The following is a 288,358-nucleotide window of genomic DNA, read 5'->3' on the forward strand; positions in this document are numbered from 1 at the left end:
CTCATAAGGCACCACAGTATCCAATCACTAGTGCATCTAATATGCACACCAAGTTGTTTTAGAGAGATCAGTGAGACTGGGGCCCTGATTAGCAGGGACCCAGCCAAACTAGAGTCAAAAACCAGTGTATACATCAGAAAAAAAGTGGGGGCAACATAAGTGCAGATCCTACTCTCCTACAGTTAGTAATTGGGTAAGTACGGTCATTGGCAGTGCTGACAGTGGCAATGTGTGGTGCAAGCTGCAGTGGCCTCCTGACGAGGGCCCTGGCACTTATTTTTTTTTATACAAAATACGCACTGGACAGAAAGACAAGCATGGGAATGCTATAGCAGAATGTGGATACCAGTAAGTAGCAGCTGTGGCTCCTCCACTATGGCGGAGGAGCATCGACGTCCTTGCCAGCAGCCTCAAAATTTCAAAAAATAAAACGATAATAAAATGGGTTTATTATTGTTTTATTTTTCTTTCCCGGGACGAGTCTTGGGGGTGGGGCCTAATAGGTGACAGGCTGCAGGAGGAGTGGTGCGTACTGCTGTCACTGTGCATGTCGGTTTGACCAGCCGTCTTAGGATGGCCAAGCGGACATGCGCACTGAGATGTCTCCACCCCGTGCTGCGTTGCCGGGTTGGATACGGCAAGCACAGGCTCCTAGTCTCTCTGGTAGCGCAAATCCTGGGTGCTGAGGCCAATGCTGATGCTGCTCTTATGCATGAGAGCAGTGTCTGGATTGGCCACAGAGGAATCTGGGAGCCTGTGCCTGCAGTGGACTGGAGCCAAGAGGAGCAGAAGAGCGGTGATGCGGCAGAAAGGAGGTAAGTTCTTTTGTTTTTGGTCTTTTCATCCATCGTCCCTCCCTCTGCCCTGACACCAACCGCTACTGCAGTCACGTATCGGCCCTGAACCTCTTCTTTTTCTTCGATGGCGATGCAACATTTCAAAGTTCTAATAGCTGTTAACGCCCTCAACAGATGGCAATTACATATATTAGTAATGGGCGGAGTGTTATAATAGCATGGTACCCCTTGTGCCTCAGGCTATATCGATTGTTAACGTCCCTCACTTTTACCAGCAGCTCAGGCATATAACTCAGGTTTAGTGTTGTTAACAACCTTATAGGCCAGGCCAGCTGGATCTCATTTTTATATAACAATTATTGAGTGTTCTTGAGTGCTTCAAGTGATCCCTTGACTACCGTAGTGTCTCTAGGGTTGAATTTTAGGGGGCACACAAGGGACCACAGATAAAACTGGCGGGGCCACCTACAATGGTGAATTATAAGCCTGAGTTTACACACACAAAAGTAATTTAAACATGTTGAGCAGAATGTGAATTAAACATTACTATAGTCTGAGGAAGGGGTCTTCAGAGTGTCTTAAACACTCCCAATTTCCTCTTCGCATCACTCTCTTCTGCAGTTTCCCAGTTAAGACACTTAGACTTTTTCTCTCTTCAGAGCTTTCTGAAGTACTCAATTCTTATCCCACACCTCACCTCTTTCCTGTCCAGCACACTCTTTTCAATCTCTCCTCCACATACTTCCGTGCATCTCCTTCACTACACCACCTTCCCATACACACAGACACAAACAATTCAAATTCATCTGTATCTTCTGCATTTTTAACTTTGACCGTTTCAATACTTTGACAGCTGTGCACTTCCTTCGCACACTTTTGCACAGAACCACAGTTACAATTGGCCATTGCTGTGTGAGCTCTGCAGAGAGGCCAAGCATCGAATGGGCATCTTTTCTGAACCCCTTCCTGACGCACTGACAGGCTCTGTGAGAATCTCGCAGTGTCCTTGTCATGAGCTCTGCAGCTCGGTATTGTGCCCTGTTATGAACACCCATTCGCAACCTGAGCTCAGACCCGTGCATCAGGCGACTCTTCATAGCACGCTTGATACACGACTAATATTTGCATAATAAAACATCTTGGAAATACTCTTATGTAATGCAAGAGTAATTAAAACGTGAAATGTAAACAGAAACAATCTCGCTGCTCCCAGGCTAGAAGGGCAGTAGTGTCTCTTTGCTGCCAGCAGTTGTCGCCGGTGGTGGACCACGAGAGGGAGGGTGGGGCCAGGGCAATCACAGATGGGGCTCGTGCCCCCCCCCCCCCCCATCCACTTCTTCACCAGCAATGATGTGTTTATAGCCCTTCTTATCATGACGAGCAGCCTACGCACTAGCACGCTACTGTACGTTCTGAAACAGGACTACCTCACTTTGCCACGTGATTCCCTTCCACGAATCTGGAACAAGGTCAGAGGCGCACTGACTGAGACGATGCTTCACGCTGGAGGGAGGAACTCCCCGCACTGTTCCTTCTTGTTCTCTTACCTCAGCGCTTCTATCGTCTGACGCGCATCTGATTTCTGGACAAAAAAGGCAACAAGATGCCCTTGAGCGTTAGGCGCTGTGACCGGGCCTTGAGGCGAGCTGCTAACGCTGGGCCGTGGCCAGAGACACGTTCTCCCACGCAGCTCCCTTCCCGGGGCTGCCCTGTGCCCCCAACGCCCGAGACAGCGCCTAATGAACCCACTTCTAAGGGCCTTTCACAACGGGCATCTGAGGTCTCGTTGGAAGTCGAAAGTCTGTCAGCCAAACACTATTCTTTCTGGGGGTTTGGCTGAGCCCGTGATGATTGTAAGAGGCAGGTAGGGTCAGGTGCAGCCGGCCCACCATTCGAGCCGGTTCCTTTTAATCCCAGATATCACCCTTTGTCACTAGTTTACTCTCTTTACTTCCTCCGTTCTACCAGACAAGCGGTGTACTTTGGTCTTGCAAAACATAAAAGTCAAAAGTACCCAGATGAAACTTTAACCTGATTTCCTTATTATAGTACTCGTAATATCAGCAGTTCTCTCTCATTACAAAATGTAATCATTTAAAACATTCGAGTTGTAATGTCACAATGACTGCTGTCAGAGTTAACAAACAGTATAGGCGGTCTCCTCCTGGGCAGAACACCAACTCTCAGTTAATTAAAAAAAAGCAAATTTAGCTCTCTAGATCCATTTGTTCTGAACTTTGCGTTCCTGTAAATTCATGTTCATGACCTGTTAGGAAATGTTATGGCTGTATCTATATATATATTTGCCAGCCAGCGTTCAGTACAGGAGAGGACATGGGTCCTGTCCACTCAGTGCTACATTCCCCTGCACCTTAGAGCGTAGGGAAGGCGGTCATCGGCATCTCTGTTATCGGAACACTCCAGGGCTGATGTGATGCAGCGGGAAATGGCCTGGCATGGGATTTCCAGGTTACCGTGGACAGATCACCAATATTTCTGGAGGCTTTTATCCAAGCCCACTATGAAAACCCCCTGGCACACCAGGGACCCTTCACATGTGGGTTTGGAAAATGTAGCCCAAGTTTCAACATACATAACAGTTCCACCATACGGCAAGGGCATGGGGGACTTGCAGGCCCAGAGATTTTAAATGCCAAGGGGTACAACCGTGCCAGCAGGGGCTGTTTCCAGGGAAGAAGCCTCGGCCCCAGCATCGGCACCGGTCTTTCAGGGTTATAGTGGAGACATGTTTCAGTGTTGGTTTTAACTAAAAAAAAAGTAGCAAAAAATCGCCCTAAATCGAAGTTTGAATAAACTGATTGTAATCAATTACCTTTCAAATACAGATGCAAATTTTCAAATCACATCAAACTGATTCGATAAGTTGTTGCTCAAAGCAGATTATTTTAACTATTAACATGGATTTGGCTCAAGACCCAGGGCATCAGGCACCGCCTTCGAAAGCACAAAATCCCTAACGTAAACTGAGCCAGTCGATTCCAACATATTTCTTTATACTCCATTTCTCTCACTTCCATCTGTTGGGGAGTCTAAAAAGCGACCAAGCAGGTTACTCTTTGTCAGCCAGCTCGAATATCCAACTCAACTCACATAGGCACACAGTCAGCACCAAGTAAATGAAAACTGTTGATTGAAGACCTGGGCAGATACTTACTGCTCCAGAGAGCAGCAAGTCATTGTGTTCTGTCACCAAGAACAGGCATGCATGCGCCACTCAACCATCACAGAAGGAATAAATACAAAAGTGAGAAGAGCAAAAAATGCAATCACAGACTTAAAATAACGTTACAGTTAACCCCCCCCCCCACCACTATGCATAAAAAATGGAAAGGAAGCGCATTCGGCCGTGGAGGATTTATTAGGGAAGAGATTTTAAGACATTAGTAGATCCGACAGATTAGAACACATGCACAGTGGTACACATTTTACTGTTAGAGTCCAGTGCACAATTCTGTTTGGAATAGACTTCCCTGGTAGTAAAACCATTAAAGCTTCAGAGAAGAAAGAGGTGGGCAGTGGCGGACTGGACCTACCTGTACATCTTCCTGGAAGATGCAGAAATGGAATAAATATTTGTTTATACAAAGCGGATCCTCAACAGCTGTAGAGAGATCTTGAATCCAGATATTGTAGGGAGCACTATAGTTCATGTGTGCGTGGTGCCCACCCCAAACCCCAAGATCTTTTTTTTGTTGAGTCTTCCTTTCTTCAGAAAATGACCAGTCTGGGGTCTGAAGAAGAGGTCTGGAAGATCTGAAGGGGAGATGCTAGGGGTTTGATCTGAAACACAACACTGGAAAAAACATAGTAGAAGCAGTCAGCTCTAGCCGCGTATTCCCGGCTCCACGTCTCACCGCCTGGATACCGACCGCGCTGTAGCATGGATGTTCTCAGCACTCCTGCTCTGCAACCCCGACGCTTGAACCTCCTCTAAAAAACTAAATAGAAAAGACAAGGATGAAACAAGGAAAGAGGAATACTAAATTATTGCTCCTGGGAAACAGGCACATAATGAGTAGAGGGCAATAGGCATAATTTATATCAGTGTTTATTTGTGCAGGCGATGGGTACAGGTACTCATTTTTGGGATTGGACTTACTTTCCTATTATTACACGTTGACCCAGAGCAATAGAGAGATAAGGCGTCAATGGGAGAAAGGAGGAAGAGAAAGACAGGAAATCAATGGCAGAGAGAATCAGCATTTAAAAAAAGAGAACGTGAAAGAGCCAGGAAAGGGGACAGGAAGTGTAGGGTGGTGGATGAATCAGACATGTGGTGGAATCAACACTGAGAGGCCCCAGTGTGCAGAAAACTCTGCATTCCGCAGCACCAGCATTGAGAACTCACAAAAAACTGTTCAGCACACCCACTTGTTTATTTATTATTATTATTTATTCTTTTAACAAATCAAGTGCGTCTAACAGGACCCATTCAGAGAGACGGATCCAGGACATGTTTTATTCTACAATAACTACGGTCTTTGAAAATGTGCTATGAAAATATGTTTAATTTAAATTCCAAATCCTGAAATAAATCAGGTCACCCCAGACCTACGCAACAACCCTTTTGTTCACTGTCATGACGTAGCGAGCAACCTTGCTGTATGAATGTTCTGTTATAATTACTGCTCCTATCATCCAAACATTCATCCAACATCATTTTGCAATTGTTTTCACTCCTCCTTTGCGAGTTTTAAATGAATTGAAGAGCATATTACAGAGCTTTTCTGCTGTAAAGCAGATCAGTGTACTTTACGCACTGCGATCTGTAGCCCTGATTGGGCGCTGAGCAGCCAGAGTAACAAAACACAGTTGATATTTGCAGATTAGGTGGAGGTACACTTCCTCATCAACTAGGTTCAGGGCCTTTAATGAAATACTAGAGGTTCATGTAAATGTAAATTGATACTTGTATAGCGCACTACTCACCCGCAAGGGTCTCAAGGCGCTTGTACGAATACCGCTGTGGAACTCATCCTGGCTTTCCCTGTGAGGCGTCCACTCCTGGGCACCCCCAAGGTGGGGGCCAGGCATCCTTAGCGTTGTGGGGGCCGTTGTGGAGATTAAGCAAGCTATTGCCCAGAGTTGCCGAGTGAGACTCCATGATTGTAATAGGCACCTAGGCGAGAATTATCAGGTCCGTGGAATTTTTGAGCCCAAGACCCGCCGAGGCGGGGAATTGAACCCTGGTCCCGGGCTAGACCTCTGCATCAGGGTCTGCCGCTCTAATCATTGCACTGTTTCTGCACACCCCTTCCTTTGACAAATATAGCTCCTGTGACCAACCCCCCTTGGAGAAGCGCCGTTGAAGCATGGATCTCCCTAAAAACCAGCGGTGAAACAGCGGCCATCTTGTGGCTGAGCTGGAACGTAAACAAACCGCTGCCGTTGAAATCAGTTATGCTGCAACCACAATTGTGCACGTGCATGGAGAGGTTTCTAGTCATCCTCGCCTGTACACATCCCCTTACACACCATTCACTTCCTCATTTTCTCTCCACCACCACCTCCCTCAAATATAAAAGGATTTATTTTGAAATTGACTGGGTTCTTTGCTTCAAGTTCTTTTGCATTTTGCATCTTTTGATAATAGAGAAAAATAATGTTGTATCTACAGCTAATCCGCCTACCCGTTTCGTTATCCATAGTCATGCTCTGCCGCCAAGGTCAGGTTATGCACCATAAGCAAAGCCATCCTCTTTTAAATGAACAGAAGGGGGCTTGTATCACCTGCATAGGTTCTTCCTTGTTTGTTATGGATCCTAACAAGGGTTCTCCAACTGCTACCGCCAGTCTTTCTATGTATGCCTTCATACCGCGTGCTGCCTATCCCCCTTTTAATTACTTTTTTCCAGCCACTTAAAAAGCGACTCTCCAAGCCTGGGTTTGGGGGTAGGAGTCCATCTACGAATCCAATAATTTTTGGTTTTCAGTCAGAAATTGTCCATTTCAGTTGGTGTATGTACACGTTGAGTTTTAATAGCACATAACTGATCATGGATTGATATATACTCTGCATTACATAAATATATAAAGCATCGCTAAAGCGGTACCCAGGGAGGGGCGAACGTGGGCTACTGATAAGACATTAGACCTGGTACAGACGTGTGCCTTCAGCCTCGAATCCACAGGGGTGACTGAAACCTGCTTGCTCCAAGCGTAATCAGAAGGGCAATATGGTAGAGCATCTGGTCTGCTAAGTCCCGAGTTTTGTTCGTTGTGTCCTAGCTAAATACCTCAGAAAAGTAGTTTACAACCTCACCGGCCTGTATGTTGCTGCACGATCACCTGAGTATAAACCAGTGCGTGGCCCCATCATCCTCAGAGTATCAGCCTTTTTGCTGCCACATGGTCACACCTGCAACAAATCAGGACTACTAACACTGCGCCTGCCTGGTGGGCGGTCCAGCAGCTGGGTGGGCCGCCACCTCTCAGAAGAGCGCATGGAAGGAGAATCCAGACTGATCCCCTGCATGTGGTAAAACACTCAAGACTGAGCCATAAGAGACAGAGCATAAGCCAGCCATGTTAATATCGCGTGCTTTGATTAGAGGGACCAATGGGATCAGAGGTGGGGCCAAAGGAGAGCATATAGTGGCGCTGCGCCTTCCCAGGGACAATGAATTGTATTTGACTGCGTTAGTGTGTACGCTCTACTGTGCCTTAAAGTACTTTCTTTCTTGAAAGATGAGCACTGGGTTCAATATGTGTTTATTGCATTGTTGCGTGATTGTGGAGTCTACTTAATGTTGTGCTATGAGACATCACAATCTTGCATTGACGTACTGGGATGACTACACCCTGCAATGACGTGCATTGGTGACATCCCCATTCATTACTATGCATTGATACCATAATTTTGCTTCGACACGCGAGGATACAGTTCTACAGTGATTGCCTTCCCTGCCTTTTACCTGGAAGCCACTGCTAGTGAGCTCACCTGCTGGGGAGAGGAAAAGGCCTTTGACTAACAACCTATCTGTGAGAGTCCAGAGTGTGGAGTGGAGTCCTATGTCTATTTCAGTCTCCCCTGAAGGAGGCCAATGTCCTGTTAACTGCCACACTCACCTGAAGGCTCATCTCTGTTCTAAGGCCTCGTGTTTCTTCTTGCTTTTGACACAATGCCAAGCACGAGAAGCCAGTAAAATCCCAAATAGAAGCGCTGTCTCGTCACGGGGCAGACACAACAGAGCATTTTAATCAACAGCCGAGCCGGACTGGTAATCCCCTGGCCATCTTGTGACAAACTGTTAGCTGTGGCTACCAGATTAGAGATGATAGCTCGTACAGTAACAAGGGGATTTACGTAATACACCGCTGCATCCCACCACAAATCGGTTTTAATCCTGCGTGCTTATTGTTTATTCCAGTGCTTGTGTCCGCCATGGTTGATGAACAGCTGGTTTACATAAAATATGTATCTTCTGCGAGCCATAGAAGCTGGAACCACCGTGCGCCCATTGGAATAGTCATGCAACTCTGTATTTCACATTGTAACCTGTCCTTACTCTTTGGAATCTATGTTGCAGGAGACACAATGCCTCTTTCCACCCCTTTCAAAGAACTCATTTATTGTTTTTTAAATTTTAAATAACGACTTTTGTCGCATATTTTGAAGGTAAAAAATGAAGACAGATCCTCCATCTTGGTGGGTTTGTTTACCGTTGATCTGCCTTCTGTCTAGTTGGAGGAAGTTCTGGGCTAATGGATCACAACCCATGCATGTCGAGTCAGAGGGGCAAGCTCTTTATGGCTTCTGTTAATAGGTCCTCGCTCCAGCAAGTGCCAACACTGAGATACTGGACTAGGTTTAAACCACTGAGGCGGCATCAGGAACAAAGACATCGCAACCCACCACAAGTGCAGGTTGATTCACCCTGCCCCTGAATCCCATGCACATTTCACACTCCAGTCCAGCGGAAAGGAAAGTGGGTCCTTGCCATGAGCTAAAAGCAGCAATAAGACAGCGTCTCACGGCTAAGCAAATGATACTCCAACATCACTGGGTTTTTGTCATCGCCACTATGCTAGGCCAGAGTGCGCGTTGCATTTGTGTGACCCCTTGTTTAATTGTACGAAGTAGAGGTTCCCGTGCTGGTGCTGTACAGTTCATGATGTGATGGGCATCTCACTTGCCTACATTTTGTTATGCACCCTGTTTTCTTTGCTGATGAACATGGCGATAATCTCTTCTTTTCAGGACATTTATCCTTAACACAGACTGAGCCACCTACAAGCCAACTTTGATGAAACAGCCTTGAGACTGAGAGACTGTCTGATTTTAACTGGCGACCCCTGTGACAAGGATAACAGATTAACTGGTGCATAGCATAGTTTATTGTACATCTCATCAGGATTAACATGCCATTCCTACGTATTTCATTATATATTTAGTTGGGTCACGGACTTGCTTTGGTGTTGCAATTTATCTCGGTGGTGGATATCATAAAAGGGGGAGCATACAATTGCACTGTACAGTTGTACACTATAGGATCTTATAGTAGGCAAGTAGAGAGCCAGATGATTGAAAGGGAATCTGTTGCTAGATCTAAAAATCAGAGAAAGTGCTAAGTGCTTGACAGTGGTCAAATGGCTGCTTGAACTTATTTGTTTAAAGGGTACCAAGAAAGGTGGTGGATGTGACTGGATTCACTAAGTACAACATGGAGTGAGCTACGATGTCTCATTGCTTGATGTATTAATGTTTGAGGTGTTTTTTTTGTGCATAATTCTGGGAAATGTCAGTTTTACCCAGGTAGTCCTAGGTAGGCAGTGGAGTTGAATTAGGGTTTGCATGAATTGAACCCAGTGCCTTTGTCCAACCCTCAGTAATGCACATGTTTTTGGTGCCTTCTGAAGGATAAGTAGGTGAGAATAACGCCAGCCTCTTCGTTTCAGACATCTAGTCAGGACTGGATAGATGTTTCAGTGGCAAATGTGAGAGGCATTGCTGGGCACAGATCACGTATGCCCAGTCATTTTAGGGTGCCACAATATGAATCAGTCATTGTCTTGAAATGGGGAATACAGAAGTGATGTTCAAATAGTACTTCAAAGCACTACACAAGTTAGCTGGGTCATTTGAGCGAATGGTGAACGCTTATGAAAGAGGACACTGTTTTTTTTGTCATCTTCCTTAAACAGACCTCATTTTAGGTGTAGTTTATATAGGCAGAGACAAAAGGCCGCCGTCCACATTTGGATTAATTGCAATAAGAACAACATTTCAATTCAAATTCTTTTTCAGAGTCCAGTTAGTCTGAAGTCATTGCTACTAATCTAAATTGAAGAAATCTGCAGGGTTTCCGAACAGGCCAAGGCAGTCCAGAGAATGGGCAAATAACAAGGATTGCAGAGATATGGAGAATGTGAATACGGTTAGTTAAGGATAATGTTGCCATATTTTGAGAATAATTTGCCGCCTGCGCAGTAGTTGACGCGAGTGCATGTATCAAGAAACTTCATCCAGATTGCTCCACATTTAAACATCTCACGAACACTATGGGGAGGGCAAGACGTATGGACTGCACAGGCTATGAACCACAGAGGAGAAAGTTCATTCATTCACAGGGTAGGTACAGCAGTGGTAGTACTTAGGAAAATAAAACGGAACACGCCGTGCTTCCTTAAGAGCCATCATCGCATCCATTTCCCCTTGCAGGTAGATGAGATGGTTGGAAGTAAACTGAGACGTTTGCACAGGGATTGGCTTGCTCTGTTGGGTTTAAAGTGACACAAAAGCAGCAGCGAACAATTGTAACCCTGCCCCTTATCGGATGGACTGTCGTCTAAGTGGAAAGGTGTAGACAGAACCTGCCATTACCACTGGTGTCACTGGTCGTCCTCCCTAACATCAGTACAATAGTGTGTTTCCCTTAATCAAGGGAAATATGTAAATTAAGTCTGCCAAACCAGAGTAAAAGGAGAACTTTGATCTACTGTTGAGTTCTTTTTTTTTATAACCAATCCTTCACACCTGTCATTATCCCTTAGTACGAGCAGCCTGGAAATTCCAGTCCCTGGAGTTACCATTAAAGGCTGGTACGGTAACGCAGATATTTGTAAAACCATGCTATTCTGAGCTGGACACTGAGGGTTGACCAAGAAATATGGACCTACTGGGGGTGTTACTGCTTTCAGTTCTGCCGGTGGCTACTGATTATTGGCTGCTTTTTCACCTGGAGGATTCGGCTGCTTTGAGCAACCGGAGTCACTACATGAAACTGCTTGGGCCCGCGGTGTTCCACATGACCACGATGGGCCCAGAAACTCCCGTTCATCCCTAGATGGTAACAAGTCAATAACTTAATTAGGCTAAAGGAATCAAGAATTTGCAATTCTGTGTTACCATACATGACATCATCAATCTGTGAAGGAGTCATTAAAAAAACATGTTTAACGTTATACCTTAAAACATCCTACCTCTGCTTCCCTTGTGATGAATAGGAAGACACGCCAGCCAGCCAGGCATGGTTTACGGTTAATCAATAAAATGGGGCAGCTGGGTTATGTCTGACGCACACGTAAATTATCCAAAAATCAATAATGAAATTAAATCAATACATGAATGAAATATCTGGTGCCCAAGCATGGAAGACTGGCCACCACAACAGCCCTAAAAAAACAAAAGGCAAACAAAATGTGATGCCTCGGAGCACTCAATAAGACAAGTCACACTGTAGATCTAGTGTGAGTCCTTGCAAAGATTTAATTATTTTCAGTCTATTCATAGGACCCGGACCCACCAGGCTGCTCCCCGACCCGCTCCACCATCACCCACAAAACACAGATTCTATACAGTGCTGTGGGTAAAAAGAGGTAATGTTTATTACAACACATCGCAAATAAACACGACAATTCATAGCTAGCAAGACTACAATTCCATAATTCAACACTCTAAACTTATACAATTTTCAAACCACAATCAATATTTCAATATGCATTTTCCTAATATCATACACCATCAGCAGTAATGTCAGATTTGAAGATGTTAACTCAAACTCCAGCACCAAGGGGTCTTCAGGTTCGCACCCCCCCCCCCCCACCCCCCCAGATGAGAACCACGCATGCGCAAACTCACCTGCGTCCCTGAGAAGTGGGCCCCTGTCATCTGGTCCTTGTCCACAACCCTAGGAAACCACCCCTCCACCGCCAGGCTGCCCAAGGGGCGGGCTCGTAGGGTATAACCAGGGGCCGCAGCCCCATGCCCTAGTTTGTAACCTGGTGCCCTAGCCCCCCCCCCCCCCCCATGCCGGTGTACCCATTCCTTCTGGGGTGAGCTTACCGTCTCTCCCCCTCAGTGCTGCCCTAGGGAGTATGCAGGATGACTCCCCTAAACAATGCAAGGCAATCTATGTGGCCACCTTACCGCCACAACACCTAGCCCGCCCTACGTCAACCTAAACCCTAGTTCTAAGGGATGGGAGGGTGGGAGATTCGCAGTGGTCAGCTCCTTTGAGGCTGGCACTGGAGGGAAAAGAGGACGAGTGCCCGGGACGTGCCCCCTAAATAGGCCCCGACCTCTCCCCCCCTGAAACACCAGCACTGCCCAGAAATGACGACACCTCACTTCTTGACCCCGGAGGTGAAACCCGCCTGACGATGGGGACCAATCCGGCCGCCGGAAACATGAGGGCGTGGGTGGGACCCCGGGGTTCCGTGCCCTAATGGCGAGCTTCTTGATAGTACGCGCTCTTCCACATATGTCCTCGAGCCAACACCTGTTTCGTCGCTGGGGCTCTACGCCATCGACTTCTTCAGCACTAACTTCAAAGGTAAATACATTTAGAACCAGAAAAGTGAGAACAAACAAATATCTTCACAAAAAAATCCTACGTTATAAGATAACTAGTACGGTATCCAATACAAGCTCATCAGGGTTAAGAGTGCCCCTCAATTTGGGAGAGTGCTCTGTCGACTGAGTATCTCATGTACGGCGTGTAACGTGACTCTAAAGAGCAAGGCTCTGTGCCATGGCCCAGTCTGGCCTCAATATTTACAGAATGTAAAGGGATGCTTAGTCAATTTCATACATTCTGAATCCCTGAAATGCAACAAGGACTGCAGTATTAGCTCTGTTTTCAAGGGGAGTTTAAAGATACCATGGAATCTGGTAAGTTATAAGATGCCTGTGGAGAGCAAGATTCATGTTATGCTTACCTCTACCTCTGCCAGTCATGTCACATCCAGAAAGATTTGAGATAATTTATTTTAATTTAAAGCCGTCATTTAAACAAGAGACACTTTTCTCATCGTTTTCTGGCTAAGCCTTCTCTTAATATGTAATGTGCATTCAGTAGCACAACTTTTGCCACAAAGTGCGGCTTTATGATTTCTCACATTTCTTTCTTTCTTCCAGAAATTGTAGCACTTAATAAAATAGATTGCTATTCTATCTGCACACTACATTAAAGCAAACCCCTAAAACATGACATAAGTCTGCAGGAAACTCAGTGTATGACATGCAGCATCACTATGGCCCCAAAATCAACCGCCACAAATTCCTTCTTTCTTTTTCATATCAATGTCTTGCTCATCCATAGCCATTACTCACAGACTTTAGAAGGAAACCTTAGTCTAGCGACCATTCAGGACACAATAGTGTATTTACTGCAGCATCAGGGCCAGAGTAATTGTCTGGCACCAAGAAAACATGCGGCAATTTTTTTTAGAATCAGAAGCTGAGTTATTGTAGTAACTCAAAAGAGAGCATCCTCCCAAGTCCCGGCCACTCAGGCAGTCGTGCATAGACTGAGTTTTAATGAATGCAGTTGACACAGCACGCAAGTACCATGGATGGGTTTGCAACTACTTTCTATCTCAGGAAGCGATCACGTGAAGCACACAGCTGTTCACGAAACCTTGCCGGTCCAAGAACCATGGTAGTAGATTTATGGAAACAGTTGACCCTTTCATACTTCCACATATGAAACTTGCAAACTAAATACAGTGAACTGAAACCGTCCTGCTAACGTCTCACACCTAAGCACTGTACAATGAGCAGTACCTCCAAGCAATGGCCTCCTCTTACAGAAGTGTTCCCTGATCTGACAGCTCTTGCCACTCACACCAGTGTGCTGGCAGTTCTTTGCAGTCAGAAATGGTGGTTTTCCCGATCGGATCCTTCCAGGAAGTTACTAACCTCCACCCCTCAGTTTTGCAGTTGTCAACACTGCCAACCATAAGGCGACCCGACAAATCTCGTTACTCTGTGACATACAGGTGCAGACCCAGCGGGTCTCACTAAGGCACCTCATTAATGCTGTCTGCATTCATCCTCATGCAAACTCTACCCGCTGCTCTCCAGTAGGACCGACCCTCATTGTAGGAGGGCTGTAAATGTATGCCATCTCTAACCCCTCACATGTCAAGCCAAGGCATTCATCGCACTCAACCTCCCCAATGCAAATCTGTCACACGACTCTTCTCCAAATATGAATAATTCAGATGCCGCTCTCAGTCTGTTATTAGACAAGGAGGACATTTCTACTGTTACCCCTCGCTGTGGATGCACAAGGCTCGTGCTGAAAGCCGGATCCCTCACCGATGCACAGGGACTTTCTAGGAACGGGGCAGCTTCCGCAAGTCTTCGCTTTATCAACGTCCTCTTGAATGGCGATTCTGGCGTTTTCTTTTTACTACCCACTGCTGTCATTTGCTTCCACTCAATTATTTAACATGTGAGGTTCTTCTGGAATACACTTAGCACTCATTGTATGCTTGAAATAAGCTCTAACCTGGGAGCTGTATTTTATGCTGTTTAAAGCATGCTGGACTACATGAATTGGGGTTTAACAGCTGCTCCCTGAGATGCTTAGTGAATATTTTCCATAGTACAGTGACAAGCTCATTAAAAGCTATTGTCAGAATGATGTCATTGTTTCTTTTTTTCCAAAAAGCTTGTCTTGCTTAGAGAGCAAACAGCCTTTGACTTGAAAGAAGGCAGTCTGAACGAGGCATTCGTTTTCTAGTCTTCCCACTGGATGAAAACTGTAATTCACACAAATTGTCATTAAGTCGATTTATGGAAAATAATTAACAGGTATGATATAAAGCCTGTTAAATGTTGGTCCTATTTGTGAAGTAAATCAAGACAAACACAACTCAGCAATGTTACTGTGTAGAATGATAGAAGCACAGCAGTGAATGGCCGGGATATTGTTCACTGAGGGATTGTGAGTGATACCAAATACACAATGAAAGCGATGTCACTCAGAACCCCAAGGTTATAAACATCTCCGTAATTCACTTTTTATCTATCTATGATTTTGTGTGATGCATCGCCACAAACATTTTCTGCCCATGCTTTAACTGTTAATCGTGGCACAAATTCTGCCGCGGCGCGGGACTTTTAATGAGTGGGCGGGGCCGCGTCGGTCAACGGACGTGCGCAGCACTAGACAGGTAGTGCTCGCGACGGCCGTTGGCCGATGCACGCAGGGAACAGGTTAAACTGCTACGCAGGGACAGAGGAATAGGAGCTTCTCCTCACTGTCCTAATTAAAAAATATATATATATATGTGGCATCCTGGCACCCATTCTCAGTGCCTTACCTTCCCGCTGCTCCAGAAGTTCTGCTGCCTGCTTTCCTGCGATGCTCTAACAAGTGCTCACCGAGCACAGCAGGAGCAGTCTGGAATTACTTTATGATGTAGCAACAGTGGCTAACAAATTATGTTACCCACTGTTGATAGGTCACACCAAAAAAGCACTGGATTAAGAATCCAGTCGTTCATGCTAATAGTTCTCTCTCTGAAAGCCATACATCTCAAACAGCATATTACTCTCAGCAGATTTCTTTTTTCCTATACATTAGGTTGGATTATGTTCATAACATGGAATTTGCACTTTGTGCTATACTAATAAATATGGAAATGATCATTTATTGGTACCCTTGTTCCAAATACCATGTTTTAGTGGGTCATGTTTATTTCCACAGATAAATGCATAAATGTTATGTTATAATTTATTTATATGATATTGCAGGACTGCAGATGCTTGTTGGCGCTTTAGAAAACACAAACCATAAGATCGAATACCAACAAGGGGAAGAAAAATAAGGGAAGTTAAAATTAAGTCAGGTTTTCAGCTGGTGTTGAAAACACAGTGAGTTGGTCTCGGCATGGAGACTTAACTTAAGAGTTCCACATTTTGGGGGCGGGAGGAGAAAGCCTGATCGTCATAACTAACCACTATGGTCCTTGTAGTAGCTTCTTGTTGGCTAAGAAGACGGGTCAACTGAGATGTAGCTTTAAGTACGATTGCCTGGGCCTTGAAGGCTGCTAGAGATTGAATGGGTAGCAAGTGTAAGGATCATGATACAGGAGAGAGATGTAATCGCCTATTTGTTCTGTTGTGTTCTCGAGTGACTGCATTTTGAGTAAGATGCAGCAGATGCTGGATTTGTCTGGAGCTGCAAGATAAATGAAACGTTCTTAGTTGCGATGCAACTGGATCGTAGAGCCAACTACTTGAGTATGTACAGTGGAGTCAATGAAAGGGAGAATCTTTTTTTTAGATGGCTGAAGTGGGTGGAGCAGAGGTGGGCCACATTTATACACTGGCCTTCAAAGCACATAGTATAGGCAAGAAGGAATCCCAAATTGCACACCACATGGGATGGGGAAGGAGGAATGCCCATTAAGTCTAGCCACAAAGTGTTATTCCATTCAGCAGTCATGTGGTGGAAGTGAGTAGAATCTCAGGATTGGCCAGACTCAGCCTGCTGAAGCTGTTGGCCATCCACCACTTGATAATGGTGACCGCCATAGTTAAAGGTCTTGGACTTTGATTTAATATATTTGAAGAACGGTGCAGACTCAAAATTATGTGAGTGTCATTGATGCACATTTAGATGTGAACCCCTGCTTGATGGAGCAGTGGCCTTAAGGGCTGCACATATATGTTATACAAAGGGGAGAAACAATGGCCCACAGATGGTCAGGCAGGTCAACTGCCTGAGCTCTACTTAAAATGAAAGCCTTTATCCAGATAAGGACTGTACCAGCGATACCATCTGTTTCAAAAGTCTTAAAGCAGATGTTAAGGTCAACGGTATCGATAGCAGCTGAGATGTCTAGGAGGACTTACATGCCAGTTTTTCCTCTATCGAATGAGGTGGCGAGGGCTGGTAGGACTGCCAGCGCTGTGCTATGACCAAGATGAACACTGGCCTGTTTCCCATCCATTAGACTATTTATTTCTATGAAGCTTTACACTGACACAGAGCCAACTCTTTCCAGCAGTTTACCGATATAGAGGAGCAGCGAGATGAGCCTGAGGTTCTTCATATCACTGACAACCAAACATGGTTTTCTTCATAGGTTTGACACAGCTATTTCCAGGGGTCTTGAAATACCCAGCTTGAAAGAGCAGTTAAGCGTGGTGGGGAGAGATTCGGCTAAAAGTGACTTTCGAAATTGAGCTGGTGGGGAGCCTGATGGATGGCTGTTGGTAACAACCTGCAAGAGTTTGCTTTGGTGATCTGTGTGAACTAGCCTACATATAACCTCAACTAGGAAATTGATTTGAATGGAACAGAGCCATAGGTAGCAGGTCCTTAATTACCGAGTGCAGAATTATATAAATTTTCTCTGTACACAATGGGGAATATTGTCACAAAGATCGTGGGTTGATGGTATTTCAACTTTTGTGGCTATTGGATTTTGTTGTTTAGAGACAATGCGAAATATGTCTACGGAGGGGGTTGGTTGCATTTCTAATCCTCTTTGAGTAAAATACTTTTTTAATTTAATTTTAGCTGCATTTCGAAGCATTAAGGAGTAGTATGCATCCTTGTTTGGTGTTGGGTAATTCCTCCACCGTTTTCTTTCAGCTGTTCTAACTTCTAATTTAATACTGTTTACATCTAATGAGAACCAGGAATTCCTTCAGCTTTGTGCATATTTTTTACCCCAGAGTGGCAGGTTTCTACCCAGCATCGCCAGAGGCAAGACATTGAAATTATCTAGCGGCATATTAGAGTGGAGTCTGTTAAGGAAGCTGTTAGTTGATACTGAAGTTTAAGTAACTCTGAGGTATCTGACCGAGTATGGATTGAAAAGTCTCCTGTCACTCCTACTTGTTGATGCTGGGGAACTGCAGCAACCAGGGTGTGTTAGTATTTTATATGGAGTGATTTTCCAAATGGTTGGACCAGGAGAGAGGAATAGTTTTAATCACTGAAATCAATTATTCCACGGGGAATTTAAAGTATTATACAAGCAGGTCCACTGGAATTTTGTGGAGGAGGTCAAACTTACACGGCAGGGTTGACTAGATTATCTGCAAAGAAAAGGCTAATTGTGCAGCAGAATGCAGCACATTTTGTGTTAGTATTTCCTTACCTATTTTACCATTTTTACATGTTAACACTTTCTGAGCAAAGATTTCACTTCAATAGTGCCTTTATGACACCCAAATACAGAAATAAGCAACAGAAAGGTGACCAGTCAACCTCTGTTAGGGTCTTCCACTGAGGGCCAACCAGTATTGTGGCGTTTTTAGTAACTTTTGGTCTGTTTTAGCTGAAAACAATTTGCTGAGATCTGCAGATTATACAGCAGTTGAAGGATTATGTGGCAAATCCACAATTATGCGGAAAATACTCCAGCTGCAAAATTGCACACTTCCAGAGGCCCTGAATATATACATATTACCCCAGGGTAGTTCTCGTTAGGCCCACTTTTCCATAGGAAATTGATTTTTTAGTTTGCTTATAACTTTGGCATCACTGTAATCTTTTTTTCCCAGTGAATGAATATATTATCTACTGGCGGTCGCCAGTAGATAGTTATAGTTAGGACCGTGTTTCCATAGGAAATCTGAAAATTCTATTTTGAATAACTTTGGCACCGGTTGACGAATCCTCGCGAAATTTTCAAAACTAATGGGGCGCTCCGTTCAGCTCCTACCCTGAAAGTCTCGGGGTGATTCGTCAAGCGGGGGCCGAGAAAAAAGGGGGGTCCCAAAACACGTTTTCCCCATGCATTTTCCCATAGGACCTTTAGTCGAAGGTACAGCCCGAACGGCTGAACAGAATTACTTGAAATTTGGCAGAGAGGTAGTCCTCAGGTCAAGGAAGTGCCTTTTGCATATATGGAGTCAATCTGTTCAGTAGTTCCTGAGAAAATTGCATTTAAAAGCACATACACATCTATAGCCGCGCACCGTGCGCGCACCCTAACGTGCGCGAGCATAATTCTGATTGGTGGATTCATGACAGTCAACATTCGAATCGGTCGAAATCAGGAAGCGTCGGCCGCCATTTTGTTTGTTGTGGGTGCGAGAGTGAAAAAGAGAGGTGGCGAACGTGAAAAGGGGGCAGGGTAGAGAGTTCCTGACCCCCTAGCCTTTGTCAGGGGGTCCCTAAAGGACCCCGAAGGGTAAAAAAACGTTGTTTTTTTTAAAAATCGCGGGGTGCGCGCACGGTGGGCGCAGCGCACCGTGCGTGCACGGTGAAAAACCATTAAAAATTTTTTTTTTTTAAATTTGGCATTTAAAAAAACGTACAAATTCACTTAAAAAACCATAGGTTTCACACACGTTATAGTTAGGAATTAGCATTTAAAAAACCTTGCAAATTCACTTAAAAAACCATAGGTTTCACACATGTTATAGTTAGGTGGACATTTCACTCGTAAAAAACCAATGAAATTCCACCGTTATAGTTAGTTCAGATAACTATAACTCGCGCGACCGCCACTCTATCACAAGGATGATGTCATAAGTGATGTCATGAGTGATGTCACTGACCGTGTCATGAGTGATGTAATATGCGACGTTATCAGCAGTGCATTGCGGGCGCGTGAGTTATAGTTAGCTGAACTAACTATAACGGGGGAATTTCAATGTTTTTGTACGAGTGAAAAGTCCAGCTAACTATAACGCCCCTGAAACCTATGGTTTTTTCAGTGAATTTCTAAGGTTTTTTAAATGCTAATTCCTAACTATAACGTGCCTGAAACCTATGGTTTTTTTCAGTGAATTTCAAAGGTTTTTTAAATGCTAATTTTTAACTATGCCTACAGAGATAGGACATGTGAAGAAAGAAGAAAAAACGCACAGAAAGAAAAAAAAGAAATGCAGAAAGAAGCAACAGAAGTCGTCAAAGATGAAGAAAAGTGCAGGAAGAAGGATAACGTGCAGAAAGAACAAACAGAAGAGCAGAAAGAAGCCTTGTTGCAAAATCATCCTGCACCCTCAACTTTTTCAGACGGATACTGGTGGTAACCGAGTCTGACTAACCAGTCCTAGAGCCAGTGCTATGTTAAAAGACACTCAGAATACAGTGAAAACACCTACATACACTAGGGAACACTATGCGTTGGGGTCCCCCTGTGATCAGCATGACCTCCTCTGTAAGCCCCTAGTATATAATAGGGCAGGGGATTAAAACTACCTCTTAAAACGCGCCACAGGGCGTGTTTGCACACGTCACCTTATGTTATGTTATGTTATGTTAAACGGGGTTTTGTTAAGCGCTCAGCTACTCAAGCAGAGTGTCCCGGCGCTATCAGACCCGAAGCCACAGAGCTCTAAACAGGGGGGGGGGGGGCTTATTGGCTAAAGAGCCAAGTCTTGAGCTCTTTTCTGAAGGACAGCAAGCTCTCACTCATCCGTAAAGAGAGTGGGAGGGCATTCCAAGCCCGGGGCGCAAGGTACTTGAAGGAGCGTCCACCAATGCGGGCGCGCCTAATTGCTGGGACCGTGGAGAGAGATAGAGACGCTGAGCGCAAAGCTCTGGCTGGTTTATAGAGGATGAACCTCTTTCTGAGATAACTAGGGCCCATGCCATGAAGGGTTTTAAAAGCAAGGGTGAGCGTTTTAAACTCAATGCGCCTCTGGATCGGCAGCCAATGAAGGGTTTGCAACAGGCCAGACGCATGGGCGCGATGACCAAGACCAAAAATCGCACGAGCGGCCGAATTTTGCACAATCTGCAGGCGCGAGAGGAGAGACTTCGGGAGGCCCAGATAAAGGACATTGGCATAATCAAGCCTGGATCCTATTAGGGCCTGCACTGTCGTCTTCCTGTGGGCAATGGGGAGGAGGGGAAGGAATTTTCTAAGTGCTTTCAAGACCCCGAAACACTGGCCAACCAGACTCATAATTTGTGGTTTCAGAGAGAGGGAGGTGTCCAGCTTAACCCCAAGATTTTTTGCCACCGGTGTTGCATTAGAGGGGGGGGACATGTCCAGCGGCCACCAGGATTTCCAACACGTATCAGGGGGACAGCCAAAAAAGAGAACCTCGGATTTTTCCGAGTTGCATTTGAGTTGATTCATTTGAAGCCAATTAAAGACTGCCTCCAGACAGCCTTTGATGAGAGCACCATCGAAGTCCATATCTTTCTCGCATGAGAAAAGGAGCTGAGTATCATCAGCATAAGAGACAATCTGGGCACCGAAAGACTCCGCAAGTGCCGCCAGAGGGGAAATATAGATATTAAAAAGAGTAGGACTCAGGATTGATCCCTGAGGCACACCCACCTCCATGGGTGGCACTACCGCGGAGTGTGGGGGTGCCCAGACTGTTTGTTGGCGGTTGGACAGAAAAGACGAAAACCAGTTGAGTACCGTACCACCAATACCGATCTCCTCAAGGCGCGCTAGAAGGCGGCCATGGGGGACGGTGTCAAATGCCGCCGAGAGATCAAGCAAAATCAGCATTGCCTTCCCCCCAGAGTCCAGGACTTCCTTAATGGCCTCAGTCACCTCCAACAGGGCCGTCTCCGTGCTCATGTTGGCACGGAAACCGGATTGAGTGTGGTGCAGAATACCATGGGACTCAACGAAGAGCGAGAGGACAGACTGCACGTGCTTTTCCGCAACTTTTGCCAAGGCTGGGAGCAAGGAGATAGGTCGATAGTTGGCATGAGTAGTGGGGTCTAAGGACGGCTTCTTCAGCAGTGGTACGACCATCGCTTGCTTCCAGATGGAAGGAACTGTGCCTGTTTCTAAGGAGCGATTTATAATGGGGTTCACCATCGGGTTTAGCACATGGGCCACTTTAGCCAACAGCTTGGCAGGGCAAGGGTCCAACGGAGAGCCCGATCTTATTTTTAAGAGTAGTTCCAGAGAGTCAAGAGGTTGGAGAGGAGGGAAACTCATCAGGCTGGGTTGCCCCTGCTTAGGCACCTCAGACGGGGTATTGGGCCAGGACAGTCCTCCCAGGTCGAGAGAGGAAAAAGTAGCCTGAATACTCCTGATTTTATTGGAGAAGAAGCTGGCTAATTGAGAAACCCACGTCTCAGAAAAGGAACATTTGAGGGAGCTGGCGGCAGGAGAGGTAAATTCTTTAACAATAGCAAAAATTTCCTTGCTAGTGTTCGCAGCTTCTTCAATCCTATGGGTGAAGTACATTTTTTTGGCTACATAAATTTCTTTATGATAAGCCTTAATACAGGACCTATAGGCCTCCTTTAGTGAATCTAAATAGTTGGCACGCCAAGCTCTCTCGGCCTTCTTACAAAGCCTTCTACTGGTATTGAGAGCGTGTGTGAACCAGGGGCCAGAGGCACGTGAGGATTTCTTAAGGGAACGCTTAGGCGGGGCTAAGTCCTCCAAACACTGTGCTAGCCATGTTTGAAAGCGAAGGAGGTCCAGTTCTAAGTCCCCGGTGAGAGAACAGGGGTGAGATAGCCTATAGTGCTCAATCATCTCAGGTGTGACTAGATGAAAGGGGCGTGACAGGCGGGACTGACATCCGACAGGCCTACCCGTCCCCGCGAACAGGGACTGAATCTTAAAAGTTAGTAACGAATGGTCCGACCATAAGACGGGAAGAGGGGGTGCAACAGAGATGGGAGAGGTGGAGAAGATCTGGTCCAATGTGTGGCCTTTATCGTGGGTCGGCGATATCACGTAGGGTAGAAGGCCCAAGGGAGCAGTGATATCAAGTATCTGGATAGTGTCAGTGGCAGCCAGAGTATCAAAATGTATGTTAAAATCGCCCAATAGGATAAAATGTTTAAATTGAATGCTCAGAGTAGATATTATAGTAACAAGCTCTTCGCTAAAAGATCCCAAGGGGCCTGGCGGTCGATAAATCAGCAGACCGGCACAGGATTGAGCCGGCGAAAAGGAAAGGCAAAAACCCAATGCTTCAACCCCGTGGATTTCATTCGTGGGGATAATGGAGCATTCGTACTGTCTATCTATCAGCAATGCTACACCCCCACCCTTTCTGTTCATCCTGTCTTTTCTAAGTATGTAATAGTTGGGGGGCAAGGCATTAGCAATATCTGGGCCCGACGTATCATCAAGCCATGTTTCAGTAAGAAATAGACAGGCTGGCTTGAAATCGGTCAGGAAACTGAACAGATCTTGAGCATGCTTGCAAGCCGAACGAGTGTTTAAAAGAGCACAATTGAAAGACCGGTCGTCCGAGTTATGAGTCGTCGTAAAGGTTAACTGCCGACTAAGCTTGGGAGCCATGGGCTTCACCCAGTCCCATCTCAAGGACCACCCGCACCCTGGACAGCTCAGATTCTCCCCTGTACCAAGGTCACATACCCCACAGTTGCTCTGCAGGTCAGTTCTTAAAGCACGCAGCTGAGGGCCAGTGTACTCCACTATTCCGCACCCGTCCGCATCCGGGACGCTGACGGGCGCAGACGGGCTTTCCTTAGGCGCTCCTTTGGCGCGGGAAAGGCGCCTCCGCAATGCGCGTCCGCTGCGCGGAGTCATCACCTTCTAGTTTTATAGTTCCCGCCCGTGAGGCAGCAAGCCTAGTCCGCCGACCAGCGAGCCAGCCTCACTCAAGATGGCCGCCGTCCCCGTGCGACTATCCCGCTGTCCACTGACCAGCGAGAGGGGCGCCCAGAGAGCACAGCAGGAAGGAGGAGAGCGCGGAGCAGCGAGGAGCCGACACCGGTGAAAGCGACTTCGCTCCGCTGCCCCAGGTAAGAAGAGAGTCCCCTAAGCCCCCAAAACACAGCGAGAGTATAGGAAAGATCTCCCGGCTTTGCGCCTCAGGAGAGAAGGTGCAGCAGTAAAGGCAGATTAAATACACTTCAATACACTTCACATAAGATACACCAAAGAATTAAAAACGATAAAACAATAAAATCCAGTTTTTAAAATAGCGCTAGTCAATAGTGCAAAGTAGGCAATCACCATCCACCGCCACAGAGAGCTCACACCAAGGCAGCCGCCCAGGTAGAGTCCGTGGCAAAGGTCTGATCGGGGCAGGGCAGGGAAGCTAGTTTTATAGTTCCCGCCCGTGAGGCAGCAAGCCTAGTCCGCCGACCAGCGAGCCAGCCTCACTCAAGATGGCCGCCGTCCCCGTGCGACTATCCCGCTGTCCACTGACCAGCGAGAGGGGCGCCCAGAGAGCACAGCAGGAAGGAGGAGAGCGCGGAGCAGCGAGGAGCCGACACCGGTGAAAGCGACTTCGCTCCGCTGCCCCAGGTAAGAAGAGAGTCCCCTAAGCCCCCAAAACACAGCGAGAGTATAGGAAAGATCTCCCGGCTTTGCGCCTCAGGAGAGAAGGTGCAGCAGTAAAGGCAGATTAAATACACTTCAATACACTTCACATAAGATACACCAAAGAATTAAAAACGATAAAACAATAAAATCCAGTTTTTAAAATAGCGCTAGTCAATAGTGCAAAGTAGGCAATCACCATCCACCGCCACAGAGAGCTCACACCAAGGCAGCCGCCCAGGTAGAGTCCGTGGCAAAGGTCTGATCGGGGCAGGGCAGGGAAGCTAGTTTTATAGTTCCCGCCCGTGAGGCAGCAAGCCTAGTCCGCCGACCAGCGAGCCAGCCTCACTCAAGATGGCCGCCGTCCCCGTGCGACTATCCCGCTGTCCACTGACCAGCGAGAGGGGCGCCCAGAGAGCACAGCAGGAAGGAGGAGAGCGCGGAGCAGCGAGGAGCCGACACCGGTGAAAGCGACTTCGCTCCGCTGCCCCAGGTAAGAAGAGAGTCCCCTAAGCCCCCAAAACACAGCGAGAGTATAGGAAAGATCTCCCGGCTTTGCGCCTCAGGAGAGAAGGTGCAGCAGTAAAGGCAGATTAAATACACTTCAATACACTTCACATAAGATACACCAAAGAATTAAAAACGATAAAACAATAAAATCCAGTTTTTAAAATAGCGCTAGTCAATAGTGCAAAGTAGGCAATCACCATCCACCGCCACAGAGAGCTCACACCAAGGCAGCCGCCCAGGTAGAGTCCGTGGCAAAGGTCTCTTAGGCCCCGTCCCCTCACTTCCCCACTGTGTAAACACGCCCTGTGGCCGTTTTAAGTTGGGAGATTAAGTCCCCTTGAATCCTGAGGGTCCCTAGGGTCCAACTAGACCACTAGGTACCTCCAGTAAGCGCCACAGAGCTGCGTTGCAGAGAGGTGTAAAAAGTGGCACGGCCTGGACCACCTCTCTGCAACGCAGCTCAGTGGCGCTTACTGGAAGCACCTGGTGGGCTAGTTAGCCCCCAGGGGCCCTCAGGATTGAAGGGGAATTATTTCCCCAACTTAAAACGCGCGTCACCTCAGGCCCCGTCCCCTCCCTTCCCCACTGTGTAAACACGCCCTGTGGCCGTTTTTTAAGTTGGGAGATTAAGTCCCCTTGAATCCTGAGGATCCCTAGGGGCAAAATAGCCCACTAGGTACGTCCAGTAAGCGCCATTGCAGAGAGGTGTAAAAAGGGGCATGGCCTGCACCACCTCTCTGCAACGCAGAGCAGTGGCGCTTACTGGAAGCACCTGGTGGGCTAGTTGGCCCCCAGGGTCCCTCAGGATTGAAAGGGAATTATTTCCCCAACTTAAAACACGCCACAGGGCGTGTTTGCACACGTCACCTCAGGCCCCGTCCCCTCCCTTCACCACTGTGTAAACGTGCCCTGTGGCCGTTCTAAGTTGAGAGATTAAGTCCCCTTGAATCCTAAGGGTCCCTAGGGTCAAACTAGCCCACTAGGTACCTCCAGTAAGCGCCACAGAGCTGCGTTGCATAGAGGTGTAAAAAGGGGCGTGGCCTCAGAACACCTGTCTGCAACGCAGCTCCCTGGCGCATACTGGAGATACCTGTTGCGATAGTTGGCCCTCAGGGACCCTCAGTATTGAAGGGGAATTAATTCCCCAACTTACAACTGGCCAGGGGGCGCGTTTGCAGAGTGCTGCAAGGAGGGGGCGTGGCCTCCGGCACGATGCCGGTCTTTTATTTATTTTATTTTTTTAAGAAGGAGGGCTGTGTGGCCCCCCTTCTTTTTCTAATTTATTGGCCCTGGAGACCCCATCCCCCAGGGCCTGCACCCTAATTTTTTTTGTTGGAAAAAATTAATTTGACCCTCTCAAGGACTTAATCGGCCCCGGGGACCCCAACCCCCGGGTCATGGCCTTTTTTTTTTTTTTAATTCTTTAGGAGGGGGCTGCGTTGCCCCCCTCCTCAGGCCACTTATGGCCCCGGGGACCCCATCCCCCGGGGCCGGCCTTTGTTTTTTATTATTTTAAAAAAATATATATTTATAGAAAACCTAGGACATGCTGGACAAACCGTATGTACCTATCACCATGACGATTTGCGTGATATTCATTAAAAGGCGACTATGCATAGAATGAATCCACATGGAATGTATTTACACCGCTAGTGAAGCTCTGATGTGTCTGACGCCCTACTGTGCCTAATCCCGGCGCCCCCGCCGGTGGGTATTCTCCAAGTAGACAACCTTGTCGTTCATTTATACAAACATGGGTAGCTATTGACGGGCACATTTAATATACACGCACACCAAGCCATTCAAAGGGGATTCGACGAAAATTCGACCAAACTATGGAAGAAACCCCCCTCACGGTTAATAAAACACACATCCACCGCCGGATGTGTAATACTTTTTATTTTACTCTCTGGAAAGGAGACGAACCTCACTTGAGAGTCACAGCGTGCTCCTGGCTGAGCCCAATGCTGTGTTACACCCACCAGTGCCCGCCGAGTGCCTCACAACTCTGTGTTGTATTCCACCAGCTAGTGCGTATGCTATGGCACTCTCTAGCTCATGTGCACTGTAACTCCACCCCGTGAATATGTCATGCCACACTTGCCTTCGCACGGGTTATATTGCCCCGTCTAACGTGCCTTCCTCAATGCCTATGTTATTACGCACAGCGCTATGCCATACATATTACAATCTGGGATCCATATCTTTGTCACAGTGCATATGCAACGTTACACTCCCCAGCACATATTTTATATTACAACTTTAGAGACTAGTTAGGTTACACAACACTGCCCTGTGCATATTACACTCCAAGGCGCATATCGCATAGCACGCGCTAGTGCCTGTGCTATCTCGCGCTCTCCAATGAATCTGTCATTGCGCACAATGTATTGCATATTATATTTCACGCCCCAGTTCATCTTATATCACACTTTTTGGTGCATAGTTTATACCATATACTATATCTAGTTTTTATTTTCAATTGTGCTAAAAGGACTATGTTCTATATAACACTGCGTCCACCTACCCTTTTCACGGGCATTACATTTTGCGATGGGGGGTGGAGTGTCAGGGGGTGTTTCTGCCAAGTGAGCCCGGAATCACAGTCACAAACGTCCTCTTCTTCCTGAATAAAAGTGAGATTATGCTGCATACTTGTTCATATTTTAAGTAGTTTGCACAGACACACATTTTAAAAACAATAAAGTTCCTAATACCCACCTTCTCTGAACAGTTAGCTTGCTGCCCCATCCACCTCCTCCCTATCCTGTGTTGTCTGAATCCATGGACAAGCCTCCTCCCTCCTGCCATGCATGGTCTGATGTGCTGCCACTGCCCTCCATTTAGCATGATGTACCAGTCCACTCCTCCTGCCCTCCATTGCCCAATTCTATGGCCCATCATTGACCTCCTGCTTAGCCTCTGTGCTTAGCTTGCTGCCCCTAGTCTCCTTTCCCCTGCCCTCCCATGTCTTTGTGCATGCCCCTGCTCCATCCTTTTTGCCCACCATGTTCCAAGGACCTGCCACTCCTATCTACTCTGAGTGTTCTGTTGAGCTGCCACTCCCCTCCCACCTGCCTAGCATTGTCAGATGACTGTAACCTGTCCCTGCCACCTCCACACTGCCTGTCCACATGCCATGCCCCTATCCCCTTCCTCCTGTCCTCCATGGTCCATTTTACTGCCACACCCTTCTGCCCTCCCTGGTCTGTTGTGCTGCAACTGCTCCTCCTGCCTGCCCCGCGCGGTCTGTTGTGAGGCCCCTTCCCCTGAACTCTCTTGTCTGTGCCCAGGTCCTGACCCTCCCTTCTATCCTCCATGGTCCTTTGTGCATGCCCCTGCACCCTCCTTCTTGCCCATCATAGCCATTGTGCTGCCACTAACCCTCCCGCTTGCCATGCATGGTCTTCTGTGCTGCCATGGCCCCTCTCACCTTCCCTGTGTGGTCAGCTAGCTGCCCCTGACCCCCTCCCACCTTCCCTCCATGGTCTGTGTGTATGCCATCATAGTCTCATTGTTGCTCTCCATGGTGTGTCTTGTTTCTAGTGCCCATCCTGCCTGACCTCCATGGTCATCTTGCTGCTCCTGCCCTGCCCCCAGCCCTCTGTTTCCATGTGCAGACCCCTATTCCCTCCCTCCTGGCTTGTCTGTTCCATTGTAATGCCCCTGATCCGTCCCTCCTGCCCTTTATGGTCTGTTATGCTGCAGCTTTCTCTCCTGTCTGTCCATTATGGTCAGCTAGCTACCATTGCCTCTTTCCCCTCTGTTCTCTGTTGTCCATGTGCATGGTCCTGTCCCCTCCCTATTGCTTTCTATGGATTGTTGTGCTGCACTCCCGTCCTGCATGCGCTGTGTGGTGTATTGTGCTGCTGCAAACCCTGTTGCCTTCCCTTTAGGGTCAGTTTGGTGCACCTCTCCATGTCCCTCCTGTCCTCTGTTATTCGAGTCCATGTCCCAACCCCAATTCCTCCTGCCTACCATGATCCAATGTACCATACTTGCGAACATTTTGAACTTGGTAAGAGGGAGAATTTGAAAAAAAACTGGGGTATTGATTTTCCCCTATGAGTTACATTGAAAAAGAGGAGATTGTAGATAGGAGACAGATCAAATAAAGCCCATTTGAGCTTAAAAACATTGGACGTTTCCTGGCTGAAACTGGTCTGTTGGCATGTATGGTTGTACTACCACTGCCTCTTCCTTCTGCCCACAATGGTCTATTATATTGCCACAGCCTCTCTTGCCACTCCTGTATTGTTGGTTTGTTGCCCCTGCCCCCCTTTCCACTGCCCTCCATAGTCTGTTGTGCTGCCACTGCCCTTCCTGCCTGCCCAGTGTGGTCAAATTGTTGCATCTGCACTCCTACCTGCCTACAATTTTCAGAGTCCGTGCCCCTGGCCTCTGCCTCTCAACAGTATCCCAATGAACAACTAGATTGCTAACATTCTATATTTATTACAAAAGTGTGGAACGCCGGACGTCATCTTGATGTAATCAAAACTGTAATACCTAGAGTATTTCCTTTAGAAATTACATATATGAGAGGGTCTTATTTGCATCAAAATTATGGTTAGTGCTCTAAAAACACTAAAATGAGGACATATTTTCTGAGTTTTCAAATAGCGACAAAGAACTTTTAAATTATTTGTAATCTTTATGTTTTTTTATCCAGTTGACTACTTGATTAAATGTTGCACCTAGGGGAGAGGATTCGGTGTTACTTCCAGAGCTGCAGACTTTGCAACTGGGGAACCACGTTGGAGTTTCTGCTTCAGCTCAACATTCTGTGATTCTGGTCAAATCACTTAATCTCCCCATGTCTACAACCAAAATGAATTTAATCTTGTGTGATGTAACCAATGCTCATGTAAAGCACTCCAATACCTGACAAGTCTGCACTATATAAAACTGCAAATACACAAAAAATAAGTGTTTTGCACACTTCTGTCATTGGGCTATACTTGGGCTACATCTGGGTGATATTTGGGCTACATTTGGGCTCTTTTGTCTCTGGTGGCCATCTTGGGAGATTTATTTGTTATGAAGTTTCCTAATTTCCTCATTTACTGCAGTCTCCTCAGTAGGCAATACTTTCAGTTTTTTACTTTGGTTCCATCAAGAAGGCATTCAGATGTGTCACACATTTGCCATAAATTCTGAATGTTAGCACTCTAGTTGCTTATTAGATCACTGTAGTAAAGCTACTGCTCACCAGGGAAGTCTGTTGCTGGTATGCAAAGTGCATGTTTCAGTCTGCATGTCAGAATTTGTTTATGAAATAGAAGAGGATTTGAGAAGTCACTCAAAATGTGCCCTAATTTTTCTTTCTGCAGCACTAATCATACTTTCTATGGCAAAATGAACCCCCTCATTTTGTTCCTTTTTAAATTAAATGTTTTAAGAGTTACCACTTTATTCCAACCAAGATGGCTTCAGGTGTGCCATACGTTTGTCATAAGTAGGACTGTTAGCGCTCTAGTTGTTCTTTAGAACACTCTGGGAAGCTGCAGTAGAACACAAAGGAATCAACTGACAGTCTCTGCCCTTGTTGGATGTACATGTTTTACTGAGAATGTCAGACTTCATTCTCACATGACTGAGAAAGATAATGTGAATTTACAGAAAATATTCTCTCAGTTTAGCTTATAGATCACCTTCCAAACCTCTGTGGGAAAAGCATGAGAAAATAGTTTTCTCTCAAACATGATTCATGATATCACAGCAGAAGGTTTTTTTCACATGGTAAAATCACCTTAGAACACACCACAATTCCTAAAATGGGTATGGTACCATCAACAAATGATTTATAATGTAACTAAAGTCTTAAAACCTTCTATTAACTGCAATGCTTTTTAATGAGGTGCTATCATGTATATTGGTCCCAAGATGGCTGCCAATACTTCTTGGATGAAGTGCTGACAGCCAATCAGATCTCTCGATGAGATGTGTGGTTAGGCTCCGCCCAGATATATATGTGATTTTACTTTTGATTTTCTCAGGAACTACTGAACGGATTTACACCATTTAAGCAAAAGGCACGAGTCTGAACTGAGGACTACCTCTTTGCCAAATTTGGTGCAATTCCGTTCAGCACTTCGGGCTGTAGCTGCGTCAACAGGTCCTATGGGAAAATGCATGGAGAAAACGCATTTTGGGACCCCCCTTTTTTCTCGGCCCCCACTTGACGAATCACCGTGAAATTTTCAGGATAGGAGCGGACCGGAGCTAGCCAAAAGTTTGGAAAATTTCGCGAAGATTCATCAATCAACGCCAACGTTATTCCAAATAGAATGTTGCGGATTTCCTATGGAAAATAGGTCCTAACTATAACTACCTACTGGCGACTGCCAGTAGGTAATATACACATATATATATAGCCTACGCCGCGAGGTGTGACCCGCCGTAATACACGGACCTGCCGAGCTGGGCAGGTCCTGGCTCTGGGCCACAGGAAGGAAACAGCACGAGGTGAGGAACTAATTATTGGCAGACTGGACTCACTGCCTGTGCCCACATGGGAATACGGCGAATACTGGGCTCACAGCAACACCCACATGGGGATACAACGGTTTGAGACTGCAAATACCAGATGCCTATGCGGCAAGAGAACACGCCCACTGGGGTGGAACTATAATTTAAATGCAGGTGTTTTCACCGAGTTGCTGTTGTTTGTCTTTGCATTTGGCTCGTGAGAAAGGGAGTGATCCTGAAACGCGTTGAGCCTGAAGATATTAAAAGCGGAGTTTTTCCACATGCTGCCTTCGTCATCTGTGAGGCTGATGTTTCCGAGGTGGTCCACCTCACAGGGGCAACTCTTTTGTGGTGGATACACACATATATATATATATATATATATATATATATATATATACACACACATATATATATATATATATACACATACATACATACATACACACACACACACACACACATACGGCCACATGGGTCATGCCACACCATGCAGAACTCAACATGGATAAGCATATTACACTCTGTAGACAACACAGATTTATTTAATATAGAGTTCTTCTAGAACTTCCCTGTCCGCCCCTCTCATTCCTAATGTGTACGGTGCATAGGAGGCCCAGGTCTGCTGCGTGCCATGTCTATTCCCTGAAATGATAATGGAGGGCGGCGCCCCACTGCCCTCTCTCTGATGAACGTAATCTGGCTGCAGACTGATCGTCTACGCCTGGGCGGGGTGGGGGTGTAAATCAGATATGACAAAATAGTGGGAGATAGGGGAGCGAGCACTATGCTAACCCACTTGCATTGATTTTTCCACAATTGACTCTTCTCAGCATGGGAAGAGAAAAACAGGCCTGTGAGAGTCGATAACGAGAAACGCATTTCCAATCCCTGGAGCAGGCATTTAATGCAGCAAGAGAGGGAGGATATTTATGTGCTCAGCAATAGAGAAAAGAGGCTACTTGTTTGATGTCGAGAAAGCCGCATGAGGATTTGGCAAAATTCGGTTTCAAAATGTTTAAGGGTAAAAATGAGGCCCAATTAATAGGACGGGGACTCTTAGCCAAGGAGGACTACCCCAAAGGGAAGCCAGAGCTTGGGACCCCGGCTGGTCGGGTGTTGCGACACATACGAGTCGAATGACTCTCTCCTGGCCAGCACCACCGCCTCTCAACAGGAACCATCTTGTTACAATTCTGCTGGCTTTCACCATAGTCCAGTTCACCGTAGCCGCTCAATGTGAGCAAAACAATAAATGGCAAATTATCAAAACCGGAGAGCGCCGAACAAGGGGCAACAAAAGAACGGCTCAAATTAAAACAAAGCTGTAACGTACAGCAATTAAAATCAAAGAACTGGTCCTGGTCCTCAGGGTAAATTTCAAGAAAGAGTTGGATGAGCATGTGGTAGCATGGTACAGGTTTATTGATGATCTATTCATTGTCTGGCGAGGTGATGAGAATCAAGCATTAGGCTTTTTAGAAAACATCAACATCAATGATCACAATCTAGCCTTCACTGCAAACATGAGCCAGACATCAGTAACATTCTTGGATACTGAGGTATATGTCCACAATGAAAGATTGGAAACGAGACTGTACCGCAAGAGAACAGCTGGCAACACGCTCCTTCATGCCAGAAGCTCACACCCAGCCCACCTAATAGCAAGCATCCCCTATGGCGAAATGTTACGCATTAGAAGGGTGTGTAGCAACAACTTTGATTTAACTGCTGCGCAGCTTTCAAGCAGTGCTAGATTTTTAGTAAGAGGATACTCTAGAAAAGTCATAGAGAGTGCGATAGTTAAATCTATGCAACACTCAAGGGAGGACCTTTTAAGACCCTACACCCATAGTCAAACCACTACTGTTGCTAATGTAGCTGTTACTCCCAATGAGGCAAACAATACTTTTAGAATTATCACTGGTTACAGCAGACAACATAGGGACCTATGTAAAATCATTAATCGTAACTGGCCCATTGTACTAAATGACCCGGTGATAGGTGCCGTTTTGCCATTGCGTCCCTCTCTTACATTCAGTAGAGCCCCCTCTATGAGGGATATACTTGTTGACACAAATCCTGAAGCTATTGAGAAAACTACCTGGCTAGCATCTAACACAGGATTTTACAAGTGTAAAACTTGTAAATCATGCCTCCAAGGGGTAAACATGAAATCATACCGGGATGGTTTCAGCAACACTCAACATCAGATTAGCAAGTTACTCACCTGCAAAACAGAATTTGCGGTATATGTGTTATCTTGTCCATGCTCACTGCGCTATGTAGGCAGCACGAAACTAGCTGTGCATAAGCGAATCCTCCAGCATCTCAGGGCCATAGCTAACCATGACAACACATACCCAGTGGCCAGACACTTCAGGGAGTACCACCAAAGTGACAATCGATTACTCAGTTACTTCGTCATTGATGCTGTCTTAGCCAGTAGAAGAGGTGGTAATAGAGAGACAAGACTCCGCAAACTGGAAACACAATACATCCTACGTCTTGATACTAAACATCCGAAAGGTTTGAATTTAACGGAGGATTTGTACACATGTTTACCATGATATGAGATTGGGTACCATGATCTAGAAACACACTAGTATAAAGGTTACCATAGCTGCAGGCTAATACCAACCCTTAACTGTAATTTCAGTCATTATGGACTTCCCCATTTTATGTGGAAGGTTGGTAAAGTTGCCCCCCGGGATTCATTTGCAGTTGGTCACTTTGTATCCCCCCTTTTTTTGCCTACCTCATGTGAGTCCATATCCCATTTTCTATGATTATCCATTTCTGATGTTATATCACATCCTCTATACCGGTTTTTTCTCCTTTTTTCTCCTTTATTCACTCCAAGGGCAATAATGATGTAGTTTCATGATCTGTAGACCTTTGATGTCCTGATTTGTCTCGTTGCTTGACGCAGCAGGACAGTTTGGTTTCTATTCCCCCCTTTTTTCCTTGTTCATTCATTATTCTTTGCACATATTTGGCACATATTTTTTGATCCAAGTTTAGCATAGATATACACCATAAGTTCTATATCAGACACATGGAACCTCAGAAGTGATGTACATGTCTTTAATTATTTGAAGCCAGGATCATGCCTTTTTAATACTTTTTGCTGTTTTGTATGTGAATATGATGATCTTTATGATTGACAGTTAGGTGCAACAGGCATTTATGCCATTATTAATATACACATACATTTAGTATATTTCGTTGCAATAGCTACATTGAACTATGTTGGCCTTTTAATTAATTATGGCCCATGGACTATTCTATTACATTTCTAGGCATTTAAGCCATGAATTGATGTATAAATGATTTATATTGTAAATAGAGGGTTTGTTTTTATTAACTTACTTATTTATTTATTTATTGTTTTACTTTTCTATAAATCAGCGAATTTTGCACATGAATTGGGATTGTCCCGGCATCAGTATATATATATTTGTATTTTTTAGACATGTTGTTTACATTGCTATTTATTGTCATAACACATTCAGTGTTTTTTCTATGTCTTCTATACCGGAAGTCATGTGTCTATGGTTTTGCACTTTGAACCCATGGTGGCTGCTATTTATTGGATCTTATTTTAAACTCACGTTGTCATGTGATCAAGGCTCTGCCGAGCCGAAACGTTATGACGACAGCCTAACCGAATAAACTCAGCACTTTAACAAAGGTCCGTGTCCGCCTGTGAATTTGGATTCCGTTGCATTTCGTTTTCCTGTTGCACCAGCGGTCTTTGGATATATATATATATATATATATATATATACACACACATATATATATATATATATACACATACATACATACATACACACACACACACACACACATACGGCCACATGGGTCATGCCACACCATGCAGAACTCAACATGGATAAGCATATTACACTCTGTAGACAACACAGATTTATTTAATATAGAGTTCTTCTAGAACTTCCCTGTCCGCCCCTCTCATTCCTAATGTGTACGGTGCATAGGAGGCCCAGGTCTGCTGCGTGCCATGTCTATTCCCTGAAATGATAATGGAGGGCGGCGCCCCACTGCCCTCTCTCTGATGAACGTAATCTGGCTGCAGACTGATCGTCTACGCCTGGGCGGGGTGGGGGTGTAAATCAGATATGACAAAATAGTGGGAGATAGGGGAGCGAGCACTATGCTAACCCACTTGCATTGATTTTTCCACAATTGACTCTTCTCAGCATGGGAAGAGAAAAACAGGCCTGTGAGAGTCGATAACGAGAAACGCATTTCCAATCCCTGGAGCAGGCATTTAATGCAGCAAGAGAGGGAGGATATTTATGTGCTCAGCAATAGAGAAAAGAGGCTACTTGTTTGATGTCGAGAAAGCCGCATGAGGATTTGGCAAAATTCGGTTTCAAAATGTTTAAGGGTAAAAATGAGGCCCAATTAATAGGACGGGGACTCTTAGCCAAGGAGGACTACCCCAAAGGGAAGCCAGAGCTTGGGACCCCGGCTGGTCGGGTGTTGCGACACATACGAGTCGAATGACTCTCTCCTGGCCAGCACCACCGCCTCTCAACAGGAACCATCTTGTTACAATTCTGCTGGCTTTCACCATAGTCCAGTTCACCGTAGCCGCTCAATGTGAGCAAAACAATAAATGGCAAATTATCAAAACCGGAGAGCGCCGAACAAGGGGCAACAAAAGAACGGCTCAAATTAAAACAAAGCTGTAACGTACAGCAATTAAAATCAAAGTTGAACTCTTGACTGGAGTAAAATTACTCGAATCGATAAAAACTCACGTCGTCATCCTTGCAAAATGAAACAACTTACAATTTTGAGAACAGCTCTAAGTGTTCTGAACTAAAATATGTAGCCCTTGAAGAATGATACATATACGTTTAAGAAACGGGCCTCAAGACTGACGGTGATATTTTTATCAGGTCGGTACAGAAAACGCTTTTCATAAACACGCCGCGCGCGGCCTGCACTTAACTGCAGCTGTTTTCGCGCACTGCGGGAACCCCGTACTTTGCTGCACCTGTCCGCAGAGGCACCTGCGGCGCTCAGATGTGGCAGGTACTCAGCGCCACGTCCAGGCTGTGCGGGTCAGGCCGCGTGAACGGAGGGGCGCGCGCGCAGGCGCGTGCAGCAGGGCCGGGGGTGAATAGTACGTAGGGTGGTGTGTGCTCACAGGCTATCAACGTCTTCCTGATCAGGGCACGCGCTGGAGGGGAGGGGGGGGGGCACCTTCACTTGGACACCGCACGCTAGCGCCGCGCATACGTCCACCAGTTACAGTAAAGGCACCGAGGGGTGCATTTGCAGCACTCTCTGGCAGCGCTTCGGCAATTTGCCTCATTAGGTAGAGAAGGGCAGGACTTTCAGTGGGATGAAAAAACTGGGGAGTCTCGCAGAGGCGTGGCCGATGCAATTAGGGCGTGGATTAAAAAGTAAGCTAAAAATCTGTGCTGAGCATAGTGTGTCACCCGACTGGTAATTTGCTGCTTCTGTCAATGCACCCAGATATATAATACAAGTAAAATTACACGTCCAACAAGCCAGGACTATTGGCTTTGCCAGCGGTTGTTAGTTGAATAAGATAAATAAGCAACAACTATGGCTTCGTTGTATCGAATATTGAAAATGCTTCAGTTCTGAAATGATGAGACTGTGAAATAACTATAAGGAGTCTTCGAAGTTAAATCAAAGGCAGTGACGGGTGGTACTGATGCAGCGTTAATAAAAGTGTCCACTCTGAGGGTGAGGGCAAAAACGGAGAGCCCATAGGGACCCGTCTCAGCGCCTGCTTTTTACACCGGCAGGACCGCGCCCACTTAAAGCCCAGGCGAAGGGTTCAAAAAAGAGCGAGAGTGATCAGATTACTGTTCATATTCTTTAAAAACAGAATCCCTGCGTGGCCAAACACAGATTTGTCTTCTGCTGGTTTCAGTAGCTAGATGTTTGAGTATCGTATTAACATGTTTAATAACATTCAGCATCATCCAGTCTTTATTAAAGATTGTTTTAAATGACATGTTATCTAAATTCCCGGCCAGATGGCATGTTCTTTCAAGTCCTCAGGCCGTCTAATGGCAATTACCAAATTCTTCCACTGGCTTTGTGCAGAACCTGTGACAATTCACTAGTGAATGTTTGAAGAGCGTTCCAGGGGAGCAAGAGAAGATATGAGCAACTGTCCCTTGGACAACAAGTGGGCAAGAAATGTCTCCAGGGCAAAAAAACAAAGAACATCTTGTACACCTTGAGGCCCAAAAGAGCTAGAAACAGAGGCAGTGATGCTAGAGATCGGAGAAAGAGCCCGATGTGCTACAATTCGCCTGACCTACAAAGCTTGGAACAACCCAAAGACCACGTCCAAGGCAAGGAACATTTAAAGTCTCCTGGAAACCAACCTCACCTATGCTCACCAAGTCAACGCAGTGCAGAGTGTGAATATTCAGCTCTCCCTCTGAAAACATCTCCCACGCCTCCAAACTGAACAGAGATTATGGTAAATAAATCCTTCACCCTAGCACGCCTCGACTGTTGAAGCAATATATTCTCTGGTATACCCAGAAATCCAAAGCCAGGCTTCAATAGCACGAGAGCGATGTGCAAGAACGTGCCGTAACCGCAGAAAGATAAATCACATCAACCCTGCTCTTAAAGGACTCCTTTTGCTCTTTGTTGTCACCAGCATTAAATTCTAAGCACTGTGGATAATAAGGCACAAGTTGTACTTACCAACAAAAGCGGACACATCCCCTCAGCCCGAACAGCCAAGAGACTGAAAATGGAACTGATCTATGGCCGTACAAAAGCACAACTTTGGAACACCCTTACCCAGAGTTTGAGCTGAAACCCTCCAGATAAAGTTCTGGAAACTCTTGCAAGTGGAACTTTTCAAGCTCGCCTTCAGCTGAGATTGTCTGGGAACAAGAGTTGTGCTGTAAAAAAATGCATCGTTATCCACCCTTACCCAACTGGATACAAACTTCTCCTTCCAACTATTAAAACGTATCCCCCACCCGCAAGTGTCCTGAAGTAATCCATAGGCAATAGACAGCACTTTACAAACTCCACAATAAATATAACATACAAATAGAAGGAGAAGACATTTCTCTGTACACTCGCATCCTTTTAACCTAGGCCTTACTAAAGAAAGTGAAATTCAACATCAGTGAACAGAACTGACTGCCCCTCTGTGTGCATGAATCTATTTCTCAACACTGCAGACTTCACCTGAACTTTGGTCACTAGTAGAAACTCGAGGATGAGGCATCTACACGAGTGCCTCTTGCGTGCCTCTTCTGGCTGGTGAGTTCTTGTCAGCAACAGTGGGTAAGCGTAGGTGGGAGCTCACCCACAAAACACCAAGTAACATATGCAACACCGACCACAGAAGCCTAAAGCAGAGTGGGACAGGTAGAGAAGAGTGCACCCTAATGGAAAATAGCAGTCGTATTGGTCCAGATAACGCAATTTTGGTAATAACAGCCAACAAGTCTTTTTTTTTTTTTTTTAAATGACGCTTCTTGTATGACTGTATTATTTCCAATGCTCCAGAGTCAAAGCACCCTGCGGCAGAAATCCCTCAGAGAAAAACAGCATTATCTAGATGTGAACCGGAAGTGAGAAAAAAGTAGCAGCTTCCCCCGGAGAAAGTACACATAGAGAAGAAGACCGAGAGTAAAATGAACTGACAGAATAAAGCAAATGGGGGTGGGGGGGAGAGAAAAAGAAAGAAAGAAAGAGAGAGGGAGAGAGAGAGAGAGAGAGAGAGAGAGAGAGAGAGAGAGAGAGAAAGAGAGAGGGTGAGAGAGAGTGAGGGAGAGATCAAAAACTGCCTATCTAGAATATAACATAACATACACATTCAGTCTGCAGTGTACTGGATTTGGTGCTCCATAACAGATGTTACAGATCCTAGTTGCTAGTAGTATATACCAATACCTACTAAGGGTATTACTTAGCAACCCATAGCTGCCTGAAGCCCGGTAGAAACTTCCTGGCGGATTTGAACTCTAATGCCACTAGTACCCAGACCCTTCTCTTCTTCCCAATGTGCGGGTAAGGAAGGCGTCCCTCTGGTGAGATCCGATACCACTAGACAAACATGTAAAATATTAATGTAGGAGCACAGAGACTATCGGAAATATGTGTTACTTCTAAGTTACTTTCTCCTCCTGGAAAACACTTTATGTGCCACACGTGCTGTTCTACATAACTTTTCAGTGGCCAGGGAGTACGAAGAAATTGATAAATGCCGGGTATAAAGTGCAAGAGACCGCACTTAATTCCTTCTAGGCAGTTAGGTGAACGGGTGAGCGGTTCCACTGGATGAACACTTGTGCCTTTATGGCTATCTGAATTTGAAATTATTTATTTGCGAAGGTGAGAATAGCATGTCGCTTTCATGCTCCAGTTTACTCTTGTAAGAGAAATGATGAGTTCTCTCAGGGATAACATGGAAAGACAACAGCAGAAAAAGATAATAAGTGATGGACTGAGTGGAAAGGGAGACTATGAGATGATGCGAGGAGTGACTGCAGTGATGTTTGCCATCTATGTACAGCGCATCTGCAGAGGTCAGTGATGTTTACACTTATGCAGGAGTCTTTTAATGCCTATGTTTTCTTTTAATCACAGTTTGGCAGAGCAGAGTTGTTACTTTCAGAAGACCTTTGGTTGAAGCCAAAACAAATGTTACACTGTAAACAAAAATTGACAGTGCAATAAAGTTTAGAAGATGACCAAAGCTCCAACCATTATCGCATGAACTGGTTTGGCTGAGTAGTAATATTCGTCAAAGATGGATTATCTGAAAGTAAGCAAAACTGAAATGCATAAGAAATTTGGGGGATAAGGCTAAACTCGGAATCAGGAACAAAACCCATGCTTTCAGCCATAAGAAAATTAATGGTCCTACTATCCAGCCCCTGATTGACCAGTGTTGAGAGGACTTGCTCCGCTCGTCACAGCACAAGCTACTGTCGAGTCGTGATTTCATTTAGTCAGACGGTGTTTTTCAAAGTGGAACATATTTTTTTGCTTGCCCGTCAAGCCAATGTCTGACTCGTGCCTGTTACCTGAGTGGCATGCTATGTCAGGGACTCTGGTTCCAATGGTGTTGTGTCACTTATTTTGCTAATCGTAAATTCCTACGTAGATACTTCTGGACAAGATTTGAATTGTTGTTGGGCCCTCAGCTAAATGGTTGGAGCGAATGGCAATTTTCTATGCTTCAATTTCTGGATGTGGTATGCCAGCAAGAAATGGAACCAGCTTAACAGCTGACGAACGGCTTTTGTCACTAAAGCAGGGCCTCACTCAAGGGCCTCGTGAGGAGGGTTAGGGGATTTGTCCAGATTTACAAGCTCAGATTTAGTATTTGTAAGACTGTTCAGGATTGCTATCATCATCAATTTAATGTCACACCCAATTCTGAAGTCCTTCTCAAAATTTGTAGTTTACAGACAAAGGTGTCTATGTTTAATATTGCCCAATCTTCTTCCATCATATATTTTGAGCCATGGCCTCCAGTAGAGAAATGGTGAATGCTATGTGTGCATAGCTTTGTATGTAGAAGCTAAATCTTCCCAAAGCCAACGGTGGTTTAATTTAATAATAATAAAAACATTTTTTTTACTTACCATTCTGCCGGCTGGGTCCCGCGTCTTCTCTGCTCCTGCTCTACTGCCTCTGGCAGGAACAGGAAAGCAGGCAGCCAGGCTCCCTCCCCTAAGCCAATCACAACGCTGCAAGCAGCGTTGTGATTGGTCGGGACACTGCCCAGCCAGGGGCTTATGGGAGGCCATGTTCTCAGCCTGCATGGAGAAGGGCAGAGTGCGCATGACTGGGTTGGGCGGCCCCAGAGGGCCGACCAAACAGTCTTTGCGCACTCAGGAGTGGGCACACCACTCCTCCCCTGCCCTGCTCACAGAGCAGCCCTGACAACCAAACATAAATGGCAATAACTGAAAGTAATTACCATTTTATGTTTCGGCTTCTCGCACTGCGAGAAAGCAGTGGGGCAATGCTCCTCCTTCCTAGTGGAGGAGCCACCCTTGTAAACCTCCCCTGCATACCTTTCATGCAATCAGGACTGAAAACGCAACTCTGTATTTCAGCATCCCAACAGTAACGGGTCCAAACAGTGCTTCCCCACCTCAAATACCATAGTTATCGTTCTTACTTTCTTGTATATGGTGGTTTGTGCTGCGAGGAGGGGTTAGATTCCACTCGGCACCATAGTTATATGGTGGTCTGTGCTGCGAAGAGGGTTAGAGTCGACAGCCTCTGTTTTGCTACACAAGACTGTGAACAATACTTGTTCAGATAACAGCCAGCAATATGCCCTCGCCTTCCCTCAAGCCGGGAAAGATACATTTCAAATTTCAGCTACTGTGTTTACGAAAAAGAGCTTCAGACAATAGAAAAATTGCTTTTCAGTTGATTAACACAAGCTTTAGAAAACATGACAGACACACATTTAGTTATTTTCCATAAATTGAATGACTCTTGTAAGAAATGAGCAGATCTATTTTCTATGCCTTATGATTTTACAATGCACTCTAATGCATTCAGTGTACGCGATGCACAGTGAGGCTGTTAACATACAACATTGCCTGTAATATGTGTAACATTATAAAAACACAAAGTCATACAGTAAATGTCAGGGGAAATCAAGTAGCTTGCTAAGTGAACACATCTTCACTTGCAAAATATATTGAGGGATTGTTACTCTGCCAACGGTTTCTTAAAAAAATACAGAACTGGAAAAAATATTTAAAAATACTCAAAAATATAGACTGACACAATCTCGACCTCACACAGATATCTCCATAAAACTTTTTTGTACCTGTATTTAATTCCTAAATCCAGTTAAAATACCTTGACAAGCATTTTAGGACCGAGTTAATTTACTATTGTGACACATTCTAGTGTACTGCGGAGCAAACGTTCAAATGTGGGTTTAGGGGCAGGTCAAATGTTTGCAGGAAGTGATTTATGTAACGTCAAGTCTTTGGTAGTCTAGGTTTTGGAGTCTGTTTTTCCAACATGTGTTTTGCAGTCTGTCTTCAATGTGTTACACTCCTTTAAAGAGTGAAGAATATGTTCTGACCCTAGTAACTATATGCGTAAAAGATATTGGTGATTTTTGGCAAAAGGGAGGGATGTTTGACAAAAGGAATCAAAGAGAAGACTACTGCTCTACAAATGGTTGATGAACATTATCAGAACTTCTATTTATTGTTTGCGTTTCTTCTTGGATAGGTTAATGAGAAGATAGAAGGAGCTTCCTTGTATGGCAAACCATTTGTTATAACTGAGAGATGCTGGAATCACTTAAGCTGGCCCAGCAGGTTTATTGGTAGAAACGAAAGAGCGAGGTATTCATATATGGTGGAAGGCTAACTCCCTTCAATGAATGAAGCAGGTGGGTTCTCACATCTTCCATCTCCTACCTGACATCAATGTACTGTGCTAGTAAAACATATTTAAGGTTCCTCTTGAATGCACTCTGTATTTTGACTACCGTCCCAATACTTCTTGTTCACTCTCTCCACTGTAATGTTTTTTTCTTTCAATGTTGTAAAAAACATTATTGTAGTAATGATATATAAACACAGCAAGATGGTGAAGGAGAGTTCGTCCCAGGAACAATGGAAAATCTGTATTTATCAATGTTCACAACTCCCCAGGGTTGCAGTGTAAAAGTAATTTTCAATTTCTTAGCAGACAGATAAGATTTCAAGGCATCGAAACAGTCTACAAGCACCAGGGACCACATGGCTTGCATAGTACTGAAGGACCAATCAAGAGCGTACCTTTTAGTGTTGTGAATGGTCGTCCCTCCCATAACAATCCGGACTCCAGGCGTCGTTCGATTGAGGTTATACACAGTTAACGCTTCCTCATAGGTTGTTCCTCCGATCATAAACACAATGATATCCTGGGGCCTGCAGCAATTGAATAAAATTAAAAAGGCTATTAGAGAAAACTACTGATCGCATAAAAACTCAAAATTAAATCTGTATTTATTTCATAAAACACAATATTGGTCTATATCACAACACACAGAAAGAAAAGAGTTAAAGAGACAATGGGTTTGACTTGCTTTTTGCACGTTCTATACCTGCAGCATACCCAAGTGCCTGTGTGCTAGCATATGGCAGTTTACTTTAAGACCAGTTTTTTGTATTAAATAAACCATCTGTCTAATGTGGCATTCCCATTCTGCTCTGATGACCTGTGCTAGCGGATCCTACAGCCATCCTGGTACACAGAAAACAATCTGCCTTTGTACTAAATAAGCCTTTTTGCCTGTTGCCCAGAGCCAATTCTGGAAGGCAGGTCTCAGCATTCCTTTCAGATCATGGAGTACATTTGTTTCTCAGGTAAAATATTCCATACCTCGCCTCCACTGGTCCTATGTGATTGCACCACACAATGCTGCAACCAGTCTCCCAGCGGACCAGTCTGCATTACCATATCCTGTGCAACAACCCCTTGGAAAACCATGTAGCCATTAGATCTTGATCCGTTCAAGTATTGGACTTCTCTTCCAGCCCAAACCTCCTCATCTGCACAGCCAAATACTGATCCTGATATTCACACAAAAAACCATAGGTGTCAGGGGTGTTATAGTTAGCTGGCTATTTCCCTCGTACAAACCCATAGAAATTCCTCCGTTATAGTTAGTTCTGCTAACTATAACTCGCGCGCCCGCAATGCACTGCTGATGATGTCACATATTGCATCATTAATGGCATGGTCAGTGACATCACTGATGACATCACTGATTACATCTCAAATGACATCACTGATGACAAAAATTTTTGGGGGAAAACATTCAAACTGAAATATTGATACATTTTTTTGTTTTCATTTTTTATTTTAATATATTTATATATATATATATATATTTATATTATTTTCTTTAAAAAACAAAAAAGATATTTTTTTTTTCCCGGAGTCGCGCACTCAAAGCTTACACATCACGTTGGGTGCGCAGATTCCAGCCGCCATTACAGAAAAGTTGTGAAGGATCCGCGTACAGTTTGCGACGGCTGCGTGTTTTTCAGTTACATCATATACATTTAATATTACGTGATGTGCGCGATTGGTATGCGACCAGTCCGCAACTCCTGCTCCCGAGCATTCGCGACACATGCGCATTACGGTACGAGATGCTTGCGCGATGGCGGGTCCCGCGTGACGTCATATACATGCTGGGGCGCGCTGGGTGCGCGACTCCAGCAAAAAAATTTTAGGTTCCAAAATGATATGTATGTGTCTTTAATATACATATTAGGGAAAGAGATTATCTAAGATATTCATAAAAATAATATATTTGAACTTATAATAAACATTATTTTTAAATATATTTTTGCGATGTCGGGTGCGTGCATCATGAGCGCAGAGAACCAGGTCAGCAGAGCTGCTGTAGAGACAGAGAAACCAGGTCAGCAGAGCCGTTGTAGAGCCAGAGAACCAGGTCAGGAGAACTGCTCTAGAGCCTAAGAAGCAGGTCAGCAGAGCTGCTCTAGAACCAGAGACCCAGGTCAGCAGAGCTGCTCTAGAGCCAGAGAACCAGGTCAACAGAGCTGCTTTAGAGGGAGCGAACCAGGTCAGCAGAGCTGCTTTAGAGCCAGAGAACCAGGTCAGCAGAGCTGCTCTAGAGCCAGAGAACTAGGTCAGCAGAGCTGCTTTAGAGCCATAGAACCAGGTCAGCAGAGCTGCTCTAGAGGCAGAGAACCAGGTCAGCAGAGCTGATTTAGAGGGAGAGAACCAGGTCAGCAGAGCTGCTTTAGAGCCAGAGAACCAGGTCAGCAGAGCTGATCTACAGCCAGAGAACCAGGTCAGCAGAGCTGCTTTAGAGCCAGAGAACCAAGTCAGCAGAGCTGCTTTAGAGCCTAAGAACCAGGCCAGCAGAGCTGCTCTAGAGCCAGAGAACCAGGTCAGCAAAGCTGCTGTAGAGCCAGAGAAACCAGGTCAGTAGAGCTGCTTTAGAGCGAGAGAACCAGGTATTTTGTATTTGTATTTGTAGGGGAATTTATATAGCGCATGTATACCGACAGGTCTCTTAGCGCTGACCGAAGGAGATTTGCAAAAAGCAGCCCGGCAAGACAGTCCTGATGACAAGAATCTTAGGCGGAGTCTCTAAAAAGCAACGTTTTCAATAGCTTTCGAAAGGGAAGTAAGCCAGGTTCCTTTCGTAAAGCATCCGGCAACTGGTTCCAAAGACGTGGCAGGATAACAGAGAAAGCTCGCCCGCCCTTGGAAACCAGATTGCTTTGTGGGCAGATTAGCAGGGAAGCATCTGCAGATCGAAGAAGACGTCCTGGGACGTACTTAGCCAGGCGATCCCTAATGTAGCTAGGGGCTCGACCATAGAGGTATTTGTGGGCGATACACAGGGCCTTAAATTTTACGCGTTGACTAACGGGCAACCAGTGTAGTTTTGAGAGCAGAGGTGATGCATGAGACCTCCTGGGAAGGCTAAAAACCAACCTAGCAGCGTCATTCTGTACCACCTGGAGTCGGTTAGTGAGTTTCTGAGGAAGGCCCAGATACAGCGCATTCCCATAGTCCAGGCGAGAAAGAATAGTGGCCGAGACTATGGTTTTCATGGAGGAGGTAGATATAATAGGAACCAGCTTCCTCAATTGCCTCAAGATACCAGAGCAGATGCCCACCACTGAGGAAACTTGATGACTTAACGAGAGTTCTGCGTCGATCTTCATTCCCAGGCTTTTCACAACTGGGGATGGACAGGGAGGAGTCCCAAGTTCTTTGGGCCAGAACAGGCCACCCCAAGAGTTGTTTATAGTTGGAACAACGAGGACCTCCGTTTTATCAGGATTGATTTTTAGAGAGTTGGCTGTCATCCAATTAGTTGTGAACCTTAAGATATTTTGAGCCGTCTCTTGGTCATGGGCTGAATTGTCGATCCTCAGAATAAGCTGGGTATCGTCGGCATAGTTAAACACACGGCAATCCAGATTGGATAGGGCGGACACTAGGGGTTGCAAATAGATATTAAAAAGCAACGGGGACAGCGCAGAGCCCTGTGGTACGCCACATGGAATGACACCTCTCTTGGAGAAACAGTCACCAAGCTGCACCCTTTGCGAACGATCAGAGAGAAAGGATTTTAGCCAGGCAAGGGCCGTGCCCCTGAGTCCCAAGTCCATCAGACGTGGCTGACCGTATCGAATGCTGCAGAGAGATCCAATAGCACCAATGCGCTAGGCTCGCTCTTATCAGCATTCAATCTAAGGTCGTCAAGGACGGACAACATGACTAACTCTGTGCTATGATAGGCTCTGAAACCTGCCTGACGTGGGTGCAACAGCTTAAATGTGTCCAAAAAAACAGAAAGGTTTTTTAGGACATGTTGCTCCATAACTTTGGCCAGGAACGGAAGTTGTGAAATTGGCCTGTAGTTTTTCAAATCAGCCTTATCAGCTCCTGGCTTTTTTAGTAGGGGGATAACTCTGGCCTCCTTCAGGTTACTTGGCACCTGACCAGTGGCCAGGGAGTTGTTAAGGAGCGAGAGGATCTGGCATTCTAAGATTGGACGAGCCATCTGAAAAATCCGAGGAGGACAGGGATCAGCCGGCGAGCCAGATTTAATTTTATTTGTCAGAAGAGCCAACGCCAAGGGACCAGGTCAGCAGAGTTGCTCTACAGCCAGAGAACCAGGTCAGCAGAACTGCTTTAGAGCCTTAGAACCGGGTCAGCAGAGCTGCTTTAGAGCCAGAGAACCAGGTCAGCAGAGCTGCTCTAGAGCCTAAGAACCAGGTCAGCAGAGCTGCTCTAGAGCCAGAGAACCAAGTCAGCAGAGCTGCTTTAGAGCCATAGAATCAGATCAGCAGAGCTACTTTAGAGCCAGAGAACCAGGTCAGCAGAGCTGCTCTAGAGCCGAAGAACCAGGTCAGCAGAGCTGCTCTAGAGCCAGAGAACCATGTCAGCAGAGCTGCTTTAGAGCCATAGAACCGGGTCAGCAGAGCTGCTTTAGAGCCAGAGAACCAGGTCAGCAGAGCTGTTGTAGAGCTAGAGAACCAGGCCAGCAGAGTTGCTCTGTAGCCTAAGAACTAGGTCAGCAGAGCAGTTCTAGAGCCAGAGAACTAGGTCAGCAGAGCTGCTTTAGAGGGAGAGAACCAGGTCAGCAGAGCTGCTCTAGCTGACACTGACTGACACTGACTGATTGACACTGACACTGACTGACTGACACTGACTGACTGACACTGACTGACTGACACTGACTGACTACTCTCTACTACTATACTACTCAGTCTCTACCACTCACTCTCTACTACTCTCTACCACTCACTCTCTACTACTCACTCTGCTACTCTCTACTACTCACTCTCTACTATTCACTCTCTACTACTCACTCTCTACTACTCACTCTCTACTACTCTACTTCTTTCTACTATTCTCTCTACTACTCACTCTACTACTCTCTACTTCTCTCTACCGCTCGCTCTCTACTACTCACTCTCTACTACTCACTCTACTACTCTCTAATACTCACTCTCTACTACTCGTCTCGACTACTCGCTCTCTACTACTCTCTACTACTCACTTTCCACTACTCGCTCTCAACTCTCTACTACTCACTATCTACTACTCACTATCTACTACTCTCTCTGCTACTCACTCTCTACTACTCTCTACTACTCACTCTCTGCTACTCTCTCTACTACTCTCTACTACTCACTCTCACCTCCCTACCTCTCTCTCTACTACTCTCTACCCCTCTACCTCTCTCTAAATGCACACATACGCACATATATATATGCATATATATGCATATGCATTTATATATGTATGTGCATATATATATATATACATACATATATAAACATATATATAATCTGCATATCTATATAAATACAAATATAAATACATGCATAAATATACATATATGCATCCATATGCATGTTATGTACACGAAAGTTTGAAATACACTAATACAAGCAAAGCTAAAAAGCCACCTAATTACTACCACTCTCTACTACTCACTCTCTACTACTCTCTACTACTCACTCTCTACTACTCTCTACTATTCACTTGCTACTACTCTCTACTACTCACTCTCTACTACTCACTCTCTACTACTCTCTCTCCACTACTCTCTCTCCACTACTCACTCTCCACTACTCACTCTCCACTACTCTCTACTACTCACTCTCTACTACTCCCTACTACTCACTCTCTACTACTCTCTACTACTCTCTCTCTACTACTCACTCTACTACTCTCTACCGCTCACTCTCTACTACTCTACTACTCACTCTCTACTACTCTCTACTACTAAAACATTATTTTTAAATATATTTTCGCGATGTCGGGTGCGTGCATCATGAGCGCAGAGAACCAGGTCAGCAGAGCTGCTGTAGAGCCAGAGAAACCAGGTCAGCAGAGCCGTTGTAGAGCCAGAGAACCAGGTCAGGAGAACTGCTCTAGAGCCTAAGAAGCAGGTCAGCAGAGCTGCTCTAGAACCAGAGACCCAGGTCAGCAGAGCTGCTCTAGAGCCAGAGAACCAGGTCAACAGAGCTGCTTTAGAGGGAGCGAACCAGGTCAGCAGAGCTGCTTTAGAGCCAGAGAACCAGGTCAGCAGAGCTGCTCTAGAGCCAGAGAACTAGGTCAGCAGAGCTGCTTTAGAGCCATAGAACCAGGTCAGCAGAGTTGCTCTAGAGGCAGAGAACCAGGTCAGCAGAGCTGATTTAGAGGGATAGAATCAGGTCAGCAGAGCTGCTTTAGAGCCAGAGAACCAGGTCAGCAGAGCTGATCTACAGCCAGAGAACCAGGTCAGCAGAGCTGCTTTAGAGCCAGAGAACCAAGTCAGCAGAGCTGCTCTAGAGCCTAAGAACCAGGTCAGCAGAGCTGCTCTAGAGCTAGAGAACCAGGTCAGCAAAGCTGCTGTAGAGCCAGAGAAACCAGGTCAGTAGAGCTGCTTTAGAGCGAGAGAACCAGGTCAGCAGAGCTGCCTTAGAGGGAGAGAACCAGGTCAGCAGAGCTGCTTTAGAGCCAAGGGACCAGGTCAGCAGAGTTGCTCTACAGCCAGAGAACCAGGTCAGCAGAACTGCTTTAGAGCCTTAGAACCGGGTCAGCAGAGCTGCTTTAGAGCCAGAGAACCAGGTCAGCAGAGCTGCTCTAGAGCCTACGAACCAGGTCAGCAGAGCTGCTCTAGAGCCAGAGAACCAAGTCAGCAGAGCTGCTTTAGAGCCATAGAATCAGGTCAGCAGAGCTGCTTTAGAGCCAGAGAACCAGGTCAGCAGAGCTGCTCTAGAGCCGAAGAACCAGGTCAGCAGAGCTGCTCTAGAGCCAGAGAACCATGTCAGCAGAGCTGCTTTAGAGCCATAGAACCGGGTCAGCAGAGCTGCTTTAGAGCCAGAGAACCAGGTCAGCAGAGCTGTTGTAGAGCCAGAGAACCAGGCCAGCAGAGTTGCTCTGTAGCCTAAGAACTAGGTCAGCAGAGCAGTTCTAGAGCCAGAGAACTAGGTCAGCAGAGCTGCTTTAGAGGGAGAGAACCAGGTCAGCAGAGCTGCTTTAGAGCCAGAGAACCAGGTCAGCAGAGCTGCTCTAGCTGACACTGACTGACACTGACTGACACTGACACTGACTACTCTCTACTACTCTACTACTCACTCTCTACCACTCACTCTCTACTACTCTCTACCACTCACTCTCTACTACTCACTCTGCTACTCTCTACTACTCACTCTCTACTACTCACTCTCTACTACTCACTCTCTACTACTCTACTTCTCTCTACTATTCTCTCTACTACTCACTCTACTACTCTCTACTTCTCTCTACCGCTCGCTCTCTACTACTCTACTACTCACTCTCTACTACTCACTCTACTACTCTCTAATACTCACTCTCTACTACTTGCTCTCTACTACTCTCTACTACTCACTCTCCACTACTCGCTCTCAACTCTCTACTACTCACTCTACTACTCGCTCTCAACTCTCTACTACTCACTCTACTACTCACTATCTACTACTCTCTCTGCTACTCACTCTCTACTACTCTCTACTACTCACTCTCTGCTACTCTCTCTACTACTATCTACTACTCACTCTCACCTCCCTACCTCTCTCTCTACTACTCTCTACCCTTCTACCTCTCTCTAAATGCACACATACGCACATATATATGCATATATATATGCATATGCATTTATATATATGTATGTGTATATATATATATCTATACATACATACATAAACATATATATAATCTGCATATCTATATAAATACATGCATAAATATACATATATGCATCCATATGCATGTTATGTACACGAAAGTTTGAAATACACTAATACAAGCAAAGCTAAAAAGCCACCTAATTACTACCACTCTCTACTACTCACTCTCTACTACTCTCTACTACTCACTCTCTACTACTCTCTACTATTCACTCTCTACTACTCTCTACTATTCACTTGCTACTACTCTCTACTACTCACTCTCTACTACTCACTCTCTACTACTCACTCTCTACTACTCTCTCTCCACTACTCACTCTCCACTACTCACTCTCCACTACTCACTCTCCACTACTCACTCTCCACTACTCTCTACTACTCACTCTCTACTACTCTCTCTCTACTACTCACTCTACTACTCTCTACCGCTCACTCTCTACTACTCTACTACTCACTCTCTACCACTCTCTATTCTCTACTACTCTCTCTCTACTATCTACTACTCACTCTCTACTACTCACTCTCTACTACTCGCTCTCCACTACTCACTCTCTACTACTCGCTCTCAACTACTCTCTACTACTCTCGCTCTGCTACTCACTCTCTACTACTCACTGTACTCCTCTCTCTCTACTACTCTCTACTACTCACTCTCTACTACACTCTCTGCTACTCTCTCTACTACTCTCTACTACTCACTCTCACCTCTCTACCTCTCTCTACTACTCTACCTCTCTACACCTCTACCTCTCTACCACTCTCTTCCTCTCTATAAATGCACACATATGCACATATATATGCATTTTTATATATGTGTATATATATATATATATATATATATATATATATATACATACATAGATACATATATAAACATATAAATAACCTGTATATCTATATAAATACAAATATAAATGCATGCATACATATACATATATGCATACATATGCATGTTATGTACATGAAAGTTTGAAAAACACTAATACAAGCAAAGCTAAAAAGCCACCTAATTACAAACAGAATTGCTTTAACTTTAACGAGGGTGAGGCCTATTGCATTTTCAATGCTTGTTTACTTTGGTTCCATCAAGAAGGCATTCAGATGTGTCACACATTTGCCAAACATTCTGAACGTTAGCACTCTTGTTCCTCATTAGATCACTGTAGTAAAGCTACTGCTCACCAGGGAAGTCTGCTGCTGGTATTCAAAGTGCATGTTTCAGTCTGCATGTCAGAATTTTTTAATGAAATAGAAGAGGATTTGAGAAGTCAAAATGTGCCCTAATTTTTCTTTCTGCAGCACTAATCATAATTTCTATGGCAAAATGAACCCCTCATTTTGTTCCTTTGCAAATTAAATGTTTTAAGTGTTACCACTTTATTCCAATCAAGATGGCTTCAGGTGTGCCATACTTTTGTCATAAGTAAGACTGTTAGCGCTCTTGTTGTTCTTTAGAACACTCTGGGACATTCTGTCATTTGGCTTTACTTGGGCTACATCTGGGTGATATTTGTGCTACATTTGGGCTCTTTTGTCTCTGGTGCCCATCTTGGGAGACTTATTTGTTATGAAGTTTCCTAATTTCCTCATTTACTACAGTCTCCTTAGTAGGAAATACCTTCAGTCTTTTACGTTGATTCCATCAAGAAGGCATTCAGATATGTCACACATTTGCCATAAAATCGGAATGTTAGCACTCTAGTTGCTTATTAGATCACTGTAGTAAAGCTACTGCTCACCAGGGAAGTCTGCTGCTGGTATTGAAAATGCATGTTTCAGTCTGCATGTCAGAATTTTTTTATTGAAATAGAAGAGGATTTGAGAAGTCACTCAAAATGTGCCCTAATTTTTCTTTTTTCAGCACTAATCATAATTTCTATGGCAAAATGAACCCCCTCATTGTGTTCCTTTTAAATTAAACTACTCACTCTCTACTACTCACTCTCTACTACTCTCTACTACTCACTCTCTACTACTCACTCTACTATTCTCTACTACTCTCTACCACTCACTCTCTACTACTCTCTCTCTACTACTCACTCTCTACTGCTCTCTACTACTCTCTACTACTCGCTCTCTACTACTCCCTACTACTCTCTCTCTACTACTCACTCTCTACTACTCACTCTCTACTCACTCTCTACTACTCACTCTACTACTCTCTATTACTCATCTTCTACTCTCTACCTCTACACCTCTACCTCTACACCTCTACACCTCTACCTCTACACCTCTACATCTCTCTATACACACACATATGCACATATACATATATGCATATATATGCATATGCATTTATATATGTATGTGTATTTATATATACATACATATATAAACATATATATAATCTGCATATCTATATAAATACAAATATAAATGGTTGCATACATATACATATATGCATACATATGCATGTTATGTACATGAAAGTTTGAAAAACACTAAAAAAAAGCAAAGCTAAAAAGCCACCTAATTACAAACAGAATTGCTTAAACTTAAACGAGGGCGAGACCTATTGCATTTTCAATGCTTGTTTACTTTGGTTCCATCAAGAAGGCATTCAGATGTGTCCCACATTTGCCATAAATTCTGAATGTTAGCACTCTAATTGCTCATTAGATCACTGTAGTAAAGCTACTGCTCACCAGGGAAGTCTGCTGCTGGTATTCAAAGTGCATGTTTCAGTCTGCATGTCAGAATTGTTTAATGAAATAGAAGAGGATTTGAGAAGTCAAAATGTGCCCTAATTTTTCTTTCTGCAGCACTAATCATAATTTCTAAGGCAAAATGAACCCCTCATTTTGTTCCTTTGCAAATTAAATGTTTTAAGTGTTACCACTTTATTCCAATCAAGATGGCTTCAGGTGTGCCATACTTTTGTCATAAGTAAGACTGTTAGCGCTCTAGTTGTTCTTTAGAACACTCTGGGACATTCTGTCATTGGGCTACATCTGGGTGATATTTGTGCTACATTTGGGCTCTTTTGTCTCTGGTGGCCATCTTGGGAGACATATTTGTCATGAAGTTTCCTAATTTCCTCATTTACTACAGTCTCCTGAGTAGGAAATACTTTCAATTGTTTACTTTGATTCCATCAAGAAGGCATTCAGATGTGTCACACATTTGCCATAAATTTAGAATGTTAGCACTCTAGTTGCTCATTAGATCACTGTAGTAAAGCAACTGCTCACCAGGGAAGTATGCTGCTGGTATTGAAAGTGCATGTTTCAGTCTGCATGTCAGAATTTTTTAATGAAATAGAAGAGGATTTGAGAAGGCACTCAAAATGTGCCCTAATTTTTCTTTCTGCAGCACTAATCATACTTTCTATGGCAAAATGAACCCCCTCATGTTGTTCCTTTTTAAATTAAATGTTTTAAGAGTTACCACTGTATTCCAATCAAGATGGCTTCAGGTGTGCCATACGTCTGTCATAAGTAGGACTGTTAGCGCTCTAGTTGTTCTTTAGAACACTCTGGGAAGCTGCAGTAGAACACAAAGGAATCAACTGACAGTCTCTGCCCTTGTTGGATGTACATGTTTTACTGAGAATGTCAGACTTCATTCTCACATGACTGAGAAAGATAATGTGAATTTACAGAAAATATGCTCTCAGTTTAGCTTATAGATCACCTTCCAAACCTCTGTGGGAAAAGCATGAGAAAATTGTTTTCTCTCAAACATGTTTCATGATATCCCAGCAGAAGGCTTTTTCACATGGTAAAATCACCTTAGAACACACCACAATTCCTAAAATGAGTATGGTATCATCAACAAATGATTTATAATGTAACTAAAGTCTTAAAACCTTCTATTAACTGCAATGCTTTTTAATGAGGTGCTATCATGTATATTGGTCCCAAGATGGCTGCCAACACTTCTTAGATAAAGTGCCGACAGCCAATCAGATCTCACGATGAGATGTGTGGTTAGGCTCCGCCCAGGTATATCTATGATTTTACTTTTGATTTTCTCAGCAACTACTGAACGGATTTGCACCATTTAACCAAAAGGCACGAGTGTGAACCAAGGGCTACCTCTTTGCCAAATTTAGTGTAATTCCGTTTAGCAGTTCGGGCTGCAGCTGCGATTAACGGTTCCTATGGAAAATTGCATGGGGAAAACACATTTTGGGACCCCGCTTTTTTCTCGGCCCCCGCTCGACAAATGAGCCCGAGACTTTCAGGATAGGAGCGGATCGGAGCATCCCACCAGTTTTGAAAATTTCGCGAAGATTCGTCAACCGGCGCCAAAGTTATTCCAAATAGAATGTTGCGGATTTCCTATGGATAATAGGTCCTAACTATAACTAGCTACTGGCGACTGCCAGTAGAGGAGAAATATATACATATATATATTATTCCACTATAGTGCAATATCAAACTAAGAACGGACGCGCTCGCGGGTTAATGTTGTCAGCAATTCTTTAATGGGCAGATCCCATAGTAGCCCCCCCCCCCCCCAATCGACAGACGCGTTTCGGCATACAAGCCTTTCTAAAAAAAAAAATTATATATATATATATATATATATATATTCACTGAAAAAACCATAGGTTTCACACGTTATAGTTAGCGGAAATTTTACTGATAAAAAACCAATGAAATTCCCCCGTTATAGTTAGTGCAGGCAACTATAACTCACGCGACCGCAATCCTCTGCTGATGCTAATACTGTATTTAGACACTTATTTGCCCATGTCTTCTTCCATACATTTTTAGCTATACATATATTACAAATATTTTTTTTTCATAAAGACACATATGTCATCAGCAGAAGATTGCGGTCGCGTGAGTTATAGTTGCCTGCACTAACTATAACGGGGGAATTTCATTGGTTTTTTATCAGTCAAATTTCCGCTAACTATAACATGTGTGAAACCTATGTTTTTTTCAGTGAATTTGCAAGGTTTTTTAAATGCTAATTCCTAACTATAACGTGTGTGAAACCTATGGTTTTTTCAGTGAATTTGTACGGTTTTTTAAATGCTAAGTTACTTTACGCCATTCGTGGCGTGCGCGCCCACTTAACGCAGTTCGTTCCGTGTGCGCACGGTGCGCTTCGCGCACCGTGCGCGCACAGTAAGCACGCGGTGCGCTTCGCGCACCGCGCGCCCACTTTACGCAGTTAGTGCCGTGCACGCACGGTGGGCACGCGGTGCGCTACGCGCACCACGTGCCCACGTTACGCTAGATGGGCCATGTACGCACGATGCGCTTCGCGCACCGTGCGCACATGGAGGACATATGATGCACTTCATTTTGAAAGGTAATATTTAAATTTTTCGTAATTTTTATAAGCCATGCACAAATGGTGCCCTTCGGGCACCATTTGCACACGGGGTGGAGAGAGTGTGGATAATTTTTTTTTTATTATTTTTTTTTTAAATATTATAGTTTATCTCATGTTTAATAAGCCATGCACAATTGGTGGCCTTCGGCCGCCAATTGCACACGGGGTGGGGAGAGTGTGGATAATTTTGTTTTTTTTATAATTTTTTACCGTACGCGTACGGTAAGCGTAATCGGCGAAATTAGCGACAAAATAAAAATTCGGTTTTTGGCCTTGGGGGATCTTTGGGGACTCCCTCAACATGGCTATGTGTGTGGGAGCTGTCTAAACAGCCCCTTTACATGTTTTTGTGCTTTATATTTCAACATCACTCTCAGTGCGAGAGAGAAAATGGCGGCCGCCGCTTCCTGGTTTCGGCCGATTCGAATGTTTACTAAGATCTAAGAGCCAATCAGAATCGCGCTCGCGCACGCCACCGTACGCGTACGGTAAGCGTACCGTAAGCGCACCGTAAGCTGGCTCAGATATATATATTGATTTAAAGGCTATTTTCTCAGAATCTACTGAACAGATTTACACCAAACCTACAAAAGGCACTTCCTTGACCTGAGGACTACCTCTCTGCCAAATTTCTAGTAATTCTGTTCAGCCGTTCGGGCTGTAGCCCTGTCTAAAGGTCCTTTGGAAAAATGCATGGGAAAAACGCGTTTTGGGACCCCCCTTTTATCTCAGCCCCCGCTTGACGAATCCCCCCGAGACTTTCAGGGTAGGAGCGTAGCGTAGCGCCCCACCTATTTTGAAAAATTTGCGAGGATTCGTCGACCGGCGCCAAAGTTATTCAAAATAGAATGTTGCGGATTTCCTATGGAAACGTGGTCCTAACTATAACTACCTACTGGCGACCGCCAGTAGGTAATATATACATATATACATACTTATATATATATATATCCTGATTCTCTGCACCTCCGAGCACTGGCGAACAGAGACGCGAACCCAGCGATGTGAGGCCAAAAGATATTTATTTCAGAACCTCAAACCTGACGCGTTTCGGGCAACAAGTGCCCTTGCTCACAAGTCATTTTGAAACATGTAAGTCATCGTTTTTAAATGCAAATCAGTATTCAAGTGCCAACACCATGTGATATAACCACATAGAAAAAATACTTCTATTGGCTGTTGCTCAGGCTGTCATGAGTCTGTTTTCCAAACAGTGAAAACAACATAGCTTTATAAATTATTGCCAGTTCGTCAAAAATCAAAATCATTGCTGCTTAAATGCAACTAATGCGATATTCTCTTATTGCAGTATCTATTTAGAACTAACCAACAAATAAATATATACATAAATATTGAATTTGTTCTAAAAGCATATAAATATTCATATAAATAGAATAAAATGTGTGCAAATCCCTTATGCATAAATCACATTTGATGCTTGCAATGTCATTATAGAAAATTTTACCATTGTGCAAATATACATCATGTGCTACATATTTAACTTGGATGGCAACATGATGTTCCTGCATAGGCTTATAAAATGAAAACATGTGCAAATACTGCAAATAATATGAAGGCATAAGAGTTATTTCAAGGTAGTCCTATAAGAACCTAAGTTGTCTTCTAATTTCAGCTTGAATGCTGTAAATAAATGGAAATAATTCCATGACTACAATGTGCAAACCTCGCAACGTATCATACCTGAGTATTTTTAAGTGCAAATCCTCCGATCCTTAATGGATCCCCATAAAGTGCTGGTGCTACAAGCTATATAATAAAATGTGTTACGGCTAAAAACACCTGAGTAAAAAAAGTTTAAAACCCTATTCAACAAAGTTAAAAACAGGGCTAAAAGCCTTTAAAAAAACTACAGGCGTTTCTAGAACAGTAGTCACTCCGGAACCTTCCATGAGCCTTACATGTAATGGGAAAACTCTGCCTGAAACATTTTTTATAGAAAATGATACATCTCATCTGTATTATTGAGGCCATTCGGTGTTTTACTGTCCAGCTCTAAAATCATTTTGGATTCCAGTTGTCTCAAATTCTTTTCTCTGTTCCCTCCTCGGCGGGGTTTGGGAACGGCTGCCACGACAAAATATTTTAAACAACTCAGATCATTATTGTGAATAGCTTTAAAATGTCTAGCCACAGGATACGTGGAGTCGTTATTCACAATGGCTCGCAAATGCTGTAGTATTCTGACGTGCACCTGCAGCTTGGCATTACCCACATACCTAAGGCCACAGGTGCACGTCAGAACATACACAGCAAATTCGGTTTTGCAATTAAAACTGCCTCGAATTTTAACCAAATCAGGACTAAAAGGAGTAGAATATGAGGCAGTGTTGACTCCGAACCTGCAAGCTCTACAGGAGGAACATTTACTGAACCCCTGCTTAGGTTGTAACCATTGTCTTGTTGTAGCAAGTTCGGGGAAAGTCTTAACAATCGTGGGTTGAGACGGTAGGATCGGAGCCAGAACTCCATCCGTCATAATGATGGGCCAATTTACGTTTGATGATCGATCTAATTTTCCTTTCCTGTCTATTGTAGGCAGTGATGAGTCTAGGTGTATTGTTAATGGTGTTATTTTGCTCCAAATGGTCATTAGTAGAAAGGAGTGTTTCCCTCGATTTAGTATCTACTTTTAATACAGACTCAGTCAGTGTTGATTTATTATAACCCCTGTTCTTAAATCTTTCTAGAGCCTCTTGTTTGCAGACTTCAAAGTCCTCTTCTGTACTGCAAATACGTTTGAGATGAGTTAGTTCTCCAAGAGGTATACTCTTGATAGAGGATGCGCACTGCTGGCATGTAAGATGGTATTTCCCACTGTAACCTTTCTATGGAGAGAGGTAGCTATATGGCCGTTCTTAACGTAGATTTTAACATCTAAGAAATCCACTTGATGTTTACTTATTTGTGAGGTGAACTTAAGATTGATAGAGTTGATGTTAATTTTGTCAATGAAATCATTGGCACTTTTCTCATCACCCCTCCAGACAATAAGAACATCATCAATATACCGCCACCATTGAACTACGTGGTTGCGGTACTCATCCTGAAAGGTGTGTTTGAGGACCTGCTCCTCCCACCGGCCAACATGTAAACATGCATAGCTGGGGGAAAAGAAGGCCCCCATCGCCACACCTCTCTTTTGTAAAAAGACTTCATTACCAAACATGAAAAAATTGTTAAAAAGGCACCAGGTTACTATATCTAATAGCATCTTATTATGAGTATACATTTCCAACGGTCTAGTGCCTAAAAAATGTGCTAGGGCATTTAGACCCGTTTCATGTTCGATGCTAGTATATAGAGATTCTATATCTAACGTTATAAGCAACAAATCATCTGCCCATTGTATGTCAGTTAGTTTGTTCAATAGATCTCCGGTGTCTTTTATAAAAGTAGGAAGTTCTTTGACCAGACCCTGTAGAAAAAAGTCCACATACTGTGTGATATGTTCTCCCATGCTGCCAATAGCTGCTATGATTGGTCTTCCTGGCACCGGGGTAGTTAATTTGTGAACTTTTGGAATCAAATATAGCCTTGGTAATATTGGATGCTCAACATGTAAAAATGTATATTCCTCAGATGATATACACCCATCTCTTTTCCATTGTAGCAGCTTAGTTTTTAGATTGTTCTTGGCTATATTGTATTTTTTAAAATCTACTTTTTCATAGCATGACTGGTCATCAAGATGTCTGCGAGCTTCAACTTTGTAGTCTTTTTGAGGCCAGATGACAATATTGCCCCCTTTGTCTGATTTGGTAATGATGATTTCATGATTCATCCCAAGTTTCTTCATAAGTTGGGAGTACCGCAATTCATGATTGCTCCTATGGAGTTTTTTGTGTTTAGTTTGCTAATGGAATTTTTTGATATCCTCTATTATGACCTTGTGGAAAATGTCAATGGCATCTTTGGGCATCATGGGAATAAACCGTGATTTGGGTTTGAAAGGACTAATGCCTGCTCCGATTTGTTTGATCTCAAATGCAGTCAAACTTTCCTGTGTAGTAGTAGTTTCAATGTCCTCCTATACTACATTGGGCCTGTCCTCAAACAGATGATGCAAGGTTAAAAGAGCCGGAACATCCTTGGCTTGTAGCTCCGTTTCGGCTTTGTTGGTATTTTCATCTGTTTGTGTATTCTTCAAACCTTCCTTTATAGCATAGAACTTTTTAAGTTGAAGCTTACGGATAAAGCAAAATATGTCGACTCTAGTGCGAGTGTAGTTGAAGTCACTGGCAGGACAGAATGAGAGTCCTAACGCTAGTAATTGGTTTTCAGCTTCCGTGAGAGTTATGGTGGACAGATTAATGATGGTGTTGTCATTCATATTTATTTTCTGCGCCAGTACGTTTTTTTCGGCGTTTTTGTGTTTTTTTTGTAGTTTTTCCGCCTTTCCCTCCTTCTTATGTTTTTTTTTTTTTTTTCCTTCTTCACTCCTCGTTGGTTGCCTCGGTCGTAACGTCTGGCGCCGATCCAATGCTAAAAAATCCACCTCCTCTCCCAGATCTAGCACCCTATTGTGTGCTTGATCTTCCACACTGCTTCCTCTATCAGATGATTCCTCACTAGTTAGTGAATCTATATCTGATATGACTGTTGGTTCATTTATTTCAAAATTGGAATTAGTGCTGGAGCCTTGTTCTTGTGGTTTATTTCCTTTATTGCTGATCTTATTTCGCTTAGCTGTTTCGTATTTTCAAGCAAAAGTATAAATGCGCGGCGGCCTCGCCGGCTCCGTCTCCCTAGATGGCGCCCCTCCCTTGGCCGCGGGCGCGCGGTCCCCCAGTCCCTGATCTACTCCCGTCCCCCTCTTCAGAATTTTGCTGCTGGTTTGGATCCCCCACTTATGGAGCACGTGTTGTCACTTTGGATTGAGGGTTGCCTTGCGGTTGTGGTTTGTTCACGTTGTTTTGCTTTAAGAAAATGGAACCGTACTGTGGGCATGGAGCTGTGAGGCCTGCACCATTGATCACTCCTGTCTTCCTACTGTGTACCGCTGAGAAAGTTTTTTGCTGTATGTATGTAATATGCTTTTGATGCTCTAGCGGCCGGCCGTGTGGTTGTAGGCCCATACCTGTAACTTCTATAAACTGCAATAAACGGTTTCAAAAAAAAAAAAAAAAAAAAAAAAAAAAAAAGTATAAATGCGGCCTTGTTCATAATCCGCTTTATCCCTGGCGAACTTGAAAGCTTTGCGAGCCTTAATCTTATCTTCCTGTTTTTGTAGCCGCTCCTTTATTTCTGCCCGTGTTTTGGAAATAAACTCGTTAGGTTCTATTTTGCTTAAGCTCTCATTAATTTGTTCAATTTCTCGCATAAGAGCTTCTCTGTCAATGTCTGCGTACCTCACCAATATTTTCACCAAATTCGTTGATGCCTGTAGATTGCTCTCGCCCCACTCCCTTAGCATGTTTGGGTTAGGGCTTTCGTAGCTTGGTGCCAATAAAATCCTTAGACCTCTTGGGACTCTTCCTGTCTCCACATATTTAGACAAAGATTTTTGTTCCCACCACTTTGTAATTTCTTCTTTCATGCATTTTTTCAATTTCTTTAACAGGGCCTTCATATCCCCTTCTTTTGCTGTATTGCTGTCTGCAGATGTAAGGTTTATGGTGTTCGTCTTAAGTGAGCTGCTGAATAACTCTTCTGCCGCCGCTTCCCTTTCACGAACGGTTTCTGCTGACATGTCGAGGTTCTATTTGTGTATAACAGTAATAACCGCTGTGTATTACTATTTCCGTAACCACAGCTATGCCTCCTTCTCCTCCCCGCCAGTACACTATCACCGTTGCACTCACCGCCTCGGACCGCTTCCGACCATTGGTCCTGCTCTTCGCTGACTGCGGTGTCTGCTTTCCTTCAGGCTGGTGAGATTGCTTTCTCGAACTGTGCACAAAAACTTCGGTTTCCAGACGGCAGCCAACTTCATAGGGAGTGGGCTCGCTCACGGAAGAAAACCGGCTTCCGTAACAATGTAAACAAATCCTGATTCTCTGCACCTCCGAGCACTGGTGAACAGAGACGCGAACCCAGCGATGTGAGGCCATAAGATATTTATTTCAGAACCTCGAACCTGACGCGTATATATTTAAGCACCTATTATTTAAACTTCCAATTAAGAAATAGAAAGTCACATAAATGTAGGAGCCTGCACCTCTGTTCCCTTCTATCTGCCCTGGTCTACTGTTCAAATTGGTGACACCGTCAGCACTTTCCACAAGATGATAACATATTATTGTTGCTCCCTGATATGAAGAGCAAGAAATAAGATCAGGGCCAGTCCAGACAGATCGCTCACAGCACAAGTAGAGGCTCTGTATTTTCAATTGGAATTGGGCTACATATATTCATACAACCTGGTCTCATTCAGCCATCAATGCATCCAGCTCCATATTTGGACCCAAATCAGGTTCAAAGTTATATTACTTCTCCACCGGCAGGTCCTCCGTAGCAACCATTGGGTATTCCCTAACTTACATATAACATTCAGGGCCACTTCCTTAGCCTGAAGGACCTGCCTGGCTAAGCCTTCCTAGCAACTCCCTCCACCTCTCCCTGGACCTTAGCTTCAGGGCTCTGAAAACGCACGCTGGATTGCAATTATATCTCCTATGATAATAAAGGCAATGTATTGTATTTTACATTTCCCCACCAATCATCTGTCAGCCTTGACCATTTTGTGGGTTCTCTCTACTTTTCACCATAATGATAATACAAAAAATGTTTCAGGTCTAAAGCTTCATTCATTAACAAATTATAATAAATACAAATTAAGGTGAAGGAAACACATTTCTAGGGCAAAGGTACAGAATTTGAGAAGTTCGCGGTCATAGAGAGTTCACTCAATGGGTGAATCCAATAGTATCTTCGATTATGAGGGAGAAGTGGGTGAAGAAGTGCAGGTGGCCAGACTTAACAGGTTTTAAGAAGTATGTAGGAAAAGAAGGTCATATAAAAACGTCTAACAGAGAGTTTTTAGGCACCACTTAACAGGAAAGTGAATACCCTACGACATCAGCTACTATGGTGTTCGCATTGAGGTAGTCAAGTGACTAGGGGTATTGTGTGTGGTATGGTTTAAGAGTATTTGTATATTATACCTATATTCTTACCCTCATGTGATTTGATATCTGCGGATAAACATGGCTTACAAAAAAAACTAAACAAAAAATTGAATTAAAAAAAGATTGTATTACTTGCTTATAAAATAATAATCGTATACAATTTCGAATGCAGCATTCAAGTGAAAACAGTTGGATAGCTTGATTCACTACCGAATGTTATCATATGATCTTTACAATTGTAAAAAGGAAATTAAATCTAAAATAACTCTTGGGTATTTTCTTTTTTAAATCAGGATACATCATACGCTTTAAACAGAACTCCATTATTGCTCTCTGAAAAGAGTCATTTTCCTACCAACTTAGAAAGATACAGAGAAAAACAATCTGACTCCAAATTCTTATCGGGAGCCCAGATTATAATATCTGGGTACTTGCCAACCACATTCGTATTGGTCTTTTTGCTGTGAAACTACCATGATATAGCCTATGTGGCCTGACATTTTTGCGGGTCTCTGTTCACAAAGCCTAGGGGTTTTAAGTGATTGAATATCAAAGGGGATAAGGTGTTCACCTCCAGCCACAAAGTTATATATTGAAGCGTGCGCAGTTGCTATTTGCAACGATTCACAAACCCATCAGGAAGGTTGGAACAAGGCAATTTCCTATCGGAAAAAACATCAGAAACCCTGTGAAGATCTCAGCATAGATTGGGTCTGTTCACTGATGAGTGTGTACTCCAAGTAAAACTGCACAAGTCTGATAAGGTACTGTCTATGCAACAAAAGGTAGATCACAATGATTAATGTTTTTTGCACAAATCAGTTGAATGCCACAAAACTATCCATGCTGGTAGCCTCAAACTACATGTGTTAATCTTACAATAGATCTCAGAGGAGGAGGTGGGATGTGGTGGGTGAGTTGTTGACAGAGGAACCAGGAGACCACCTTCTGATGCTTATTTAACCACTTTAAGAAGATGCTAAAATTTGGCCAAATCACTTTAGCTCAATGAGCCTTATTATCCTATTCTGAAAAGGTGGGAGCACTTTCCATTAGGCTTACCACAGTTACAGATTAATATAACAAATGCGTATCTACTTGTATGACGTTAAAACCCGAGGACGAAGTGGCCTTCAAATGACCATCAATAGCTATTCAGACACTTCTGAGTACAAAGCTCTAATTTTTTTCTGGCATTAATTTTCTTAAGTGTAGAATGATGTCAGCTTTTCGTGGGAGGACATCGTGCCCATGCTGGCACTGAACAGCCTCAGTTCTTGGCAGCATAGCATTTTATCGCAAGAGAAGTATGTGCTTTATAGTGTTGCTAAAGTTAGAAGACAAAGTGCAGCTTTTCTTCCGCTCCGCTGCTGTCAGATGAGCTGGCAGAGCGCACAGCCGCTCCTCACGGAGCTCCCCGTTAACCCATCTTCTGATGTGTAGGCACTTATTACAACTGCAGCTTCCACTGCTCTCGGAGGGAATTAAGGGCTCCCCTAAACCACTGCTCTCTGTTGAAAACAGAAACTTGGGGTTACCCTATAGGAGTGCCCAAATCCTGAAAGACAACAGAATGTTCGATTAGGTTTGAGGCTTGTTACGTTTGGCTGATGATTTGATCAAAAGTGGCCAATAAACAGCTCAGAATGCAGATCAGAGTAAATAAGAGAAGGATAAAAAAAATAGACAGTTGATTGAAAGAGGGGATTGTGTAAAGGTGTTCATTTGGAGACACAAGTACTGGAAGGGAGGCATTGGGAAACACTTCTAAACCAAACTGAGAACAGAATCACCCAAGTAAGGAAATTAAGGATGGTGTAAAAAATAAAAAAAATTGGGAAAATGCCAATTCAGTCTTAGAAGAAAAGAATGATGCACAATATAATGAATACCTTACTGTTCACTCTCAATTCCGAGCATCTACCTAATGTTGCAGAGCGATGACTTTCAGAAAGTTTGAGAATTATTAGTCCTAAAGATTGCCCCTCACACAGATAGAAACATGATGATACATTCATAATTGCAATTTTTTGAACTGATAAACAAGAGGTAAAATCCTCTATCCAAGATAGGTTTATGGGGTGCAGAAAAAAACCAAATACAACACCATGACGTATCATAATCCCTCAAAAAGCCTGATTATGAAGTAAAGAAGTTAAAGAGGCTCTGCAATTTTTTTTCCCTTACTTTTACAAATGATACATTTCCTTAACTTGGGCAACTCAGGGTCCTAGAGGTTCTGTATCATCTGCTCAGTCTCCCCCAACATTTCATCTTGTTCCCCGTCAACTATAATAGCTACACGGTGCCCCTTGGTATTCTACCCACCAATAACAGCAACAAATTTCCGAAATATGCTGATGACAAACAACTATATTTAAAAGTCTCCTTCCCTCCAGACCTGGACTCAGCCCCTACATAAAGCCCAACCCTACCTAAGGAGAGTTCAAGCTACTTGCCAAGAACAACAAGTAACAATTAGGCCAAAACTTGGCGCAACGATAAAAGCCTGCTTAGATTAGACCCTCAAATTTACTATATCCATGAAGGCCACCCAAACCCTGCTCCACTTTAGGAAACAGTTGAAGGCACACCACTTTAGAACACTACACGACGATGCAGCAACAGACCTCTTCCGCCCTTGGAACCCTGCTACCACTCTAGACTCACGGTGGCAGCATCATTACCCTTAACCCTGTATACACTCTGCTGGCTTTCAGCTCTGGTTGTGCTCCATAAATACCACATGCATACATTACATACAAGAGACTGCTGGAACAGCAACGAAACAAGCGCGGATCGAACAGCAGATCACTCTGCTTAGTTACGAACAAGTTTTTACTCTTTGGTGTATATATAGTGATTTAGAGCGAACCGTCCTATGCTCTGTGGCAACAAAACTATAAGGGAACGCTAGATGCAGCTAGGTGTCCCGTTATGGCATCTAACACCAGAATATACTTCTGGGGTTTTGGATCAATAGCGATGCATTGGTCCAGAAGTATACAATGTATATAATTTGAGAGCACTCCAGGTGCCTTGATTTTACTTTCCCATCTTTCAGGTGAGAACTCCTTAGGAGGCATACCAAATCTAAGACTAATCAGCAAGGTGCAATGTGAGGGGAAACTCCACAATGTGATAAGTTAAAACGTTCCTAGTCAAGTATGAAATTAGCTAAAGCCAAACACATACCTTTATTTATTTAATAAGCAAACTTGTTTAAAATCTTTTTTAACCTCTTTCCCAAAAAAATCAAAAGCATGGGTTTGGTGATTTTGCGTTTCAGACCCAGGACAGCAAACGTCCTTTGATTTAGAGAGCAAGGATCAAAATCTGCCACAGTTGAATTATTAGCCAGAATTTGTCCAAAGGGAGGCAAGCTAGTTTATGGCAGCCTTTCTGTTGTCTCCTGGCTTCCATTAGCATTGGCAAATAAGATGCAAGGCTACGCTATGAGACTGATCTTTGTCCACTCATGGTTATGTTACGGTGATTTCCACATACACCACAGCCTATGTCTTTGAAGGGACCCCTCAGGTACTGTGGAAACTCATAGTAACATGGAAAGACAGTAACGGTTGAGGAGGCTGTAGCGGATTGGGCTTGTTTTTTATTGTTGTAGATGGCTTCTTTTATTTCCGGTAATGTGTATATGAGGTGATTTTCATGCACCACAAGGCCATGTTAGTATGATTTACTGAAGTTGGAAAATTGCTTTCTTTTAATAAAATAAACATAAGCATTGGCTAATTTACTTCTCGCCAAGATCCTCCCCACTCCGTTCAGACGATAACTGAATGCTCAGATCGACTTGTGCAGAAGGTAACTCTGCTGTACCCACGTGCACTACATTACACTTTATGTGTACCAAGTCCACAGATAATTGTTTTCAGTTATATGTCACAATATCCTGGTCGATAATTCTGACCATCATCGACTATCATCTAGGTGAGCATAAGGGAGGAATAAATATACCATTCGAAACTCCACATCTCCTTCCTTTGAAGTTATGTTGGTAGTCTATATAGTGTGGTCATATTAAATGCCGATCGATACTAAAACTCTGATATGCGGTAGAACACGATTTGTGATATGATGGGAGACTTCGCGATGTAATGCATTATCATTTCTGATCAGCTGCTCCCTAACAACCCGCAAAACCGTGCTGTCTCAAATATTACATGAACTACACAAACAGAAAAAGGAGAACTGCATTGAAGAAACATGTTTAGTGTAAGGTTCTAATACAGAGTGAAAAAATAGCATTTAACAATATAGTTTAAATCTCGAATTTTTCCAGTCATTGTTCAGCTGCAGGTTTCGTACCCAAGTAAAGAACAATAAAAGTATTAGTACCCAGCAGGTTAAGCTGTAAATACCAGCGCCAAGACACCTTTGGTATTCTTGCGCTTAAAAAATTTCCTAACATAATATAACAATAAGAAATACTCTTGACTGGAATGTTGGAGAACTAAAGCAAGAAAATTCTCCCTAAGGCTACTCTTCGACCTCTGGCCTAGACCCAGCTTTATCTGTTTAGCAATCCTAATGTTTGAAAAACAAATCACAATAAAAATACATACAAATATATTTATATTCAAGGGCTTTCGGTCAGCCCTCTTCTTTCACTGGAACTCTTCAGGGTGACTGACTGCATTTTGAATGATTACATGTACACAATTGCCTAAGAAGAAGTGAACTTTAGTGTTGGAGCCAAAGTGCATTGGGTGCTTCTTTGGTTTTTACAATTTAAAAAAATATTTGAGTTTTCACATAGTGCATATATTTTCACACAAAAAATAAGAAGATAATGCTTGCTTGCCAAAGCCGGATTTACTTGCCATGTCAATACTTGTTTGAAAGAAGGCACTGCATCTGTGTACACTTAGCTCCAGAATTGTCAAATAACACTTGGTGCTGAGCCAGAGTCAAAGGAACAAGGAAGGTAAAAGGAGCGATTTCCTAATTATCGAAATACAGTGAATGTGAATTTAAAGTGGCCATCTCAACCCATGTCATCATAGACACAGTTTCCAGTCCAGGGTTTGTGTGTGACAACAACTTAATGCTTTCTCTACATTGTAGTTTTTTTGGTTTGCTTTTAAAGTACTCACTAGACTAACACATCTCACAGCAATGATTTGGCCTGGCAATTGGCCCTTGTCAGTTACGACATGGAGTTAGGTTGCCCACCAGGCTGGACTGTGCCTTTCAGGGTACAGCCAAAGCTGATTGGCCTATGGGCAGTACTCTTTTGTACTGGAATACAGAGGGAGCAGTGACATAAGGTCAGACTTGTTTTGGTTCGGATTGATTCAAGCATTCTCATACAAGCTTTTCATTTTTCCAGTGAGAGACCCTGGATAGCACTGGTATGCTCAGAGGAGGGTCCCTGAGGACTCTTTGGGACTCAAGCCCAACATCTACTGACAGGACCCAACAAAAGCCAATGTTTATCTCGTGTTGCTTGTGTGCGTGTTCAGAAGGCACAGGGCCTGGCACCTTGACAGAGACGTTTTAAGTCATGGGCAAAGTGGGCTCTGGCACAGGGCCCCGGCCTTTCAGCCCCCCATAGAGCCAGCTCTGTTCTGCAGAGTGTTGCCCTGGTGACCTTTAATAATTATTATAGCGATTGTTTCAAATACTGTTTTCATGCAACATCCATATAAAAGATTCTCTAAGCTCAAAACAGGACCTCACATATGAGAAACGGGAGGGTGTTACAGAGATTATGTGCAGTAACATTAGTGAGCTGCTGCTATGTTACAATATGAAAAACACACGTCACTATCCCTGAATATTCGACGTAAACACATTTAGAATTTGAATGAGTGTCCCTGGGCAAAAGGGCATGAAAGAGCTGAAATTGGATCATAATTTCAAAGCTGTTACGAACAGTGGCCCCAAAACTCCATTTGGCCCCGGGCCCCCAAAATCCTTAAGATGTACCTGCACCTCGGATTGCTCTGTCCAACACGCTCAACAGCGATTTGCATATGGCTAGTGCTCCAAAGCAAAATGAAGGCGTGAAATGTTCCAGAGGTTCCGATTATCAATCCATCTCCCTTCACCTTTTTGATCTACTCTGTGTGTACACTACGTACTGTTTTGAATTGCAAAGTAGTTGTGCTTTCAACGACAGCCAACATTGCAAGGCAGGCAAGGGAGACTTGAAATTCGACTGCAAACTGCAGGCAGTTAAGGTGTCTCATGTGTGTTACATTAAACCAGTCCAGACTTTTTAGGAAATGTCACGTTGTATACTAGGAATTGTTGTTTCAGTTGTGACATTGTAAGTGTGTATTTAAAACTCCCAGTAAGGAAAGCATGTTAGCTAACAATCCAGGGGTAGCTGCCGGAGTATGCGGCATATTCTGCGGAGTTAGAGTAATTGGAAAGTATTTGATGTGGGTACTGAAGTTAACAGGGCCACACGTTCTACTGCAATGTTACTTCCTATAGGGAGGTAACTCTTAAGGGGAACAACATCAAGGCTTTCTTTTGGATATCGTAGAAGGTTGAAAACTCTGGTACATATCCCCACTACAAGGAGAGACTGAACTGGTTGAGAGATGTTTACTAGAAAGAGTTCCCCGCTGCAACTGCCCTCCCTGAATGGCTGAGAACAAGGCTTAGGAACTGGAGACAATCTGCAGCACGACTTGTAAGTAGAGGGAGTGGACCTGCTCAGCCCGCGGTGGCGAGCTGCTCCATGACCAGGAAGATCCGTTAATGGTCCTGATGACTGAACCCCCACGGAGGCCGCCCTGAGGACCTGACCAGTCAAGGATGCTACATGGACCTCAGAGCCAGGCTGGCCAGAACCTGCAAAAATCCAAAGTAGATCGTAATGGGCTTTCCATTGCATTACGAAGAGCGGACTAGAACCCCAACAGCATCCCTCCCATTGTATTAATGACCTTCCTCTGCAGGCAAACCATGCACCGTGGAAGTAAAGACACAGCAGGTAGTGTTTCTCTTTAGACACTGTGGGCAGAGCAAGACCGTAACTGACTGCCTCCCTGGAAGCCTGCCACCCCAGCACTCTGCCTGTGCATGAATTGAAACTCTTCTTGCTCGTGTTCCTCAGATCCGGTTTTCTATCTAACTCTCCAACCACTGTCATTTTCTATCCACAAGGTCTTGAAGAGCTCTGAAGTAGCTAAAAGAAAACATATTGGTGTTTCACAAAATATAAAAAAATAGATTGATAAATAATATTGTTGGGGAGCTGAGTATCTCAGAGTGGGGACTCTGCCCCTTAGATGGTTGATGTACGTAGGTATCTATGTATGTATGTCTGTATGTATGTATGTATGTATGTCAGTGCGCTGTATCATGGCAAGCGTGAGGGATTCTTAATGCCTTCCCAACTGCTGCTCACTTGCATCAATCACATTTTAAGTGGAGGGCTACATAGCATTATTTACGAATTGTACCTTCAAATATAAAATCTGTTGTGTGTATGGTGATCCACCTGTAGATGGTGGTAGCGGCTGAACAGCCCTGAAGTCTTGGCTGGTCCAGCCTCATCCTACAAGCGCCTCCCTCCTGCACACACGTCAATAACACAACAGTAGCTATCGGCTTTGTCAATGCTTGTGTCTGTTGGGCTTAGTAGTGACCCTATTATTGCCTATTCAGAGAGATCGCTCCCAATGTATGTTCCTAGACCAGCTGAACGTTTCGACGCTGTGGATATTAACAAGTCAACTTTTGGGACCAGATAAGTTATAGGTTTTGTGGCAAAACGGTTTTATTTGTCTCTTCATCTTACAGTGCCGTTTGGTGTATTTTATTTTTAAAGTAATAACAATTTAGCTGTTTTGTTTGAAAAAACAAGATGACCCGACACCTAGTTTGAATGCATAAATCTTTGTAAACAGTTTGCACGGGCGGATTTTTCATGAGACCACAACGGAGGAGGCTGGGTGGACACCCAAGTGCATATTACAGATGAGCAGTCATCTCTGAAATACCCTCTCATGTTCTTCAGAAGCTCTCCACTCCCACTTCCTTTGTGAGGTGACACAGTTTCCCATGAGTAAGACTTAACACAGGCGGGCAGGGAGAGACTTTGAGGGCAACTCTGGCAGGTGTGAGTTTCACCCTCAAAGGTCTCTTTTGTGCTCACTCCCAGCGTTGCCAGTCGACTTCCAGCTCCTCCCTGACAGTGGAAAGGCACAGAATACCCACAACATTCTAGTCAGACGATTATAGGTCAGAAAAATGTTTTCACTTAGTGACCCAGCCTTTTCAGGCACTAACAGCTAACGCAAGATAGGCTAAATACCAATGATGCCGAAACAGTAAGGGAAACAACATATTAAATAACAAACACACAGTACAACTAATGAAAAAGCTACTGAAATGTGCTCTGTAAAATAACAATAAAATATTTATGCTAATATCTTATAAGAAAACACTAAAGAGACTGTAGAGCCTGGGGACGTCATGCCCCTGGGCCAAGAATGGTAGAATTGATTCCTCTTCAGTCCAGGAATAGACCTAGGGTGGGGGGTTATATTTTTTATAATTAACTAAAAAAAAACAAGCTTGCACCTCACCATAGTTCAGCTTTCATTATTTCAAGGTTGATAAACTCAGTATACCACAAGGCAGGATAATATCAAAGGCTGACAAAGTGAGAAAGTGAAATATATGAACAATTTTACATCGTAAACAGATCTTGAGGTCAACCATAATATTGCTGGCACTGTGCTCCCTGTCAAAGGCTATAGGGACAACACGTCTCAGGTTCAATGTGCATGACAAAAAATGCAACCACAACTCTAACTCCCAACCACAATCTTCGCAAAAATGGTGTCTCTCACCCAAGCCTAACATCCAATCCATATCTAGAACCTACATCTAAAGGTGGCCCTATATTCTAAATCCAACACTGTAACCTTCAAGCCAGATCCAATAACTAGTGCTGACTAGCGCACAGAATAGGTCCTCTTACAGTCGAAGGGTTAGGCTGCTTTTCCAGAACCTAGAATCAGGAGCTAACTGAGGGTGTCTGCTGCAAATTGCTACCATCAAAATGCAGATATACTCCAGTCTCATTTCCTCCTGGGTTGGCTACTTGGGTGTACCCACAAAAGCACATATTTATTTCATATAATCCGAGTCTATGCTTTAGTATATTAACAAAAATGGATAACTGAACCAGCTAAAGTGTTTAGAAGTCTTTGGTGCAAGTTCGATAGCACCTTGAAATCCCACAACAATAACACTTAGTACAGTGTAGTGATGTATTCATTAGTCAGTTCACACTACACTCTCAGAATTAGGAACTTCTTTAGCTTAGCATCCTTTCTTTATGCAGTGCTGACATTCAAAATGACATGCAATAAATTATTTACACCTAAGACTTGATCACTCATATGCGTGCCATTCCTGACTGTCGTCATTGTTGGTTCCCTATGTTAATTATCTACAAGCATCTTTTCCCTTGTGAACCAATGGTGGGCTTAATGAATGCAACAGCTTTTTGCTATGTCAAGGCTACATCTAAATCAACACACACCACAGGCCTCCCAGCTCCTACAAACAGTAATGGTGTCCTCACTTCTTGATTTCCCTCGTGTCTATGTCAGACCTGGGGCTTTCGGTGCCATGGACCAGGGTCCTGCAGCAGCTGACCCACTGGGGAGGTGTCTGCGCAAGTGGAGCCAGCTGAGATTCCACAGATGGAAAGAGAGCTAAGCCATCTTCAACTAAGGAGGGGAAACAAACAGATGGGTGCATGGGGCATCCATTGAATTCTGGCAGGTTTCCTGTTACCATCTACCTCTAACTGAGGCTCTTCATTTTTATAAGCCACAGAAATGCTAAACAGTGATTTTAAAATCTAGCACTTAGGTCTGCGACAACTACTACATGACCTTTCCCCACAAAGATGATTGAAGAATTCCCCCTGGTAGCACTTGATCCCCAACTTCTCATTTATATCCCTAAACAGCAGAACCTGCTTCAGCGGTTAGAAGGATTGTCTCTCTATTCAACTCTACATAAAACAAAGCTATTGTGATGGGTAGCACCTTAGGAACCCAACCATGATGCTGCATAAAAGGGTGGCATTATTCCTCACAGGCATTACAGGGAATTTGCCTAAATCAGGATAAGCCTTATATGAAGAGGTAGTTGGCATTCTAGTCACCTGAAAGGTATTGTTACCAAAAAAGAGGGTTACTTCCTGGGGAGATCTCTCACTTTAATAATGACTCAATAGATCCTGGGCATATGTCGGAACATTTAATTCTTTATTGGCTTTACATACTACTGGGCCTAAGATTAGGGTTTGCCATTTCTTGCTGGTCTTAGAGTACACCCTTTAAATCTCAAAAGAGAAAGGACAAGATCAGAAAATGTAACTACATACCTGATATCTTTAGTTTCTTACAGTAATCGTATATGGGTCAACAAAGCGCCCTCTACAGGGTGTCAACATTAATTTTGCCTTAACAAACTGTAACCCCCCTACCTCCTCCCCCCCTACGTGTCGTGTGCTAAACCTAAAATTAGATAAAACTATGCTAGTTAGTATGGCCTTTGTGATGCCGCATGGTATTTCCCGTCTGTTACTCTTTTGGAAGCTAGGTGGATTGGAACCATCTCCTCTGTTACCTGAGGTACTCGATATGTCCAGGGTCGGTTCCTCTTGTAACCATGTTATCATATGGGATCATGCCTACAAGTCATCCTTGAGTTTTTCATCTCTCCTTACAAACTTCATACGAACCCTTTCTGCTGTGGCCCATTCGCACATTTCTCTCATCCAGCTTTCACACTGTGGGGGTCTCGGACAGAGCCATGCTATAGCAATTCGTCTTCTGGCTGCCACAAGTTCCAGCATAACGAACCACCTGCTCAGTTTCTTGCCCTTAGGGGAGGGTATTAAACCTAATACTACTTCCCTGACCTCCTCGGGGATTGTCCATCCCGTGGCCCTTTGAAGACATGCGAGCACATCATTCCAATAGGTGCGAAGCATTTGAGAGGTCCAAACCATATGTAGGAAATCTGCTGCACTCTCTTGACATCTCGGACATTCATCAGTGCGAGCGGGATATATTATATGTAAAGTGCGAGGACTAAGATATGTCTGGTGCATTATATTATATTGAAGGAGTTTGAAGCGTGCATTGGAGCTTACTGTTCAAACCCCCTCATGTATTGTCTCCCATTCTTTGTCTGTCAGAGGTTCCCCTACCAACCCAGCCCATTTTGCTTAGATCGAAGCTCTCCTCCTGGCAGATCTACCCTTACTACATACCTGTTTTATTAGCACTGGGAATCATAACACGAGGTCCCTGTTTTTAAATGGTCTTCTTGGCTACAGGTAATCAGGTCAGGACCTGTTTCACATCACCATCTTGTGTGCTACTAGGCTCAAGTTTGATGTACACGCTCCCACCCTGTATCTTATGGATTGAAGCCCCAGATCAGAATACGCCATACCTAACCAGTCTTGCACAGTAGTGGCTATCGGCCCAGGACATGCCTTGTTAGGTAATTGACATTCTTTACATATCCATTAGAAAACCGGGATCTAGGTGACAACACATTATTACTTTCTTGTCTGTTAGTTTTTTTCAGAATTACAATCAAAAGGAGAGTGAGAAGAGTAAAGGCTCACTCCACTTTCCAATTATATCAGACTGGATCAGTCTGTTCGTTTTTTCACACATTGGACTAAGGAACCTATTGCTATCCCATAGTTAGGGTATTAGGGCCCAGAAAAGAACCTGCCCGTCACTAACTATTCTGCAAGGCTCTTGACCCTAGCTCAAAAATTGTCTCGCCTTACCCCTTTTATACACCACTGGGCTCCAGAACAGAACCTGCTGCCATTATTAGTTTCAAAGGGGCTGGACCCGAAACATGTCTGATATGCTAGAATGGTTGCCATTCTTTACATCACACAGAGTGCTCAGGTTTGCGCACATATGCAAAGTGCCACTCTGAAGTCCCCTCTGGAGGTGGTCTCCTAGGGAGCCTCCCATGCATTGCTTTGCAATAGAATGAATGCTCTGTGATGAAAAGGCACAGCCATGCTTGCACTGAGTTAGAGTAGATACATTTCTTACCTGTCTCGGAGGGTGCTGGGCCCCAGGTATGGATAAAGATTATCCTTCAGTTTCCCTTTGATAAGCTGGTCCAGAGTCTCTTGCAGGAGGGGCTGGTGCTGAGTATACACATTTTCCACTCCCTAAAAAGAGCAAAAGGCACAAGCACATTGGCTTATTCAAGACAATTGATAAAACACCCAGTGCTCTACTAAATATCTGAAACAAACCAGGCAGAAATGTACCTTCATGACTGACGAGGTTTATCGAACTTTAAGGAATTGGGCTCTCTAGGGCCCAGGGATCCAGAGTGGGCCATGTACTGCGATGCAATAGTGACTAAGACACCAAATGAGCTTTGTCTCAGAGAGGCGCCTGAAGGAAGCACACGGCTGCTCAACTGGGACCTTCCCCAGTCTTCTCATTGACACAGCATCTAATTTTAGCAACGCACATGAGTCACACCGCTAGATGTACAGACTCCGTGGTTGAAAATCAGATTCGAAATAATTTCAGCTTTGTTCTGTAAATATAGACGGCCACTTTAACAATGCCGCGCATTATTTGTTGAGTTCAAAAGAATTGGACTGTTAGGATTTTAAATGTAATTGATATATAAGGTTACAAAAAACAGTGCGTACAAGCTCAGCTGTGGATCATAGCAAATTACCGTCAGTGGGAGAGATGGTGTTGGATGTCAAAATTTAAGTAAACAATAGTGATTTGTATTTAATATTATATTTTATTTTACATTTTTCTTGCGTTGCCACATGGCGTAAAGGCATTGAAGCGCTGCACTAAAAAACAAATACAACTAAATATGTACAAGAATATAAACAATTAAATAAAAAAAATATATATATATTTTTTTTTTACTCCAAGTACTTAACACATTAAAAATGCTGCAGTCGTTCCGAGAAAAGGTGGTGTATGTGGCGAGGGGTAAGCCTGGGGCGTGGGTGAAAGTATGGGGCCCCTGGAACGCCTACCGCGGGGGTATCTGCGAGCCACCACTGCTACCTGCTGCCTCACCGGCTCCGTCCCCCAAGTTGACCCCCTCCCCCAGCCCCGGGCACAGAGTTCCCCCAGTCCTGGATTTGTTTCCCTTCCCCCTCTTTAGATTCCTGTGGATGGTCGGGGTCCCTCATTTGAGGAGCACGTGCGGTTACTTTCGATTGCGGGTTGCCTTGCGGGTGTGGTTTTTTTGTGTTGTTGTGTTTGTATAAAATGAAACCGTATTGTGGGCTTAGAGTCATGTGGCCCACGTCGTTGATACCTCCTGATTTACTTCTCTGCAACGCCAAGTGCCTTTTTGTACGTTTGTCAGGTGCTCCTGTCACTCTAGCGGCCGGCCGGAAGGTTGTAGGCCCATACTTGTATATACTTGAGATTGCAATAAACGGTTTCAAAAAAAAAAAAAAAAAAAAATGCTGCAGTCAGCAGAGACCTGATGTAGCCAAATCTTATCTAAAGAATGAGTTGTCAACATTTTTCTAAGACTAGGTGCTTTGCAAGTAGTCTTAAGCTGGGTAAAGAGTCGTCCAAAAGGTGTTGCAGTTGCTGCAAAGGGCCCACACGTCCCTTCTGTTTTTTCATAAGCCTCAGAGGAAGAATACAAGGATGAAATGACTCCAGGAAATTCTTAGACTTCCAGAAATAATCTATTTTGACGTTGCATCCCCGATGGAATGTACAGATAGGGGGGCATGGCTAAATTACAGGGCACTCGCTACCAAATAAGCAGCATAACAACAGAGGACTTGGACACACGAACCAGAACTGCATCCCCTCATCTAGGTGGAATAGAACAAGGCCATGACCACAGAGTGCTAGTCCTCAGCAGAATTAATCATCCTCGCCAAATGGAAATGGAAATGTGCTGCTTGATGAAGATGTCGGACTTGTGACTACATCGCGAAATTAGATTCTGCAACTAAGAGAATTTGTTTATGGAACCAGACGAGGAGAGATTTCATTCACTCAAGGACAGGGCAAAACATGTTCTTATAGTTTAAGCCGATGGCTATCAATCCAGTATTCAATGGCCTTCAGACAACAATGTAAGATGTTTGGCGTCTTCCAAGATTTAGTGGCATCTGTATATCTGTGGCTACCATTCTCTAGACAATACATGACTACACTCGGCCACACCATATCTAGACTGTAACATAGCATACAAGTAGGTTCCATGGCTCTGCGTGTGTGATGTCAAAAGTCAGGGAGTGGAGACTAGAGGAGATTTGGAGGTGTCAAATTGTAGAAGAAGTTGTAAGGCTTTTGGAATATGTTCAGAACAGAGGGGGGTATCAAGAGTTAGGACCTTCCAGTGAAGGAGGGGGCAGGACCGTTAGCAAAGTGAATTTGTGACTGAAAGCAATTTAAAGGAAGATGGCCTGCTTCAATTAAAGAAGCTACTGATTAAGGCTATGGATCGATTTGAACACCAGAAAATTAACCTCTGTGTTAAACTTGATTTACTCTGAGCCAGTCTATCTGAATTAGTTACAGGGAGGAAGGAGTAGGCTGGGTCAACAAAGTGTTGGTTACTAAAAAAGTACTCAATAAAAGTCTCAATAGAACTGATGGAGTAGTCGCTGTGGGCTACTGCATTGTGCAAGGTCTTGGCAAAGTGGGCCAAATGCATTTCATTTTAAGGTTGACAATTCTTGCTTCATCTCATTTTGTGAGTGAGCTCAGACAGACATGTTCAAATTATAGGCCTTTGGAACATTTTGAAAATGTTAAGTGAAATAAGGCAAAGGAAGGCTTAAAGATTAATACCAAAGATCACTCATGTGCTTAAGCATCCCCACTTAGCAATATATTGTAATTCTAGTGGATGGGCTATTTTCATCTTGCCTCCTTCAAACATAGAAACTTTCCTTCATTCATATCCTTTCTTTTGTGCTCAATATATAAAAATAGGCATTGCAAATAGTCATCAGCTGACTTAATCACTGAGGCAATTTACGGCTGTATTTTTAGAAACTTGAAAAGAACAGACTTAGCCAAAACGCAATGAAAGCAATAGACGATTGTCAAAAACGCGATGGAAGAGTAGACAGCTTTAATTAAGACTCCCATTTAAATCCTTCAATAAAGTATTTTTAACTTTCTTGAATGCAATGTATTCGAGTAGTTTAGGTCCACAGTGCAATTCACATTTTTTTTGTTTAAATCTGTCTATTTCCATTCAACAGAAGGTATTTTGTCCGGTCTGAATTCCCATAGTTATTCCACGCAGAACACAACTACTCATGCATTTACTGTTATTATTTCCCCGGCATATTTCATACTAATGTAATAAAAAAACTGTGCTCAGAATGGACTTGGTGAGATGAACGTGTGAAAGAATCATCATATCATATCAACTGAATATCCTGTGGAAGGCAGCTTTGGTCACCCTCTATATTTGACCCTATTAGAGATCATCACCCGTCTCAAGATACCGCACGCACCCCACCTGCCCTTCGACCATCCTCTACGGTAGGGAAAGCACAGCAGGACTTTGACTACCATAATAAAGCCGACCACTGATGCACATACTCTATTCTGTGGAGACCCTATCTGTCTACTCTAGAAAACATATTTCTTGCCACGGTGGAGGACGTCGGAGTGTGACTTATTTCTATAAAATTTCAATGTAGGTTTATAAATAGCGAGGTGCTCTTTTTAGAAAGTGTTTCTGGGTTTAGATTAAAAAACAAGATATTATGGATTTGGTTCAGAAACAATAGACTATTGCACCCAGAAAAGCCTTCCTTCCGTTAGTCCGCTTCCTTCAAAGTCTATTATTTTTGGTCCATCAACTGCAGGACTATCATTAATGTTCTGACTTGATCAGGTAACGCTTTGGGTTTCATCTTGGGAAATCTGTTTGAAGCAGAGTGTGCTTGGATTACACAAGCTGTCCATGCAAGGTGTGAAGTTTCTTCATAACATCATTTACGTGAGGCATCCATAACGATTATGACAATGCCTGCCCTCCCTCCTCAGCCAGTATCCTCAACTGTGCAACTCTCCTCAGGCTACCCAGAACATCCACTGCATCATCCAACTTGAAAATATGTTCAACTGGGCAGTGTTTAAGAGTTCCCATTTTCTCAGAGTTGGAATAATTCTCAGCTTTATCACCATGGCTCCTTTTCTTCTGAGACATTTCCACATAGCTGCTTAAAAGTGCAGTATAGTCATCACATTGACTGTGTGGTCAATTTGTTGCCTGAGGTCACAAACTGAGTGCATGTGTTCCACCTACCAAGTTATGTGGACTCAGCCACTCCATCTCCTTCATCCATGTCCACCATGCTATAAGATGAAGCTCCAAAGATGAATGTGATGAGTCTGCTGTTCTGATTTTTTGCCTCGCTGAACCAGGCAAGCTGGAGATATCACCTATCCCACCATCATCTCCTTCCACTTCTGTCGCCCTTCTGGTGGTGGCCACTGCACTGTTAGGCGGACCCCAATTATCATAACCAGGAGGTGGACCATGCTCAACATTTACCTCCATTTAGGCACCCATGGAAATTGGCTTAAAACTGGTAGAGGCATGGTTCCTTGAAAGCTGCGTAGCGCTTCTCCTAATGGTTTGTACACTAAAAAATCTGGTAGGAAAGATTCCCATGTACTTCCTTTTCAAACTTTAGGTGCCCAGTCCTGTTTAGCTCTGACTATCTTCTCCCCATGGCTGTAGCTACTGGCACAACGATTAATAACTTGCCTTCAAAGGGATTTCTTGTAAAGGTCAACCAAGGCTGGACGCAGTCTGATTTTGAGGATATTAATATGGGATAAATTAACATACAATGAGTCTAAATAGGACGTATGTACAAAGCTGGCAGGTATTTGAAAATTTGGACATGAATCTGACTCACGTGGACCAAGACTGGGATCCCCCAGTCAAAGAAATGAAAGATCGAAGCCGAAGATCGGAAATGTGACCATCCACATCCCACCCGTATTCAAGGACAACAAAAGAATTTCTTTTCTGCAGAGCATTCCACATCTAGCCAGAAATTTTATTTCTGAAATTGAAAAGACCTGGTTATGAGCAGTCTCCATAAGACTGCATTTAGATTTTGAACACTGTAAAACATGGCTTTCCCAGCTTGGGTTAAGAACAAGCAAGAGCATCTTGGATCATGTGACTTTAAAGCCCTTTTCAGGATACATCAAATATTACTTAGATATAACTGAAAGAAACTCTGGACTGTTCATCCTAGATCTTTGAAGGTATGATGCGAGTGCCACCAGAGCATTCGGTATGGTAAAATCAAACAAGAAATATAATATCATGCAATTCTGTCGGATGCACTTTTTGCCACCTCAGTCAAAGTAGTAATAGGCAGCTAGAGGAGGTGCCTGACTGTCTTTATTAGCTACAAGCAGCAAATGTGGCCCACGTGGCAGCCAGAAGCAAAGGGTGTGTCAAAATATCACCTCAATTAAGGCAGCAAATAAACTTTCAGCGTGCCTGTCGCTAACTGTATCGGAGGCTCATTCAGACTATGTTTCCTAAAAAGAGCAGGATATGTCTGGCAAAATGCTCAGGACTGGGCATCCTCTTATCATACTGGCAAGTAAGAATGAACCAGGATTTTCTCCATTCTCATCTTCAGAACTGAGCTCATGAACACTCTCCATCCTCTCTGAGGTGAGCAGCTGAAAAGATTATATCACAATATCTGTAACTCACTAACAGCGATATAATTGGTACTGCTGATCTTTGCAATCCTTGCGGCTTCGTTACGAGTCATCAATTTCCATAAAGAAGAAGTATTTATACCTCTTAGCCTTAGTTAATAAATTGTTTCCCTATAATTAACAATTTTTAGACCAGGCAGGAACACAATTATTGTAGAAAAGGCTATTATAAACTATGGATGAACTGTATTGCTGGTTCTACAAGAAATATATGAACGTGCCCAAATTAAGCCATATGGAGTTCCTACATTTTCGCACATTTATTCATACAACATGGAGGTGGCAAGTCTTTCAGATTTTAAGTAACGTTTTCAAAGTAATTTAGGCACTTCATAAAGGAGAGTGACCTAATATCCTGAGACCTGAAAACAATTGTGCACAGTACGTCTGTGTTTTAGAACTGGCTATAAAAGGAACTTTATCTGCTTGATCACAGCCTAATGAATATCCAATAGGGACATTGTCTAAATGAACATAAAAATGTCTACAAGTGACTTGTTCTGGGATTCTTATTGGGGTTCACTTATGAAATACAATAATATACCAGTTACACAGTGAGTGTTGCAACATTAGAGTGTGCTTTCTCAGAATTTAACTGGTGCTACAGCATGCACATTAAAAGGTATTTAAGGGCCAGTCCACAATGTCTGCATTCAACAGACACTAACCCAGCACATTGTACTACATCCAATAGCCTACTGCACCCAAGGGAAGTGGACCCAGTACACTGAAGCCTTGGAAACCAAACTCACCACACTTCACTATATCCTAGAGACCCTTAAATCTTCTTCGAATGGACTCTAAGTCAAAGTACTTCATCCAACGGTTCTAAAACACCACACTGTACTGCACCACAGGAATACTGACCCACCATATTGCACTTCACCCTATAAATATAATTCACCACAATATGCTGCAATGTAGAGATAGCAACCTACCACAGTATACCATATCCTAAGGGGCAGCAACAACAATACACTGTATCATCTGGGCATAACCCCACCATGCTCCACCCTTGAATACTTGATCCACTGAAATACATCAAAGGGGGCACTAACACACTATAACACATCCTCGGTACCCTAACCTTTCACACTTCACTTTATACTAAGGCTCTTACCCACTACATTGAGCTGTAACCAGTGGTCATTAAACCAACACTCAAATGAAGATTGCAATGGGATGAACTTACCACAATACATTACATTCCATAACTCTTCTCGCAGCACATGGAGGGTGCAAACACATTGCACCTCCCTACAAGGACACCACCCAACCACACGGGACTCCACTCTAGAGACATTGAAGAGATCAAATGCTTAGAAACAAATCTGCATGTCTGCGACAAACCACATGGATACCTAATAACAATAAAGCTCTATATCCTAAAGTGGGAAGCCAATCACAAGGCAGTACAGTATGTACACTAATCCACTGCACTGCAGCTAAGGGGTTCTAGCCCCCCTATTTTGCATCCTGGGGTCTCTAACCAACCACATTGCACTGTAACATATGGACCAAAACTAAGCACAGTGCCCCCAACAGCACCAACCCACCGCACGGAACTACTGCTAGGGAGATTAACCCACCACCATCCTGCATGATGTGGGCACTAATATATACAGTTTAATAAGGAAATTAGCCCATCACAATACACCACATGCTAGCGGAACAAGCATCCCATGGTAAAGATCTGACACTAGCCACCAAAAAGACACTGCAGTCTGTGGACACTAAACAACTGAGATAGACCAGAAAGAATCTAACACAGTAAGCTGTATCCCAACGATACTGCCCATCGTGCTCACTGCAGTTCTCCATGATAGGAACACTAACAAGCAAATGACACTGTTTTGTAGGTGATACAAAACCACCACAAAACACCAACCTATAGGTATACTATTGAACTAAATTGCCCTGAACTCTTGGGATACTACCATACAGCACTATATCCTATGGCAACTAACATACCATACTCCACTATGGAGCACAAGGAACTCAACTCCTCACCCAACACTGTGACCTGCGGGAACTAACCCACAACACCCAACTGAGTTTCATCTTATACACACTTCACAACCATATTTCATCCTACGCTATTACGTTACTGGTCTATGCTGTGTTCTGTGGGGTACCCTCTATGACACTGGACTGAAACTTCAGGACGTTACCTTATCATGCCAATCTGCGTTTTATGGACACCAATTCATAGAATGTCTACCCTCAGCACACTGTAACAGGAGTCTAAGGCACAAGTCCAGCACAGTTCGCTGCACTGCATTACAGAGCTTTACCATATTTCACTATATTATAGAGACCTTAACCCACCACGCTACACTGCACCCTAGAGGCACTAGATGATATAGTGCACTGCATTCTGGGGACACAACCCTATTAGACAGCATCCTTTGGCCACTGACGAACAACAAAGCCTAGGATTCTAGGACCCTTTGCTTGCCATAATGCAGCACATCCTTGGGACAGTAATCCACCACAATGCACTGCATTCTAGTGACACTGGCTCTACAAATCTACTCGCCCACTCGCTATAGCGAGTCAGAATTTATCAGGGTGAGTTATATTTATGGCCAACTCGCCCCTTCTGGTGACATGACAAACAGATGTTATCCAGTATTAGGGGTGTCTTTCATAGATTCACATGCCTGAATCATTCCCCGTCGTCGAGACGGGAGCCTCCGGTACATAAAAAAGTAATGTCCTATAGACATACATAGAGAAAAATAGGCCTAAGGGCCTTTCCTTAGTGGCCTATCCTTGTCCTTATGTAAAAAGGACCAAACTCTCAGAGCCAGCCAATCAGCCATCACCTCCCTCTAGAACCTTCCTGACAGGAGCCTCAGTCCCTCAGATTTTCTACCGCACGTTGTGCTAGGGAGTCTCCAGCCTGAGTTCTCCTCAGGAATACTTTAAAACCAACTTGTTCACTTTTAAAAGTGACTTATTTCTTCAAGGACTTGGACAGAGATTGCTTCAAGCCACTTATCACTGCAGTGAGTGATTTATTTCTTCTAAATTCGGGCATGTCTGAATCCCAGAAGAAAGCCCTTTTCAGGGCCTGCTCTTCATGTGGGAAGAAAAGGCTACATGTGGACGACAAGCATGACCTCTGCCTATATTGCCTTTATCCTGACCACGTCCCTAAGGACTGTAAGATATGTAGGTCTTTCCCTCACAAGACCTTGAGGGACAGAGAAGGTCGTCTGATCATCTGGCTGGACAGGCTTAAGGACAGGGAGAGTGTGGTATCCTCAGAGGGAAGCTTTTCAAGGACCTCTGAAGTCTCCCTGAAGAGGCCAAGAGTGGCGTCTCCTGGCCCCTCAGACACTCCTCCTACGAAGGCACACAAGAAGTCTTCAGAGGCAAGATCTTCAAAATCTTCAGTGTCTGACAAGGATTCTCAGACTTTTAAGAAGCCTACTCAGTCGGCCAGCAAATTTGCGACAACCTCCTCAGCGCAAAAAAGAGTTGGGGCGCCAGGTTATGTCTCCACAGCGACGACAACTGTGTCAACGACAACAGCGTCGTCAGTCTTCTCGTCGACGACGACCACTCCTTCATCGTCGTCAGCAGGTACACCTATTTCATCAGTAATTCTGCTAAAGCCGTCGTCGACGTCCAAGACCTCGTCGACGACGAAGATTGTCCCGTCGACGACGACATCGTCCATGAGGAGCCCCCCGTCGACGGGAGGGTCGACGACGCAGACGTCGACGACGAAGACGTCGACGACGAGGGCGTCGACGACGAAGGCGTGGACGACAAATGAATCGTCGACGAGGGCATCGTCGACGAAGAAAACATCGTCGACGGGGACACCGTCGGCGAAGGCCATGCCGTCGACGAGGGTATCGTCGGCGGAGGAATCGTCGTCGACCATAGGTATTGCTGAGCCATGGAAGAAATCCAAGCTCATAGAAACGTCGTCTATGACCCTACCACCGTCGACAACACCACGGACGACGGCAGGGGATCCTGCACAGGGTTCTGGGTCTGGCAAACTGACCAGGAAGCAGATTACACCAGAAACAACGTCTCCAAGTAAAGTGCAAACTCATTTGCCTATGGAGATTCTTCAGAGTGAGGAGTCGGAAGAAGAACTGCTGGATCAGGCTACTTCCCCTTCAGAGCTGCACGTCAAATGTCAGAGCACGGACGAGGAACAGGAGGAGATGAGCTGCCAGGAACACCCTTTCCGGGATCAGGTTCGCACGGAGGTCACCCCGATGGTATGCCTTCCCCTGTCAATTGTCAATGACCTCAAATACCTTATCCGTGACTACAAACAACGTTTCCCGGAATCACCGGCACTTGAGACAGGGGGCCCGACGCCTACTACAAATCCACCAGCGGCAGCCCCAAAACAGACACGGCCAACTTCTCATGTCCGCCAGGAGAAAGTGCCACCTCAGGTGATAGAATCATCAGATGAGGAGGCCGAAGAAATGGAAGAGGGGGAAGTCCAGGAAGACCAGACGGATCACGATGAGGAGGAAGAGTATGTGGCATCCTCCCCAGCTTCACCGCAACCGCGCCAAGCAGATTCACCGCCAGTGGATATTGGCGGTTTCCATAGGATAGTGGAAAGAGCAGCGACGCGGTTCCATATGGTGATGGAATCGACTGAGACTGAGTGCTTCTTGCATGACTTCAAGGAGAAAACAAAGAAGACAACGAAGTCTATCCCAATTATTGACTTTCTCTGGGACCAGGGAAAGAAACTGATGCTGACGCCGGCCTCGGTACCTGCGGTTGTTCCACGCCTGGATAAAAAGTACAAGGCTCCAACCACGGCCCTAGCTTGCCTTAATGGGCACCCGAAACCGGATTCGGTCGTAACCCAGGCGGCCCAGAAGAATTCTCGCAACCCTTCCTCTCCTCTGTCAGCCCCACCAGACAAAGAAGGCAGGAAGTTGGACACGATCGGTAAAAGGTTTTCTACAACATCAGCAATGACCATCAAGGTTGCCAACTCCATAGCCCTGTTAGGGCGTTATAACCGCCAGCTTTGGGAAGATATAGCCCCATATATAGCGGAGCTGCCAAGCGCAGTTCAGGAGGAGGTCAAGGCTCTACTTACTGAGGGCCAAACCTCAGCAGCCGAGATCATTGATTGTGCCATAGATGTGGCCATGAAAGGCTTTCGACAACTGGCTGGGGCTGCAGTCCTGCGCCGTCAGGGATGGCTTAAGGCAACATCATTCAGGCAGGAAGTGCAGACGAAAGTGCTGGACATGCCCTTCGACGGCCAACACCTTTTCGGAGATAAGATTGACGAGGTGCTCCAAGCAATCAAGAAAGACACTGATACTGCTAGAGCGCTTGGTACTTTGCAGGCAAGGAATCAGTCCTTTCGAGGCAACAAATCCAGAGGCCAGTCCTCCTATAGGGGATCCTATCAGAATAGGTCCTCGTATTCCTACCAGAATAAATCCCAGTACCAACAGAAGCAACAACAAGGTCGTCAGACTTCTTATGGGAGATCAAACTTCAGGGGTAAAAACCAGAAGAGGGGCACCGGCGGACGCCAGTGACCAGTTACTCCAGCCAGTCCAGCGACTATTTCCCTCATCAAAGATTGGAGGAAAATTGAGCCATTTCCTAGAAAATTGGCATCTCATCACCACAGATCGCTGGGTACTTCAATTAATCAAATTCGGCCATTCCCTGGAATTCACCACCATCCCACCTGCAACCCCTCCCCGCAGGTTTCCACACAAACATCTGAGACTGCTACTCCGAGAAATATCTGTGATGTTGAAGAAAGGAGCGATCGAGTGAGTTCCATCGTCTCAAAGGGAGAAAGGATTCTATTACCGCTTCTTTCTTATACGCAAGAAGGAGAAAAAGTGGAGGCCCATTCTAGAACTCAACTCTTTCCTGAAGAGTCAGTCGTTCAGGATGGTGACGATCCAAGAAATACTAGGCATTCTAGAAAAAGGAGATTTCATGACATCTTTGGATCTTCAGGATGCCTACTATCACATCCCGATACTCAGGGGGCACAGAAAGTTTCTACGATTCGAGGTGGCAGGACAGCACTACCAATTCAAGGTCCAACCGTTTGGCCTCAAATCCGCTGCGCGGATTTTCACCAAGTGCCTTTCACCTGTGGCAGCTTTCCTGCGTCAAATGGGTCACCAAGTCTTCCCCTACCTCGACGACTGGCTGGTAAAGGCACCTTCAGCTGCAGGCGCGACCGAATCCTCCAACGCCTGCACCAATCTTTTTCAACATCTAGGATTGACTCTCAATCACGAGAAATCCTACATGTCCCCAACAAGAAGCATCACTTTCCTTGGGGCGACCTTGAACACGGAATGCGCAAGGGCATTTCCTTCAGAGGAAAGGAAAAACAAGATAATATCTCTGGCCACGGCTGTGGCATCAAGGAAGTCCCTAAGAGTTCGAACCTACAAATCACTCCTAGGAATGATGTCTTCTTGTATACTCCTCATCCCTCACTGCAGACTCCGGATGCGTCCATTGCAAGAAGCCCTCACGAACCAATGGACTCAGAGTACAGGTTCGTTCGAAGACATTGTGAGGATAACACCGCAAATATCCAAGAGCCTGGAATGGTGGAGAAATCACAGGAATTTGTCTATAGGACTGCCATTCCTGCTTCCAGCAGCACCGCTGGTGATCACCACCGATGCATCCCTGGAAGGCTGGGGAGCCGTCCTATTGGACCTCCAAGTAAGCGGCAAATGGACAGATCAGGAGAAGCATCTCCATATCAATCTTCTGGAATTGAGGGCTGTGTATCTGGCGCTACAAGCCTTTTTACCACGCATCCAGAACTCCCAGGTGCTCGTCAGAACGGACAACACCACGACGATGCACTATCTCAACAAACAGGGAGGAACGCGTTCGCTCACTCTATCATGCGAATCGCAAAAAATCTGGAACTGGCTTGTACTCCATGGGATCACACTCAGGGCGGACTATGTCCCGGGCAAGGACAACACCATTGCGGACGCCCTAAGCAGACAGAAATCCCTCTCACACGAATGGGAGCTCGACGAGAATACGCTGGCTCACATATTCTCAGAATGGGGAGTCCCAGGAATCGACCTGTTTGCCACCAAGGAGAACGCCAAATGCCCAAACTACGCAAGCTGGCGTCCCCAACCAAGGTCACTCGGAAATGCCTTTTCCATAGGTTGGTTCAGCGTATTTGCGTACGCTTTTCCGCCGTTTCCGATGATTTCCAGGGTCCTCAGGAAGATGAAGGCGGAGCCCTGTACCCTGATCCTAATTGCCCCGTTCTGGCCGAGGCAGCACTGGTTCTCGGATCTTCATTGCCTCTCCATCAGGACACCGATTCGTCTGAGGCAGCACCCGAACCTGCTGACAATGTCCAACGGGCAAGTGCAATACCCGAACCTGCAATCGCTCGGGTTATCGGCCTGGCTCCTGAGCACAGAGAGTTCTGTCATCTAAACATCCCGCAGGAATGCAGGGACGTGCTGGCAAAAGCGAGAGCGGACAGTACCAACAAAACCTACTCTCTAAAATGGAAACGATTCTGCGCATGGTGTTTAGAGAAAGGCCTGAGACCACTCCATATCACACCCGAACAGATATTGCCATATTTACTACACTTGGCACAGTCAGGATTGGCTCACGCATCCATAAAGGTGCATCTGGCGGCCATTTCACGTTTCACCAGGACTTACAAAGGACCGTCTCTCTGGTCCAGTAGGCTTATCAAGCAGTTCCTAAAGGGGCTATATAGGTCTTTCCCAAGACCTAGACGGGTCCCACCGACGTGGCACCTCAATTTGGTCCTTAACCAACTCATTAAGCACCCTTTTGAGCCCATTCATCGAGCTTCCATCAAGTACATCTCATGGAAAACGGCTCTGCTGCTCGCTCTAACATCTGCCAGGAGAGTCAGCGAGCTACAGGCTCTCTCCATTCAGGAACCCTTCATGCAGTTCAAACAGGACAGGGTGGTGCTGAGGACAAATCCCAAGTTCATACCGAAAGTGCCTTCAGACTTTCACCTCAATGAACCGGTGGTTCTACGTTCCTTCTTTGCAAACCCTACCACCGCAGCAGAAAGGACGCTCCACTCTTTGGACCTCAAAAGGTGTCTAAAGTTTTACATAGACAAAACAAAGAGCTTCAGGAAGTCATCACAGCTATTTGTGGCCTACAGTAGGCCAAGGATGGGTATGCCTCTATCGAAACAGAGCATCTCACGGTGGATCTCCTCAGCAATAGCGTTCTGCCATGACGGGGCCGGACGGCCTTTGAGAGTTAGGGTGGAAGCGCATTCCACCAGAGCGATGTCCACATCAGCAGCGCTGTTCGCTGGAGTGCCGATTTTGGACATATGTAGAGCGGCGACGTGGAAGTCACCGCACACCTTCTCCAGACACTACTGCCTGGATGCTGAACTTATGAAGGATGCGGCAGTGGGCCAGGCGGTGCTTCGCCATCTATTCCAGTGAGGAGAGCCTTCCAACATCCCGCCATCCTGGTATGCACATCTCTTGCTGATATAATGTATTGATGTATGCCAATGTTTCAAACTTCTATGGTAATATGTGTATTATCTAAAATGACTATATGGCATGATTACATCAGAAATGTGCATGATGTATTGCTGACTACTCTGATTCAGGCATGTGAATCTATGAAAGACACCCCTAATACTGGATAAGAAACGCGTTACTTACCTGTAACAGCAGTTATCCAGTATTGGTGTCTTTCATAGATTCACATGCAACCCTCCCACCTCCCCTGGAAGGACTCACGTCTCTCTCTAACTTTATTACGCCTACCTAGCTTAGTGCGTACGAAAATCTGAGGGACTGAGGCTCCTGTCAGGAAGGTTCTAGAGGGAGGTGATGGCTGATTGGCTGGCTCTGAGAGTTTGGTCCTTTTTACATAAGGACAAGGATAGGCCACTAAGGAAAGGCCCTTAGGCCTATTTTTCTCTATGTATGTCTATAGGACATTACTTTTTTATGTACCGGAGGCTCCCGTCTCGACGACGGGGAATGATTCAGGCATGTGAATCTATGAAAGTGAATATGCTACTTACCAGTATGCATCTGTTCTTGGCATGTAGGGCTGCTGACATTCATATCTGTGCATAGATCGCCGCCTAGTGTTGGGTCCGGATGTTTGCACGTTGTTGTCCTGGAAGAGTCTTCGAAGTATCCTGGGATAGGTGACTCCTCCCCTGGACTACAGTGCGCATGGGCATCCTCTCCATCCTCAGATTGTTTTTCGCCATTGTGGCAGTGATGGAGTAGATACAGAAAGTGATGACCATGCTTACAGTAATTCTGAGAGCTGCAGCTGCTACAGGCGCCGGGGAGGAGGGAGGGCGATATGAATGTCAGCAGCCCTACATGCCAAAAACAGATGCATACTGGTAAGTAGCGTATTCAGTTTGAGGCATGTGGGCTGCTGAATTCATATCTGTGCATAGAATACATAACAGTGCCCTCTATTAGCGGCGGCTACCAGTGCCAGCTGCAGCGGTCTGAAAAAGAGTTTTGAGAACAGCCTGTCCTACAGCTGCCTGCTGTTTTGATTGCACATCTACACAATAGTGTTTGGTAAATGTATGTGTAGTGGACCAGGTGGCTGCTCTACATATATCATGCAAAGGAATGTTTCCTAGGAAAGCCATGGAAGCCCCTAACTTACGTGTTGAGTGGGCTCGTGGGGGAATCGTTAATGTGCGTTTAGCCTTTTGATAGCAAATTTGAATACATTTAACGATCCATCTGGCTATACCTGCTTTGGAGATAGCGTTACCTTTGTGGTATGGGGCAAAGGCAACGAAAAGTTGTTTTGTTTTTCGAAAGACTTTAGTCCTGTCGATATAGTACATGAGGGCCCTCTTTACATCTAGTGTATGGAGTGCTCTTTCTGCGACAGTTTGTGGGTTTTGAAAGAAAACAGGCAGTTCAATAGTTTGGTTTATGTGGAACTGCGATATCACCTTGGGCATGAATTTGGGGTTGGTATGTAGTACGACCCGGTTTGTGTGACCCTGTATGAATGGCTCTTGAACGGTTAGTGCCTGGAGTTCACTAACTCTTCTCAAAGAAGTGATTGCTACTAGGAAAGCTACTTTCCAGGTGAGGAATTGAATCTCGCATGAGTGCAGAGGTTCGAAGGGTGGACCCATCAGGCGTGTGAGGACCAAGTTGAGGTTCCATATCGGAGCCGGTGGGTGGCTTGGAGGAATTACTCGTTTGAGTCCTTCCAAGAATGCTTTTATGGCCGGCACTCTGAATAAAGAGAGGTGCTGCCTGTTCTGGAGATAGGCTGATATTGCGGTCAAATGGACACGTATAGAGGTGTATGCCAGATTGCATCGGTATAGGTGTAAGAGGTAACAGATTATGTTTTGGATGGATGCGTCTAGCGGGTTTATGTCATTAGTATTGCAATAAATGACAAATCTTTTCCATTTGGCTGCATAGCAAGCTCTGGTAGTGGGTCTCCTGGCCTCCTTAATGATGTCCATACAGTCAGGTGGCAGGTTAAGGTAGCCAAATTCTAGGACTTCAGGAGCCAGATTGCCAGGTTCAGCTGTTGCGGATCTGGGTGCTGAATCTCTCCACGGTTCTGCGTCAAATGCGCGGGTTTGATCCGCAGCCTTTGATGCGGCACCACGGAAAGTTCGAGAAAGGTGGTGTACCATGGTTGGCGTGCCCACGTTGGAGCAACCAGGACGAGCGTCAGTGAGTGTTGTCTGAGTTTGCGTGCCACCAGCGGTATCAATGGTGCTGGGGGGAAAGCGTACGCAAATCTGCCGGACCAGTTCATCCATATCGCATTGCCCTGCGACTGCGGATGTGGGAACCTGGCGGCAAAGCTTTGGCATTTTGCGTTTTCGCTTGTGGCGAAGAGGTCTATCTCTGGATGACCCCACCGCTGGAAGTACGGTTGGAGTACTGATGGGTGCAGCTCCCACTCGTGCATCTGGTGGCTGTGTCTGCTGAGCAGATCCGCCATCTGGTTGTCCTTGCCGGGGAGGTGTTCCGCCATGAGGAACATGTTCCTCTGAATGGCCCACTTCCACATGCTCTGAGCCAGATGAGACAACTGTGGAGAGTGTGTTCCTCCCTGTTTCTGTATGTAGTACATGGCGGTCATGTTGTCCGTCCGGATCAACACGACTTTGTTGCCCAAGTGTACTTTGAACGCTTTCATAGCCAGGAAGATTACCATCAGTTCTAGAAGGTTGATGTGCATCTTCTTTTGTTGGTTCGTCCATAGTCCCTGCACTGTGTAGTTGAGTACATGAGCTCCCCATCCCTGGAGAGACGCGTCCGCTGTCAGTATTATTTGTGGAACTGGCTCTTGGAACGGTCGGCCCTTGCAAAGGTTGTGTGGATTCCACCAATGCAGAGAGTTGTATGCCCGACCGCTCACCAACACTAGGTCTTTTAGTTGCCCTTGAGCCTGATTCCATTGACGTGCTAAGCACTCCTGAAGCGGGCGCATATGTAGTCTCGCGTGTGGGACTATGAAAATGCAGGAGGCCATCATGCCTATCAACTGCATAAACACTCGCGCGGGAAGGGAGTGTTGGGGTTTGAACTTTGAAATCAGCATTTGCATGCTGTTGATTCTCACTAAATTTGGCTGAGCTGTGGTCGCCAGAGTGTCTATGGTCGCACCTAGGTACTGTTGTACGTGTGCGGGTTGGAGGTGTGATTTTGGGTAATTTAGTGAGAACCCCAGACTGTGAAGAAGGTGAATGGTGCGGGACATGTGGTTGGCACATTGCTGGGCTGACTTTGCCTGAACAAGCCAGTCGTCCAGGTAGGGGTAGACATGAATGTGTTGCCTCCGTAGATGTGCAGCCACCGTAGCTAGGCACTTTGTGAAAACCCTGGGCGCCGTTGTCACGCCGAAGGGAAGAACCTTGAATTGGTAGTGCTGCCCTTGAATAGTGAACCTGAGATATTTCCTGTGTGATGGGTGAATGGGTATGTGGAAATACGCATCTTTGAGGTCTAGTGTGGCCAGGAAGTCTCCCTGTTTGAGCAGTGGGAGGACTTGTTGCAGGGTGAGCATGTGGAAATGCTCCGAAAGAATATAGCGGTTGAGGGGTCTCAGGTCTAGTATAGGTCTGAGTGACCCGTCCTTTTTTGGTATTAGAAAGTACAGGGAGTACACCCCTGTACCTTGCTCGTGGACGGGTACGACCTCTATTGCGCCTTTTTGCATCATGCTTAGCACTTCCTGCTGTAATAGCGCTAAGTGCTCTGAGGACATAGGACGGTGTTTTGGGGGTATTGTGGGTGGAGTAGAGGTTAATTCTAGGCAGTAACCGTGTTTGATAATATCTTTGACCCACCTGTCCGTGGTGATGGAGTTCCATGTGGCCAGGAACTTTTGCAACCTTCCCCCGACAGGTGTTGTGTGGTCGGGAGGAAGGGAGAGGAAGAGAGAGGGCGTCACTGTTTGTTCTTGGGAGAGGATCTGGTATTGCCGTATCCGCGTCCTCTGCCCTTTGTGCTTGAACCACGATATCCACCCCTGGTGTTTTTATCGTAGGTACTTTGGGTGTTGCCCTTGTTGTAGGTTTGCTGTGACCCCTGTCCTCTACCTGCTCCTCTATTGCCGGGGCGACGAAAGGAGCCACTCCGAAAGGTCTGCGTTTGGAGAGCCCCCATGGCCTTTGCAGTGTCTGTGTCCTTTTTTATTTTTTCTAGTGTGGTGTCAACCTCTGGCCCGAATAAGTAGTCTGGGTTGACCGGCTGGTTGAGGATGTTATTTTGCACCTCAGGTTTGAATCCGGAGATTCGTAACCAGGCGTGTCGTCGTAACATGACGCTAGTGTTTATGGCTCTGGCAGCTGTATCAGCGGCATCCAGTGCACACTTGATGGATGCGTTTGTGAGGAGTTGTCCCTCTCTGATGAGGATCTCTGCTCCCTCTTTGTATTGGTCAGGGAGATGTTGTAGTAATGTTTCTAGTGTGTCATAATGCGCTCGGTCGTAGCGAGCCAGGAGCGCCTGAGTATTGGCAATACGCCATATGTTAGCTGCTTGGGCTGCAACCCGTTTGCCGGAGGTCTCTAACACCTTGGACTCTTTGTCCGGGGGAGGGGCATCCCCAGTCGTCTGCGAGTGCGCCCGTTTACGAGCATTCGCGACTACTATGGAATCCAGAGGCAACTGTCCTCTAATATAGGTAGGATCCCCAGGCGCTGACCTATATTTTTTGTCGATTCTGGGGTTTATTACTCTGGCCCTGGTGGGTTCTTTGAAAATGTCCTTTGCTGGTTTGAGGACACCTTTCAACATGGGTAGAGTTTTAACATGTCTTTCTGAGGATGCGAAAGTGTCCATGAGAAAATCGTCCTCGATGGTGTCAGAGTGGAGTTGAACACCATGATTGGCCGCAGCACGTTCAATGAGGGCATTGAATGCGGCAGTGTCCTCTGTGGGAGACGTTTTTGCACCATATAGCTGCGTGTCCTGCGTATCCATAGGTGCGTTTGAGTCCACAGGGTCATCCCAAGCTTGGTCAGGGTCCTGTTGGCCTTCAGGGTCCATTTCTCCGGGGTAGGGGACGTGGTCACCTATGTAGTCCTCCAAAACGTCTGTTTCGGAGTGTGTCGGAGAGAAGGACTGTGGATCTTGGTAAGAGGTGTGGAGAGGCTCGTAAAGAAGTGGTTCCGAATCCACTGGCAGCTTTTTCTTTAGTGGGATCCGGTAGGAGTCCAAAGCTGGCGCGGAAGTTATCTTCCTCTTGTGAAGCATCATTCTGCCTGTTGCGGCATCGATGATGTGTGATGGCGACGTCTCCGTAGGAGAGTGTTCTGCAGGTGTGATCCTGGTGTGGGTGACACGTGTTCTGATTTCGAACAGTTTTGGCGCCGTGGATGGTGGCAGGCCAAAAGTGATGTTGGCCGGTGCCGGAGAAGCTTTTTGAGCCTTTTTCGGCTCGGAGCTTGATGTGTCCTGGAGGGCCGCCTTATCTTTGATGCGTTGCAAGGATGCTGAAACTTGCCGCACCTGGAACGCCGACGGTTCTTTGGCGCCGATCGGTTCCGTTGAGGCAGGCGTGGACTTCTTCGGTGCCACGGGGTCATCGAGTCGAGGAGAGGTAGTAGCTGTCGACGGCGTCGATGATTGTGCCTTTGGTGCTGTTTTCGAAGTGGTGTGAGATCCAGCAGCCATTTTGACCTTTGTGGTCGGAGCCGATTGTTTCGGTGCCGGGAGCCGAGGCGGCTTGGCGGTACCGATGGACTTTTTCCGTGCATCGGCGCCGACGTCGGCTGCTGCAAGCTCGGCACCGAAGTCCCGTTTGGTGCGGTCGGTGCAGACGGGTTTGGCTGGCGTCGAAGGTGTGGTGGGCTTCGATCCGACCAGTGTGACTTTCAGTTTCGGTTTCTGCTGAACCGATACGGCTTTCGGTTTCGATGAAGGGAAACCAGCCGTTTTGGGTAGTAAAGGCTGCCGCTGAATGTCCGAGGCCGGGCCAGAGGGCGGGGCCGAATGGATGCGGGATAGGTCTTGGGTAAGGCCCGAAGGCGATCCCTCGACCGGAGCCACAGACTGACGCACTGGGATATCCACAGTCTGTTCGGGTAGGCCTTGCTAGTCACCGGAGCTACTCTCTTCGGCCCCTAAGGCCTCATTGTAGTCTCCTACCTCGGTGTCGGCTTCGTCTCTGTGAAAGAGTTGTTCTTCGACGTCTTCCGATCCGGAGTCGTGTTCGGAAGCGGGGCTGGAGGGTAGGTTCTCCACGTCTTGCACATCTTCGTCCTCGGCGTTGAAGATGTCAGTCGGGGCCGGTGCCGCTTGCTGCGCTTCGAGCCTCGCTGCTCGACGATTCCGGAGAGTCTTCTTGGATCGGAATCGGGCACAGGCCATACATGTGGACTCGTCGTGATCCGGTGAAAGGCATTTGTTGCACACCGGGTGGACGTCGACATGGGGATATTTCGCATTGCATACAGGGCACCGCTTGAAGGGCGTCCTCGATTCCATCGTCGATGTCGGGTCCATGGTCGGGTATGATGCGAAAAAGTTGGTTTCTGGAAGTTAGTATAACTAACAAATAACTATCGATACCGATCGGGAACAGTACAGACGCGAACTAAAGGCCTTTTGGCCTGTAAAAAGTTTTTCCTAACTTGAGTCAAGATAAGCACATCCGAACCCAATGGCGGAAAAAAACAATCTGAGGATGGAGAGGATGCCCATGCGCACTGTAGTCCAGGGGAGGAGTCACCTATCCCAGGATACTTCGAAGACTCTTCCAGGACAACAACGTGCAAACATCCGGACCCAACACTAGGCGGCGATCTATGCACAGATATGAATTCAGCAGCCCACATGCCTCGAACACACCAATACTGGATAACTGCTGTTACAGGTAAGTAACGCGTTTCTTCTGTTCACTTACAAAGTGAAGGAGCATTAAAGATGCCTTTAAATCTTTTTTTGATCTTGTAACATTTATTTGTGTTCAGAGAGAGGTCAAAAGTCTGTTTACATCTACAATTATTTTTCGTTTTCTGACCGCAAACTTCGAGGATTTTGTAAAGTGAACTGTCTGACAAACGTGCTGTACTAAAAGTGTGAAATGAAAGCCTGTATGTAGGATGGCATGTTTGATTCTAACACACATTTAAATAGCTTAAAAGTGAACTGTAGAAACATTTTTCAAAATAAATGTCAGTATTTATGAAAGCCCTTGTTTTGTAATTCTTTGTGATGAAAATATATATATTGTAAAAGGATGAAAAGAAATCAAAACTCTTTACTTGCTGATGTGCAAATGATAAAATATGTATGCTGAAACCCAATTTACACAATTATTGTTTTATACACTATACAGTTTTAGAAGTAAAGCTGCATGTTAGTCGGAACATTTTTGGCCATTTCAATGGAAAATGTGTTGTCTGTAAATGGCAACGCACTACCACCTCAAGCTTTGGTAATATATGTATTAAAAGTAAGTTATTAAAGATGAACTGAGAAACATCCTGTCCCTGCTCTGATGGCAATGCTATTATTTAGCTGAGAGACAAGTCGGGGTCATGTGTACCCTATTGTGGGCTAGATTCTTGTATGCAAGGAGCAAATGTTTAGTCTATTAAATCAAACCACATTGTTTTTTTGTACAGCAGGAATGCTGAACTCATACTGGAAGGCACTCTCATATGTTATAATGAAGGAAAAGGTGGCTCTGCAAAATAAAATATTTGCCTAGGATGACATAATGAAACCGGTTTATGGGTCAAGTACATTACAGTTAGGTCAAGTAAATTATTCAGGTTACTAAACCTGCAGGTCTAGTAACATTTGTATGATTTTTTGAGGCCTGTTACAGAAACCCATCACACCGTTATATATCCTCGAGAACCCTCCAATGCACTGCGTGCATGCAATGGATTCTAACTCATCTCAATGCAGTGCACACCATTAGATTAATACATATGCCCCTGTGGTACTGCACTCAGAGGACACCCAAATAACAGCAATGCTGTACCCTAGGAATTCTAATTACTACACCTGTCTGATTTCTAGGGATACTATCCTAATACGCTGCACCTTGGGGACACTCACTCAACACACTTTAATGTTGTGTAGAGTCACAGACACGCCATACTTCTCAGCACCTTACTGATGCCCATCTTCTATACTGCACTCCATCCTAGGGACGTCAAGAAATCAAACCCTGCGGGCGTGGCCAGCAGCCGCGGCAGATGGCCGCCATTTAGGAGAGCTGCGCTAGCTAACAGCGAAAACACCCATATAAATCCGTCAAAAACCATTGAAAAGGAAGCAACCTACTAAGTATTAGCCGTCGGAGCAGCGATTGACTAGCTGTGCCGAACATCAGCCCCCGCAGGCAGCTTGGAGACCGGCTATGAGGCTGTGAGGCGGACCGAAGATTGGAAGCAAGATGGCGCAGCTCCCGAGGCTCAGAGCGTCTTAGGAGCGGAGGGCTTCCCGACGTCCAACTAGCAATGTGGGTGCAAGATCGAGGCTCCGGATCAGAGTGCGGCGAGGAACTGCCAGTGTAGGTGAGAGAGCTGTGATCCACGGCGACATACTAATTAAAGCCTGAGGCGTCATGAGGAGAGGTGTGCGCTGTCCTGCAAGTCACACGCAACACCCTCCTGCTGATCGGCAGAGTGGGAGACACAAGCTGCGGGTGAACGCGGTAGCACCGGACCCGCTCTAAAGTGCCTTGTTGCCCCCAGAAGGTTCGTGCTGCGCTTTTTGTATTCCCCCCCACCCCCTCCCCTGGATTGAGGCTGCCTGGGAGGCCACTGTGCAGTCGGGGAATGTGAGGATATACCATTGGGACTGCAGGGGCAGCTGAGATCCCCAGCGGGGCTTAGATAACTGCACACCAATACTGACTTTCACTCATGTGTGCAACCCCCCCCCCCCTCCCCCTCCCACTCAGTGGGATGTAACCGGCAAAGTCTAAATAAGCAGTCCTCAAGGCGAAAGTCCCTCGCAAAAGTGCCAACAAGGACAAGCAGTGGGGGTGATCAGTCTACATTTACTGGCTCAGACACAGGCGTCTGCGGGAGCTCCCCTATATAGGTCTATCGTCGGCACCACAAGGACGGTGGTCATGGGCCGCAACAAGGTTGATAAGTATGCGGTCGCCAGGAACCGGGAGGATGGATCTACAGGTGGAGATCCGCTAGTAGAGAAGGAGGATCAACACCCAGACCCCTCCTTGAAGGACATCATGAGGGTTATCACGGACCTAAGAGGGACGCTTGAACCCAAGCTAGACTCCGTTACCGAGGAAGTGACCCTGCTCAGAGCGGATTTTCAGAAAATGGCTGAGAAGGTGTTGGCGGCGCGCATTGGGGGACTGCAATCCGAAAACAAACACTTGGAGGAGCAGGTTTTGCGTCTCACTAAGAATCAATCAGAGATCTTCGCACGACTGGAGGGCCAGGAGGGGAGAGCCCGGCGCAACAATATCCGGATAGTTGGCGTTCCGGAGGGAATGCAAGGGCCGTCGATGGATCTCTTCCTGGAGGACTTAATCCTGAACAAGTTAAAACCCAAGCGCATGTCCTCATTCTTTTCCATTAAACGTGCCCACCATGCGATGAGGGAATGACTGCGCCTGGGAGCGCCTCCGGGCACGATCATAGCCCGGATACTAAATTTTAGAGATCGGGACGCCATACTACAAGCAGTGCCCCAGCACGGGGACTTGCACCACGAAAATGTGGACATCGTTTTTTTTCCAGGATTTCACTCTACACGTCCAGTGCCAGCGACGCACGTTTGACGCGGTCAAACGGGCCTTGCGTGAAGCTAATGTTAAGTACATGATGCTCTTTCCAGCAAAACTTAAAATCATTGATGAAGGAAAATCGTATTTCTTTGACTCACCAGCGGAAGCAAGTGACTGGCTTGAAGGCTGGCGCAAGGTGGAACGAAAAGGAGGGAAGTCCCGGGGGCCTCCGGAGGCTGGCAACATAGCTGATGGGCACGAGGTGGAGAGTGGAACAGAAAGCCCTGAGAAGCATCAATGAACAATAAGTGATATAGGAGATGCCTCTCACCCAGAAGCATTATTGTTGAATGTTAACTTTCTTTGGGCTTGGGGGTTGGGAGCGGGTCTTATGAGGACGCAGGGGGAGTGAGACCCACTGCTGAAGCGGAAAGCTACAGAGACTTATGGCCTCACACTACTCTGGAATATCCTGAGACCAAGGGACATGAGGGAAAATTAACTAGGTTGCTATCAAGAATTGCTAACTGGGTTTAGAAGTATCCTATGGAAGTAATATGGTACTTCGCGCTGGCGGCTGGCATGCTGCCCCTTCTTTACTGTAACACAGTTCGGGCGACAGGCACTCTGTGTGTTTGGGTGGTGGGAGGTTCTTACTCACCAAGCAGGATTGCAGGGAGGGGGGTGTTGGGTATGTTGTTTAATGTTATTTAACAGGTTTGCATCTGTGCTCACGACAAAATAGTTGAACACGTACAACAGGTTGGCAAAAGATGGGTTTTATGGGAGGAGAGGACTACTGGTTGTAAGGTCCAAAACCTTTTGTCATGGGGGAACAATCTAGCATGCAGGTGTGGACCTGGAATGTTAACGGACTAGGTAATAAAATCAAGTGCACCCTGGTTCTTCAGTACATTAAGAGACAATCCCCGGATGTGGTGTTGATTCAAGAGACACCGCTAAAAGGCAGCAAATGTAAAGCACTTCATCGTTTTGGGTATAGGCTAGCGGCTCACTCTTGCTTCTCCTTGGGGGCTCGAGGTGTGGGAATCCTGATTCGCACTGTGCTCCCTTTCACCATCACTAACGTGAGGGCAGACAAGGCTGGCTGAATGGTGCTCGGGGCTGTATTTTCAAGAAAATAAAGGATCGGTAGCCGCACACGTAACACTATGGGAGGCCTATAAATCAGTGCTAAGGGGACAGGCACAGGCTCTGATTGGGGGGTGGGGGGGGGGGGGGGGATGAAGGGCTGCAAGTTAGATCCATGAAGCTTGAGATAATCGAGATGGAACGGGAGGCAGTAGAAGGCACCTCTAGGAAGTTGAGACATAAGCTTGCACTGAAACAGCATGACTTGCACACACTGGCAGACAGCGACGTGAGAGAGTATGCTCTCGCGACTCAACACAGGCTATACGATGTAGGTGATAAAGCATCAAGGCTCCTAGCGTGGCTAGAGAAACGAGACAGAGAGCGCTCCTGGGTGACGGGTGTGATAGACAAGGAAGGGGTACTACGGACAACCAGCACAGACATAGCAGAGGTCTTTGCAGCGCACTTCAAGGGTGTGTACACGCCGGTTAGCACTACAACCGAGGGCGACTGTGAGGAATTCTTAAGAGACTCCTCCCTTCCCACGCTATCCGACGAGGCTCGGGCTACACTAGACGCAGATTTCACGGTAGAAGAATTGGGCGTAGCCCTGGGAGACCTCAACTCTGGGAAGGCGGCTGGTCCCAATGGATTCCTGGTAGAGATCTACAAAAGTCAGGCCTCAATAACACTTCCGCTGCTACTAGATATGCTAGAAGCCCGGGAGAGGGGGCAGCTCCCGCCAGACCAACGTGCGGCCACAATAGCGGTAGTGTATAAGGCTGGGAAACCGCTGGACCAGTGAACGTCCTACAGCCCAATCTCCCTGATTAATGTCGAGGCAAAGATGCTTGCCAAGGCGTTGGCAAACAGATTGAAACCCGTCCTTTCAGAAGAAATACATCTAGACCAATCGAGATTCATGCCCAACAGAAGCACCTGTCATAATCTACGGAGACTCTACGGAGTGCTTTACCTGACGGAGGGTCCAGAGACTCAGCAGACGGCAGTGATTTCGCTAGATGCATCAATGGCGTTCGACAGTATAGAATGGCCCTACTTATTCATGGTACTTCGCAAACTGAGTTTTGGTCCCACTTTCTTTGAATAGGTAAGACTATTGTACAAGAGACCCAGCGCCCAAATGCGAGTTAATGGTGTACCTTATAGATCCTTTCTGCTGGGGAGGGGCAACTGGCAGGGCTGCCCCCTGTCCTCACTACTCTTTGCCCTTGCACTGGAACCACTAGCACACTGGGTTCGGAGAGATCTGATGATTTGAGGGATAGGTGCTCCAGGAGGGTGGGAGGAGCGCATTTCGCAATACGCGGATGATATTCTCCTGTCTTTAGAAGGACCATATTACTCAATGGCGAGGGTGCTCCACATTTTCGATCTCTTTGGTAGCTATTCTGGCTACAGCATAAATTGGGCTAAGTCGGTAATATTTCCACTGTCGGGCCCCCTGCCCAGGATACCGGATAAATGTGCAGCCCCAGCAGTAAAGGAGGGGTTTGAAATACCTTGGAATATACATTGTGAGAGACCACGAGGCGTTTATGCAGAAATTCTTGAGCCCCAGATGGAGCGCCGATATACGCCACTGGCGTACCCTTCCGTTATCATTACTGGGCAGGGCGGCCCTGTTCAAAATGATTGTCTTCCCTCGTCTTCTCTACATTCTCCAGAACACCCCTTATGGAGTCCCCCCCAACAATTTAAAAAAAATATCCCAGGAAGTTAGACTGTTGCTAGTTAGACTGTTGCTGTGGCAAGGGGGCATGCCTAGGATCGCGCTTCCTAAATTGCAACAAGCGGTATATGATGGGGGATTGACGGTCCCGGACATCAAGCTTTATTATTGGGCCTACCAGCTTCTGGTTATAAATGACTGGATATATACAGACCCGAGTGAGCCGGCATACAGGGTGGATAGTGCGGGTATGCCCGGGGGACATTGTGCTTCGCTCTTATACTCTAGAAAGAGGCGTCTGGAGCGTACATCGCATACAGGGGTAGATGTGGAGCGCTGGAGGGAAGCCAACAAACTGCTGGGCTGGTCCGGGAAGTTAACTTGCCGGACCCCATTATGGGAGGGTGATCTCTTGAGAGAGATAGCTACATTAGCGGGCTTCGGAAAGTGGAAACTAATAGGGATTGAATATCTAGGCGATGTGTGGAGTGGAGAAGCACCAATTACCTTCGAAGACCTGCAACAGGAATACACTACACAACACACAAAAATATCACTACCATAGGCTAATGCATGCCCTGCAGCGGCACATCCAACATGGTACCCTCATTCCAGATTACTCACCTCTGGAAGGCAGGCTACTCCTTGACCCTTTCCTGGAAAAACCTACTTCCACAATGTACCGTAAGCTAGTGAATAACATACCCTACCCCTTGGTGGCCCTGAGAACGACATGGACAGATGATCTAGGACACATGGATGACACAAATTGGCAAGAGACAGTACAGAGTCCAAGAGAAATTGCAATTTGGACACGATTTAGGTTAGTGCAACTCAAGATTCTACACGGTACATACTACCCGAGCACACTCCTACACACCTGGGGTAAAACACACACAGCACTCTGCGTTAGGGGGGTGTCAGCAAGAGGGCACCTTTTTCACATTCTATGGGAGTGTCCAGTGATAGTCAAATACTGGCAGGGTGTAACGGATGTAATGTCAAGAGTGTCAGGGGTGGAGGTCCCTATGAATGCCAAATGGCTCCTCCTGATGGTCAAAGGCGAATCGGACTGGCCCAGCTATACGGGAATTTGGCTTGCTCTAACAGCCAAGATCGCAAAATGGAACATTGCGAGGAGGTGGGGGTGCCCTCGCCGCCTTCCTTGGGTGAATGGAAATGCGACCTCGACTGGTGCCAACGGGCTGAAGCAACGGTGTATAAAAGTAGGGGATGTGTCAAAAAGTGGGAGAAAATATGGTCACCATGGCGCAAATATAGGGTGGGGTTGGGAGTGGAAGACTAACAACCAGAGAGGCGTGGCTAGGAGGATGTGGGGCCCTGGTCTACTGAAATGATTTAATTTGCTGATTATATGTACAAACTGCCATGGGTTGGGTCTTCTGTCATGAATATGACCGATGTCCTTTTGTTCCCCCCTGGGAGTCAAATGTGGTAACTTTGGGGTGTCAACCGTGTACAAAGTACTGTAACTATTGATATGTATGGTCAATTGAGCAAATGTTAATAAAAAAAGATTTCCAAAAAAAAATAAATCAAACCCTGTGATATTCTGGGAGAGTGCTGATTCGATCTCAGCCATCTAAAAGCACTGATGCTACAAGAGTGAACATTTGAAATGGAGACGTCAAGTCTACCTGCTTCTTTAAGAGGATGCCATAAAAATATATGGTTTAGTAGCAGATAAAAACAACACACCTCATAGCCTTTCACTTCCCTACCTAAACAGGACATAGGCCCTGCATGGGTGTATCCATGTGTACTCCTGTTTAATAACCAACTATAGGTCTCTAGTTGTTTGTAAATAATGTTTCTCTTTAGACACCGGAAATAGGGGATGAGAAATAGCTCCTTTTTACATAAAGAAAATATACCCGAAACATTAGCCTCCAGAAAAATTTAAAAAGGGACGAGAAGTGGATTAGAAAAGAGAAAAATTATTTCAAGTCTCATATATATTGGTTCCTTACAAGACCTGTGCTACGACAGCTTTAATCTCTATATTTGAAAAGTCAAACGCCAGTTAATGACTAAATTATTTACACAGGACTGAATTTAATGGCAAACTCTTTATTGTGGTTTTCTGGATTCACTACAGAACCTGAATAAAATAAAAAATACTGTTCCTTCTGGATTATTGATGGGCTCATCAAGTTTTTCACTAGAACGGAAGATCATTTCCCCTGGAGCATGTATCACTGTGCAGTAGCACTAACAGCTGTGCTACAACAAATGCTAACGAAATAGGTTTCAATGTTTTCCTAGTTTTACATTTGTATCCCCTACTTCAAATGTATGGGGAAAAACTGCACAGGACTTAAATAAGTGTCAATCACGAAATTCTAGTAAGGAATGCTCTCACACTCTTCTGCACGTCAGACATGCCACAGAAGCCTGCACTACTTGTGATTAAATAATGCTGCAGGCTCCCCACAAATGGTGGTGGGTTTTATAGTCGACCTACTTAGCTATAATTACCTTGAGTCCTTTGAAGAACTGCTTTGTGATGGCCACTGCATCCTTAGGACTGAAGAGGTCACTGCCACGTGCCCGTTTCCCACCATAGTCCACTACCGCAGAAATCAACTGTACAGTAAAGAAAGGGGGATTTATCTTAAATAATTCATACTCCATTTATTCAATTACATTTCCCAATCTCTATGCTAGAGCACAAAAGAAATAGCTAAAATCATCAACTATGATGTGAAGCAAATAACAAACATTCAACCATGCTAAAGGTATCTCAAAAGAACTCTGAAGTGAGAAGAAGGGTGGTCTTTGGTAGAAACATTTATCGAAATATTGGCTTGTGGGCTGATTCCCGGCAGAAAATAGTGGAAACACAAACACCTGACAGTATGTCCTAATCATGGAAGCCGATCAACAACAGTGCCCCTTCAATCACTAATGCCTTTATTAAAATCACATAGGTCTTTGGCCACAACAGCAGCAAACGCATTCCCCGGTCCTGGCGATCCGCATTTGTCTGACAGCTGGCAGTCACATCCTGAATCCCTTTCCCTCTCTCAACCCTTTTCTTTCCTGGCCTTCCTTCAGGCCCCCTCCTCACACATTTACTGCTACCTGCACAGGATGCACTTTACAACAAATCAACTCAAATCAGACCATTAGGGTTCCATTTTAATGTAAACTAAGATCATCAGACAATTCCTTCGCACCTGTGAGATATACTCTTTCTGCTGACAGAAGGAGGAGATTGGAAGAGCCCCAAAGTGGATCAAGGGAATTTATAAATCTATCTTTTTTATGAACAGACTGTATTGAATTTTATGCAGAAAGAATTAAAAACATTGAGTCACACGCTTAGTTCATCAAAGGAAAATACAAGGCATTGGCATGTGGTTGAAACAATACATTATTACAAAGCAGCAACAAGCGCAGCACTCCCGCCCGCAGTCAGTAACATAGGTTTACTAGCCCAACCATTTCCCCCCTACTCGGCTGTGTTTATGGGGCAGCCCCTGGCCTCGTAGGCCGGTTTTTCTTGCTGTGCACACTAATCCACTCCCCAGCACCATTGGAAGAGAGTGTGAGGGGAAGGGGACTTCCATTGGGCAGCAATGACGCTTTTGGCAACCGGTCAGCCCTCGTGCCCCCTAGCCGTCGAGGACAACCCAAAAGAAGCATCAAAGGGGAAAGGGGGCCTCCCAACCAAGCACCTCAGACAACTCTCCCACTAACATAGTCCAAAATGCTTGAATTGTGGGACACAGCCAAACTGCACGGTATTTATTTATGTATTTAGTGTAATGTCAAGGTGCAATTAGACCACAAGTTGATCTCTTGGACCTGAGATGCAAATTTATGTAGAGAACATTGACAGAGTGGGGCATTACTGCATTAAGCATAAAGTATTGAGAGTTTTATTGAATACATGGCAGAGCTCAATATCCGGGCCAGGTTGTGGGAAGGGCAGAGTTTCAGAGGACAGAGTTGGGGTTATAGTTTCATTCACTTTATGGGCGGGAGAAAACGGCTTAGGGAAATGTGTGGACTTTTTTCCAGTAACATCATCGATTACATTGTGGAGCACTGTGACAGTGAGGGAGTTAATTAACATTTTATACCAAGAGACTCTTCTGCCCACCATCAGATTTGCTTGTGATGGTGCCACCTGCCACCTGCTAGCAGAAAGCACAGACCTTTAATGGGTAAAAGACAGGGTTGCATGAGGGTACCGCTACAATACCTTGCGGTTTCTATCCGAGACGCCCCTGTTCTTGAGGTCCATCAAGAGTCCAGGCAGGTTGTTGCTACTGTGCCGCTCATAGTGCAGAGCATAGAGCATGACTAGCCGGACTGCATCCGTCTCGGACACTCTCAGATTCTGCACCAGCCTGCGCACGTTCTGCAAGTAGAGAAAGAGGGTCTCAAAAAATCAAAAGGAAAAACTCGAATTGTTCACTCAATAACTACATGTCTTTCCCAATGGCTGGTTGCATACATGTCAAATGTAGAAAATCATGATACAGAGGACCTAGTGACTTTATATTAAGAACTGGAAACCACTCACACAATGACATGGGTCTCTGCACATATCAAATTTCTACATTGGGTTAAATTCAAATAGAATAAATATTATCATTTCTGATTAGAGGCTGCCTAGTTTTAAATATGTGCAAATGTCATTTTCTACACAGAGAGCTACAATTTGAGGTGTGCGGCAATCATGGTACCGAACATTCATATCACTAAACTTTTCCATTACTTCTGTAAATTCTGAAATTTGTGGATACAAAGCCGAGACCCACAGGAATTGTGTGACAAGTTACCGATCACAATAAAACCACTAATAATCAGGTGCAAAGAGTAAATTGTGTCATTTGTCCTGTACCACACATGATTTCCCCTATCATTTACATTGTAGAGACTTCAACTTGGTTTCCGCAGTGAATGAGATTCTCAAAGATCGGAGTCCATTTAAAAAACCTGTCTTCAATACTTTTCAGAACAGACAGAAACAACCTAAAATTGTGAACCGGAAGCTCTAATGCCAAGTAATAAGAAACAACATGCACTTTATTACAACCTGGATTCCTAGACACATTTGGCCAATGGTCATCTCTACAAACATGACAGGCTATATGCTTATTATTGTATATGGGGCAAATCAAGATAACAAAGCGATTCACTGTTCCCTTTTGGAAGATATGAAATCATTTTCTACATCACCAAAGTCAGGCAAACAATAGAAATCCTCATGCACTAATAAAAAACAAACCTAGATGTACTTACCAGCCAGTCTGCAGAAGCAACTCTGAGATCACATCATTAAGAAAAGCGATTCTCTTGGTGGCTGATTTTGTTAATTAGTTTAGTTAGTAACAGATTTCTCTTATTTCATAACATTTGTAAGCAGGAGATATTGAATCCGAAGATATGAGTCTCCATCGCTCCACCGACAATGAAATGCTACCTGGAAGCTCCCTAACTGTGAGAGGCATGCCCGCACAGCACTGCCTACACGTGTGCGTGGGCGATCTATCCTATGAAGAATTGCAAACGCCATATGGAGGAGGCCTTTGATACATGGAAACCCTGGAGCACTGTCTGAAGGATTCCAATACTTCAAGGATGTGAAGGCCCTACCTGCGAGAGATCAGCCCTTCTAGAAATTCAGACCAAACCACTCTGTGAGGGACTGTCCCATAGCAAAGGGCTAAAGACCTTGACATCATTAAAAGCTGCACCTACTGCAATTGGATTATAAATGAGATCCTATTTAGAGACACAAGTAAGAGCTACCATGGAAACAGTAATTGTCAGTTTCTTTAGTATCGGGGTGCCTTACTTCTAGGAGCCTCCGGACCACTAATTAAAAGGCTCTGGGGAATCCAAACATGCAGCTAGGATGATATTTGGAGACTTAAAGCCTGCCCAGGTCTCCGCTCTGCCGCGCACTTTGGATTAACTATCATTTTAGTCTAGAACAGAGTTCTGGGTGTTTGGCTTTTACTAAACTGTGGACCATAAATTGGGTAATTGTCACATCTGTTCTTTAGAAAGCTTTGCTACATCAGAGATGGGGTATAATGCCAAATAAAAAAGTAAATAATATTATGATAATTATTATAAATCCATTACTTCAAGGAATCAAAACATTAGGTTAGAAAGAGCTTGCTGGAATACTCGGACTAAACAGAGACTTAATGTACTTTACCTGGGGGGCAGTCAGGAACTTTTGAACAAGCTCCAGGTGGTTCAAAACTCTGCTGCTCGCCTTCTTTGCCACGTCCCTAGGAAAACTTCCATCTCTCCTTACCTTCGGAATTTGCATTGGCTCCACATTGAAAGCCGCATCAAATTCAAGACCTTGTGTCACATTTTTAAAATTAAGCAAGGTTGTGCCCCTGCATATTTGCAGGAACTAATTCGTCCTTATGTTCCTTTCCGGCCCTTACGTTCTTCCACCCTAGGCAATCTAGTACTACCCAGATTTAAACTGACTAGAATGGGTGGCCGCTCTTTTTCATGTCTTGGGCCTAAACTCTGGAATTCTCTCCCAGATTTCATGAAACACAAATCCTCTTATCTCAGGTTCTGCAGAGATCTTAAAACTTGGCTCTTCTCACAGTAATTAGCTCAGTTTACTTAGTCTACAGTAGTGGACATGTCTGCGCCGGGAAAGCCTGCAAAGGGTAGGTGTGTGCAATATACATTTAATTTAATAATAATAATAGGCCAAAAGACTACAAGTAGAATCCCCTTTCAAGAATGTCTAAAAAGGACAATAGTTAATGCATGAGGCACAACATTTTGAAACCTACAACCACTTCACAGTAGACAAATCCCTAGCTTCATTTAAGGCCCATCTAAAGCCACATCGTTTGTTTATTTTTATTTGCATACGTTAATTAAAACCATTGCATTACAATAAAATACCATTAAAAAAGCAAAAGAAAGCATTGCTAGTGAGGTTTAAAAGTTCCGATAAAGTGCAGGTGTTATGTGTCTTTATGTGCCTGGGGGCTTATTTTTGTAATTACGTTGGTCCATTACTCAGCGACTTGCCCCGATAGAGAGAGTCACCCGGCTGGCTCATTGGTTTCCTGGATCTTCCTTCCATTCCGTTCTCCCTGGGCACCTCGTGTTCTAACGTTAGTCCCGGTTTTCTCATAAAGTGCTCGTGCTTTGCAACTTTGGCCATAAGTCCGCGATCAAGCACAATGGAGAGACCCATATGGCTCACCGATTGACATTGTTTTCCTTCCTTTGGAATCTCCTTGAGCACCGCTGGTTCTTATCATTGGTCCTAATTCTCTTATAAAGTGCTTGTGCTTTGCGACTTTATGGCGATATACATCAAACTGTTGTTTGGATAAAGCCGTTGAATTTCTTTGGGCTCAGGTCTTCCCTTCAAAACGTGGTCTGCGTCTGCGTACTTTCGGGGTGTTATATTTGAAGTAATCCAAGATCAGCTTTTGGACTATACATGGGCGAGGTTGGAGACAAGAACAGGGCTGGAGAGAGTCCCTGATAGATTGTATGAATCATTCCACAGCGCACCAGGATATGAGGTTGCTTTTGTGTAAACTTATTGCCGAGACCTCGAGGCAGGTGCTTGCGTTTTTCGCTCAGGTATAATTCCCTAAGAAGGATTCTTCTTTCATTTGCTAAAGCGGGGCAGCAGCACAGGAGGTGTAGCCATGATTCACGTTTGTATTCGCACAGTCGACATGCTCCTCCTGTGTGTTGGTTTGCCCAGGCCCAGCTAAATTCCGCTATATGCAATGCCAGGAGTCGCATGAACATGATGTCTCTTCTGGTTTTTATATTCAGGGAGGCTGGGGTTTGATTACCAAATATGAGGTATTTAGGTTTCCTTCGTGCTTTTCAAAAGGTTGGAACTGGGGTGCAATTTTTGTGAGATTTTTCGTAAATAGCTCTGGATTTTGCACCATGGGGGATTGAGCGAGAGCTTGCCGGGTGGGCCTTCCTTTAATGGGCTCTTACTTCGAAGGCTATCAGTTTCAGTTGCAGGTTGGATCAGTGGCTGAGGATGACTGACGCCCTCAGGCTCTAGTTGAAGACCATCACGCCCCCCTTCAGCTCCCCCCGGGCTGTCACACACATAGTCTGTTATCCTCTTTCTGGCCGTGCTTCTGGCTGGACATCTTTTTTTGACCATACTTTTGGCCGTGCTACTGGAGCTTGATAGTGCGCAGCTTTTTCCCCTAGGCTAATGCCTTTAAAGACTGGGTGTTTACTCAAAGGCCGGGGGATCCTGGCTCTGATGTAATAACGGTGGGGGGAGACAAGACGAAGACAGGTGATATTCTTAGTCGTACCACTCCCGCTCTACGTGGCCCTGGCTTGATTCTAGGCCGAGCTCTGATGCACTATGGTCACCTTCCTCCAACCTCTTGTGAGCTTGGAGCTCTTGAAGCAGGTCCTGGTGTCCTGGAGCTGCAGGCCTATACTTCCCATGGCCCCCTTTAGTAGAGCACCGTTGCTGATGAGAGGGGGGGGGGGGCAGGCGGGTGGGCAGGCTCTCTCAGTCCCCACCCCCCCTGCTGCATGCCCTGACAGGGATTGGTTGGCGCTGGTGTGAGGGTTAAGATAGGGGGCTTAGGGGGGATTCCTCAGCTCCCCTCCGCAGCAGGTCCTGTCCTGTCCAAAGTTGCTGGTGCTGTTGTGGGGGTTAAGGCTGCAGAGGTGGCCTGGCTTAGTAATGGGAGCAGCGACAAATTTTATGGACCAGGCGAGTGGGGCCCTGCAGGCGGACTCAGGTCACACCCGGCACTAACCGGGCCACCTCCGCGTCTGCCTGGGGGGCGGTCTCTGCAGCCGCAGTCTGACGGCAGCGGACTCGCAGGTGTGAGCAGCGTGAGCTCCTTCCGGTCGCAACGTCACACATCACTTTCGAGGGTAGAGAGTGAATGGAAATAGAACTGAAACTGTGCTCCCTGCAGCACCAACTGGAGCAGATCTCAGCAGAGAGGCCAAATAATGAATGGCATTGAGGTTAAACCTCTGCTAATTCTACAAGTGCCTCAACGAGGCACCAAGGACTAAACGATGGGCAGTCAATATCACCCGAAACAACCGGGTGTTAATAACCAGTTGCAATCAGTAACTGGGATGTTCTCAGTAGCAGCTCGGCAGTGACGCAAAGGTCAGGTCTGGTTTGGCTTCTGAACTGTGTCGAAAACTCGACCTGCGAGACTTTTCGCGTCTAAAGCCACATCTATTTCCCAACTCTGGATGAGGAACGTGAAAGAATAGATCTGACATTGCAAGACTTGTCTGCATGTGATTTCCTACTTTAAACAGACAATCATCACCAATAAGATGTGTGTTATAATAGTCATTCTCAAGAGATCTGTCTCCACAGCAATAAGAAACCTGTCCTATAAGAATGCCAGAGAGAGATGACTTACAGTAGACCACCAACCAAATAACTGTAGGGCCTGTATTGTCCTCAGAAGTGACTACTTACATTCTGAAATAAACTTTCCTATAAGGATGGTCTGAAAACATTCTATGGGAAACTACCCTGCCAGAAAAATCATAAGACGGCAGTGAGTCAGTGTTAAGTAGTGGTTATACTGCACAACACAAAGGACCTCAAAACAGCCCCTACAAATTTGTAACGGGAACGTTAACATGGATAACATTACCTGTTGCAACTCTCCAACTGTCCAAACAAAGTGGTGGCCGTCTTCCGGCCTCAGTGGGAGTACTGCTGCACTAGGAACTTTTAACGGGCAAAGCATTGCAGGGGATTGACAAACGTGTCAGACAGACTGAGGCACCATATTTTGGCACAGACAACGAAGAGCTAACAAATGAGAACGCTTACGACAAAAGACACCCTACATGGAGGACTGACTGCGAGAAAGTGGTTGCGAAATTAAGTATATAAATTAGGCCTGGGCCAAAATTCCGTTCCATTCGCGGAAATTGCGATAATTTGCCATTTTCGCGTTCCGCGGAAAGCGCGAAAATGTCAAAATTTCCGCATTCCGCAGCTTAGCGATAATTTGTTTCTTGCTCGCGCTGTAAAATAATACATTCTCGCGTGCGCGCGATCGCCTTACCTGACTCCCCGCGTTCGCCGACAAGTTTTCCCGATCCGGTCGCGTTCTCCACGAGATGTTGGATTGTTGGTAGCTATTTGCGCTGTCTCGCAACAGTTCGCGCCCGCAGTAACGTCATGCGTCGCGCGATCACGTCTTTCTTCTCGCGATCATGCACCGCGAGACAAGTGAAAACAAGATGGCCGCGCCCGCGAGCAACCACATGGGTAAGTTGGCGAGCCGCGACCACGCAGAAAATACCGCGAATGGGCGGGAAAAAAACTTCCGCATCTTCGCGATATTTCCGCGTGTTTGCGGAGATTTTTAACATTTTCGCGATAATTTGCGAAAGTGAATTTCGCAAATTCCGCCCACCCCTAATATAAATAAATTTTTCGTTTTGGCTTTAGCATGAAAAAACGTGTCTTCCAACCCATCCAAAAAAATGCTTGCATATATTACTGAACGTTGTCGGTGAAGTTCAGAAAATGAGATTTGGAAACAAATAGCCTGAAAGACGAAAGGAAGAATTAGTAGGAAGTTTATCACATCTACACAACGCAAAAGAACTCACGCACAGAAACAGAGAGAGGTGGCACAGTGTAAGACAGAGTGAGAGAGTCTGAAGATCAAGAAGGGTATACATTCTAATGACCAACTGGAGAATGGTGGCCTCAAAGGGTAGGTCACCGACAGGCGTTGACCAATGCTGGGGATGTACAGATAATTTTTATTAAGATGAAAAAGAAGAATAGACGTCCACAGCACACCACTAAATCTTAGTAGTAGAGCTTAGAAAACGGGCACAGTGACCAGCAGCACAGCGCCTCGGAACAAGGGGGTGTCTGATGCCAGAGAGTTCAGATCTAAATTTGGACCCTCTGTTCTCTCTGGCGTCCAACATCCTCCATCCCAAAGGTGCACAGGGCAGCAGGGCGTGAATGCAGGGGTGGCATTGCATTCGTCACTCAGTGGGTGTGTATGGAAATGAAGAGTGTCTAGATGAGAGTTCTGGAATGGAGGCAAGGGAAGAGAGGTTTCGGCCATAAGACATGGGATGGAAGAGGCACAGAAGAGTGCGGGTGTAGAGGAATCACGGGGCAGCAGGGGGATCGTGAGTCCCATGCGACAAAGGGCAGTGGATATGAGGTAGGCTGGGGGTGCCCTGTGCATTTTCAAGCTAACAGGCACGCAACACAGGAACTTGACACCTCTGCTGCCTGATGCTCGCCTTTCTTTTATTTGCTCAGCAGCAGTGCAGAGCCAATAAAAGAAGGATCAACCTGCCAATTTTTGCAGATACTCTTGAATAAATCACTGAATTTTTACAAAAGTTCAGATTTTTTTTTCTCGAATTGGAAAATTACAACATCCTTGGGGGTGTCTGACTAGAGCGCCCAAATTAGACTTTCCAACATGGTTGCTGCACAAACCTAAAACCATACTTTCACAACTTCTCTACTTCACTTCTGGTTCAAAACACAGAAAAAAAAATCGAGAGAAAATCAAAGTTGAAAGATAAAATCGAAATTCTCACTTACGACCCAGTTCAACAAAAACTGTATGAACGAGTTCTATCCAATATACTGACTTGGGGAATCAATGATTCATTGACTATGTAATTCCTCATTCTTTCACAGGGTTTCCCCTGGAGATTTCCACTTTGGGAGAAACATTATAGAACCATAGTGTTTCTCCTTATCTTGGATTTCTGTAACAGGTCCCATTAGGAATGTTGGGGCACTAGTGATAAGGTCCACTGTCAGCCACTCTTCCTTGAGATGCTCATACAATATCAAACTCTTTCTGCAAAGCACTCTTTAGAGCTCAGCCCAGCTTGTACCAAACACCTAAGAGATCTAAAAACGGCAGACTGCCCCTGTTGGTGTACTGTAACATGCACGATAAGCCCCCAGTATCATAAGGGAGATTATGATGCAGGCATGCAGAAAGCAGGTATTTGGTGTGTCATTTTCCTGGTTACATCAAGGAGACTCTTAATTTAAACGGCATTCTTTATTGACCAGGAGCTCCCCATGAACATATGTAAATACTGGCCTAAACAGAGTCCCTAGATAAATAACAGAAAAAATGTAGAGTAAGGAAGAACAGATGTGGCTGGTCCTTCACTCCCCAGTCAATGGCTTCTTCTGCACCACTGGATACAGACGTTATTGTTTTTGGATATGGTAGCCAGATCATTTTTGATGGAATTTCTGGCCAGTTACATTCTCTCAGCTCTGACGGTTTAGTTGCCCTCAGGGAAGACCCCACAGCTCAATGACTCTATTCATCGACAATTGTCATCCTCGGGGTCACATAAAGCTGGTTCTGTTAGCTGCTACCAGCTGCATTAATCACCACTGATGTCCTGTCAGGCAGGGGTCATCTGTGAACTTCTGCAGCCCCTGGAGGGGTCACGGACATAGCTGTGGCCAACGAGGACAGAAAGCCTCAGTCTTCAAGGCACGCTGACCACCCGGGGGCACATTTGTACAGCTCTGCCTAGCCTGATTGATCATCGTGACCTTGCACCTCATGATCGTTCCCACCCCAAAAATGAAATGAGATAGAGAGATGGAGAGAGAGATAGAGAGTGAGAGTGTGAGGGTGTGAGGGTGTGTGTGTGAGTGTGTGTGTTTTATTTCTGTTTGTAACCCAGACTGAATAAAGAAGCCACTTAGAAATGAGAGGATTATGATGAAGCATATACAGGGCCTCTGTGCCTCGGCTGCCACTTGAGTCTCCAGTAAATGCTGGAATGCTGTTTCCAAGTCATGCCACTGCATCCAATAGAAAACAAGCACTGGCATAGCCAATAGGTCTCACCTTTGGGACCTTATAAGTATTTAGTTATGCTGCACAATATCATTGGTACAACAGCATCAACTGTTGCATGGCTAAACACTTATAAGGTCCCAAAGGCGAGACCTATTGGCTATGCCAATGCTTGTTTTGTTATAGGGGCATAAATAACAGGAGGGTGAAGGTCAGTCAGTCAGTGAGTTAGTGAGATAGTCAGTTAGTGAGAGTGAGTGAGAGAGTCAGCCAGTGAGAGAGAGTCAGTCAGTGAGAGAGTGAGAGTCAGTTAGTCAGTGAGAGTGAGAGTCAGTCAGTCAGTCAGTCAGTGAGAGAGTGAGTCAGTGAGAGTCAGTGAAAGTGAGAGTGAGTGAGAGTCAGAGAGAGTGAGAGTCCGAGAGAGTGAGAGTCCGAGAGAGTGAGAGTCAGAGAGAGTGAGAGTCAGTGAGAGTGAGAGTCAGAGAGAGTGAGAGTCAGAGAGAGTGAGAGTCAGTGAGAGTGAGAGTCAGTGAGAGTGAGAGTCAGTGAGAGTGAGAGTCAGTGAGAGTGAGTCAGTGAGAGTGAGAGTCAGTGAGAGTGAGAATCAGTGAGAGTGAGAATCAGTGAGAGTGAGAGTCAGTGAGAAAGTCAGTCAGTGAGAGTCAGTCAGTGAGAGTGAGAGAGTCAGTCAGTGAGAGTGAGAGAGTCAGTCAGTGAGAGTCAGTCAGTGAGAGAGAGTCAGTCAGTGAGAGTCAGTCAGTGAGAATGAGTCAGTGAGAGTGAGTCAGTGAGAGTGAGTCAGTGAGAGGTAGTCAGTGAGAGGTAGTCAGTGAGAGTGAGTCAGTGAGAGTGAGTCAGTGAGAGTGAGTCAGTGAGAGTGAGTCAGTGAGAGTGAGTCAGTCAGTGAGAGAGAGTGGGAGAGTCAGTCAGTGAGAGAGAGTGGGAGATCAGTCAGTGAGAATGGGTCAGTGAGAATGGGTCAGTGAGAATGGGCCAGTGAGAGTGGGTCATTGAGAGTGGGTCATTGAGAGTGGGTCATTGAGAGTGGGTCATTGAGAGTGGGTCAGTGAGAGTGAGTCAGTCAGTTAGAGAGAGTGGGAGAGTCAGTCAGTGAGAGTCAGTCAGTCAGTGAGAGAGAGAGAGTCAGTGAGAGTGAGTCAGTGAGAGTGAGTCAGTGAGAGTGAGTCAGTAAGTGAGAGAGTGGGAGAGTCAGCAAGAGTGAGTGAGTCAGCGAGAGTGAGTCAGCGAGAGTGAGTCGGCGAGAGTGAGTCAGCGAGAGTGAGTCAGTGAGAGTGAGTCAGTGAGAGTGAGTCAGCGAGAGTGAGTCAGTGAGAGTGAGTCAGCGAGAGTGAGTCAGCGAGAGTGAGTCAGCGAGAGTAGGTCAGAGAGCGTGAGTCAGTCACTCAGTGAAAGAGTGGCAGAGTCAGTCAGTGAGAGTGAGAGTCTGTCAGGGAGAGTGAGTGAGTCGGTCAGTCAGTGAGTGGGAGAGTCAGTCAGTGAGAGAGAGAGTCGGAGAGTGTCGGTGAGAGCCTGTCAGTCAGTGAGTGAGTCAGTGAGTCAGTCAGTCAGTGAGAGTCTGTCAGTCAGTCAGTGAGTCAGTCAGTGAGAGTGAGTCAGTCAGTGAGAGAGAGTGGGAGAGTCAGCAAGAGTGAGTGAGTCAGCGAGAGTGAGTCAGCGAGAGTGAGTCGGCGAGAGTGAGTCGGCGAGAGTGAGTCAGCGAGAGTGAGTCAGCGAGAGTGAGTCAGAGAGAGTCTGTCAGAAAGAGTGTCAGTGAGAGTGAGTCAGTCAGTGAGAGTGTCAGTCAGTAAGAGAGTGGGAGAGTCAGTGAGAGAGAGTGGGAGAGTCTGTCAGTGAGAGTGAGTCAGCGAGAGTGAGTCAGCGAGAGTGAGTCAGTGAGAGTGAGTCAGTGAGAGTGAGTCAGTGAGAGTGAGTCAGTGAGAGTGAGTCAGTGAGAGTGAGTCAGTGAGAGTGAGTCAGTGAGAGTGAGTCAGTGAGAGTGAGTCAGTAAGTGAGAGAGTGGGAGAGTCAGCAAGAGTGAGTGAGTCAGCGAGAGTGAGTCAGCAAGAGTGAGTCGGCGAGAGTGAGTCAGTGAGAGTGAGTCAGCGAGACTAGGTCAGAGAGCGTGAGTCAGTCACTCAGTGAAAGAGTGGCAGAGTCAGTCAGTGAGAGTGAGAGTCTGTCAGGGAGAGTGAGTGAGTCGGTCAGTCAGTGAGTGGGAGAGTCAGTCAGTGAGAGAGAGAGTCGGAGAGTGTCGGTGAGAGCCTGTCAGTCAGTGAGTGAGTGAGTCAGTGAGTCAGTCAGTCAGTGAGAGTCTGTCAGTCAGTGAGTGAGTCAGTCAGTGAGAGTGAGTCAGTCAGTGAGAGAGAGTGGGAGAGTCTGTCGGTGAGAGTCTGTCAGTGAGTGAGTGAGTGAGTCAGTCAGTGAGAGAGAGTCAGTCAGTCAGTCAGTGAGTCAGTGAGAGTGAGTCAGTCAGTGAGACAGTCAGTGAGTCAGTGAGTGAGAGTGAGTCTGTCAGTCAGTGAGAGTGCGTCAATCAGTGAGTGTGAGAGTGAGGGTCAGAGAGTCAGTGAGAGTGTCAGTGAGAGTGAGTGAGTCAGTGAGAGTGAGTGTCAGTGAGAGTGAGTCAGTTAGTGAGAGTGAGTCTGTCAGTCAGTGAGAGTGAGTCTGTCAGTCAGTGAGAGTGAGTCAGTGAGTGAGGGACAGTCTGTCAGTGAGAGTCTGTCAGTCAGTGAGAGTCTGTCAGTGAGAGTGAGTCAGTCAGTGAGAGTGGGAGAGTCAGTGAGAGAGAGAGTCTGTCAGTAAGAGTGAGTCAGTGAGGGTGAGTGAATCAGTCAGTGAGACTGAGTGAGTCAGTCAGTGAGAGTGAGTGAGTCAGTCAGTGAGAGTGAGTGAGTCAGTGAGTGTGAGAGTCAGTGAGAGTCTGTCAGTCAGTTAGTGAGACAGTCGGTGAGAGAGATTCTGTCAGTCAGTGAGAGAGAGTCTGTCAGTCAGTGAGAGTGAGCCAGTCAGTGAGAGACTGGGAGAGTCTGTCAGTCAGTCAGTGAGAGTGAGTCAGTCAGACAGTCAGTGAGTGAGGGTGAGTGAGTCAGTGAGAGTCTGTTAGTGAGAGTGAGTCAGTCAGTGAGAGTGAGTCAGTCAATGAGAGAGTCAGTGAGAGTCAGTGAGAGTGAGTGAGTCAGTCAGTGAGAGTGAGTGAGTCAGTCAGTGAGAGTCTGTCAGTCAGTGAGAGTGAGTCAGTCAGTGAGAGTCTGTCAGTCAGTGAGAGTCTGTCAGTCAGTGAGAGTCTGTCAGTCAGTGAGAGTCTGTCAGTCAGTGAGAGTCTGTCAGTCAGTCAGTTAGAGAGATTCTGTCAGTCAGTGAGAGAGATTCTGTCAGTCAGTGAGAGAGAGTCTATCAGTCACTGAGAGAGTTAGTCTGCCAGTGAGAGTGAGTAAGTCAGAGAGAGAGTGGGAGAGTCAGTCAGTGAGAGAATCTGTCAGTGAGAGTGAGTCAGTCAGTGAGAGTCTGTTAGTGAGAGGGAGTCAGTCAATGGGAGAGAGAGTGGGAGAGTCTGTCAGTCAGTGGGAGAGTCTGTCAGTCAGTGAGTGAGTCAGTCAGTGAGTGAGTCAGTCAGTGAGAGTCTGTCAGTCAATGAGAGTCTGTCAGTCAATGAGAGTCAGTCAGTGAGAGAGAGAGTGGGAGAGTCTGTCAGTGAGAGTCTGTCAGTCAGTGAGAGTCTGTCAGTGAGAGTGAGTCTGTCAGTCAGTGAGAGTGAGTCAGTGAGAGTGGGAGAGTGAGAGTCTGTCAGTGAGTGAGTCAGTCAGTGAGTCTGTCAGTGAGAGAGAGTCAGTCAGTGAGAGTGGGAGAGTCTGTCAGTGAGAGTGTCAGTCAATCAGTCAGTGAGAGAGATTGGGAGAGTCTGTCAGTGAGAGTCTGTCAGTCAGTGAGTGAGTGAGTCAGTCAGTGAGTCAGTCAGTCAGTGAAAGTCTGTCAGTCAGTGAGAGTCTGTCAGTCAGTGAGAGTGAGTCAGTCAATCAGTGAGAGAGAGCGAGAGAGAGAGAGAGAGTGGGAGAGTCTGTCAGTGAGAGTCGGTCAGTCAGTGAGAGTCTGTCAGCGACAGTGAGTCTGTCAGTCAGTGAGAGTGAGTCTGTCAGTCAGTGAGTGTGAGAGAGAGTCAGTCAGTCAGTGAGAGAGAGTCAGTGAGAGTTTGTCAGTGAGAGTGAGTCAGTGAGTGAGAGTGAGTGTCAGTGAGAGTGAGTCTGTCAGTGAGAGTGAGCCAGTCAGTGAGAGTGAGCCAGTCAGTGAGTGAGTGAGGGAGAGTGGGAGAGTCTGTCAGTGAGAGTCGGTCAGTCAGTGAGAGTCTGTCAGTGACAGTGAGTCTGTCAGTCAGTGAGAGTGAGTCTGTCAGTCAGTGAGTGTGAGAGTGAGTCAGTCAGTGAGTGAGAGTGTCAGTGAGAGTGAGTCTGTCAGTGAGAGTGAGCCAGTCAGTGAGTGAGTGAGGGAGAGTGGGAGAGTAAGTCAGTGAGAGTCAGTCAGTGAGAGTCTGTCAGTGAGAGTGAGTCAGAGAGAGTGAGTCAGTCAGTGAGAGTAAGTCTGTCAGTCAGTGAGAGTGAGTGTGTCAGTCAGTGAGAGTGAGTCAGTGAGGGAGAGTGGGAGAGTCTGTCAGTGAGAGTAAGTCAGTCAGTGAGAGTCTGTTAGTGAGAATTAGTCAGTCAGTGAGAGTGAGTCAGTCAGTGAGAGAGATTATCTCAGTCAGTGAGAGAGAGTCTGTCAGTCAGTGAGAGTGAATGAGTGAGTCAGTGAGAGTGAGTCAGTGGGAGAGAGTGGGAGAGTCTGTCAGTGAGAGTCTGTCAGTCAGTGAGAGTCTGTCAGTCAGTTAGAGTCTGTTAGTGAGAATGAGTCAGTCAGTGAGAGTGAGTCAGTCAGTGAGAGTGAGTCAGTGAGTGAGTGGGAGAGTCAGTGGGAGAGTGTCAGTGAGTGAGTGTCAGTGGGAGAGTCTGTCAGTGAGAGTGAGAGTGAGTGAGTCAGTGAGAGAGTTTTGAGAGTCAGTTAGTGAGAGAGTCAGTCAGTGAGAGTCTGTCAGTGAGAGTGAGTCAGTGAGAGTGAGTCAGTGAGAGTGAGTCAGTGAGAGTGAGTCAGTGAGAGTGAGTCAGTGAGAGTGAGTCAGTGAGAGTGAGTCAGTCTGTCAGTGAGAGTCTGTCAGTGAGAGAGAGTGAGTCAGTCAGTGAGAGAGGGGGAGAGTCAGTGAGAGTGAGTGAGTGAGAGTGTGTCAGTCAGTGAGTCAGTCAGTGAGTGAGAGAGAGTGGGAGAGTGTCAGTGAGAGTCTGTCAGTGAAAGAGAGTTAGTAAGTGTGAGAGTGGGAGAGGCAGTTAGTGAGAGAGTGGGAGAGTTAGTCAGTGAGAGTCTGTCAGTGAGAGTGAGTGAGTCAGTCTGTCAGTGAGAGAGAGTGAGTGAGAGAGTGGGAGAGTCAGTCAGTGAGAGAGTGGGAGAGGCAGTTAGTGAGAGAGTGGGAGAGTGAGTCAGTGAGAGTGTCAGTGAGAGAGAGTGGGAGAGTCTGTCGGTGAGAGTCTGTCAGTGAGAGTGAGTCAGTCAGTGAGAGTGAGTCAGTCTGTCAGTGAGAGAGAGTGAGTGAGTGAGAGAGTGGGAGAGTCAGTCAGTGAGAGTGGGAGAGTCTGTCAGTGAGTCAGTGTGAGTGAGAGAGTCGGTGATAATACAAGTATAACACCTGTGTTACAGCTAGCACCATGTATTTGAGGTTATTGAAACATTCGTAGAATTTCGACTGAGTTGCAGAATCCTCGCATTATTGAGACATACACATGTATTCTGAACTGCAGCCCGCACCATGTCCTAGGACTGAGATAGTCACAATGTTCTCATGATGTTCCTCTATCCGACCGGTACCATGTATAGACATCCCAGTACTGGGACATCATCATCATCAAATCTTTATTCGGTTGACAAAACAACCGTAAAAGAACATGATAAATACAGCATAAAATAATCATCTCTATGTTGCAATTTCAAAAAAATACATCTCAGCTAAAAACCCATGACAGTAAATTACAGAATGAAGAAATCAGTCTAGTCCAGATCTCATTGAAGTTAATGCTGCACGTAAAAAAACACAGCACAGTAAACAAAAGAAGTTGATTAGGCAGCATCTGCAGTTAAACAAGGGCAGGGCGTACTAGGAGGTACTTCTGAAAAGTCCTTGGATTTCAGTAGCAGTACTAAAAATCGCTTTCTGGGCCTACTAAAATAATCACTAAACATTACAAAATGAAAGGTGTTCTGTGGAGACCTATTGTTGCAGCCGCAGGGCACCCTACTCCCAGTACTGGGGCATGGAAGGGTTCCCAGGATGCATCTCTTAACTGACCCATCCATGCCATAACGTAGTAGGGAAGTAGTAGTTTTAAGGTAACAATGCGGGTCAAAGGAGTTTGACCATAACCGAGAGCCACTTGTGGGCCACGTATGACAGGTGCTTCAGTACAGCCAGGTATCCTCCTAAGACAAGCTCTCCTGGACCAAGGCAAGACTGCAGGTGCAGATGGCCCTGTCATGGCCACTCGCCTCATCCCTCAGCCACTAATCGGAAGAGTAAACCAGCAGCAAAGGAAGCTCTGCAGTTGGTGGCGGTGGAAGCTTGGCAGAGGATGAGAGGAGGAATCCGACAGAAACTTCTCCTTGGACAGCAGAACAGGGCACAAATAGATGGGTCAGCAACCGAGATGACAGGAAGCGAAGAGGACAATAGCAGGGGAGTGAGGAAGAGGATGACAGGATATGGACTCTGAAATGATAGGCCTTCCGCACAACCCGCAGTCCTGGCTCTAGAAAGGTTACTGCCTTCCCACACATCGGTGAGCTCTTGATTCGGGTGAGGGGGGAGGGTGCATACATTGTAGACAGCAGCACGGTATTCAAAGCACCGTGTGTGAAGTATGCTCGCATGAAAGACTGAAAACACTGCACTTTAACCCACGGATTCCCCGAAATATTGGAGAATGGAAATGTTTACGTGCGGGGGGGGAGCGAAGGAAAAGCGTGATGAAAAGAGCTGCGCATAAACATACCCTACCTCCAACAGCAAGTTCAAATTAAAAAAAGAAGTGTTACAGAAACCAGACAGCATGTCGTGAAAATAAATACAAATGTGGCTTCCGAACGCTTAGCAGCCATGATTGATAAATGAATGGTAGATTTTGACAGGGGAGGCCAACACCGGCGACACTTACGCTACACAGCCCACTGGACCACCAGGCATTCGGGAGGCAGACGCTGTTTGATTCCCCTCGACGCCAGTTGTTATTGCTGGCTGCAGTAGGGGGAACTACAGCTCCCGGCAGTCTCTGGGGCATACTTCCGGCCAGCACCGCGCCCGGAGGCGCTACAAAAGCAGCGGCTCCCCCGGGGGAGGCCAACACCGGCGACACTTACGCTACACAGCCCACTGGACCACCAGGCATTCGGGAGGCAGACGCTGTTTGATTCCCCTCGACGCCAGTTGTTATTGCTGGCTGCAGTAGGGGGAACTACAGCTCCCGGCAGTCTCTGGGGCATACTTCCGGCCAGCACCGCTCCCGGAGGGGCTACAAAAGCAGCGGCTCCCTCAGCGTCGCGGGACGCGCGCGGGCGGCGCCGGGCTGAGCCCGGGCAGAGGGCGGGCCGTCTGTGGCCGTCCGGGGCAGGAGGAGGCAGGGCTGGGCCACATCTCTTGGCCGGACCATCGACTACTTGTGCCCTGCTACGATCTGTAAGTGGTCCTGAGGATCTGGTCCATTTTATGCTATTATTATTGCTTCTATCGTAATTCTTGTGGTCCTTTTAAGATGGGCAAGTCAAAATTGGCCCCCTCACACAATGTCCAGCAATCAAATAGTACTGTTCATACCTCCATTCCCACTTTGACAGCTATCGACCGGATGCTGCAAAAGACCATTGGGGTGGTTTCTTCAGCCATTGAAAGTACTGAAAGGCGATTGTCGCTTCCCGCTGGCACGCTCCCTCCTTTCTCCACCAACAATGCTTCGCTGTTAACATCTAATTTACAGGAGTCACTACTAATTCCATCTTTCATTGGGCTCCCTGAAACCCGCTCCTTGCAAAGATCGGGGGACATTTCAAAATCGCTTCCGTTGGCACAATCTGAGCCCATTCTCACAGAACCTAGACTATCTTTGTCCCCTGCTATGTTTCCCAGCGAACAATTTTCTGACCATCTCTTGGAGAACTCTATGGCTGCTGTGGGAGAAGTACCATCTACTAGTCCTATTATAATTTCTGGCTGTGAACAGACTATTAATAACGATGCAACTCGTATGACAACTAGGGGGCAAAAAGCGAAACGGAAGCAAAATCATTCTATTAAGGAGGGAAAAATTTCAACTAATACAAAGGGGAAGGGCCCCGCAAAACCATGTAATGCTATTACTAAACCTATAGGAAAAGTGAAGAATGTCACTAATAACACATTAGTTACCCCTCACACTACTAATACTAGTGACTCATCAATGGGGGAAGGCTTTTGGACAAAAATGGAGAGTTTGATAATGTCCTTCGTGGAACCCATTATGGTGAAACTGTCAAATATTGAGGACAGAATTACCCATATAGAGGAACTAAACAAAGTAGAATTACTCCAGAAGAGGCCAAGTGATCTTGTTTCTCTCAACCAGCAACCCGTGGTGAGAGGTGATCCTCCTATTATTTCACAGGCGGATGAAATTTGTGCACAGCAGGAACCTGTTAGATCGGAAGTCTCCAATACGTTAGGACAACTGGTATTGGGACCCCATTTATCTGCGCAAAATAAGCTCCCACCTGTTTCAGGGGTAGCTGTCTCAGGGGTAGATGTTAGGGAGACCGCTCTTATTTCAACTCCTAGGCTCCCTACCATAAATTTGCCCCCTGAAGCCTTACCCTACACTGTGGTATTTGTTAACGTACCCCCCCCCTTCCTTCAAATGTTCAAGAGCATTGGTCAACTCTGAGAAATAAAGCCCTATACTTTTTATCAGTCAAATTTGGGTCAAACGCTGCACTATTTTCCAACTTTAAGATGGCCAGAAGAGTAGGCTGGATTGGTTCATCTACCAAAACTCTCAGAGGGGATTGTGTGATACTTTCATTTCGATCACCCCCTCTGGTAAACGATATTCTGGGGAAATGTTACTCTGGTCAACTCCTTATTGATCATGTTAACAATGTCCCACTTGCCTATTTTTATTCTTCGCCATGGCAGGAAAGGATGCGAGGTTTTCGTCCTCTATTCCCTAATCAGGGCTATTTCGAGGAAGGGAGATTTGCTGTTCCAACTTTTAATCGTTATGATATTCTTAGTGGTTTGGATAACAATGATTGACAGCAAACTAGAGCTCCATCTAATACTGGGTTACCCCTATCAACTACTACTCCAGTTCCTGACCATCTGGCTCCCACTAATGGAGAAATTAGTATAGCTAGCTTGCCCTCTAGAACAGATGGAGAATTGAACAACGAGGAAATGCTGGCTGTACACACTGAGGATGTGAGAGGGAATGGCCCATCCTCTTTGAGGTCAGATATCATCTTAGATCATATCTTAGATCCCGTTATTTGCCCCGTGAGTAACACTATGGTTTGTAATATATGTTCTTGGAATATTGCTGGTATTAAATCTAAAATCGATAACCCTTTGTGGCAAAATTTTATATACTAGCAGGAACTTATTTGTCTCCAAGAAACATGGTCAGAGGACCCAGTCCATATCAATGGGTTTATAACACTCCACACCTCAGCAGTGAACTCTGCCCACGGCAGAGCCAAAGGAGGCTTGACGACCTATGTATCCAACAATCTGCTCTTATTAAAAATATTGGAGCCAGTTAAAGACCCCTATTTCCAAATTTTGATCTTGGTCTTCACCATAGCTACTCCGATTGTCCTTATCAATTTTTATAATAATTTTGTCTTGGAGGACGCCGCTAAAATAGTAAATAAATTGATGACATTGGTGGCTCAACAAGAAAAAGCTTATGGGCAAAATGTAATGATCCTCCTGTTGGGCGACTTTAATTGCACCCTGTGTCCTATGGCGATTGATAAGCGATGTACCGTGGGGCGTGAAGACGGAGTGAATTCTTTACATTTTACTCACTCCCACTTAGGAGATCTATATAATGAATTTTTGGGCCACTTCGATTTGGGTTTCTTAAATGAAACTTCTAATAACCCTTTCCCCCTCCTACCAACTTTTAACGGCCGTGGTTGTTCCTCGACCATTGATTTTGCACTTTCCTCTAATAGGCATGCCGAAAGGTTTACTGATTTTAGAATTTCTGATATGGCGCTAAGCGATTACTTTCCCTTGTGCCTAATTATGTCTATACCCACAATGACGACTGCTAAAGATAACGACCGGGACATATTGTGGGAGAACCTGACTATTGGTAGTATCAACGGGTATTCCCTCAAATGGGAGAATGTTGATCAACCTAAAGTTTTAACTTCCGTTATAAATAACTGTGCCCCAGAGTTGTCAACCTGTTTATCGGAGGATGCTTCCCCTGATAATATTCTTGCTTCTTTTTCCTTAATTTGTGACCAAATAAAATCTGCTCTGACGAGGAAATGCAAAAACAACAGAGCACCGAGGGAAGGTTGGTTTAACTCTAGTTGCACTAGAGCATATTCATATTTAAAGAAAACACTTGCTAGCCGCCCTAGGTGTATAGAGGATATACGCAGAGCAAGGTTAATATATAAACTAGCTCTAAAAGAGAGGAAAAATGAGCTTAAGAAAGAATCCTGGGAAGCGTTGCATCAGGCTTCGATTGGTAATGACTGTGCAAGGTTTTGGAAAATTATCAGAAATCCCTTCCTTAGTGAAGAAGCTTTCCCTTCTGTTGAGATTGCTATACCAGAGGACAAATGGATTGATTATTTCTCCAAAGTTTATGAGGGAGAGACAACGTTCTATTCTCCATGAAAACCCACGGATCATCCTCCACTGAGTAACATGCAGTTCTCTCTAAAGGAGGTTGAAAAAGCTATATCTATGAGTAAGGGAGGTAAGGCTCCTGGTCCCGACGGCGTACCTATAGATGTGTTTAAATCTTTACCGTCCTTATGGGCTCCTCTTTTGGTCCAGGTGTTAAATGCTAGTTGTAGGATGGACTTACTACCTTCCTGGGTGGAGTCGATAATAGTTCCAATTTTTAAAAAGGGGAATAGACATGACCCGGGTTGTTATAGACCCATCTCCCTTTTAGATTCCTATACCAAAATAGTAGGACGTGTAATTTTGGACCGTTTACTTCTATGGGTCAAAAATAACTCTGTCCTATCTGATTTACAATACGGGTTCCGTTCTGGTTTAGGAACAGTGGAACAGGGTCTACATTTTTTGTTGCTGATTGGGAAGTATACCAGGGCTAAGAGGGAGAATTTGTTTGTGGATTTGTCGACCTCTCAGCCGCCTTTGATTGTGTGGTTCACTCGAAATTATGGACACTTCTGGAACAAATAGGGGTTGAAGACAATATTATTTATTTTCTTAAATGTTTTTACAACGAGGCATTTGCTCGCGTTCGCTATGGGCGCAAGGGACAACGCACGGGTAAAATCCCAATCAGGAGTGGTGTCAGGCAGGGTTGTGTATTGGCACCACTCCTTTTTAATCTATATATTAATGGATTAGAGAAGGCCCTGTGCAGTTTAAGTCTTGACCCTCCGCACGTAGCGGGCCGTCCAATACCGTTATTAATGTATGCGGATGACGCTGTGTTAATGTCTCGTACACAAGTGGGTTTACAGCGCATGGTGGAGAGTTTTGCCCTCTTCATGAAGGATTTGGGCCTTCGTATCAACATCTCCAAAACCTTTATCATGCGCTGTGGCAGACGCCCCAAAATTAAAAAGCCTGTATATATTGAGGGTCAGCAAATATTGTGCACGAAACAATTTTCTTACCTGGGCATTTTATTTACTGAGAAGGATGCCTGGGGTGAGGCCATTTCGGCTAAAAAACTGGTTATGAACCGTACAATTGCCACCCTTAGATCCTTCACTAGGAAATTAGGAACCAGACCCCCTACAGAATTAATTAAGATATACAAAGCAAAATGCGTCTCAGGCGCAATGTACGGTAGTGGGATCTGGGGCTTTGCCGATACCTCACAGCTCCAGGTACTTGAAAATTGTTTCCTTAAATTTATACTTGCAGTTCCGAGGAGTTCCTCCAACCATATTTGTCACTCGGAACTAGGACTCCATTTTATATCCGATCTTATCAAGTTGGAACCGATATTGCTCTGGCATAGGGTTTGGACAAATGAGGAACCCAAACTCAACAGAGACATACTGGCTGACGTTCTTAAACTTGATGGATATTTAAAGATACCATGGCTGAATTACGTATGTAAATTCTTAACTGATATTGGCAAATTGGATTACTTCTTGAAACCACAAACCATGCTTGCTATCTCTCGGAAAGAGCTTAAAAAAGAAGGTATACTCTTCCTAGAATCTTTAAGAATTACTACAGAGATTGTAAAACCCACTGTTTTAAATCACCAAATAATTTTAACATCTTTTAACATTCAACCCTATTTGATCCATGTCCCGGGTAATTATGATAGATTTTTATTAACCCGCTTTAGGTTGGGACTGTTCCACAGACTGGTTAGCTTCCCATCAGTTAATAATTGGTCTCACATATTACCGCCCTGTCCGTGCGATGGAAGCTCTCCCCAAAGCACAATACATGTTGTCCTATTCTGTAAATGTTATCATCAAATGAGGTCTGCGCAATTATTGCCCTTTTTAAGAGAGCTTGGGTATCGGCAATGCCGCCCGGCTATGTATGACATTCAACGTCTGGACAATCATCTCTGTGGTGCAATAATTACAGCGTACTTAAAGAAAGTGATCTCTATTAGGAAAAGAATAACTGTGTAAAAGGTAGTCCCCCTATTAATTGTGATCATGTCCTTTTAAATGATTGTGATAATATGATGTATTTTAATGAACTGTAATGTTTTGTTATGTATATACTTTTATGATTGTTCTTATCTTACAATCGAATAAAGTTCTTTTGACTTTGACTTTGATAGGATGAGCAAAACTGAGGAAGTTATGATACTGTTGTACAGAGAACAGAATAGAGATAAAGGTTAATGGTACATGGAGACAAAGCAGGGGTAGCGAGGAATAACAGGAGAGAGGAAAGGTAAAAAGGGAATGATAGACGAGTAGGCCAAAAAGAAAGGGGAAGCTGAAGAACAAGATAAGAAAACAAAAAGGCAACAATGGAAGGAGGTGAGAACTGGAGACATAGAAGCAGACAGAACTGTAGAAGAAATGCTGAAGCAGAGAAACGAAAAGAGACAGAGGCCCACCGCTAGACAAGCAAAGTGTATCGGTGGCGTGTAAAATCATATTTATTACCAATGCTCAATGGCCTTCACCACAGCCCACTTCCCTCCTGGTGCTCTCAGTACTAATGAAAGCCCACTTTAGTGATGAACATAAATACTTTGATGCTAAGATTTCTCTTTCCACAACAGCAGTCTCTTATCCTAGCCATATTTCCAAGCTCTCTAGGGCCTTAGCGCAAGCTTCGTTGAGCGAAGCAAGGCTTCAAAGGCTCATGTTGGTGGGTTTTGGTTTGTAAGTTTTAAGAAGATTGCCTTCTCTTCAGTGGACACTGGCTCGGCTGCTAGGATGGAAGACGACTGTGGGCAGAATCTGTCACTGAGGGACTGATGTCAGAGATGCCGACAGGAGGGGAGTGGCCTCACCCTGCAATGCATCCCCTCAAAGCGGTCTGAGCAGTGCGATACCTGCTCCCCAGAGACACTCTAACAAAGGAAAGAGCGCTCTACCTCTTGGTGCAGTACACTGGTGTCCTTGCACCAAATATGAGCGACAAGCGTAATCGTTCTGTGCACTGGGAGGCCACGACTACAGATCTAAAATCTGGAACCAGGCTTCACCTGACCATTCACAACATCCCTACAGCCATGGAAGGTTTGTCACGGAGAGGGCGTTCCGCTCTGGAGCATGAAACACTTGCTTCCAAAGACCGTCAGTTCTGGATTCATCCGCCACGTCACCAGGACCAGTGGAAATGTGGTTGTGCAGCCTGGTGTTTATGTCCTCCTTTCGTCCATAACTACTGGATCTGCCTTAAAGGTGCCTTTAATCAGCGGTCGAAGTGCATTAAAAAGTAAGGGGGCTGTGATGCTGTGCACAAAGGGGTCAAAGGCGTGGCTAAGAAAACAAAACCTTTTGCAACTTTTTTCGGTCTTTCACCTTCAGGCATGTACATACAAAAATAACACAGTTTAAATATAAAATAAATGCACGTTAAGTTAATCAGTGGGAAGTGCACTATCGTACTTTATGAAACCTCTATTAGTTAATGCACTGCAGAGGTGTGTGTCTGTAACCAGAGAGCCACGGAACTGAATCCTGATTGGAGATGTGGAGAATAGTTAGGAGCTTAACACTGCAGGGGCCTGTGTTACGCCCCTTTAAAAAGCACAACACATGCCCCTGCAGCCACATCAGTGCAGGGGCCTGTGTTACACCCCTTTAAAATAACAATGAAGGCCCAAGCAGCACCTCCAGTGCAGGGGCCAGTGTTACGCCCCTTTAAAAAGCACAACACATGCCCCTGCAGCCACATCAGTGCAGGGGCCTGAGTTACACCCCTTTAAAACCACAATGAAGGCCCATGCAGCACCTCCAGTGCAGGGGCCAGTGTTACGCCCCTTTAAAAAGCACAACACATGCCCCTGCAGCCACATCAGTGCAGGGGCCTGAGTTACACCCCTTTAAAACCACAATGAAGGCCCATGCAGCACCTCCAGTGCAGGGGCCAGTGTTACACACCTTTAAAACCACAATGAAGGCCCATGCAGCACCTCCAGTGCACGGGCCAGTATTACACATCTTTAAAACCACAATGAAGGCCCATGCAGCACCTCCAGTGCAGTGGCCAGTGTTACACACCTTTAAAACCACAATGAAGGCCCATGCAGCAACTCCAGTGCAGGGGCCAGTGTTACACACCTTTAACACCACAATGAAGGCCCATGCAGCACCTCCAGTGCAGGGGCCAGTGTTACACACCTTTAAAACCACAATGAAGGCCCATGCAGCACCTCCAGTGCACGGGCCAGTGTTACACATCTTTAAAACCACAATGAAGGCCCATGCAGCACCTCCAGTGCAGGGGCCAGTGTTACACACCTTTAAAACCACAATGAAGGCCCATGCAGCAACTCCAGTGCACGGGCCAGTGTTACACACCTTTAAAACCACAATGAAGGCCCATGCAGCAACTCCAGTGCACGGGCCAGTGTTACACACCTTTAAAACCACAATGAAGGCCCATGCAGCACCTCCAGTGCAGGGGCCTGAGTTACACACCTTTAAAACCACAATGAAGGCCCATGCAGCACCTCCAGTGCAGGGGCCTGAGTTACACCCCTTTAAAACCACAATGAAGGCCCATGCAGCACCTCCAGTGCAGGGGCCAGTGTTACACACCTTTAAAACCACAATGAAGGCCCATGCAGCACCTCCAGTGCACGGGCCAGTGTTACGCCCCTTTAAAAAGCACAACACATGCCCCTGCAGCCACATCAGTGCAGGGGCCTGAGTTACACCCCTTTAAAACCACAATGAAGGCCCATGCAGAACCTCCAGTGCAGGGGCCAGTGTTACACACCTTTAAAACCACAATGAAGGCCCATGCAGCACCTCCAGTGCAGGGGCCAGTGTTACACACCTTTAAAACCACAATGAAGGCCCATGCAGCACCTCCAGTGCACGGGCCAGTGTTACACATCTTTAAAACCACAATGAAGGCCCATGCAGCACCTCCAGTGCAGTGGCCAGTGTTACACACCTTTAAAACCACAATGAAGGCCCATGCAGCAACTCCAGTGCAGGGGCCAGTGTTACACACCTTTAAAACCACAATGAAGGCCCATGCAGCACCTCCAGTGCAGGGGCCAGTGTTACACACCTTTAAAACCACAATGAAGGCCCATGCAGCACCTCCAGTGCACGGGCCAGTGTTACACATCTTTAAAACCACAATGAAGGCCCATGCAGCACCTCCAGTGCAGGGGCCAGTGTTACACACCTTTAAAACCACAATGAAGGCCCATGCAGCACCTCCAGTGCACGGGCCAGTGTTACACACCTTTAAAACCACAATGAAGGCCCATGCAGCAACTCCAGTGCACGGGCCAGTGTTACACACCTTTAAAACCACAATGAAGGCCCATGCAGCACCTCCAGTGCAGGGGCCAGTGTTACACACCTTTAAAACCACAATGAAGGCCCATGCAGCAACTCCAGTGCACGGGCCAGTGTTACACACCTTTAAAGCCACAATGAAGGCCCATGCGGCACCTCCAGTGCAGGGGCCAGTGTTACACACCTTTAAAACCACAATGAAGGCCCATGCAACACCTCCAGTGCACGGGCCAGTGTTACACACCTTTGAAAAGCACAACACAGGGCCCTGCAGCTACTTCAGTACAGGGGCCAGTGTTACACACCTTTAAAATCCCAATGAAGGCCCATGCAGCACCTCCAGTGCACGGGCCAGTGTTACACACCTTTGAAAAGCACAACACAGGGCCCTGCAGCTACTTCAGTGAAGGGGGCTGTGTTACACACCTTTAAAAAGCACACACTTCGCAGCTCAGCTGGTAACTCGTTTCCAATACCACTCAAAAACGAATAAATCGGTGTCATCAGGACGTGTCACGTGATTCCATTTATTAAAGCCAATACAGGCTTCCGAGTTCCCTTTACATTTCCAGTCTGACCCGCTGTGCACAATTACACTTCTTTCAGACAGTAGCACCCTGGCAAGAAGGGCTGTTTAAGTGTAAGATCGCCTTTGGTTTCAAAGCGCAGGGGACAACCTGCCTTACACTTCAGATGAAGCTTTTTTTCATCTGTCTGAATTAACAGTCATGGGGTGGTTGTCTACTTCCAAAAAGAAGGGGAACGGTTTTCCTTAAAATATAAAAGTATGGGCCCTTCGTGCCCCTCCGATCCCGCCCACTTCGACCACCCACTTCGACCATTGCTTTTAACACTAAATCTTTGGAAAGAACGTCTCTTGAATTTTTCTTCCAAATCAAACATAATGTCTTGTGTGTTATGTCTGGGTCAACCTTTGGTCGGCGACAGCAACACACCGTTCTTCTGAGCCCTGTTGAGACAGCAAAGCACATGCATGCTCTTGTTACACAGGGAAAAGTAAGGGCCAGGTGCTGCAAAGTGCTTTTAGCACAATGTGCATGGTGGAGTGTTCTGACAAAGCTGCAGAAGCAAGTGAAAAGTGAAAAAACAGTGGTGGAACCTGGGACACTCGGTGAGCACGACAGAATCAGGTTCAGGATGTGCTTTAAATGGGCCGGTACTCACCGGTACTGAGTACCGGCACTTCCGATTTTTTTTGCCCTCAGTACCGGCACTTCTCTGTAGCCAGGGAGAGTACCGGTACCCTGATCCACAGCACGGCAGGCGCAGAGGTTTCTCCTCTAGGGCAGATTCCGCTCTGCTTCGGAGGAGCATGTAACTAATTATGTGTAATGGGTTAATCTGTTTTAGTGCCATAAACATATTTCTCGTGTGTTTTGACATGTGCTGCAATTGCTACAGAAGTCATTAGGTACAATCATATATTGCTCTTCGCCCCGCCCACTTGTCACGCCTCTATTCTAATGAGTACCTGCACTTATTTTTTTCCATTTAAAGCACTCCCGAATAGCTGAAATAAGAAGAGATTTCGCAATGGCACCTACCTTTATAATGGAAGAGGCTGCAATGTGTCTACCACAAACGCCCACGGAGGCCTGAAACCAGCCACATCACGATTTTGGTGTGTAAAAACTCCCAGAAGCAGTTTCAAGCTCCACTCCACCGCTAGGTGGCAGAATACCCACAGATTGGAAATAAGAGAAAGCGAGAAAATAAAAGCACGTGGTGATGTCAACCCAATTTTGCTTTAGCTAGGAAGCTTTTAAAGGATCAATATATTAATTTGAACAAAAACTGTGTGCTAAGCCCAATATGTTGTATTTTTATTTGTGATTAAAAATGATTTTCACCAAGTCTGTCATTTGGTTTATTTTATTATTGACAAGATGTTCAAAATGGTTTTTTTTTCTAATTGATCACAGCCTCCATCCTGGCGTCGCTGTATTGTGCACAAAGAACTTCTCCTGAAACATACAATTTAGGCTTAATAAAATATGAAGACGGACTGAACAAAGCAATGAGCATGTGAAAAGGTTCGCATGCAACGTCTGCAGTTGTCACGAGTCCCTCATACTGGCAACCACCCTTTTCATACCTCATGATCAAGGCCCCCGGAATTATGCAGTGCTGTGCCCGCAAGGCTCTCTTCATAAACATGGATTTACTGCACTTGATTCACAATTCACTGCATAACTTGCAGACGCGAACGAAGACTAGTTGCTCGTCAAAGGGTCAAACGTTACAAAGAAAAGGCGGAGTGTGTCGCGCATTGGCAGGCATTTTCCCAAGGTTTAATAATATCCTCTATTCAGGTTTAAGGCGCCAACTAAAGAGGAGAACGTTTTGCTCGGACAGTATTAATGAGTTAAAATGACAAGCAGCAAAATAAGATTGCTCAGGAATTTGCCCTATTATGCCGCTTAATTTGCATTTTCATGCCATACATTTTAGTCCACCTTGCCTCATATTTTGGTCCTCTCCTGCCGCGTTAGTGCAGTGACCCTCATTAGATGCAATGAGGCAGAACAATATTTGTTATCCAGTAGGACACGGAACGAGCGATAAATTGACACATTTTGATTGGAAATTCTGGTAGCCCCGTTTAAAGTTTTGATCTAAATACGCACAACTAAGAGGCCTGACCTTGAAAGTTGTACAATACACAGGACAAGGAATGCTTTGCCAATTCCGAGAAGCAGAACCCCACAGAGATCAATTTTCTTTTCTGAGTCGCTAAGGGGCTAACCCAGTGCTTTAAGTGGGGGAAAAAAACTGGGGGTGCTCTAAAAGGGGCGTGGTTAATGTCTCGAGGGGGCGTGGCCTATCCGAGTAGGGGCGTGGTCTAAATCGAAATAACTAGCACTGTGTGCTTAAGAAAATCATGAAGTCGCATCCAGCAAAGGATAATAAAATAGGCAAAAAGGTATATTTATTAAGTATAACCCATAAAAATACCAAACACTTTAAAAAACACGCGTTGGGGTGTTGCTTTCACCAGCCCCACATAAAAACCATAAACAAAAACACCCAAGAGTAGCTTTGACCTCGCTGGCCTTTTAATGTTTGCACACATGGTGCCCAACTCTAAGAATCTAGGATTTTCCAACAAGGAAGAGCTGGCGAGAATCACTGCGGCCTGCGCATATTTTGTGTTTTATCGCCCACTGTATATTATGCGCGATGCAACGTTTTGGAAAAAAAAACAGAAAAATACATTAAAATAATAATAATGATAGTAAGAAATATATATATATTTTATTAGCACGGGGTATTATAGTTCCAGTCATTGTAATGACGTCACGCCCATTCCCTTTTCCAAAACGCATCCCGGGCACAGCAGGGCCCAACTGAAACTGTAAAAGCCGTCGCGTCGCTGTTCCAAACCCCCCCGAGACCGGAAGTCTGTCCATTCGCTACTTCGACTGCATTTGACTAAATGTGTATATTTTTCAAAAGTCGGAGAAATAAACTCCACCGTTACGGTCGCGTTTCTCTCGACCAAGTTGTACCGCTAATGTTCTTTTATTCTTACCAAAAGCCTCTTTCGCAGCCGGTATACGTCTTGCGCAAATACGAGGTTCCTCGGACCCCGGCAGGCTATTTGTACTTTACTCTGCGGATACATGTTATATACACTGTATACTGTAAATTAACACGCATATATTAATTAATGAATAGCCAAAAGACACTCTCCCTTAAATGGTAGCAGGTAAGTAAGAGTAAACCATCTCGAGGGGGCTACTTCTGGCTGTTATTCTTCGAAAACGTTGCTAACAACGCTTGTCACTTTAACGTCCTGTATCCCATTAAACGTACAAGTGAAGTTACCAACCGACCTACAAAAAATGTGCTCGTTCAAGCCTCCTTTTGACTTCAGAAGTTTAAGGAGGATGCGCTAATGGGGGAGGGTGGCCACCCTCGAGGCTGCCCCTGGGGCGAGGGGGGTGTACGGAAGGCTACGGACGGGTTTTAGCCCAGGGCGGAACATTACAGGTAGGGCGAAGAAAAGCAATCTAGAAGCGTGTTGTTTTCATGGAACTATGAGCTGAAAGCTGCAAGCCACGAGGGGCCGTGTGCGAGACTCGTACAGTAACGTGGGCATGGAATGCCAACCATGACAGTGCCAGGCTCCTACTTGCCTGGTGGCGCTGCGCCTACTTTTAAAAGAGTTTAAGAACCGGGCTGAAGAATGTACCTTGGCAGCAGCATGCACGAGAGAGGTTCACACTGTGCAACCTTCGCTCCAGTGCAAGACACTTCGGGACAGAGACGCACCACAGTACATTGAAATTAGGTTCAGAAACACGTTCCTCATACCAACCTTCTTGCACCACGGCATTTAAGTGCGGGGGAAGGCACTCGTGCAAGGCACCTCGGAGAGTCGGAGCCTCGTGTGTTTATCTGTGTTGCAGGAGGGGAGACTCATTCAAGGCAGCTAGGTGCACGCCGAGGGGCCTTCTGTAGTGACGTCAGGCCGTGACCACTGAGCTGATAGGTTCCCAACAAGTTCAGCAAAGTGGAGGATGGCGAAGGGAGACGGGGTCAGGTTACCTAACAGTGCAGCAAAAGTGGGCAGAGTCTGAGCACCGGCAGTTTTTTTTTGGGCCCTCAAAACGGGTCCGAAAAAAAAAAAAATAAAGAACGGACTACCTTTAGTAGCCACGAAAATAGAGCCCGATAGAGACCCGTTTCGAGGGCCCCCAAAAAAAACTGCCGGTGCTCAGACCCGGACAGACCCGGCCCACTTAAAGCCCTGGGCTAACCACCAATAGGGTGGCATCTTCCATCTTGTGGAAAGCTGTCCATCTCCCATGAATACTGCAAGTACTATGCGGCAAATGAACATTTATGCAGCATATTTTCCACTTGACTAGTTCTCCAACTAAACATATTGGAGGCGGGGAGACCACCGCCGCTGCGCGCCTCTGCGGTTCAGCCTCTCTCTGCATGCGGCGCTCAGCCGACCCTCGGTAAAGAGGTCAGATTGCTGCGCCTCCCTGATGCCTGCTGCAGTGTCGGGGGACAACCGTGACGGTTGTTCTGCCTGGAGCAGGTTGACTACAGCCTGGCTTGCTCCCCCTATGGGACAGGGCTAGCGGCTGGGGCCCTTGGATGTTGATTGGACGTATTTTCAAGCTAACAAACCAGTCGAGATATTAATGCTATAGAAAATCATTATGTTATGTCTATATTATTTGCGCTCACTTCCCACCAATACTCTTTGTGCTCACTTCCCGCCAATACTGGCAGATTATATCTGCACTGTTAGTTTAAATTGCACATCTTTCCTACAAACCATTGTAACGTTTTCTTTTTCTGTGTAGAGTCATGCATCTGTTTTGTATCTTATATGTAACTCATGTACTCTGAAGTCCTTATGTAATGTACTTGGTTTTATTGTAAAGCGCTTCGACATATTTGGGTAAAGCATGTGCTATATAAAATGCATAAATAACAACATTAATAAACTACAGAGGCCAATTTTGCACCAGTGCTTAATATGCACCGGTGCTTGCAGGCGGTGGGCGTTGGCACTCATCTTTGGGGACTGGGAAGCATTTTTTTTTTTTGTCTTTAAACTCACCCAAATCAAGTATCCGAAAGGAAGAAAAGGGAGGAAAAGGTGGAATAAAAAGATAGGAAAACAGTGACAAAGGGAGACAGCATGGATGGAAAAGAACCAACTAGAGGGAGATAAAATGACAGGTTTGTGGACGAAAGTGGCACGTGGTGGATTCAAGATGGCTGGCTTCGTATTTGGCTACCTCTCGATACGGCAGTGTCAAGCTCCTACAATAAGAATGTGCCCCACTCCCACCCCGTTGTACAGGTTGACTGGAGATAATGAAATAAATGAGCAGCGAAGAGAAACCACCATTTTACGAACAATGATGTGAAAAATGCATTTTTGAGCCAACTAGTAGGCAACATATAGGTAACTCAGTTTTACTTAATTTTCACGAGTTTTTAAACGTTTAAAATACTCTCAGTTTAAACATTTGACCATTAAACACGTTTGATGCATCCCATGTATTCATTTTATTTGTGCAATATACTGAACAGCATAGCAACACATTGTGATAAAGTGCATGAAAGGCAGATCACACTAAATATGCTTATAGTCCGGTACCTTGTAAAATTGTCCACACTGTAACAGCCACACCCAGGCAATGTAGGTGCAACCAACGTCCAGCCTAACGTGAAGATATTTTGACAAAACCCATCCTCTGTTTGGCCTCTTCCGGACTACAGACTAGGGTCATCAAAGAGGCCAGTTTGTTGTAATTTCCCATACAAATGTACGTGGAGGTAAGTTAGAAGCGCCCTCCTAACAGCTCCTCTCTTTTTTGTATACTAACTGGATGCCTGGAGAAACGAGCAAGCCCCCCACCTTAGCAGCCAAAGTGCACAAGTATTTAATCTATTGTGAGGCTCAGGCGAGAACCGTCTCTGCCCCCACTGCATGATCTTCGGCCTCAGCCGCCAATTAGGAGTCATGTCGTCATTTAGTGACAGGTAGCTCATCCTTCTGCCAAGAAGTAAAACAGGATAGCGGGATGAAAACCCTAAGGTCCGCCCCCCCCCCGTCGACCAGTAACTTGTGCCCACAACAGTATCATATATATATTGCGCTTCGACGCCTCGTCATGGGCAGTAAGTGCTATTTAAATGCTATTACAATAGAATATCATGTGGCAATCGCCGATTTGCTGGTAGTCGAAAGCTGACGCCGCAAAGCGCAGGAGCAAATGGCGCGCAAGCGCTGGTTACACTGTTTGAAATGCAGAGTGACATGCACTGTTAGAACGTTATACCCCATTTCAACCCGCCAAACCCATAATCGGCACAGATTAAGCACTCGTTCATTTTAGAACCCTTGCAAACCTGTAAATGACGGGGTGCCACTCTAATGCCCTATCCTGATTGTTTAAAAAAAGAGTCAGTTTTGTATTTCTTCAAATGCTTAGACTGCGAATCTTTTTTGGTGCATTACTCACTGTGAATGTCACACCCAGTCAAAAATTTGTGAACTATGAGACAGCAGTTTGCCTCAAACCCGAATTAAAATTGTTGTGCTATTAAGATTCTGTACTTGTTCAATGTTGCCATGGTAAAGGACCGCCAGGTACAATTTTGGAAATATAATTTGTGCTATTTATGTATTTAATTAATTGCATACATTTCATTATTTACTTAATTGGTATGTATTTAGTGCTTGTTTTCCATAATGAATTCCATTATGCCAAAGACAAAATGAGCTGACGCTTGATATGTCATGACATAGGTTAGCACCCCGGAATAGGTGTGAGGCAAGCTGGAAGATGAAAGTCCTTCTAAATTTCAAGTCGAGTCCAAGTTAAGGCACTGGGCACCACTGGAGGCCAGACACCCAGCCTCAGCAGATGGTCTGATTTTCAAGGGATAAGCTTAAGAAAGGACACTGATGAGAGACTTTAGCATGCAGCAGAGATAAGAAACATGTAATCAGTTGACATGTTGTGCATGGCTTGGCTGGAGCCGCGCTGTCTTGTCGCGAGATTCTGAACAGACCGTTCTATCCCCCCCCCTCAGCTTTGACATTCCTGCAACCCCACTCGTGTGCTGCCTCTGTTGACCGTTCTCCTCCACATCAGAGTGCTGCTCTGTCACGAAGCACTCTTTTGAGTGAGTGCTGCTGCGCGGTCATCCCCGGTTATGTGGCAACTTATAGAAGAGGCAGAAATGTATATTCAGGTCACTGGCCTTTTTCACTGTATCACTATAGGGAACTGCTTAGTGCCTCACCGTTGTAAATGTCGTTTCAAGGCTCATAATTGAAGTCCACTGGAATCCATGTGTGCTGTGCATAGTGGCTGTCTCCTCTCCTTTGTGCTGGGCTGGTGATGGCCATAACAGGGTACATGTACATACTATCCTGTTCCAGCCTCCATGGAACTATTTTACCTGTTGAGCAAGGGGGGAACCCAGACATTCCAGCTGCTTTAGACCTTGTGTCTCCTGACTCAGTGAACCCCCCCCTATTGCACGTGTGACTGCCATCCCGCCAACAGTGGCACACATTGACAGGATGAATACACATCACACCTAAGCCAGCTCAAACTGGGCTCACTCAGGGCAGTGGGCAGGAAAGCCATCAATTTGGCTAGCAATAAATGAGCAATAAAGCTTCCCAGGATGGGAGGAGCCCTGAAACCTTTGAGCAGTGCAGACCCTTAGACTGTCAGTCCATCTTGGCCATCAGATGAGGACTGGTATGGGCCCCCTACAGCCAGTATATTGGCCGCCCACATCGACTAAAGACAGAGGAGCCTTACATATGGTGTCTAAAATAAAACATTTGGACCAGGGGTGCAATTTATGCCTAGTTGCCATTAACTACTAGACCCAAGTCTTGGAACCGCGTGTATTTGTCTTGCTCCTTGACGCGGAAGAGAAGGAAGCATACCTCCGTTGCTGGCCAGGCGGCAGTGGCCCAATCTGATTCCAAGGACGACAGCACAAGACGCAACCGACTGGAATGACCATCACAAGGACATCTCAAGGAACAGGGACTGCCCAAGAGCCAAGGAGTCATCCTAGTCAAGCTGCTCAGGAGAAGCAAGAACCATAGCCAGGCAAAAAAATCAGCTTCATTGCCATAAACTTGTGAAGAATGAACCTGTTTCATGCTCTAACCATGCCAGGTCAGTAGGTTACCTTTTACAAACCTTTTTGTTGCACAGAATGTCCAGGTGATGGTCAGTCTTCAATCTCCTGGTACTGGGGTGGGGGCTAATTACTGAACTGTTTAAATCATTGTTCTTTCCTTGCGTTGTTGAGTCAGCACCAGTCCATGGTATGATTCATGTTGAAGTTAAATTCGACAGGCTACTGGTGTCGCACTGGATGACTTCCGGTGCCCTTATAGCAGAAAACTATCTGTACCACGATGGGTATGAATGCAGTTAGGAGCATCCGAAAATTCTGCACATCCCTCTAGGATACAGATGGAACTGAGTCACTGATTTTACCTATCCGCATCTAGCCCGCATATAATCCTCCGGGTTACAGAGGTCTGGGAGCAAGCAGTGACCTGGGTGGTCAGAAAGGCCCCAAATGCTAGCGCTTTACCTCTGCGTTGGATGAAGGGTTTTCAGAATATCCAAGGGGTCATGGATCTCTCGAAGTTGTACGAGGGGGGTTGTGAGATGGCGGGGGATTTATATCAGGATAGTACGTTTATGACCTTTCAGGAAGCGCAGGACTGGTTCCAGGTGCCTCCAGGGCAATTCCTACAGTACGCCAAAATATTGAATACTGTGCGGGAGATGTGGACAACATTTCCTGATGAGCCCGGTGAGTACAGCATGCTGCTAAGATTGCTGGACCCGGGTTCTAGTTGGGGGCTCATCTCCCACATCTGTGCGACACTAAAGATGGACCGGGGGTCGAATTTAGACAGGATCAGGGCGAGATGGGACGATGACCTGCTCATCCCATTGACAGATGGTGAGTGGAGGAGAGCACTGGCACAGGTAGCAAAGGCCACAAGTAACGCACAGTTCTATTACCTACACCAGACATGCCTGACCCCCCCAACGGTGAGCATGGTTCACCCCTGGGTTGTCATCACCATGCCCGCAGTGTGGCATGGACCCCACCACATTTCTGCACATGGTCTGGAACTGTCTTCGTCTGTGGCAGTATTGGCACCAGGTGGTGTTATCCCTTAGCACGGCTACAGCAGTGCGTATTGACACATCCATAAAACACTGTCTTCTGGGAGTGCTCCCGACACCCAAGAAAGGGACTAGGATGCGCTATAAGTTTGCGCTACTAGGACTGGTCCTGGCAGAACGGCAGATAGCGATCCACTGGATACATTCAGGACCACCTGCGTGTAAAAAATGAAGAGATGACCTGCGGGAGTGGGGGGTAGCTGAGGAATGTTGCCTCAAAGCATTACAGACAGATGTGAGTGCAGAGGGCGATCTCCTAGAATGGGGGCAAATGTTGACTGAAGTGTCCACAACAGCGAATGAGGGTGAGAATGAGGGCACACATAGCTCGCCAAGCGCTTAGTCCACTCTAACACGTCCCGAAGCAATGCTGTCACGCGCACCCTCTCACACCACCAACACATGACTCACAAACAAGTTATGAGTGCACTGTTAATTTTCTACCTAGGTCAGAGGTACTATGCCACGAGGGTGGAGGGAGGGGGTTAGGGGTTGCATTCAGGGGGGGGGAATCTAGATTCCCTGTTGAGATTATTGTTGTTCTTATGTCATTTAGGATGCTGGTCCTATTGTTAACAAAATTGTACTGCTGCTATTAATGAGAGTAATTCGGCTCACGAGTAGTGAGTCTGTGCACAGCGATGGGATGTCATGTTCATAGCACTGGATGTATATTGGCTATGGACCATGAAAATTTACATGTATGTCCTTGTTCTGGATACATTGAAAGCAGTGATTAATAAAAACAAGTTAAAAAAAAAAATTCTCTGCATCATGTGCTTAAGGGACCAACTGGGCCTCTAACGGTCAACAGGGGTCCAGTCAATTGGACTTAAAACGTCTGACTGCAAGTGCACTGAAGAGGTTTCAAGAAGTCCTGCAGGTGGCATTTCTGTTTCTTGGTTGGTGCATTTTGGGATTGACATTTTAAGGCTTCAAGTGTGATTGTTTTAAAGGAACCTGCATTGTCCCTGCTTGTATGCCATCACTGAGGAGGCTATTTTTACGTGAGAGATATTAGTGCTTCATGCACTCTTAAGCCACCCACAGCATCCCTGACAGAACAACTGTAGCCACAGGACTCAATGTTAACAGTAAGTCTAGTGCCTTGCAAGAGTGAGTTACAAGGATGTTTGAAATAATATCTTATTTTTAAGAGTACTGTTTTACTTATCTGCTATTACAGTACTTTCAATTTTCTAAAGCAAAAGAGCTCACTCGACATTAAAGTTGTTAACTGATGTAATGTAGCTTATGTTCAGTCTCTTTTAGTTTCTCGTTTTAACTTATAATCATTTTCTAATGGTGGTATGCATGTTATTTCTTTTTCATAGACATTGTCACCCTGTAGCCTGCACATTTAATTCCAGGGTCGCAAAAATTCAGAACATGATGCATTTGTTTATTTTCTCTGCTCATAGGGAGATGACTTTTCTGCTTTACTCTAAATAAAACGTTGTTATGCACCTCTGGCACAGTGTGATAACCTTGCTGCTATAGTATAACAACAGAATTCGTGCTGACGTCAGAGAGAGGTTCAATTCGTGCCTGAGTCATAAGGGGAACGTTGCTGTGAGCGATCACTAAGATGCAGTCCAGCTATCCCCCCATTTATCCTGAGAAGGAAGAGAACTGTACACTCAGATGGAGGTGCATTCGTGGAAGCACTGAGACTGGCTTCCTGATATACAGTACCAAGGTATGGAGTTAAATAATTCCAACAGGCCTGGCAGAGGAGTACTCCCGATATGCTCTCTTTAGCACTGAGATCAGTAATAGATTGGAGTAACTTTAGCAACATTATGAACAATAAACATGGCTGAGTTGTGTTTTTCACCATTCTGATAATGCTTATAACAATAGCCTGTCTTGCCTTTCTTATAATTGCAGAACATATTTTATTTACCAAGATGAGAGCTCTTCAAAAACCATTTGAAAACGCAATAATGTATCTTTTCTTTGAGAACAATGCAAGAGTGACATTCGAAAGAGTCAGATCTGTTACCACGATTTCCTTGGGAATCGAGAGTCATGTTCTAGGTTACTGACAACATCTATAACTCTGGAGGATTAGGAGTTTAGATGCAGTACTGTGAGCTAGCCAACCAGACCAACGTTTACTAAAGCAAACCAATACAAAAGGGGTTGAAGCTAAATTATACGCACCCACCTCCACCACAGTGAAACCAATTTAACACACTTCTAATGGTGCACAGAACCAGAAGTTCAACCCCTTTTTAACTTCCAGCGGAGTAAACTCCAAACATAGACAACATTTGATGGTTCAGCATCCTTATTTTTTGCATTCTTGATAGTTCAGCACAATTATTTTTATCATTTCATACACAAGGTAAATATAATTCAAAGTCCTCAATAAAAAAATTGGATGATAGTTCTTTTATCCATATTCTTCTTCTTTTATTAGTTTATTAAAACCAGTAGCCATAGCAAACGCATTTCGTCCTCACAGACTTCTTCAGGGCTCCATTTTCAATTCCTCTCAGCGTTATATCCATACTCCATCTTTTGGATATTGAGGATGTAACACGAAGCTAACGCAGGGCTGGGGCACATGAACCCTAGTCTATGACAACTTACGAATGCAACTAGGAAAATACAGTTTTTTCAACAACAACAAAAAAAGTTGAAGTATACCATACAGTAAACCAAAGAAATAATTTGTGTGCTTGGACTTATTACTAAAGCATTCAAAGTGCAAGTCTATCAGGAAATAACGGATGGCAGGGATAATATATACATCAGCATAGACACAAAGCTGAGAGGAATTGAAAATGGAGCCCTGAAGAAGTCGGTCAGGATGAAACGCATTGGCTACGGGTTATAAGAAACTAATAAAAGAAGAAGAATATGAATAAAAGATCTATCGTCCAAAGTTTCTATTGGTGACTTTGAATTATATGTACTTTGTGTATTAAATGCTAAAAAGATTTGTGCTGAACTATCAAGAATACAAAAAATAAGGGTGCTAGACCAACATTTACTGATTATATAAGAAGAGTCAGTCTCCGTACTATGAAGTTTTGTTGTTCAAAATATATATATATATATATATATATAAATATATATACAGTCCTACTAAATTCGTAGGAACCGAATAACATGGCATCACTAATGTTCTAGGTATGGTACCTATTTAATGGCTCTGAGTAGTTTACTTGCATGTGCCCAAAGCTTCTGTATTACCTCTATGAGGGGACGGCTGTGATAATCAGGGTTTTATCCTCTTTCAGTTTTATAAGAAGGTCCTATTTATGACTGTAGGTTTATCAAACTTGATTGTTAAAAGGGATTGTCCCCTACAGAGTTTTTCTTTCTTTCAATTCTATTTAATATATATGGTGCAACCAATAGTTATTCCTGTAAATTGCAGGCAAGCAGTAACTGCACACTTAACTGGACATGGACTACCTAATGATGGTGGAGAAGTTACCTTCGTGGTTGAGGCATACGCAGCGTACAGTTGTGAATTTTTTTTCCTGGGTTGATTTCCCTGCAGTCAATCCCAATACACTCCCTTTTCACATATAATGAGGTTGCAGCTCCAGCTGCATATACACTTTGTGACTATTTAGAAATACCTTTAATATACCAGGAACATCATATTTGGTTCCAAGTCGCCCTTCTACACACGGTACACAATGTCCGACTAGGTCCTCTCAGTAATGACAGGGCAGCCTGGCAAGCATTAGTAGGCTATATGCCTTATCCGAATCCACAGCAATTACCCCAGTGTGACACAGTTGCTCTCTTAAAACATTTGGTTAGACTACATCGACGTCTAATGCAGTATGTTCTGCGTACAATCACTACTACCCAGCGAGGGCTCCTCAAGCTAGACAAACTTAGTTAGCTATGCTAGAAATTAGTCCTGTTACTATTAACGCAATTATGGGTAAAGCTAGTACCAAACAGGTAATTCGGTTTTGTATTGCACAAAAAACAGATCAGCTTGAGGCAGTGTTTTCCCATACAGGACTCCATGATAAATTCAGAATGCTCACTATATGTCTTCTACGTAATATGGTTCCCCCAGTGGAGGAGTGTAATCTGTGGGGTACTGTTTTGTAGCAATATACACCATCACCAACTGTACTTTGTCCATTGTTGTTTTATTTGAAGTCCTTAAACAGATTCAGACTGAACAGTGTGCAGCCCCTGACATGGATTTGGGAATGAAACTCACTGCCAACGTTGCCACAGTGTCCTTGTTGGAAATGGCCCTTTTTGCAGGGTTATCTCCAAACATTTTGCTTCTTTCTCCTATTTTTTCCTGACCTGTTGTTGTTGGCTATAGGACTCTGGGCACTTTACCACGGCTGTGCTCTCTGTGTAAATTGTTATTGTGATTGGCTTTCCCTGATTGGTATATTTGTTTTACCAGTAGGTCCCCAGTAAAATACACGGAGTGTGCCAGGGCTGGTAAATTAAATGCTACAAGTGGGCCTGCAGCACTGATTGTGCAACCCACATAAGTAGCCCCGAAAAGATGTCTTAGGCCTGCCACCGCAGTGCCTGTGCACAGTTTAATTGCCATGTCGACTTGGCAAGTGCACCCACTTGCCAGGCCCTAACCTTCCCTTTTCTTACATATATGGCACCCCTATTGTAGGCCCAAGGTACCCCCCGGGGCAGGGTGCAGTGTATGTGAAAGGTAGGACATGTACGGCTGTGTGTAACATGTCCTGATAGTGAAATACTGTCAATTTCATTTTTCACTATTGAAAGGCTATCTTGCCCCATAGGACAGAATGGGGAATGCTTTGTAACATTTTACAAGCATATCTTCCCATAGGGATAAGATTGAAAAACGGAGTTTGATATCCCTGAACTCAGGATTTAATGCCACATCTTTTAGTAAAGATGGTTTTTAAATTGTGTGTTTGAAAATAACACTTTTAGAAAGTGGCTATTTTCTTGTTCAACCATCCTGTGCACCTCTGCCTGTTTGTGGATTGACTGTCTGGCTTTGGAGTGACAGGGGCCGGGGAGGTGCAGTGGCTCCATGAGTCTGGATGAGTCAGCATTAGGCTGAATAGGCCTGATCTGCATTTGGAGTGGTGGGAGGAGTAGCACCTGTACCTGAAAAGGGCTGTGCCTGCCTTCCACAATGCTGGATCCGCTACCCTGTGGTGTGTTTGGAGCCAAGGCACACACTGACAATGAATGTTGTTGTGCACTTGCAGAGTGCCCCCCAGAACTGGTTTGAACTGGGCTCAGAGCTCCTTGCACAAAGAGAACAAAGACATTTTGGGATATATGTATCAGACCCAAACCCCCAGACTTTAGATCATTCCTGGAGTTCAAGAGGAACCTTTGCCAAGGAGAAGAGCTGGAGAGACTGAGGAGAAGTACTGCCCTTGCTGTGTGTCTGGGGTTGGCCTGCAGCTGCTGTTTCTGCCAAGGAAAGGAGAAAGACTTTGCTGTGTGCTGTGTCCCCTGCTTGAAGGAGATCTCCAAGGGCCTGAAGTGAGCTGGCATCCTGTTCAGAAGTCTCAGGGAAACTAACACTTCACCCCCAGCTCCCCTGTACTCTGCTGTTGTGAGTTCTGACCTGCCTTGAGGTGCCTGTGCCAGTTTTGGGCCTCTGGAGGTTGGTGCTGCTGTTTGGGAGCTGGAAGAGAGGAGAAACTCAAAGAACTACAGAAAATCGACGCATTGCTCTTATTGCGGCTGTTTTTCCGACGTATCTTCACGGCGCAAGAAGAATTTCCACGCATCGCCGCACCGCTGCAAAAACCGTCGAAGCGCCTGTCATCGCTGCAAGAATCGACGCATCGAGGGATCGCAGCTGAAGAGGAACGACGCAGCGCCGCGCAACGCCGCATCCATCGCCAACGCATCCCGGATTTCCATGCATCGTACTTGTGCAGCAAGTTCTTCCGACGCATCACCTGCGGGTCGGAACCAGCACGAAGAATCGACGCATCACTCCCCATACAGATAGGAATCTACGCAACCCTTTCTCTGCGTGCAGCTGGACTGTCGCATCGCCTCTTCAGGGTCTCAGGAGTGTCGCATTTCTTTGTTTTACGACGCTGGGGCGGTTTGGCTTGGTGAACTTTGACGCAACTACAGGCACTTTGGTGAAAAGTCACGCATACATAGTTTTTTATGGTACAAGTTCTTGAAACCTTTTAAAAGTCATATTTTTAACTGTGTATGTTGGATTTTTGTTGTTTTGGTCTTGTTTAGTTTAGGTAAAGATATTTTATTTTTCTAAACTGGTATGGTGTCCATTTGTGGTGTTTTCACTGTGTTACTGTGAGTGTTTGTACAAATACTTTACACATTGCCTTTGGGATAAGCCTGTCTGCTTGTACCAAGCTACCAAGGGGGTGAGCAGGGGTTGTCTAAAGTGTTTATCCCCCTTACTCTGACTGGAAGCAAGGGTCCCTATTTGGACAAAGGTACCTACATCTGCCTACTAGAGACTCCCATTTCTACAGTCCTCAATTATTTTAAATATTATTAAAGGGGAGGCAACTTCTTAGGTGATACGCCAGCGGCTTGCTACAGTACCAGTTGCAGACCGGGAACGCGAGCTCCGTAAAATTATTATTGAAACCTATACATCGATGGGTCATGAAAGTCTGGGAACCAGGCCCAATAAGCCACAACTTAAAGGCAAATTTGATTCCAACATTACCAAGCAGACACCAAAGTCTTCTAAAAAGCACTAGGATAGAAACAAATCTAAAGCACTAACATGAACTGGACCTTCGCAACTAGAGTCTTCTATTGGTTATTCGGATTCTGAAATTTAAAAGCCCCTCTACCTTCTGAAGTTATCCTTAACTGTCCACTCTAGCTAACTTGAGATATATAAGAGCCTAAAGTGTGCCTCTTGACTATCCAATTAGTAGTGAACCAGTTTTATGGACATGCAACACCTGTGACAAAACACATTAGAGTGTGGAGAAGGGCAAAGACAAAAAGGAGTCTTCTCAAGGTCCCAACACTCCAAAAAGAAACCTTCATGTTATTTATGTATGGAAAAGACCCACTGGACAAGAGATACTGATTGTCCAAAGGCCAAGGAACCTACTACCACTGCCCCTAAGGCAACTGCGCCCCTTAGCACCAGTACAAGTGGTAGTACAGCAACCAAGGGATTAGTTGGGTTAACCTTGGGCTCTAAGGTGAGTTCTGGCCTATACAGAACTCCAACTCAGGCTGTTCTAGTCTGTGATAGTGGCATTGATCGTTCCACCTTACTAGTAAGTCCCACTAACTTAGGCAAGTACAGGCAACCACATTTGATCAATGGAAAGGAAGCAATAGCTTTCAGGGACACAGGAGCCAGTGTAACTTGGACAGATGTACCAAGTAGACAACGCTAGCAATGTCAGGACTGATCATGCCTTGGCAGTTGTGAATCTCAGCTGGGGAGGGGTAACTGGACCCAAGTAAGTTGTGGTATCTCCAGACCTACCAGTGGATTGTCTGTTGGGAAATGATTTAGAAACTTCAGCCTGGTCTGAAGTACAGTTCAGGACTCATGCAGAAATGATGGGCATCTCTGCCAGTGTCTTTGCTGTAATCAGGGATCAGGCCAACCAGCTCATCACTGAGGGAGTACTGGATCCTCAAAAAATAGACCAGATTGCTCCTAAGAAAAGGGGCAGGAAGGAAAAGGAATCATACTCCCCCCAAACTTTCAGTGAGGATCGGTCTCCTAAGGGAGATGATCTCAGTCCCTGTGAAGAAACTGTCCCAGGGCAGACTTGAGTTTGGAGCAGCAATCCTGCCCCTCTCTTGAACAGCTCAGACAGCAAGCTGTTGCTGAAGAGGCATGGAATGTCAGTGGGTCCCATAGGATCTATTGGGAAGATGGGCTTCTGTATTCCGAAGATAGAGTCTGGTGCTACCAGGAGGTTGGTAATACCACAGAAGTTCAGAGGTTTTCTTCTCTCCCTGGCACATGACATTCCCCTTGCAGGACACCTTGGGCAAAGTAAGACTTGGAACAGGATTGTCCCTCACTTTCACTGACCCATATGTCAAAAGACACCAAAGAGTTTTGTCGCTCTTGTGTCACTTGCCAAGCCCTTGCCAAGTCAGGCGGGGCTACAGAGGCCCCCTTTATTCCACTCCCAGTGGTTGGAGTTCCTTTTGACAGGGTATGGATTGACACAGTTGGTCACTTGAACCCTCCAACTGCATTTGGAGACAGTTAAATCCTAGTGGTGGTGGACAATGCCACTAGGTATCCAGAGGCAATTCCCCTTAGAACCACTACAGCTCCTGTAGTGGCCAGGGCCCTTCCGTGAATCATTTCCAGAGTGGGATTCCCTAAGGAGCTCTTAACAGAGGTACCAACTTCATGTCTAGTTATAGCACTGCAATGTGGAAAGAGTGTGGATTAAACTATAAATTTACCACACCCTACCATCCACAATGAAATGGGCTTGTTGATAGGTTCAACAAGACCCTAAAGTGGCGGGGCGTGGCTTTGCCGAGGATCATGGCGGACGGGTGAGCCGAGAGCTCCCCACCAGCCTGCCTTTTATCCTCGTGAACTGTGCCTCCAGGGCCGAGTCACGAGATCCTGGGGGTCCCCTGGGAGACCAGAGTGTTGCGGAGCGCCCCAGGACGAAATTTGCAGCTTGGCGATACGGACAATTGCACGCAATGGCCACCCTGCTGCGAGTAGTGTATGGTTGCAGCCCGTGGCATGGCAGCCGGGTGAGCACCCGAGAGACCTGGGCCCACTGTCCTGTGCGGGAACTGGCACTTGCGCCCCGCGACCCACCTCGGCGGGCTTACACGCTGGGGGAGGCTCTCTGTGGCTGAGGTGAGCGCGGTGACGCCCGAGTTGCGGACCGAATGTGGTGAGGCGGAAGGGTCACATTGGCGGCGAAGTGGCCCGGAGAACTGCGCCACGGCTGTGCAGCAGTGTGGAACGGCGGAGCTGGGCCATCACCCGTGCCGTGGGTCTGCTGGTCGACCCTGCGGGGTGCGTGACTGTGCTCCCGGGCGGCAAAACTGATTAAAGCAAGGTGCGTCGGCGGGCCTGGCGGCGCCCCACTAGTAAAGTCGATCGTGCCTGGGGGCGCATTGGGGCCGGCCGAGGTAAGTGCGGGCCCTGTGGTGAGCGGCTTGGCGTTGGAGCGGGCCTATACGTTCAGAGGGCGGGACGGAGCTCCACCGGCTCATAGCTGGAACGGCAGCTCTAAGTGGAGCAGGCAGCAGTAGGAGGCCTAGTTGTGACTGCTTGGGGCTGCACTGTGGACATTGTGGGTGCAGCTGGACCAGCGGGCAGTTGTCTCCGGCCCCGGGGCCTGAGGAGGACTGTAATTGAGCTCCTGGTGAGCCCTAGGAAATAGGCCCTGCAGGGTGTGACTGCCGTGGCAGCCTGCGGAAATTCTGCTGTGTGTTTTGTTGGACATGGGTAGCAGTGGCTGCGCAGAGTGGCATATCTGGTGGGACTCCTGGCGGGGGAGTGGGAGTGCCCCTCCTACGTGGGCTAGATGGCTATACCTCCTCTCTTTCTGAAGCCCTACTCACTACTGGAGCGCTTTAAGCGGTCTATGTTTGCCTGGAAGCGAGTTGTACTGCAGCGGCGCTCTAGACCGTGAGTGAGCTGGAGACGTGCTTGGACGATCTGTGGGGCATCACCATGAACTTAGCCTGCAGGACTGGCACACCTGACCACCCACCAGCGTGCGCAAAGGGAGGTATCACGGCCGGGGATCTGATGCTCTAGAGGGGTCCCAAGACCGTAGGACCAGATAACCCGAAGTTTGTTTGGACAAATTCATCCTGGTGGAGTCTCAACGGCGCTGTGAGCATTGTAGGAGGGAGACGGGCGGGCCCGGGACCCGTGGTAAGGCCTGTGGGAAGTGTCGAGGCCTAGTGACTTTCCACTCGTGCAACTGAGGCCCCCACTGGCGGTTTCTGAAGCCTGGGGGAGCAGAACGTACCGGCTCTGAGGACTACGGCGAAGATTGTATTACAGTGAACAACCCCTGCTGTTCCTGAACCCCACATCTACTGACAGTGAGGGACCCTAACCCGGCCTGGTGGTAACTTGGCATCATGGGCAGGACTAAAGGCTGCCAGACTGGGGCACCAGGTAGAGGCTTGGACCACCAAGCTCTCAGTGTGGGGTGTTGTGAGAGGAAAGTTGGGGTCACCCAGAGCCGGGCGGTGGCGTCGAGCAATCATCCTATTCACAGGAGCCCCCGTGTTGGGCCTGGACCAGGTGCCCAAAAGGACGTCGGTGAGGGCTTCATTGAATGGCAGCAGGGGCTCCGAAGAGCTGGCTTGCGGTTGAAGCACCTCTGTCAGGAGGTTAGTCCTGACCGCCACTGTAGGGAGCTCGAGGTTGAGAGCCTCGGCCGCCCTACGCAACACTACTGCGTATGACGCTCCCTCCTCCATTGCCACGGTAGGAGGAGACAACATGCTAAGGTCAGGGGAGGTATCAAGACCACTGGCATCCCCCAGGTCTTCTCTCCAGTCCGGATCATACTTCAACTGGTCGGTCAGAGGTTCACCTGACCCCTCCCAGTCCTCCTCCTCATCCTCTGGGTGCCAATCTGGCCTAAAAGGGACCCCAGAAGTGAACAGGGGCATAAAAACCCCGCTTGGCATCGGGTGACACCAGTCCGGCTCCGTGTCCACATCAGGATGTCGGCCGGGGGGCCGACAGGCGTCGAATGCGGGGGTGCCGGAGTGCCAGCAAAGCCTTTGGCCCCCGGACGGCCCCCACGTCCAGTGGTGGCCTGCCTGCACCACTTCCGGGACAGAGATCTTCTTCTGCAACAGGCGAGAGCAGATGGCCCTTTCACTGTCGACAAAAGCAAGGTCTCTCTCTTTCCAGACTAAAGACTGGAGGTGCAGAGGAAGCGGGCCTCCTATCTAGAGGTCAAGAGGGCACTTAGAGATGTGGGCCTTCAGTATTCTCTGATGTTCCCGGCCCATCTGCGCATCCTGCTAGAGGGGAACACTCACTATTTCGATTGCCCTAGAGGTACATGGGACTGGTTGGAGACCTACAAGGGCGAGACCCCTGGGCTAGGGGTCCTGGAGCTGCCGGGAGGAGAGCCGCGAAACTTGGGAAGCGCTAGAGATGACGCCCTCATGGGGGGGACCTCTAAGAAACCTTCCTCATCGCAGACGGAGAAGGAGAGAGCTGAAACACTACAGGCCGTTGCGGAGCTCATGCGGAGTCGGGGTCTGGCTCCAGAGGCGGGGACCAGTTCCCCGAGAGAGACAGACGGCAATGAAAAATATACTTCCCACAGTGACAGCGTGAAGATGCCAGCAGTGACGCCTAATACTGCGGATGATATAATTTGATGTAGCTGATAAGCTGGGGCAGCGCTGCCCCTGAGAGGATCATTGTCCGTTGGTTGCCCATTATGGCCCTGTGCTGCCTCTTTCCTTAGGGGGCTGGTGTGCTCTCATTGGTGGGAGCGTCCATTCCTGCTTTTTGCTTAGCCACCCCCGTTGAGTGCCGCACTAGGTTAAGGCCTCACTTAGTACTAATTGTTTCACAGGAGGTTTGGGCGGCCAACCGTTGTTGGACTGCCCTGGGATAGGGGAGCGACCACCATAGGGGTCCTTTTGTTGTTGTTTTTATGGCCTTGTATGTTTGCAGAGGGGTGGGGTGCTACAGGATAAGGGAGGGCGTTGTGGTGGGTCTCCCCTTTGGAATGTCACATAACGATGTCCAACAGGGATGGCAGGGGCTCATAGTGTTATACGGTTCCTAACGTGGAACATTAGGGGGATCTGGTCCATGGCAAAGCGCCATAATATCTACTCGTATTTGCGGCGCTAGGATGTCGACATAGCGTTTCTACAGGAAACCCACTTAAATAGTGAGGAAGCTGGGAAACTGAAGCGAGGATGGAGGGGCCAGGTCTTTGCGACTACCTGTTCGGCTTTCGCCAAGGGGGTATTTATCTGGGTGAGGCCGGGGGTCCCTTTTGCAGGTGAGCAATCATAGTTGGATGAGGGGGGCCGGTATGTTCTGGATGCAGGAAGGCTGGCAGGGCATGAGATCACCCTTGGTAACATTTATGCTTCTAATCAGGACCAGGTTGGCTTCCTGGAGTCCTTTTCTGCAGTATTAGCAGATAGCCTGAGGGGCAACCTGATCCTTGGGGGGTGGGTTTTTAACTGTGTTGCGGACATTGATGAGGATCGGTCACATTCCCCCTTAATGGGGTCCACCGACACGACGCATTGCTCTGGGGTTCAGAGCATGGATAGCACAATGGGGTCTTGAAGACTCTTGGAGGTTGCAGCATGCCCATCATCAGGAATTCTCCTTCTTTTCACCGGTACACCAGGTGCATACTCGTCTAGATATGTTCTTGTGTTCCCCTGCCTTTAATAGCACTATTACACATACAGAATACCTGGGCCGTACCCTGTCGGACAACAGTCCATTAATAATGACGCATCAACCTTTAGGGCAGTGCCCACCAGTCCCCACTTGGAGGCTTAACCCGGCGCTGCTCGACGATGACCCATTTCGTACATCACTTCATGCCCTCCTAGAAACATATTTTCCAATTAACGCCCACACTGCATCTCCTGCCCAGGTGGAATGGGAGGCCTTCAAGGTGGTGGTGTGGGGCCACTGTCTGGGAGAGGCGACTGGAGCTTACAGAGAGCTCCGTCTGGAATTACTAGATCTGGAGGGGAGCGTCCGCAGCTTGGATTAACTTCAGGGTACGGGGGACGCGGCTCGATTGGCACTGCAGGCGGTACGAACGAAATATGATGACACCATTGGGCGGTTGCACTGTTATAACCACAACGATTATCTGGATAGGGTGCAGAGAGAGGAAGGGAAGGCGGGCTGTCTATTAGCTCAGGTAATTAAGCCAGAATTGGGAGGATCACCCATTATCTGACTTCCCACTGAGACTGGTGAAGTGCTGTATAACCCAGATGCGATTAATGATTCCTTTATTTCATTTTCTAAAACTCTATATGAGGCCCCACTTGCGGCCCCTTGTTTGGCGGTGAGGGAATTTCTGGAGGCTCTGACCCTTCGCGAGTTGGAGGACGAGGACCGGGAGGAATTGGGGGAACCTATAATACTGCAGGAAATTCAGGCCGCCATCCATGCGTTGGCGACTGGTAAGACGCCTTGGCCGGACGGCCTTCTGGCCGAATTCTACCAGTGTTTTGCAGATATGCTTGCGCCGCACTTGGTCCGGCTGTACGCAGAAGCCTATGAGGCCGGAGAACTGCCTAGCTCCACCCGGACGGCCCTGGTGATCCCCCTTCCGAAAACCAAGACACCAGAGGCTGGGGTTAAGGATTATAGGCCCCTCTCCATGCTTAACTTGGAAGTTAAGATCCTAAGCAAGGTGCTGGCCGGTAGGTTGCTTACGCACATGAAGACATTAATACACCCTGATCAGAACGCGTTCATCCCTTCCCGTAACACCTCCTACAACCCCCGTAGGCTCTAATCCATCCTTTATCATACCGAGACTCCGCTTCGACTCCAGGCTGCGGTACTCTCCGTCGACCTGGAAAAAGCTTTTGATACCGTAGGGTGGGATTATGCGGCACATGGGGTTGGAAGAGGATTGGGTGCAATGGGTGCAGCTTCTATATGTGGCACCCACTGCCAGAGTCCGAAAGGGCAGAACAATTTGTAGAGAGTATAAGGTATCGCGGGGGACTAGGCTGGGGTGCCCTCTCTCGCCTCTCCTTTTTGCCCTCGCGATTGAACCCCTTGCTGAGCGATTTCGCCAGGGCGGGGATGGGATTGGACTGGATTCTGGAGGGCGGACGCACTATGTTTCCCTGTATGCGGACGACCTCTTGTTGTACCTGTCAGATGCTGTTGGGGGCACCTCAACGGCTATAAAACTGCTAGACAACTTCGCGGGCCTATCGGGTCTTCGAGTCAACAGAGCGAAGACGTTACTGTTCCCGGTGGTGGGCCCTCTCCCTAGACCGGACACTCTGATGGCCGACATTCTATGGGCTCAGAATACGTTGAAGTACCTGGGCATCCACATTTTCCATTCGCTTGATGACTTGAAAGACAGCAACTAGGGTAGAGCACTGCGTTCGCTACGTGCATGTGTACATTTCTGGCATACACTGCAATTGCCGGTAATGTCCTGGGTCTCCCTATCTAAAATGGTCATGCTCCAACGCCTATTGTATTTTTTGTCAATCTCCCGGTTCTAATGCCTAGCGGCTGGTTTCGCCCCTGAATGCTCTGTTGCGAGACCTGGTGTGGGGTGATGGACGCCCTAGAGTGTCTCTTACAACGTTGCAGCGTCCTGTTTGAGGGAGGGTTGAGAGTGCCGAACTTTGAATATTATATGTTGGCTGGTCAATTGCAGTGGCTGGCGCAATGGATAGAGGGTGTGAACGAAGACGGAACGTTTTTTTCACTCCTGGACTCCCAACCTAACTTAGTAATGGCGAAATTGTTGATACCAATGACGCCCCCCCCATACTGCTCCCTGCTGCAGCGTACTGCTTTTCAAGCCTGGGGGAGATGTCAGGGCAGTGGACGGCGAGTCACCAAATATACCCCAATGTTGCCGCTTGTGGGTTTGCCACACGGCAACCCACAGTCTGTCTTTACGAATGAGCAATTAGCCCACTGGACAGATGCAGGACTAGATAATGTTGAGGATTGTTTCTTAGACAAGTCCCTACTGCCTTTTGACGGTCTTATGGAGGATTGTGGCCTGCCCCCAGGCCAATTCCAGCAATATGAGGCCCTGACTCGTACTTTTGAACAGTTATGGACTTCAGGTAGGGACGAGCCGGAGACGCACCCTGTACTCCATGCTCTGTTCACGCTTGGGACGGCGGGACACCTGGTGAAATGGTTTATGTGGCACTCCAGGAGGCTTCAGTTTGCCACTTGGATAAGCTCCGTGCAAAATGGGATGAGACTGGGGGAAGAGTCCTAACAGATGTGGAATGGCAGAGGGTTCTGCACTACTCTGGGAAGATTTCTCATAACACATACCTTAAATATAAACAGTTTAACTATACACAACACACATCTCTTACATGACACCGCATCGCCTCAATGTGATGGGGGGGGGGGGGGTGGAGGTCCGTCCCTGCCCTCGATGCTCTCATCCAGAAGTGGACTTTGGCCACATGATCTGGGATTGCTGGGACCTGCGGCCTTTCTGGGAGGCCGTTCTCGGTAAGCTCACAGTTGTATTGGGTAGAGACCTACCCTTTGCACTACAGACCTGCATTTTGGTTCTCTTTCCCAGGCCGCGGAAGCGTAAGGTGGGGAATAGGCTCATAGACTTGGCGCTGGACCTGGCGAATAGTCGCATTGCAATAGAATGGAAATCCTAGAGGGGACCTCAATTTGAGACCTGGAATAAAGATGTCGTCATGTGGACTGGGGCAGAAGGTAGAGCACGTAGTTGGGAGGAAGCTAAAGGCATGAGAAAGCACCCAATAGCGGGCCAATGGAGGTAGGTGATGGCGACCTGGGAGAACCCTGAGGGGCAAGTGACTAGCGAAATGGGTTCAGATTGTTAAATGACCGCTTACTGCCCGGATGGGACTGCTTTAATTGCAATTGTAGGCCCCTTCCCCCCCTCATATCCCAAGCCCTCGCCTGTGACACCCCATTCTATTGTACCTCCACCACTCGCTTGTAATGAAACTTACGATATATTTCGCCCCTCTGCCTAAGGTCCCTTCTTTTGTTTTTGCTTCTTTTGTTGTTTATGTTGGGTTATTTGTTCCCTGTCTTTTCTTTATGTTAGAATTTTTCTTGAACAATTGAAGTAGCATTTAGTAAATCAAGAATGTTATAATTGTATTTTAATCCGCTATTGGGTACTCTCACATGCAAATGATCAGGAACGAACTCTGGTGAAGCATGTACTGGGAACTCTGGTCGGAACCTGGAGGTGACAGTTATGTGTTAGATATTGACTACGCAGTACCCCTCTGGGCCCATGGAACGCATATTGTATGCTAGAATTTTCTATTTGATCATTTTCAAGGACACTGAAAGATGCATTTCAGTAATGTATTGCCCCTGAGGTATTTGATGCTACCGTAGTTGTGCTTCTATATACGAACTGTGATTTAAATAATTAAAAATGCCAATAAAAATACTTAAAAAAACAAAAAACCCTAAAGAGTAAGATCATGGGACTCCCAGAAAAACTCAGGCGAAAATGGAATGTCTTACTACCCTGCCTTCTCTTTTCCTACAGAGATGTTCCTCAGAAGGGGGTTGCCTACAGCCAACTTGAACTTCTATTTGGACATCCAGTTAAGGGTCCATTGTGTCTAGTTAAGGAGGGCTGGTAGCAACCTCTCAAACCTCCTAAACAGGATATTGTGGACTATGTACTTGGCCTGCGTTCACGCATGGCTGAGTGCATGAAAAAGGTAAGTAAAAACCTTGAGGCCAGCAAGGAGCATCAGAAAGCTTGGCATGACAAAAAGGCTGTCCTGACTGTATACCAGCCAGGCAAGAAAGTGTAGGTGATGGAGCCTGTGGCCCCAGCAGCTCCCCAGGACAAATGGAGTGGCCCCCACACAATCCTTGCAAAGAAAGGTGAGGTCACCTACTTGATGGACCTAGGCACTCCAAGAAGTTCCCACAAGGTATTTCATGTGAACCGCCTAAAACCTTTTGTGGACAGGGCTGACATGAGCTTGCTCATGCCCACTGACGAGGGAAAGGAGGACAAGAGTGACCCTCTCCCTGATCTCCTCTCACAGAACCCTATTCATGGGTCAGTTCAAGGAGTAGCCTAGGCAGGCAACCTCACTGACCAGCAGCAAGCTTATTTCAGGAAAGTCCTCAATCAGTAAAAGCTCATGTTCACTCTGCCTCCCCAGTCAAACCACCTGGTGTACCCATGAAGTGGACATAGGTGACAGTATGTCTGAAAAGAACAATATTTTCAGACAGCCTGACCATGTCAGAGACTACACCAGGACAGAGATCCAAAAGATGATGGAATTTGGAGTCATTGAGCCTTTAGATAGCCTTTGGAATAGTCCAGTAGTCATGGTACCAAAACCTCACACCAAGGGTGGCAAAAGAGAGATGAAGTTTTGTATGGACTACAGGGGCCTCAATGCAGTCACTTGGGCTGATGCCCATCCTATTCCTAGGGCAGATGAGCCCATAGATACTTTGGCTGAGCCAAATATCTGGGTACATTTGACCTGACTGCTGGCTCCTGGCAAATCAGACTAGCTGAGGATGCCAAGCCAAAAACAGCATTTTCTACCCCCAGTGGGCATTATCATTGTGATTCACTTTGGTCTGAAAAATGCACCCGTCATATTTCAGAGGTTGGTGAATAAAGTTCTAACAGGTCTGGAACCCTATTGTGCAGCATGTCTAGATGATATTGCGGTCGTTAGATCCACCTGGGAGGATCACCTGGTCCACCTCAGGAATGTTCTGGAGGCCCTGCAAAAGGCAGGCCTCACTATCAAGGCAACCAAGTGCCAGATAGGGCAGAGCAAGGTTGTATATTAGGGTCACCTGGTAGGTGGAGGCCAAGTTCAGTCATTGGAGAGCAAAATCCAGATCATGGACTGGGTTGCTCCCACTTCCCAGACTCAGGTCAGAGCTTTCTTGAGCCTGACTGGGCACTACAGGAGGTTTGTTAAGGGTCATGGGTCCATTGTAACGCCCCTTAATGATCTCACTTCCAAGAGAATGCGCAAGACAGTTGGAGAAGTGTGGCTCAATGATTAGAGCGGCAGACCCTGATGCAGAGGTCTAGCCCGGGACCAGGGTTCAATTCCCCGCCTCGGCGGGTCTTGGGCTCAAAAATTCCACGGACCTGATAATTCTCGCCTCGGTGCCTATTCCAATCATGGAGTCCCACTCTGCAACTCTGGGCAATAGCTTGCTTAATCTCCACAACGGCCCCCACAACGCTAAGGATGCCTGGCCTCCACCTTGGGGGTGCCCAGGAGTGGACGCCTCACAGGGAAAGCCAGGATGGGTTCCACAGCGGTATTCGTACAAGCGCCTTGAGACCCTTGCGGGTGAGTAGTGCGCTATACAAGTATCAATTTACATTACAGTTCAGTGGACAGTTAGCTATCAAAAGGCATTTGATGACCGGAAGCAGGCCATGTGCACTGCTCCCATTCTTCAAAGTCCTGACTATTCCAAAACATTCATTGTCCAGACAGATCCATCTGAGATAGGGGTAGGAGCTGTTTTGTCACAACTAAATGCAGAGGGCCAGGACCAACCAGTGGCTTGTATAAGCAGCAGGTTGACCCCCAGGGAGATACGCTGGTCAGGTATAGAGAGGCATTTGCTGTCGTCTGGGCCTTGAAGAAGTTGAGGCAATACCTGTTTGGGACTTCCTTGTTCAGACAGACCATAAGACCCTCTTATGGGGTTTCTTCAGGGTCCGCCTTCTTCTTGAAAATTGCAACAGCGACTTACCCATTGAGTTGAATTGAGTACGCGGTTGTGTTCCCACACTGCACACAACCTCCGTGAGGTTCCTAGATACTCACTTTGGGTGGTCCCTTGGGTCCCCCCACTCTTCTACATCTTCTGGGTCCACTCTTGACTTGAGTCGTGGTTCGCATTCCACTATTTTAGTATATGGTTTGGTCTCCTCTTGGGCACTACTGTGTATTTTTGCTTCTCGCTTATTCTGTTGACAAGTATTGTGTGTATTATGCATATATCTCCGGGTAGGAGATACTGTATTGTGTTAGTGAGTGTTCATAATAAATACATATTGGTATAACTACACTGTGTGGTTCTTTTCACTTGACCCATACCATAAGATTAAGTGCTGGTGAAACAAGCTTCTTTACACTCCTTACGGACTAAGCCTGAAAGCTGCTCTCCACAGCTACCACTTAGGGAGCTTTCTAAGGTTGTCTAAGACCACTAAAATCACCATAAGGGTTGTCTCGATTAGGGCAGGGTGCTACACTTACATAAGTGTGCACCATATAATAAGTTAGCCTCCTACAATGGCCGAGGTTCCAGGCAGAGTCTGAGACAAACTCTCATGTTGTCTGGATACATGGAGAAGATAATTCTCCATGTACGAAGACAGGCAAGATGACTAAGACCCCGTTCTGCATGAAGTTGGAGCAGATGGGCTGCAAGCGACTCCATAGCAATTGCATATACAATGGGAGACATAGGGCATCCCTGATGGGTGCCTCTACTTACAGGAAATGAAGATAAGACTTCACCATTGACATGCAGCCAATAAGAGCTGAATCCACTAAGTCCAAGCCTGCCAAGGAGGAAGAACTAGTAGGGCCACTCGAGATTAGAGGGCTGTTGTGGCATCGAGGAGCACCACAGCTGCTCTAAGATATGTATTTACTGTGTAGAGCAGCACAAAGAGTGTTTGTAGATTGTCTGCTGTCCTGGAACAAACCCAGAAGCAGGGGGAGGAGGCAGTTCCAAATGAGATTACCAAGAATATTATGGTCACATTTATCATGGAGCGGGGACGGTAGGAGTTACATTTAGTGGGGGCAGGGCCCTGTCTGGCTTGAGGAGAGTGACAGTGAGGGCCTCCCTGAGAGATTGGGGGAGGCAGCTCATGGCCCTGGCCTCTTCATACCTAGCCTGCAACTGAAGGCCAGTAGTTCAGTGTATTCCTTATAAAATTGAGCTATAAGCCCATTGAGGCCCAGCACGGTGTCTCCTGGCATGCCATGGATCACTTGATGCCCTCATCGTGCTGTCACAGTAATTATATAGACTCAAAATAGGTAGTAAGATCGTCAGGGGTGGGGCAAGAGTAGAGTAATATGAGACCATTGTCTTTGTGATGGCCGCCATGCTGTAACAAGCAGTTCTGACTTCAGCCCCCAATTCAGTGACATTTATGCCGCATCTGCTGTGTCTGAGTAGGGAAGCCAGAGTCTTACCTGCCTTGTCTTCCTCCACGTATCGCCAGGCTTGAGACTCTCTGTGTAGGACGTGGTCCTTGTAGTCAATCATCTTGCAATATTCTGAGATAATGTCCCGAATCTGAGCCAGTACCTAGTCCTCCCCCATAGCCATATGCTGGAGCTCAAGGACCCGTGGGATCATCTCCAGATGGATCAGGCATGCCAGAAGGGCCTGCAGTAATCCAAGTTGCTTAATGATACAGGGTAAGAAGCACTGGAGCATGGTGTGAAAGCATTGTGGGTAAATGCTCTATTCGCTTTGTCCGTGCAGCCACATCTTTGGCGACCAGCCAGTAATCTATGCACGACTAGGTACTGTAGAAGGTGTAGGCGCAGGCGTCCTCTTTATCCACCAGATGCCTATCCTCCTCAAATGTCTGTCAGGTCATAGTCAGTCATGATAGTCTAAAGCTGTGATGCAACTCGCGGGTACGGCCTCCTCGTCAAATAAGATTTGTTGACTTCTGGGTTAGGCACTATGTTGAAGTCACCTGCCACATGACCGTGGAGGGGCCAAACCCCATTATGTTGTGCCAGATATCGATAAACACTTCTGGACTGACAACATTCAAACCATATTTGCAGGCAATAGCGACTCTCTCTCCCCCCAGGATTCCGTGAAGGATAACAAACCTGCCCTTCCTATTACAGATAGATTCAAGCGTGTGCCAGTGTATGTCCCCCCTCCTTTGTAATAGCACCACCACCTCCCTGACATAAGCCGAGTACGTAGCAACATTCGTCTCTCCCATCTAGCCCAACCTCAAGTTCTGTTTCAAATGTGCACTTAAATTGCAGCTCCTAAAGCTGCCGTATATCGACCCTGTGTCGCTGAGGGAATGCAAATACCTGCTGCATCTTGGAGGGTTATTCATGCCGTGAATGTTCCAAGATATTAAACTGAGGGCAAACATCTCGAAAGGCTACTCGTCTGCTGCGGAGATTTGCACCAATGAAAAGGGAACCGGACACAATGGCATATGTGCATAAACAAGGAATGCTGTGCGTCAGGCGAGTGAAGACATTCAACTGGACACTGCATAAAGAAACACCAATGCAAGAACAAAAAGGAAGCTCATCATCCTCCCACTTAAAAAGCTCCAACGGCTTGAAGAACATTGTCTACCACCCCCGCATATACAAACTCCCCGATCAGCCAAAGAGTGTCACTCAGATTGGGAATCATCCCCGATGGGCCCCGCGATCCAGGGTGTCACCCCATACACTAAAAGGCACAGGTGGCCAAGGCTGGTACGCAAACCTTAGAATCAGAAGATCAAGCCAGATGACGCGGTTAGTCATTGACACTGAGCAGACTGCCGGTGTTGCACCCGTCGATATCCCCACCACATGCTTGGCACGCAACCAGTTTATGGCAGAATTTGGTCACCAGTTTAGGATCAGTGAAGATGTGCGTTTAAACCTGCGTGGCAATATGGAGTTATGCAGGGTACAGAAAGACATAAGCAAAGCCGGTCTTAGCCAGCAGGCGCTTGGTGGGAGGAAACTTGCAGTAAACCACCATGGGGAAGTCTCCGTAGATTGACACTTCGTTACCTTGGTACGGCAGATCACTGATTTCCCTTGCAAGCTTCAGTATGTGGTATTGGAGGAGTCGGTGATAATTGGGTGTTCAAGGGCCCAAGAAGGGGCAGCAGACAAAGGACTGTGCACTCACTCAGTGGAGAACATGCCAGTAAGGTGCTCACCGAAGTGCAACTTTAACAATGTTTCAACATTGTTCTCCATCCTGTCCATCTCTGTGGATTCAGTTATGCCCAGGAGGCAGATAATTGCCCTCCTGGAGCAGGCTTCCAGGTTCTCGGTTTTGAATTGTATGACTTCTAGCACCTTTTTCCATTCGGTCTAGCTGTTCATTGGCAGGGCTGTGCCATCTTCCGCATCAGAGACCCATTGCTACAGTTGGCCCAGATGTTTGTCATGCTTATCGATTATGTTGCTCATGTGGTCCAGCCTGTTGGTTACCCTATCTATTTTTTAGGCAATTGTGTGCAGGCTATGTTGCAAGCGATAAGCAGTCATATAATGTCCATATCCTCATCTGCCTCCACCAGGGCATAGTCAAGGGGTCAGCTGCCACCCCCCCCCCCAACATTTGCATCTGCTGGCCACACTGGCTTCTTGGTGGTAAAGGAGAGTTTACTTTGATGACGGTCCCTCTTTTCCATTGTGCAGCAATCTTTGTCCTGCAGCACAAATCCCATGTCTCTATAACGTGTATGAGGTAGCCCCACAGCCTAGAGGAGTCCTTCTCTGTCGAGGCTCTTAAATGCGGTGACGGGTCCCGCCACTCACTACCCAACCAAGGTAGGGAGTATGAGCAGACCCATACAAATGTACAGGAGGCGGAGGGGAGGGCAGATTTGGGCAGTTGTCACCCTCCTGCAGCACTGCTGCAATGGTTTCTCAGTACCCAAGTACAGCTCGCCGAGGGGATCCCACCACCCAGACAGGGCCCTACGTCACAGGTCAAGCACAGCAGGGGCAGCACACAGTCTCAGGCAGAAGTCCTGCTGGCGACTGGCGGCGCTGAAGAATCCAGACGTCCAAGCCCGGGCCCCTTTTGTGTGGCTCATGGTCCCGGTGAACTGCAGGGCAGCGATCAGCCACCAGCGCTTTGCTCTGCAAGTCCCTGCCAGCATAGCAAGGCACGCAGCCTCCTCCTCAATGCAGCACTCCCAGAAATCGAGCCCGCAGTACAGCCACACCACAAGTGGGTTGTGATTCTCTGGTGTGAGGCAGAGAAATGTCGGATTATTTCCTCGGCTGGCAGAGCCCAGCTCTTTAGCACCCACCAAGATTCTTCTGTTATATGAGCAGGTTGTAAACAAGCTTTGAATAAATCCGCGATACTACTTTTGTATACTCAAGACACAGATCGGCTTTCTAAAGAGGTGCTTATAAGGTCCATTATTAAATACTATGCATATCCAACTTGCTAAAAATATCTGGACACATCTTATTCGTTTTATGTTAGGATAAAGCTGAGTTTTAGGATGGACAGTCTCCCCACAAAATATATGACATGATGTTGGAAGCAATATTGGCTATCAGAAACTTTCCAGATTTGTAAGTATAAATAAGAAACAATATTACTTATACTTTGTATTTGCCCTAAATTGATTAATGCATGAAGTTACGTTCTGTGAAGACACTTTAATACCTTGCAAATAGGAACTTGCAGACAGGCCTTGATTTAGTTAAGTAGACTGCATCTTTAATTAAATGGCAATTTTGTCAAATTTATGAATTATGTTTCAGTCTGCATGACATCGCCTAGTGTGAACTTATAGAACAGGCAGTTTAGATTTTGTTTTAGTAACTCTTAAATTGTTGAGTAACTTAAACGGTCTTTTTATCTTGTTTTTTTATTTTTATTGTTTATGAAATATGCAATGAGTTTTATTAACTATGCAAAAATAAACACAATCACAACTATTAAGTACAAGTGAAGTGGTTTGTTGGTATAGTAAGCAACATCCTTTGTGTATTCTGCCTATACAAAGCTTTTTCCCTTTCTACCATGTAAGAAATTGCAATATTTTAGAAAGTTAGACACATATCCTCAGTCTGTGCACTTTTGTTCAGTTTCTGAAATTTTGGGGTATGTTAAATAAAGCTTGGAAATTCAACTTGAAAGATCTGCTTCAAACCAATGTCCTGTGCCAAAAGTGTGGAATATAACAAACTGTCAAGACAGGAGTGTGATTAATAATCAGATGTGGAAGGGGGCGTGGCTTGGCTGCGACCAAAGTTGGTTGCACACTAACTGAGCTCTGCGCAGTTAGTTAATTAACCCCGCAATCCATCATATTATCCGATACCCATGAAGGGCTTCCAAGATAGATACGGCATACTGAGTGATGCAAGACTCTGCCCCCACCCCTGCCCCAAAATCATACTGCGCCTCCCCCGACGATGGGGGAAGCAGCCGAGGGCTGTGGAGAGGAATCAACAATGTAATGGCGGTGAGCCAAGATCAGACAATGCTGCAGTGAACGACTGGGCGACCGATGCCAGGTCGACCCCCACCGGTAATTGAGGGTCCAGGACCGCGGTGATTGAGAGGAAAAGCAAGGAGGCCAGCCCATCTTGCGCAGGCTGGCCCGGCATAAACCCGGTGAAAGAGAAAGCGCTGAAGACATCCGAGGCCTTGGAGACCCGCGGCGACTATGGCAGGTGAGGTGGCGGTAGAGGGTGACAAACCCGAAGGGCTGTCCAAAACAAAAGTCAGAGTGAGGCTCCTCGCTGCAATCAAGGAAGAAGGACTGAACCGATGCCCGACGGCACAGGGATGCTGCGCGTGGTAGGGCTGTGAAAGATAAGCAGAAAAGCGGAGGAGGGGGGCGGCCCTATCCAGGCCACCCGGGGTGAGGTCTAGGCATCGCACTGCCTTGGCGAGAACCACTGAGTAAGAGCCGGGCGGGGGCCTGATAACACTGAGGCCAGAAGAGCCATTGAACTGGTCGGCATGGGCGGAGGACAGACCCCGTTGTCCTGAAGTGGAGGAGAAAGCGAGGTCTGGTGGAGCCCGGGCCTACATCCTATTACATAACTACACAGAGAAATCCCTGATGGAGTCTTGGATTGGGAGAGGTGGAGTCGGGCCCGACGGACGGATGAATAGGGCTTGGCTGCAAGTAGAGGCCTGCCTGCAGCCTGGATTATAGTCGAGAGAAGGGGAAAAAGGCAGTGGAGCCCCCCCGCCCCCCTCCTCCCCCAGGGAAGTGAACAAGCAGGCCCAGGTGTGGATGGAAGCTCCTGGCAAAAGTGGGATACCCGTGAGGTTGAGGGGCAGAAAAAGAACAATATACCCCCTCCCCCCCAAACTAGCTAAGAGAGGCAAACCTGACGTGCCCAAGTGTGCAGACTGTAACAACGATGAAGCCTAAAGGGATGGGAGTGCCCCAGACCAACAAAATTTACAACTAGGTGGTCCTGAATCCCCCTTGGTAGTGGAGTGAGAAACAGAGGGGGAGGCCTCCCTAAGAGCGATCATGGCAGCAATCAAAGATGTGAAATGTACCTTAGAGCCCAAAATAGATACTGTGACTATTGAGGTCAATTTGATCAAGGCTCATCTTAAAAAGCTGAGCGACAAAGTCACATCAGCTGAGACACAAATAGCCCAGCTACAGTCCACGACAAAACGACAGGAAGCGGAAGTGCAAACCTTAACTCCGCAGGCCACGTCCATGGCAGCAAAGCTCAAAGACCAAGAAGGAAGGGCGAGAAGGAATAATATTAAGGAGGTGGGGGTCCCAGAGGGGGCAGAGGGCCCCAGCGCAGACCTCTTCTTGGAGGACCTCATACTGAACACACTACAGCCCACAAGACTGTAAAAAGATTTCTTGTTCAGGAGGGCGCACAGGGCCCCGGTGCCCCCGCCCAAGCCAAGGGCTCCTCCTCGCACGATCATAGCAAAAATCTTCCATTACCACAACCGGGATGCGATCCTCCAAGCGGCAAGAGCAAAAGGAGACATACACTTCGAATATATTATAGTGTGCTTCTTCCACGACTTTACATTACAAGTGTAGCACCAGTGGAGGAGCTTTGAGGTGTAGAAGAGGGAGCTCAGGGAGCGAGAAATCAACTACATGATGCTCCCACCCAGCAAAGCTTCATGTAATTGCAGAGGGTAAAACTTGGCACTTTGCGTCCCCGGAAGAAGCCCAGGAGTGGCTGGAGGTATGGCGCACAGTTGGCCGAAATAGAGGCAAGGGACAGGGACGCGGCAGCAGAGGACCAAATCGAAGCAAGGAGGCAGGAGAGCAGCAGTAGAAGCAGATGGTAGAGGAGTCAGTGGAATCACAGCAGGATCATGGCGGGGTGGAATGAGTTGAAGAACTGCACTGTCCTGAAGGTAAGAGTGAGTGAGGCCCGGAACTAGCACTGAGCGAGTGCAATGGCCCAGGCGGAAATTACCTGTAAGATATAATACGATGGAACTGTAATTGGAGTGCCCGATACACTATCTTGGATATAATCAATGTGGGACAATTGGGGACTGTAGACAGTGATCATTTCAGTAGGCGTTTAAAATAAGTGACACTTTCTGCTGGTTATCTTGGTGGGGCCGGAACACCCCCTATTGTAGTTATTGTTTGCTATTGCATAGGTGACAGGCGCTCTGCAGGTTGGGAATTTGGTAAATGCACAACCCATTTGGCAGGGTAGCAGGGTGGGGGGAGGTGTGTCAAAGCTGGGGAAAGGGGAATTGTTATGGAAGTATAACGTGCAGAAGGTGCAGTGATCAGAAGGAGAGAAGAGAGGTTGGTCATCGCAGAGTAGACAGGGTGCTAAGGGAAGTGGCTGTGACTTATCTAAGCCAGAAAAATCCAAAGGGTGGGGGGGGGGGGGAAAGAGTCTTTTATCACTTGTATACCTGAATCTGAATCTCAAGCGCAGTCAATAAAAGTGTGGTCCTGGAATGTCAAAGGCCTTAATGGCAGGATAAAGCAAACAGTGGTCATATAATTCATTAAGAAACAAGCCCCGGACATTATTCTATTACAAGAAACACACCTGTGGGGCAACCACTATAAGGCGCTGGACAGATTTGTGTATACCCTGATGACGCACATTGGTTATACAGCTGGCTCCATGGGAGTAGGGGTGTTGTGTAAAAAGAAGCTCCCTTTAATTCCAGTGAAAGCATGGACTGACCCGCTGGGTAGGTTTGTGATGGTAAACGACCAGTGGGAGGGGCAGACTCTCAATTTCTGCTTGGTGTATGTCCCAACTTGGCTACAGGCTCCCACACTGGACATGCTCGGACCGTTACTCCTAGAGTTTCCGGAGGGGCGAGTGATACTAGGTGGAGACATGAATGATTATTGTCTCAGTAGAGTGGGATGTTTTGGTGGGGGCATCATCAGGGAGGAGGGTGCGCTTACTGGGAGACTTCCTTCTTGGCCAAGGGTCCGAGTGATTTATGGCATTAACAACAACCTATCCGTAGACAATATACCCATGTGTCGGTGGCCCCCGGAGGCCATAGCAGGTTAGATTACATAGTTACGCAGGTTCACGGCATGAGGCATTTTAAAGGGGTTACACATGTAGCGCGGGGTATCCGATCATTCCCCAGTGTAGGTCATGCTGGAGGGTCCAACAAGGGATCACGCCCTACCCTGAGGATTGGCCCATGGTATCTAAAAGATAAAAAATTTAAAGACCAGCATGAGGAAGCGTACTGAGCAATTCTTTGCAGAAAACCTTGGGTTTGTAGGTTCAATGGTGACGCTTTGGAAGGCGTTCAAAACAGTAATTAGGGGACATGCCGAAGCCTAGGTAAGGGCACTGAAAAAGGAGAAGAAGCTGCAGTGCCACACCCTTGAAAGCAACAAAACAAGCCAGGAGGCCCACGTGGCTGAGGGGGAGGCGGCGTCATCGGAGTTGAGACACCAATAAAGATTACGCCAGAGAGATTAACAAGAATTACTAGAGGACAATGCCAGGGTGCAGCGCTCGCCACCCAACACAGATTATACAAGTTGGGAGAAAAAGCCAGTAAATTACTGGTGTGGTTGGATAAGAGGAAGGCGTCTGGTAGATGGGTCCCAGGGAAAGTTGATACAAGACGATGACAAGAGACTCGGAAAGAGACAGCAGAGGCGTTTGCAGCGTACTATGAAACACTTTACACATTCTCATCTGGGACAACAGAGTTGAACTGTGGGGACTTCCTAAGAGATACAACCTTATCACAACTAGCCTCAGATGATAGGGAAATGCTGGAGTGAGACTTGGTGAAGATTCGTTCAGCAGCAAGAGTCCTCTGCAATCCGGGAAATAGATGGGGTCCAATTGCCTGCCAGTAAAATACTTTAAATGTATGTTAGATAAAACCACAGTGCATCTCCTCAGTATGTCTAAGGAGACCTAAAATGGAAGACATCCTAAAGACACACCAGAGGACGACAGTGATAGTTGTAATCCCCAAGGAGGGCAAGCCCCTAGTGGATTGTGGGTCATAGAGACCAATCTCCCTCCTCAACTATGAGGTAAAAGTCTTGGCTAAGGCCCTGTCCATGCGTCTGTACGCAGGGATTCCCTCTTTCATCTATCTGGATCAATCCGGATTCATGTCCCATAGAGGAACCAGGCTGAGCCTGCGAAGATTATTTGGGATCCTACATGTCACATAAGCCAATCTCCTGGACCTGGCAGCCCTCCTGTCCTTAGACGCCAGAATGGCTTTTGATAGCATGTAATGGTGCTACCTTTGAGAAGTTCTGCACCGCCTGGGGTTTGGCCTAAATTTAACGTTGGATGCAACTGCTGTATGAACAGCCATTGGCCAGGGTTCGGTTGTGTCTCGGGTGTTCCCTCTACCCTTGTCCCCGAAATTATTTGCCTTTGCCCTAGAGCCCCTTGCAGCAGGGGTATGACAAGACCCCCGATATGGAGCATCTTGATGGGAGAAGAATGGGATGAACGCATCTTTGTATGCGGATGATATTTTACTGTACGTAAGGAGGCCAAGGCAGTCCATCGACGGGATATAACAGATTTTACATATCCTTGGGGACTACTCGGAATATCACAAACTGGGATTAATCCCTTCTGTTCCCATTGGTGGGCGGTGCTCCCAGCCTGATATCTAGGTGTGAGGTTCCTATAGAGACAAAGGGATTCAAATATCTAGGAGTCTATATTACAAGGGAACCCCGGAAGATTTATGAGCGGAATTTAGCGACCCAACTAGACAGATTCATAAGGGATGCCCAATGCTGGTGGTCGTTGCCACTTACATTAATGGGCCGTGCAAGGTGGGGACTGGTGGTTCCCAATATCAAGATATATTACTGGGCCTCCCAACTGGTCACGGTGAACGGTTGGGTTTTCGGAGATCAGGCAGAGCCAGCATATAGAGTGTACAGACCAGTTATGGCAGCCAGGGCTATCTCCCCTTTCTGTATCACAAAAAAGCTGAAGGGGTCTCCTGGTACACACACACAGACGTTGGTAAGGTCATGGCGGGCAGCAACTAAATATCTGGGCTGGGAAGGTAGGCTAACAACAATGACCCCGCTCTGGTATATCGATCAGCTTCGCAAGGTGGGTGGGCAGCGTAGTTTTGGCAAATAGGAGCAGCCTGGCCTGGAAAAAATGTCAACATTTGGAGAGGGCAGGCGTACGTCACATTTGCCACCCTTCAAATGGAGTATATATAGGGAAAGGAGAGTGGCTGAGATACCTGCAACGGGATCATGCACACCGGGCCATATCTGTGAGAAGGGAGAACTAGCAGAAGCGTCCCCCCTAGAGGATCAACTGTTAAGGGACCCATCAGAGGAAAACGAGATATCATTAATATATAGGGAAATAGTGAATAACGCCCTAGACCCCCTTGGACCACTGAGAGCAGCATGGGAGGGTGACCTGGGCCCACTTGATGATGAAGACTGGGTTGAGGCCCTACAGGGCCCAAGAGAGGTAGCGATACGTTCCAGATTCCGACGAATTCACCCAAAGATATTACATCGAATATACTACTCTCGATAATTATTACATCGACTGGGCCTTGCAGAGAATAACTTGTGTCATGGGGGCGTGGGCTTGAGTGGACCTTTTAACATCTGCTGTGGCAATGCCTAGTGATACAGCAATAATGGTGCGAAATCGGGAGGATTATGGCCGCAGTGGCGGAGGTGGAGGTCCCAGTTGAGGCGAAGTGGTTCTTGTGGTTGATTACTGTGGACAAAGCCTTGCTCAAATATACAAAACTGTGTCAGACATTGGCCGCAGTGGTGGCAAAGCGTAAAATCGCAAGGAGCTGGGGAGCACCCATCCCACCAAGAGTGGAGGACTGGAAAACTGATTTGAACTGATGTTGGCAAGCGGAGCATACGATATACCTGAGCACAGAAATGCGAAAAGATTTTGGGGTACTGGCAGGTTGATCGAGGATTGTAGGAAGGGATTAGTAGGAATAAGTAGAGACTGTTACCACACTGTGTTGATGACCCAATCAGTGATTGTCAAAATGATTAATTGTACCATTCAAAAAATAAAAAAGTTAAATAATAATCAGACCTGGAGAGCACTGGAATGATCGTTCTGACAGGCTAGCTCTTGCTCAACTTCAGATACCTCCATCAAGTGCCGCTCGCTGACCAACCGGGATAGCTCCCCCACCACAGTGACATGCTTTGACACAGTGCCAGACATCTTCTTAAATTGAGGATAATTCTCAACAAAGGCCTGCAAAAACAAATAAGAGCATTATCAAGGAGACAATAGTGGCTAGAACACAAAAACTAAGAAGACTTAACAATCACCAGCGAAAAGAGTAGCTTAAGAAAAATATTTGTTAATTTGGACCAGTTTTAGCTTGCTTTGTTGTATATTTCCCATGCTGGGTACATAAACCTAGGTCAAAGATATTTGCGGTTATCTTGAATAGATGCCTGAAATGGAACGACATGATAGAGATACTGTACTTTGCTAAATGCTTTCATTTAGCTCCATAAATGCACGCTTAAGCAGGAATTCTATGTCAGGACCGGAGGCGAGGATTATGCTATTCTTTCTCCACTTTAATGAATAGCAGCCATTTTAAGTCAACAAAAACCAAACTACTATTCCCATGAAACATAGGGAATACAGAAGAAAACAATAGAGTGTCCACAGGTAGAGTGTCTTCTCCTCTGCACCAATCACAGTCTCCGTTGTGGATAAAGTCCTCTGTTACTGTCCATTCCCCCTCCTTCGCTGCTTGCAGCCAGATAAGTTCTATTTTATTTCTCTTGCTTCTATTGTGATATTCATCTGATTCTAGGCATAGTATGCTTATGTTTCACTCATAATATGTTTTAAAGGTGATAAATTCTCCTAGTTTCATGCTTGTTATGCTGATGAAGTGAGTTTATTCCTATTCCGTTGCTGTGTGCCTGCCGTTCTAGGGGGGGGGCTCTGATGTTTCCCCTAGGCACCTTCAGCGTCAGTGCGCGCTTGTATTATGCGATATGCCGCCGGTAGCGGCGTGTGTTTAATCCCTTGGTTTCTCAAGCGCTAGACGCGCGCCTGTATTTATCGGCGCGCGCCTCGCACTTTTCCCCAAATATCGGCTAATTCAGTATTGGCTTTGTTTATTTGGCATTTTGGTTTTTTGTGGCGAGTCCGCCGCTACTCGGCGGACTCGCTGTCAGCCATGGGAGTGTTCCTCCCTAACGGCTGCGCAGTTTGGTGCGGCTCGCGGTGCGCTTGACGGCCGATATAGGGCGCGCGTGTGTGTTCCTCTTCCGACGTGCATTCCCGAGATTCCGCGCATTCTGCGCTTTGGTTTGATCTCCGGCACGCATCGTCGGACTTGAGCATTGGCCTGCCGCTACACCGGGAAACGGTCTGTTTGCTGCCATTAGGCAGTTTTGTTAATGAACGCCCCTAGCAGCGATATTCTGGTGACTTTGTCCCGCTTGGGGGGTCCGTATTTAGGCCTTACATTTACAACGCTCTGAGAGAGTCAGTACTGCAGGGTTTCCCTGCTGGGCCCATACTTGGCAGGTCGCCCTATATATATATATATTTGCACCAGGGCTGTTGGGCCAGGGCTGTGTCCCGATTGCAAGCTCTGCTTGCCTGAAGTGTAGGCTGTCACCCAGCCCCCCACATTGAGTTTGCCCTCATTTATTATATATTTTTTTTCGGGGTTGTGCACTGTTTCATCTTGCTTTCACTGGCTATGAAGTCCTATGAGGACGAAGCTTATCAGAATGACCAGAGGACCCACTCGCCACACTGCCGTGGGACGATGACTTCTACGATGCGGTAGATTCGTCCATCTATAAAGCAGTTGAGCAGGCTATGGGGCCCCTAGAGGATTGCCTCTCCCAGAAAATCGAGCAGGCCTGCGATAGATTAGCCAGAGCGACGCAAGCCGTCCCCTCCTCTCTCACTTCCAGTGCTGCCCCAGTTGATCCACAACCCCAGAGAAGCAGTGGTGGACTTGGACGCCTTCGCTCGCTTAAAGCAGGCTTTCTTGGCAAGTAATCCCACTCCATCTACACCTTGCATTCCCGTGGATCCCGATCAAGGGGACGATGCCAATGTTGCTGGCCCTTCATGTCCCGATCGCTCTGCAGGCTCTGCGCCTGATCCCAGGGATGGCAACCTTTGCGCAGATATGCTGAACCCCGCAGACATTCTGCATCCGAGGTCCTCAGAATGGGCGCCCTGTGACAAGGTCGCTCTTTATGTTGCCAACCATATCCGCCAGCCGTTAGAGGCCTCAGTTCGGAATGGTCTCAGGGCGGAGTGTCCTCGACCCTCTCTAGCAGGCAAAGTGGCAGCCACCCCCGACATCGACAGGTCTTGGCGGGCTTGCCAAGACAAACTTCTAGACGCCTTGGGACCCATCACTAAAATCCTGGACATGGCGGAGGAAGCCAAATCCTCCGGGTCGTTGATCTCCCCTGAGAATCTCTCCTCCTGGGCCCAACGCGTCGTAGTGTGTCTTGGCAATGCCAACTGCGCCATTTCAACTGAACGGCGCAGATCCCTTCTAATCAAAGTAGACCCTAAGTTAGGGGACTTGGCGGATTCGGAGGCAGGCCCTGTTGCCCAAGGGGGCCTCTTCGGGGAACCTTTTATAAAGGAACTTGGACGTTTTGTCAACACCTTCACATCTCTTGACAGAGCACAATCCTCGATCAGAAAGGTGTTTCGCCCTCGGGTTTTCCGAGGGGCCGGCCGAGGCAGGGGCCGCTAGTCCGGCCGTCCTAACCAACAGAGAGGACAAGGCTCCAACCAGGGACAGTATCAAGACCAATCCCAATTTGGTAACTTTTACCCAACGAGAGGACGTCGAGGAAGAAACAGAGGCGGTAGAGGCGGGGGCACCTCCAGCTCTTCCGGTGAGTGTTCTCCCTTCTTCCCTTCTAAAGGTGGGGGGCCGTCTGGCTCGTTTTTTCCCGGCCTGGACTTCTCTCACGGGGGATGCGTGGGTTCTCCAAACTGTGCAGGGGTTTCACATAGAGTTTCTCGGGGATCCCTTTCAGCCGTTTCCTCCCCGGCCTCTAGCGTTTTCCTCTGCCGACGCCGCGCTGGTCGATCAAGAGGTGTGCTCCCTGCTGAACAAAGGGGCTGTGGTGGAAACTCTACCTCATCCCAAAGGTTTTATCAGCAACCTGTTTGTTGTAGACAAGGCGGACGGGGGTCAACGTCCCGTCATCAATTTAATCGAGTTCAACGAGTGGCTGGTTTACTGTCACTTAAAGATGGAGGGTATCCATCTTCTTCACGATCTGCTCAGGCCGCACGACTGGCTGATGCGTCTCGATCTCAAGGACGCGTATCTAACTGTTCCCATTTTTCCCCCTCACTGGAGGTTCCTTCAATTTCACTGGCGGAACACCACATACGAATTCGCCACCCTTCCCTTCGGTCTGTCCTCCGCCCCTTGGTGCTTCACCAAGGTTCTCCGTCCAGTGATCGAAAGGCTGTGGGTGTCCGGCATGCGCCTCAGTTTATTTGGACGAAATCTTGCTGATGGCGCAGTGTCCCTCAACCTTGACTCGTCAGCTCCAGACTGCAGTCAATCTGCTGCAAAGTCTAGGCTTCGTGATCAACAAAGCGAAGTCTACCCTCATTCCATCCCAGACAGTCATCTTCCTGGGAATTCCGATCGATTCAGTGGCGGCAACTCTCAGTCTTCCCTCCCGCAAGTTGGCGAAGATTCGTCACGAACTCAGGAGGGCGCTAGCGCAGCCTCACCTCTCTCTTAGGCAGTTGTTCCGCCTTGTAGGTTCGCTGTTGCCGTCGATTCAGGCCATATTTCCGGGACCACTCCATTACAGGGCCCTGCAGCGCCTCAAGGCCTATCATCTTCGCAAGGGCTGCTCATACTCTCGGAAGGTACCCCTTTCGGCGGAGGCCAGAGAGGAGATTCAATGGTGGCTCGCCAACATGGAGGCCTGGAATGGGTGGGCGATTTTCGGTTCCGCCCCCGATATTATCGAATCCGACACCAGCAGGTCCGGCTGGGGCGCACGCTGCGGCGAGTTCACGACGGGCAGGGTGTGGTCACCTCAAGAACAACAGTTACATATCAATTGTCTGGAGCTCTTGGCGGGATCTTTCGCGATCCAATGCTGGACCAAGGACTCAGTTTGGTCTTGCGTATTACGTATCGGCAGTCTGGTACATCAACCATCTCGGGGGCACGCGGTCGAGAGCTCTCTCGGACATGGCGGTGAACTTTTGGCAGTACTGCCTGGAACACCACGTGTCTGTGACGGCGGAGTACTTACCGGGTCAGGACAACCAGGTGGCGGATTTTCATTCTCGTCATTTTTACGACGGAAGCCTGTGGAAGCTTCATCCAGGGTTTTTTTCGGACCTCCAGAGTCTCTGGGGCCCATTCTCAGTCGACCTGTTTGCCTCCCAGTTGGATCACCAACTTCCCCGGTTCTTCAGTTGGAGACCGGATCCCCTGGCGACACAGACCGATGCTTTTCTTCAGAACTGGAGAGACGAGCGAGGCTATGCCTTTCCTCCGCTCGCGATGCTTACGAGGGTCTCAGCTCAAGTCCGTCGCCAGAATGCGGACGTGGTCCTAGTGTCTCCAATTTGGAGATCTCAAGTCTGGTTTCCGGTTCTACTGGAACTTTCTTGGGATTCTCCAATCCCACTCCCCCACTTTCCGACTCTTCTACTCAGTCCGGACAACATTGCTCACCCGCTGATAGCGCAGGGTTCGCTCGCTCTGATGGCGTGGCGGATTACAGGGATGCTGGGCGGTCCCGGGCCTTTCGGGAGCGGCTGAGAAGTTCATGTCAAAGGCATGAGCCGATAGCACCATCAAACGATACCGATCTACTTGGAGGAGATGGTGTCGTTGGTGGCAACAGATGTAACTTCTATCTTAAATTTTTTAGCCAGCCTAGCGGAGGAGGGCTTGGCTTATAGAACTGTCAACACCTTTCGTTCTGCCATCTCAGCTGGTCATGCTGTGGTGGATGGTTCTCCCGTGGGCGTCTTCTTCGGGGAATTCGCCTTTCTCTACCTCCTGAGCCTCGTTATTCCAAACTCTGGGATGTGAACCAAGTTTTGAACCTGTTCCTTTCCTGGCAACCTAACCAGTTTCTCTCATGGAAAGAACTGTCGGCGAAGCTGGCAATGCTTCTGTGCCTTATTTCCTTCAGAAGGGTTTCTGATGTTAGAGCCTTAGATATTTCCAGCAGGATTTTTTCTCCAACAGGTGTCACTTTCACGATTCGCAGACGGACGACATGTGGGACGAAATCAGTCTCGTACCCTGCTTTTTCAGATGCTCCTAAGTTGTGTGTGGTCTCCTGTCTCAAGGCGTACGAGGAAATGTCAGAGGAGTTTCGCCCGCCGGGCGAACATCAGTTGCTTATTGCGCTCAAGAAACCTCATAAAGCGGTTTCTTCTCCCACCATTGCCCGATGGGTAAGGTGGGTGATGCAGGAGGCAGGAATTGATCTTTGGGCCTTTGGCGCTCACTCCGCTAGAGGAGCAATGACCTCTAAGGCATTTACCCTAGGAGCTCGTCTAGAAGACATTCTGAATGCAGCAGACTGGTCTTCAGACTCTACCTTTAAGCGGTTTTACTTCAAACCAATTATTGATATGGCTCACTTGGTGGTGAGCAAGCTTTAAACAAGCATAATCCTCGCCTCCGGTCCTGACATAGAATGAAAAATGTCCTAGCTATCGTAACGGAAAATTTCAATTCTATTAAGTACTCGGAGGCGAAGATTATCCCACCCATGGTTCTCGTTTCTCCGCGATACCTTCCCTCCCTCGTATCGGGGTAAGTAACAATTGCTTTGGCCTTATTTAACTCTCGATTTGCTGTTGCTTAGTTATACTATTTTTCCCTACAGGTGAAGCCTTAGCCATGGCTGTCGCTTATACTCTGTTTTGTTCTTCAGGCAATTCTGGAAAACAAGATTCATAACACCTACTGACTGCCTGACCTACAGCGACGAAAGAGGGGGAATGGACAGTAACAGAAGACTTTATCCACAACGGAGCCTGTGATTGGTGCAGAGGAGAAGACGCTCTATCTGGGGACACTATTGTTTTCTTCTGTATTCCCTATGTATCCAGGGAATAGTAGTTTGGTTTTTGTTGACTTAAAATGGCTGCTATTCATTAAAGTGGAGAAAGAATAGCATAATCCTCGCCTCCGAGTCCTTAACAGAATTGAAACTTTCCGTTACGATAGCTAGGAAATTTTTCATTGTGCATCCCTGAAGGCATCATACACTCTTCAGGAACAAATAAACACCCAAACAGTAGACATTGGGTGCCACCTTGTTATACTGAGTGACTCCAGATTAGTGAGCAATAGTTGTACTTCTTGCAGACTTAGAACAGTAACTTGCTGAACATATATATATAGATATATAGATATATAGATATATAGATAGATAGATAGATAGATAGATAGATAGATAGATAGATAGATAGATAGATAGATAGATAGATAGATAGATAGATGTATAAGCTAAGACCTAAAAACATAAAATCTCGCCAGCGAGACTGCGCATGTGCACAGCCTACGCTAGCGATACCTAAAAACTTAGAAATTCACTTAAAGAAAAACAAAGGTTACAGGGACATTATATTTAGGCTCACATTTCACTCATACAAAATCAGTTAAATTCAGCAGTTATAGTTACCCAAGTTAACTGTAACTTACTTCCTCGTAATGCACTGCTTATGAGCTCATATATTATATCACTCATAACATGGTCAATGACATCACACATAGTATAAGCACAGTGCCATCCATACCAAGCTTAAAAGCGACAAAGCCTTTTTGCCATTTTTACAACACAGTCTTTAAGCATTGCTTTAGCAAGTGCCATCGACATAGAGTTGAAAAATGACAATAGCCTTTTATCACTCCAGGCATAATATTAAAGCTTTAGATTGGTGAAATAACATCCAAGCCAACTTAGAATGAATAAAAGCAACTCCTGACGTGTTTTGCTCTATTTAAAGCTCATCAGAGAGCTATAGCTTTGTCCAGACACAAGGGAGCACCTAGTATAAGTCAAGATAATACATTTTCAGGCTTAGGATGCCGCATAAATTATGCAAAAAAGGAAGCAGGGGACTCTGACTAGTTACGTAGTTTAGGTGAAGATCAGCTCCTTCAAAAGAAGCACCCTACAACACCACCGACACTCTGCATCTGCTTGCTTCAACTGTCTGTTTCTATAGCAGAGTTTGTATGCATAGGATATGCACAATGCCATGCCCTTTGAGCTAGAGAGTGACAAAGACTTTTGCCATTTTTACAGTAAGGTCTGTAGAGGAACTGCTCTCCGCCTAATACATCTCTGATGAGCTATATATTTATATATCTGTTCGAGGCATGTGTGCTGTAGATACACATGCTTTGCATTCTCCTGCCATCTGGTGATGGGTCCAGATGTTTGCAAGTTGTTTTTCTTCAAAGAAGTCTTTTCTAGTCACGTGGTAAGGTGACTCCTTCTTTCAGTAGTAGTGAGCATGGACTCCACTGTTAGATTGTTTTCTTTCTGCCATCGGGTTCGACGTGCACTGCAGCGCTCCGATTGGAAACCGCGAATCGGGATCCCTGCGGTGCCCAATTCACTCTACCATCATCAATATTGTTTTGATCGCATCTTCCACCTTTTTCGTGTCGAAATGTATGAAAACTCTATCCATATAATTGAATAAACTCAAACCGCGGCCTTCAAGCCTAGCTCATTTCCTCGATCAGCTTCTAATTGAAAACCCAGCGTCCAGCCTTCTACCGATGGAACGGACGCTGTTTCAATTCTGTCCTCGATTCAGTTCCAAATATCTGCGCACCGACCAGCATAAGGTCTGTAACCGCTGTCTCTCCCCGGAACATAAAGAGGAAGACTGCGACGCATGTCGGTCGTTCCAATGCAAAAAGGCTCTGCAGGACCATTAGGCTTGACGAAGAGACATGCAGCAGCAGAGTATCAAGGACACACCTAATATTTTCAGAGAAGACATCGAGCAAGAAGAGATGGAAGCGTCGGCAGTGGAAAAAGAAGAGGCCTTCTCCCTCCAGAACTTCGATTCCGAGTTGGAGATCGAACTAGTCACAGGACATTCCAGCTGGACAGGGTGCCTTGAGTAACAAAGCCCCTTTCCACACCAAACCCACTCCAACTAAGCAAAAGGCTATTGGGCCACCACTGCCAACAGGACATGGTAGGCACCGAGACTCTGATTCAAATGCCCCACCTTCCGTCTGGGCACCGAAACAGCAAGTCAAGCCTTCCGGCTCGGGGCAGAAACATTCCGGATCAAAAGAGAAAGAAGACAAATCCAGCTCGCACCAAAAATGTTGGCACGCTCCCTCAAAGCCGCCTGAGACGAGTTTGGAAAAAAATAAAGGAAAGCTAGAATATTCATATAAATCCTGATACTGGACACATAACAGTTAAACCAGTAATACCTTCAACAAGCATTGGCATAGCCAATAGGTCTAGCCTTTGGGACCTTATAAGTGTTTAGTTATCCAGCAAAATATCCTTGGTGCAACAACATCAACTGTTGCATGGCTAAGCACTTATAAGGTCCCAAAGGTGGGACCTATTGGCTATGCCAATGCTTGTTTCCTCTTTCCATGTGTGCTGCATTCTGTAGCACACATAGAAAGAGGAAACACCTCTTAGGATTGTTTTTGTGCAGGAAGGTGCCCCTATCTGCACAAACGAAATCCTGCCTACATTGGCACTAGGCTGCAGAAACTGCACCAGTGCAGGCAAAAATGTCAGGAAAGCGCTGAAATACGGTACATTTCTGCGCTTTCACTTTGGCATAGGGCAACGCAGCAAGGTGCCTTGCTGTACTGCCCTATGCCAAAATGCCATAAATTAGGTCCATGGTGCTTTCCAAACCGTATGCATGTCCTACAGCGCTTCGACGACATGGATGACGACACAAATAATGTTGAAATGAAGAGAATAATCAATTAGGTAACCAATTGGAAAGCATTTTAACAGTCAACGCCAAGGCCTTGAGCATTATGTCACAATTAATTTGTTATAGATGTCACAAATCTAGTCTGCAACAGCATCAATGACATATTCATGAGAGCGTTGCTTGTACTTAATTGGTTAAAAAGCGGTCTATTAATTTTAATTGCCATAATAAATAATACATAAAGAAATTGTTTCAAAAAATCTTCCAGGTGTTCAACTCGCAGAGGAGATTCAGAAACAACCAGAATAAGGCACATCTACTGATAACATGGCAACGTTTTGGCGGGAAGCCCCTGATGTCAGATTGCCTCTGAAACTGAAGTGAGGACAGACTGGTTGGCATAGCTCTTATAATATATTGTCTTCTTTCAGTCATACTCATGAAGATGGCGTCCCAGCTCATCACAGGATAGCAGACCTGCAGCAACCACTCAAGCGATGGCAATCGAGGAAAAATACTGAACATGCAACAAGGGTGACAGCAAAGAACAGCAGATTCAAGTTTAAAAAAGTGAAATATAAGTATTAATGCAGACTTGTGTGATACATGCCTAACGCTACAGCAAAGCTACAACAATAGCAAACCAGAAATAAAAAAAGCTAATAGCCATATTTCTTAAAGAACAGCTAAGTGAAATAATTCAGCGTGAGGAGTGGAAGGAATGTATGAAAACAGAGGCTTTCTTTGGGAAAACGAGCAGACTTTTGAATGATTCCTAATGTCCTTGGGAACTACGGTAAACAAGCATTGGCCGCGAAAGCACTTAATGAGCCATGACGGCTCCTAACTGTAAAACAACGAGATAAGAAAGGCAGATGGCGCGTTCACGCGCACATGCACAAAAGCTTTAGGCCAGGGTAGCGCTTTGAAATTACCCTTACTAAAGTCGAGCAAGCAGCGCATGCGCTGCTCTAGGCTCGACCTAAAAAGGATGGCAGACACTGAATACAGAATCCCTCTCAAGAAGAACAAGCATTGGCATAGCCAATAGGTTTCGCTTTTGGAACCTTATAAGTATTTAGTTATGCAGCACAATATCCTTGGTGCAACAACATCAACTGTTGCATGGCTAAACACTTATAAGGTCCCAAAGGCGAGACCTATTGGCTATGCCAGTGCTTGTTACTTTTTGTTCTTGGGGGAAACTGGGCTTGGAGTGAGTGCCAGGGAGATGAGATGTAAGAGTCAGGAGGGTCAAGGGTGAGTGCCAGGGAGGGGAAGTATGAGTGCCAGGGGCGAGGGGTGGCTGCCAGGCCAGTGGGGGGAAGGGCTAGTGCCATGGAGGTGAATGAGGAGTGTCAGGGGGATGAAGGGTGATTGCCAGGGAGATGAAGGTTGAGAGCCATGTAGGTGAGACGTAAGAGTCAGGAGGGTCAAGGGTGAGTGCCAGGGAGGGGAAGGGTGAGTGCCAGGGAGGCGAGTAGTGAGTGCCAGGAGGGTCGAGGGTGAGTGTCAGGGAGGTGACAGTTGAGTGCCACGGAGAGTCAATGCTGAGTGCCAGAGAGAGAGAAGGGTGAGTGCCAGGGGAGAGGAGTGACTGCCAGGCCAGAGGGGTGAAGGGTGAGTGCCAGAGGGGTAAAGGGTGAGTGACAGACTGCAAATAGTAGTGAGCTGGGGTCTAGAAGGAAGTGCGGAGACCATCACCCGGTGTGTTCCAGGCTGGGACACTCCAGTGCCAGGCCAGACTTGGGTGGATGCAAGAACCTCTGAAAGGCAGGTGCCAGGTCACTGGTAACCTTAGTACACGAGTTGGCTGTGCAGGGCGGGTGCCAGTCCAGCAGGTGGGTGTGGCAAGACAGAGCTAGACTACTGAACTCTAGCGGTGCTAAGGGTCGGAGCCAGGTCAGCAAAGGGAGGTGGCAGTGCCAGGCTGCTGAACGCTAATGCTTGCAAAGGGCTGGTGCCAGGGCAACGAAGGGCAGTGGGGGAGGGAGGGGGGCAGTGACAGGCTCCTGAACGTCAGTGCCGGTGCCAGGGCAGCGAATAGTGCCGGTCACATGGGTGACACTTTCCGACACGATTCGCCGTTCACAGAAGTACTGACGCAGGCTCTTTCTGGGGCCATCGGTACCCCCCACCCTCCAGTGACACCCCCCCTCACACAGAGCCGAGCTCACACATCGTGTGGCCCTGGCAGAGAGTAACCTCGTGCTGGGAGCCTCAGAATACCGAAGGGCACACTAACCCCTAGAGACACAGTCACACACGATGAAAAGTGTGCAAGGACAACACGTGAAACTGGTGTGCCACGGGAGCACGCGCGCATGACTAGAAGTGCCTCGATACGAGTGTGAGCAGTCAGTGATGTGCAGAAGAGAGGAGTTTGTGCATCTCAAGTGGGCAACCATCGAAGTGTGCGCAAGCTGAAAGGTGTACCCCTAGGAGAGGCTGCGCTGCACTTGATTACTAGCCGCGCTTTGACACGAGTGTGCACCGCTAGGAACATGCGCAAGAAAACTGTGTGACGAGCTTTGCACCCGAGGCAGTGTGGTGTTATAGAAATGTATTACACACACACATACCACAAGTGTGGAAGGCTAGAAAAATGTGTACGAGATAAAGGCTAGAAACAAGAAGTCTCCAAGAGACACGTGTGTACGAGACATCTGCGCGTGAGATAAGAAACAGAAAAAAGTACACCTCAGACGAGAATCAGAAACAAATGCAGGACAAACCTACAACAAGCAAAGCAGCAAAGGAAAACAAGCATGGCCGCTAAACTGAAAGCGACCGTGCTGTGTTTAATCATCCAGGACGAGGGAGGAATGCAGCTGCCACACCGTGCGCCGCTGCTCGCTCCAGAGACCCAAACACAGTGGGAGTGAACGTCTAGAGAAAAGGCGGGACATGCACCCGTCTTTGGCCAATTGCGTGCTTTCATTACTGAAAGCCACACGCAAAGGCCAATGGAATGTGTGGGAGTTGCCAGTCCCACAATGAGAAGTCTATGGGAAAGTTTGGAGTACTTACAAGAAGCCTTCCATAGAGCAGCACATGCGAGCTGCGCTAGGCTCGACCTAAAAAGGGCATAGCTACAATCCCTATTAACATTCCTTAAACCCCTCCACCTTCTTCACCAATGTCCATTATACCAGATACAGATCCTCTGCAAATTACACCATCAGGTTCAAATCCTGGTATAGGAGAGGATGATGACAATTATAATCAGCCACCACCTGATCCATGGGATGACTACAATATAGATCCACCTCAAGATACAGACCCTGATCTATATCCAGCAAAACGTTCCCCTCCTGATGATAATACTGCATATCAGGAATTCATTGCTAGGGCAGCCAATTACCATAGAGTGCCTTTATACAAAGAAGCACTGGAAGAAGATTTCCTATTCGAAACGTTAGGAAACACACACAAAACAACACATATGTTGTCTATGCTAAAAGGTATGATGAGGCATACTAATGATATTTTTAAAGACCTAGTTAAAGCTCCTTTTAGATATTATCCAACATGGTTATTGCCTGGAGCTTACCAGCAATCCTCCCAATATACCACCTTGCATTCACAAACTCTCGCTACAACACCAACAGCTTCTCAAACAAGAAGTACAAGCTCTTCTATCAAAAGGAGCCATAGAACTAGTTTCATTAAAACACCAAGGAGCAGGAGTTTACTCACTTTATTTCCTAATCCCCAAAAAGGAGGAGTCTCTAAGACCAATCTTAGATCTCAGAACGTTAAACCTATACATCAGAACACTTCCTTTTGGTTACCCTTCAACAAGTGCTTCCACTTTTACAACAAGGTGACTTTATGTCCACCTAGAATTAAAGGAAGCATACTTCCATATTCCTGTACACCCAGCACACTGCAAATATCTCAGATTTGTGATAGCAGGAAATCACTATCAATTCAAAGTACTCCCATTCAGAGTGACTACTGCGCCCAGAGTATTTACAAAATGTCTAGCAGTAGTAGCAGCTTATTTAAGAAGACAACAAATTCATGTCTTCCCATATTTGGACGACTGGCTCATCAAAGAAAAAACACAGCAAAGGTGTTTACAACATACTCAAGCTATCATAAACCTACTCCATCAATTGGGATTTACAGTCAATGCACAAAAATACCACCTTCAACCCTCAGAACTGCAACCATATCTGGGAGCAACGCTAAATACTTACACAGCTCTAGCCTCTCAAGGGTTAGCCAGAATACAAAACTTTCAAACTTTATTGCTACAGTTTGAAAACAACCAATACCTAACAGTCAAAACGTTCATGCAACTGCTAGGGATGATGGTATCATGCATTGCAATAGTGCCTCACGAAAGAATACACATGCGTCCTCTACAGGAATGCTTAGCACATCAGTGGAATCAACCACAGAGTCAATTAACAGATCTAGTGTTGGTAGACAGCTGCACTCATCGCTCTCTGCAGTGGTGGAACACCCAAAACCTCAAAAGGACATTCCTTCATTGATCAGATTCCACAAGTCATATTAACAGAAGATGCATCTCTCACAGGTTGGGATGCCCATCTCCAACATCTAACAATTCAATTAGCTCTTTATCTAGCACTAAGAGCTTTTCAGCCTCACCTTATAGGGAAAGTTATCTTAGTCCGGATGGACAATATGACAGCTATGTACTATGTACAAAAACAACGGGGTACACACTCTCCACAGTTGTCACGCCTCTCTTAGACCATTTGGCGCTGGGCAATACATCACAAGATTCATCTTCTGGCAGAACACTTTCCAGGTATGTACAACCAATTTGCCGACCTCCTCAGCAGGATGTGGCAACAAGTACACAAATTGGAGATTCATCCCCAGGTTCTCCTTCCATGCTTCTAAAAATGGGGGTTCTCACAAATAGACCTATTTGCAACAGCAGAAAACTCAAAATGCCCAAACTTCGCCACCAAAAGCAAAGCCCTATGGATGAACTGGTCAGGGATATTTGCTTACACTTTGCCGCCTCTCCCTCTCCTTCCATTTCTGGTTTGGAAACTCAGGCAGACATCACTGATTCTTGTGGCTCCCACCTTGGCTCAACCATGGTTCACAACACTGCTAGAACGGGCAGTGGTTCCACACCAAAAGCTGCACCTCACTTCCAACCTTCTCACACGGAACCATGGAAAAATCAGACATCCAGACCCCAAGGAGCTCAACTGACTGGCTCCTGAAGTCACAAAGTTTGGTTATCTAAATCTACCACCAGACTGTATGAAACTTGTTAAAGAAGCAAGAAAGCCCACCACTCGGGCATGTTATGCAGCAAAGTGGAAAAGGTTTGTTATAGACTGTAGTAATAACAAAATTCATCAACTAAATGCATCTATACAAAATATTATTTGCTGTCTTTTGCATTTGCAGCGAGCTAGCTTAGCCTACACAACTATTCGACTACACCTTGCAGCAATAGCTGTATATCGGCAAAGCAGACAACATTTATCCTTATTCAAAGTTCCAGTAATTACAGCTTTTATGGAAGGCCTTAAAAAAATAATACCACCCAGGGTACCATCTGCACCAGTCTGGAATCTTAACATTTTCTCACAAGGCTTATGGGTCCACCTTTTGAGCCAAAACACAATTGTTCATTACAATTTCTTTCATGGAAGGTTGCCTTTCTAATTGCTATAGCTTCATTAAGGCGTGTTGGTGAGCTACAGGCATTAACCTTAGAATAACCTTTCTTTCAACTTCATAAAGATAGAGTGATTCTTCATACAAATCCAAAATTCCTTCCAAAAGTAGTTTCTGCTTTTCATATTAACCAATCAGTTGAGTTACCTGTGTTCTTCCCTCAACCTGATTGAGTAGCAGAAAGAGCTCTACACACACTTGATGTGAAAAGAGCACGGTTATACTAAATCGATAGAACAAAAATGTTTCCCAAAACAAACACATTTTTGTTGCACCATAAAGAAAATCCTTTCTCTAAATCAGGTATTTCTAGATGGATTGTTAAATGTATTCAAACTTGCTATGTTAAAGCTAAAAGAACTTTAACTATTCCTCCTAGAGCACATTTTACTCGCAAAATAGGAGCATCTATAGCCTTTTTAGGTAACATTTCCTTAGCTGACATATGTAAGGCAGCTACATGGTCTACAAGACACACATTTACCAAACATTATTGTGTGGCTGTATTAGCACGTCAACAAACTAATGTAGGACAAACAGTGCTAAAAACACTTTTTCAAAAAACTGCAACACCCATTAGTTAGCCACCACTTTGGGAGAATACTGCTATACAATCTATGCAAAGCATGTGTATCTACAGCACACATGTCTCGAACGGATTATGTTACTTACTCTGTAAGCATCTGTTCTTGGTATGTAAAGCTGTAGATTCACATGCGCCCTCCCTCCTCCCCAGACACCTGTGGTTGTTGCAATTCTTATTATTCACAATACATACGCATGGACATATCTGTACTACACTTACTTACTCCATTCCCCCCTCTTCCGGGAAAACAATCTAACAATGGAGTTGATGCCCATGCGCACTATCACAGAAAGGAGGAGTCACCTTACCTCGTGACAGTAAAAGCAAAGAAAAACAACTTGCAAACATCTAGACCCAACACTAGATAGCAGGGGTATGCAAAGCATGTGAATCTACAGCTCTATATTCCGAGAACAGATGCTTACAGAGTAAGTAACATAATCCATATATATGAAGTCCTTTATTGTAAGACTGCAAACAAAACAAACAAAAAATATATATATATATAATATATAAGTTTGCAGTCTTACCATAATGGCTTACAATAAAGGGCTTCATTCAGTTTCTTCAGTGCAATGACAATGAAGACTCGGAAGATTGAAGTGTTAAGGGAATAAACCAAGATCAGTGAATCACTTCAGTAAACTAATGTTTTCCCTTTTTCTTGGACAAGAACTAGAACTAAAACCATTACAACACGTAAAAACTAAATTGGTGAAAGAGAACACATTTACAGTGATATCATTTTATAAAACTAGAATGCAGTACGAGGATGAATGATCCATGGTCGGATGTAATCAGCTTTAGAGCAGGTTACCAGTCACCTTTTTATTATTTTTGTTTTGAAGGGCAATTTACCAAAATATATAATACATAAAGACCAGTCGTATTTATTAAATCACGCTATGCTCACATATATTGGATGGATTTTGTAATAAAAATGATAATTACAGCTTTAGGACCCAATTGTGGTTAGAAATTCAACAAGCTACTGACATGACAAAATTACAATAGCCGAGTATTTCTTATAAAGCATGGCGAGTTCTACAAGACGCTATTTCAAGAATCTGGGGTAAATTATTTATAATTTATAAAAGGCAGACTATGTTGATGCACTTAGAAAATCCTGGGGTCTACAGCAGTGTTGAAAAGAGTGTGGAAAAGACCACTACAAACAGTTTAAATCAATGAAAAATTGTATATGTAGATGGAGACAAAACCAATGACTACGCCCAACCAAATTAACTGTGGGCATTTCCCTTTAAAGGACGAAATCCCTCACTCACCAAGAGGTGACATGCTTCATCATTTGGGATTCTCCTCCTGGAGGAAAAACCTAGTTCCTCTGGGGGCTACAACCCCCTCTCTGAGAGGGAGGAGCTCAGAGATGTTTTAGATTGAAGTGGACAATATAAATCCTCCTTTAAAGGGAAATGCCCACAGTTAGTTTGGTTGGGTGTAGTCTTTGGTTTTGTCTCCATCTACATACACACTTTTTCATTGATTTAAACTGTTTGTAGTGGTCTTTTCCACACTCTTTTCAACACTGCTGTAGACCCCAGGATTTTCTATTTGCTATGTGTATTGTGATTGGGGAATGAATCCTGAGTGGTCTTAACAATTTTCCCTGGGACCCTCCGGCTTTGAACCGTTTTTTGTTATTATGTTGATGCACTATCTGTGTAGAAATAGAGAAATTCCAGACATCCCACAACAGATGTATTAGGAATGTGCAGGTCATTAATAGCCGTTATTGAAGCTGGACATCTAGGACAATTGGTGAATTTGTGCAATGAATTATATATCACATTGTTCCCTGCTTTGCATTCATTTTTGTTTACCTTCATGTCTGCAATGGACTCAAGTTTCTGCTGGTCCTTGGGTTTTTTCTTCTGAAAATCTTCCATTAGGTTTTTGATGTTGGTTCCAATCTCGCCGAAGTTCAGGTACATGTTCTGCACACGGGGAAAACATTATATATATCTATAAAACCAATTAAAATACAATGAGTACAATAGACTACTCATTCAGAAATCCTTGGAAGAAGAAGTTCTCCAGGGTACAACGATGATGAAGAAAGGTCAAATGAAGTGACACCAGCAAACCTCAAAGTTTGGGAGAGAGAAGTAAGCAAGGGTGGAAAGACAGAAGAAAAGCAAAGAGTTACAACAGAGAAGAGAAGAAAGTAGTGAGTTGTGGGAGGAATGCGAGAGGAGGCAGAAAAGACGGAAGAGAAGGATGAAAGACTAAGAGAAAAAGAGGGGGAGGCAAAGACAGAGTAAGAGAAAGCAAACAATAAGACAAGAAAAAGAAAGGAGGGAACAAAAGAGAAAGTGAGTTTGAGAAAAAGAGGTGAGAAAAATAATTGAAGGGACGAAGAAAGAGGATATTGCTTGGCAGTACACTGGTCATTAGAAAAGGACATTGTATTTTTGTTTGCATTCTTTAGGAGTCAAGACATTAAATACCGTGTAGTATTTTTCAGTAGTAATAAGGATCAAGCTTCCAGCTAAAATAGTAGTTCTGAGCATCCCTAAAGGGTAAATTTTCTCACACTTAGAGGATGCCATTTAAAGATAGAATTCATAAAAATAATAATTGTTATATGATAAGAGACAGTGGTTCATTGCTCAAAATAAAACAATTACATTCTAACATACATTTAAACTTTATGTCCTCAAACATAGTTTTACTTCTGTTAAACACCTACTCCATTCCCGGAGTCCCTAAATTCCAGGCCCCATCATGCTCACCCCTGTCATTCTTTGCTTCTTCACACAATATGCAGAAAACTGTAGTTCACTATAAGGGATTTGATGTTCAACTGTTCAGTCATATTACTTTGAGCCTGAAGACATAATTGCATAAATCAAAAGCACAAAAACTAATTTCAATTTAAATTCCAATTTGAAAAAATATTTGACAAAGGTAAGCATTTATCTGGAGAATGGAGGGTAAATCATGCCCCCCCAGCTTTCAAACTTTATGTAAATACTTTCAGACCAAGTCTTTTATGCCACATCATGTTACACAATAAAGCATAAATATAAACAAAATCTTAAAACTAGAAAGAAATAATCAACATTAACCAGCGTAGGCACCTAGCTCTCAATTTTAACCCAATGAGCTGCCCTGCTGTGGCTTGACCAATGTAATTTTTATCCACTTACATCGTCATAGCTGCCCATAGCAGGATTACAGACTTCACTTATACAGGATATAACTCTGTAGAGCAAATGTTGGCAAAAGTGGCAGCCCGAATCTGAACTTAAGGGTATACAGAAGCTGCTGTTCAATAACAGCGGGTTCCGCAGGAAAGGTCCTGAATGAATCAATGAAGTTATCAGTAGCCATGTTTTATTGCCACCTTATATGGTTCGCTGCCTGCATTCCTGCCTGATCAGATCCACCCTCCCCCTTTAAGTTCACCACATAAGGGCATAACATACGTTAGCATAGAACTCATCGTTCTCCGCAGACAGCACGACTTCTCGCAGGTCTTTGTTGATTCCAGGAACTCTGGAAAGGTCGATACGGTTGTTGTTTATCCCCAGTAATTCATGCACCATTGCCTGATATGTCCACTAGAATGCACAAAACAGAGATATGTAAAAGAATAAATAGGTAGTATTGTATGAAATATAAAAGACAGACCTGGGAGTCTTAAGCATGAACGTACTAGTGTATTACACCCCTGCCTAAGTAATTGACTAGGATCCAGAATTGGGAAGGGTGTGCAAGAGGCTTGGGGGATAACATAGATGATAAGTAGGAAGACAGTGATCTCTAGGCTTCTATTTCCACCCTCTCTCTATAATTTGTTCTTCTACCCAACAGCTCTGATTCACTTCTAATTGCCTTTGAGATAGATCTATCGTTCAGTATGTTTTATACACAGGGGTTGGAGAGAAAGAGGACAGGCTTCTTTTACTGTTTTGGTACACATAGTACATAAAGATGATGCATTCAATTATACAATAAAAATCTTTACACTCCTTTTATAAGCCACAAATACTCAATAAAACACATTCCCAACTCATTCCTTGCACATTTCCTCCATCTTAAATCCACCCTTATTGAGGACAAGACCTACATATTAGCACACAGAAATTGTAACTTACATCTAACCACAAGTGTGCAGGAGATGCAAGTACTCTGCACTCGCTTTCCTTACTGAGTACTGAAAATAGGGAATAGCTTTTTCAAAGTCTTTGTTTCCTTGCTGGGGCATGGTGGGGGCATGTGTGAATACTGGGAAGATACTCACATGGAGAACTATTTGTAAGCAGAGTTTTCTTTTCTAGCATGGAATCATCTCCAGATTTACTGGACACCTATTAAATGAAAATGAGACCAAATCTCTATTGATTCATCCACAAAATCAATCAGAGATATGATGGGAGCGTTACTAAACCGAAGCTGACCACTGCCAATATGCCACAATGCTTAGTTGTCATCCTGCAAGCATAACCATCCACAAGGTGGGGATGTACTAATGTCGCGGGCAAGGTGAATAGATCCCTGGTCACTTATCCTTTACCTTCTCCCTCAGACACTATCTCACCAGCTGCTGTAACTATCCCACCTCCCAGTGCAGAGATTTATTTCTTCTCACATTCCTTGGGACTAGCCAATTCAGCACCACAGAACCCATCCTGCATCTTTCTAAGACATCATAGTCCGTGTAAATAGAGAGAACCTACACTGAACCACTAGTGTTGATCCCTATAATATGTGAAGGTGGTTTCAACTTTTGACAAAACTAAACTACAGATGGACGTTTATGAGAGTGGCAGCCTGACCTTATGCTATTTCAGCTTCTAACAGGGTTAAGCAACCTCACAAGGTCTATGACCAAAGACATTTTAAAACCAACGACCCCCCGTTGAGATTTAGGAGAGTTGCGTCCCGATGGTGGACCTCTGGCCTCAGACTGGCATCAGAGAGCAACTGAAGGAGAGTGTATGAGGGTCTCATATGGAAAAAACCTGAAATTTGTAATAGTTTTCACATTTTAATTTTTCAAAAATTGAAAGCATAGCAAGAGATTTACATGGAGACTTTAAATTTGCAGCTGACCAACAATCACCTCACTGGAGCACACTTTCATGATTTGTTCATCTTACACACACACCTGATAACATCAGTGGTGGTGATATTTTGTTAGGTAAGTACATGAAAGGTCATTTAAACATATTCACATTCAGGTCAGAGCTATTCTCAAGGTAGTGAGTTTGCTTGATTTGGTGTAACTCCGTTCAGTAGGTTCGAGAAATTAGCATTGTTTAATAACAATGTGGGTGGACTTGAATGGTTAAGATATAGAGCCTTCTGGATTGTAACTCACAGATGTTAGCAAACCCTGGGTTTACAGACCTTCTGCAGAACCAGCATTTCAAACCTATTCAAATGCAATTGGTTGAGGGAGCTTTTTCTTCTGAGGGTCATTTCACGACAGCAAATCTAAATTTGAGTTCATGCACCCGAAACTCTCCGACTGGTGAGCTTCAACTTCAGGAAAAATGTTACATCTGCAATTACAAGATCCGGTGATTTGGTCCCCGTATCTTGAAAAAACATTTAATGAAAGGATCTGTAAAGCTGCAGGGGTAGTGTTGTTGCCTGGCTCAGGTGGAGGACCGAAAGGAGGTACTCCCTTTCGGTATTAATAAAATAAAATATATTTTGTAAAAAGCCAATTTTACTTTGGGGTTCACAGACCGACCTCAGGAGAATAGTAGTAAGGAGATGAGTGAGAAGCGACAACAAGGTTATAGAAGTGAAAGGGAGGAAGGCGACAACAAGAGGTCAAGAAGATTAAATGGAGGTTTGGGGGATGGGAAGGTAGGATTTAATTAGAAGACAGTGAAGAGTATGAGGGAAAATTAAGGGAGAGAGGAAAGGGGAAAAGGCAATAAAGGGTCCAAGGATAGGAGTAGAGAATTAGAGGATGGAGATAAAGATAAGCGAGAGATGGGGATAATAAGAGGCAGCAGTAGTGATCAGAGATACTGAAAGTGGAAAAAGAGATGAAAGGACAATGGTATTAAGATAAGGAGGAGAAGGGAAAGGCAGGAAGAAAGAGGAACTCAGATTCATAAGCAGGCTTACAACTATCATAAGTGCAGTAGATGTAGTAGCACATGTGTCTGCAGGACTGTTAATAGTCAGCATTTTATTTCCCATGAAGAATTAAACAAAATAGGAAATAGCTTCCTGATTTCTTTAAGCTGATTTTACTTTTATTCCTATCTAGTATAGATGTACTGTGTGTGTCGGCTATTGGTGCTAACTACTAAAGTTTGTAAATATTAAAATAGGCTAAATACAAGTATATTTTTCACAAGTTGTTTTAAATGACTGACCATATTTGGCTAAGTATAGCTAAAGTGGGATTAAAAAGTAAAGCAACAGTAGGTAGAGAGATAGGAAGAAATGTAGTCGCAGTAACGGAAGGAGGAGGCAAAAGCAATACCAAGACAGTGGAGAACAACGATGAAGGAGAAGGTGGAGAAACTAGGGTGACTGAGGAAGTGCATGGAAAGAGAGAGCGACGGGGGAGAGATGGAGGGTGACAGATAAAAGGATGCAGACATGCAATCCTAAGGGGCACTAAAGTTGAAATTAATTGCTCCTTGACTTCAGCAATGGAAGGGTATCCTCAACCGATCAAAAAGCAGGGTGTAACCGAAATATTACTGGGTTGAGACAAACCCAAGAATGGGGAGGAAAGCCACTGAATCAGGAACAGGGAATTGAAACAGACAAGAACACTATCCAGTAATGATTAAGGGACAAACCCAAAGCCAACTCTAAGTATATATTAAGGTATTAGTTAAAATGCTACTGTAGCGTATGTCAGAATAAACTTCAAAACTCTGTAAAACAATTCACCTCTGCTATTGTAAAGGATTATAACACCTGCTGAGGCTGGCCATCCAATAGATGTTCAAGAGAAACCTAAATTAAACAATGGCAAAACTAATCTTTCAACAAGCTGTTTCGAATGAAGAAACATGGTGCTAGCTTCCCTGGAAGTCCAGAGTCTAATACTGGAATTCTACCCAAGCCTAATAGCAGATCCAAACTACAATCTTTCAGGAAAGGCCTGAAAACTGAACTATTCCCATGGATATTAATTTATTTGTTTTAGAGTTTAATTTAAACTACACACATTAGTGGGTGAAAGAAGAATAAGGCTCTAGGCCCAACCCCTCAAAGATAGAACTCCAACTCATTCTTGCTGTTTCTTATTATCTGCCCTATAGCATTCTATAAAATTGTAAGTAACACACTAAATAAATATATTTTAAGAACTATTTGCAGTGTTGAAGAAACTAAGAATTTACAATTATTTGATTTGATCTCTTGCTATTTTTCTCAGTGAAACGTTTCTGGGACAAGAGGACACAGTAAAAAATAACCTCTGTGATTCTTTCCTTTACACACTCCAGCTCACTTGGTTACTTGATCAGAAAAGCAGCTTGCAACGACATGCCCCATGCTATGAACTGAAAAATGGACTGACTGGGTTTCACAACTGTAGCTGTGCTTGACAAAGGCCCTTTGCAGCAAATAAATCTCACCTGATTTAAAAGTGGTGTAATGGCATCATCACAGCGATCCAAGATCAGTAGCAGTGGTGGCACCTCAGTCCTTCGGAAGTCAAACAGCTCATACTCCTTTGTGATGACTTGCTAGTAAGAGAAGACACAAATGAGCACATCAGAGTCACCTGTTGAAAGAGACCAGTGCATATAAGAGAGGAAGATCACTGGGGAATATGGGCAGGGGTAGAGTCTGTGCCAGGGAGAAGTGGGTATAATCATGGTAGAATGTAAAAAGGTATACATTATTTACTTTTCCAATAAAAATTCTTTAAATATCACACTTCAGGGAACCTGGTCATACGGATGCCAGCTCCATGGAGAATAATGAAAGCTGACTGTCCCAAGGTGAAAGGCAGCTTGGTTTGTAAGTTATTTGTACTCTTAGGAAGGTGCTCATCTGTGTAATGGTTCACCCTTCTCCAACTTCTTGTTGAGATGATCCCCATAATGATTTAAAAAGATCCTTGTATATAAATTGGGGCAGGTGAGAGAGACCTTGCGGTGTTAAACCAAAACCAGACCACGCTGCTTGGGATGATAGAAATATTTACAGCAAGACCAAAACTATCCTAAGTCATCTCAGTTTTATAAGGAGATCAATTTAAACTCCTTATGTTCACCGGTGGTAAAGACCGTGCTTTCTTTTGTAAGCTCTACAGCCTATAAAATATGTTGATACATGAAAGAGGCACAATCTTGGTAGCCACGTGAATAGGTAGACAAATGAGCGGCTGGCCACAGAGATAATAGCGCACACAAACCTTACCTTGACTCCTTCAGCAAGTCTCTTAGCTGTGTCAGAGGACAACTGGTAGCGGATCATTGGGCACTTCTTCAAAGACAACAGCAAAGCTGTCAGTCCTTGGGTGGTTCTGGACAGCTGCACGGGATCCCAGTTCCGGCCCTGGGAGGGACATAAATATATGCTTTATGAAGGAAGAAAAATACCTTAGAGAAACCGTCCATTGAAAGAGGTGTAAGTGGCCTAACAGTGTGAAAAAATGGTTACATTTTTTGTACCTGAAGACTACCGGTTAAAACTCGTATGTGTTTTATGGCTCGCTACTGGTTGCAAGGAGACCCTCAGGTAATCTTTCTTTAAACTTATAATTGAAGTTGTCTCCACTGTTGGAAGTCTGAGCAGAGCTACTGTGCATTGAGTCAACGCAAAACCTTGATTACATTCTAGCAAATCCAGTCACAGCAAGTCCCTGTGCTTGCATCAGTGCTGTGCCTGAATTCACAACTAAACAGAATAGATTGATATTAATATTGATTACAACACATAGAAAAAACAAATGTGTGGGTGTACCTGTCAATCTTTTTCCTTCAATAGTTACTGATGAGCAAAAATGCCATGGGGCCTAAAAAGTACACAGAATATGCTATTACTTGAAACTGACCGCCCGCTTTAATGATTTTCTTATGAAGTAAATGTGTACCCTACATCTGACGGCACCTTCTGATGAGAGCATTGTATAGACCTTTACAACAAATATGTGCTCTGCACCTTCCAAGTAATCTATGCTTGCTTTCAAATGCAGTCAATTGCAGTCAGCATTAGACTGCTTTCTTAAAGAAAATAATTTGGCTGAATCTGAAGCTTTATGACCTTACATGAGTGTTGTTTCAGGATTTTACAAAACCTTTCCAGGTTACACAGTCGCAGCAACTAGGTATTATCCTGCAAAAGTTTGTGTATCCCTCTTTCACACTATTAAATGTAAAAATTATGTAAGTGTGAGTGCATTTTCCAACATTTATTCCCAGGTGCTGCAACCCCTCCTCTAACACTTGAACAATCTTTAGAGGTTCTCCCTTTCCCTTCATACCAGGAAAAGGGATTCTTTCCTACTCTTGTTCGGAGTGAACCTCTGACCATTTCCAGAGTGGAACGGTTCTTACTATTTCCATTCACAGGATTATCTGATCATTTTGTGGTTGGTATGGTGTCCTTACTTTTGCCTTTGTCAGGATTAAAGCACTGACCACTTGCACGGAGTGAAGGAATCATAAACTGGTTTGTGAATACAAACAAATGTTTTATTTTATGGTTGTGAACAGGTCTCCAGTGCATTACTGCTATGGGATGCCCACAAACTACCCACAGAAATATATTAACTTTCACTGAAACCTGAAGGTGAGTAAATCTGTTAAAGAACAACTTGTTTAATTAAAAAGGTGGTTTTCCACTTGTAAATGGAGTTATTTGCACTTGTAAGTCAGTCAGTCAGTCAACCTTATCCCACTGGACACCAGACATAAAAGCATAATTCATTTAAAACCCAATAAAACAAATCATCACATCAAAATATACAATATAAAGACTTATTAGGTCTTATGTACAATTCACTATAGGAAATAGGACCACTATTCATATGGATGGACACAGTCAAACTGATTGGTTAGCTCCCATTTTCTAATCTATGTGAGAGAAATTATCTTCTATAAAGATTAAGAATCACTGCCATTCTGGACCTTTCAATTGTTCAAAATTCAAATAAATATGCTGACGAGCTTTTGAGAACAAAATTGAATTCTGCCTGTTTTGAAAGTGAATGAAATACACAGTTTCACTTGAAAACAATGTTAATCTTTCACAACAATCATCACCATTATCAAAAATACATTGATAGCGTGCTTCATACCTGACAGCAACCCAGAATGTTTAGGGAAAACACATGTGGATTCACAGCGATGTAATCTCCATAGAACTCCTATTAAAATCGAGCACAAAACATCACCATTTAGTCTTCAACACACATTGTTTTAACAGAACAGTGAATCTCCTCTCAAACTAAAGTGTTACAAATTCAAAAGGCTTGTTAACTTCTACGTGTCAAAAGAGGAACAAAAAATATTGACGATGATATGGTGCTCAGCTTACTTAAGAGAGTAAGGAAAGGAGGTATAGCTACCTCTACATTACAGAGTCCCCAAAAGAAAAGCAATCTATTGGTTCATATTGCCTCGTCATGATAGTGGAATTCATTAATAGCAGCAATACCCCCGCATCGACTCACAGATAGTCCAATGGCAAATTTCAGACTCTATTGGACAGCGCAAAAGTGAAGTAATGGGAACTAATACTTGAATAAATCAGAACAGATAGCAATTACTCTGGGCGCACTTAATTCCGTTGTTTTTAGTTTGACTGTGCTATAGTCAGAGACCACCCATTCACAGATTGGCGTTGGTGCAACCTAAAATGGACCATCCAGCCAAACTTCTTGTCCATGTCTCCTCTATAATGGAATACAAGCAAGCAGTTCAGATTTGATGTTGGTCTCCTAGCTAATGGCTCAAGCTGAACCTCATTGATGATGTCCAACAAGGAGAAATATAACTCGCTATGATATCCTTGCAGTTCCATTCAAAGAGGATAAACTATCCATTATTGAGCTTAGCCAAGACCAGATTTGCACATGGTTGCTCCATATCCATAATGGCATAGTAAGCAAACAAACTGTGGTCCAGAATATGGTCAATATTAATTCAAGTCTTTCAACCACCAGCTTTTACTTCTTATCCAGACTAAGAAATATCTTAATACTGGTGTGTAGCCTTTCATCAAACAGAAGGTATGGTCTAAATGTGTACTTCAATACCACAATATCTTTGTAACGAAGATACATTTTAGTACCTAGGCTTGATTTAGTCAGAAAATTCATTGCTACTTCCATTCCATCAATTGCTTTAATCGAGAAAGTATCCTTTTCATGAAACTGGAGAAGTTATTTCTACTTTTAGATCAAATAACAATATAAAAGCAGGCTTTGAAAGACTGACATGGTGTGGAAAGCAGCCTGTGACTGCCAGGTAACATATATTTAATCAACCGATGCATTCAGGAAGGGTAGTCGAAGTTTACCTCTAGAATAGAGAGCGGAGGAAAGTGTCTGTATGTACTTCAACATTACAGATTTTCTGATAGTAGAAGTACAATTTCCAGCGGCTGGTATTTTTTCCTACGACTACTCACAGACTATTTAATGTGGAGAAGCAAGATCTCATTCCTTTTCAAAATTCTTTGTTATTTTACTGACATTTTGTACACACTGGTGAATTAAACTGCTGTGCTTAGCTCAAAGATCAGAAACAAGTATTGTGCTTCAACTTGTACTGTTTCCTTTTACTCTGCAATGAGTGATACATATAGTTTACACTCTAACACATATGTTTTTGCTGACTGTGGCTAGTAACAGTGAATACCGGAGAATATAGCTGCATGTTTCTTAATGCTGCCTGGGGAGACAATGTGCAGTAAAGCAAGTTTCAATAATGAAAAGCTAGCAGCTGCAGTTGCCATTTTCAAGGCGAAAATACACTATTAAACCAAAACTCAAACACAATTACAATCAACATCAAGTGAGAACCACATGATATGCATTTGTATTAAAGATAGCTAGGTCTTTGGCAAGACATACTATATTTTTTATGTTAATATTGATTTTATTATAATAATAATTATTTTTGGGCATGTGTAATGGAAAATAATTAAGCAATGTGATGGCTTTTGAAACAACTTAATAGCTTTCAGAGATGCATATTTAATTCGGATATATTTTGGAAGTTGTGGTTCTTCTAAGTTGGAGCTGCTATTGAATACATAATTAAGGGTCTTACTTTCTTTTTGGGAACATCCTACTCCGGAATAAACAATGGCGCCTCTCTTGGCCTTCATAGGACATATTGCTACTTGACTGATCCTCTGGAACATTAACTGTTTGCACCTTTATCTAATAATGTGGTTCATGATACACACCTGAACTTCGGCTACTACTTCTTGCTCGTCAGCCTCAGCCAGCGACTTGACATCACTCTTGCTGATCACGTTACTAAAATCTGAAATCAACAAGAAAATGACACGGTTCCATTGGAGAAAGCTTGCCACTTTGCGCTGAGAACTAAAGCTTGAATTAGAAGAACCATACTTTAAAGAATCCAGCCTCTGTTGATACTTGCGCTGTACTCAAAATCAGTCTTACAGAGAGTGACATCAAATAACCTGAAAATGACCAATGTAATCTCTTCCAGGAGCAGTGGGACAACCATCCAACGATGCTACAGGGACAGTCATATTGGATTCACATAAAAAAGCAGGGGTTACCAAGGACACTTCCTCCACTTATCTCTTGCATACTATCAACCTGTATCCTTCACTGGTGCAGACAACACCAAATGAGTCAGGGCAGCCCATTTGACTTCAGAGAGGTGCTCACCGCCAGCAGAGTAAAAATAAAGTGTGCAGGTGAAGAAGGGAGTCGAGGCGCTGGGTTAAAAACAGATGTCAAGATCGGAGAAGGAAGAATGAATGCGTACAGGAAAACCACAGTACAGGAAGTGTCTACCAAGAGGCAATATCAGAAAGAAAGTGGCTATCCCCAAGAGGGGTTTCTCCTCCATGCAGACAAAGAGAGGACATTAAAGCGTGATGCATGACAGTGGTTAACAGTAATGAGGTGAATGGAGTGAAAAAGCCAAGAACCTTTTCTAACACACTTCCTAAACCCTACTGTCAGACGAAGATGTTGCAAACATGCAACCAAGATGGAGAATATATGCATTTGGGAAGCTAGAGGAGGTGTGTGATTTTGCCACACAACATATTCTGGCCCATATTGGAGGACAGGAATCACTGGTTAGTGCCATTCTACCTTTAACATAGAACCACTGCTGTAAGATTAATACTGAGGATATGTTCTCTATATTCTATAGGGAAAAGCTGAGACTTCCTTTATATAACATAAAGAACTGTTTTAATGTGAGCTAGTCTGCATCTATAGCTAAACAGGTAAAAGTGAACACCCGGAACAGTCCAAACATTTGTTTGTTTAGACCTGATTAGGCATTCTGTCAGTCTGTGGCTTAGAACTGAAGGTTCGCCTCTAGGAACACTATGTTACGTTAGTCTGGAAGAAGCATAATATAGCCATTCGATTGAATCATTGAAAGATAAGTTACCAAACATATGATGAAAATATGAATGAATTAATGAATATAAAATTTATAGAGCGCTAACTTAGCCCAAGGGCATCAAAATACAATTTTACTGTATTACCAAACATATAATAAAAATACAATTGTCCTTTATAATGAAAATACAATTGTCCTTTATTACCAAACATATGATGAGAATACAGTTTTACTTTATAAGTATCAGGCTATAAATATACTCACAGATCATGCATCTCTGTGATCTTTTTAACAGTACTTTAATCTGAATGGAGACGTGGAAGTTTAACATGAGTGGGGCTTATGCCAGTAAGCTATAATGATATTTCCAATATTTAACAAATAAAGAGAGAAAATTGAAAGTGAATTCACTAAACAGAAATATCGACGTAGGGCCAAAATACTAAAAGCGCAGATAAATACAGCAAGGAAACAGTTACTTTTGAGGATGATCATTGTAAACAGAGGCAGAAAAGTGTACAACTGGTGCCATAAACACAATCGACTAGGTGAATATAACATCCTTCCATGTGGGTTTCACTTCAAAACATTTGCAATGCATTAACGAATTTTGGCATCATGGTAAGGATACTTACAAATGAAATAAACACAATACTTGGGTCTACGAAGTTCTTGAATCAAAAACTCCACATTTTCCTTCATGGAAAAAAGAAAAGAAAATAATTAAATAAATAAAAACAACAGAATTACTGAAAGCTTTTCAATTTAAACCGTCGATCATGTATAAAAGTGAGGTAAACGTTTAGAGAAGTGAATAATTGGTTTAAAAGTGCTGAAAAGGAGGATCATGAAGAGGTCTTGGAATAAGGGGAACATTTGATAACAAAAAACAATGTGAGGGGAAGAGTCCTTAACTCTGTTATTTTTGATGGTGACATAACTTGTGACACTAAGGATTCAATCATAAAAGGTCCCACGGGAAGTTCAAAGTTAGTCTAACTTGAAGCATTACCCTGCTTTCTAAGCTGCACTCCTATGGGTGCGTTTCTGGTGCGATCACTGGTCAATGGTGGAGGACTGAGTGTGTACACCATTATCCATTTATTTTATGAACTTCAATGAAGCACGAACTTTACCCAAGGGCAGTGGAGCACTTTCCATGAGCATGTGATTACATTAAATATTGTATTTTGGCACGGGGAGATTAAGTGATTTGCCAAGACTCACAGGATCTTGAGCTGAACCTGGGACTCAAACCTGGCTCCCCAACTCGAAGACCAGCCGCACTGACCGTTAGGCAGCATCTTTCAATCAGCAATCATATATTTCCATTTCTGAACTAATGGTCAGGTTTTGAGATAGTAACTTTCAACATCAAACTCAGAGAGTCAATTGGCTAGCTTTGTTTAGATTTATTATATCACTAACTGAGCAGTAGCAAGTAAAATCACTGTCAATGTTTTTATAAAATACATGGAACTATTTAGGAGTCACACAATACTTATGAAATCCTAACACCTAATTGCAAAACATATTGCCATGTTTTTTAATCTATAACGGACCACAAATCTCAGAACACATTTTTGAGTGACTCTAATGCAAAGTAACAATAATTTGACATTTCAAGGAACATGAGAGGTTTAGATTATAGGTCTACTCTCAGCAATCCATAGAGATAATTGCACATACTGTTTGAATGCCTAGATCTGGGGCAGAATAGGTCATCACTGTATAGTTCACAATCTTACTTGAAAGCTTGTGTAAGTGCTGAAAAGTCAGACTGACCAATGTTAAGTTTTACTTGTAATGTCCTACCATGCAATGTTGACATGTTCGTGTACTCTTATTCATTTGTGTGTCAATTGAAAATTGATGATATGTTTACATTTTATACAATTGTCTGTGGTGCTCAGCAACGTTCTTAAACATGATCTCGGTTCATTTTATATACTGTGCCACGGACCTAAACATCTACAACTGAAACAGTTATCCGGAACTTAGCATGTCAACCAATTCTTTAAAGTTATCATCATTGTTTATATTTCTTTTTTTCCCCAGCCCCTTGATGCACACCATTGCCAGATTATGAAATGTCTGCTGTGTGCAGGAAGATATATTTTCATTCATTGAAAGATTAAGACTATTTTGTGCAGTTCTAAAACATTGTCAAAATCACAAAAGCTTTTCTTTTTCCAATAACATCTTTATATTTATAACAATGAAGGATATATTTACCTAAACGGCGGAATTAGAAACATAAAATGAGTGTTCCAGTGAGTTGATTATCTGGACTAGAAATGACAATGCTATTACTACAGTGAAGCCTTTTCCCTCTCACCCTTGCCCCATTTACCTTGGTGGGTCTCAGAAAGCATATGGCTCTGAGGTGTTTCATGACATCCCGGTTCATAGAATCGATTCGCTCAAAGAGGTAGACTTCCTTCTGCAGGATCTCCGATTGGGTGTATACCATGCTGACAATCCCAGTCTAGAAAAAATATTAACAGTAGGTTTGCCATATGCTTGTTTAAGATGTAATCTCTGCGTACAAGAGAATCAGTAACACGATTAGTGAAATTAGATCTTGCTATCTGGGTATTCCTCTTGTCATGCTGCCCTCTTTCTCCACTCACTGGTGCACCCTATGTGCTACAGGGGTTTCATTTCAGTCCTTTAAAAAGGCCTATTGATCATTCAACTAGTTTAAATTTTTTCCAAAAATCAACAGTGGTGGGGATTGAAAATAGCAAATGATTTCAAGCAACCGCTACAAAAGGAACATAGGTGCAATAAAAGAACAAGAAAGTAAAAAACCTGGGAACCAAATAGATTAGGCCGGGAACAATGAGATTGAAACCTGGGTAGCTTAGAGGGGCCTGACAGCTCCGATTTGCAACCCATTTCAAATTCTGCTATGCTGCTTCCATATTTTTGACAATTTCATGAAATGAATTAAAGCACATATATTGAAAACGTTCACATGTGTTCTGGGGTCTAAGTAGTGCTATTATGCATCAAGCAGTTCAAACATTTGACTTTAGAATATTGAAAACAATAAACTGAAATTAAGTTGTTTTGTTCAAACAGTCACACGGCCAAGAAAAGCAAAATAAATAACTCGATACTTTCCTATCCATTCACAGAAGACAAGTGCCGGTGAGGACAGAGACCCATCAGTAGCCATATAACACAGGTCATAGGCAACATTCTTCTCCAATTCCAAGACCATACCAATCTGGACACACTTGCTCTCCCGCTTTCTCTCTCACTGACCTTAAACGACTCCCGACTTAACAAGGCCACACCGGCTACACTGCCATGACTGCAACCCAGATCTCGTTTCTTCCAGCTAAACTCATTGAGAGATAGCATAAACCTACATATCCCATGGAATATTTCTGATTCCTGATAATATGGGCAAAATGCACAGTCTTTCAAAAAATACACAGAATCTAATTTACTATAGATAGTCACATGAGACCACTGCAGTACAAAACATTAATTGCCCAATGCCAGCAAGGTGCTGTCCATGGCGCAGTATTCAGACTGACACACACCAGTAAATGGAAGATACCTTCTGCTTAACGATCAACAGCTCTTCTTGCCCAGTTGAATATGTTCACAATCATTTCCGAACCATTCCACTCAACCGAATCACAATAAAAAAGAGAGAGGTTGAAATCTAGCTCTTCTGTAGAACAGCCAGTCTGAAATAATTAGGTCCAGATTTGACAAACTCATAATAGCATTTGGAATTCTTCAGGAACTGATCCCAACCCCAGGCCATTTGATACATACTCTGAACCACTGATGCACCAGATGCTGCTATCATATGCCTGGAACCCCTTCCCTCATATACCAGGCACTACCATCAGACTTGTTTTTTGATTGCCATTTGTATAATGGTCATCTCCCAATGGTAAAGCCTCTTGATGCTGCAGGATTTCTGGATTGCACAGTGAGGCACAGCTCTCAGCGACCTGGTATGTGCAATGACACAGAGATCTGGGAATATTGTAAACGGGTCTGAAACTGTGGTAACAGATGAACTGATGGTGTTGTGAGTTGGTGGTATTTGAGTGCATGTACAAGTATGGTATGGTCTCTTTGAGGAATTTGCATTATGCGTCCCTGATCTTCGATGCAGAAGTGCTTGCTGAGTTGTGCTCCTCCTAAATACAGGTTTTGTTATCAAATGGCCATATATTTCAACCACATACCTGTTACTTCCATAGCATGCCCTTGTACTTCCACCATATACCGGACAATTTCATCCAGTAAAAACATATGTTGCCAAGCATTGCAACTATATACCCAGTTACCCCAAAAAACATTGGGACTAGTTAGTCAAATCAGGTTCCGTGGGGTCAGAGACTCTAGAACAGTCAAGCCCACACAATTGTGCTCACCCTGTGAAGAGCTAACCTGCACACAATCAACAAAGCAAGACAGAAGGGTTCAACCTTCCTGAGGGATTGCCAATGGAGGTGGACACTTTGTTCTTATCATTTTCAGCATTATCTGATAAAGAGTCCAGGTTCTTGGAACAGCCTCAAAACTCCAAACAGTCCTGGAATGAGGAGGACTTCTCCTTCCTAAGGTGCTTTCTTGTGTTTTTTATGGGAAGATCTTATTTGGAGATTGTCCCCAGTCAGGACCGCCGTGAGAGGTGTGAGAGTACTCTTTGACACAGAACATGGCCAAAACCAACTTTGCCTTCAGCTCCCGGATATGCTTCAGGTAAAGGAATGCAGAGGTAACATATTCCAGTTCTAAACACAACATGAGAAAGTATTGTGGGTCTGACAATGGTATCTTTGCAAAGGACAATAGGATTTACACACTGATATTTTCGAAGGAGACATTTGAATTAGTTGATGATGGAGGAAAGAGAAGGAGACAGAGAGAGAGAGAGAGAGAGGGAGAGGGAGAGGGAGAGAGAGAGAGAGAGAGAGGGAGGGAGAGGGAGAGAGAGAGAGAGAGACATAGAATATACTCTGGTATCATTATATGGGGTGGTGGAAGTTGGATACATCAGAAGTAAAGTAATAGGCGAACAACATGACTCTTGCAATAAACTGAGTGCGGAAAATACATTTCATTAGCTAATCTGCATGGAACCTCCAACTCATGCCTGAGAAATGCATATCCAGTGAGTTACTTTGCACTTTGTGCTAAAATGTAAACATGTTTTCTGAGGAGATGCTTCTGTTGTTGACTGAAAAATGGGCGGACACCCTTTTCATTCACCACATCATTCTTCTTGTCTCTTAATCTCACTCTTGCTGGTTTGTTACATTTCAGCTTTTTCTAATTGGCACTGTTTTCATAATCAGAATAAGTCCAGGTCCCCAAAAATTAGCGTCATTAGTTGATAATGTTTCATGAGCCAATACCTTAAACTTAACCCCTTCGCTGCGGCGGGAATTCCACCGCAGCGCTGGGGGTGTGGGGGGGCAGCGCAGTGGCGCTGTGCTCATGACGGAGCCACTCCGTCATGAGCCACGGTTGAGCTGTGCTCATAACGGAGTGGTTCCGTCATGACTCCGCCCAGTTGCATTGTCCCCCCGCACAGGCGGGGAAACAGCGCCGCGTGGGCAGAGCGGCCGCCAACGGTCGCGGCATGACGGAACCGCTCCGTCATGAGCACACGGCAACCGTGGCTCATGACGGAGTGGTTCCGTCATGAGCGGGGAAGGGGTTAAAGACCTCTAGTGTTTCCAAAACACCTATGGGCCTGCAAAAACTACTAATTCGATTCAAGCGTTTTTGCGATGAGAGGTGCCTCGAAATAAATACCACAAAGACAAAACGGATGTTGACGAACCCCCATAATCCTTCAAAGGGAGCTTGACCCTGAATAACATCCCCCTAGAGAGAATGAGTTACTTTTATTACCTAGGAATTAAGTTGTCGGTAGGCATGGTCCGGAAACAACATCTTAACAAGGCCTACCTCAAGTTTCCACAGGTAACTGGGGCCCTAAGAAAGGAGCATTGTCTCTCCCACAAAAAACCAATCGCACCAGCCCTTAAGATATATAATTGCAAAGCTGCGAGAAGTACCCTACACGGGGCTGAGTTCTGGGGCATAGAAAAAGTAGGCAATCTCACAGCATCTGAGAACAAGTTTCTTAGGAATATGGTGTCCCTTCCGCGAAGCACTCCACTTTGCCCACTTAAGCTCGATATGGGCATTAAACCAATTAATGATCTAGCGAAGCTCCACCACCTTCTATTTTGGGAGAGGCTTGTCACCACCCCAGAACTGGCATCATACGCAGCTGCATTTAATGAGGTTTGTGCTTTAGATTCTATGAATAAAATAGGCTGGATTAAGCACATTAGAAACATTGTATCAAGTATTGGGCTACCAGGGCATAGCATTAATTGCCCACCAACTTATACTAAAAAACAAATCAAAATATTGTATTGGGATTGTTTTGAGCAGAATGTTCGTAGAAATAGTAAACAGGGCAGATTGACCGAAGAATTTAGAGACTTCAAGATCAGTTGCTCCTTAGAAAGCTATCTCGATCTCATCAAGATGTCGGCAGACAGGAAGTTCTACATACAATTTAGGCACAGTAGTCTGCCGGTTAATACATTTGCAAACGCTTGGCAATGTAATGATGCCCAACCCCAAGGTTGGCCTTGCTGCCCTGCCTTGACCGAATCAATAGGCCATGTTCTCTTTGCTTACACTGCATACACAAAACCAAGGGGCAAATGGCTAATTCACGTTTGCAGACAATTTAGAACTAGCGATTTTAGAGTAGATTTGCGCATACTAAAATCTGACACAAGACCATTGTTCGTGTGCGCAATTGCAAAGTTCCTGGGCCATTCTTGGTGGATTAGAAGGAAGTTATATGACACAAGCCCCAATTTGTCCTTGAGATGTCCGGACCATGCTGGTGAAGGAATTTTTTTGATATTGTTATTTTTATGCTCCATTGACTACATCTCATTTTAAATGTAAATAACTCCCCCTTGCCTTTTATATAATAATTTTAAAAAGTTAGCTGCATCGTTTGGACATCGTGAACTGAATAGCAGGGGGCAATATGTTACTTTTACAAATTGTGATATAAGGAGATTAAGTCGTACTGATTAATTGCTGTGTCTAATTGCATGAAGTTTTACACTTTTATATATGTATTTAAACTATTGCTGTGTAATGTCTATGTATTGCACTTTTATGGTCTCACGACCGAATAAAGTTTAATAATGATGAGAATTAAAGACCTCAATAACATCTCAGATTATGATGTGTCACAAAGATCTAGAGACAGCCGTCCAACGTCTTTCCTCAATGTGCCATGAGAAGTTTTTCCCACATTTGTCAAGATTATAACACACCCCCTCCACAGTTTCTGTAATTTGTTTAGGGTTTCCTATTTTCAGTTAAAACCAATCATAACCACTAAAAACACAACCAAAGGGAATATTTGCCTTTCAGTATTCAGTATTTTGCTGAAGTTTTACTGCTTACTGCCTTCTGTTGTCAAACAGTAAATGCGCAGCTTCTGCCTCTAAGCTCTATTTCGTGATGGATGAGCTAAGGTAAACTCTTAACCTCTTCAGTGCCCCGCCCTTTCCACGCCCTGTGCCGGGCGTTTCATTAGCGGGCGGGGTTCATGACGAGATGGTCTCGTCATGGGCACAGCGCAACCGCGGCCCATGACGAGACCATCTTGTCATGGGCACTGAAGGGGTTAAAATGCCTGTATGACCATCTTCAAGGTCTCTGGATCCCTAGAACCTTCTTTACCTCTGTTTAGGTAACCTGCCGCACCTCATACAGCTTTGATTCACAGCGTGTTGCTAAATAGTGACCAGCAAGTTTGCATGTGAACTCTGTGCAGTGTCTCGGTCTAGGGCAAGGAGCACCTCCATGATGTCATCTACCTTCACCGAGTGTTACGGAGTTCTGCTTTCTCAAAGGTCGGATATCAGGATTGTGGCAACAAAGATCGCAGTACATATAGATGCATCCATAATCAATGTCCTCCTGTAAAACACTGCACTCAACACACATGTCCTTGGATATACTTCATGATGGTCTTAAAAGTATGCCCATACAAAACACATTCTCCCATACAGAAGGATTAAGGACATATCATGAACATCTCCCATGCGCAGGCCCAGAAGGGGTGTGTGCGCCTGGTTTGCTAAAACTGTGCTGCTTTTAGCACATACATTACATTCATCTTGCAATTGCAGTTTATTGGAAGTTGTAAAAGAGGGTAACCTCTGAAAGGAAGAGATAGGACCATTGCCTCTACATATCATTTTGTGATTATAAGAGAATGAAATTAGGTATTAGTGTTAATTTCTGATAAAGATGTTAATTCCCCTGATGAAGGGTGTGGTTATGACTCGAAACGCATAGTGAACTGGATTTTAAAACAGAAAAAAATGATGAAGATTAATATGAAAAAAATTAAATTGCACACAAAAGTATGTATTTCATTTAGGAAACTGCCAAACGAATGCCATAAAATATAGTGAAAGAACTCAAGAAGTCAGCCCTCTTCGCTGGTTAAAATAATTGTGTTTTTACTGCAACATATTATGACCATAGTGGTCAATGTATCCTCAAGAGCATCTTCAATATTTTTGAATTGTGAAAATAAGGTGAACGACAAGACTGGAAATCCATATGAAAGAAGTAGACTATTTGCATATGAAAAAATTTAATGTACACACATATTATTATTTAAGGTACTATACACATGTTCCTTAAAAAAATCTGAGTTACTTTGGGTAATAGTATCTCATTATGAAACATTTCTGGCTGATAGTGACAAAACAGCTGTTCTGGACACATCATCTGGAAGTTGAACTGAAAACTAATCTCCCCCATCAACAGGGCCTTCTGTATCCAAGCTCAAGGACTGCAGTATGTTAGATACATCATAAAATGTACAGAATTGTATCATATAGATTAAATAACCCGAGGCCAGTATTTGCCCCCAGAAATATAGTCGCAATCCCTTTAACGTTTTGAAAACTGTAAGGAGAAAATACAGCTCAGTAGCATAGATGCATTGAAAGACCTGCTAATTGATTTGAAGAGCCCTTAGAGAAGCACCACTTCACAATGACACACAGGTTGTGATCACTGTACGACCCTTTTTGTGTGGCAGGAGTAGCCAACAGGGCTCTGAATGCACGAATGCTAGTAACACAGACATAGCGGGCCATAGGATGGAACTGTGATATTGTTTCACCTAACATCCAAGTCAGCAAGCAGGAGCACATGGACATTTGAGAGTTCTTGACATGAAAAGTTCTGGATGGTGCTGTACTTTGTCCATTGCCCACGTGGACCTGAACAGAACTCTGTACAATGGTCTGAGATCATGACATGTATAGCACTGTTGACCACGAGCTTTGGAAGTGGCACATGTCTGTAAATGACATGATCTGTGGATGGCTTCACGAGCTATGGCTGGAGCAGGCTTTCTGTGTACTATGGGCTGGAATGGTTCAGGACTCGGTTTCAGCATGTGCTTGAAATGCTACACAGGAATGGTGCAGTGTTCCAGTCAGCTTTTGGTGGGACAGAATGAGCGTCCCGTGGTGTAGGGTTGGTGCAGAATTAATGTGCATCAGGGGCTGTGGACGATGTCTCACTCTGTAGATGCCACAGACAGCAACAGTGAAGTTCTCCACATGTACTATGGGCTGAGGATGGTGCAGACTTCTCTAGTTTCTCAGCCCCCTGTGTGATTATCTCACCCACTCAATGATTTTCTCCTGCTACTAGATGTTTTGAATTTGTAATGGGAGAAACACAACTGCAAGTTCCAGAATTCATGCGGATAAGCTACCCACGAATTGACCTGAACCAGTGGAGACCTCTGATGGTACAGAACTGCCCTTGTGCCAGAAGCTTGCATGGCTGTGGGTGTTACAGGGTAGATACAGGAAAAGCTGTTAAGGTAGGTATGTGTGTTCTGGACTGGAGATGATGGGGCCTGACATTGAACTGGCTCTTGATGCCTTGAGTATTACACGAGCTATGGATAGACCATCTCTGTATAAACCTTGAGTCTGGCTGGTGTGTAATTCTGAGCTGGGGAGCGGTGCTGCGAATCTAAGCACCTGTAATGGTGTGCTGCGTAAAGGGCAGGTACCGCTGACTGTTGATAGCGCAAAGGTCTGCTATGTGGACCATGGTCTACCAAGACAGGATCAATCGCTTGCGCACGAGAGAAGTGCTCACCGTCTCCTTGTCCATGAGAAGCACCTTCATGCCCGGCCCGCTCTCCTCTATCATTTTAGACACATACTGCTTCACTGCTAGTACAACGTTCATGATGACTGTCTGCAAACAGCACAGCTGCTGCAAGGATCTTCCTATACAGCTGGAGCACCGCTTCCGACACTGGCTTCGCTTAACCCACTACCGCTTCTCTTCCTGTTTCTGTCAGAGCATGCTGGGAAGCGTAGTTTAACTGCATAGCAACGCGCAAGCGGCGATACAGACGAAGGACAACATTTTTTTACGCAGCATATGCTGTGCTTCTAAGTAGAACAAAGCTTGTGAACGGCAATGGGTTGAATTATTATAATCAGTGTTGCTTGCAATTAGGAAACAAATATTCCGGGAACTCATAACCGGGGGTCTATGCCGGACTTTGTTTTCCCTACCATGCACTCTTAACACGAAATGCTGCATTACAGATGATATATGACTCCTATACCTTGTTGAAACCCTCTTTCAACTTGTGTTACATATCCTGTACATTGATTTACACACTTTCTTCCCTTATTGTCTCAGTATAGTATGTGGGCGTGATGTAAAGCTCTCTAACACCCTCTATTGGGATGGGTAACACTATAAAAGAATGACAAACTAATTTATTTTTTTTAATCGTGGTGTAATTACTCACACAGAAGATACATATGGCATTCTTATAGTGAATGCATATCTCTTACATACCAGTGTTGAACAAAGTCTAAAACCTGCCTCCAAACCACAGTTTGGCTTACTTACATAGGGGCATATCAGCAACACCCGGCGATAATTACCGCTCAGTGCTCTTAGCGTGAGGATAATTATCGCCGGGTAACGTGGATTTTTTTCGCTGAGATAGCGTGCTGTTAGCAACGCTTATCTCCTCAGCGATAAAAATCCTCACGCTAACTGCCTAACGTGAGATTATCGCTGGAAAGCCAGCGATAATCTCACGCAATGTGGCGTTAGCTTGCTGATAGGGACTCACAAACTTAGCCATGATATCCACCCTCCATAGGATATCATGGCTAAGTCAGTCCTGAAGCAGGCGTAAGGAAAGTAGCGATAACAGGGGTTATCGCTACTTTTCCTGACGCTATGCTTCATAGCGTGGGGCTTGATGATACGAGAAATGTCGCTTAGCGACATTTCTCCTGTCATGTTAGGTCAGGAACGCCCACTTTGCATCTCATTAGAGATGCAAAGCTGGGCGTAAAGAATCTCCACGCTAAAGCAAGGTTTCACGCGTTAGCGTGACCTTGCTAATTAGGGGGCATATTTACAACGAGGCGATAAAAAATTATCGCCGCTTTAGCGGCCGTTTTCGGCCGAAAAGCGGCGATAATTTTATCGCTATATTAGCAAGGTCACGCTAATGCGTGAAACCTTGCTTTAGCGTGGGGATTTCTAACGCCCAGCTTTGCATCTCTAATGAGATGCAAAGTGGGCGTTCCTGACCTGACATGATAGGGGAAATGTCGCTAAGCGACATTTCTCCTATCATCAAGCCCCGCGCTATGAAGGATAGCGTCAGGAAAAGTAGCGATAACACCTGTTATCGCTACTTTCCTAACACCTGCTTCAGGACTGACTTAGCCATAATATCCTATCGAAGGTGGATATCATGGCTAAGTTTGTTAGTCCCTATCAACTAGTTAACGTGAGATTATCGCTGGGGTTCCAGCGATAATCTCACGTTAGCCAGTTAGCGCTAGGATTTTTATCGCCTATGAGATAAGTGTTGCTAATAGCACGCTATCTCAGCGATAAAAATCGGCACTAGCCGGCGATAATTATCCGAGCGCTAAGTGCGCTCAGCGATAATTATCGCCGGTTGTTGTTGATATGCCCCAGGCGATTAAATTATCGCTGCTTTTCGGCCGAAAACGGCCGCAAAAGCGGCGATAATTTTTTATCGCCTGCTTGTATGTATGCCCCTTAAGATTTTACAACAGGATGTGTGCCTTTGTTCTTCCATTGCATTGGTATGTAGCTGTTAGGCTCCAAGGGCCATATGTACGTAGCCTAATACCGGTCGGTAACGGCCGATTTTCGGTAATTATACCGTTACCGACCGGTATTTAGGCTTTTGACATGTAGGGGGCTCATTTCTGTATTCGGTAATTTACAGAATCGGTAAAATTACCGAATCGGTAATTTTACCGATTCGGTAAATACCGAATACAGAAATGAGATGTAGGGGGAGTGTGTGGTGGGTGTGGGGAGTCGTTATTTACCACCAACTGTAAGTTGGTGGTAAATGACAAATGACTCAGTAAATGCATTTTTTAGCCCTTAGATGTGTGCAATGTGGCAGACACACATGCCCTCAGGGCATGTATGTGTGCCACATGTGCACACATGCAGAAATCAGGGGTGCAACAGGGTGTCAATGTGACACCCTGCCACCCTTGATTAAGCTTTGATTGATTCCTATGGGCCTCCTGGCCCATAGGAATCAATGAGATACAGGTTGCCATTACCGAATCGGTAAATACCGACTCTAAAATACCGACACTTACCGATTCGGTATTTTTTTACCTACATTACATTTACCGATTCATAAATACCGAATCGGTAACATTCGGTATTTATGAAGTGGTAAATGTAATTTACCTACATAAGGCCCCAAATATCTATCAGCCTGTGTGATACTCGAACAAAAGAAGGGCCTATGTCCCTTTAAATCAGGCTGATGTGTTGGGCCCTGCTGAGAGTAAAAATAAGAAACCTCCTTCATCCTTTGCAGGTTGCTGGTCTGATCGAAAAGTAGATGGTGCAGCGTAAAGTTGCCCATTCTTTACCCATCACAAAAATCTAAATACAACTGATACCTGACACATAAAATGAACACGCACTTTGCACAAGTCCTAACTGACACTGCAAATGCAGAGAATTTTACTATGGAATTTATGGATCTGCTCACGTAGAAAACTCAATAAGAATTGAAAGAAAAAGCTTTTAAATGACTTGTGCTTTTAAAATATATATATATATATATATATATATATATATATATATATATATATATATATATATATATATATATATATATATATATATATATATATATATATGTATATATATAAAATCTATAAGCTACAAAATGCATTTAATGTTTCACTTAGAACCGTTCTTAATTAAAAGGAGAAATATTAACAGTGATATGGAATAATCATGAAACTGACGTTTTAATATGGATTTTATGCTTAGTTGTAACTAAAGGCACTATACTTATTATATACAGGTGAAACATTTGCAATGTGAAGTTTGCCCTTGAGAACGTTCTCTTTATTTAATTGCTGAAGCTGTACACAAGATTCATAAACATGTGCAATTTGGTCTAATTACTAGAAATGTCATTCTTAGTTTTAAATTATCCTTATATGTGTAGGATATTACAATCGGTTAAACTGTAATGTTTCGTCAACTTATACATTTATGTTACACGTATGTACTTTCATAAAATGTAATATGCGGTTAAATTTAGCATTGTGCAACATGATTTCTTAATGCATATTAATGCCAAATTTACTTAAAAGTGCTAAATAACCTTATTCTCATGAATGATTAAATGTGCACACACATATTTATTGTGAATTATTGATTTAGTATCTTAAATTAGCAGGGTTTCACTCAAAAGGCCTGAATCTGTGTCTCGTGGGAACTGACTATGTTCTGTATTTCTGCTGACTTGCTTTCTTTTGCAGGCGTTCTCACCATTCGTTAGTTCAGAATAGATACTTTTCTTGCAACAAGAAATAGATGTCTGGGAACAGATTTCAGAGACGAGCACATGAGAAATTGCAAATGAACAATGAGCTGTTGTGCTAAATCATGAGCGGGTGACCAGAATGGTGTTCCAATGTCTAGTATGGGACCTTTTCTCCAAGTTACAGAATGTGCACCATGTGGATCTATGGAAAGTTTGCAACAATTCCAATTAACGCTTATTGATGACGCAGCTCAAGAGGAGTTGCCATCGGACTCTGTGTGTAGATTATAATTTATCGATGCCCTAGTCGAGGGTAGAGAGGACAGACTTGATCACTTAGATCTCTCAGGTCACGGAGGGCAGATGGCAAAAGATTTTGGACTTTCCAACTGCATGCTGATCTTTTGCAACCTATTCTGCAGATTCTCTGCAGAGCTTACCATGGACTCTGACCCAAAACATTTTCCCAAATCCCCTTGCCCGAGAATGGGCTATTCCCATGTCCTTTTATTTCACAAAAAGTAGATTGAGATTAACACTTCCTTGGATTAGCTGAAGACTCTTAAGAGAGATTTCCACATGATTCTGATGCTATTGCTTGCACTCTTCTGCCTTGTTCCTATTGTGTTTTGTACATTTGCTACTCTCTGAATCCTGATTAATCAGGTGTCGGATTTGTATTTAGATCATATAGATTCTAATGTATTGAAAGGATCATTCAAATTTGTACTTAGAGCACCAGACCTTAATGTTGCTAATTTGTATAGCTGCTACAGAGTTAATGGTCTGTGTAATTCTTGTACGCCTTAACTTTTTATGAAGGCTTGGCCTTCCTGTTGCAATACCGTATCTGTATAGCTTGGTCCTAAGAGTGATTTACCTGAATCTGATTGTTAAGTTGTAATAAACACCCTTGAAATTGGCTACCGATTCCTGGTCCGCATTGTGTAGCCAAATGGTTTCACTGTAAATGCAACATACATTGATTGGACAAGTAATGCTAACTGTCTTTCCCCTCAGTGCGTGCGTACAAGATCCATCGGAGGACAACGTTAGCAAGTAAGTAAGAGTTAGTATGTGATCCAGCAAGGGAGGTAAATCCTCTACTGCGATATCCCAGTTTATTGGGGCCCAGTATGTGAGATTGAATCCCCTGGATCACAGACAACGTCCAGGCATTGCTGAATGTGTCCCACAGGGCCTGCCTTAATCATGACCAAGCTTGGCACACGCCCAGAACGGCGACCTCCAGAGGATAGCTGGTGCTCCCTGCAGTAGTCTCCCTAGAACTTTGGCCCAAAGAATAATGTGTTGAAACACTTTTTCTGAAGGCTACATTCACCCTTGACTGCTTTTTGTTTGTTTTTAATGTAAGAGCAATCCTTAATTTTCACCCTCTCCCTTTCACTTTTCTCCCGACTTCTCTCAAATGTTCAGTACATAGACTATTAAGGAGGATGAGCATCAGGGTGCACCAAATATGGTTTCGCCCAGGTCACTGTTAGCAAAGGCTTGCTCTGGTGTCCCATGTTGGCAAATTTCACTAGAACCAGTCCACACCTCATATAAGGCTCAATAATACCTGACAGATCCTGGTCACGACTGGATCTCCCTTATTTCCTGCACTGATTGTTATTAATTAGCTCTTGTTTAGTGCTAGGGGCAACTGAACCTTCACTAAACCCTGCTGTTGGACACCATGTGAGTCTCAAAGTGCCTTCCCTTAAATCCTGGAGGGCTTTAGAAGTGTACTCCTGTGATGGATTGGGGCTTAAAGGACTACGTCAGAAGGTAAAATCTTTCAGGCACCCGTCCTGCGTTGACACATTCCGCACAGGTGACTGTGGCGCGAGCATGCAAGTTACAACTTCACCGCAGTTCTGGCAGGACCCCCTATATAATCCCTTGTTACCGCTGACTGGCCTGCCCAAAAACGGAGGATACTACTCCACCCGAGAAATGCAAGTCTGGATGAGTCACTCAGTCCTGGAGGTGGGATCCCTCTTCGTGGAGGGTCAACTGCTACCATTCAATCAGTTATCAGCAGAGACAGGCCTCCTGCCAGGGTAGTTCTTACTTCACAGACAAATAGTCCTCAGCAGCTGCCGCATCTGGGATCTCTCTTAGAGGGAACCAGCAACACATTCAGTAGTCCACACAATTCTTCACATGGGTCTGTGGCGACATTTAATCACATGGCTCTATTAAGCAATCCAGATCTCACCGCCACCACACTTGCCCCGCTGCGACAGTAATGGGAGGAGAAGATAGGGCGCCCATTACATGACAAGGAATGGGAACACGCCTTAGAATACCCAAAGAAAGTATCCCGGAACGCTCGGTTTAAAAATCTACAGTTCTCCATACTACATCGCGTCTATCTTACCTCGGTGCAGCTCCAACGTTTTTACCCAGATACACAATTTTTGTGCCCAAGGTGTCAATCCTTAGATGCAACATTCAAACACATGTTCTGGCTATGTCCCACGATACAGCCCTATTGGAGTTCAATACACGAGACACTACGGGGACTAACATGGCTCACTGATATTAACACTTGGGAGGACAGCGGGATAGGATATTCCGCAGATGAAAAGCCCTCAAAGTCCAAACACGCTTCGCCTCCCTAGCCCTTCTGCTGGCAAAGAGAGAGATTACAATGTACTGGAGAACCCCAGAGGGACCCCCATTGGCAGCCTGGATGGGAGCAGTTGGAAACTGGGGCTTCGCAGCGAAAGACACAATCAGACGGGAGGAGGCACAAAGTGTGCTTAGGAAACACATCTCCACAGTGTGGGCTACACTACTACACCAATTCCGCCACCACACAGTCAGCACTCAACAACCACCACCACCGACAACTGCAACTATAGTCCCGAGTCGAGATACACAACACGAGTTCCCCCCAAACACTTGTGATAACACAATTAATCCCAGACATCGCCGAGATACGGGATCTTGCAGCAACCCCACGAGCATAGAGGCCCACGTAAAGTGCCCAAGCTCACATGAACCACGCTCCCGGAGAACCCCATTACTGCCCCCTCACCCCTTATAAAGGCATGCAATAACATAATCCTTCCTATTTTTAGATGCCTGCAGGAGTGGTTCCTGTCCGCCTAGACCCGCTTACCCCAGGTTCACATACCCAGTTAGTTATGCACGCCGGTAGTTCTAGGGACTGGACACTTTTTAAAAAGAATAGCTTGTTACCGAAACTACATTAAGGCCCACTACAACACTGCATGACCGCAGTAGGGTGATCAATAACCAAACCTGTTACTTCAGTATACTCCCTCACCCTTGAGAGATCAGTAGAAATGTAATGTACAGTTGCAACAATCAGGCCAACTGTTATGTCTGTATTTATGTTAAGCAATGTGAAAAAGTCAATAAAAAATTGTTTAGAAAAAAAAGAAGGGAAAATCTTTGACCAAGGCAAACCTTCTACATCACGGTCAGCCTTAAATTTCACCTATGTCCCAGTCTACTGCAACCATTTACTATTAGTGGTGCTTTGTGCTTTTTGCAGCTATTTCTACTTTAAAGAATCATGCCTCTGGTTCCACTACTTGGATTTTTTTCATTGTGGTGCCTTTTTGTTCACTAAAGTGTATGCTATTTTTCTAATTCAGTTTGGGATTTTTATTGGTTTGAATTTTGATTGTATTACTGTTAAATACTGTTTTGGTGCTGCATAAATACTTTACACATTGCCCCAAGTTAAGCTTGTCTTTCCTGTGTTATAACTACCAGGGGTTTTAGCCCAGGTTCATTTAGTGACTTTGATGATTTACCTTGACAAGGGTTGTGATAGTTCCTTGAGGTGTGTAATCACCCACTACAAATAGTAATCCAATTTCTTGAGTACAAACATTTGTGGCAGGAGTTTAGTCCATTGCACCAGCTAAACCATATTTACATATGAAGTGTCAGGGGGAATTCAATAACAAATACAGCAAATAGGAGCAATATAACTCATAGAGAAAGTGGTGTGGCATGGTGTACAAAATAACAATGTATTGGGATGTGGCCCGAGTGATTACCAGTGGCTGAGAATAATTAGAGCATTCCAGCCATCACCGGTTTGTATACTTATTGTGTAGCATTAAGTCGGAAGGGTATGACTTGGATCCCATGCATTCTGTGTAAAACTGGAACCGTCAGACTTCAGAACAACGTATAACCATAATAAATGATTGCTTGGCATTTTGTTGTGTTAGTGAAAAACATGTTCAAACCACCATCCCCAAAAATGCTGCATTTAGAAGGGAAGCTAAAATGTAGAAACACTGGTTTCAGTGCGCATAAAGGTTTGCCAATAACATATAGAGTGTCCAGAATAATTAGTTATTAGGGAGGGGATACATTAAACATTTAACACATTGTTAAAAACTGAAATAAATATTCTGAATTTATTACTTCATATTGAAATTTTTCTTGAGTGCTTTTTTCTTTGTTTCTATGTCTGACCCTTGTAGCCCTCACTTGGACTCACAGACTAATCCCTATCATCAAAACATTCCCTGGTGAATATTTAGAAACGTTTGTCTACAAGTCTCTTAAATAAAAAAATATACTCTCTCTGCATGCCACATTAATAGTGTTATTTTCTTAAGTTCTGTGTACATATAGAGCATGCAGATCTTCTGTGCAGGTATAATTACACTAATAAAGTAGAAACTAAATTTATTCACCTCTTAATTATTGTTGTTAATTACTAACCATTTCAATCATATCCATCTAAAATCCACCCCTTGAAAGTAGCATGGAGCTGTTTGTAGCAGGTGTGACCTCCACCAATCATTTTTACCAGGCCTGGAACATGCGCCCTGAAAGTTACACAAGGATTTGTACAGTAAACACATTTAGCAACTGGGCTATCTTGTCGCAGGGATTCTGCTGGTAAAGCAGAACTGTGCCTTGAGATGACAGGACGTCAAAATGTAGGGACTGAGTCTCTCTACAATAACAGTATCTGTCGGCCCAAATCCTGGCTAGCTCACAGTGCCTCACCTGAACTCCTAACCTTCCCAGAATAACAGGTGATTTTGGCAACCTAGACATGACCCTCAAGTCTCTAAGGGCACAATGGAAACAGATCATCACCTTTCATCTTGCACTCATGCATTCACTTAGTTAACAAAGGAAAGACACAAAGAAAATTTACAATACATTTATTGAAACAATTGTAGTTTATTGTGAATCAAATATGCTGCAATTATTAGCCATATACAACTAAACAACGTAATTAGCACTACTATCAGGCTATATAAAATAAACATCCTGACCATGACAAATTATCTATCTGTCTACCCCTACTTTGTGAGCAAAGGGATATATTAGTAATCTCTGGGAAAGGCAACAGAACCCATACATGCTATATTTTAGATAGGTGATCAGCATTATTAGTGTAAACTTAGTTTACACAAGGCTGCATGTCAGTTTCTGCGGCGTTCATCCCCGAACCGGTCTCTCTGCTGGAATTCTCCTTTCTGCCCCCAAGGGGACGAAGCACAGTTTATATGATCAAAACAACTATGTTGTAAAGCTGCAGCTGTGCTACCGTATTATGTCTAAAACATTAGGAGCTGTTGCTGACTCGATCAAAGGAAACAGTACAGCATGTTTCTATGTATTCCAGGCAACCTTGTACAAAATGTGCAGATTGACTCCTGAGAAGAATCACTGAGTAACAAACAACATGTAAAGCGTATTCCCCCAAAACAATTCACAAAAACAAAAGTATTTTGTGTGGGTGTGCAAAACAGAGGCAGCCTAAAACACATTATACCCAAAACTAAGGCAGAACCAAAGTGTGCCCAGAAGGAACATGACTACACCCCCTCCTTGGTCAGGTGATTTACTGGGCGACTAACAAAAGAACAGAAATCACAAGCTAAGCAAACTTAATGCAATGTTAATCAGCATAATATTGAAATTTATATGCCTAATAAAAATGGAATAGGACAACTTTGAAAACTAAGCTAAATTAGGTTGAGCTGGAGGCACCCAAGATTTCTTCTACAAGATCAATGTTTAGTGAATCCAGAACCGATTCAGTCTCCGCAGACGAGCCGCATTTAAAGGCTCCAAAGAACAGACATGATCCTCGTTATCAGCCAATGCTGTGGAAGTAGCTTGTAGTCCTGCATCTGTATTATTGGAGCTGGATTTTGAAAGTCCTGGTGTTGAAGCACCCATCTCCCCACTAGGGAGCAGCTAATAGCATGCATCTAGAAGCAGCTGCAAGTTCATGGGACAATACCGAAAATGGGTTGCTATTGAACTAATCAACATGTTCATGTCCACAGGAACAGGCAATTACAGCGCAAAGCAAACATCAACTGCCCACTTGAAGGAACACCATAGACAATGAAACACTGGTTGGGCGCAGGTAAACCAGGGGGTTGGAATGACAATGACCAGTCAGTGTTCAGTTCGTGTAGTAGAAGGACTCCAAAGAATCATATTATGCGCTCATGGCCCAGTTGGGCCGGTGGTAGTTCCATTACCAGTAGTCTTCAGAACGGAACATTCATTGTGGTGTAACAAAAACAGAACCAAAATACCGCAAATAAGGAATAACAGCAACGGTATGTCCTCAAAAACACCGGAAAACAGAGATTTTCTGAAAGGTATTGACTTAGCCAGTCCCAATTGTTTTTAAAAAGTGCACTATACAGGTAGTATTGGAAGCGCTGTACAAGCTCGCTGAAATGCAATGGAAGATTTGTGCTTAAAACTGACTGTATTTCGCTGGATGTCCTTGCAACCTGCAGTTCAAAGGTTTCTCAGTCAGATGTTAATGTCATGTCTTTTTGAAACAATAAGGCTTTGAGTCGGCTTGGCTTGTTAAAATCTGCCTTCAAAGTTAGAATTGAAAACCATAATGAACTATCAGAAACCACGTGTGTTGGAGGGAACAGCAGCAGCTCCTCAACTAAGGCGAAGGAGCTCCACCCCACAGCTCTTTGAGTAGTGGAAAAAGGAAAAATAAAGTAATAATAAGTTTATACCATTTTATTTTTCTGAGGCAGTTTTACGTGGCAGGCAGGGCTGGGCTGTAGTCACAGCCAGCTGGGGGAGGAGAGGTTGGGGCAATTAAGTGCGCATGACGGTTTGGGAGGGATGTGGTTAGCGACAAGACTTACTCTTGTGTAGGTTGATATTTAAGATATATTTCAACCTGGTTAAGGAAAGACCTAGGCTGAGTCTTAGTCCTTGTACAAAAAGGAGAGTTACAGAGGGTCTTAACTATTAGTAGAGAGAAATTCTAATTTAATTCAAAGTGGCTTTATGTTCATTGTTCACGCAAAATGGCTCCAAGGAATACCATCATTTAACCCTTTTGTATGGGTACCCAATCGGAAAACCCACCGTTGTTCTTCATTTACAAACAGCTGTGATTCATTGGGAATGTGTTCTATGATGGTCCACTGTAGGTCCTGCACTGTATGTTTTTATCCATGTAATGTGCGGACATTTTGGTTGTGGCCCTTTCATAATGTAGGTTGCTTCGGTGTTCACAGATGCGTGTATTGACCATTCGCTTTGTCATGCCAATATAGTGTAATTGGCAAGGACACGTTATCATATATTTGACGTTTTTGGTGTTACAATTTGTGGAACGGCGTTGCTCCTATTGGTTTTGTTGTTAAATGTTATCCTCTTACTTCTAGTGGTTAGGTTGCAAACACTACATGTCCCACATGGATGATGGTCAGATAGGGGGTATAGAAAGGTTTGTGCTGTTTTTTATTCTCTGGTATTGTGGGGCCTGGTGTGTACCAGCAGATCTCTCAGACTCCTTCCCCTTTTGTGTGAGAACATTGGTTTTGGGAAATTCAGTTCTCCACAGTTCAACAGACGCCAGTGTTTGTTAATTATCTTGTTCACCTGGTTGCTGGCTGTATTGTATGTGGTTATACTGATTGGTCGGTCTTCTTTTGGTTTCTGTGGTGTTATCTCCAGCAGGGCTTCCCTGTTGTTGTTACGGGCCCGTTTTATTGCTTTGTCTATGACATGTATAGGGTAATTCCTCCTCACTAATTTCTGATGGAGATCTGCTACTTGTTTTTTGAAATTTTTGATGTCCGAGTAGTTCCTTCTTAACCGAAGTAATTGGCCAAGAGGGAGGTTTTCCCTCAGATGTCTTGGGTGAAAGTATCATAGGAGGGGGGTGGGTGCACACTGACTCACACTCCAGCACTCAGTTTGCCCCGATGCATCATAATAAATGCAGTGCATGATAACACTTTCTTCGGTGTCAGGCTTAAGTTTTTCACCGTTGTTGGTGCAGCCAGTGCTGTGTATCTCTAGACACATGTTTCAGGATAATTGTCCTTTTTCAGTAGAGGGCAACACTTTTATGGGGGGCGCTGGAGATGCTGCCCAAAGTCTTCTCAGGTCTCAGTACCACTCCCTGGGCGCAGGTGCATCAACCAGAGTTCGTCAGCTCTTTAGCTCAAGGGAGCCTTTTCAAATAGGAGGGGGTGGGCGCACACTGCCTCACACTCCAGCACTCAGTTTGCCCTGATGCATCATAATAAATGCAGTGCATGATAACACTTTCTTCGGTGTCAGGCTTAAGTTTTTCACCCTTGTTGGTGCAGCCAGTGCTGTGTATCTCTAGACACGTGTTTCAGGATAATTGTCCTTCTTCAGTAGAGAGCAAAACTTTTTGGTGGGGTGCAGGAGATGCTGCCCAAAGTCTTCTCAGGTCTCAGTACCACTCCCTGGGCGCAGGTGCATCAACAAGAGCTCGTTAGCTCAAGGGAGCCTTTTATAAATAGGAGGGGTTGGGCACACACTGCCTCACACTCCAACACTCAGTTTGCCCTGATGCATCATAATAAATGCAGTGCATGATAACACTTTCTTCGGTGTCAGGCTTAAGTTTTTCACCCTTGTTGGTGCAGCCAGTGCTGTGTATCTCTAGACACGTGTTTCAGGATAATTGTCCTTCTTCAGTAGAGAGCAACACTTTTTTGGGGGGCGCTGGAGATGCTGCCCAAAGTCTTCTCAGGTATCTCTAGACACGTGTTTCAGGATAATTGTCCTTCTTCAGTAGAGAGCAACACATTTTTGGGGGGCGCTGGAGATGCTGCCCAAAGTCTTCTCAGGTCTCAGTAACACTCCCTGGGCGCAGGTGCATCAACCAGAGCTCGTCAGCTCGTTAGCTCAAGGGAGCCTTTTCAAATAGGAGGGGGGTGGGCGCACACTGCCTCACACTCCAGCACTCAGTTTGCCCCGATGCATCATAATAAATGCAGTGCATGATAACACTTTCTTCGGTGTCAGGCTTAAGTTTTTCACCCTTGTTGGTGCAGCCAGTGCTGTGTATCTCTAGACACGTGTTTCAGGATAAATGTCCTTCTTCAGTAGAGAGCAACACTTTTTTGGGGGGCGCTGGAGATGCTGCCCAAAGTCTTCTCAGGTCTCAGTACCACTCCCTGGGCGCAGGTGCATCAACCAGAGCTCGTCAGCTCGTTAGCTCAAGGGAGCCATTTCAAATAGGAGGGGGGTGGGTGCACACTGCCTCACACTCCAGCACTCAGTTTGCCCCGATGCATCATAATAAATGCAGTGCATGATAACACTTTCTTCGGTGGCAGGCTTAAGTTTTTCACCCTTGTTGGTGCAGCCAGTGCTGTGTATATCCCTAGACACGTGTTTCAGGATAATTGTCCTTCTTCAGTAGAGAGCAACACTTTTTTTGGGGGGGGGGGCGCTGGAGCTGCTGCCCAAAGTCTTCTCAGGTCTTAGTACCACTCCCTGGGCGCAGGTGCATCAACCAGAGCTCGTCAGCTCGTTAGCCAACGAGCTGACAAGCTCTCCTGGGATGCACCTGTGTGCCTGTGGAGAGGTACTGTGACCTGTGAAGACTTGGACACCATTTCAGCAACCCCTGATGACTACCTGCACCAACTTTGGTGAAAGACTACAGCGACTTTAAAAGTAAGCGTACTGCATTTTAGAGATAACAGCACTACCTGCACCAGCTTTGGTGAAAGACTACAGCAACTTTAAAAGTAAGCGTACTGCATTTACCAGGATGCAATGGGGTGAACTGTGCTGGGATGAGACGCAGTGTGCACCCTCCCCCCCTGTGTTTAAAAGGCTCCCTTGAGCCAACAAGCTGACAAGCTCTCCTGGGATGCACCTGTGTGCCTGTGGAGAGGTACTGTGACCTGTGAAGACTTGGGCACTATTTCAGCAACCCCTGATGACTTTTCTCTGCTTCTTATTAACTTTTGCTCTCTACTGATAACGGGCTAAACCCGGAAACACGTGTCTAGAGATAACAGCACTACCTGCACCAACTTTGGTGAAAGACTACAGCAACTTTGAAAGTAAGCGTAATGCATTTTAGAGATATTAGCACTACCTGCACCAACTTTGGTGAAAGACTACAGCAACTTTGAAAGTAAACGTACTGCATTTACCAGGATGCAATGGGGTGAACTGTGCTGGGATGAGAGGCAGTGTGCTCCCTCCCCCCCCTGTGAAAACTATCATAGACCAAGAGGCAATTCTACCCTGTTGACTTAATGTGTGTTGTTGTTTTTAGTTCCCCTCTTTGGCAAAAAATGTTAAGATCTAGGAACACTAGTTCTTCATTAGATACAGTGTTGGTGAATTTCAGGAAATCGTTCTGATAGTTAAGCCAGGTAATGAATTTCTGTGCTGTTTCCTTAATCCCATTCCATATCACCAAAATACCATGTATGTATTGTTCCCACAGACTGATGTGACGCAAAAAGGGGTTTTGTTGTTGTTGAGGACCTTATGTTTTTCGAGATGGTGGACATATAGTCCCGCTATACTGTGAGCAAAAGTGCTCCCCATGCTGGTCCTGTGCTTCTGGAGATATAGTATCTCCTAGAACTGGAAAGAATTCCTAGTCAGAGCTAGCTTGCAGCACTCCATTACGATATTCCTTGGTGTCTGATAATCTCAGTCTACTTCAAAAAGGACTTCTTCAAGATGTTTAGTGTTTCTTCATGAGGAAGGCTAGTATACAAGCTTTCCACACTAAACCCAACAACAATTCCGTTTCAGGGTTGAAAGGCTTTTCATGTAGAATTCAGAGAACATCGTTAGTGTCTTTCAGGTAGGTGTCAGTTTTCTGAATTAATGGTCTTAAGAAAGCGTAAGCAAATTTTGACAAAGGTTCCAGGATAGACCCTATGCCGGAGACTATGGGTCGCCCTGGTGGATGTTTCAAATTTTTGTGAATTTTAGTTATTGTGTAGAAGTATGGTATGACTGGGTCTTTGTTTTAGTAGGACCTCCCCCTCTTTTTGTGAGATCCAGTTGTGTGTGAGAGACTCATCGACCATGCTAGCAATCTGTATCCGTAGATTTTCTGTAGAGTCTACTGTCAGTATTTAATAATACCTTGTATCTTGTTGGAGTCTCATACATTCGTGATGGTAGGTCTCTGCTCTTTGGATAACTATAGCCCCGCCCTTGTCGGCAGGTTTTATTATTAGCTCTCTGTTGTTGCCCAACTCCTTTATAACTTGTTTTTGTTCCTTTATTGTGTTGTGAAACACCTAAGTTTATGCCCTCTAGATTTTTAAGTACTGCTTTTTTAAAAGCCACAATTTCTACTGGTTAGCTGGCATTTGGGGGAGTAAAGGTGTACTTCAATCGCGATCCTGTGATAAAATGTATGACTCCTTATTGACAAAAAAGGCTTTTAGTTTAAGTTTCCTGATGAACTCGTTCACTTCGGTACACACCTTAAATGTATCCATCCTCTCAGTCAGTACCACACCCAATCCCTTCTCAAGGACCTCTTTTTGAGTATCTGAAAGGATGAAATTGGTCAGATTCACCACTGGGTTTCTCGTTTGTTGGTCGTTGCTTGGTTGTTCTGGGTGCCTGTCATGCTCCTGGTTGCTACAATTGCCTTCTCTTCTTCTACCGACCAGTGTACTTGACTCCTCTTCCGCGTACGACCTCTCCTGGGGCCTTGGCGTGGTCCTAAAAAAGGATTCTGTGGGTAATACTGGAAATCCTGTTGTGGTGTATTCCAATGATTGAAGGGTATTGGTGGGCCCTGTGTGGCAGGGGGTTTAATAAAGTTTAGGTTTCTAGTGGCCAGGTATTTTTTCAGAATTTTTCTACTACTATCAGACCCTTCCACTCCTCCTCTAGCAATATAGCCCACACCTCCAAAAATAAGTGCTCCCATGTCTCCGTCGGTCATAGCAAGCCCTGTACCGCAGCGGGTGGGAAGAACCCGATGATAAAGCATGTCTCTAATGGGCCTTTTGGTGGGTGAGGGTTATTTTAAGAAAATTATATTTTTCCCTTAGCGATCAATAGTGTATCTGGAAAGATATTATTTGAAATAGGTTTCTCTAGTGGACTTCTTTTGATTAAATATATGATACGGGAGGTAAGGTCCACTACGTACCTCTCTCTCTCTTTTTGATTAACCTGATATATAAGTCACACCACCAATAATGTTGCTATAGTAACAAAATTGTGTCCATCACACCTGCATGATGTAAGACGCAACACCTTCATGCATAGCAATAACTAAGGCTAGCCTGCCATCTTGGTTGGTAAAGCAAGAACTAAGGCTAGCCTGCCGTCTTGGTTGGTAATTAAACAATCACCAACCCCTGGAATTGTAACAAAGAGAACATTTTGTTTGCAGTAATGGTATGTATATTTAACTGGAAAACCCTGGGCAAAGGCATGCTGTCGCGTGTAGCATTAACAACAGATAGTATATTGTCATCTACCCTCGAATGAGAACAAGTAATTGCAGCAACTGTTGCAGTTGAAACAAAGGATTTGGCTGCTTCATCTGCCAAAGAAGTCCCAATATGCTGATGACTCAAGGTATGAATGACATGAGTTTGTGGTAACCTATCTTTCATGTCTGCCACCTTCACCCAGAGCAATTTATGCTTTATACTGCTGCCTTTAGAATCTTTGATTTCACTTTGGCGTCAATAATGCAAATTGTCTTTAAAAGAGTGGGCACAATAATACGAATCGCACACTGTGTGGGGAATTCAGGATCCTCAAGTTCTAGTGCAAGAAGCAATGCTTTTAGTTCAGCCAACTCCACAACACAGTCCCTTAAGGACTGGGTGCCATTTTTTTGTGGTTGGAATTGACCTTCTAACAGCACACCAAGAACAGTGGTGCATGCCGCCATATATTGATGCTTGGTCCCTATAGCAGGTTGGGCTGAGCCATCAGTCTAAATAAAATATTTATAGTACTGTAGAGGCAAAACATTGCTGGGCATGGGATAAACATGCTCATACTGAAGAAATTATTGTGTCTGTACAGACTGGTCAAAGACAAAGTCTACACCCGTAGCTGTTAAGGATGTTGCCCTTTGTATCCATCTTGGATGGAGGGCTTTAGCATTTGGAACACTTGCATTCGTGACAGACTCTAAGGATGTATTGAGAGTACGTCAATAATGTGTTTCCCATGTGCAATAGGTCGCTCTTTAAGTATAGCCATCTGCACTGCAGTCAGTATTTTTCCAGTGGATGCAAAATGCATCCCTGCATTGAAATATAAATGCAATGCATACGCTATCAGCACTGTTTCACCTTTATTAAAGGTGGGATGTGTAAGGCCAATGGCAACTGCAACTATACAGATGACCAGGTTGGTAGTATTTACATGTATGTGTATGTACGTGACGTGATGCTAGCAAGTCAGATTGTAGTGGTCTGAGGATGTCGTATGTTCTGATGTCCAATGTAAACTGGAAAAATCAGGATGAATCAATTCATATAACGATTTCATGTTTTTGTGCATAATCCATGTAAGCTCTGCCAAAATGAAGGAATCCTAATAAGGTTTGTAGTTTCATCAAAGTGTTTGGTGGTTGTAATAGAGCACACTTCTCTAGGAAGTGTAGTTCAAAGCTTTTTCTCTCATAGGTAAGTCTGCATCCTAGAAATAGAACACTTAGAAATGCTATATTAGATTTCTGAAAGTTGAACTTGCAGCCAGATTCAGCAAATCTCAATAAGATGTGATCAACTCTGGACTGGATACATGTGTGTTTTACTCATAGTCCGCCTGGTAGATATCATCTACATAGGACAATGAGTTCTGTGTCAATATCATGTAGAATTGACACAATACGGGCACCAAACAGTCCTGGCTGTTCTTATACCAAATGGGAAGTCGACTAAAGCGATGTTAAAAGCCTAGCACCAAGAAGGCAGTCCAGTCCCTGCTTTCAGGCTCTATATTCTGGCAGTAAAAACATTGGAAATATCCAAGGTTGTTTTAAATATATTATGGACTATGGGCCATATGTAGGTAGAATGGAATTTGCGAATCGGAAATTGCGATTTTTCGCGAATCGCAAATTCCGAATCGCAAATAGCTATGTAGGTAGATTTTAGCGAATAATTAGCGATGCGCAAAAATTCGCAGAATTATTTTGCGATTACCCTAATAGCGATTCCTTAATTGCGAGAACGCTATTAAGGAATCGCAAATCTGGGAATCTGCAATTCAGGTGCAGAATGATGACATCACAACCAGGAAGTGTGACTGCCCATGCTGCACCTGATTGCCAGCAGCTGTGTGTGAGCCAGTAGCTGTTTGAGAGCCTGTGTGGAGAGGAGAACAGTGAAGCTCTGCATTTGAAAACCAGTCAAATGGATTCCCAGGGGACTGAAAAGCAGCAGGAGGAACCATCAAGGAAGAGGAAACAGAAATTCAGTGAGAGGGAGCTGGAGGTCCTCACACAGGAGGTGGTCAGCAACCATGATCTCCTATTTGGGAAAAGTTCCCTGAGAGTACCTGAGGCCAGAAAGCGCAAGATTTGGAGTGACATCCAAGAGAAAGTGAATGCCATTGGTGTCACACACCGCAGTGTGGAGGACCTACGTAAAAGATGGTATGACATGCGGCAGAGGTCAAAGGAGAGGGTGGCAACAAGACTGGCAGAGGCTAAAAAAACCGGTGGGGGCCCTTCCACTGCAACCGAACCGACACCCCTGGAGGAGCTGGTGGAGGGCACACTGCAGCCTGAGAGCGTGAGTGGAGTGGCTGACCTGGACAGCTCAGAACACCCAGACACCAGACAAGGTAAGGTGCATGGCAAGACCCCCTGCTACATCCCCAAACCACCCACATCCCCCAAAAGGCAACCTGACTGCAACTCCAGTAAATGTCACACAGCACACACAGTAATGCATTATGGGAAACGTAGTCACATGCACTGATAACTGTGCCAGTGAGACACAGACAGGTGGAATAGGAAGGACTCCATCATGCAGAGATAGAAATAGACCGATAGTACCCATGAGATTCTATTGCTTGAAACTAATGCATGACAAATACCACACAGGACACAGTACTAATGTGTGTCATTTAATCCACAGCACCACCACCAACACAGGATAGTGAGGCTGAATGTGAGCCAACAGTTGAGATGGAGGACCAGGCATGCCAGAAGGATCAGGGCGCAGCCACAACTGCCGACACAGCACCATGCAGGCGTCGCATAATTGTCCCACCACTACCACTGTTGGAGACACAGGCACCAGACACAGCAGAGGAGCAACAGCCAGTGCACAGGCAGCGTGCAGGACTGCAACAAACACAGTCCCCTGAACAATCAAGAGTAGGGAGAGGGATGAGACGCAGGGAACGGCCGTCCACCAGCACTGCTCCTGTTGAAGAGGACACGGTGTTCTCGGGCCTGGAGGGCAGCATGCTGAAGCAGCAGCGCCTGCAAGTGAAGGGAATCAGGTCAATACAACGGCAGCTGACAGCACATAACCACAACATGACCGAGTTGCGCGCAGGAGTGATGGCCATGACTGGTGCATTGGAGGGACTGTGCAGGGAGATAGCGAGGGACAGGGCAGCGCGGCGCCGGGACAGACATCGCCTTCACACACGGCTGGACCTATACACAAGGGCTGTGAACCGCCACACAACCGCCACATCCTTGCTGGCCAGAAGATGTGTTGGCATGCAGCGCGAGATGGCCCACTGCTGCCAGGACGTGGGCAGTGTCTTGGTGCAGGTCACACATGCGGTGGACCAGATGCGCGCAACCGCCACAGGTGGCATAGGTGCACTTGCAGCCACGGACACTGATGAACAATCGAGCAGGAGCAGCATCACTCCCCCAATACCACAGGAAAGACGCAGGAGTGCACGACAGAGCACAGTGGAGGATGAGTCAAGGGAGGGCACAGCGCGCACACAGCGAGGCGCACCAGGCCGTGCACGTAGGAGGTGAAGGGACACAAGGGACTAATGGCCATGTGTGATGCAACACAGTCCATGTAGACTCAGTGTCTGTTGTTACTCTTTGCACTGTGACACAAACAAGTGCATGCAGGGACTTTAACGTCACAACGTGAGATCACTCAATGCCTGATGACACAGAAATAAACATCCCTGTCAGTCACCAATCAGTGTCATTGTGTCATCATTACTCACTTAGAAGTAGTTTTGGGTGATCTCATCACGTCTCATACGTCCGGCAGCTGCACCAGCACCTCCTGCGGGAGCGCGATGTGGTGCTGCTCCATCCTCATCTGATGATTCAGAGTCTGTCAGGTCCACTGGGGTTCCTTTCTTGGTAGCGATGTTGTGTAGCATTGCACAGGCAACCACTATTTTGCAACACGTCTCAGGGCTGTACTGTAGCGCTCCACCACTCTTATGGAGGCATCGAAAACGGCTCTTTAGGATTCCAAATGTCCTCTCAATGGCACAGCGTGTAGCTCTGTGTGCGCTGTTGTACCCCCTCTCACCTGCAGTTGATGGATTCAGGTACGGTGTGAGGATGTAGTCTCGTACAGCATACGCACTGTCACCTGCGGGGCATAAGCAGATTAATGTTCAATAGTGTCCTGCCACTGCATCACTCTACTGCCTCTGTGTGTGTTTAACAGGCATTTACCTAGCAGATAGCCCTCTCCAAAATCACCATTTGTGAGTCTGCGATGTAATGCACAGTGGCGAAACATGAATGAGTCGTGTGTGCTTCCAGGGTATTTGGCCACAATATCAGTGATTAAGTGTTGGGCATTGCACACTACCTGGATGTTCAGGGAATGATATGACTTTCTGTTGCGAAATACATACTCATTATGTGAGGGGGGTGAAATAGCGATATGTGTCCCATCTATGCAGCCAATGACATGGGGGAATTGTGCAATTTGGTAGAAATCTTGCTTGGTCTGATCCAGTGCCTGTGCTGTGCTAGGAAATTGTATGTGGTGATGCAGCCTCTGTACCATTGCATCCAGGAAAGCGTGGAAGAAGCGCGAAAGTGCACTTTGGGAGACACCTCCTGCTGTGGCAATGACCCCCTGGAAACTACCTGATGCCAGGAGGTGCAGTGAGCACAGCACCTGTACATGGGTGGGAATGGAGTGTGCCCTGCGTGTGGGGTGGTCAAGTATGGGTGTCAGTTCAGCAATTAAATCCAGGATGCTGTCTGGGTGCAGCCTGTAGTTGACATGGATCTCCTCATCGGTCACTTGGAAGAGGGTGATGCGTGCTCTGTAGATCCTTTCCTGGCGTCTCCGTCTCTGTGTGGCATCCCTGATTCGCAGCCTCCTGGCTATCACGTACAGCCCAGCCATGGTGGAAAGGCCCTGTGGCATTGTGGGCCTGTTTAAATAGGTTGCAGTAGGTTACCACCTGCTCAGTGTTGATGGTAATTGGGAAGTGCAAAATTGCGAATTTTGCATAATCGCTATTTGCGAGTTTTCTGAACATGTCATTTTGCGCTATCGCTATTTGCGAGTTCGGTAACAGCGATTTTCGCTAATACTGGTGCGCAGACTGCGATTACGCTGATTTATTCGCAGACTCCACTTTCCGCAAAATAGCTAATCGCTAAATTAGCGATTCGCACAGCTCTTCTGCGTATACCTTTCCTACATGGCTCAAGTATGTTTTGCGATCGCAAACACCCAGATTCCTGCGAATCGCACTGTTTGCGATCGCAAAACTGTTTCCTACATATGGCCCCATATTATTTATAAGTGCTGTACTGTGTGTATTTGGTATCGCAAATGTGCGTGTATGACTATTTAAATGTTTATAGTCTAAGATTATACATTATGAATGATCAGGTTTTAAGACAGGAAAAATGGGGTTATTCATTTGGGAGACATAGATGTTGAATTACTCCCTGATACTCTAATTGTGTAAGTATTTCTTGATCAGGTGCTTTAGTGTCCCGTTTTATTGAGTATTGTGGCAGCACTTGTGGGCTGGACTATATGGGCATTACATGATAAGGAGAATACTTATCACTGACATGACTGCAATATAAAGCTGGGACTAGTGCAAGAGTACATTATGCGGCATATGATTGTTTGACCTCTTCAGGGACAAGCGCAGAAAATGCTGGTAGCATAACATCCTCCCCTTCTGGGAATGTTCGTACAAACTCCGGGGTCCAATCGAACTCCGCTAAGAGAATTTCCTAATGTCACCCTCAATTTGTATATCTAAATTATTTCATCTGTCTGGAGAGGCTATGCGCCAGTCTGGGGTTTCAACTGTATTGTATTGATCAGTTGCTCTTGCTTCCAGAAACTACTAGAGACTCTTGGAACTGCCAGAAACTCCTGGATATTTATTGATTGTGACCTCTTCCATACTGTTGAGGAAAGTCACTGCTCACCTCCAGATCAGGAGGAGAGTTCTCAATGTTTGTGGCATATTTTGCGATTATAGCTGCAACCTTCTTTTTTCTGAAATTAGGGCTTAAATTGCGGAGGTTTCTTCTCCTTCTTTATCTTCATGTCAGACAAGCATTGTGAGTCCTTTTTTGGTTTCATGTACTCTACCTGTCTGCGGTCAGAACGCCCTTGTCTCTCATATTGTTTTTCAGATGAGCCCTGAAAGGAACGAGAAGGATAAGTATCAGAAAGCTGATACCTATCAGGTGCTTTCAACCGGGTGCAATTACGCAAATTTTAGCATCTGCCAGAGGGCTCTGATGGTGAAGATCGTCCTTGAGACCTAGCTTTTTCTTTAGGTTTGGGAATGTTCCATTGTTTTTTGGATAACTCCGGGTTTTGCTTGGCAGTGTCCCAAGATGTGGTTATTTGGTCCCCAAATTATCGCAACCTATTGAAGTATATACTTCAGCAATAATTATAGGTAGCTCACACCCCTAGTTGACTGAAAAAACCTGTGCAAGCAGCTAGCATATAGCCAAAGAAACAGCTTTGCCTTTAATGTATGACAGAATCATTGAGACCACTGGAAAGTTTCCCATCAATTTCATCCCCAAATCTAGGGCAGCAGCTGCCCCATGTTCATTATGCATTTGTTTGAGCACTTCCAGCAAGACTGACATCGATGGAGTACCATGCGTGATGGTATAGACTTCAGAAACGATTATGCAGATAGCTGATATTCTGTGCTTGTCTTGTGGTCCTGTAAGGGGAAGGACGGCTTCAATCTGATCTATTTTTTGGACCATCCCAAAAGGAATTTCCTCACGGTTTGTAGGAAGTTTACTCATAATTGAATGAATAATTACAGGAATTACTGTAGGTACAGCAGGCACATGTGGTTGCCCTGCTAGTGCTCTCCTTGCTGAGACAGCTATCAAGGTAAGCAAAACATACTGAGTTAAGCTTCGATGGAGTATAAGTAGACCAGTGTATAATTGCTATAGCTCATTAAAATAAAGGTTTTGTAGGTCAGGGTATGGTGTATAACCGGCTGGTGCTGGCCAGGTGGCTCCATCATTACTATGGGCACTAGTGTGTACATGAACATGACTAAGTACATGCATTTCTAAGAGCTGATATGCTCTATAATTTTGTGGTGATGCAATGTCAATGTATTCATGAAATGTCTGTGTATAAGCATCCACAGCTGAAAGTCCATCCCAAAATAAAAATCCTCGAAATGACAGACATTGTGGGCTTCAACCACGAAGATTATGTCACCGCCTGCATTGCCAGGGCCATGTAAATTTAAATGTGCATGGATAGCAGGTCTGCAATTGTCAGCTATTAGCATAGACTATGGTGCCACCATTAATAAAACTATAATGGAAACACAATGCAAACACTAATGTTGGTAATCCTTTTAAAGGTTCAAGCTTGAACAACCCACAGAAAAATTAAGGGCTTCCTAAAATACTGTGGCGAATTAATCCCCAACACCACGGACATCTTCAGAGGAGGTGTTAGGGTATTATGGATACATAGAAGTACTACTCAGGAGACCTGTTAGTTAAATACGTACCTTACCAATGTTGATAGCGCCATGTCACAGAGATGATGCTGGTAAAGCAGAACTGTGCTTTGGCATGACTGGACATCAGAATGTAGGGACTGAATCTCTCTACAACATCAGTGACTGAGGAAGAACCATAAGAGTGGGAAGACCTCACTATATCTGAAACAGTAGCTACTGAAAACACTCTGCTACCATGAGAAGAAGCCATTACGACCCATGGTGACCTTTCTCATGCCACTTTCTTTTTGTACTCCCACTGTAATACTGACACTAATAACTTAGTCAATGGCACAGAGTTACATAGACAGATCAAGAACTGTGTTCCCTGTAAGGTGTGTGTTCAGGCGACCATACATATTTCTTAGCACCTCACAGAGAAAAGCTGAAAGCGCACACACACCACGGAATTACATCTGCGTATAATCGTGAAACTTATTGAGAAACAAAGCAGGTTTCTTTGGCACCTTGGGTTCAAAATGATATATCGATTGGCAACATACTTTGAAAATTATCTCTATGAGGGGCAACGTGTTAACATGGTTAGAGGATGGGTGAGCTTCAGCACCGAAGTTTAATCTTTCTTAATGCTAATTAGGAGAAGTATGACATGGAGGAAAATGCCATAAACGAGCAGATGAGCGCCGTAAAGTCTTTGATGTAAACTGTTGGATCAGGCATTAGCATGCTAAGGATAATAGTTCGTCTGCCCGTGCATCACTTCAAAAGTCCTATTTAATAATGTTTGGGGTACAACAGCAGGCTGGGAAATAGCAACTTTTTTTGTGTTTCGTACTGTATAGCTCCCTTTTCTAAGTGCTGTAATAAAAGGTGATATTGTCTCTGCACTAACCGCCCCTGTGCACATGGTACTTAGTATTGCAGTATGCCACACTTTTTTTGCACTTAAACTGCTGAATGCAAATGAAAGCAGCCTAGAAACGCCCAGTCGCTTCCAAACTATCTTCATTTATATGTAGTTGCAGATGCATTTCCCCTTCTGGAACCACTTGGTTCTCCCTTAGTTTTGCATATTAAATATTTTAGTCTGCCTCTGTTGTGCATGGCCACACATAATATATTTGTTTTCGTGACATTATTTTAGAAATATGCTGTACATGTTGTTTGTTATTCAGTGATTCTTTCCAGCAGTCAGTCTGCTCAATTTGTATAAGATTGCCTGGAATACATAACAACCTGGTGTTCTGTTTTGTTTGCTTGAGTCAGAAACAGCTCCTAACATTTTAGACATAACACGGTAGCACAGCTACAGCTTTCCTATACAATAGTTTTTATCATATCAACTGTGTCTCGTCTCCTTGGGTGCCAAGAGGAGAATTTCGGTAGAGCCTGACATGCTGCCTTGCGTAAACTGAGTTTACATAATGATGCGGACTACCTAACTACGATACACCAGGAATGGGGTCTGTTGCCAATCCCTGAGAACACTAATATATCCCTTTGCTCACATATTAGGGGTAGGCCTAGACAGAGAGATAATTGCCTATAGTTGGGATGTTTATACAACCTTATTGTTATGCTAATTACGTTGTTTAGTTGTATCGGCGTAATAACCACAGCACCTTTGCTTCCTATTAGACTATGATAATTTCAATAAATGTATTGTAAACTTTCTTTGTGTCTTTCTTTGTTTACTAAGGGTATGCTTGAGTGAGAGACGAACGGTGATGATCTGTTTCCAGCATTCCCTTTGTGAATAAAGGGTCATGTTCTAGGTTGCCAAAATCACCTTCTACTCTGGGAAGGGTAGGAGTTCAGGTGAGGCACTGTGAGCTAGCCAGGATTTAGGCCGACAGATACTGTGCCTGGCTTTTCTGGTAGGTTACTCCGTTAGGGAACACAATATGTGTTACTTCTGATCATATTTTCATTTTCAAATTCAATGTGTTTATTTACTTTTAGAATATTCTTTGAATATGTTCTTAATTAATGTTGCACAATGTTTTCTTTCATTGTTAAATAAAGTTATTTGCAACATATAAGCAATGTCCTTTTATTCTACTTTATAGGTTTTTTCAATATAATTCTGATTTTGGAATGACGGCAGAATCCAATATACAAGCAATACATTGCCTATGATTCATTGATTGTCCTAAATATAACTTCCAACAGAGGATGTTCTGGCGATATTTACTTAATTTATTTTAACTTTCACTACATATATATTTATGAATACTTTATAATTTAAGAATGCAATTAACATTTTTGATTTTATAAACCCGGTGTTGTTTTTCTATGAATTGAAGTGTCAGTTGTTGGAAGTATTGTATATGCCTCCAAATCCTTTTTAGTAGCCTTTGTAATTTTAAGTGAGACCTTTCAAATTAATACTGAATCACAAAATAGAAATCAGTATTAAGGGATTTGAAACACTAAGAACTCGCTAATTTATACTAACGTTGCTTAGTACATACCATTTAGCAAATCAGAAATTGCAATTCATTCATTTTTACTATGTTTGATTCACGGTTTTGATCTTTCTTACACCAGGCACTAGATCCTGAAAATGTGATTCAAAACAAGGAAGCAATGCTTGGTGCCTGTCATATTTTGCTATTCCCTTAACTTTGCTCAGCATGTTGGAGAGAAAGAGATCCTTGACGAGCATCAGAAATGAAATGGTAGCATATGGCACAGGTTCCTCAGTGGGTTTTCAAGCAAATCAGAGTGAGGTTTCATGAGAAACTATTTGTCCCAACAAGGGGTAATCAGCATAACGTTTCTTGTGAGCTTGCATTCGAAGCCCATCCAAATGTGGTGCTTCTGGATGTTCTCTTTTAAGGTCACCTTCTGGGTGAGTAGGGTGGTGTTAGGCTGACAATATCTTAACGATTGAACATCCAGTAGGACCCACTCTGGCAAAGAAGCTGCAAGGGATATATGTGGGTTATGCATGGCTGTTAAAATGTTAATGTTTTGTAGTCCTCCATTCTTTCTCTCTGTTGTCTTTTGTTCTCCTTTCCTGCTCCCAGAAGAGCTATTATGGATATAACCGTAGGTGGCTTCTTGAGATATGTTAAATTAAAATGTGTTCATAATCGATTCAGAGATACTGTTTAGCTGTCCGTTTTATATGAAATTTACATCTTCTTGAGTATTACTGGTGATTACATTTATGATGATGATGTGTGGTGATGATTTAACATAAGCTTTTCATAAAGCTACCTGAACAAAAGTCCAGATTAAGCTGTTAAAAGTGAAAGGAAACATAACTAAGATCTAACTGTTCTGCTATTAACGTACATCATGTGGCCCTGGGTGAGATAATTACTGCAAAATACTGTCTTTTAATGTATGCATTTTGTTTGTCTGCAAGGGGATATATGATGTGCTGATCACAACAAAGTAGACTTTCACCTATCATTCCTAAATCAGACAGGAAAATGGACAGATGTTCAACAATCCAAGGTCTTACTTCTGACATTCCAAATGCCATGGTTTAATCATATTCCTTTCGGCTCACTTAGCACTCATGTTTTTTAATTACAGATCAAACAAAAGCATTGTTAACCTAGGAATCTAACTACTAATAACGGCATCTAGTCACATCTTTCACTGTGCTTATCAGTAAATGCCAATGATGGTTGCTGAAGTAGATGCTTGCCATGAAACTGTAACAATGAAAGGTTAAATCATATCCCAAAGTGGTTGGCCTGAAACCTCACAATATATGTGATGTAGGACGGTTAGCCATCAACTAAAGTAATACCTGATTCCTGATTCAAAGAAACGAAGACCTCGGCTACGGTAGAAGGAATAAACGTATGCCCTTGAGTAGTTTTCAGACTAGGAGATGTTCCACTATAGAGAGGTCTCCCACATGATTGTGACCTACAGAAATCGGTGGCCTAAAGTTATTGATTGGCCGATAGGGTATCCCGTCCAAAGCCAGGATGTGGGCAACATCTGTCTCCACGGGATCCAGGTTCCATTGCTGGTACCAACTCAGCCATCTAGGCCAAGCCGACCGGTAACATTTGACCCTACCATCTGCCCAGGCCTTAGAGAGGAGGTCTGCAGTGCTTTTCAAAAGTCCTGGGACTTGCTATCTAGACCGGTAATCCTCCACGCCATAAGCTGCAGGGAGCCAGTTGCCATTAGATGATGGGGATTTTCTGAGGGATTGCTGAGGAGACATGGATCTAGGGGTAGACGGATTGGAAAATTCCAAGAAAGTTCCAGTAGAACTGGTAACCAAACTTGTAAACTCCACATCGGGGTCACCAACACTAGATCTACCGATTGCCTGCAAGTTTGCGCAGCTAGTTTCATTATCATGGCAAATGGAGGGAAAGAATAGCCTGTCTCCTCCGAACAATCCTGGAGAAAGGCAATGGTTGCAACCGCATCAGGATCCAGTCTCTAACTCTAGGAAGTTGGTGGTCTAGATAGGGCACAAACAGGTCTATCGTAAACAGACCCCATCGATCCGAAAGGACTTGGAACACGGTTGTGAGTAATCTCCACAGACTTGTTTCCTTGAGATATCGTGATTGCCAATCCGCTACCTGGTTGGCTGTTCCCGGAAGGTGTTCCGCCCTCACCAAAACATGATGGTCACTGCAATATTCCCCATAATTCTTGGCTAGATCTGACAAAGCCCTGTGCCGAGTGCCCCATGGTGATTGATGTAATGGATGGCCGCTACATTGTCCATTTTTAGGAGAACACAACATTTGGCCCGGTCTTTGGTCCAACACTTCCCCGCGAAGGAACTCCGACATCAGCTCTAAGCAATTGATGTGCAGGGATTGTTCTGTGGTGGCGCATCCGCCGCCGGTGGTGAAGTCCCCACAACGTGCGCCCTAATGAGTGCCACTGGCATCAGATTTGATCACAAGATCTGGTTGAGAACTGAACTTGGCACACCCGTTCGAGGCCTCCATATGAGTGAGCCACTATTGCAGTTCGTCCTTGGACTCCTCCAAGAGGGGAACATACTGAGAATATGTGAGGCCGTGGCGCAAGTGAGAGCTCTTGAGCCTCTGTAGGGTCTGGAAGTGCAAAGGTACCGGAAAAATGGCCTGGATGGAGGATAAAAGAAGACTGACCACCCTGGCAATGTGTGAGAAAGATGTGGATGGCTTGGACAGGGTACTGCGTACCTTGTTTCATATTTTGGCCACTTTCCTTGAAGGCAGACTCACACTGGTCTCCACCGATTTGACCATGAAGTCCAGGAAGGTAAAGGTATGGGAAGGAACCGGGACAGATGTTTTCCCATTGATAATAAACCCCAGGGAATGGAAGTGATCCACCGTTGTTATCAGTGGTGCAGACAGTACACGAGGGCACTGATCCATAGGAAGCATTTTGTACAAGTATACTATCATGCATATTCCGAAGGCCCTCAAGTGTTCGTCCACGGGTTTGAGGACTTTGATGAAACACCAGGGGGCAGAGGAGAGGCCAAAGGGAAAGGAGCTGAATTCAAAGGTCTGGCCCTGCCATTGGAACGGGGGAACCGACGATGAGGAGGGAAGATTGGGATGATCGTCAGATAGGCGTTCTTGAGGTCCAAATGTAACAGCCAGTCACTGGGCCTCAGAAGATGGCAAAGAAGATGGATGGCCTCTATCCTGGGTCTAAACTGAGGTGGCATGGTGAGCAAAAGAACTATGGATTTAACCCAGATCTATTGACTGGGGGAGAATGTTGCTCTGCATTCCGTCCATCATCTGTGTGTCTTTTGCTTTCTTGCCCTAAGTGGGCCGGGTATGCCCAGACGTGGGTCCCGGGCTCACTGTGCCACTGGATTCAAGCTAGCCTGGCTGATGAGGGGTGATGCCCCGAAACCGGTCTCAGGATGCTTGTTTCCGTTCCAGGGAGGACCTGGCTTGGCAGTTCGGTCTGGACTGTTCTCATGAGGCACAGAGTCAAGACTGATTTGCATATGGCTGGGTCTAAACTGGGCTGGCAATGATGAGCAAAAGAACAATGGATTTAACCCAGATCTATTGACTGGGGAGAATGTTTGATTTGCTCTGCATTCCGTCCATCATCTGTGTGTCTTTTTCTCCATCTGGAAGTGGCGAAAGACCAACCACTTGTTGATTTCCCAGAGATTGATCAGCAGGCGTTGGACCCGGTCCCGCTTCTCCACCAGAAACAGATTTTTGAGGACACCCGAAAGGTGTGGAAAAGGTCCCCCTTGGAAAGGAGTTCCTGGATTTTACCTGGATGAGGGAGGCTTGCTGTTCTGAGAAGTGGAGGGGAAGAGGGAAAACAGGTTGAAAGGGGGACCCATGGAACTATATGTGGAACCCTTGAATGGTTTGGAGCAGTCAAGCATTGGAAGTAAGATTCCTCCAGCTGTCCATGAAAAGTGCCAAGTAACCCCCACCTAGCGCTTCTGAGAAATGAGCGTTAGATTCACCATGTGCGTTGGTGGATGATCCGCCACCTCTGATACCTTTGAAGGAGGCTCAGTTCTGGGGATCTCCTCTGGTCAGATAGAAACCCCCGAATTTGGAGGAATCTTGCCAGTGACTCCGTCTAGATGGTCGGCGCCAGCTGGAAGCATGAGATTGGGGCGGCTGACCGTGAGCCCCCTGCTGCGACTAGTTTCGGTGAAAACCTGAGGTTGAATATACGTTTAATTGACGATTAAGCTTTATCTAAGGAATTGAAAGTGGACACAAATTTGCTGGGAGCCTGCCTTGTGCCACTTGTCTGGCTTCTGAAGTCGCCAGGTGCCCTCACCTGGGGTCTATTTTAATTAGCAATGATCTGCGCCTCTCGGTAGAGATGGCGCAGTTGGTGCTGACTAGGATAATAAGGGCACGCTGGGCCCAGCCTGAGACAACTACTGGGGAGATAAAAGCCCTTGATGCTTTGGGGTCTTTCACCATGTCCAAAATGTTTGTTAGTGGACCCGTCACATCCAGGAGCTTACCTTGGCATGACAGCAAGGATCGGTTAATGCCCTTCTTAGGATCTCTGATGTATTCAGCCAAAAATGTGGCCATCATGGTATAAATTTCAGGAGTGACGGATACTTTACCGTCCAAAGAGGGATGGGGCATTCCGCCCAAAGGTGATTGCAAATTTCTTTGACGAGGGCTTTGTGCAACCTCGCTGCCACATACGTGGCTACTTTGTCTCCCTGGGTCCATTCGTAGGATCGAGACTACATAAGTTCCTTGGGGTCAAGCATGTTGGACTGTGATCCGCGAGACCTTTCAGTGGTAGAGTCTGAGCCCCCAGGTTGGCTGGCCACAAGACCCCAGAGCTGTTCGTGATCAGAGTCTCCATCGGACCCTGAAGGGGACCTCCATGACACAGGTGGAGAAGGGGACATATAACCCACTGGTACCGGAATGCCCTCATGGCCCAGGAACGCTTACAAGCATTTATGAAGATTCTCAGGGGATACGATAGGCAGCCCTGTAGGTAAGGGGGCCAAAGGCCCCCGGTAGTTCTTCCCTTGGTGGGAGGGGTTGTAGACACATTTCCAGCAGTTTTCTATCCAAGGGTGCCACTGTGTCCGAGACCACCTTATGGATTGAAGTGTCCATTGTGTCACAGAAGTCGTCTGTGACCAGGAAATATGAGATTTCCTTCTCCTCAGTATAGCATTCAACGTGTTCCTCCATGAGGATTAGTTAGCATCTGACAGACTGTGTAAAAAATCAGTCACAGGCCAGTGAGAGACCACTAGAATTAAGAAGGTTAATGGAAGCTGGGGCACCCAGAAGTATGATGGTTGTGCAGCACTTCGTTAATATTAGAAGATGTGTTCAGCTCAGAAGGCTACAGGCTTCAGTAGACACCAACACCCTTTGGAATACAGTGGGTAGAGATATCTATATAACTATGCCTGGGAGGTGTCTGTCAAAGCAAGAGGGAAAGAAAATACCTCCGCTTACAGAATAAAGACCACGCAGGGAGAAATAGTGTCGGTAGATGGGAACTCTTGAAAGCTATAGATCGCACCGTGTAATGGGGACAATTGGTAATTAGCCGCTATTCACTATAGGAAATTACTCACGTGGTCCCTGATCCGAGGGGACTGGTGAAAACACGTTAGCGGCTAACGGATGCGACGCAAGGGGCACATGCCCTCTAGCAGTCAGAGGAACACCGCGTGCCCCAGCCCCAGCTGTGAGGAAGGTAGCGCTCACAGCAATGTGGAAAAAGCAGCGCGAAAGGAGGGACTAAGCTTTCTCTTTGCTGCTGGAATAAGAGGAGGTACCTTGCTGTAAATGAAACACCAGTTACTACGCTAGAAATATGCGATAAATTCACCACAAGCAGAGGGCGTGGAGACCAATACTCATTTGTGCATGGCTGCGGAGAGGTAAGAAAGTGGAAGATAATGGAATGACAATAACAGAAGAAGATGGATCCTGGCTCTCTTTTGGATGTTGAACTTTCTCCTTATTTCCCTGGGTTCATGGGAAATTATGTTTTTGAGGTTCTTGTTGTTAACATGGCTGCCTTTGAATAAAATGAAGAAAGAATAACATAATCCTCGCCGCTGGGTCCTGACATAGAATTGCAAATCAACATATGGAAGATAGGAGTAGCACTCATCACCGTTAGAACAGTAATTTTAGAACATAACCCTTCCATCACACTGGCCTTGTCCTTGTTCGATCAAGGGACACTCTACCGGTGGGAATATATGATTCCATTTGAGTTAGATTAATTAAATCACGCCGTTTCCAGTACCACAATATTCCTACTAAATTCTACAAATCTGAGTGGTTCAAAATAACCATTCTTCCTTTTTCCCTCTTCAAGGTTTATTTCACACAAATTACATCACCACACTTGCACTTCACATTTTGGTAGACTTCCTTTTATCATAGTGCAGCTTGAATTTCTTCTGATGATCTTCAGTTCTCTTCCTTTCTTCATAGTCCTCCAAAGATTTCCTCTTCATCCCAAATTATACCTAGAATCATAACATTTTAAACCAGGTTTGCTTCCTCTCAAGCATTCAAAAGGGGACACACCAGAAACGACATTGCGTGCAGTACAATTGGTCCACAATATTCATATAATGTCACCTCTGCCACCATTCCATCACACTGGCCATCTGAATGCATGTTGGGTTGTTCTGAAAAAGACCACCCCTATAACCATAAAAAAAATACGTTTTTTTGCTCCAAACTGAACACCTTCATCAGCGACAACGGTTTAAGGAACACCCCCTCCATACAACTCATCCTTCAAGAACCTCAATCAAAACGAAGCTGTAGCTGTAGCTGTATTAACACACATCTTCACCATCCCGTTTTAGTACTAATCATCCATCAGCTTACCTATTCCTTTCATTGGTAATAGATCAAAAGGCCACAAAATATCCAGTCCTAACTTACTGCTTTGGTACCTCCACTGAAGCTTCAAAACACCTTACACCATGCCACAAGTAAACTTTTCTAACTTTAGCCTTTGTGACACTTCTTCATGTGTCCTTTGTGTACCAGATTCCCCAATTTCTCCTTGACCCACTTTGGTGGAACCAACCTTTCTTTCCCTTTGCAGGATACCTTTCCCAAAATCCAACTCTTCCTACTCCTTCCAAAACACCTGGCCATCTTCAGCCAACATACCCCTTCATAGCCAACCTCTCATCATCCCTCCATTATTTATCTAAACCTCCTGATCTCCTAGCATCACTTCTTTCAATTCGAAATAACTTACCACCTTCTCAGTTACCCACAGCAGTTCCTTCAGACCATCAAGAGGGTGAATTGACCTATAGTTAGTATTTGATACCAGGCTGCGTTACAAGTTAGAAAATATGAATGTTTTCGATATTGTCTGAGAGGGGGGACTTACAGAAGGTTTGCAAGGATGTAGAAGTGAGGTAATTATGTACACAAGTGATAGCACCGGAGTGAACAGGCTGATTGTATTATGAAGGTTGTAGTGGATATCCTCTTCCAAAATACGTGAAGTAAGTAATATACTGCTTAGAGATGCTTACATTTTCACTCTTCTGGATCTGTCAATTCAGTATCCCAACATCAGATTGCACCAAGATTCTAAGATGTGAAATACTGTCATTACTCTGTAACATACATTCTGATTCTACAGGAAGATGTTTTGGTCTGGTGCTAGCAGTTTTCTAGAGGTTCAAGAACAACCTCCTGTAGTGTCGCGGTCTAGTGGACGCGCGCACTACGCAGTGACGTAGATGTGCGTAGCGGCCGTTCGGACGCTACTGCGCATGCGCGAGGCATAGCGCGCGAGTGAGAGACGCGATCGGAGCGTGTTGCCCGGCGCTCTCTCTGTAGGTGATCTAGAAGGTGTAATAAAGGCTCCATCTACATACAGAACGTTTCCTGTGAGTCTGTGGGGGGAAAGCAACACATAGCCTGGCACCCAGCAACATTACAGTGGCGACGAGACTGGGACAAGAAGAACCCTATGTGCAACAGGTGGAAGGTGCCCCCCTAACCTGCATCAGAGAAGAAGCCCACCAGGAGAGATACCACCCTAAGCGGTAAGAAGACCGGAGGGACCAAGGGCAGACACCTACACACCGGGAGAGCGCGGCAGAGGCAGACAGAAGCCGGGGAGTGGCACGTGGGCAGCGGAGGAGCCAGCCACGAGGTAGAGGATATCGCAGGCGGACAGCGGAACCGCAGAGGAGATCCTGGCGGAGTCAGGGGACGACGGAGCAGCCAGCTCGAACGCAGTCCCAGGTACCCGAAGCAGGGGAGCGGGGACGGACGCACCAGGTAGCCCAAGGAAGCAAGTGGACGCCAAAATGAGTGCACAGTCATCGACTCTGACGACGCCGATACCTTTCCTACCACGCCCGGGAGAACCCATAATGAAGTGGGAAGACTGGAGGGAGTACTTCAGAAACTACCTGGAAGCGCTAGAAGATGAGAACGAGGAGGCGTTCTCTAGCGCCAGGAGGAAGAGGATACTTCTACACAACCTAGGACCAGAAGGGATACGAGTGTTTCAAAATCTCACACCGACCACCAGACCTGTAGGGGACACAGACGTGTTCACCCACGCCATAGAAGATTTGGACAACCACTATCGACCAGCAGTGTGCACCTCCATCGACCGCTATAACTTCCAGCAGAGGAAGCAAGAAGCGGGGGAATCCGTAGATGACTACGTGGCGGCCCTGCGGAAGCTGGCGATGACGTGCAGGTATGGCGGACTGCAGGACGAATTCATCAAGGACCAGATCGTCATGCACACGACAAGCAAGTCAGTACAGGACAAACTATGGGCGAATGGAGATGCGACGCTGAACGAAGTGATCGCCATAGTGAAGAGAGCGGAGCTAACAAAACGCTGTGCGGAAGCAGCCAAGAGAGAACCGGCCCCCAGACTCACAGTCAACAAGGTAGACGACGCGGACCACCAGACGCGGGGGAAACAAACGACGGGGGAGTACAGAGGAGCGGCCACAGGGAAACCAAGACCCGGACCGACATGGAAACAAGGAAAAGGCGAGGCCATGAAATGCTACAGGTGCGGCAGCGCGAACCATGCAGCGCACGACAAACGGTGCCCCGCATTCAGAGCCAAGTGTGCGTTCTGCGGCCTAGTTGGCCATTACGAAAAAGTATGCCGCAGAAAAGGAAGACAGCAGGCGGTGAAGTTCGTGGCACAGGACGAGGGGGAAGAAACAGAAGGCCGTGAAGAAGACGAAGAAGTCCTGTGTATTGAAGACCAGGTACTGGGCATAGAGGGGAGAAGAACGCGCAAACCCCAGTGCGACATGATCATAGGAGGCATACCCATCACCATCGTGGCGGACTCAGGATCTCCTTACACGATCATTCAACGTTCAGTATGGAACGAGAGGTTCAGACCCACGTGGGGCGCACAACTAGAACCCCCCGACATTCGACCTGTCACCTACACGGGGGACCCAATCCCGATGGTAGGGTTCAAGACAATGAAGTTCCAGTTCAAGGAGCGGAGTGCGCTCTGCAAGCTGTACGTCGCGGAGAAGGGACCGTCAGTCCTGGGCTGGATGGACCAAGGAGTGTTGGGAATACAGCTGAACCCAGGAGGGGACACCCAGGTGATGGTGACTCTGGACGGTGAGGAGTCGACGGCAGAAAAATGGCGGAGCGGGCACCCGAAGGTCTTCGGCGGGAAGATTGGGAGGCTGGAGAAGTTCTCCCACAAAATCGTCCTCAAAGAAAACGCCCGACCGGTAGCGCACAAGGTACGGAACATCCCGATTGCGGTAAGGGAGGCGGTGCAACAGGAGCTCCTCCGACTAGAAGAAGGGGGAATCATTGAGCCCATTGACAGCGCGGAGTGGTTGGCTCCTTTGGTGGTGGCCATGAAACCGTCAGGCAAAGTGCGCCTCTGTGTGGACCTCAGGGAGTTGAACAAGTGCATAGTAGTGGAAAGGTTCCCCTTGCCACGCATAGAGGAAATGTTGGCCCGCACGAAAGGAGTGAAATGGTTCTCCACCATAGACTTGCAATCGGCATACCACCAGGTAGCACTACATCCGACAAGCAAAAAATTGACATCGTTCATCACGCCGTTCGGCTGCTACCAATTCTGCCGCATGCCCTTTGGTCTCGCCTCGGCAGCGGCGGTGTTCCAGAAGCTAATGGCCCGCCTATTCAAGGACATTGAGGGAGTGCAATACTTTCAGGACGACATCCTAGTGATGGGGACGGAGCTGGAGGACCATGACAGGAAACTGTCGGCAGTATTGAAGATCCTGGAAGAGAAGGGCCTAACAGCAGAGTGGGAGAAGTGTCATTTTGGAATGACATCAGTCACCTACCTGGGACACGAGATAGGGGCGCAAGGAATAACGCCGAAGAGAGGGAACGTAAAGGCCATCTGCGAAGCACCGCCACCCACCTCCAAGGAAGAAGTACGGTCGTTTCTAGGGATGGCAGAGTACTATAGTAAATTCGTCCACCACTTTGCCACAAAAACCCACCACATGAGGCAACTCACGAGGGATAAGACGGCGTTCACATGGACAGAGGAGACGCAAGAGGAGTTCGACACAGTGAAACGGGAAATTGGCGGAGCGATCCCGTTGCAAGGATTCGATCCCCAGGGGCGGTCAATATTGATGACGGACGCGAGTGAAAAGGGGCTGGGAGCGGTGCTCATGCAGGAAAGACCAGAAGGCGGAATGGAGACGATCAGCTTCGCGTCCCGGACGCTGACAGCATCGGAACAAAAGTTCAGTGTGATAGAGAAAGAGATGCTAGCGGTAGTGTGGGCCATGGCGAAGTACCGTCAGTTCCTGTGGGGAACCAGATTCCAGGTGAAGACAGATCACAAGCCTCTCGTGAAAGTACTGACATCAGATGGCCATGCCAGTGCCACGCCCCGGATTGCGAAAATGACACTGAAACTCCTGGAGTACAGGTACGACGTGGAGTACATCCCGGGCTCCAGAAACAAAATAGCGGACTACCTCAGCAGGGCATCTGCGATGGACAGCGCCTCCAACGACAGGGAAGACGACGACGAGATGGTGGCTCTGACGGACGATCCGGAAAAAGCCATCAGCAGGCAGGAATGGAAGAACGCGTATGAGGCGGATGATGACATGGAGGAAATCAAGGCGTACATCGTGCGGGGATGGCCGGACAGAAGGAGACAAAGATCAAAAATCAGGCAGTTTTACGAAGTCAGAGAAGAGCTGTCGGTGGGCAACGACGGAGTGTTTGTCTACAGGGGTGACAGGGTGGTGCCACCGGAGAACATCGTACCCACCCTGCTAGCCATACTTCACGAAGGCCACCTGGGAATTGTGAAGACAAAGGCCAGGTCAAAACAAACTTACTGGTGGCCAGGGATGGACACGCATGTAGAGAGGCACGTGAAGGACTGCGCGCAGTGCCTAGGGGCGGACAAGACACTCAAACCTATGAGACCACCCTTAGGGAAATTCACAAACCCCAGCAACCCGTGGGAAGAGGTAGCAGTGGACATCCTGGGGCCAATACTGGACGACCAGGGGATCCCCAAATATCTCTGTGTACTAGTGGATAAATACTCGAAATGGCCAGAAGTGCACATCAACGAGATCATGGACACGGACGAGATACTACGCTTCCTCAAGGCGGTGTTCCTCCGGGAAGGCATACCCAGGAGCATTATCAGCGACAATGGCCCCCAGTTCATCTCCGACAAGTGGGTCACGTTTGCGAACAGGAACGGCATAATACTCAAACGCACCTCGATATACCACCCATCCAGCAATGGACAAGTAGAGAGGTTTAACAGGGTGCTGATGGGCTCCATACAGGCGGCCATCACAAGAGGCAAAGACTGGGAGAAAGGGGTGCTCAGCACGATATGGGCGTACCGCATCACCCCCACCGGTACGGGGTACAGCCCCTTCCAGATCTTACGGGGACGGCAACCCTTTACCAGAGACAATGTGGCGTGGCAGGAGAAGACCATCACCAGCAAATGGTCTCCAGCAGTGGTGCAGCACAACCTGCAGAAGGCACAACGCATCTATACGGAACACTACAACCGCCACAAGAGGACAAAAGAAACGGCGTTGGAAAAAGGGGAGTGGGTCAGAGTGAAGCTGGCAGTCCTTAAGCGGAAAGGAGAAAGCAAGTACTCCCCACCCCTCAGAGTAGAAGAAGTGTACGACCGGGCGGCACTGCTCAGTGACGGTAACGTGTGGTCACACGAGCGCATGGCCAAATGCAATAAGATCTTACAGTGGCCCCAAGAGTGCACGGAAGGGGAAACCCCGGCAGAAGGGCCGAGAAAGGACACAGACTCATCCGAGGGAGGCCACGGAGAGGACATGAGTGGTGAGCAAGAGAGAGAGAGAGACAACTCAGGGAGAAGACCCTTGGGGGAGACCACTAGAGAAGATGGCGAGGTAAAAGAGAGCGAGAGCCCGGGCACTCCGAAAGGTACCGATGGAGGCCCGGTCGCAGAGGGAAGCCGAGAAGGACATTCCACTCCGGTAAGACACACCCGGGGGGGAAGAGCAGTGGTGAGACCATCCAAGTTCAGAGACTTTGAAATGGACTGACCTCCGGGTCGGGGACTTTGTGTGTGTGATATGAAAAGGGGGAGATATGTAGTGTCGCGGTCTAGTGGACGCGCGCACTACGCAGTGACGTAGATGTGCGTAGCGGCCGTTCGGACGCTACTGCGCATGCGCGAGGCATAGCGCGCGAGCGAGAGACGCGATCGGAGCGTGTTGCCCGGCGCTCTCTCTGTAGGTGATCTAGAAGGTGTAATAAATGCTCCATCTACATACAGAACGTTTCCTGTGAGTCTGTGGGGGGAAAGCAACACATAGCCTGGCACCCAGCAACATTACACCTCCTTCATTGTCCAATCAACAGAGCCCCCCATTTGAATAATCAAGTTGTAACTCACTGTACCGTCATATGATGGAACTATAAATTAGAGACCATAACAATTTTATACTTAATTCTATGTTGATATTTGAATCAAAGCACAGGGATAATTCAACAGAAAGTGTACACATACCCCTTTAAGTCCAGTTTATTTAAATGCTACTTTCAAGAGGCCTGCCAGTGAAAACTGCCGGTACTTCACTTTGAGAGCGCTTAAGACACTAGCATTAATTTCTACAAGGTTTGAAGCATTTGCTATTCTGGAATGGCTGATAGCTGAGGGAAAAAGTGCGTAAAATTGACAGTATTCTCGTATCATTGCAAATACCGGCCAGGCAGCAACTCAGAATTTCTAGCCGCACAGTGGTGAATGCTAGGGTGGCACGGCGGACCCGAGATTGTGATGAACACAGCTCCGGTAAGTGGAGTCCCCGAAAATTAAGAAAATACAGCCATGTGTGACTGTGGAAAGCTGTGTTTAGAAATTGCATATGATGCACAGGTTTCCGTGACGCACCCCACCTCCTTAGCGGATCAATGGTGGAATCGCACTGCAGTTACTATGAGCAGGAGAGGACATTCGGAACGAACCCAGAAGCTTCGCTACTCGACACTTGAAACGTTAGTGGCTTAGCGTGAATCTCGGCTGCTAAGAAGGCAACTAACTGAATGACGGTACAAGACGTGACGCAGTATTCGGGTTTCTCTGTGACAGAAACAGCAAGGCTGGGGTATCATTTAACTCAGGGAAACGTGAAGAACGCTCGCTGATCTCTGAGCTCGACCCACGTGCTTTCTTAGAAATACAACTGCTGTTAAGTAAGTGAGTGACAGCTTACTCCAACGAATCCCAAACTACACACGAGTCCCCGTAAACCAATCCACTTCTGGAATTCTGTTGGTACTCTAGCGTAAGGGTTCTTCAGGCCAATCAGAATCCGCCATCTTATCCCATCTCCAACAGTCTGAGGGGAAGCTCAAATAACGGACTTGTTCCAGGAAATTCTAGACGAGATTGGTGGTCGGTTTTCTGGATTTCAAGGTTGAATGCAATATTCAAGATTATTATTTTCTTCAAATATATCGCGTTAGTCCTTTAAATACGGGGGTGCTTGTGACAGAATCTTACCGTCATTAACTCTGAAGTACACCTGGAAAGGTTTTAGCATGGATGTGAGACTGATACGTTTGAATGTGGCCTACTTTGCCATGTGCCTTTGTGGATTTTGATACTGATCAAGACATCTGCAATATGCCTTGTGCCGTTTTTCTTTGCATTTGGCGTACTTGTACCTTCATATTTGAATTGTTGATAGCAGAATTTAAGTAAGTAAACATTCGGATGAACTTTTCCCGCCTGACTTTCAGCAGGAGAGATGTCCGAAGTTGCGGTACGTCAGGTACCCTCCTCCGCTCCATTCGTCATTGTGTTTTTAGCTGTTATTTATTTGCCTGAGGAAAGTAGGGTGCTACTCTGGAACCCACAATGAGTGTTAAAGTTAATTAGTATATTAGTAATATTCGCTTTGTTGTTTTTCTTGTGGATTAGTTGTGGTGTGCTTGTACTATTTGAGTTATATAGTACAGGTTTACATTTTTTATATGAATGTCTCTTGTGTTGCCTCACTTTTTATTACTCTAGGTAGTCAGTCTTGTGTGATTTTACAATGGGTGTTTTTGTGTTGTCTGTAATATGAATAACCTTATGGTGTGGCATTGTCTGCATTGGATATCGTATCAGTTGAATTTCAGTGATTTAGCATGTTTGAGGCATCATTATTAGTCAGTTTTTAAATGAGTTATTCAGTTGGTTATTATAATCCACTTTTCCCTAACCCCCGCTGCACTTGGATGTCTGCATTAGGGATTGGCCATAAGGCCTGGCCTGCCCTGGTGCCCTGTACCTGACTCACTGCCAGGGGTCAACATTTATTTCAACAGTAGAAAGGTCAGATTCAAGTTTATAAACACAGTCTAGTGCGAACATGGGAAAAACACTGCCTCATATATTGCATGCACCAATTACTTTATTTGAGGGTGCAGCACTTATAGTCAGGAAGCCTTTTCATTCTTGTTTTACCGTTCTGTATACATGTAACCTGTTGTATCCTGATTTTGTTGAAATATCTTTGGTTAAAGCAAATACACATGAAAAAAATACTATGGATTTAGACATACATGCAGCTACACTGAGTAAAATATGCTTTTTAGTACAGTTGTTGGAGCGTAGAGGCATCATGACACATTCAAGACTTCGCCTACCCTGAGCCATTACCTTTCTCAAACACTCAACAATGATAATAAACTGCATATTACCCTCTCAACATTTATATCTATTTATCTGTATTTGTGTCTTTTACACAGCCAGTGATAGAGCCAGTAGTGTAGTTAAGGTGATTGGGCCAGTGTCTTTACGAATGGTTGTTCTCAATAACGTTGGCACTGTTTGACAAATCTACACGAAACTTTCCAAAAAATGGTATAGATACTTTGAGTTCTTCCTAGCAAGTTTCACTCAGGCCTATTATGTGGGGACCACTAAAAGGGGATACTAAAAATCCAATTTTAATTCTTTGCTCGCTGATATGAAAAAAATGGCTGAACAGAATTTACAACAAATTTAACTTAAAGGAAAAACTTTACTCAAAGAAATACTTGTGCTTGGTTTGGTATAAATCTTGTTTAGTAGTTGTTGAGAAATTAGTGTTTAAAGGGTGATTGGTTCAGGCACGAGGAGGTACATTTGAGAGCCTTCTGGACAGTAACTTAGATGATCCTCCACAGTATTGCCAATCCACGAAGATTTGAGAATTTAGTTAAAAAATAAAAGCACACTGTTTCATGTGCGAGCTTTTTCTCCGTCTTCGATTGCAGATTTGTCAGTCTTGCATCTGATTCACAAATATGGTGCATTCGCATTGGCTACCTGTCAGGGAAATTTTTTCGATGCAGCCGCCATTACCAATCTTGGTGAACAGATCACTGTGCTGGGAAAATGAAATGAAAAGGGTTTTAAGGGGGCAGAGTGAGAACATACATTCTTTCCCACAGGCTGATGTCTGTCGGCGCCACAAAAAACCCATGTCCGTCAATAAAATAACAAAATGAAATTGACGTTTTTGCAGGATTCACAAATCTAGGCCCTATGCTGCAGGTATTGGCCACTTGCAGAGAGTTGGGCTCGCAGTTGAGCACATGGGCTAAGCGGAGGCAAGGCACTGTATCCAGCCCAGCTGAATATGACAAATGACCGTGTGCAGCAGGGGTGACTGCCTAAGGAGATTCAGGAACAGGTCCAGCACTAAGGCAAACCCCCATTGAGTATAGGAAGAGGCTGTGTGCTGCAGGTTTTCGCTGCATGCAGAGAGCTGGACAAAGGCCTTCACAGAAAGGGTTGGATGCCCACTGAGTGTAAGGTACAGAACATCCATGTGCAGCGATGAGTTAGTGGATCAGGCAAATAGTCGGCCAGGGCCTGGGCATTTGGAGAGCAGGCCAAAGGCTGTGTGCAGAGGCTTGCCCACCTGTGAGTTGAGTCCTCAGGCTTGCTGGAGGTCAGATGCTGCCAACCCCATTGCACACAACCAAAGCCCTTGCATAATGGGTATTATCCACCTGCAAAGTGTTGGGAGCAGGGCCTGGTCAGAGGCCTGACCCTGTGCTCAACCTTTTCAGGGCACTTCAGATGTTAGCCGTCCACAGAGAGTTTGGTGAAGAAACTGGCTGGAGGCTTGGACCTGCTGCTACATTCTACACTTGGCTGAAGGCTGTGCACAGCTAGTGTTGACTTTCTCTGAGATTTGTGTGTAGGGAATGCTAGAATGCGGTACATGATTAAGACTCCAGAAATAACCGAAAAACACAAAGGTTAAAGTGAAGATATTACCACAATCATTACTCACACAACAGCCCTGCAAACCTAACTGTTACACCAGTTTCCAGTGCTTATAACTCCATAATATTTATACTTATAAATAAAACCTAAAAGTGAATTGTACTTGAACAATAACACATAAACCAATTAATTCTACTATATTCATAGTTGTGTCCGTCAAAGTGGTAAGAGGTAATGTGATATGTAATCTCATCTGTAAGAAAATTTGCAATATTTGTAGTTGAATCTGTGTCATTAAGGGTGAGGTCATGAGCATTACAGTTGGTGTGCAAGGTACGGTTTGCATGGCTGTTGTGCGAGTTATGGCTTGTTATCCTACAAATAAAATTGCAAATTTCTGTGATTTTATTGATTTTTTTTTTTGTTTCATTCATTTGGTTTTCATCTGTGGTTGGTTTTCAATTGTAACCATAACTGCACCCTTTTGCTTTTCTTATTAGAAATGCAGAACTACAGGTACCCAGATGCATAGTAATCAAGCATTGGCAAAGCTATAAGGTATGGCTACCCAGTGGACCGATAAGTGTTTTATTACAAACGTATGATACAAAAATAAAATGAAAAAAGAAAACATGCCACCGCATAAATGTGACAGCTGTTTACTTGCACAGACAATTTTAAATTAAAAAGTTAACCATCTTGTACAATTTTATTATAACAATGTGGGTGCTTCCTAGAAGCAGGTGTACTTAAAACAGGTGTAGAAACCCTTCTTAGTTAAAACAATGTGAATATATTTACCAATGAATTGTTTCATAGATCAACACATATAGTTTTCTTTCAAGAAACAACGGATCATTTCAGAAACATTTGCAAGGAGTTATGCGCTTTGTTTTATTTGAAACCTGTGCAAATGCAGGTTTTGGGATAACATTTTACCTGTAGCTTGTTCTTTGAGTCTCTGCATTTAAATATCACCTTCAGGTGCTAAAACCTGTTGTAGAGTCAGAACATTTGTAAGTGCTGTTTAACATATGTGGCTTCATAGTTCAGAAAAGATCTGCGTTAAATCCAGTTATTCGTGAGACCACATTATTACAAATACATTAAATATGAGAAAAACAATATGGTAGGCCTAATCTTGAAAAGTATATGGCAAACACGAACAGGAGAGAAGGTAGAAGGGAAGGCCAGCTAATAAATAGATGAGAGAAAGAATGGAAAAGGAAAGAAGATGGAGAAACAAACAATGGTTGTCTGTCAAGCAGTGTAAACATCCTTTTTAGAGACAGAAAGATGTAATTAAGGATCCCCAAGAGAATGAAAAATTTCTTAGCTATCGGAACAGAAAGTTTCAATTCTATTAAGGACTCTGAGGCGAGGATTATGCTATTCTTTCTTTACTTCATCTTCAATAGCAGCCATTTTAATTAATACAAACAAACCACATTTTCCAGAAACCCAGGGAAATTGGTGAAACAAACAAGGGACAAACATATCCCCAAGTCCAATGTCCAATCCCGATGCTGAGACCGCCATATAGTCCCTCTTCAGCCTCTTGCCCGTCCTCTTTCTTTGCTGCTCGCAGCCATCAGATAAGTGTTTTTGCTCCTTTCCCATATGAATTAATAGTTGACTGTTGGTGCGTTTCAATGATCGCAGTCGCAGGGCCGTTTTCTGTCCCGGGACTGTGTCATAGAATATTCATGCCTTTTTTCTTCCATTGTCTTTTTCACTTTATGCCAGTTTCTGTGAGAGTGTAACAGGACCGCACACCGGTCCGACGCGATTTCTCCGTGTGCGTGGTGTGCTAAGTTTGTTTGCCCTTACCTTGGTTTTAGCTGAGGAGTTCGAGGGTCCGCTTGTAGGCCCTACGTGACGACAGCTGGCTTCCCTGTGACGGAGTGCGGTCTGGACCTCCGGCCACTAGGTGGCGCTGTGTCAAGCGTGTCTCTCACTGGCAACGACGCGCAGAATTGAAATTGATGTCTAGTTGATTTATTACATCAGACTAATTTCAAAACCTTCATTCATAAAACAGAAAAAGAATTCAAGAATGAACCACTCTTCTATAGGCAGAAGGCAGATGTCCTTTAGTTTATGGGAAATATGTCATACTTCAAATCCTTGACTTTTAGTGCCAATATATCTTGGTCGTACCTCTGACATTTGTTTGCATGTCATCAAGATCTACATCATATTTTCTTTTGTAGGAACATAATTTTGTAATGGTCATCCTTAAAAGACAGAGGGTAAAATTTGCTCAGACTGTTTCGAACATTTCAAAGTTTTTTAAGTTCAAGAAAATGTATTGATAAGTACAAAGGTGTCTATGAAAAATACAAAATAATAACCTCAGAATAAGACGTTCAAAATATTCCATATGGAGAGTATACGGATCAAACTCATGAGTAACAACGTACAGGATTACAAATAATGCATATCACTATAAATAAAATATGAAGAATATTAGGAACGTCTAGGGCAGGGGTCTCCAACCTCTTCTGTAGTGAGAGCTACTTCTGATCAGTGAAAATCGTCGTGAGCTACTAAAGGCGAAGCATCACGCACATTTTTTCGAGGTACGCCGCCCACACCCAGTTTCATTGACTTTAAGTCTAATTTCTTTGGAGCCCATACTGTGGTTTGAGCAAAATACTTAAAGTTCCCTAGAATATATTCTCATGTTTCAAATTTTACTCTAGGGCACATTAAACGCTTAAAAAAGTCTGCTTTATTTCAATGATTCCATAGTACTCATTCCGTCTTTGATTACTAAAACATCACAAGTCACCCTCACATTCAAGCGGTACATGCCATGATGATACGGTCTCTGAAGGGCACTCTCTAGTTGAGCTACAAACAAAGCAGAGAGTGTTGGAAGGGAAAGGAAAACACCTGAATGCTGGTATAAATGGAACAGAAGCTGCGTCCTGACTAGACTGGGCAGCTGAGTATGGGGTTCTGATCCCTAGCAATAGGAAGATGGAGGCTGGTACTGAAGGTGTCTCAGTATTCCCATATTGAGTTTAATGTGCTCTCAAAAACAATACCTTGGAGCACAGCACTTATTGAACAGCAGAAAAACAGGGGTTTCCATGTACTTCACATACACAGCCTTGTGAGTGCCTGCTCCCTGCATCTCACATGCAATGTCATAAGTTTGTTCCCCGTATTTTACATGCAGTCATCTATTTGCTCCCTGCTCTTCACACGCAAAGCATCATACCAGCTTGTCCTTGTACTTCAAATGCACAGCCTCATGTATGCCTCTCTGCTTTTCTCATGTACAGCCTCTGTACCTGCACCTCACATTCACTGTCATGTAAATTTGTTCCCTGCACCTCACATGCACAGTGTCATATTTGCTTGTTTCTTGCACCTCACATGCACATCTTCATGTGTGCCAGCCAGCCCCTCAAAAGTGCAGCTTCTTGAGTGACCCCCCCGTGCCCAACATTCGCAGTATCAGTGTGTTCCCTACACCTCACTTATACTCCTGTTTATCTGTCCCTTCACCTCACATACAGAGCTTCCGCTCTCTGCTGCACTTCAAATGTTCAGCCATCATGTCTGCCTGTTTCAGAAGCCAGCACCTCGTGTGCAGAGTGGCATGCCTGCCTCCTCATTGCTCAATACATATATATATAGAGTAGATTTGATAATCAGACCAGAAATTGAAAATGAAAGGATGTCTGGATGACAACCAGGCTGATCATAAACATAGAAGGATAACCGATCGACTGTAACAACTGTTGTCACAAGCAGATGTTAACAGCAGAATACCACCCCACCGGGAGCCTTTGACTTAGCTTAATATGAATTCTTTGCATTAAATAAAAACATTTTTTTAACTGACTCCTTTGTGAAGGTAGGAAACATAAGAAGGCATTTGCCATAAACAGTTGTTCCAAAGCAGCAGAGCATTCAACAGACTTGACACTGCACAGCGGAAATACGATATTCTTATTTTGAATACATTATTAGCATGTTCTTTAACAGCAGAGCATATGTGACAGATTTTTTTTTAAGGACACCAGATGTGTACTGCAAATTCATTGCTGATGAATATGCTGAACAAATATAACTGAACTCTTTTGGTTACCATGTTCATCAATATTGCCTTGCCAACAGGCATAAAAGCGAACTCTTAAGAAGGGACTGAGAGGATGTCAGTGGGATGTCATACATATTTTTTAGGGAAGGGGCGTCGTATGAGTTCATGAGGTCCAGTATGCTGGGTGTTAGGAATAGCAACAGGTGAAACATACCATGAATCAAAATACAAATTCAATCACTGTCCTGAAAATGTGCCATGGATCCAGGGTTTGAGGAGCAGGTGTGGACACCCATGTTCAAGGTAGATTAGAAGTTACCAAACCCATGCCCTTTTTGCCATTAGAAAGGCCAGTGACAAAGGGATTAACGCACCTTCTGAAGTAAAATGAAAAAACGTCTTTGGAATATTGTGCTCCATCTTCTTGAGTTTACAGAGGTGGGGGAGCAGAGTTCCAAACTCGAAATATTTTTTTACATGCAAGTAGTGATGAGGAACCACCACACAATCACCACGATTTTGTGGCGGTTCTACATCACTACTACATGTAAAAAAAAATTACAAGAGAGGAGGCATGAACTTTCTAATGTGAGAACGCGTCAATTCAAAGAAAAATTCAAATAGATTTTTTTCAATCTTAAAAAATTAAGCAAGACAGCATCTTTAAAACGTTCAGTTCCATACCCGTCACGATATTTGTTTTCCTATATATAAATTACGAGATTTTTATCCAATCTAAATTAAGCAAGACAGCATCTTTAAAACGTTCAGTTCCATACCTGTCACAATATTTTTTTTCCTATATATAAATTACGAGTGCATTATTGATCTCTTCTCCTCCTCCTCACCCTCCCCACGGCATGCCCTCTTCTCTTTATTGACTGACTCTGGGCAAGAATGTTTTTGGCGCCAGGGGCTTGGAAAGGCTAGGGCAGGGGCTAACAATTAAATCAGTGGCCAGGGCGCAGCAACTAGATCAGGCCAGGCTTACCTAGAGAGAGACTCGGTGTCGGACTGGAAAAGGCAAGTGGCGCGGGCACTGATACGGCAGAAGCAATTCAATACTGCCTGTGCCACGCCACTTGCACGCCAACAAGCTTTTCGGCCCTGCTGCTCCGCACCTGCAGTGTGCACGTCGTGCAGGATGTAAGCGCTGTGCAGCGCTCCTGAAGGGAGTGGGAGCAGCTTCGTTCCAGTAGTGAACACGTTGCGCACAATGAAAAGCGCGGTGCCAGGCTCTTGAAGGTAGGGGGAGCAGATGGGCGACGCTAGGATGATACAAACAACGTCATCCTCTTCAGCTCACTCCACCCCGCCCCAGCAAAGCTCTTAGGCCTATCAGAGCACCTGGTTGAGGTGAGGGCGGGCAACGGCTCTTAAAAAAAGGCCCAAAACATTATAAAGACTATGAAGGGCTAAAAAATTAAAATGCCATCGCGAGCTACTCACGGGGCCTCGGCGAGCTACCAGTAGCTCGCGATCGACCGGTTGGAGACCCCTGGTCTAGGGAATCAGGGGGGTTTAAGAACTTCTTGTTGTGATGGTCGTAACTGAGAGGAGTTCTTGGCACATATATCAAGAAATGTTGTAACAGGCAACCATCAATTCAAACGTTTCGTTGCCAATATTATGGGATACACAAAAGCCGTATCTAACCTATGATTATGGCAAACAGCGTACCACCAGGCTCTATAGGAAATTTTTGTAAAGTCCTTCCAATTTATGGTAATTAGTTGAAAAGCTACTGCTAACAACAGGTCAATAATGTTAACATTGAGTGACACATTTTCCCAAGAAAATATTAATAAAAGAAAAAGGAAACTTAGTATCAAAAATGTGGTTAATCTGAGCCCAGACTTGTTTCCAAAAGTTGCATGCAGATGTACAGGAGAATAACATGTGAAATAAATCAGCGTTTGGAGAGGAGCATGTCCAACAAACATCCGGCACCATTGAAAATTTCTTACTTAAGGCATGTGGTGATAATAAAAGTCTATTATATATAAAAAAAAAAGTTTGTGTTGTGTTTGCTGCTCTGGAGGATTTTCGCAGTTTGATCCATAAATTCTTCCAAAAAGGAATTGGCCAGGAACTCTGAAGATCATGCTCCCAAGCTTCTTCTATTTTAGATTTCTGTCTAGTCGTATCATTACCCTGTAAAAAACTATAGATGTTGGAAGCTTTGGGCGAGTTTGCTAAGAGAGTATGCAAATGTGGGAGAAAAGTCCGGCTGTTGGGACTGAGAGGTGCATCTGGTATTTGAGTATATGTGGGCATCAATGCTTCCTTTAAAAGGTTGTACTTAGAAATAAATGAGGCAGGTAAGTGGAACAGTTGTCTAAGCAAAGGAAAAGTCATGAAGACTGAGTTTGAGAATAATTGATGAACCCAAATTAATCCCTTTTGTCTCCATGCCTTCCAATAAAAGGGTTTATTATTAATAAGTAAAAAGTTATTATGCCAGATGGTCGAGCTAAAGAAGGAATCTGTGGATTGATATGTAGAAGGAGAGGCTGTTTGAAGAAGTTTAGAAGTCAATTTTGTTATGGGGGTAGAAAGTGATTGCGGCTTGCGTGAAAACGAGAGATATTCTTGAAAAGAAAAGGGAGATATAAAAAGTAGCTCAACTGAAGTCCATAGGGAGCAGTCGTCTGTATGTGCAGGTAGCCATAGAGAGGCCTGACGTAGAAGGAACGCCTTCTGATAAGCTTGAAAATCAGAGAAATTAACTCCACCTTCAGTTTTGGGGCGGATTAGCCTCATCAGAGACATTCTGGGTTTCTTATTATTCCATAAAAAGGAAGAGAGAATAGAATTAATCCTCTTGAATGTTTTAATAGGAATTGGAACTGGTATATTAGAAATAGTATATAAAACTATGGGCGACAACATCATCTTAATGGTATCCAAGCGTCCCCACCAAGATAAATAGAGGGGATGCCACTCAGCAGTGAGATCGGAGATCTTTTGGATACATTTATTCATGCACAATGTTACTGTGTCAGCAATACGGGGTGTGATGTGTAGTCCTAGATACTTAATATGGTGGGGACTCTAGGTAAAATTGGAAGAGCTAAACTCCGATTTAAATGTATAGTTAGTTAAGGGCAAAATTTTGCATTTGTCATTATTTATCTTGTAACCGGAAATAAGGGAGTATGCCTGAACCTCCGCTATAAAGGCAGGGAGTGATTCACTAGGATTGGAAAGAAAAAGCAGGATATCATCAGCATACGCAGCAAGTTTAATATGGCAATTTGATAGTTGGAAACCATGTACATTTGAATTTTGGCGTAATTTAGAGAGAAAGGGTTCCAATGCCAAATTAAATAAAAAAGGGGATAGGGGGCAACCTTGACGAACTCCTCTGCCTAAATCAAAGAAGGAGGAGATGAGACCATTGGCACAAACTGCAGCATGAGGATTAGAATAGAGAAGAGAGATCAAGGATATAAATTTAGGGCCAAAGTCAAACCATCTGAGGGTATAGAACAGGTAAGTCCACTCAACTCTATTGAACGCTTTCTCTGCGTCCAGTGCAATTGCCGCTAATGAGTGTTTCACGCGGGGGGACTTGGATAGCACATCAAAAAGAAGTCGTGTGTTATCTGTAATAAATCGACCTTTAACAAAACCTGATTGTTCCTTTCCCAGCAATTGCGGTAGATAGGAGTCTAGTCGGAGAGCAAACGCTTTGGAAAACAATTTGTATTCAATATTAACCAGAGAGATAGGCCTATAATTTTGACAAAATCTGGAATCTTTGCCATCTTTAGGAATGAGGCAGATATGAGCCTCCGAAAAGGAACCAGAGGATCTATTCAAGGAGGTAAAAGAATCCATTAAGGAATGTAGTTTAGGCAAAAGAAGTTTGGAAAAGTGGAGATAGAATTCAACGGTAAAACCATCTGGACCAGGCGCTTTATCTTTGCTGAGATGTTGTAACGCCGTTAGGAGTTCGTGCTGTGTAATATCTAACTCCAGAGGAGATACATCTAGAGAAGAAAGTTGGGGCTTAGGTATGTTAGAAAAAACATTGGAGAGAGACTGATCTGTGGGCTGTGTTTCGGAGGAATAAAAAGATTTGTAAAAAAGGGAAAATTCACTTAAGATGTCGGCATCCTTAAATTTTAAATCTAAGTTTGTGTCATAAATCGATTCTATGTTTGACTTGTTTTGCCTAATTTTTAAATAATTGGCTAATATTTTCCCCGCTTTATTTCTGCCACCATAAAACTTAGCACTAGATTTTAACAAATATAAGGAAGCATCCTCAGTAGATTTTTTGTTGAAATGCAATTTAGCATTTATAAGGGCTGTTAAACAATCTTGCGAATGAGATGTGTAGTAAGCATGTTCTAGTTTTTTAATATCCTGAGGGAGATTTTGAGTGTGTGTACGTGCAATTTTGGGTTTCTTGGCTACAAAAGCAATGATGAAGTCCCGTGCTGAGGCTTTAAAAGCATCCCATATGGCGGAAAATTGCATATACTCATTGTGGTTAATTTAAAAAAAATCAGTAAAAAAATTAGCGAAGGAAGCAGTGAACTCTGGATTTAAGAGGAGAGCGTTATTAAAACGCCCTCGTCTAGGGAGTGAGGATTTGGGTAAAATATCTATGCCAATTAAAACAGGAAAATGATCTGAAAGCAAAATAGGACCTATTTTCGCATATGAAAGTGTTTGAGAGATGTTGTGGGAAACAAAAAGATAATCAATCCTTGACTGAGTATGGTGGGTGGGGGAATAGAAAGTGTATTCTCTGGTGACCGGGTTGCATAGGCGCCAAGCATCTAGAAGCCTATGTTGAGTAATAGTGTGAACAAAAGATTTATGTGGTTTATTAGGCACGAAGGCGAATTTTGAATTTCTATCAACAAAAGGGTCAAAGGCCTGATTACAGTCACCAGATAAAATAAAATTATCTTCCATAAAGTGTGAGATTTGTTTGGCCAATGTGGGCCAAAAAGAGGGTTCACCACCTGTAGGGGCATAAACATTAAAAAGGGAAACAGAAACATCCTTTAGCAATAATTTAACATTTAGCCATCTACCATCAGTAAAGGAATGTTGTGAAATGAATGAGATTGGAAGTGACTTACGACAAAGTATCAGTACACCATTACGCTTTACATCGCCTGGGAAAGAGAAAACATCCCCCACCCAACCCCTTTTCAATTTTAATGACTCAGCTTCTGTAAGGTGGGTTTCTTGTAGAAAAACTATATCAGCATTCAATTTAGCTAAATGAGTGAGTATCCGCTGTCTTTTGATGGGAGAGTTCAGACCCCTAACGTTTCATGAAATAATTTTTAGTGACATAGATAATCAAAGATGGAGTAATTCAAAATTGTGAGGTAAAAACCAGTGTGTTTGAACAATACCGTATACCAATGAACAAGAATAGGGGAAAGTAGAAAGAACAGTAGGATTTCAAATAAGAAAAAAAGTGAGAATTGGACATCAGAAACCTTAGGCAAAGGAAGAAATTAGTGAAATGAAGAAATAAAAAAGAAGTAAAGAGTTAGAGAGGAAGATAATGGAGTAACATGAGATGAAATGCATGAGAGATGATGAAATGAAGAAGAACTATAACTGACACCACATTGAAAAAAGAAGTTAAGTTGCAAGACACAACAAAGAACAAAGGACCAAATAAACAACATACCTACACGGAGGGAACACAAAAGGAGGGATAGGTGGAGCCACATGGAGCAGACGAGACGTCCAGCGAGGGCAAGACCGAACCGGGAGGGGATCACGCCAAAACAAAGATGTAACTGTGGAGGCTAAAAAAAGAAGAGATGGGGTAAACAAGTTAATTCTAGCATATATGCTAAATAGAAACCTGAAAAAAAGAAGCTATAGATAACATTAATTAGGGATATCAAAGATAACCCTAAAATGCAAATCAATTGTGAATAAATAACAGCATAAAACCTGCATACAATGAGAAAATGGTAACTTGAAGAAGTGCCTGAATCAAATCAAGTGACATGCGAGGAAGATGGTCATGAAGAATCCATAAAATCAGTCATTTGTGCATTTAAGAAGCTTTGCAGACGCACTGGATCCTCATATGAAGTGGTTTTGTTGTTATAAGTAACTTTGAACAAGCATAGGTGGAAAAGGCCGTATCTAGCACCCAAAGACCGAAGAGCTGGTCTCATGTTGAGGAAGACCTTGCGTCTTGATGTGGTTGCTCTTGAATAATCTTGCGCAAAAAATAGAGAAGCGCCAGACCACACATTTTTTGAATAGCCCTGGCAGCAGCCAGAACCTTTAGCAGATCAGTATATTCAAGAAAGTACAAAATGACACCTCTCGGCCTCTGAGAAGATGAAGAATTGGTGGTAATGCACCCCAGTCTGTGGGCGCGCTGCATATTCAATGAAGTTCCTTCTGGCAGGTGAAGAATCTTGGGAAGAAAAGATACAAAAAAGGCAATGGGATCCGTCCCTTCAACACCTTCAGCCGGGTTATAAATACGCAAATTATTCCTCCTATTTCGATTTTCAAGGTCCTCAACCTGTTTTTGTAGGGAAGAAACTTGAGATTGTAAGGAGGTAACGCATTTGGCGGTGTCTTGAAAAGAGGAAACATTTTGCTCCACCGTTGTAAGTCTGACGTCTAGCTGCGACCAATTATTTGAGAGGATCTGTAGTTTGGTGTTTGTTTCCTCCACAAAAGGTCTAAGAGCTCTTATTTCTTGAAGTAGCAGTTCCATTGAGACTGGGGAAGTCGTTTTAGGTGGTGACGGAGGATCTTTCTTTAAACGTTTCACGTTAGACTTCCCCGTTGCAGTTTGCGTGGGATCCATACTTGTGCTACAGTGATCTATGTCAAGGATCCCCAAGGATTCCAGTGGAGAGAATTTAGAAACAACTGTTGAATTTTTGACAAAAATGTGCTTTGTTTTCGAAACAATAGAAAAGGAACCTTTAGTTCTGCCCATCAGACTGTGGAGAAAAGGGACTCAAATACAGATCCTGCAAGTAAGATGCAAACAAAGCGGAGAGAGAACTGGTTGGAATAATATAAAGCAAAGTGGGAACAAGATTGCAGAATAGATGCGAAGCTGACCAGAACCACGGCGACAGAACGGGAAATTAAATATAGCAGTCCAAAATAAGAGCCTTTGAATGCCAGAAGTTTACTTGGGCAGCACCACAAAAATGAATAGTTCAATCCCTTTGGAGAAGTCCACAAATCACTTGAAACAAGGAAGCATTACTCACAAGAAAATGTTCCCAAAGAGAGCTTCATGGTGCAGTATGAAGATAGTCAGTGCGCCGTATGCTGATACTGAAAGTTAGTCACAAATACGGTGGTGAGTAAAACAGAATGGTGGCCGTAACCACATCACCTCACACTCATAAAAAGGTGAGGTGAAACTGGGTTAACGCGCCGCTGTAAATGTCAGCTGAGTGATGGAAAAGAATTCCCCAAGCCTGAGGCAAGCTAAAAGGAGCATTAAAAGCCCATAGGATCACCACGTATAAAAAGAAAATCGTCAGCGCGCCGCGATAAAAATTACAAAATGGCGGCCCTCGGAGCGGGTCTGCTCAAAAGGACAACAATCCTCAAATAAAGGCATCAAAGTTACCGGAGCTGTGAGCGGAAGGGTAGCATCGCGTTCCGCATCATTTCGCTCGTTCTTTTCCTGCAAGTGCGTCGCAGGCAGGAAGCTCTAGGCGCGATTTGTCTGCCTCGATCCGGGAGCCTCACTCCGACGCCGCCATTCCTGCTGGGTTCCAAGCCACGCCCCCAACATTTCAAAGTTAAGTACATGCTTAGTAATGGCTAGTCTAGTGTAAGTAACTGAAAAATGTTTCACCACAGCGCAAAATTATTTATTGCGCCAAAAAAATAATATATATATATATTTAATTTATGAAGCTTTATTTTCCATGTATACGTTGTTAAAGAAAAAAGTAACACCTAGTATCTCCACTCAGATGTGTGGAGTGCATACTTCCTATAAGATATGATTGTCCTATTCAATCCAAGTCTTCAAAGCAAAATACTTTGTTGGCATCCCTAGTGGTTAGGTCCTATCAAACGTGTCTTTGGACATGCCTGGGTGTAGAAGCATTCCCAGTGCAGCAAAGAGCAGCTCTACTTGTTTATGGATGTATCTTAGTGTGATGGAGCTCAACATGCTGCTGTGCCCCGCCATCCAAGGCGCATCCTTTTGGATAAAAAAAACTCCCTGACTGTTATGACAGATGTAAATGATCACAAGAATGTTATATTTATACTTTACTCAAATAAAGAATAATGAATCCTTAAAGTTATTTTTTCCCCACAGAATGCCGCAGTTAAATTCTGGAGGTAAGACATGTATTGCGTAAGAAGACGTTTATGAAGTTGGCTTAGCCTGTGCACAAGAGTAACCTGCTGTCCATGTACAAGGCAACTTTGTATGTGCTTATCCTGTTGATGACAGTCTATCATAAGGTGTATATCTATGTGGGCGAAGTGATGTTGCTTTGGGCCAGTAAGATACAGCTCATTTTGTTGTGTGCACTCATCAATGAGGCAGTATTTAAGTTCTTCAAATCCTACTTGAGTTAAGAGATTGTTTGTAGAGCATATTCTGCTAATTGAATCAGCTCTGTTTCCAATTGTATCTGTTTTGGAAAATTAGGTACAGATAGCTAAACAGGGTAGAACAAGTGCCTAATTTGAAATTAAAAAAAATAAGTGTAGGGGCCCAGAGAGTTTTCCTAGAAGCTTCTTCGCTTACTACAATAGTTGCATAGTCTTTTTTCCACTTAGGCCTCTTTCTTTCAGCATCCCACACTTCCTCTCTGTTCATGTCACTATTGCAGGTTGTTTTTTTATCCATACTTCTGTCTTTGTTATTGTTTACTTATCAATTCTGTCGTCCTTAATTCTCCTATTTCTGCTTTGTCTTTCTCTTGTGGTTTGAAGTCTGTTGATAAAAATGAAGTCCTGGTCCCAAAAATGAGTGCCAGTATCTACCTGCACAAAGTAGGCACTGGTTATATTAGGATCTAACAGTTTGCTTAGATTGGGGATACTCTTATTTCAGTTTTAATTTCCTTATTCGATAGTCTGCAGTTTTGATGCTGGACTAGATAATGTCTATGATATAGTAATGTCCTAAACACATACATAGTTTAAAAAACTTTTTTCTCTTTGTATAACAAATTAGTAAGCGCTCATATATATTTGGAAAGTTGATTCCATTAGAGTATTTTAACTATTTAAACGTATATAACAATTACTGTGGAACTTGGGTACTTTGAATTTGTATACAGTTTTGTAAACAGTAATAGAAAGAGTAGTATTAATATAATGTTTTGTTTTGTAACGATTTTATTTATATGATATCTTTACTTTAATGTCAAATAATGTTCCTTTTATATTGATCGATAGATAGATGCCAAATAAAAAGGTTATAACTATTGACAGTTTGCTAACACGCAAATATCACAACACAACAAATTTAGACCAGAGGTCCATTGAGCAAGGTGGGTGCATTTGCAGCTAGGAGGTCAGAACTATGAGGTTACTTCTACATACTCAATAGTAAAAGGCTTCCAGGATATCCACAGGTTTACGAGAACATGCTTTCTGGAAAAATAATTATTATATAATACGTTTTTTAAAAAAAACAGATTTTCTTGATTTTTCAGTTGACATACTTAAACATCTTACAAATATGATTGGGATTGTGCATGAGCCCCACCCTACGTCCCAAAGCATTTAAACATAATAACCCAAGCATTTCCAGCTGCAATTGTCCAGCAGTCCCGCTAGTGATATAAGAAAATAGTATTCATCATAGTCGCGGGCTGTTTTCTAAACCTCTGCCATTTATTGTATTGTAATGCAATCTATCATTGATGAATCTCTTCGAGGCTCTTCTTATTATTATATAATGAGTTAACCCCTTCCCTTCCATAAGTCTGAGGGAATAACACATAACCAAAACAAATCACCTATTGCCACTATAGTATGTGAAAGCCCTGTATGCGTCCATTTGTTTATTAAAAAAAAGTGGAGTGTGGAGAAAAAACACCTGGAGGACACACACTCATGTATATCACATAAATATAATAAGTACTCAGAGGTATGGGTGCTAAGCTTTAAATGTCTCACAGAATTCTGCAGATGAAAGAAGCAAAGGATATTTGTATTGATAGTATGTATGCCTTCTCCCACCCAGCGGGTGTCATGCTTCATCATAGGGCTCCTCCGTACCTCAGTATTGCTGGTTACCAATGTGATCTACAGCCCTGGAAAACAATGGAGCTCTTGAGGTGTTCATATAAAACAGAGGAGATAGAAATTTATGAACTAAAACTACGTAATGGTGGACTAAATTGCTATAATCTTGTCCCCAGTGAGTAGGATTGATAATGGAGGGAAGTGTGTCAACCCTGTAGAGAGAAGTCGGCATGTTTCTGCCCTTGTCATTGTCCAAAAAGGATTAACGGGCTTTTTACATGGCTTAACCCTCTTTAAATAGTGCGGACTAAATACAGTGAAACGTTGGAGGTTCATAAAATAAAAGCTAAAATTATATCTATAGGAAAGTAGAATCTGCTTTCATGGTTACCCCCACTTTTTGCTGGTGTCCGTATGTTTTTTGACTAGTCTGACTCGGATCCTGCTAATCAGGACCCCCAGTCACTGTGCTTCCTTCCTACATGTAACTATGGTAAATACTTCTGTACCTCAACAATCGGCTACTGGTGTACCCCCTTAAGTTCCTACTGTATGGTACTGAGGTACCCAGGGCATTGGTACTCCAGGGGTCTCACAGGGGGCTGCAGCATATATTGTGCCACCCCTGAGAGACCACTCAAACTGTGACTACAGACTTGCCATTGCAGCCTGTGTAAGCTGATGCTAGCACCGCTTACGACAGATATACGTTTTCTTATATCTGAGGTCACTACACTTAAAACCTATGTCACCCCTAAAGCAGGCCTTTCAATCCAGGGTCAAGACTGATTTGCATATAGCTGGGTCTGAACTGGGGTGGCGCAGTGAGATAAAGAACGATGATGGATTCACCCGAGATCTGTGACTGGGGGTGAGTGTCTGAAAAGTTTCAGCACTCCATCCATCGTCTCCTTGTGTTCGCTTTGTTCTCCCTAAGTTGGCAGGGTATGCCCAGACGTGGGTCCCTTGCTCACTTTGCCACTGGATTCATGCTAACCTGACTGATATGGGGTGTTAACCCAAAACCGGTCCCAGGATGCTTGTTTTTACTCCAGGAAAGACCTGGCTTGGCAGTTCCGAATGGACTGTTCCCATGAGGCACAGGGTCAAGACTGATTTGCATACAGCTGGGTCTGAACTGGGGAGGCTAAGTGAGCTAAAGAACAATGATGGATTCAACACAGATCAGTGACTGGGGGTGAGTGTCTGAAAAGTTTCAGCACTCTGTCCATCATCTCCTTGTGTTTGCTTTCAATCCTGAAGCCAGGGTGTGTGGGTGCCTCTCCATGATAAGGATACCCCTACAGACCCCGGAGTCGATTCTCCAGTCTTTGTACGTGCGGTTAGCCATTTTGATACATGTAGTGGCCATCTGTCATTATGCAATGGCTACCTATATATTGGCTGTGCCGAACCTGGGCATGTGTGGTATCAAACATGTTGAAATCATACCCCAACACTGTAAACAGTGTTGGAGGTATGATTCCATGCACTGGGGGCTCCTCCGGGAGGCCCCCAGTACTCCCGGTAACAGCCTTTCAGAATCTGCTAGTAAGCTCGTGCTGCTGCTGACCACAGACATGATTCTGACCTCCTGCTGCTAAAATGAGCTTGAGCAGGGGAAGGTAGAACAATTGGTTTCCTGTCACAGGGAGGTGGGATCACCTCCCAGACAGGACCAGGTATATTGGGCTGGCGGCGCTTGCCAGTGCCACCAGACTACTTTGAAGGGCACATTTGGTGCCCTCCTTGCATACTTCGGTTTAAGCCAGTTCGGTTAGCACTTGGCTCCCGCTGTGGCGCAAAACTCGGCAAAGGACATGGTAGTATCCTCCCCTCTGTCCAGCCCCTCCTCTGGGAGGGACCCCTGAGTCATCCTAGCCCCTCTTTTAGGGTATAAAAAGACTTACCTGTGGGTAGGCCCTAAGATTTGTCGTGTGACAAGACTCAAGCCTGAAAGCACAATACTCTTCGACCGTCTGGACACTTGAACTTCGCTGGACTTTGCTTCGAACTGAGACTGCATCAAGGAAGACTCCTGCTGCACCTGGGCTCGCTGTTCTGCAAGTCTTCTTCGTCGTCTGTGCTTCTTCCAGGATCTTCAACAGATCTGTGGGAATCAAGAACACCCAAAGTAATCTCCCTTGGAGTGAACAAGTCACTTCCTTGCATCTGCAGGCACCGCAACAAAGCTGACCAGTCTGCTGCTTCTGATGTCACACGGATTTCGAAAGGCTCAGCAACACAGGTGGTGGTTCTGCAACTACCTCGAGGCCTGACCTGTCCTCTCTGCACATTTGATGCCAGTATCCCTTATCGTAACTGCTGGGATTAAACCCCTGTGCACTGCGTCGACTTGCCGTTTATAAGACTTTTTGGCTCTACACTCCAGAGATCTTTGGGCTACAAGACGCTCCAGCCTCCAGCATCTCTTCCTGCCAAGATCATCGTCCTCACCGTATCCTCTGCACCGTGGGCCTTCATCTTCTGTGAGCTGCTCGAGGTCCTCTTGCGACTCCTATGCTTTTGGCCTGTGGGTCCTCTCAAGAGTCTTCTCTTGCCTGAGTGGGCTCCCCAGCTTGCTCAGGCCTGCTCTGACCCTCCTGAACTTGGTGAGTCCCTTGGACCTTGCTGGTCCCAACGTTGCTCCTTCATCGCTTTCCACACCTGTTTCAGCTTCCAATGCTTGTTGGTACTCCTGCCGGACACCACCCCCTGGTTTTTGACTTCTGACATGGGACAGCTTGTGCACAGCTCCTTCCTGCGACAAGATCACTGTCATTACTCATGCACTTTCTCACATCGTGGGCATTGCTCTTCCTTGCCTCCTGGTCACCTCTGAGTGGCATAGACTCTGTCCCCTCTGCTTTCAGGTTCTTTTTTCCAAGAATCAACCCTTGGATTCCACGGGACTCTTGAGCAGTCTTCGCCAGCAGAATCTTTACTGAAGTCCTCCATTGTGGTCTACGGCGGTTTCGGACATCACTTCACACCTATGCACCCGGCTTCCCTGGTGTAGGTATGCTGGTTCCTTGGGTATCCACAGTTGGGGTGACTCTCCAGCCTTCTGTCTTCCACAGGGTTTCTTCAGGGTCCACTGGGAAGGGTCATTCTTCTTTAAAACTGCAACAACTTTCCCGTTGACTTCTATTGAGTACACAGATGTATTTCCACTCTACACACAGCCTCCGTGGGGTTGCTTGGTACTTACCGTGGGTTGTTCCTTGTGTCTCCAGCTCTTATGAGTTTCCTGGTCACAGTACGCAATCCACTTTTTTTGTATATCTTTTGGTCTCTCCCTGGAGACCACTGTGTATTGTGCTTACTTACCCATTTGCAATTTAAGTACTGTTGTATATTTGTTTTTATATCTCCGGATAGGAGATATGTTAATGTGTTAGTGAGTGTTGTGTAATAAATAGACATACTTTTATATATACACTGTGTGGTTCTTTTTCGTTTAACCTACACTATATGATTAGATCTGGTCAAACAAGCTGCTTAACACTCCTTATGAATAAGCCTGACGGCTCCTTTCCATAGCTACCACTTAGAGAGCTTTCTATGGTTGTCTAAGACCACTAAAACCACCATAAGGGCTGTCTGGGTTAGTGCAAGGTGCTTCATTTAATTAAGTGTGCACCATATACTAAGCCAGCCTCCTACAATTTCTATACCAGATACATAATTCCAGCACTTTAACCAAACTCCTCAAGAGGTCCCCTGTCTTCGAAATGTATAGCCTATATTCCTAAACACCCTTACCAATTGTGAGGCGTACCTTATGATGACGCATGCCATCTTCTGGGTGGATGAAGGATTATTCCCTAACAATATAAATATCGTTTGAGCATTTTTCAGCTCTAGAATTTTGTGAGACAATTTCAGGACCGCACCTCTCTCTCTGGGTATCTCATTGCACTTCTATGATATACCCTACCAGCCACCTTGGCTTCTAAATCTGAAATCCCCATTATTTCATTTTATTTCCAAGCTTATGCTGCCACAAGGAGCCCAGGTGAGCCAACAGCACCCACATGGAGGCATCATTCAGGTTTCTTGACAACAAACTCAGACATGGCAGTTACATCACCCAGCAAAAGGCACTATAGATAACAGCCTGTGTGGTCTATGCATAGAAGAGTCCCTGGTTAGCACTATGCTTGTTTTTTAGAGAGTTGGAAAATCGAAATTATGGATATGTTTCCGTTATTTAAGTCTGGTTTTAGAAAAATCCCCAAGTCTATCGAATATTTACTGCAGTTTCAAAGCTGAATCAGCCTTTTATCCGTCCTGTATTTGAAAGCCAAAACAATGTTATTTGTATAAAGAAATATATCTATAAAGCTACTGAAGAAAGATTGTTGCTAATAATTGTTTGTTGTGAAAAACTGTAAGACATTGATTTTAGTTTTAGTTTTTACGATATTTGCACATGTAATTGCTTCAGCATATGTATAAATGTGAGATGATTGAACTGTGTAAAGTGTACTTTTCTTTAGACAGTTGCGACCGGATATTAGATAAGACTGGCATATCTACGAAATGCTTGTAAGTACAATTACTTTCTGGCTTTTATTGTCATAGGCAGTGCTGCTTTTATTCAACTTTCATGGCAGTTCTAAACTATGAACACATATTTTTTTCCACAGGCAGTTCAAAGAAGAAAGACAACAGCTTGTCGATGAAATATTTTCTTTTTTAGACAACAATAAATATGTAAGTACTACAGATTCATAAGTCTACAGTCTTTGGTGGGGACCACAAACATTTCATAACTAACTTTCCTCTAGTTTTCTTACTTTTTTCTTTTGTTGAAGTTGTTCTAGAAATGTTAAGTAGATTCCAGTTTGAAACTTATAATGCTGCTGAGTTGTTAATTCAAAATAAAGAGATGTTGTGTGTAGTTTGGGAGCAATGATACACGTGTCAGTGATACCCACAGCCTGTCCATATCATCACACTATGACTCTCTTTCCATGTATTTCTTAATACTAGGAAAAAGAGCGCTTTGTAAAATACGGCTCCCATCCACTAAAACCACACATAGCAGCCATAATTACTTTCTGAAAACAGCATTGAGCTGTAGTGCACTAAAATTGCATTTTATTTAGCAAAGATCTCGGGGTTAAAAAATATAGGGTCTGTATAAGGGGCATCAGCAAAGAATAACTAGGAACCATTTATATAATGCATAGCCTAAGCGCTTGTCCTAATACCTCTGGCCTAGAATCACTTCTTGCTCTGTTCTCGCTCCAAGTCCCGTCCTCCTGGTGAGTGTTACCCTGATTCTCCTGGTGGTCTTGTCCCTTTGGTGGCTCTTCATTCTGGTCCTCTTCCAACTCCAGGTTAAAGTGATTTTGATCTTGTTTGTATTTTCTCTGGCCCACCAGGTGATGATCCTCATGGGTTTGTTCTTTTTGATGGGCATTCTAATCTCGGGCCTCATGGTGGCCCTCCTCTCTTGGTCCCACATATTCTTCATCTCCTTGCTCAACTATCCCCCCAGGTGCTACTGATCATCATTGTTCCTCCCGCTGGTCTCATGCTGTTCCTTCTGATGGACTGGGTCCTAGTGGGTCAGATGCTCCTCCACCCGATCTTCCTCGTCCTTCTCTTGCTCCTTTATCTCCTGGTCTTAGTCTTTTAGGTACTGGTCTTCTGAAACCTCTTTGGCTTAGCTGTCTGGTTGATGTCCGTTAATCTTGGCAATTCTGGTGGTTATGGTCTTGGTCACCCTTGTCCTGGTTTTGGTGCAATTAGTGTTTCTGGTCCTTCTTATGGTCCTGATCCTCCCCTATGTGCCCAACTTCAACCCTCCTCCTCGTCCTGCTCTTCTTCGCATTTGTCATCCTTCTTCCAGAATTTTTTGTCTAGGATATTTATTGGGTGTGCAATTTAGTGTGTGTGGGACTTTCCTTCCTGATTACTGTGAATCCTCACCACTAGACATGTAGTAAAACAGCAGGCATTAGTGGTAAGAGGGGAGAGAACGTCTATGGGGATGAGACTCCTGGCAATCAACCCACAGAACGATCTGTTTCACCAACTTTGGGTTGCCCCGGAAACAGGGAAAGTTTGCCAGCAGATGTGCAAACTCCATCCAGTTTCCTGCCTCACTCATACGTATTCACTCTCACATTCACATACACTCTCTCAAAAACTCCTAAACACTCACATTTACACCCGCACTCTAATATTGCTCCCGCAAATATGCTCCCGCATTCTCAACCACACACTCACACTGTCACTCACACTTCTATTTTTGTGACCTACTTGTATTATGCTAGACAAGCTTGCACTGCGACGGTTTCCTTTAAACTGCAGCATTTAAAAACATTTAATACAGGGATCATGCGTGACTCCTTTAGGCAGTTCTGGAGTTTTAGCCAGCAACATTTAGTATTTTTGGATTTTCAACCCGTACTTATGTTAAAAACGAAAAAGCTACCAGTTCGAGAATGCAGCTTTGTGGTGCATGAAAAGCCAGGATTGGCGAAGGTGTTACACGAGACAATTGATCAATTAGCTTCTGGGTTGAAGTTTTGAAAATTAAGTTTCAGTTTGTGATTTTCAGCCTTCAAACAAAGGTTAATGAGTGAAGTGATGGTAGGGCAGTGAGTGCATTTCACGTGCAGATGCTAAAATTCCAGTGCTGGGCAAGCATTCACACCCCTCTAAAATAATGGAGCTTATTAAAAACGAATGTGGGCCCAGTGCCCCAGCATCACCTGCAAACCCCACCCCTCCTGTGGTCACGCTGTGTAGTAGCAGAAGTAGGTCGACGCGTTTGAACTGATAAACAGAAAGTTTTACTGCTGGGCCTGTGCTCCCATGCAAAACCTAACCTTTATACGGAGCTTTCAGAAGTCCCTCGGTTGAAATCTTGTTCGAGCCTCAGTGCCTCACAGGAGTGTCCGCTATTGTTTATTATGGGCTGTCTATCGTGCAATTGTTTAAAAATCACCACCTAATAAACAAAAAACGATTCTATTAAAAACTTATCTGCAAAAAAATAACCTTATTTTTTTGGTGGGGGTTTGTAGGGGGCTGGCCGAGGGAATAATGCATCCCACGTAAGTTACCTACACAGGTTAGTGAAGAGGGTGGTGAGGGGGTTTCCCAAAGTGAAAATATTCATTGGTGAAACGCATGCTGAAATAAAGTGAGGTAAGATTCATTTTGTTATGGTTATATCTACATGCAATAGAAATGGATATGTCAGCTGCTCTGTACCTTTCATGTCAACCGTTTGCCAAAGCGATTGTATGTTACCTATGCTCCGAGGCTTCCCTGATGGTAATGCAGCTTTGCGCCGGCTTGCTTTAAGGGAAGAGAGGGAGCTAATGAAGCCAAGTGTCCGCCTCTTCGTTATATTAAGGACCACCGAGTTGGCGGAGCCATACATACTTGGTCTAGTGAACCCTCAAAATAGATTCCTTTTGACCAGGTTCCGGCTTGACATGTTTCATTTACTTCTCTCATACCCTAGGGGTGTAAGCTGAGGGCAAGTCCTTCCTCCATGCGGCTGCGATGGTTCATCTCCGCAGGAAATGCTTTATTTCACCATGTTTTGCCCATTTTATGATACTCCTAAGAAATCCTATCTAATCCCCATCTTGAAACAGGCCTGCATTTACAGTTTTACAGATGCTGACGGGCAACACTGTTTATCATGTTTTAAGTTTTTTAAAATCGGCCATGAAACTTAGAGCGAGCTGTGATTAGACGTGTTACTTCCCTAACGACCCTGGGCCATATGTCCTTGCCGAGCCTCATTATGTGGAATGGGTCAGTGATTTTAATGATTGTAATGCATTGTTGCTTCTTCTTTTTATTGTTTTTAGCAAGCATGTATTTTAGATGCACCCTGCATATAACTGACCTGGCCTGTTCTTGAGAGTGTACATTTTGTATCCTACTATTTTACCTTGGTATTTTTTTTGTTGCTAATCAAATTTTTATTGATTTTAAACACATACAAACAGTTCAGCAAAATCACGGATAGCAGATATTCATTTGCATCTTCAAAAACTATGTGACACCAATTCAGCACCCCTCGGGGAATACAACCACAGAAAATCTGAAAGTATCACTAATTTCCTTCGACAGCACCCAGCCATTTACCCCACACCCTTCGGTATTTCTTGGGGCATCCGCGCGCCGCGTATAGAGCCTTCTCTTGTGTTGCGCACCAGTCCACCTTGCACCACTTTCCCAGAGCTGGTGGATCAGGACAAATCCATGCTGTCGCTATGTCGCGCTTGGCAACTATCATTGCTGTGTTAAAAAAGGTCTTATCGTTCCGGGACCCATCTAGCCCGTCTGTTATCCCCAATAATGAATGTCGTGGGTCGTGAGGCACTGTCCACCCCAAAACCTCTGTAAGTTCCCCTTCAATGGCTCTCCAGAAAGTTGCCAGCTGGAGACAGGTCCAGACCACGTGAAAAAAATGTGCTGGGGCCTGGCCACACCTAGCGCAGGACGCATCAGAGCGAAGGCCCGCTCGGTGAAGGCATACCGGAGTGAGATAAGCGATGTGTAAGTAGTATAATTGGATGAGTCTAAGTTTGGCGGAGGCGGTAATGGTTTTGGGCGCCATGAGCACATAGCGCCAATCCACCTCATCCAGTGGCCTCATCCAGTCTGCCCATTGTTCCTTCAGTCTGTCCAACAAGGTGGGAGTGTTGTTGATTAAAGTACGGTATATCCGGGAGATGCCCCCCCTGCCCAAGTCCCCCAGTAGCGTCTGGGCCTCCGTGGGGCTGTATTCCGGGAGCCAAGTATTGTCTGCGATGTGTACGTGAAGGGCGTGTCTTAATTGCAAATACTTATAAAACTGGGAGGGGTGCAGGGAATAACGAGTGCACATATCTTGGAAGGAAAGCATGTGATCCCCAACCCAGACGTCCCCAAGCTGTGATATGCCTATAAGGCAGAGGTCTTCAAACTTTTTTGCTCTGAGCCCCCCTAAGGAAAATATTTTTAAGTCTGGCCCTCCTCCAAAACTTTATGGCAAGACTTGGGCGAGCGGAAGTGGTAAAGCTGAGCAAAGCTGAGTGTGAGGCTCATGTGTGGTGAAGCTGAGGGTGTGACAGCGACCAAGGTGCCTGCTACCTGAAAGAAATGTAATTGGGTGCCATTGGTTAATCACCAAATGTAAGGCCTGCTTGGGACCCAGTGTAAGCCTTAATTGATGGAGTCACTGGAAGTTTCATGATGACAAGTGACATAAGGGTGTTGAATTCTGGAAAGTATCATTTTAATGGATACTTATAGAAATGCTTGCACTGTCTGATTACCTATTACTAAAGACATGCTTTGAAAGCCCTTGTTTTATCATAAACACTAAACCCAGAGCCACTGGAATTGTACAATTCTGTGGCTTTTTTCACATAATTATGGATCTTCCACATTTGCCACATAAACCATCACCTGGTGCTTAAGCTGCAGGTTTGAGAAAAAAATATTTCTTGCTCAAAAGGATCAAAAGTTACTAAAATGTGGCGCCGTGTTCCCACACAGTGGAAGTCCCTTCACGAAAGTTAACTGGCCACCTTTAACTTGCTTATTTCTGTATTTGGTAAACTGGTACTAATGAGACAAAATATTTGCCCAAATAGTATTATGTATAAAAAGTACAAAATAATGAAGTAATAGTGTCAGAAAATATGCCGCATTATATGCATTTTCTTCTTGCATAGTTTTGTTAACACAGCTGCATAATTTGGTGCTCCCATGTCACATAATTCTTGTGGCTCTGACTTAAACCATTCTGCAGCACCCTATCTTACAGTTTTAAAATAAGGATTTACATATTCACATTCACAGTGCTGTATGTTAGAGGATGGGACCTGTAACACTATATATACACATACATTCCATTTTCCCCACTGCGCTCACCAGGATTCAATTCTGTGACTGTTTGACCTCACACAGACCTCTGCAATGATTGCATTAACAAATTGAGGTCTCATAAATATTAATTTGTTTTCATTTCCGGTGCGTGTTATTTTATTTGCAGTTACCAGCAAGTGAAAAAACAGAACAGAATAGTTAAAAGAAATGTTTAATCGTGTCTTTGACCCTGCTTTGCTCTTCAGCTGCTGTTTGTAAATGAAGAACGCTTGGAAACGCAGTAAATTAACAAATTCGTGCTTCCAGGCTATTTTCATTTACAACTTCTTACTGAGGCATTCGCACCCCCCTGAGAAAACTGCCACGGCCCCCCAGCGGGGCGCGCCCCACAGTTTGAAGACCTCTGCTATAAGGTCCCAGGCTTTGAACCCCCGCAGACCACTCACTTCCCAGAGCCACGCCCCTTGCTAGAGGGGGGTGCATTGGGTGAATTTGCCGGTCCAGCCGGTGTGGCGCAGCGAAGCCCGCCAAGCCAGGAATACCGAACGCGTCACTTCTGGCAGCTGAAGCGGGACGGGTCCCCCATACAACATGGCCTGTACTTTAGAAAATCCCAGTTCGCACAGCTCCAGCCTATAGGCCGGGTCGGACCATCCCCCGTTAAACTAATTGTGGACCACCAGCAAGCGTGTGGCTAAAAAGTAGAGGTACAGATGCGTCATGGCCATGCCCCCGTCGAAAGAAGGGATCCGACATGTGGAGAGAGCCAGACACGACCTCCCACCGCCCCATAAAAATTTGGTAAATAATCCATCCAACTCCTTAAACCAGGATCTGGGAAAACAGAACGGGGTGTTCTGGAGAACATAAAGGAACCTGGGGAGTATCAACATTTTAAACAAGGCAACCCGGCCCAGAGGGTTCAGGGGCAGCGTCCTACATTTCTGATGGTCTTCTTTGGCCTTTTTGACCAGAGAGGTTACGTTGAGGGACCAGCCCAGCTCCGGGAGCATGGTAATCCATATTCCCAGGTATTTAAAGGAGTTATGCCGGATTGGAATATTAAACTGCCAGTCATAACAGTCCCTTGACAGGTGAAGTGGGACCAATACAGATTTCCCGGGGTTCATTCGAAGACCTGACGCTCGCCCAAACGCTCACAACAATCGGAGACAATGCGGCCCGAGGAGGCGGGCTCTGCCAGAAAGAGCAAGACGTTGTCTGAGTAGAGCGTGATCTTGCCCGTTTCGGTGCCTGGCCACTCCCATCCCTTAACATGGATATCAGCCCGCACCAGGACCCCCAAGGGTTCCATTGCCAGGGCAAACAACAGGGGCGAAAGGGGGCAACCCTGCCGCGTGCTCCTAGCAATGGGAAAGGCCTCAAACAGGACGCCATTCACCAGCACCTGTGCCTGCGCGTACAGTATTCGGACCAGTGCCCGGAACCGGGGCCCAAATCCCATCCCAGCCAACACGTCTTGGAGATATACCCAATCCACCGAATCAAAAGCTTTTTCGAAATCTATAAGGAGGAGGGCCAAATAGGGAGTAAGTAAGTGTCGGTGGGCCAAAGCCAGCTGTACCCTCCGAAGGCAATGCCGGGTCGCACGGGTGGGCATAAAGCCACATAGGTCTGGATGAACCAGCTTGGGCAGATATGGGCCAAGATGGTGGCATAGAGTTTGATTTCGGTATTGAGGAGGGATATGGGACAATAGTCCGCATAGTGACGGGAGGGAGGCTGGGATTTCGGAAGGACCACAATAGTGGCAATGACCGTCTCTGGCAGGAAGGAGCCCCGATCGAGGGCTTCTTGCAAAAGGCCAGCCAAGTGGGGCACCAGTGTGTTGCGATAAGCTGCGTAGTATTCTTGGGGGAGACCATCTGGTCCCGGAGTCTTGCCCGGGGACGTGAGAGAAATGGCTTCCTCAATTTCTTCCTTAGAGAGGGGGCGGTCTAGATCTTCCCGGGCTGCTGTCTCTAACTGGGGGAGACTGACGTGGCTCCTTCCGAGGAGAACATGGAGCGATGATTCGGGGGTTTGTGCGGCATACAAGTGCCGATAGTAGCTGGCGAACGTGCGTGCCATCACTGAGGGGGCGTTGCATACCAAACCCTGATCATCCACCACTTCCGGAATTATACGGTTCGCCCTGGGGAAAGTAGCCAGCCAGTGTAAAATCGTGCCGTTTTTGTCTCCCCAGCCATAGATTCTTGCCACCAAGGACCTCCATAGGAGCTTGGCTGCGGAGGTGTGAGTAAAATGGGTGGCGCGGGTGCCACGTGCGCCACGCATCACAGAGGCCCAGTGACTCGGACGAGGACCTCAATTGTTTGGCTTGTGCAATGCGGACAGCGGAGGGAGGGCCCGTTGTGTCTACAACCGGATTGGAGACCGCATTGAAATCGCCACCCACAACCATGACACCCAGGGAGAGAGAGGTTAGGAGGGTGGAAGTCTGTGCCGGTGTAGAGGTAAGCAACGAGGGGGGCGAATATAGGGACATAAGATTGAGCGGGGAGCCAGCCAAAGAGCCGCATACCATCACATATGTGCAGTGAGGGTCGTGGATCACCCGGGACAGAACGAAGGGTAAGCTGCGACGCATGAGGATAGCCACCCCCCGGGAACCCCTGGAGAAGCCAGAGTGCCACACTCTGTCGTACCCATAACGGGCAAGAAAGGGGCAGCAGTTACCCAATAAGTGTGTCTCCTGGAGGAGAAGGATATCGATGTGGAGGCGTTATGCGTAGCGCAGGACAGCGGTGCGCTTCAGCCTGTCCAAGAGACCGTTAACGTTCCAGGACAGGACATGGAGGGAAGCCCTGGTCAAGGTGACATCAGTCATGGCGGGTGGAATCTGGGGCTAGGCTGCTCCGCCGCATTTAGCGGTATGAGTGCAAGCTGGGGCCGATGCGTGTGCGGTTGGTCACGCGCGCTAAGTGATAGTGCTATCTCTGCAGAGAAGGCATATACCTGTCCGTGAAAGCTGAAACAATAAAACAAATAAAAGAACAACAACAGAGGAAGAACCCAATCCCAAACCAACCCCCATCCCACTCCCCCACCCTACACTTCAAGAACGGAAGCATCTGCCGACCCCCTAATCAACTAAACCAAACTAAAACGCTTGGATCGGTAGCGTGGAGGACCCCTCCAGAAGAACGGATAATCTGAGCCTCGGCATAAAGCAATGTAAATGAGCATACAGGTCCATCAGAGTCTGATGACCCACCCCCCAATGAAGCGCTGGAACCCGATGGCGGTCCTGCGTCCAGACCTGAGTGCATGGCTACTAAAGAGTGGGAGTGCGAGAAAGGTCCGAATCCACCTGAGCCCGCGGTAGGGACGAGCCCATTAAGTCCTCTGCGGAGCGGCGCCTGCTTCGCGGTGGAGAGCCTGATTGACTGGAGGAGTTGCGGCGGTCAGGGGCCACCACACTGAGGGATGGGTTGTCGAAGCACGTAGTTGCCGCCCCTTATGGGACCTTGTGCGACGCCGCCATTGGTGTCCCGGCGATCCTGGCCCCACGGGCTGCGACCCCGTGTGTTCTGAGGAGTCTTCGTGTCGAGGGCGGAGGGGACGTTCCTCCGTTAGCCATGCCCATGCCGCTTGGGGAGATTTGAAAAAGTGTGTTTTGCCCTGAAAAATGACTCAAAGGCGTGCCGGGAATTGGAGCTGATATTGCAGGCCCAGAGTGCGCAGCTTCTTCTTAACCAACGTGTAGGAACGCCGGAGGTCCTGAACTTCCCTGGTGTAGTCTGGGAATACCATAATGACATGATTTTGGAACCTGAGGGGACCTTTCGCCCTGCCCGCCCGTAGGATGGCATCACGGTCTTTGAAGTTGAGGATTTTAAGGATGATGGGGTGGGGCGGGGCACCAGGAGGAGGCCTGAGCGCCAAGGACCTATGGCCTCTCTCTACAACAAACCAAACAGAGCATCTCCCGGCATCCAGGACCAAAACCATTGTTCAGCAAAGGTGGCCGCTTGTCCCGCTTCCACCCCCTCGGGAAACCCCACCAGGCGAAGGTTGTTACGACGTGCGCGGTTCTCAGCATCCTCGGCACGCCTGTGGAGCTCCCCGGTACGAGCACGAAGTTGGGCCACCTGATCCTTAAGTTGGGAGATGTCATCCTCGGTTGTGGAGATACGGGATTCGGCCTCTCAGTCAGTCGGGTGGTAGCGTTGCGAAGGTCCGGTCCACCTTGATTTCCCCAATCTTTCCCTCTACGGAGGCACTGATAGCCTGGAGGATGTATGTATGTATGTATGTATTAAGTTCTTGTTAAGCGCTACTGCCACCCCAAGGGTATCCTGGCGCTTGACCTTGAATAAGTCATCAGATCTAATACACAACATTACTTTGGAAAGAGATAGGTTTTCAACTCTTTTTTAAAGGAGAATATTTCCTGCTTACTCCTTAGCAACAAAGGGAGGGTATTCCACAGCTTAGCTGCAGTAAAACCAAAAGCACGACCACCCATCCTCACTCTAACAAATTTAGGGACTGTGATCAAAAAAGCCGAGGAGGATCTTAAGGATGGTGGCCAGATCCTTGGCTTGAGGAGGGGGGAATCCCGCCGCCCCCCCAGGAGGTTCCGACTCGGAAGTAGTAAACCGGTCCATTTTGGTCTGTGTGGAGGCCAGCGTAGGCTTGGGGCCCTTATCCCTCCCCATGGGGGCCAGTCCCAATGTCACTGTGGCCGCAAGAGACCCTGAGAGGATGAAAGATCAGTGAGGGGGAGGGGATCCAGGGACCTGCAGATGCGTGGAATGTCCATGAGCCACACAAGGACCTCGCCAGAAGAGGTTAGTCCGTGGATACCGTCAACTGTAGGGGCGCAGCAACAACAACGTGGATCCCGGATCCCTAGGGGGCCCTGTGGCTCGGCGGATCCCGGGGGCTGACCCCGGACCCACGTCCGGACCCGGGTACCTCCGTTGCCTTCCCTGGGGTCCCTCGAGCGACCAGTCGATCCGGACGTTACCCGTTCCACAGACAGCCGGAGGACGCCGAGACCCCCAGTGCCAACCGATATGGTGGCCGAAAAGTCCCCCCTCCTAGGTCCTGACCCACCGCTGGACAGGCAAGCCCGGACTGACCCCCACTACAGCCGGGGTCCGACAACCACCGCCTGGGAGCAGTGGCAAGCGGGTGCCCAACGATGCCCTAAGATCAAGTGGGTAGGAAGGGCTACCCCGTCAAGGCCCGTCTGCAAGGGAGCGTCCGTCGCCACACAGTAAGATGGCCGCTTATGCCCAGCGCTGGATGGATCTAGCCACCACCACAGCTGCGTGGGCAGCCACGCCGGTGCAGAACCAACAATGCCAGTGCAGAAGGGGGCTCAGTGCTGCGACCCATTAAATGCATAGGCGAGGGGGGCCCACCCGTCGCTACCCGATAAGGCAGCCGATCCCCCACCTCCGCCGTGAGATAAGGGGGATGAAGACAACAGGTCTTGCCAGTCACAGGGATTAGATATGGGGTGGGGGGGCACGCACCAACACCCGCGCCGCTGCCCGGGCCGACAGCCGGTCCCCCCACTCACCGCACATGTCCACCAGCCGACTCCCCAGCCACACTCCGCAGTGGGCCGCCACTCGCACAATATCTCCTCTGTTGCGGCGCCGGCCGAGTTCCCGCCAAAGGCCCCGCCAGCCGCAGGGTCCACCGCTCTCCGGGACCGCAGGGCAGTCAGCGCCACTCCTCTCAGGCGCCGCAGTCAGCCGCTACTCCGCAGCGCCCGCGGATGCGAGGCCCTGACCAGCAGGATCACACAGGAGGCCTCACATGGGAACACCAGGGGGAGGGCCCGCAACCCGCACTTCCGCTACCTCATTGCTGACAGCCGGGCCCCCGGCTCACCTCACACCACCATGAGTATACCCCACTGCCCAGGGGCCGTCAACGTTGCCTCCGCCGCCCCAGCGCCGGCCGATGCACTGGCCGATGCACTGGCCGATCTCGATACGGGGCAGCGAGACACAGCTGGGCAGGAACGTCCTGATGGGTGCGGCCCCGCTACGCAGAAGCAGCCAATGCTGAGCTGCCCCCGCGCAGGCCACCCCCGGCCTCTCACAACCTCACTGCTCCCACGAAGCCCCGGCTCCACCTTTCAAAGGCCACGCCGTCAGATGTGCAGGCCGCAACAGGCTGCGAGCCGCAGGAGGCCACAGGCACCGCAAACCGGGACCGGAACACCAGATAAAGAGCACCACCGGACGGGGACGCCACTACGAGCAGGTAGGTGGTTCAGATGGGTGCCGGATTCGAGGCGGATGACGGAGGGGTCCGGAGCACTTTTAGAGTGCGACCGCCATCTTGACGCCTCAAGCCACGCCCCTTTACCTTGGTATTTATAATGTGCTTTTATGGTTTGCTGATCATGAAACCGAATAAAGAAAGATGATGATGATAATGCAGCTTTGTAATAAAAAAACAACGCCCTTTTTCAAAAAGATTCATTCGCAGCACTAAAAGTACGTCCGATAGCTTCTTTCTCTTTTTTTATCTCGACTAGTAGAAATATTGTGACACCTAGTGGCAGATATGAACTTGTTCTTTAGATATTACATAACTAACAACACTTCAAGTAGTCAGTAATTCTCACGTGGGACCGATAATGGGCCACCTTGGAGCCAAGTTTAAAAGCCTGGACAGTTATACAAGTAGGATTCCTGCTACGTTTGAAGCAGATTTCCATGGTTTCTGTGTCATTCTTAGACTTGCAAGAGTCCTCACTTGAATAAAATGTAGGTTTGAAGAATTTAGATCCGGTGCAAAATTCAGGTTGCGTAAATGTGACATGTATCCATGTACTGCAAACATCCCAACACATAACAGGCACAGTTTTCTTTGTTAATGGCCCATTTACCTGTGGTCCAATAGGTGAAACTATGCAAAGGGTATAACTAGAGGTCGCAGTTTTTCTGATTTTTACAGTTGATTATGTACAGAAAAGTCTCTGCTGCCGTACCTCTATTTATTTTTAAAACATAAATTTGGTTTTCTGATGAGTGTTTCACCATGCTGTCAGTCATTTCTGCCATGCCAATAGTTGTGAAGAGTAAGTGTATAATTAGTATTATTTATTACTATTATTCCAAAGCACAACGTCGCAGGGTAAGTACATAATTGCTATACTGACTCTACAGCTAATTAGCTATAGGTACCTAGCGATATAGTTAGTTTCATGTACATATTGTCATGCACTGTAACGCTATATAGATGGGGTATACCTACAGAGGTACTGCTTTAAGGGCATCACGCAGTAAACTTTGACAAATCCTTTTATTTTCCAGTAGAAAACTGCATTATCTACGGACAGTTATGAACAGAGAACAAGAAAGCATTTAGCATGGTGGAATGGTTTGCCTACCTTCTTAAGAACATATAATTTCCTAATAATGAGGACAACTGAATCCCTTTTTGGAACCATTATGTTCTTTGTAATTCATATTTTGCTTACCACTGCAGATGGGCGCCTTTTCCATTTGTTTTTATTCTGGTATTTTATTTGCAACGTTAGCAACTTTGTCCCCTACCAATTATGTTCTCTTAGAATTTTCCAGTATGCTTATACTTCTATTTGCGCTTGTATTGAAATAGCATCCTTTGGACTGCCTTTATTCGTGTTCTGTGCTAGTCATGTTACTAACGAAGACTTTCTTTCCGACTTTACTTTCACTTCAACTCCTACTTTTCATTATAAAGGTGGCTTTAAGACTTCTGTGATAAGCAGAAGAAACTGTCTCTGGGGATAGGCATGACAAGCTGTAGATCACGCCTAATGTTGAAGAATCAATGCAGCGGTTCATCTTCTACAACACTGTGATAAAAGGCGTTCATTGCAGCAAATATCAATGGGTGCCACTATAATGCGGGAGGCATTACTGTAGGAATTGGTATTAATCTTGTGTCATATGTAGGCTTTTCATCCTTATCTTTGCTATTGAAGCATGGTAAAGGCGACCGTCTCCTGCTGCCACCATATCATTTATGATATGCAATAGGAAATGTAGGCGGCAAAGAATAAGTTACCAAGAAGAAACAAAGAGAAGCCTAAAATAACAGGAGTCAACCAAGAGTGAAACTTGCTGAGATGAAAAACACAAAGTATGTAGGGAAAATCTCTCAAGAATAAGTCAAACAGTAAGCAAGGAACACAAGAAAAAATAACGAAATATGATAACAGCCATATGGGAGAGACCAGGAATAAGTGCCTTGATAAATGTTCACTAAAAGACGAAGTACTCGTGTGGACTGAGACAGAAGCAGTTCGAAAAGTACTTTAATAGGATGCCATAATTGCTTTTTGTGTTGTGGCCCCTTAAAATACTCAGATCCACCTTGAATTGATATTGTATTCTGGCAAAATAAAAGAAGCAGAAAAATACTTTGGAAGAGGTACAGGGAATAACTCCCATCAGATGAGTTTGCTTTGTAATAACCTAAGGAAAGGATTAACAGTCCCCAAGCAGTGTACTAGGGGCTACCTATTCTTTTTCTACTGCCTGTCAACTTAACCTTCAGTGTCCAAGCCGCGTTTACTCAAAGGTAAGTAGGCACGGAAAAAAAACAGGTTTGTGGACTGTCCTCCATTGCACACGTCAGGTTGACAGTAGAATCTTTCCCCAAACCACCTATTTAGGTGACTGCTAGACATAGAACCTGTTGCAGCAGAGTACCTTTTCAGTGTGGCCAGAACTAGCAGTAAGCAGTGGGAGCTACCTCAGAATCAGTCACACTCCAGTGCAGGGCGTCCTGTCTGAGGACCATTGAAGCAACCGCCTTTCCAGCATCTTGGTCGCAAGCCTGGAAGACCTTACATATAAACATACTGAAACTAAGAACAAGCCGCATCACTCTGAACTTATTAAGTCAAAGTAAAATATATTCTCATTCAGACAATATGAGAACAGTGTACTAAACCAGAGAATATAGGAGGATGAGTAACCCTGGGCAGTGAATTCCGCTCCCCTCGTGGAGTTTGTGGAGTTGTCCGTGCTCCGCGGAGCTCGCAGAGTTCCGTAAAAGCTCCGCTCAGCAGAATATTTTTCCTCGCTTGTGCTTGTCAACGTCAAGTTGGTGAGCGTGAGCGGGGAAAATACACTTCCTGGCAAGATTTTTCCTTGCTGGTGCTCGTCAACATCTAGTTGGCGAGCGGGAGCGAGGAAAATCAACCTCCCAGGGAAATGTCTCAACGCGGGCGGATTTCTCAATGCAAGTGGTTGAATATGCTTGCGACCGCTCGCGTTCAGAAACCTTTTGTTCGCATTGAGAAAGCTGCCACTCAGGTAGAAAATCTACCCAAGCAGCAGAAAGAAGCAGCGCCCACTTTCGCCGCACATGGTGCAGTTTGCGATGATTTTCCAGCGCGGGACAATCACCTGACACTGACACACAAGGAATGGCATGACCCTTACACACTCCGACACTTGCTGTACTCTTCCCAAGCTTAGGGATGAGATTGAGTTACAATCTGTGTTCACAGCAGTTTACTTTCCATGAATGTGCAACAGCACCACAAATACTCTAAATGTGATTACCCCGACGTTTTATTTTTTGTACTAAATTACCTCTATGGTGCATGTTTGGTGTTATTAGCACCTTCCTATTGTCAGTTGCATTTCTTCAGTAACATGTTAATTTTAAGGTGGGAATGAAAAGGTTTTTCTTCCATTCCTGCATATTTGCATTCTGTAGAATTAAATGCAAACAGTTTATTTGTCACAATAACAGTTACAGCAACCAAGAGTAAAAACAGACAGGATCAGTAGTCCTCAGTTACTGCAAAGGTCACACTTAAGTCAAGGGTCATAAAATAAAGATACCATGATAAAAAGTTGGATTTCCTTCCCGCAATCATAGAGCACATGTGACTAAAGTCTAATTAGAGAGCCTCGGTTAATGAAGAGGTCATGCACTCCAGATTTCCTGATCAAAATAATTAAGACTCCAAAGGTTTTATCGATTGCAGACATCTTAGCCATGTATCTTGTTGCCAAAAAAACAAAGATTCTAGAGTGCTCTCTTGAGTCAATGCAAGGAAATTTTGTTAAACCTTTGCACACATTCCTCTGATCCTTAAAGTGATCCTGATCAGGACATCCACTGATAAAAGGATTTGACAGTCCTCGTTCTACCATACCACTGGTGGTGCTTAAGAGCCTCTTTCTTTATGAGAATTGATGCTTCTTTTTTAAGTTTGCATAGTTGTATTAAATACAGATGAAAAAGCACACACTTATTTATGTTGTTGTGTACATTTGATTCAAGGTTTATAAGTACAATATAGTATAATGAAGTAAAAACTTATAGAATATGTTGTATCCTGTAAGGGTATATGAATAACCAGTTAAATTACTTAGAGGTAATGTTTTTTTTACTAAGAAGAGCAAGAAAAACAGAGAAATAAAAGAAGGAATGGAGAAAAAAAGTGAAAAAGGCGCCCAGCAGATTACAACTGTATACTATAATAATCCAGAAATCATTCAAGAAAAGAACATAGGAGTGATGTAGAATTCAGCAAAGATCATTACGAGTAACACAGCATAAATGTATACATATGTTTGAAATTTTAAATTGTGATAATTCACATATAAAAGTAAGTGAAAAAAATGAAAACCATGGAGGTTTAGCAACTTCTGTTAAGTCAATTGGCATTTGGTAGATTCTTGAGGGGAATGAAAAAAGGAGGATAAAAATCATAAATCAGGGAGGTATAATAATCTCAGTTGTTTCAGTTGAGATTAGGAATATTCTTGATGGGATTTTAGGTAAGTAATGTAGCAGAGGTGACTATTCCAATACATTTCTCGTAGAAGATTGTGTTGAAGTGCGGTTGGACACTTCAGTTTTATGAATAGAACTATAACCATTCCACAAGACTTGAAAAGGCAATTTTGTAATAATTCTTCCAATTTTTAAAAATATTTGATGAAATACCACAGAAATACAAATATGAACTAACCTACTTTTCAGAGGTAAATGATGCAATTTATTCAATAAACGTCCTCACGATGTACTGTGGAGAGAAAGTTAGACATAATTATCTCAAAGTTCATTAATTTGTCTCCAATCTTGAGATAAAAAAGATTAACTGCAGATCATTAACAAAATAATATAACAAATGGACATAATGTGAGATGTTTACAACCAGCATTGCTGAGAAGTGAAATGTTTTGTTTTCGTTAGAGAGAGCCAAGCTAAATAAATGTCTGTTATAAAGAAATTGAAGTGTTTGTGTGAAATGAGCAGTCCTGGAAGTAGAGTTAATTTTTGTCCAAATTGAGGACCAAGATTGGATTGAACATGTATTATGGAGCTTATTTTTGCATTCAAGTTCTATTGCCGTTTTCTTTTGTTGATATCTAAATGTGTTAGTGTGGAATAAACCGTGGGTACCTTAGGAGGAGTATAAAGATTCTCGTAGTAATGAAAATTGATATAAATATTGCTGTGATGGGGGTCGAGAAAAACATGAATATTCATCCAAACCATTCCAAAGTTTAGTAGATTGAGTAGAAAATGAATTTGGAATACCAACCTTTTCTTTCAGCTTACAGAAGGAACATCAATCCTTATCTTCGATTAAATATTGTAATGAGTGAATTTATTCATCATGCTATCTTTTCCAAACGGTGATCTTCTAATTTACTTTGAACTGTTTAGTATACCACAGCGGGGTGTTTTGAAAAAGCATCAGCTTCAAAATATATTTTAAAAGACAAGGGTTTAAGATTCTGCACATATT

General features: G+C 45.2%; 2 protein-coding genes and 1 long non-coding RNA gene across 3 annotated transcripts; 1 reads left to right on the forward strand and 2 right to left on the reverse strand.

Annotated features, from left to right (window-relative positions):
* Window positions 1–4,160: 4,160 nt before the first annotated feature.
* On the reverse strand, window positions 4,161–209,544 carry VPS45 (vacuolar protein sorting 45 homolog). The gene is made up of 15 exons (XM_085636706.1): window positions 209,339–209,544; window positions 201,459–201,593; window positions 199,741–199,801; window positions 197,955–198,034; window positions 195,838–195,906; window positions 193,956–194,093; window positions 193,166–193,276; window positions 189,029–189,163; window positions 187,421–187,534; window positions 170,447–170,614; window positions 105,875–106,033; window positions 104,143–104,250; window positions 74,934–75,055; window positions 43,049–43,180; window positions 4,161–4,756 (listed from the first exon to the last, which is right to left on the reverse strand). The coding sequence occupies exons 1-15, from the start codon at window positions 209,429–209,431 to the stop codon at window positions 4,669–4,671; spliced, it is 1,713 nt and encodes a 570-aa protein (XP_085492832.1). The 5' UTR covers window positions 209,432–209,544; the 3' UTR covers window positions 4,161–4,668.
* Window positions 209,545–227,554: 18,010 nt separating this feature from the next.
* LOC146772992 (uncharacterized) lies at window positions 227,555–229,538 on the forward strand. Its single transcript, XM_085638207.1, has 2 exons — window positions 227,555–228,164; window positions 228,461–229,538. The coding sequence occupies exons 1-2, from the start codon at window positions 227,732–227,734 to the stop codon at window positions 229,327–229,329; spliced, it is 1,302 nt and encodes a 433-aa protein (XP_085494333.1). The 5' UTR covers window positions 227,555–227,731; the 3' UTR covers window positions 229,330–229,538.
* Window positions 228,440–229,668, reverse strand: LOC146772993 (uncharacterized). The gene is made up of 2 exons (XR_014972137.1): window positions 229,533–229,668; window positions 228,440–228,810 (listed from the first exon to the last, which is right to left on the reverse strand). It is a non-coding gene; the product is annotated as an uncharacterized LOC146772993 (long non-coding RNA).
* Window positions 229,669–288,358: the final 58,690 nt, after the last annotated feature.

This window comes from Triturus cristatus, chromosome 12, assembly GCF_964204655.1.
Source record: "Triturus cristatus chromosome 12, aTriCri1.1, whole genome shotgun sequence".
NCBI classification, from domain to species: Eukaryota; Metazoa; Chordata; class Amphibia; order Caudata; family Salamandridae; genus Triturus; species Triturus cristatus.

What these genes read in the sequence shown, in the direction of transcription:
- VPS45 (XM_085636706.1), bottom strand. Translation starts at nt 209,431, where the DNA reads ATGAACGTTGTACTAGCAGTGAAGCAGTATGTGTCTAAAATGATAGAG. An exon ending in TTCTCATGGACAAGGAGACG is followed by an intron (nt 201,594 to 209,338) that starts GTGAGCACTTCT and finishes TATTTTTTCTAG; the next exon opens with ACTGGGATTGTCAGCATGGT. An exon ending in ACCATTCACAACACTAAAAG is followed by an intron (nt 4,757 to 43,048) that starts GTACGCTCTTGA and finishes TTTTCTATTTAG; the next exon opens with TTTTTTAGAGGAGGTTCAAG.
- LOC146772992 (XM_085638207.1), top strand. Translation starts at nt 227,732, where the DNA reads ATGGATTCCCAGGGGACTGAAAAGCAGCAGGAGGAACCATCAAGGAAG. An exon ending in ACACCCAGACACCAGACAAG is followed by an intron (nt 228,165 to 228,460) that starts GTAAGGTGCATG and finishes TTTAATCCACAG; the next exon opens with CACCACCACCAACACAGGAT.